The sequence below is a fragment of the Nyctereutes procyonoides genome, unplaced genomic scaffold, assembly GCF_905146905.1.
Source record: "Nyctereutes procyonoides isolate TBG_1078 unplaced genomic scaffold, NYPRO_anot_genome, whole genome shotgun sequence".
NCBI classification, from domain to species: domain Eukaryota; kingdom Metazoa; phylum Chordata; class Mammalia; order Carnivora; family Canidae; genus Nyctereutes; species Nyctereutes procyonoides.
In genome coordinates, this window is record NW_026575135.1 from 3,881,511 (window position 1) to 4,125,303 (window position 243,793).

At 44.2% G+C, this 243,793-nt stretch overlaps 2 protein-coding genes and 1 long non-coding RNA gene across 7 annotated transcripts; 1 reads left to right on the forward strand and 2 right to left on the reverse strand.

The window, feature by feature from the left end:
• The first annotated feature begins 6,493 nt into the window (after positions 1-6,493).
• Positions 6,494-234,188, forward strand: ASTN2 (astrotactin 2). Of its 2 annotated transcripts, none has more exons than XM_055301660.1 (8): positions 6,494-6,516; positions 49,782-50,047; positions 81,973-82,106; positions 83,647-83,795; positions 181,407-181,548; positions 218,678-218,778; positions 220,488-220,671; positions 233,365-234,188. In XM_055301660.1, exons 2-8 carry the CDS (start codon positions 49,820-49,822, stop codon positions 233,600-233,602), a joined length of 1,176 nt encoding a protein of 391 aa, XP_055157635.1. In that variant the 5' UTR covers positions 6,494-6,516; positions 49,782-49,819; the 3' UTR covers positions 233,603-234,188. The 2 variants fall into 2 exon arrangements, with proteins under 2 accessions (XP_055157635.1, XP_055157636.1); XM_055301661.1 differs by lacking the exon at positions 6,494-6,516 and adding an exon at positions 27,905-28,037.
• Positions 17,360-29,835, reverse strand: TRIM32 (tripartite motif containing 32). 4 transcript variants are annotated; one of them, XM_055301657.1, is made up of 2 exons: positions 29,425-29,835; positions 17,360-20,454 (listed from the first exon to the last, which is right to left on the reverse strand). In XM_055301657.1, the coding sequence occupies exon 2, from the start codon at positions 20,376-20,378 to the stop codon at positions 18,411-18,413; it is 1,968 nt and encodes a 655-aa protein (XP_055157632.1). In that variant the 5' UTR covers positions 20,379-20,454; positions 29,425-29,835; the 3' UTR covers positions 17,360-18,410. The 4 variants fall into 4 exon arrangements, with proteins under 4 accessions (XP_055157632.1, XP_055157630.1, XP_055157633.1 ...); XM_055301655.1 differs by having other exon boundaries at positions 17,360-20,457; XM_055301658.1 differs by lacking the exon at positions 29,425-29,835 and adding an exon at positions 29,199-29,371.
• On the reverse strand, positions 213,838-233,468 carry LOC129494718 (uncharacterized). The gene is made up of 4 exons (XR_008661394.1): positions 233,334-233,468; positions 225,442-225,676; positions 215,661-215,718; positions 213,838-214,833 (listed from the first exon to the last, which is right to left on the reverse strand). It is a non-coding gene; the product is annotated as an uncharacterized LOC129494718 (long non-coding RNA).
• Positions 234,189-243,793: the final 9,605 nt, after the last annotated feature.

Here is a 243,793-nt window from a genome sequence, read left to right on the forward strand (position 1 = left end):
GATGGGCTGCGGTTAGTGGAACCCGTGTGTGTTTCGAGTGAGAGCAGAGGGGTTGGAATCCTAGCGGCTCCACCCGGAGGACCGAGGAAGTCGTTCCCAGTGTGACCTTTGACTTGCTCGTGTGCACCGTGGAAGCTGCCGTGTGGGGGCTTCGGCTCACCTGGAACGAGGGGGAGAGACCACCGTGTGCGTGGTGCTCCTCAGTTGCACGGGACAGACTTTGGCTCTGACTTCCTCACGCTGACTTTCAGGTCCCGTGATCTCGGTGGCCAGGCGTGAGGCCTTCCTCCGTGGTCGGTTCCCTCTCGGTGGTAGTGTCTCTCGGGAGAGAGCAGCCTCTGCAGGGCGGCCAGGGGCGGCTGCTGTGCGCACTCAGATGGCGGCAGCCACCGGGTGACCCATGGTGACACCAGATCCACACTGACCCCGTGGTGATGCCACCAGGTGACCCTGTGGTGATGCCATTAGGTGACCCCGTGGTGATGCCACCGGGTGACCCTGTGCTGACGCCATCAGGTGACCCCGTGGTGACACAGCCAGGTGCCCCACAGTGACGCCAGCCCCCGGCCTCCCCGGGCTGATCGCCTCCACGTGCTCCTCCCCTGTCCAGGCTTCACCAACGTCCTCAAGATCCTGACGAGGGAGAGCAGCCGGGACGAGCTGCTGTCCTTCATCCAGCACTACGGCTCGCACTACGTCGCCGAGGCCCTGTACGGCTCCGAGCTCACCTGCCTCATCCACTTCCCCAGCAAGAAGGTCCAGCAGCAGCTGTGGCTCCAGTATCAGAAAGGTAAGCGCGGGCTCGGCGGGGCGGCCGGTGGGCTGCGGAGGTGGGGCTGCTCCGCGCTGACCCCCGGCTCTGGCTCCTGCCAGCAGCGTGGCCTCCGGCGTCCCTGCCCCTCTCCGGCTTCGGTGTCCCGGGACCGAGGGCGACAGCTCCGACCCTTTCCGTGCGGGCACTTCCTGAGCCCGAAGCTGGCAGCTGGGCGCCGGGGCCCCTGCCCCGTTACCGCGGGCCCCGCCTTGCCCACGGTCTCCCCCGAAGCCGTGAAAGAGTTGAGGGACGGGCGTCGTGTCCCCGGATGCCTCCTTCTTCCCGGGCGTCTCGGAAGACCCAGACCTCTGTGCTGTGCTCACCTTGCGTCTGAGGGGACGGTCTCGAGCCTCTCTGGGGGGTGGGGTGGGGGGACCAGGTCTTGCTTCCCTCTGCTGCTCGGCTGCTCCCAGGACTGGATTTCCTCAGCCGACGTGGGAGACCAGTCTCCGCCGCCCCCACGGGAGCTGCGTTCCCTTCCTGCCTGAGCGCGGCCCTCCCGGGGCCCCAAGCGCCCAGGTGGCTCCCTTGTCCGTCTTCCAGGGCGAGGGGAGCAGTTCCTGTAGCGGCGTTTGGAGAAACACAGACACGTGACCTGCTCGCGTTGGGGGTTCCAGCAGGTCCGTGTCCGGGGACCAGTGAGTCTCGGGTGTGCCAGGTGCCCGTAGGTTCGCGGGGAGCAGGTGGCAGGTGTCAGGGCTGCTTCCTGTCACCACCGCTATGATTATCACCAATTAACTGGGGGAGGAGAGCTCTCTCCGGTGGGCGGGTGGGCTGGGCAGCGACGTGTGCCCGGCCTCTCCGCGTGGCTCAGCCGCCGCAGCTCAGAAAGCAAATCGGCTCCGAACTACAGGACGTGGCGGCCGGAGGGGAGACCTTAGGAGTCTCACTGGGCTTAGTGCCCCAAGCTTGCCAGTGGGGAAACTGAGGCCCAGAGGGAGGAGAGCTCCCTGGGCGGGCGGGTCCAAGACCACGTGCTCCGTGCTCCTCCTCGAGGGCTTTTTGTGCTGTCCCTCCTCCCCGGCTGGACGAAGCCCCGATGCACCTCCTTTGCCCTGTCCGGAACCTTTCCTCTTGCCCCCGGGGGCTCGCACCCGCCACCGTGGCCTCAGCCCCTCCCTGCCTCCTGTGTGCCACGATGTGGGGCGGGGGGGCGGTTTATAGACGCAGGGGCCGTAATTGAGTTGTCTGGGAATGGCTCTGTTTTTATGGCTGTGACAATGACGGTCTTTAAGGAAGTGCATTAAATCAATAGAAGTCTCGTTGTCCTGCCCTATAAATAACGTGACACATCATTAAGCAGGGCAATAAGCTTCAGGACTTTGAAGTAATACAATTAGGTTATGTTTGTAGAAACCTTCGCTCACCGTGGCCACTGAGCTAACTCGCCGGGGCCGGTGCTCGGGGCCCGGGACCCCACCGTCATGCGGCGCCATCTCCATCGTCAGCTGCTCCCAGGCCTGCGGGCTTCCAGCCCAGGAGACCCCGCGCTCTCTGGGTTGCTTGGGCGGAGGCGCGCTTCCTCTGCTTGTTCCCGGGAAGGGCGCAGGGTTGTGCTGAGGCCACCGTGCCGCCTCTGTGTGTGTGCGTCCCCCTCCTGTCTCCCCAGGGGCTCAGACCTCGATGGCACCTGAAATGCTACGGTCTCATTTCTTCAGTGTGGGACTAGTGACGTTTGCAAGTGGGAGGCTGAGAAGCTGGGGGTTTTCCCCTGAAGAGGTTGGAAGCACTCTGCACTTGGAGACAGCAGGTGACCCCCTGCAGCCATCAACTCTGTGTGCTGGGCGTGTGCTAGGCCAGGGCCCCCCGCACCCCCACCTCCGGGGGGAAGCGGGTCAGGATGGATCTGGGGTTGGGAGCGGATGGCCGAGGGGGCAGAGCTGTGGGAACAGGAGAGAGCTAGCGTGGTGCGGAGCGGGACAGACAGGCTTCAGGTCCCCGTGGTCTTCCCACATCCCTGCCGGGGTCACCTCGGGCAAGTAACTTCTAAGCTCCTGTTTCCTTGTGCGTTACACTGGGGGCGGGGAGGGCAGTGATTCTTGCACGTGGCTCGTGGGAGAGCGAGGTGAGATAATACAGGTACGATGTCTGGCACGTAGCAAGCACGTGAAGGATGGCCCTAAAGTCGAGCCGAGCTTGTGGGCATCTCGGCCGAGGATCCTAGTCCTGGCCACGGCTCCTGCTCACCCGTGACGCGCCTTATTCTCCCTGTGATTCACCCGTGTCTGTGTCACCAGAAGAGGACACTCCCTGCGGATGTCCTTACAACCTGGAGAGCGGAGGGCGGAGGGCTTCCGGGATCCCTTGAAACCTCCCATTTCGCCCTTTGACTTACTGTCCACGCACTCCGCCTTGCTGTGACCGTGACGCACACCTTTTTATCACCATTAAGACTCTCTGTAGGGAGTTACCCATCCTCGGGCGACCTGGGATGAAGACTTCCTCATTTGGAGATAAAACAAGAGGTTTTGCAGTCAGACGGGCTCGGGTTCAAATCCCAGCCGTACCTCTTATGGGCTGTGCGATCTTGGGCAAGGGGACCCACTCTCTAGATGGCTTTCCTCATATGCAAAATACAGACGCCAGGGAAAGCCTAGGCCATCAGTGGGCCCGTCCTGCACGGAGCTGGGCTCAACCCGTTCCCTCCTGCCACAGCTGCCCAGCTGCTCAGGTAACTCTGCTCCCAGGTGTGTGTAGGTACACGTGTGTTTTTATGGTGGGGTCGCTAGTTTCCTCCCGTCCCTTGCCGACTGACTCAGGACCAAGGGCAGGGGTGGGTTGGGCTGAGTGGAGCCAGTGGGAGGGGAGGTGGGGGTGGGGGGGTCTGCTCCCTGCATTTTGGTCGTTCCCTGTCGTTCTCTGGGAGGATGGTGATGGATGCAGAAACCTCGGTCGGATTTCAGGGGACCCTGAAATCTCAATTACTCCTTCCCCGTGGAGAAAGTGACTATGGAAGCTGAAGGGTGTGTGCATGTGAAGGGATCGTTCATTGTGTGTGTGTGTGTCAGAGAGAGAGAGTGTGACCAACCGAGGGCGGTAGGAGGAGTCAGAAAAACACAGAGAGATAGACAAGTGCAAACCAGAGTGCATGCGTGTGCGCTCACACACACACACACACACACACACACACACACACGTGCGCGCGACAGAGAGAGAAAGTGTAGAAGAGGAAACGTATGCAATTAATACAACTCTCCCAAGTGTGTAGACTCGGTGACCCTGGGAAAGGACGTTTTCTAACGAAGGTTACGCTGCTCTTAAGACTGGGGTGGTCCGTGGTTATTGAGGTGTCCTCAGAGATAAATGCCTGTTGCCACCTTTAGAAGACGCTTTATCTCTATTATAATTTCCCGAGACGGTCCAAGGGAATGAATTTCTGCATTTCCATTTGAATTACAATGCAGTTTTGAATGTCAGCTGCAGCATTCCCAGACTCCTGTTTAAAGGAGTCCTGGCTGAGAAGGTTGAGGTGGGAGGGGGGCAGGGGAGGGACAAGGGAAAGATGGTCAAATGTCATCGCCTTTGGCGAGGACACTTGTGGCCGAGGGGCGGAGGGGCGGACTGGGCTGGAGGACTCTCCTGGGCTTTCTGTTCCCCGAGGGAGCTGGCTTCAAAGGCAGCATCGGCACATGAAAGGAGCCCTCTCAGGCGGAGACCTGCCGGGTACCAGTTCACTTCTCTGTAGACTTAATTATCCGGGGACAGTTGCCGGTTGCCGCGTGCTTGACCTTGAGTTAGCATTCGACGGAGCTGGCCGTGTCCTGCTTGATGTGCTCTCTGTGTTTGTGTCCAGGGTCCCAGACCTTCCTTGTGCATCGCCCCCCCTTCCTCCTGACGTCTTCCACGTCTGCTTTGCAGGCTCACCCTCCTCTGCCAACCTGGACCATGGGGCTTCACGGGACCCTGGCCTGGGTCCCTCCTCCTGGACTGTTCTTCTCTCTCTGGGGACCCTGTTACTGTCCTTCCACTGATGACTCCCGCTTTATGCCTCTGCCTGCAGGCTCTCGGCTCGCAGTTGTTCGCATGCCAGCCCCCTTGCCGCCCCCGCCGCCCATTCTGTCCCATACAACCTAGTACTTTTCTAGTGTCTCAGTGAAACATGCTGTGACCTGTTTGTAGGCAGGGCCAGAAACCTAATCCTTCTTAACTGCCCCCCCCCCGCCATTTCCCAGATCTTACCCATTTTAATTGCCAACTAGGTCTTGAATTTGCCCATTTCTTTCCATGTCACTGCTGTGCCCTGTGTCAGACCACCATCATGGCTTGCCTGGACTCTAGGGTTGGCATGCTACCTGGACCTCTTGCTTCCGCTCTTGTCTCCCATCAGTCCAGACCACACAGCAGCCCTGAGGACATGGGTCGGTCGGTCAGTTTTCTCCAGAGAGAACCAACAGGGTGGATGGATGGATGGATGGATGGATGGATGGATAGACAGATAACGGTCTCTATTATATATAATATTCATAATATAAGACATATGATATAAATATATACATATACAGAGAGAATAAAAGAGAGAGGGAGAGAGATTTATTATGAGAAATCGGCTCATGTGATTATTATGCAGGCTGGGAAGCTCCAAGCCAAGATCTGCTCAGCAAACTGGGAATTCAGGAGAATTCCAAAAGCTGGTGGGCTTGAGACCTAAGAAGAACCAGTCCTTCAGTTGGGGTCCAAAGGCAAGAAGAGAATGATGTCCCAGCTCAGAGGTTTAAGCAGGAGGGGTTCTTGCTTACTCCTGGGAGGGTCGGCCTTTTTGTTCTAGTCAGGTCTTCAACTGATTGGACGAGGCCCACCCACATTCGGGAGGGCAGTCTGCTTTACTCAGTCTACTGATTGTTTCATCCAAAACATTGTCGCCGACACCCTCACACACACACACACACACACACACACACATCCACGATACTGTTTGACCAACTATCTGAACACCCCATGGCCCAGTCAAGCTTACATATAAAATTAACCATTAACAGACTTGCCCTCCTGCTGCTTCTTGGATGGAAATCCTGGGTGCTTTGTCATTGCCCCGAGGCTGATTTCCAACCTGTTCCCCACGACCTCAGGGCCCTCTCAGATCTGATGTGTCCCCGGCCCCCCCCCCCGCTCCAGGCTGTCCGCCTCTCGGGCACACCCAGCCCAGCCTCACAATCCTAAACCACAGCGGAAGTCGGAGATCGGCTAGGCAGGGTCCCAGGGAGGGCGAGGCGGGAGCTGAGTACCCTGCCCCCTGCCCCTGCCCCGTGGCCTCCGTGCAGTTACTGGTAGGGTACGTCTAGCAGGGAGGTAGGGGGGTCAGAGCGGGTCAAGCCTGAGCTGGACGCTCACTGGTCTGCAGCCCGCCAGAGGAGAGAACGAACTTCTTTCTCCCCAGAACCTTGCAGGAAGACGATACAGGATGTGGTTCATTAAACACAAATAGGCCCATGAGACTGCCATTTCCACCAGATGAAATTACCAAAAAAAAAGCATTTGTTCCCCGGTTTAGATTGAGTCCATCTGGAACGGAACACCCTAGTCATTTTCCTATTGGTGCACACCAAGAATAATAACCCCTCGCCGTGCTCTGTGCGCAGCCGCTCGCCAACCGCTTTCACGTATGTGCATTTTTTTTTTCATCCAATTTACTCCTCGCACAACAAGCCTGGGAGGGAGGCTCTGGTATCTGCATTTCATGCTTGAGGAGACTGAGGCGCGCGAGGGTAAGATGGCCCGCGGGGGTTCACACCGGGGAGCTTGGCACAGTGGGTGGGGATTTGAACCCGGGCTGCTTTCATCACGGGGACCATGTGTGTCCGTACGGCGGCGGCTTCAGAGAACTCTCTAGATGCTGGCGTGGCGTCCGACCCAAGGGGACCGTCTGCACTCCTGTTCCGTTGCCCCATCCACTGCTGGAAGACCTGTGGGAGGCAGAGGCTCTGCGTGCAGGCCCGCGGGGGCGGGGTGGGCAGGGGAGGAGGTACTCCATGCACACCCCCCCACCCCCGTTTAGCGGCAGCATTGCAAGGCAAGGCCCAGCCCGGGCTCGTCCCAGCTGGAAGTCACCGTGGCCATCCCAGAGCCGGGGGAGCTTCTCTCTGAGGGCCGGCCGTGGTTGCAAGGCGGCGGGGAGCTGCTGCCTGGAGTGCCACGGGTCCGGACCGGGCGTGGTGGCAGGAAGGCAGTGATGGCTCAGCACCACCAGCCGAGGGCAGGGGAAGAGGCGGTGGCGACTCTTGAGTAAGGGTGTTTCCTATTCTCGGCCCACCTGGCTTCCCGTTCAACAGATGGGCAAGTTGAGGTCAACTCCCGCAGTCAGAACCTGCCGTTGCGGAGGGGGACACTTAATAACCAGGTAGCAATGGGGCTTGGTTGTTTGGTTGGTTTTTGGTCTTCGCCCTCCTGGAAACTCAGAGCAAAATCAACTCTGATTTTGCTCCCCAGTGGCCAAGGCCCCCCACATCCTCCAAGGGGGCCGAGTTCCTGGAGGATAGACCGCACGTTTTCTTCGTTCAGGGTCCGTGCACACACGAGCTCCTCGTTACCTGAGGCGTTGGAGACTGCCCCTCTTGTCCTTCCGCTTAGGGAAGCAAGGAGAGGTTGCTACTGTTGTACACCAGGTCCCCGGATTCTGTTCGGACAGGGGCCTGCTGGGCCGCTCGACCCCTCTCACAGTCGGATGCCAGGCAAGCGCCACAGGGGCCGAGGGCGCAGGGCTGTCAGGTGGGACCTTCTGACTCAGCAGGCTCGCACGGAGGATGTGGAACGTGCCTGGAGATGAACGTGGGGCTTTTGTCCTCTCTTTGCCTTCGACGCCTTAGTGAGGACAGGGGGGCCTGCAGGGAACACAGGTGCACCGAGGGATGCTTGTGCCTTCCCCAGGTGGTCATCGGCAGGTGGCGCGGCCTCCCTCCAGATTCCACATCACCAGGGTGCGTCCCTTGCCGCTGTGTCTCCTGTCCTTCCTTCGTCCCTTTTTGCCCCTCTCCCCACGGCTGTGTCCAGCCCCTGCTATGCGTCAGGCTCTGTGTCAGGTGCTGAGGCTGGCACGGTGAGCAAGACCCCTTCCTGCTCTCGGGAGGCTCACAATCGAATGGCACAGGTTAACCGGTGAGCAGACAACTAACAAAGTTTTTGATGGATGATGCTGTGGTGGGGAAGCTTGCGCGTGTGCATGTGCGCGCGTGTAGGGTCGGGAGTGGAGAAACCGAGGCCAGGAGACTGGTCCTAACTGCATAGGGCAGCCGGGAACTTCCCTGGAGCAGAGGACAGCTCAGCAGAGCCCTGGGGGGTCTGGGCATTATCACCCCGGTGGTAGGGGTGGGTTGCAGGGGTTGCAGGGGGCGGGACACGAATCTGGGGATGTGGAGAAGCCTGCAGAGTGCTGAGCCCACTTAGACCAGCCGGGAGCAGTGAGCCTGGATGTCTTCAGGTGCTTTTGAGGGATGCCACTGGCCTTGTTTTTTTTTTTTTTTTTTTTTTTTTTTTAGATCTTTGAATGTGTCTGTGCCCCAGTCTTCTAAGTAGTCTGAGAAACTGCCATTGCCTCTGCCCCCAGCCGCGTACTCTCAGGAGAGGCTGAGTCTTCTGGGGCCTGCAGTGAAGTCAGACCCCGGGGCCCATTTCAGAAGTACCTGGGGAATAGTTGGAAAAGTACCTGAACCGTTCGGGTGGTCGTGAAGATGGGATGAGATCACGGGGTTAGTTGGCTCCTGGTAGGAGCTCAACGCCAATCAGTGGTCGTTGCCCACTCCTCCCCAGAGGAGCACCTTTCAACAAACACCAACGTCCGTGTCAGGTGTGTGTGGTCCTCTGACCCAGGTGCCACGTGTGTGACGTAGGACAAGGCACCTTGATTTCTCAGAGTCTCAGCTGAGCCTTAAGGTGGCTGCAGTGCCGCTTGCTCCGCAGTATTGTTAGAATGAACTGGAACAATGCCTGTGAAGTGATTATCACGGCACCTGGCATGTAAGAAGTGGTCAGGAAATCGGGCTCTTATTATGATTATCATTTATTCTTGAGGGACACAATCGCGTGGGTGAGGATTATGGTGACCATCGGCTTTCTGCCGCGGGAGGCGTAATGGTGCAGCTCTTTCCAGTCCTGGGTGCGGGAGCCCGAGGGAACCCTGAAGCCACGGCTGCTTTCTCTCTTGCGTGATCTGCCAACCTGCGTTTGAGTCCTGGGGGTGGGAGTAGAAAGCAGAATTACGGGAAAGCGCAGCCTGGAGCCCTGGAGGGCGAGAAGAATGTGTAGTAGGGCTGTGTGTGCTGGCGAAGGGGGGAGCCGGCTGGGCCCCAAGGGCTGACTTGTGTGGGCCCTTGCTACGGGCCCTGAATCACGTGGTCTCGCCTTATTCTTTTTTATTTTTATTTTATTTTTTTCTCGCCTTATTCTTAATAAGAATCCCCCCTAACCCCTTGCCCCCATGAGGTCCGGGGTATTATGTCCATCTTCCAAATGAGAAAACTCACCTGGTAATAAACAGGCGGAGGCAGGGCTCCAACCCGGGACGGCGCGACTCCAAAGCCCCTGTGCCCTAACCCATCGTGTAAGGACAGACGCCACGTACTGAGAACCTCTTTGCCGGCAGGCACGCTGGGCACTTGGCATCTCATTTGATCCTCACGATGACCCTCTAAAAGGGGGGGGGCTTTCCACCTAGGAAGCTGAGAATCAGGAGGTGCCAAGGTGGGAGGGGGGATGTATATAACTGGGAGGCACAAGGTCGGTGGAAGTACTTGCTCTTCCCTTTCTTTTCTTGCTTGGGGCCCTCTCGCCGTTTATGCTTTGCTATTACTTAACCACAGAGGGTGCTCCAAGAAAAAAAAAAAAAAAAGACTGTTCTGTGTGAGAGGCATCTGAACCGGGCAGAAGGACTTGAAGTGTGAAAACAGGCAGGCAGGGCAGCGTGATGCCCGCCTCTGTGGTGTCATCAGGCAGCGGGTGCCAGGTCCTCTTTGCCTAACGCTGTGGTTCCGGGTGAGGGTGCGGGCTTTGAGCCGGGCCTTAGAGATCGACTTGACCATGGATCCATTGGGTAGGAGCTGGTCTTGGTTGTTTTTACCTGACACTTAAGCCCTAGACCCCAAGGGTTCCTCCTTGGGTGCCCAAGGAGATGGAAGGCTCCTTTTAAAGATCTTGGTCCAAGAAGCCCCTGAGGTCAGGAGCATCGGAATCGCTGAAATTTATGGCTGCAAAGATCCTTAATTCAATAAATCTATTACGATGGATGATGGAATGGGTGATGAGAAACTTGCTCAGAGGGAACTATAAATTAGTGACAGGGTTGGGACTCCAACCAGCTCCCTTTTCATTCTCTCTCTCCGTCCTCCTTCCAAGGTGTGCTGAGAGGCAACTCAAGAGGCCCTGGGTCTGAAGGGATCCCCTCTTGCTTGTGATGGCCTCATTGAGACGTATCTTTTGTGAGCCTTCTCTTCCAGGGGTGGTTTTGCACAAAGAGAGCATTTAGGGTTTTCCATGGGAAACGCAACTTGTCATGATTTTGTTGTTGAGAAGGTTTCTTTAAGGAAAACGGAAGCTGGGGTAACCACTCCTCCCACGTTTCAACCACATCCCATTTTCTGTCCCAATGGGCTGGGCTTACTGTCGGCGGCGATTCAGGGAGGCAGCTGGTGGGAGGGGCGCAAGGTGGCACCGCAGCTGGTGCTAAATGGGACACCAAGTGTTCATTTATATCAAGAGATGAGCGAGGCTGACCGCCCCCCCCGCCCCGCCCCCAGGCCCTGGTTTTGTCCAGCAATGGTTTTTAGTGCCTACTCGATGGGAATGCAGCGGTAAATTAAATGTGGCTCTGCCTTCACGGACCTCGGTGTAGACGTGGAGGGTAACAAGGAAATCACAACGCAGCGTGTAAACGCCGGGAGGAGGAAGCGCAAAGTGCGGTTTGGACGCCCGACTCCCAACTGCGTGGTGGGTCAGGAAAGGGGCATCCTAGAAAACCTGCAGGAGGCAAGAGAGAGCAACAGAAGTGGTTCAGGAGAAGGAAAGTATCACGGGACAAGAAAAGCAGGTATAAATAAATAAATAAATAAATAAATAAATAAATAGGCCCTGAGATACGAGGGGAGAAAACACCTGTATGGAGCAGATTGCTAGGAAACAGTGTTGAGATAACCGTAGGAAGATAGAAGGGCAGGAGCCGAATCCCACTGGGTGTGTGGACCACGTTCAGAAATGTGTCCTTTTACCGGGAGCAATTTAAGGTCGTTTAAAGATTTTATGCAGTATTATTTGCCTCTTACAGTTTGATTCCGGTTGAATCTGATAGGGTTTGGCTTGGGATTGAAGGAATGTTAGATTGAGTCGGGAAGATCAGTTAGGAAGTGGTAGACGTGTTTCAGGAGAAAAATAATAGCGGCTTGCCGTTTAGTAACCATGCAGCTGGAGATTTAAAAAAAAAAAGTAAATAAGTAAATGGGTGAGAAACGGTGACACTGATGTGTTTCTCAAAGTAGAACAAAAGAACAGCGGGTGTTGGAGTGCTGAGCTCAGGTTGAAATATGTTGCGTCTGGGGTTTCTCAGGGACATCTTCATCGGACACAGCAGCCCACGGCTGACAAGCTAGTTGGCAGGATGAGGTGGGCAGCTGGGCATAGACCAGTCTGGTGATCCAAAAAAAAAAAGAAAAAAAAAAAGGTAAGACCTGAAAATGCAGGTTTGGGACCTCGTTGCAGAGGTGATCATCACAGGAGACGAAGCTTTGGGTGAAAAAATCACAGTTCCCCTTTTGCAACTTGTTTCCTCAGGGAGCAACTCATCCTATTGTTTAGTATTTATTTGGGCCTTTTATTTGGAAAGCCTTTCTTTCATTCAGAGAGGCCGTCGTCACGTCTCATGTCTGGCCAGCTTTAACTTCTGTAAAACCTTACGGGACACCGAGGATCAGTCCTAGTGCAGAGTAGGCTGGAGCTCACATCTCCCGTTTGGTTGAGGAGGGCAACAGGCCTACGCAGCCAACGTCGTGGAGCAGAAGGGAAGGATACGCACTTAAAGGGGTTGGGCTTCATCATGTGCACCTTTCATTTGGCTAAGAGCTTTGTGTGTGTGTGTGTGTGTTAAAGATTTTATTTATTTATTCATGAGAGACACAGAGAGAGGCAGAGACACAGGCAGAGGGAGAAGCAGGCTCCATGCAGGGATCTGGATGCAGGATCGATCCCAGGACCCCAGGGTCACACCCTGAGCCAAAGGCAGATGCTCAACCGTTGAGCCCCCCAGGCGCCCTGGCTAAGAGTGAATCAGCCTCTATGGGAAGTCCAGCGTATAGTGCCCAGGAGTGTACACATCACACGTTTCCTCCCATCCGTGCACCTTCCATTCTCCTATATCCGGCCCCTGCATCATGATCAGGTGAGACTGGCATCCCTGCCCCCTTCCCACCCTTTGAGCCATGATATTTCCAATTTATTTCTAACACTTGTGCAGAATCATTAGATTTTTTGTTGTTGTTGTTGTTGTTGTTAAACAAGTTTCAGATTCTTGGGCCTGAGTTTTTATTCTTAAGTTTAAATACGAAGTGTCATTTCCCGAAAATGGGTCTTATCTGTGTGGTTGCTCATAAATTACATTCAGAAAAATGTGTCATATGGTGAAGTTGTCTTAATGTTGATCTCTACATCTCGGTCGTCACTCGAAAGTAGTGGGATGGACTGCAGCCTGGTATGTGTGGTTCAGAGGGTGGAACTGATGCTGCCGCACACACACCCCGATATAAAAGGACCTAAGACTCACGTGATGAAGCTTTCTCCTCCCAGGCAGATCTGAAGTGGCTCGAGAAAACAGGGAAAGGAGACAGGCTTGGCTTGTATGGGATGGGTAGGGGGTGGAGTAGGGTGGCCGTGGTCCCAACTTCCCTCTGGCACCAAAGGTAGGAGTACCTAGGTTTGCCGAGTGAGGCCTTGAATGCTGTCAGGCTTCAAGCGTCAGATGTGGAAGTCAGAATCTTTATTACAGTTCACTCTGGATGTTTGACGTCGTTGAACGCGCACTTGCGTAAGCAAACCATCATGGCGCTCTATGAGCGCTGCAGTCTGATGGTGGTAGAGGAAATGAAAATTCTACTAAATGCCTTGTATCGAGAACCCAACATTGTCTATTTTGTGTAGTGAAATGAGGGCTTCGGCCACGATCCGTAATGTCTGGAATTCTGCGGGCGATAAGGAGGGTTTTGGTGAGGCCTTTTGTCATGGATTTAGTATGTGTAAAGACAGGTGCGATCCTGATTTAGGTTTTCGGTTATCTGTGACACAAGAAATTCCCAGAGATCTGCAACCTTGGAGAGAGACTTGTTGCTGTTGGCTGGGCCAGATGAGCACATCATTGGCAATGGCCCAAGAGTCTATAAACATGTGGAGATAGAGCTGCAAAGAGAACTGCATCAAGTTTGGCCGGTTGTGCGGACTCTTGGGTCCTGTCCCATGATCAGGAACATCCCAGTTAAGGGCTGAAAAGTAGCAGCCTTCCAGCAAACTCCATCACATATGGTGGTGGTGACACCACTTATAAAGTATATAAGCTGTCTGCTGTTCACTTGGTGTATCCCAGGGGACTCCTCAGATAGCCAAGGGGTCTGGGAAAGGGGGTGACAAGGCACCTGGCAAAGGACCGAGGATGGAGGGGGCACCCTGTCCTGCAGGTGAGGTATGCCGAGGCCTAGGTTTGGCTCTAGGCTATAGCAAGGGCGCCTCAGTAGCTGTGCTAAACTTTCAAGGTGCTGCTTCCATGACTCAAGGTATAACGGGTGGGCTAGGGATGGAGGGCCTCGGGCTCAGGTCTGTGACAAGCAGCCTTTGTTTCTAGGAGAGCCCACGTGGCAGCCAGCGGTTGCATTCTAATGTGTTAATTTTTGTAGTTATTTGAGTTAATGGACATTGACCTGGAGGAAAAATCCTTTTATGCTAGCCATCTATAGGAAGACCTAAACACACAAATTTCTGTTTTAAAACAAATACACATACACATACATAAAATTTGTGCGTGCGCATGTGTGTATGAGTATATATATATATATAATATATAAGATTTTATATATATATATGAAATCTCGACTCCATTTAACCTCTCAGAGTGTCGGGATGACATCCTGACTACTTTAATCAAAAAACAACCCTTTAGGCTTTATGTGCAGCTTTCCTTGGCGGAGACATACTGTGAGTTTTGCCTCTGCCCCTCCGGCCATCCCAGTCTCCCTCCAATAGGTTTTTAATTAAGAAGCCGAGCAGTGCCACTGCTTCACCGACACAGGTCTGCAATCTCCCCCGGTGTTAGCCTGAAAATGTTACATCAGTACACCGTGGGGGGGTGGGGTGGGGTCTTTGCCTCCTACCAGGGAAGCCAGGTTTTCTGAGCACCTCACACGTTCAGAATTAGGTGCCTCTACATACGCTACCCCATTTATAGCTTTCGAGTCTCACAACAGTGCTTTAAAACCTAAGCTGTCCTTGCCTTCCAGCAGATGAGGAAACGACAGTTGGACAGAATGACGCCAGCTAGTAAGTGACCCACGGGTACAAGAATCGGGGTGCGGTAAAGCAACTGGGCCAAACTGGAGCTGATTATTTACAAAGTGCAGGTTCTTTCTACCACTTGAAACACAATTTTAGGAGGCATTAGGCAAAAACACGGAGGCAAAACTCAACTCAGTGTCTAGCTGGTTAAAAATTAACTGAAACCATAGCGCCAAAAGGGGCTTTACTGGTCATCTAGTCCAACCTCTCCCCAGGCAGGGAAACTGAGGCAGAGGTATGTGATCACCTGAAGCCACATAGGGAGGTCAGAGGCAGAGCCGTGATGCAGACCTAGACCAGATCCGGCGACTTTCCCACTAGAATCCGCTGCCCGCCCCAGAGCTGCCTCACCAACTTCAGACTCAGCCAGGGTAGCATGAATATTAATGGTATTGACAGGATACAGCCATAGGTCTGCAGTGTAAGTGTGTATTTTGCTAAAGAGCCTCCTACCTCACCATTGCCCTGCTTGTAAAATTCATCCAGGCAGCTGCTGTAATTTGTTTTGAGATCCCTTGAGGGGCTGTACGTCCTGAGTACAAATCAACAGCCTAGTCAGGTGCAAGACAGAGCCCTGAGTTTCATACAAGTCTCTGCCTTCCGCTTCCCTCCTACGGAGCTGGGTAACACTTCACTTTTAAGAGGCCATTAATTAGTACTAGATTAAAAGTACAGCTACTTAAGCATTACTTGCCTTACCCACAGGGGCACTGCAGGACTCCAGCCAAGTTTATCCTACTGACTTGAATAATGGAGTATCCCTCTGCGGACTGTCTCCGGCTGCAGTGTACGTTGGGATTGGCCCTTACCATCACTCAGGCAGCGCCTATCCCTGGCCTTTGAGGAAGTCTAGGGCTATGGAACACTAGATTTCAAGTATCTTAGGAAAGACGGCAATGATTTCTGAAGAAGTAGGCTCGTTAACATCGTTTATCACATTACTTTTCCTTCCCTTCTGAACACTTGGCATAGTGCCTGGCCCACAGTAGGTACTCAGCAAGTACTGAATGGAGGATTGCTCTGAAACCCTAAATTCTATATACTCAGACTGATAAAGGGAAGCCGGGACTTAACCAACCTATAAGCCGTTTGCTTGCCTTTAGGTTCTCATGTACCTTATTAAAGGGCTTCCTACGAATACCTTTTTATCCAATGTAAGGGGTTGTGTTAAGAAAACTAAGGTTACTGGAGGCCCATCGTCATTAGCAAGTCAAGTAAATAACAGCCAATTAGATGCCTGAGGATATATATACACACACACACACTATGTTAGGCACCACGCGACGTGCTCACAGTATTTTATACAATTAAAGAGACATGAAATTGGGAGAGTGATAATAAAAAGGAACAGGTGATGCAGGGAGAGGACGCGCCGGAGAAAAGTTTTGGCTGACGAATAGGAACCTGTAAAATAGGAAAGAGGTGAAGTATCGTTTGGAGGGGTTGGACTACCTCACACCACTCGTTTTAACCACGCGAGGAAAGAAGGTTGTAATACTTACCACTTACTGAGTATGCCAAGGATTTTTCACATCATTTATCTCACATCTTAACACCCTTCCTTCGGAAAATCATTTTCATCATTTCCCCAAAAGGGGAAAGGTGAAGTGCCTGGCCCAGGCCTGCGTGAAGACCAGCAGGGCTGTAGTTCAATGGTTTCCAGAAAGTGCCCCGTAGATTCACAGGAGTTTTGCAGGGTGGGGGGTGGGGGTGGGAGGGGTGCGCAGGTTAGGTGAGGGGATAAAGCCTGTTCTGCAGGGCCCACAAACCTGCTTCAACCAGAGCAGCTGCTCTTTGATCTACTTTACATAACAGACTCCCACGTTAAGACTGTTCCTAGAATCAGGGAACCACTGCTTAAAAACAAGAAACCACAAACAAAAACTGCTATCATTGAGGAAACTAGCTTCCTAGGGTTGTGCTATGTACGTAACGTAGTCGACAGGGTAGATCACTGAAAATTGCACTAAGCACAGCCTCTAAAATATTCACATCGAGGAAACAAAAACAGATTACACTTATGTCCACTCTGGGCCAGCAGACAGCTGCTTGGTGAGGACCAAGGCAGGAGTGTTGGTCGGCGATGGGTGGCCCTAAAGGCCAAATACCAATAGTGAGCAGTTGCCCTGCCTTCCAAAAGCACTGGCAGCTGGGGGTTTCTGGCCCACGGACGTCAAGCCAGTCCACAGTATACACGTCTGTGCTGCCAACCGTGTGCCAAAGGCCTCGACCAATGTTACTACCTTAGCAAGCCCCCCTCACTGAGAGCAAAGACAGATCTCCTCCTGCCAGGTGCTATCCGATAAAGTGGCTCTAATAACTAGTGGAGTTATTTGTGATGCACTTTTAATTGGATCAATTTCCTCTCAATTATACAATCTTTGGAAATTGGGAGGCAATTTCATAATCAGAACATGGGGCTTTCTCCAGGTGTAACGTGCAAGACAAACTAGCTTGACATCGCACCAATTATTTCCTTTCCTATTCTTTGGCAGCTATTACAACAGAAGCCGAAAAAAACAATTGCTACCACCAAAAAAACAAAACAATTTTGAGTAGCCCAGCTTAGCAAATCTGGTTTCTTTAAAAAGCACGGTGATGGCTCTTTGGCTTGCCATCAGCCCTGCATCTACAGAGCAAAACTCTATTGCTCAGTAAAAACCGAGCCTGAGGATCCTTGTCACAAATTCCCTCACCCGCTTCTGGTCTTTTTTTTTTTTTTTTTAAAAAGGACAAGGCTTCTTCCTTTTTTGAACTCTAATTACAAAGATATAAAATGGCAGAGGCTCTATTCCTAACAGGATGTTGGTGACTCTGTAGACCTTGCGGGGGTGATTCTGTACACGTGTGTGTCGGAGTAAACTTTGGAATTCTTTATCTAATGGTGCCTTAGGCTGAATTTTGATTGGGGGTAGGTCCTTAATGGTCTCAAAGAATGCAGTGTCAGATACGGAGGCGAAACAGCCTGGTACAACTTATCCCTCTCATCTCCCAAATCCCATATTTAATTAGAAGACGTGAACACCAGCGAAGAAGAAACAGTTATCAATTATTTAATTCTTGATGGAGGAATGGAAATAAATCTCAAAACCAAGTATTAGGCAGTCACTTGAGGAAAATACAGAATAAAGACCGAACAGTTCTAATGAAAATGAGATGTGTCCACCTCCCCACTTGGTGGACCCTGGCCTGTGTTGTGCAGTTCTGCAGACAACTCTTGGCAGAGGCCAGTGGAGAGAGGTAATATGAAAAACGATGAGCTCTAGAAACTATCCAAGAGTATTAACTGACTAGGTTATAGCATTTGTTTTCATTTATTCGCATCGTTCTGTGCTTTGAAATAATTCCAATCTATACGCTGCTGGAAAAGGCAAGCACTTTCCAGGCTAAAGTCTTCAACACCAACCAACTAGGGTCAATCCATTCTTTGTCACATCTGCAATTAGAGACCGATCCAAGATGGCACAAAACCCCCAGAACCAAGAGGGACTGCTTCCCAAAAGGACTGCAGGTCTCCCTTGATGGCACTGAATGAATGAGCTTCCACTCTGATAAAGGTGACGAGAGACCGGAGACATCATGCCACAGGGATATGATGTCTAAAATGAAAGGCGGAGCAGATCCCACTGGAGCTTGCGCACTAAATGCGGCAGAATCGAAGAGAAAGTGTCACGTACGAAGTGCATTATAGTAAGAGGGAAATACGGGACCAGGGTTAGCCAAGCCAAAAGAGGGAAATCAACAAGGATTCAGTACAAGGGCAAATTCCAAACACGGGGGCAAAAGGCTCTCTACTGAAGCCTCAGAAGTGCCTAAGTTCTAATCAAACTTCAGCTAACCCCATATCAGATGTCCTGTTTGGGGCAATACATCTGTTCAAACTCTAAATTTAGGAGGAAAGTAATGCAAAACAACAGCAACAAAAAAAAAAAAAAACCCACCCACTAAAAGACAGCTTCTAAAATTCTAGGACTAGCCAGCGGGAATAAAGACACAGGCCCAGTGCACTCTACAATATCACTAATAACTGAGGGATAAGGGGAAGGAGGCTGGCTGGGAAGCAGAAGAAATTGTTCTCTCTTATCCCCTAAGGGGTAGAGTATCTTCTCAGATGGTAGCTGTAAATCTTGATGCAGTGATCCCAACAGTCCAAGACCAGGAGCTGCCCTTTAGGAGTGAGGGCGATGCCCACCGGACACGTGAGCCCCTCTCGAATGAGGACGCTATAGCCCCCACCCTTGGGGAAGTGGAGAATTTCCTTTCGACTACTGTCAGCCACGATGAGGTCACCACGAGCATCCACACACATGCCGGCGATGCAGCGGAAATCCTCATTCTCTGAGAAGAAGTGGCTGATCTGGCGACCCAGCTGGCCATCGGGGCCCACGGAGCCGATGGAGAAGCCGCCCTCCAGGTGGTGCTCATTCTGCCGATTCTCCAGATTGAGGCCCAAGCCCTGGGTGAAGTAGACGGTGCCCTCCGCGTCACAGGTGACAAACTTGGGCCGCACGGCGCTACAGAGGCAGCTGTATTTGACCACCCCTGCTCCTCGGTCAACGGTGAAGCACCAGAGCTTTCCGCCCTCCACGTCAGTTACCACAAACTGGCCGGACGGAAGGGCCGTGATGCCCCAGGGTTTGCTCAGCTGGCTCCTGTGACAGGCCACGCAGTGGCCATCCAGGGTATACACCTTGAGGGAGTTGTCATAGCTGTCGGTTACGCCGATCAGTCCTTGGCAGTTCATGGCCACTGAGAGAGGAGTGAGATTGGGCAGATCGGCGCCAAGGAAGCTCAGCACGAAGCTGTCGATGCCACTAGGGCTGCGGCGGATCTCCTTCAAAAAGCCTTTCCGAGTAAAGACTTGTATACGGTAGTTGCCCCGGTCAGCAACCAGCACCTCGCCTTGACTGGTCACGTAGAGACTGACCGGAAGGTTGAACATGCCTGGAGTGCTGCCCTTGGCCCCCATCTTCTTGAGGAAGAGGCACTGCTGCATATTGGCTGCTGTCTCGGCACCCCGCTGCTTAGCAGGTGAGGCCCGGGGGCTGGCAGCCACTTCCTCGGGGCTCATGTCCATCTCTCTGAACGTAACGGAGGTAGAAGCAGCAGAGGCTGCAGCCTCCATGGCCCAGGAATCTTCCATGTTGACTGTCCGGGGCTTTTTAACAGCCTGCCCGATTTGGAGGGGGCCGACATGGCCCACCTTAAGCAGCTCCACATCCTGTAGGGTGAGCTCCCGGGGCAGGCTGGCCGTGAGCTCTGGCTCCTCCTCATCCGCTGTCTCCTCCAGTAGTGCTACATCGGCCTGCTTGATCTTGGCCAGGAAGTAGTCACAGCGAGACACCGCCTGCACCTCTGCAATGTTAAGCAGGTAACTCTGCTCCTCTACCACTTGGCTGTTGGACTTCTCAACCTCAGCCAAAGAGCCTGTGAAGAACTTGCGAGAGCGAGCCAGCTCTTCCTGGACCCTGCGCTCCTCGTGCCCATACTCCTGGAGAACCGCTTTATACCTTGCCTGAAGGTCCTTGGAGACCCCTTCCAAGGCCACCTTCCGCCGCTGCAGCTCCCCCATCAGCTCCCGCAGACGGGCCAGCTTCTCTCCGAAGTCCTGACGCCGCTCCTCAGCTGCCTCTTTGACAGGGAGTGTACAGTGGCTGGGGGGCTGGTGGTCCGCCTCCCGACAGGGCTCACACAGCACCACACCGCAGCTCCTGCAGAACTGCCTGGGCAGCCGCCGCCCACAGGACCGGCACATGAGCAGCCCCACAGCCTCACTCAGCCCAGCGGTGTCAATGATCTTCAGCACCGTCAGGTTGTCTGTCAGCTGGGTGAGGCTGGTGATGCGGGTAATCTTGCTGCAAAAGGGACAGCGGACACCATTGATGCTACTGGCCAGGAGCTTCTCCAGGCACTGGCGGCAGATGGTATGGCCACAGTGCAGGAGCTTGGGCCGCAACTGCTCCTCTGTGAAGGACTCCATGCAGATGGGGCATTCCAGCACTTCCCGGAGGGCGTCCAGGTTCAGGTGAGACGCTGCTGCTGCCGCGGTGGCCATTGCACTTCCCTTGAGGGGCCTGCTAACACAGCCCAGAACTGAATAGCTTGGTATTCATGCTCCAGAGGGTCAAATCCTGCTAACGAGAATAACAAGACATTATTCTACTGCCTGTATGAGCTAATTCACTCAAGAAACATTTAGAGAACAGTTATCACTCATTCAGCCACTGACTTACTTAACAAAAATTTATGGAAGTCTGCCCTGCTAGGTGATGGTGATACACAAGGAAGTAAAACAGACAAAGCATTACAGAGTGGGTAAGAAATCAGGGTCTGGATTCTCTGATGCTTAGCTGTGTGACCTTAAGGAAGTAACCGAACCCGCACAAAGCTCAGTTTCCCATCACACATCTATGAAGTTGAAGTAGCGATTGTTATCTACTTTAGATAGTTTTCAAAAGGGTTAAAGAGCATGATGAACGTGATGCACTTCATATAGCCCATGGTAAGCAGTATGGTTGAAAAATGCCAGTTTTTAGTGAGGTCTACAACTCAATTTATATTAGGAGAAAAGCGTAAGAAAATTACATACAGGAAAGGATGATACACAAAATTCCACAGGAGCATAGAGGATAGTGTAACAGTTCCTGGAGGGACTGGAGAGGGCTCCCCAGAAGCAGTGACACTTCTGATATATGTCTGGAAAGAAACAAGGCCTTGAGGGGTAAAGGTATTTTAAGCAAAGAGAACTATGTGAACAAAAGCACAGAGTCTCTTTTATTATGTTCTAGAGAGTTTACCGTGTCACCTTTGGGGTCCTCGGAAGCATACAGTAGGGAAACAGAAAATTATGGTTAGCTTTAGGTATTCGGTAACACATTAGATCAGGAAATGCATGTATTTTTTCATTTTCTATCCTCCCATCTACTCACTGGTCCACCCAACTAAGGCTGGGCGCCATGTACTGTACCACACTAAGTTATCAAGACACAAATCCTGCCTGACAGATGCTCAAACTTCAGTAAAGGAGACAAGACATGTAGGTAAATAATAGCCAAGGCATAAAACAGTATCATAAATAAGATACAAACTCAATTTGATGGAGGCTAAGAAACACTCTAATTTGAAGGGCAACAGCATTTTCTGGGGGTGCAGGATGGCACTGGATATGGTCCTGGATATGTGGAGACCGGGGGGGGGAAAGGAAGTAGCAGACAAGGACAGTCTTAACAAAGGTTAAGAAACCAAGGGAAAGAGCAAGAGCTTCAGGGTATTAGGAAGATAACAGAGAACATGGAGCCTCTATAGGTTCCCATCTGCAAAATGAAATAATAATACTGCCTCCACAAGGTCAGTGCAGAGATTTAAATGGGATAATATAGGTAGTGTGTAAACTTCTAAGTTTTGGCTCAGTACCGAAAGTCTTAGGTAAATTTTAGTTCTCTTTTCCCTCATTCTTAAGTTAACATTGTGGGAGAATTTAGGGAGATCAGAGTAACTGGTTTGATCACGAGATGATTATAAGAAATCCTCGGAGCCAAAATGCAACCTTTAGATTTCATTTTGATGGGCACAGGGAAGCAACACGTTTTGAAGCATAGAACTAATAGGATCAAGGCTTGAACGGAGTAGGTGAAAAGGCAGAGAAACTAGTTTGGAAAACAGCTGCAAAACTGCCTGGGGGAGGTGATGGGGAGCCTGAACCAGGGAGCAGGTGGTGGAAATGGAAAGATGCATTTGAGCCATATTACAGAATTATAATCACCAAGATGAGTAGATTAAAGTGGGGAAGTGGTGTAGCAAGACGTCTTAGCCAAAGACTCAAACCCAATGATTTAAAAACCAGTACTGCCTTATCAAGACAATTTATTTTTGGCCTGGAACACCCCCTACTTCACAAAGCACGAGCCATGAATGCTCCCACCCACCTTGATCCACATATGCTCATGAAACAGAACAGAGATCTCAGCGCTCTGCAGACTTCTGTCATTGTCATTTTATACCCCAAATTAGAATGAATAGGCCTCGCAAGGTGAGGCACAGGGATACATTGCAGCCCTTCTTCAGTGCAAATTCTACAGCTGTGTCCCTGCAGTCTCCTGATAATGCAGATGGTCAGCCATCAAGGAGAAAAGGAGGGCAAGTTAGCTTGGTTTAAGGATAATGCAGCAAGGTGAGAAAAGCTTTGCAAATGTCATCAACTCTTTTCTTCACGCTTACAGAAGAAGGGGAGTCTATGCAGAGATACAGATAATGGAACTTCCCCATATTTAGCTTTGCACGGCAATCTGACAAATATTCAATAGCAGACACACATAATTTATCCAAAGTCAATCCCACTTCTCTTCTACTGGAAGGGATACAGCGTACATCTAGTACCTTCCATGTGCCAGACACCACACTAGATGCTTCATGTACTTAATCTCATTTAATCCTCATAATGACCCTATAAAGTAGGTACTATTTTTATCATCTTATTTCAAGACGAGGAAACTAAGGCTCAGAAAAACTGGCTCAAGGTCACAAAGTTCAAACGTGGTGTAATCCTGCAGTACAAATACCTTTAACTTTAACTCAGAATTACTTCCAGGTTGGGTTTTGCCCGGGTGTCATGTAACGTTTGTTCACAACTGTTCTCTATAAATGAGAACTTTGAAAAATGCTGCCTTGTAACAATTTTCTCCACAAATAAGAAAGAACAATACTATTGTAAAGAGATTTAGCTCCAATGGAGTTGGTTGGCAACACTGACTTATTAGCTGGGCGACCCATTCTCCTGCACCGGCCTTGCAACCCGTTCTGACTCAAACCCATGTCTCAACAAAATAAAACACTATCATATATCAGGAACCTCTCTTAGAGGTTCTCATGTGAATATGTGAAACTCACTACTGAATTCTTAAATGCCATCGGTCTGGGCACAGTAGTATAGAAATACTGATAGAAACCTCAACTCAGAATCCATGCAAACTTTAGTTCTAAACCAATAGCTTCAGCTCCTTCTTCCATCATCTGGCACAACAGACTGAGGGCAACATTTGGTGTTTAGATCCAGAGCATGTTACCTTACAATGCAAGGGACATCTGTTCTTCCCAAAGCTGGCACTGCAGATCAGCCAATGAAACAAGTCTGCCAACTTGTAAAAATACTAGCAAATTCTTTCCCCAGCTTTCTGGAATATCATACCACCTCCTTCAGTTAAAAAGCTTCTTGCCTCCCTTTCTAAGCCATCCACTTTAAAAAATGAATTTACTATGCCCACATCCATATCCCAAATTATCTCAGCTATCTGCAGCTTCACTGGGCTCTCCGAGGCAGAAGAGAATGTCAAGGATTCCTACTCTAAAGCGGGCTTGCCTTGCCAGGAAAACATGAGTTCCCATCACGGAAGCATCAGGTATGAAGCCTCAGACTTGGAAAAGCCTGAGCTACGTCTCCCATGTCTATGACCTGCGAACGCTGCCTTCAGCAGGATCCTAGCCTGATACAGAGCTGTGTGACAGGCAGGTACATTCCCTCTCCTGGAGAAACATTCGTCTAGCCGACACTGTTAATACTGAGAATGATTCAGATGGGAAGCCAGTTCGAACTCAGTTCCCCTGAGAGGACTAGAGGAGTGACAGGAATTGTCTGATCCCAAGGCTCTTTGTTAGCTGCCCATTCTCTGTCATATAAAACCCAAAACCAATCAGAATGAACCAACATGTTACTTGTATCTTGTCTACCTTCATGATACCTTGAACGCGTTTCCTGTTGCACACTTTGTACTCTCAACTTCTGACCTCTCACCTCACTGCTCAGATCCTGCACATCCCCTACTACTATATTCCAGCTCTTCAGATAAGAATGTACCCCTTGAGCTGTGTTTGCTTCAGCTGGGCTAAGACTCAGGAAAATTCTATAGTCATACCCTAACCTGATCTAGCCCCAGACTTTCCCCAGTCCATGATTTAAATAACCAGGATAGCAGAGAAAACAAAAACAAAAAAAAAACAAAACCCATGAACCTTGAAATCACAACTGGGATCAAATCAGCACAGCCGTTTACAAATTGTGAGATAACAGGCAAGTTATTTAACCTCGCGTCTTACTTTACAAAAAGTAAGAAACTAGGGATAATGCATATCAAGTGCCTAGTCTGGTAAACGGCAGGTGTGGAACGAAAAACTGTTATTTATCATAATTTTAGTAACAATCAGCAACAGTATTAACAATAATAACAACTACTACTGGTTTTAACAAAACACTAGTTTTTAGCAAAACTAGTTTAACCAGTTTACAAACTACATTTTCCAAGGGATGAAAACCCCCTCCTGGCAGATAAAAGCACATAAAGATCAATAAAAGGACAGGCCAGCTTTGGAAGAACGTGATTGAGGACACTAGGTATCCGTGCTAGAAACTGATGGGCAAATGAATTCACAACCTCTCTTGTCCAGAAAATAAGCTCCTCCTAGCAGGGACTAAATATCGAATGCTAGAATTAGCAGAGAGCTCAAAGAATAAAATAGATGAGTAAACGGAGAGATCAAGAACTCATTAATCGTATGTCAGAACTAGGACTAAAAGACAGGCCCTGGGGGTGACCAGTATCCTATGGATGAAGAAAGCAGGCTCAGGGATCAGGCTTTTTGGATGTGTATCCTGGCTCTACTGCTTACTGTGGACACCTGGACAAGTTAACTAACCTCTCTAGTTCTCAGTTTATCTAAGAAAGAGGGCTTTAACAGAATCTTCCTCACCAGGTTACTGTAAAGGTTAAATGGGCTTATGTGTATAACACACTTAGTACAGCACCAAGGGAGGCATACAGTTAACTGTGCAGGATGTGACACTGCAGTGGAAGCCACCACCCAGCCCATGAGAAGAAAAGAGGCATTTTTCAAAAGGCATCCTGTACTCAAGATATCAGATCTGTAAATTCCAAAAATAAAATTTCTGAGCCTTCACTAGAGAGCTTTACCTGGTCTCAGAATCAAAAGATTAGCGATGACCAAAGGCCATACCTCCGTCAGCCTCTTGAGGGCTTAGGCCATCAGCATCACTGAAGAGCCCTCAGGATTAACTACATGAATCTTTACTGAGCACGCACTATGAATCGAGCCCCATACAAACCCTAGGGATATAATCTTGAACGAAACCAAACATGAATAGAGCTCTTTACCTAAAAAGTAGAAACCATGTAAAATAGTACTAGTACATTTTCTTTCACAAGGCATGAAGGCCCATCCTACCACTGACACACTCCTTGGGTTTGACAGGGGGTTTTGCAACCCTTTACCTTTCTGAACTGTGTTTGGTCCTCTTGGCATTTGAATGGAATGGTAATCCAGTGCCTGACAGAGTCTGTGAGGGCCCCACGTGACACTCACCTACTCTGTGTGGAAGAGGGTTTGGACTTGACTCAGGGCATTTAAGGTTACCTGTAAACAGCTCAGAAAAAGTCAACAAGTAGAAGCTTATAGGGAAACACAGACATGACCCCTGGAGCCGTATGGTCTGAGACATACAACCCAGAAGGAAATGTTTGTGGAAAAGGAAACCTTAGCTAAAATATGTCAAGGACAGGTTAAATCAATAATAGAGTTTGCTGGAAAGACACTTGTCTGTTCTCTGTCTTCTAAAACTGCAGGAGCTGGAAAGGTTCACTTGCATCTTCCACAAACATTTGCGTATTATCGGTGCTGCCAAAGCGACTCAGAGAATCTAGGGCAAGGGGAAAAGCCAACAGTCCTTTTTCAGAGGACCTTCAACTCATCTCCACCCACCCACCTCTCTTCCAGTTCTTTTATCTACATATAACACATGTTGACTTAATCATGAGCTTCTGATGAAAGGGGCAGGAAGCAGATCCCGGGAAAGGTACAAGAGGAGACGGGAATTTGGGAGAGACTGGTGGGGGCAGCTTAGGGGCACTGAAATTTGGCAAAGCAACCCTTAGTTCCTTTCTAGCAATGCCTTCCTCTTATAATTGCTACCTCTCATAAAACTATCACTTTTTGAATGTCAGGCAGCTTTTATTACAGTATCTCCTATTCTCATAATAACTATGTGAAATACGTGTTAATCCCTCTTTATGAATAAGGAAACCAAAGTTCAGAGAAAAGTAATCTAAGGTCTCAAAGCTAGTAGGTGGTAGACCTGAGATTCAAATCCAGGTGTGTCAACTCCCAGCCATAAAACCACACGGGCTCAAAAAGTGTGTTACTGTTCCCATAACTGAAGAGGCTACTATTAGCTCTAGGCAGTCTGGCTGAGGATGGTGGTAAAGGCTCCTAGGAATGATTTTTTAAATCGAATTGCTTGTTATGCCAAAAAGAAAAAAAAAAAAAAACAACAACAGAGGGAGGGTCAGAGGCAGCACGTCAGTGTGCAGGGACAGTGATCTACTTAAAGGGCTTCGTAAACCTAACTACCAAATTCTCCAGACATAGGTGTGTGGGCTGTAAGTGTTGGAAAAGCCTTTCTAATGAAACTCCTATAACAGTACCTTGGAGTCAAACTGGGCTCACAGCCCCACTTTGCCCCTTGCTGTGTAGCCTCAAGTAAAGCATTTAGCCTATTCGTTTTCTCATCTGCAAAATACGGAATAACATCTACACTGTTGGCAGGATCACTGGCAGGATTAACAGAGTCAATGAGCATAATAAGCAATAAATGATTGTTATTCTTATTTTTAATAGACTGAGGCTGATCAGAAGTATCTGTCCAAGGTCACCTGGTAAATTAGCTGCAGTTGGAGGGATTTTGGACTTCAAGCCTCTAATTCCCAGGGTGAATCCATCACCGTGACATAGTTTCCCTAAAGTGGTGTGTATGGATAGCCCAGCTAGGTCTCTTGCCTTCCGATGCGGTCCTACTATGTTTTGAACCGCCTTCAGCAATGCTGTGGCTAGTCCTGGAGCAGACAGGGCAAATGCTGTTCTGTCGCAGGGGAGAGAGGCCCAAGCGGTCCTTTGGAAGCAGGGGTTATCTTCCAGAGTAGGACTGCCTTCAGTTTTAGTCCCTGCTGAAAGCCAGGGCCTCTACACCTCACCCTTCAGTCTCCTGCACTTCATCCTAACCTCAGGCTCCTCCCCGTATCTGCTCACTGGTCCTGGTCTAAGAGCAAATCAAGAACAAAGTCCAGGGTTACTCCCTGCGTAATGAGAGAGTTCTGTCCCCTTTAGAGTTCAGCTTGATACTCAGCGATACTCGCTGGGCAATCCTTTCGTCAGAAGGGAATCGGCTGGGACAGTAAGACGGAGCAGACCCCAGCAAGAAGAAACGCAAAGAAACAGGGAATATCCAGGATTACGGAGAATCTGAATATGAGCCTAGCTCTGCATCCCTAAGCAAGGCAACCCTAACCACGTCACTTCCTAAGCCTCAGCTTCCTTACGTGTAAAACTAGACACAGTAGGGCCTGCTTAGGAGTGCTGTGATGGAAACGCGAGTCACGAAGGAGATATAAACATCAAAACTACTAAAACCTGAGTGCTCGCCGGGCGCCAGACACCAACCGCTCTGATTTACTTCGCCTGGGTCTTCACGATCATCTACGGCGCAGTCCCGCTCTTAACTCCATTTGACAGGTGAAGAGCCAGGGAACAGGGAGGCTAAGTAACTCATTCAAGATCGCACAGCCGCGAAGGGATAGAGGCAGGATCTGAATCCAGGATATCTGACTCCTCGGGAGGGTTCTGCAGCTCTGGCACTGTTGACAGCCTGGACCAGGTAATTCTTTGTTGTGGGGAGGGAGAGGGAAAGGGGGGGGTGTCCAATGCACCTTAGAATGTTTAGCAGTATTCTTGGTTTCCGCCTACGAGAGGCTGGTAGTCCCCTGTACTCCAACTGTGACAACGGGAAGAGGTCTCCTGACATTGCCAAGTGTCCCCTGGGGGGGACTCCTCCTAGAACTTGGAGCCAGGCTAAGTACTCAGCGTTCCCCTTCTCTGTGTCCTCCCCAGACCCCTCACTCACAGGGCCACAGCCTCCGGAATGTCAGGCTGTGATGGGCCCTACCTCGGATCGATTCAGTCACCTTACATAAGTGATCAAGAAAACAAGGCCTGCGATCTAGTTCCACCCATCCCTTGGAGGTCGCCTGTGGTCTGCTCTCACGGCTTGGAGGCACAGGCCAAGGGGTGCTGGGGCACATGACCTTGGGTGGTTTGCTGCTCCACGGCCTCCTCCACCTCCCGGACCTGACCGGACCCGCCGCCTGCTCCTCCCGGGCCTGCAGCATGCCCGGAGCTCTGCTAAACTTCATGCACTCCAACCCGGCGCATGCACCACCCCTAGGTCCTTGGGACGCCAGTGTTGCCTGTGCTTCCCGCGCAGACTCCTGGGGAAACTCGCTCTGCAGCCAGAGGTGCCCAGAGCCTCTCAGTCTGCAGCCCAGGGAGCGCCCTCCACCCTGGCCCTCGACCCTCCCGTAGAGGATCCGGCCTTCGGGGCTGGGTGCTGAGCCCTGTCCGACTCCGGGCTCCGGTGCCCCGAATCCCCCGGCGCAGACCCCGTAGGACGTGCCCGCCGCTCCGCAGCCTCCAGCCCCGCCTCTGCCCTCCCGCGACCGCAGCCAGGTCCCTCCAGGCTAACAGGGCGCTGCCTCCCCGGGCGCCCCGAGAACCCAGCCCTGATGTCCCCCGATCCCACCTGGAGACGCCCCCCCCCCGCCCCCCGCCCCCGGGGCAATCACAGAGCCCCAGGCCCCGCCCTCTGCGACCTCAGGTCGGGCCCCGGATTCCCTCGGGCCTCCTGGGGTGCAGCACCCCGGATCGCAGACCCCTCCTGTTTCCGAGGCTCTGCACCCCGATGTCCCCGGGGCCCTCCCAGCTCCCGTCCCGGCTCCCAGCTCCAGCCGCTGCACCGCCCTGTGCTCGGGGCCCACGTTACCTGGGGCCGCCCAGATGCTGCACCGCGGGGTCCGGGGCCGCATCCCCTCCGAGCTCCTCTGCCCCCGCGGCCCCACCCCCACCCCCCCACCCCCAGCCGGTCCTGCCCCTCCGATCCGGCCCCCAGACCCGGCGGGTCGGGCGTGTCCCGCCGCCGCACGCCAGCCCCCCCCCCCCGCCCCACCTCCGGCCGCGACCTCCCTCCCGCCCTCCCGCCCGCCCCTTACCTGATCGCCCGCGGCCCCGACGCGTCCACCGCCGCCAGCCCACCCGCCCGCCCGCCGCTCACTGCGCACGCGCCGCCGGGCGCCCCTTGGCGGCCGCTAATTCGCAGAGCCGCCTGTCCGTCAGCGCGCCCCCGCCCCGGGGCATGCTGGGACTTGTAGTCGCACGGGTCCGAGCCTCCGCGGCCCAGCGGCTGCCGCCCGGGTGGGGGGAACCTTGGGCCGCGGCTCGCAGCTCTGTGCCCCCATTGTGCGGACTGCGAAACTGAGGCGAGAGCAGCCTGCCCGGGCCCCCTCAGCGTGTGTGAAGCGCTGCGCTGGCCGCGGAGGTCCCAGTCCAGGAGGCGGCCTCCGCAGGGCCTCGGCCGCGGGCAGCACCCGGGGAGCGCAGGGGGGCCCGTGTGACCAGTGGCGGCAGGTGCGGGGGGGGGGGGCGGACAGAGCCCCCGGGGGGCGGCCGCAGAGCCTGGACTCGCCTCGAAAGGCCGTCTTCGGTTCCTGGGATGCACCGCAGCCTCCGTGCAAGGTGGTGGGATGGCCGCAGCGCTGGGTCAGCGCCGGGAGGCTACAGCGGAGGGGAAGACACGACGCGCTTTGCACCTGCTGCCCCTGCACACCGAAGCTCCCCAGACCCAAACCCAATCTGCTCCCGGCTTGGGGGGCGGGGGGGGGGCGGTGCACAGTGTGACCCGGTGGGAGGCCTGAGGCCTAGGGCCGCTGAGCACCTGTGCGCCCTTCCGTAGTGCCAGGCTGAGCACCTGCTCCTGCAGGTGACCGCGCGGTGCGGTAGCCTGGCCCGGAGCTGGAACTCCCACTTAGATCCGGGACACTGCACAAGGATAACACAACAAGCAGAAATAAGAGCCAAACTATCAGCACTCAGTGTGCAGCCGAGGCTAAGCACTTCCCATGCACAGTCCCTTAATTCCCATAACCTCCCTGTTTAGATACGCAGCACACGCTCAGGTGGTTCCGCAGCAAGGCCTGGAGGCTAAAGAGCAGCCTGGGACCCTAAGATTAGATGAGAATCCACCCTGATTATCTTGTTTCACCTCTCGGTGGCCCATTTCCTTATTTCTAAATGGAGATGATAAGGTTTGCTATGATGATTAGCTAAGATTATGAATACATAGTGGTTTGCACTTAACAGTATTTTTTTTTTAATTGTGATTCTTAACACTTTTCAGATTGCTGATTCCAGAAGCCCCCCAGCACCCAGCATTTCAGATATTAAGGACAATGAGGGTCTGGATTGATATACTTATGACATACTTTGAACAGGCCTGGGGGCTCCAGATGCTTGAAAGAACTCTGGGGGCTATTTACTTATTTTTTTAATATTTAAAAAGATTTTTTTTACTCATTCATGAGAGACACACAGAAAGAGGCAGAGACGCAGGCAGAGGGAGAAGCAGGCGCCCTGCAGGGAGCTCGATGTGGGCCTGGATCCCAGGATCCTGGGGTAACACTCTGAGCCAAAGGCAGGTGCTCCACCACGGAGCCACCCTGGCGTCCCTCTGGGGGCTATTTAGACCTCAAGGATATATTTGCAGTCCATGACCAGCCAGGATTTGACTAGATCAACCAGGAATAAGTTGAGTCAGGAGTGGGCTAAACAGGGAGCCCAGCTGGGCTGGGGACTGAAGGGCCCTGGGGCAGATTTTGCTCAAAATTGGCAGCCAGCCAGTGGGTGCAAACAGAACCCTGTAGGGCCAAGGGAGGAGGAATGCTTGCCTCTGTTAGCACAGTGCCCAGCACAGAAGAGTTGCTGAGTAAGTGAGTCAGACTCAGAAATGTGACTTGAAGGAAATTGCATTTCCTGTCTGATTTCCGCTTATTCTAGCTACAAGATAACTCAAAGGGGTCAATTAAGTAACAGGGGACCATTTTTTTGAACACCAGCAATATACCATGCACTTCATAGTGTCACATGTCAAAAATTAATCCCCTCAGCAATGATTCAAATAGATATTGGTAGCCTCATCTTACAAAGAGGAATCAGACTCAGCAGGACAAGAGAGCTCGGCTACCTCCTTAGCCTCCCAGGAAGTGGGAGGGCCGAGGTACCTGGACCACGTAGGCCCACGGACGTGCTCCGAACCACCATCTGAAGACTACTCACATTTTATGACACCAGTTATCTATTTTATTGAGTAGGGTTTGTTTATAAGGACCCAAAGAGGAGGAGAGATGACGATGTTTAGCAACTGAAGGAATATGGGGCAAATCCCGGCCGCTAGGACCATGGAGCATGAGCCTGTCAAGGTAGTGACACGCAATGAGCTCTTCTGAGCAGCACTGCCAGAGAACAGCAGGAATCGCCTTCTGCCCTGAATTTCTTTCATGTTGGAGACCCAGAGTGGCCGGTTTCACCAGACTGGCAAGAAACCTTTCTGGACAGGGACCCTGGGTACTTCTAGCAAGTCCCTGTCTTGCAGGTTGGGAAGATGGGAGGGTTATTGTCAAATAGCTTCTTCCCGAGCTTAAGATCCTACTTACACCCTCTCCTCAGACCGGATGGGGAGATACCACTCTGTGTGCTGAAAACCACAGTTCCCACCCCCCAGAACCCAGCATCTCAATTCAGTACTCATCGTATTTTTATACCCGTGTTTCCCTACTCCCAGAGAGGAGCCTGGTGATGTGCCTCTCACGGTCTGAGGATGTCGAACAAGCATGCCTTTAAAGAACAATGAATAATAGTGAAGGGGAATATAAGGGAAGGGAGAAGAAATGTGTGGGAGATATCAGAAAGGGACACAGAACATAAAGACTTCTAACTCTGGGAAATGAACTAGGGGTGGTGGAAGGGGAGGAGGGCGGGGGGTGGGGGTGAATGGGTGACGGGCACAGAGGGGGACACTTGACGGGATGAGCACTGGGTGTTATTCTGTATGTTGGTAAATTGAACACCAATAAAAATTAATTTATAAAAAAAAATAAAATAAAATTCTAGTGGCCTGACACATTAAAAAAAAAAATAAAGAACAATGACGAAAGACCCTTTCTTCTCTTTAAAAAAAAAAAAAGTTTGTTTGACTGTCTTTTTTTTTTTTTTAGTGTTTAAATTACTTACCAGTTAAATTAATTACTACTCTTCCCACAAAAATCACAGAGTAAAATAAATACCCCGGGAAAAGGCACTCATTTTAATTCCGTGGCTTTGCCTACTCTGGCACAATATTAGCATTCCTCATACATAGACATTTTTAAAAATACTCTTTGTGGAGTACTTTAAATACTCTTTATTCAGCATTTTAACATAACCTCCCCCCCCCCACTTAACGTTAAGCTCTACCTGGATCGGTTTCCTAGGACTGTCATAACAAAGTATCACGAAGTGGGTGGCTTAACACAGGAGAAATTTATTTCTTTCGCAGTTCTGGAGGCGAGATGTCTGAGATCAAGGTATCAGTGTGACCAGGTTTTCTCTGAAGTGTCTAAGGGAGGAGGATCCTTCCTTTCCTTTTCCAGCTCCTGCTGGCTACAGGCATCCCTTGGCTTGTGGTAGCAACTCCAGTGTCTGCCTCTATCTCCTCGTGGTCAGTTTCTGTCTCTGTGTCTCCACCGTCACACGCCATTCTCCTCAATGGATGTGTCAGTGTTTTCTTTTAAGGGCAACAGTCACAGTAGATTAAGTGTGACCGTTATCTTAGCCAATTACATCTACAAGGACCCTATTTCCAAATAAAGTCACATTCTGATGTACAGGATGTCAACCTTTTGGGGGGACACAGTTCAACCAATAGCATCACCCTATGAGATACACACTATTTTCTCCATTTCCTAAGATTTCTAGTTTAACCTCTCTCTCCCTTTTTTCTTAAAGATGAGAATAATAGGAGCTAACTCACAGGATTAGGGGCAGGGGCAAAATGAAAGATATTAGATGTTAAGCCTTCACATTTTAGGATGTTATCTGACATGTAGTAATGTTCATGTTACAGCACTTATTATTAATAATAAGAAGTTAGTTTGCTTGTTGAGTCCACAATTGTGTAGCAGGAAGGGAAAGGGCTTGTGGAAACCCAAGACCTGGAAAGTTATTGTGAGGAAAAGATGAAAAGATGATTTGAAGCAAAGCTTGGTAACTTGTTGCAACTGACAAGCTGTAGAACCTTGGAGAATTCACTTAGCCTTTGCTGTACATTACTTTCTACCTCTGCCAAATGAGAGGAAAAAGAATATTGTGAATTTTGGATGACTTAACAGAGCTCAAGTTTTCAGAGCACTGCCTGGTAGGGAGTGTTCTGCGAATGTTAGCTCTTGTCATTATTATCATTACCGTGATTTATACTATTCTTGACAAAATCTTTTCCTTTTTTCCTCTTGCTAGCAATGAATTCTGAGGCAGATGAGGAATTTTTGCTTATAGAGTATAAGGGAGAAAAATGGAAGGAATTAAAACCAATACTTCCTAACCAAGTTTGTTTGAGTCTAGAGGTTTAAAATTGCTAAAATTTCCATGAAATGAAATAATAAAATTATATCCATCTATCGTTATTACTTATGTTTAAACTGAATAATAAATTACCCCAAAGTGTTGTGGTTTAAAACAACACACATTTCTTTTCATTTTTTTAAAATTTAAACTTAATTTAGTTAAGGTATATTATCAGTTTCAGGAGCAGAATTTAGTGATTCATCAGTTGCATACAACACCCAGTGCTCTCCTTGGGACTCCTGGGTGGCTCAGTGGTGGAGCACCTACCTGCCTTGGGCTCAGGTCGTGATCCTGGGGTCCTGGAATCGAGTCCCACATCTGGCTCCCCACAGGAAGCCTGCTTCTCCCTCTGCCTGTGTCTCTGCCTCTCTCTCTGTGTCTCTCATGAATAAATAAGTAAAATCTTTTTTTTTAAAGTGCCCTCCTTAATGCCCATCACCCAGTTACCCCATCCACCCAGCCTCCTCCCCTCCAGCAACCTTCAGTTTGTTTCATAGAGCTAAGAGTCTCTCTTATGGTTTGCCTCCTTTTGTGTTTTCATCCTACTTCTTCCTTCCCTTCCCCTATGTTCGTGAAACAAAACCAACAAAGCAACATACATTCTTATTTCACAGACTCTGAGAGTCAGGAATCTGAGCACAGCTTAGGTGGATCCTCTACTTCATGGTTTCTCGTAGGACTCCAATTAGCTGTCAGCCAGAGCTGGAAATTTGACGGGGAAAGGATCCATTTCCAAGATCATTTATATAGTTGATGGCAGGATTCAGCTCTTTAAGGGTTTTTGGACCGATGGCCTCCGTTTCTTGCTGCCTTTTGGCTAGAGACTTCCAGTAGTTCCCTGACATGTGATCCACTCCCTGAGAGCCTGTTTCATCAAAGCAAGAGAGAGTCTGAGCAAAGCAGAAGTCACAGTGTTTTGTAACCTAATCACAGCAGTGATATCCCTTATTGCCATATTCTATTGGTTGAAAGCAAGTTACTCAAAATGAGATACTGGAAGTTAAGCATTTACATTTTAGGATGTTGCCCGACATGTAGTGATGTTTACTTTAGTGCACTCATTATTAAGTTACTCAAGTGGAAGAGATTCTAACAGGCCATGCAGATCACTCCAGACCATTTTAGAGGCTCCATCGCTCCCACCTGCCTTTTGTCTTCCACTCTTTCCTTTTCTCCTTCTTCAATCTCTTATCCTGTTTATGTATCCCTCTATCCACCATCTCTCTATCTGTCATTAGCCTACTTTCTGCCGAAACTGACTCTGATCTACATATGCCATACTCAATATTCGTGCATTTCTTAGTCTGACCTTCACTCAGGACATGGTAATGCTCAATACGTATTTGAATTCAATTTAAATATACGGCATAAAAAAGCATAGAAAAGGAGTCAACTTTCTCCATCACTTTAATATAACCATTATGTTGGTTATATTCATCTAAGTGTAAACATTTACATGGTTCTCCTTTAATATATTCATGCATACTTATGACCAAGTTGGGCATCCAACAAATGTTTTTCTAATAAATACAAGTTTTTCTATTTACTTAATATAGGAAAATGTTTGATATCAGTTTTTCCCCCAGTCTTCGTAGTCAAACTGGCTACATGAAACATTGTCAGATTGACAGGCCTTTGTTGAACATTTAACCATCACAAATAAGGCTGCATACATGTTATTGTGCGGGGAGGAATTTTTTCTTAATTTTCTTGAACTGATATGGAGACAGCTGGTTCAGAGTTTTGAAACCTTATTTTAATATCATACACATTTCTGTGCATTGGCCAGATCCACTTTCTAATATTTTCAACTAGTGTGTATAGTCAAAGGTCGGCAGTAATCAAACACTGACTGAGTTGGAGCTTGATAAATGTCCGTAGCATTTGAAGGCTTGCCCAGAGAACATTCCCTGTGTAGCGCCATCAACCTCAACTCAACCCAATGTTAAGAGAGGGTTGCTGAAAAATTTCCCATAGGCCTTATTTCTACAAAGTCCCCATCTCCATCTCAACCCTGTTGCATATTTCCTGTTATCAGAGCTCCGGGATTTCTTTCACCTTTCTCTTTATGGTGTCTACCATGGTCCACTTCATACATCCATATCGGCAAGACTGGGTGGCAGTAGACAAAGAGACAGTCTCCTTTCCCCAAAATCCTCCCCCATCTCACGTCACTGCTAACCATTATTCTAATTTATTCTTACAAAAGTAGGAACCTCTAAGTGCTATTTAAAAGAAAAATTTAAACATAATACAAGTGAAAATGCACTTAGAAGAGAGCATCTAAACATTACATACTGTAGATGTGAAAAATTACTCCTCATTCTACTCCCCAGCAATAATTGCCTTTACTGATTTTGTGTAATCCTCTGGCAGCCCTCTTTTTCTCTGTGTTTTATTGAGAAAAGTACATATGCAAGGAGAGAAAATGGTAGAGTAGATCCCTGTGCGCCCATCACCCTGCAATAATTGTTGTCAATAGTTTGCTGATTTTGTTTCAGCTCTCCCTCACCCCCAATTTGTTTTTTGTTGCTGAAGTCTTTTAAAGTAAATCCCAGGTATCCTATCATTCCTCCTTTAAATACCTCAGTATGCATCTCTAACAGACAATTATTTTTCAGCATAATCTCTCAGCATCATTATCACATCTAGCAGTTCATATTCGAGCATCCTCAACTGCTTCAAAATATATCTATTTTTTAGTAGGTATCTTTAAATAAGGATCAAAATGTCTACATGTCATATTAGGTGTTCTTTGGTCTGTTAATAGTCACACCTATTACACCCATGCCATTGTTTGTTGAAAACATTGACTCATATGTTCTTTAGAATTGTCTACTTCACAGATTTAGGTAATGGCTCCCTCTTTGTGTTAATTTGTTCTTTTTCCTAGGGATTCATCACTTTTTTTTTTTTTTGGTCCCATGGACCTATCTTGTATTATGATGAAGACTGTAGACCCACTTATATCAGAATAATGTTTTAAAATTCATAAAGTTAAATTCTGAAGAAAGAAATTGCATCAAGATATAGTTATCAAAATATTGAAGAAACATATCTGTAGTGTAAGATATGTACTACTTTATTAATGACCAGATGTAGTGGAGAGTCTATTAACTGTTATAATTGCTAAGTAGTATTGAATGTAAGTATTTAGAAATATTTGTAACAACTGTAATGTGATAAAAATACATGTGAATTTGTGTCAAAGTCATAGGAAATCATACACTACTATAGTTTGTTGCCTGCATTCATAATTTAGGGAAATGCGAAATTGCTTTTACAGGATACTTAAAATAAAGGTGTATTTTTTCCCCTATACAAGTCACAGACCTTTGAATCTTATCCACAGGTCCAATGAACATCAGCACACAGGCCACTGTGTGCTTCCTCTGGCACCTTATCAAAGGTACTTCATTGTCTGATTTACTACTTTCAGTGATACCAGGTTTGATCAGCAGGTCAGGTGGTATAAGTCTGATCACTGATTAGACATTTTCCCATCAGCCTTTCTCCGAATGGTCTTAGGCTTCATTGATGATAGCTGTCTAGATCTCTTGTTTTATTAGAGCTTGCAAGATGGCATTTTTTTTAATTCTTTCATTCTTTCTCCCTGCAACATCGCCCTAAAAAAAGGTAGTTACCCTGAAAGCCAGGTCATAGGATTAAAGCTTGATTAATACTTGATTCTTTTATCAATTTTCAGATAATGATCTAGTTTCCTAGCTGTCCCCAGTGGTGATCAGTGGGCTTTGTTTGCTTTTTGGTTGTAGTTTTGGCTTTGGTATTGGTTTGAAGTACATTGTGAATTACAGGAAACTTATTTATTTGATCTATTTCAATCAATCGCAGCCATTATTCTCTTTGATGTTCAGTTTATTCAATGTTAGGCCAGTGTGAGCCCCTCTAGATTGGCTTCTATGTCCTTTTGAAATGACCACATTAGTCGTTGGCAGATCTCTCTTTTTGGCACAGCAAGATGTCCCAGGCTCAGCTTGCACCATACCTATTTCAGAGTTGGAATAAGGAATTTTTCCAAGAATCTTTTGTTTCTTTTAGCGGGATATGGTATTTCAAAACAAGAGTCTAGGCATTAAGAAAATTATGGCTATTAGGTTACCATTATTTCTAGGTCTTTTCAGTGGAGAACACTATGAAATATCTATTTTTTAAAAGATAAAAATGAACTATAAGTTTATTTCTGGTTGGCATTTCAGTGTACAGAATTTTTCTCACCTTTTTTGATTTTATACCTGAAGTGATTACCTCTTACACTTATAATGTTAGTTCCTAATGATGGTAAGGGAATGGCTTATTTGCTATAGCCCACAATCTATACCTAATAGTTTCAAAATAACCATATCAATATTACAGCTAGCAATAAATCCTTTATATTTAATTTAAGATTTATTTGCACTTTTTTTTCCTTTGGAATATTTCTCACTACACAAATACAATCAAAATATTGCATTTGCATTTTAAAGCCACTTAAAATAATTATTTTCTCTCTGTGGTTATGCCAATATATTGATATATAGCTAGGTTTTTTTCAATTTACATATAACTTACAGATTGTTTTTGTATTTTTTGATTAAAAAATACATAATAGTTTTATGTGATTCCAAACTAAAACTTACAAAGAAGACACACTCAAACAACTTTGGCTTCTGTCCTTGTCTCCTTGACCCTATTTCCTTGCTCCCTCTGTGGTCAACTTTTTTTTTTTTTTTTTTTTTTACTTTTGGTTAATTGTTTTAGTGTTGCTTAGTGAAAAATTCTATCTACCTGATATATAGATCATATGTACATTATATAGAAATCTTTATATAATGTGTGTGTGTGTGTGTATATATATGTGTATATATATATTTGTTTCTTGTACAAACGAAAGCACTATAACATTGCTCTGCACACAGCTTTTTCCATTTAATAAAATACATTTGTGATTACTGTATTACATATAAAGATTGTCCTAATTTCTTTTTAAATAGAGACTCCACTGTGTAGATGCACCATAATTTTTCAACCAATTACCTATTGATTGTCCATAGATTCTTATTTTAAGGTTTTTATTGCTAATCACTATGATGTAATGGGCAGAAGTAACAGAAATTGCACTTTAAATGCTCAGAAATTATAACTGTCTAGCTCTGAATTGCCAGTAGTCTAGCAGATTGGAGCTTAAGATCCTGGAAGTGCTTAGAAGTAGAAAAGGTCCAAATGGCATGAGGTCCAGTTCACCCCAACCCCTGATTTCACTTCTGTGAGCTTCCATTTCTTCATCCTTAAAATGTGGTAAGGGAGGGTGCGTGGGTTAAGAATCAGACTCTTGACCTCAGCTCTTGAGTTCAGATCTCTGGGTTGTGAGTTCAAGCCCTGTATTAGAACAATTAAAATAAATGCATGAATGAATAAATGAATAAATAAGCAATGATAAGGAAACCTGCTTCTCACTATTGCCAGGGTTTGTTCAGACCACAGGAGACAGTGTATGCAAAGCAAATAGCAGAACACCTGACCTGTAATATGCCCCCGTAAAATCATAGCTATCATTAATATTAATTTTACTGATTTCCTCAGCAATAAGGCAGGGAGTCCCTCATGGGTCTTAGTCCTTTATTTTTATTTTATTTTATTTTTTTGATGGGTGGACGCATTAGTCCCTCTCTCTACCCCTAGCAGCACAGCTAAAGGGAGGAGGGATGCTAATTGGAGAAGTAAGTCACTTTGAATCTGTTCTCCCAAAGTATTGCCTGTTGGCATGTTTAAAGATGATCTTTTAACCTAAGTATTAAGATTTCAGTGGAAATAAAGAGTTAGAAGGGTGACAACAAGACTGGAGCCTCCTAGGAAGTGGCCAGAGAGTAGAAGTTTGTTTCCTGATAGCTCTTCACACCAAAGCCTCCAACTGACTCCACCTAGGGTCCCACCCTCCTTGATGATCAAATCTGGCAACCTCCCACTGGCCCCAGGGTGGCCTGTTGTGCCTTGTTGGCTTGCTGTACTGTGTCAGGATCATGCCCAAGCAGGATGATCTGGGAGTCTCCATTTGAAGCAGTTTATTAGCATCCCCGAGACCTCCAATTCCCTAAGCCCTGTTCTGGAATGATTCCCTCTGAGCATTTCATCCTTGACCCCTAGGCTAAGAAGCTACTGGAAGAAGAAGAAAGGAATTGAGGAAAAACTAACTTTGGAATACTTCCTTGAGGAGATCAATTCTAAGCAGACTTTTGAAGAAAGAGGGAGAATGGGATCCCAGTAGAGGAAGGCAGGCCTCCTATTAACGATACTTCTGTGATCCATAGGACAGAAAACGGGCTTTGTATTTATCCTGAAAACCTACCGGACTTTGGCTTCAGTCTTTCACCCTCCAGAACCTCTGTTTCCTCACATGTAAGATATAATTATAAAAATTGTAATACTCCTAGTTCAAAGCACTGTTTATGAGGAGACAGTGAGATTCATAATGTCTTGTACTTGACGAAGAAGACTAGGAGCTCAGGAAATACAAATTCCCTTTCCAGCTTTTCCCTTTTTTCAAGGACTTATCCCATCACATCTTAAAAATAAAACTAGATTGAGGCACCTGGTAGCTCAATCGGTTAAGTGTCCCATTCTTGATTTCAGCTCAGGTCATGATCTCAGGGTTGTGAGATGGAGCCCCATGTCAGGCTTCACTCTGGGCTTGGACTCTGCTTGGGATTCTCTGTCTCTCCTTCTGCCCCTCTCCCTGCTACCTTTCTTTCTCTACTAAATAAATAAATAAAAAAATAAAAAAAATAAAAAACCTTGGTTGTTATAATTACAGAAAGAACTGAAATTTCTTGGCTGGCATGGGCATTACATTATCTCAAATTCTAAGAACTTTGTGTTGTCGGGGATACTAGCCTTACTTTACACATAATAGAGCTTATCAGAGCCTCAGCTTGTGCATGGTTATATGCAGTGCCTCCGCTAGCCCATAAGTTAGCTTTTGTGTAAATTAGGAAATAGGACTCTTCCATTTGGAGTCAATCCTGTGGGCATGAGCATGACCAGTGGGGCTGAGGCTGCCCACTTGCCCCCTTGCCCCCTTGCCTTGTCACCATCATGCAATACACAACTTGTAGAGATGTACTCAGACGCCCTGGTCTCATGATCAAATTCTGCCTTAGATTGGTCTTACATTCAGACCACATCCTTCCCAGTGTTATCTGGGAGTTCATTTCTACCTGATTCCTGGAGGATCCCACCCCACTGATTATCTTTTCTCTCTGCCTTATCTCCAGTCTCTCCCCTCTCCTTCTCTTCTGGTGTTTCCTTCCTCGCTGATACGCTCAATCACATCTCTACACTTGGGTATCACTAGGATTGGAACAAATCATTGCTCATAATTTCATCCCCCTGGCCCCCCACCAGTGCCTAGCTCCAAACCTGGCACTGAATAGGCCTTCTAAGCAAAGTCTTGCTGGTAACCCTCATAGTCATTACACTAGGCTTCCTTTTATCATAGCCAAGCCTTTACTGTCATACCTACTGTCCTCAGAACCTAGCAAGTTGCTTTGCGCACAGTAATCATTCTTTGGCATAAAGCAAAATTTTTCCCAAGAGCAATCATCTTAAGCAGGCACTAGAGGGCAGCAGGAGATCACACATGGCTTTTTTTTTTTTTTTTTTTTTTTTCCAGCTTCTCCTGTCTGGCCACAGCCCACCTTAGCTCACTAGAGTCAGGAATACATGATGAGCTTCTAGGCTGACTGTTAACCTTAACAATAAGAGGGATACAAGTCTGGAAGGGGGCGAGGGAGCCTGGGTACACCTTTGTCTGCGGGAAGGCCCACTTTTGGGTCCTCTCAACTATACTGGGATTCTTCACTGTGCCCATTACTTTCTTTAGGACAAATAGCACAGCAGAGCCGTGCAGGTATTTTAGCACTTAAAAAATAAATGTGAAGAATCCTAATTTGCAAACAAACCAACAAATGATATTAGCCACTGCTGTGGGATACTGGGCGGCATCCAGGGGTCCCACTCCCTGCTGTGCAGAGAGTATGGCTTTCCTTATATTTAACTGCTTACTCAGAGATTTAACCGCTTTCACTCAGAATAGGTAAGGTTATACTATCACTTATAAGGTTATAGTACATTATGCTGAGCCTCAGTCTCCTCATCTGTAAAAGGGGGCAATGATTCCTACTTTGTAGTGTGATAAAGAGAACCTTATGAGATGATAGGTGTAAATCAGCTCAAGCTGCATCTCCTATCTGACGCTCAGAACAATTAATGAGGAATTAGTCTCCCCATTTTACAAATGAGGAAACCAAGGTTGGAGAGGTAGTGACTTGCCCGGAAGGATCCTGAATCAGGTGTTCTTAACTCAGTGACTTTGGACTTAAGTTTTCAATTCTACCTTCGTCTACTGAATCATCTACCTTTGTCTACTGTGTTCCCCTAGGTAGGAAGTGGGTAGTTTAAACAGAAATTCCTGACACAGTGGTTAAATCGCTAGCAGATAACAAGGGAAGATTTTTGCAGATCCAGACTCGCACGAGAACTGAGTAATGCTGAGGTAAAGACCAAGGGCTGGAACAAACGACTCTGATGATGCTCTGGACACCCTAGAATTTGTAAATTCCTCATTGGGTTCTGTTTCTCATTGATCCACCAAATACTCCAAGATGTAGGTACCAACATTATCAACATTTTTACACATGAGAAAATGGAGCCTCTGAGAGGTTAAGTGACCTGTCCGAGGTCACCCACCTGGAAATGGAAGAGGTGGATTCAAACCCAGGCAGGTCACTGTGCTGTGGCTGCCCCTCTGCAATTGGGCTTATTACTTGTGTATTTTGGGAAGAAGCTGTGAATTAGGTTAGATCGGGAGATCAGTCATCCCAGGATTTGGCAGTTTTGTAGACCTGTCTTCTTTTTAGAGTCTTCACTGAGGCCTTTTCTTCCGTTTTGTAGATATGTCCTCATGGGTGCAGGCGCACACCCATGCATGCTTATCTTTTACTGAGACACATAAACCTCATCAGAAGCCACCTGAGAATGCCCCCACAATTCCTGGGGTCAGGAGCTCCCCTAGTTAGTTGGTTAATCTTAGCATGACCTGGCAGGTAGTGGGCAGGCTTGAGTACCGCAGCGAGGGTGTCCAAATAACATCAAGTCTGTAACTACAGGGCTGCATCTGATGCTTAGGACGACAAATGCTATATCGGGATGGGAAGCCGCCTAGATTTAACAGAGCTGTCCCATAATGGAACTGGAGGCCTAAAGACGTAATGAGTTTTATATCATTAAAAGTTTCCTAAAAGAAGTTAGAGGATGGTTTGGTGGTGAATGAAACATTACACGGGATTCCTGACTTGACCTTTAAAATGCCTATTGCCCGTGAGATGCCTTAGCCCATGGAAAAGGAGTGAGGGAGCCTGCAAGTGTTGTCTGGGAGTGACAGGAACAGAGAAGGCCCGAGTCCCTGCAAAGGAGACAACTCACTGTGCAAGGGTGAGACTTGGTGCTACAAGCTATCATTTGTATGTCAATAAAGTAAGGTTAAGACCATCTGCCTTTGGGGCTATGGTGATAAACTGAGATGTTGAGTTTGAAGTCTCATGAGTGTTATAGGAATGGAATGGATTAAAGGGAAAGAGGCTCATGTTCATCTGTTCCTTTATTCAGATACGTACCTGCAAACCATCGACACTACGTTAGATAGTGAACTCTGTGCTGGGGTGCAGATGATCACTAAAACAGGCCATGGTCCTCCCTTTAATGGAACTCACAGTCTAGTTGGGGGGGCAGATATTCATTGAACTAGCACATTAAGTAAAATTAAAAACATGATAAGCACTATGATGGTGATGTAAATGTTTCAGTTGATGATACAAATTGAAAGTAATCACCGTGAATTTATGTGTTCAAGAATACACATGTGAGTTGGTTGGTGAATCTATGTACATGTGAGAGTATATATATGTGAGTTGATTCCCATGATCCTTCTTAATGTATTCAGGGGGATAATCTTCCTCTGCTCCTAGATGATGAGGTTAGCAGGGCACATCTAATCTATTTTCACTTTTATGGACTAGACCGTGATAGACATTGTCACTTGCTAACATCGTTTCCAGCCAGGAATTATGTCCAGTCCAAGAATTTTAATCACATCTCTAAATCTGACTAATCAAGTCTCCTCGCCCTCCCCAGTGGTGGGGCATGAAGAGGGTGGGACAAGATTGCCCTTCATTCTGTTTTTCTACCTCGCATTTCTTTTTTCCTCTCCCTCCATTATAAAACAGAGGGAGGGAGAAGTGGTAAGGATTAGGAAGGTCATCCTTGCTGTGGTCCCCTTATATCTGTCTTTGTTTTCCACTCCTGCCAGTTTTTAAAGCTAGCCAAAAGTGGGGGGCTTTTCAAAGGCTCTTCCCAAGGCTTAGGATGTTGCAGTTTCTCCTTGCCTGGTTGCCAGCGATCGATCCCCTTCCACCTATGTTTCTCTGGGGGCCTACCACATAGGGATTTTCAGTGGGGGGCACCCCTCAATCTTTGTTAGAATTCCTTTTGGGTAGGACTGGAAGTGTTCTAGCTGCCTCTTTTTCCTGTGTGACTCACACCTGGTCCAAGGGAAACACTGGAGCGTTTTTCACACCATACAGCTTCCCCTGTTCTGCTGCCACAGGCCACTAGAGCTTTTGCAGGTGGAATAGGACCCTAGTCCACTATCTCCTCAGCGGTGGGGAACACACAGAAAGTTCTCCAAGAGGCACTCTTTTTTAAAAATTTTTTTATTGGAGTTCAATTTGCCAACATTTAGCATAACACCCAGTGCTCATCCCACCAAGTGCCCCCCTCAGTGCCCATCACCAGGTCACCCCAACCCCCCGCCCACCTCCCTTTCCACTACCCCTTGTTCATTTCTCTGAGTTAGGTGTCTCCAAGAGGCACTCTTGAGGCTTCTTCTTACAGAACAGGATTAGAAGATAGCATGCTTTACATGTCTCACCTGGGGCGCTGGAAACTCTAAACATTAGGTAACAGCCTGTCTCAAACAAATCTCTCCTAAATCCCTCCTGCCTACTTTCTGACCTTGTTTTATTTCCTTGTACTGGCTGAGGTTCCTGAAGTTATGAAACGAGTTAGGATTCATCTCCTTTGTACGTTCTGCATATTGGGGCTTGGTTTGGGGATTTCATCTCTATTCTATCTTGGTGCCTCAATGGAAATTTCAGTTGTAACATCCTGTTACAACAGCAGCACTGAGAATTATAACAACCACAGCATTAGCAGCAACAACAACTAGAAAGGATTGAGTGCTTAACCTTTGCTAGGCACCGTGTTTGATCCTCACAAGAACTCAGTCAGGTTGGTACCATGACTTATGAAGGGCACCCCAACGATGCAGGACCTTGACTGGGAGGCTGGGAAGTTTGGATTGCACAGTGCAGAAGCACAGGCCTTTTGGCTGGCTACTTTCCCTCTGTTAAGGATAAATTTGTGTGGGTCCTTGAGGCAGACCTCAGAGCAATTGCTTTCCTCCAACAGGAGACAGTAACTCCGCCTAAGAAATGATCCCATTTCAGCAATTCCTGGGAGGCCATTGCTGTAATAAAGGCCATTCTTTATGATATAAAAGTCTCACCCTCTTTCCCCCACCCTTAACGTTTCTAATTTGAGCCCCTCTGGTCCCCGTGGAGCCTTTAAATGCTTCAAGTGCAAGCCTATTGCCAAAGCAAGCCTGTCTGACTTGGGAGGCAGCGCCCTGCGCTGTTGCCGAATATTGAACAAACATTCGCACAGCTTTGGCTCTCCCAGGAGCCCTTAGTCTGCTGCCTTTGTTTTGTTTTCTGGATGAGGGCAAGCAGTGCCATCACCTCCTGCCGAAAAGCCCTGGCTGCCCTCCCAACAAGGAGTTGTCACTTCAACTGAGGCTGCCTTTTTTTTTTTTTTTTTTGGTGGCAACAAAATAATACCCAGCAGGAATTTGGGAAGAGAAAAAAGAGAGTTCAGTTGGCAGGTTCTCAAATGAATGGGTTGTAGTGTCATTGGAACTGAATTGGGCTTAAAACCAGACATGATCCTATTTTGGAAGCATTGTTCAGAGGGATGGGAAATGTGAACAGAGGATACGTCTCTTCAAAAATGCTCTTTATCCTTGCCTGTTAAAGACAGCCTGTTTTAACTGAGCTCTCCCATCCTCTCAATGGAAGGGTCTATGTGAAAACCCAGAGGAGGTCAGAACAACTGGCAAATTGATCAGCTATTCATCTGTAAACCTTCCAATTGAGGAAGCTAATTTTTTACTTTGGGAAGAGTTGGCACTTGATTACAAGCCACCAGTTAATTGTCGGTCTTGAAATTCATGAATCTTGACTCTTAGACTGATCAATGCTCTGATAAGCTAGCACAGCACTTTGGGTCAATATATATATACCCAACAAATTTGTATCAAAACTATTACTGTAATCCTAACATGTTCCAGGTTATATGTAAACTGGATATGGGCATAGGGAAAATTGATATTGTCTTTGTCCTCATGGAGTTTACAGTCTGGGAAGAGAGGATGGATGGAACAGGATGCTATGAGAATCTTTCATACGAAGCCCTGTATAGATTGGTGGCATGGGGATGGAAGTCAAGGAAGGCTTTTCTGAAGAACTGGCATTTGAACTAAAGATGACTTTAGCCACAGAGTAAGGTTGGATCAGAAATAATTAGCTTTCACAATAATCATAATGTCTACAGAGGAATAATTAATGGAATGGTTAATGGTCTTCCCTGTTGTAACTCTCATCCAGATCGTAATTTAAGCACGATAAAATCTTTACAAAAAAAAAGATAATTGTTAATAAATGTGCACACAATACAGATGTAAATCTTGTTCTCTGTTAAAGTCTCTGGTTCTTCATTTGTTGAGCAATGGGATGGGACCATGGGATGCTCAAGTGCCCTCTTTTTTAAAACCAGCCCTTAAGTTCAGCTATGAATTCTATATTGCTACTGCAATGCAGTTGTCAGCCTAGACTCTGGGCTTCTAACTCACCGGTTGGATTGATAGATTTGGAAAAAAAAAAGATTTATTGGAAAAAAAACAGACCAGCAGAGATCTATAACTTGTTTTGTGGTTAAATGGTTAGTTACATCTTTAGTCCAGTGTCTATGTGTGTTCATTTGATCAAGGGCATTTTTACTTCCAGCACCACATTTCGTTTCCAATTAAATTATGTGCATATGGTAAAATGCTGTGAGGTGTAGGCCATCTATGTTTTAAAATATGAAATTAAAATAGTCATTTAAATGACAAATTGGTTAATAGAAGAGACTGGGATCATGTGATGAAAGGAACACTAACTCACCATCTGACCTTGGAAAGTCTTTCTTTGGGACACAGTTCCCCCTTGTGTAAAATGGGAGGGTTGTACCAGATTAACATTTTTCAAAAGTGTGCTTTTTCAATAGCTTTTGAAAGATGTTTTATGGAGAAAGGATGCCCCCCTCTATGTTTTCCTCATTGGAGATTCACAGTTTACATGTATGATGGCCTAATTGATTCCAGTGTTTTTACTTTAATTCATTACACTACCACACTGACCAAAGATAGAGTCTCCTTCTGAGACTCAGTTTCCCCACGATTACCTAGGACTAGAGCCAAGGTACCCAAACTTATTCTGTAAAGGAGCAGATAGTAAATATTTTAGTCTCTGTGGGTCATAGCATCTTTGTTGAAACTACTCGATTGTGCCCTTGTGTGTGCCCAGCCATACATAACACATCAATGAATGAAGGTGCCTTTGTTCCAATAAAACTTTATTTACAAAGAGAGAGAGAGAGAGAGAGAGAGAGAGGAGAGAGAGAGAGAAGGCTAGCTTTGCCCCATGGACCACTTAGTTTACTGACCTCTGGGGTCAGAGTGTGAGATAACCCCCCTAATGTCTTGTAGCTCTGGCTGTCCTCTAGCCCTCTCTCTTCAATGGTTATTCTCTCCCAAGTTTGAAGTCACCCTTCTCCAAAACTAAGCCTCTGGCTTGCACTTCCAAAAGTCATCATCATCATCTTCTTTCAACTTGTCTGTGTATAAGAGTGTCTCTGTCTGCCCAGATGCTGAGATGCCTTCTTCACAGCTTTGTTTTGTTTATCTTGTAACTACCCTTCTTTAATCCCTCTGAAGGATTGGTTAGCTGGAATTTGCCTTGTCTTCCTCCCTCAGAGCCTTTGATCTGATGCTCATAAGCATTTGTTGACAGCCAGACAGAAAAGGTGGAGCCCAGATCCCAGGCCCGAGGGCCCAGAGAGTAATGAATGAAGGGTGCATTTATTTGTATTTCTAATTGGCAAGCCCATTTCCAGATCAGCTGCATGTCACTGCAAGCTGAGAGCTAGAGCAGGAGATAACCCTACTTTTTCTTAGTCCTTGGTGCCCAGGGCTCTTGTCTCCACTGAGGCAGGAGCACACCTTAAGTTTACCAGGATTGGAAGAAGCTGATGTCTCGACCAAATTCTGTCCCTTATTGCAGGCCACCCTGTTTGCCACTCAGATTATGCATTACACAAGTCTGAGAACACCATTCATATGGTCTGTGATGTAAATGGAACTCTCCAGGTTGTACAAATCACTTTGCTTTTTGATATAGCCATAGCCATTCTCTTTTTATGAAGTCTTATATAGAAGGCCAGTCTATAAAAAGAGATACAAGTGGAACTGCTCTATTTGAAGCTGAGATGTGGGTCTTGGGTTTCATCTACCCAGTTTCCTTCCTGCCCTCTGCAACCATCTGTTGAGGTGCTTCTTGGGATCCATAGAATTCCTCGGAAGGATTTCAGAGGCTCTGAACTAGATCACGAATGTCAGTCTAGCCATTCAGAGTTCTACAGTCTCCCTCTTTGATGAAGTCTCAAGTACATCCCTAGCACTGTGCTAGACACTGAAGCAGATGGGGGGGAGCAGGAGACAGGAGTGGGTGACATGGTACCAACTCCAGGAGTTGAAAATACAGTTGGAGAGGTTGGCAGAAAATGGGATGAAAAAATGATCTTAACAAGATCAGGGTTTATCAACAGAAATACTCAGAGAAGAAGAGCTAGAGCAAGGAGAAAAGACTTCTGAAGAGGGTGATGTTGGAATGGAGCACTGATGGGTGGCAAACATTTGAAGAGGCAGAGGGGAAGAATAGGGCAGGTGAACAAAGACACAGAGGTGGGAAATGCTAGTTGAATGGATCAAGAGAGACAGCACTGAACGGAGCGTGGGTAATTAGATCTCAGTGTGCACAAGAAGAAGGCAGGGAAGGACTTTTGAACAAGGGAACAGATGAGCACAGAAAGAAAGAGGAAATCATTTCTTTTCCAGATAGGTCCACCTCCTTCTGTCTCATTTACCACTCATAACTGTTTTAGTTAGTATTATAACTCGATTTTACAGAATTAATCCTCACAGGCTTTTGGGTATTAGGAGATCTTCCCAAGGCCCATTGCTATTATCAAGCAGAATTGAGATTTAAATGGAAATTGACTTGACTTCAGCTTGCGTTTCCCCCATAACATGAAACTTCGTGGAAAATATAGGACTGGAGCAAGTTTTCAAAAGAAAGTTAGAATTTGTATAAATTTGACACTAGACAGAAATTCCTTATTGGGAAAATATCTTTGAATATTTATATTTTACAGGGCCCTTGGAGAATCCTCTTGTCTTACCAATCAACTTTAAATATGGAAAAAGTGAGGTCCAGAGAAAATAAGTAAGGAGTTATTTGATATAAATAGTAAAACAAGACACCACCTGACATCTGAGTCATCAGACTAGTGCTCTTACTAAGGCATCAGGAGCAAACCACTCTATCATCTTTTTTCCTTTCCATGGAATACCACCTCCTTAGCACGTTGGATTCTACGGGTTCAAGAGTCTGAACTTTTGAACAATATTGAATTTCTCTCCCCTCTCCAGAGACCACAGAGCTGGGCAGCAAGAAGGAACTCAAGTCCATGCCCTTCATCACCTACCTCTCAGGTCTGCTGACGGCCCAAATGCTGTCGGACGACCAGCTCATCTCAGGTGTGGAGATCCGTTGTGAGGAGAAAGGCCGTTGTCCATCTACCTGCCACCTTTGCCGCCGACCAGGCAAGGAGCAGCTGAGCCCCACACCAGTGCTGCTGGAAATCAACCGTGTGGTACCACTTTACACCCTTATCCAAGATAATGGTACCAAGGAGGTGAGTTTCCCTGACACAGCCACTAAGTCACATCTAAGTACCAATCTTCCTGCCACCTGCCCTTGTGGGCCAGTTGTCTATTGGGATTGTCTTGTCATCATTATCATCATGGTTATTGGCATTTATTGATTCCTTTACCATGTTTTAAGTACATATATAGCTGCTATAACCAATAAATCCTCAAATCTCAAAGGCTTAATATAATAGAAGTTATTTTATGTTTATGTGGAGTCCCAAATAAATGTTTTCGATGATGAGTGGCTTCACTCTGAGAAGTGGTTCAGTGACACACCTTGTTCTATCTTGTGCCTTCATCAAACTGATGCTTCATTACTTGCTGTGGAAGAAGAAAGAACATGGAGGATCACACATGAGAGGTTTAAACAGGCCAAGCCCGAAAGTGACAAATATCATTTCAGCTCCATTCCATTGGCAAGAGCTCAGCCATTGGGCACACCTATCTGTGAACAAAAACAGGGAAATATACTCTATCTAGTGACCTTGGGGAAGAAGATATATGGAATTGTTGAAACCTAACAGTCTTTGTCTCAGTATTATACTTGGATTATCTCATTTAATCTGCCCTCCCCCCACCCAGATCAGGTTTATGTATAAGTATTGGTTTGACTCCTATGAAATTGCCAGCATTTGATCTTTTTTTTTTTTTTTTTGATTTATAGAAATAGTAATTCCAGGGAGCACCTGGGTGGTGCAGTCAGTTAAGCATTCAATTCTTGGTTTCTGTTCAGGTCATGATCTCAGGGTCATGAGATTGAGCCCCACTTTGGTCTCTGAGCTCATCATGGAGTCTGCTAAAGTTTCTCTCTGCCTCTTCCATGCACATGCTTGTGCGCTCTCTCTTTCAAATAAATATATTTTTTTAAAAAAATGGTAATTCCATATGGTTCATCCTAATGTCATTCCCACTTTAGAAGTGAGGAACCCTCAAAGATGTTTAGTGATTTGCCAAAGTTGGTGTGCTTCAGAGCCTATGTGCTTAATTGTGAAATTATATCTCCTATTTTTCTTTTTTCTGCATTTCTCATTTTCCATTATAGCATGCCTGGGCTTGAAGAGACTATATAAATGATTCATTCACTGGTTTGCAAAACTGTATTCATGGAACACCTTTTCTAAATGCAGTCTTTCATTTAGAAAATGAAATCCATAAAACCAAGAATAGCAATACCACTCCTTCAGTTGGGGAGAGGAAGGTAGACAAAGCATCTCTACTTTGTCCCCACTCTTCCCTCTGCAGCAATTCCCAGATAGCAACTGGGCCCCAAAGAAGATAGTCTGGTAGATCCCTGACCAATACCAATAGGGTACTATGGATTATGCACTCCTCCTGTAGCATTCTATCGGACTAAATTCTAGAGAGTGATATGTGGTCGGTCAGGTAGGGCTTCATAGAGAACAGAGAGAGGATGAGAGTAAGGAGGTGGGGACAGTGTCAGGTAGATGACCAGAAGCAGAAAAGTACATGATCTGTACAAAGACTGGAAGACATCCCATGGCTAAGATCAAGAGATAGAAGGAAAGCAGAGATGAGGCCAGAGAGATCAGAAGGAGCCTGATCATATAAGTTGTTGTAAACTAGCTCACCGGAACTTGGACCCTGTCTAAAGGACAGTGAGATGCTTAGGATATGCAGGAAGGATCCAATAGGATTAGATTCATGCAGCTGAAGGAGCCCTCTGGAAACAATCCAGATGACCATCAGTAGGAGAACAGTTAAATAAGCATAAAATGGAAAATACATACAGTGGAAAACTCTACAACAGACAAAACAAATGAACTATAGTGTCACTTAATATGAGATGAATGAACATAATATTAAATGAAGAATTAACTCCTAAAGGTATATTTTGTATAACATGATACCCTTTCCCCTATTTTAAGTTAAAACAGATACATGCCAGATACACTACATTTTTGGAATGAATACAGGTGCTATAAATTATTTAAAAAGGGAACCAAGGAAATGTTCAATGTAGAATTCAGGATGATGGTAGTCTTGAGTCGGGGAGGCAGGGCACTGTCATGAGGGAGTCCTCATTACATGGAGGTATCACGTACCTAGCTGGCATTTTGGGTGGTGGATTTGTGGGAGTTTTCTTTTAAAGTATTAAACTAGGGGTAATGAGTGAACACTAAGCAGTTGGATATATTAGGCCTAACCATACATGGTGCAATAATTAGCTTAAGTCATGAGCATCATAGATAACCTAATTCTGTGCATCCGAGGTCCCCACATTCACTACAACAAAAAAATCAAACATATCTATCTATCTATCTATCTATCTATCTATCTATCTATCTATCTATATCTCTACCCCTCTGGCTTTAAGGTGAGAGTTGGGTGTGAAAATGCGAATGTGGAAATAGGGAGCCCTGTGAGGAGGCTGTTGAAGCTTCCAGTAAATACCAACGATGATCTGACCAGTGTTGTATCAGTGCGGATGAGCGAAGCAGCATGATTAGCTGCACAGGGCCGGGGTCTCCAGGACTTGGTGGGTGAGGCTGGGAAAATCCTCACTTACTCCTCCATAAACTTGGCCCAGTGCTGCCTCCCTGGACCACACTCTCCTCATCTGTAATGTGGCACCGTCCTAGCTAAGTCACAGGACTTTTGTGATGTGTTCTTGGCACATGTGGTAGCAAGAGGAGTGGTGGTTCTTTCCCTCCTTGCGTAGGAGTCAGATTCCCCATGTCTGGATTCTATGCCAGCTTCCCTCGGCATGATCAAAATATCCGTTTCTTTGGAAATCCAGCAAGATGTTTTCCAGGCCAGTTGGTGGGTGTTATCAGAGAAGCCCAAGTGTGAACTCAGTCGCTAGATGTCACTATTCTCCTTGTAGGAGATGTGGAACACTCGGAGCTCTAGTCATTCATTCATTCAGTAGATTTGAGTATATGCCAGGACTGTGTCATGCCCTGAGAAGTGAAGAGTGCAACGAGTAGACTTGGTCTTTATCTCCATGGAGTTTACAGATTTGTATTAATGATTTAATGGAACAATCACCAGTAGAGACAGACTGCAAGGTACCAAGATTTGTCCTGGCCAGTGGGTTGAAAATGTGTGATAGGAGATCTTGTGGAATTAGGGAAGGCTTTCCTGAGGAAGTGACATTTAAACTGAGTTTTTGGGGGTCGGCATAAAGTGAATGTGGAGGGCTGGGTCTGGGGGAGTGGGAGGAGCCTGAGCATAAGCAAGTTTGAAGACCCAACTCCTGCAAAGGCCTGAAGAATGAGCAGGTGTGGCCCATTTCCTTGAGAAACTGAGTGAGAACCCATGTGGCAAGGGCCAAGACTAAGGGCTGCTCCATGGGCAGTGCTGAGGACCAAGCAGCAGGGCCAGTCCAGGCAGAGGTGCAGAGGCAGCAGTGATGAGTAGTCTGGCACCAGGTGGTGGGGAGCCAGAGAAGAGTTTAGGCAGGTAGCCAGGCAGGGGTGCCATCTTCTCTTGGGCTCGCCTTCCCTTAGTCATCCCTGCTCGAAAACGTTAGAGCTCGGTGATAATCTGGCTTCATTGACTTTCCGGCTTCTTCTCCCTGGCCCCAAACCCCAATGGTAGGCCCTTTTAAACTTGTGTTACAGCCTAAGGGCTGTGATACATTAGGTTTTTCCAGTAGAGCCAGGCTAAGGTAGGAGTAGGTGGGACAGGCCGAATGTAGGTGTGGAAATGATGTGGAGGGAATATGGTCACTGAGTGAGGCTGGTGTGATGAGAGGGCAGCCATTCTCCTTGTGATCACTATTTGTTTTCTGACTCCTCTGCAAACCTCATCACTCCTTCTCCCATGGCTTATCCATGTCTTTGCTTTGCTCTGCAGCCAGAGGTAGAGGAAACATGGATAAAACACGAAAGAACCTTGGCCTGGGCTCTGACACTGAGATACAGTAAGGCCGGGGCAAGTCCTTTTTTTCCCTTTCTGGGTTTTTCTTTTCCTACCTGAAAAGGAAGAGAGGCTGAAAAAGTTTCTTCGAGTTTTCTGCAAGAGACTTTGTCTCAGTGGAATCAGGTAGTAGAGGCTCTGTGCTCTCTTTAGAATCCTGCCTCAAGCTCCTGTTCACTGTGTGATGCTGAATCATTTCAAACCTCAGTTCCCACATCTGTAAAATGTGATCTTTATGGAGATCAAATGAGATAACAGATGCCTAGTGCCTGGCACATAGCATGTGATAGACAAACATTTTTCTGTGAATATGATAAAAATGATGTTCATCTAAACTTGACCCTTCTAGTTTTTTAATGATTCCTTTGGTACTTCCTCTTCTAAGTAGTACTGGCTAACTTTACAGAAGCCCAAAATGCAAGGAACATGACATTTTAGAGTAAGACCTGTGTTTTTGCATGGGAGAGGTCACTGGTTAACCCACAAGGGCATATCATGATTGGAGGGATTATAGGAACATTTTCTCACTTTATAAACATTGCTGGAGTTCATATTCTGTTGCTAAGGGATACGGTAGGTGGAGTTACCCATGAGTAAAAGGATTTCCTTCTATAGATCTCCTGAAACAGAATGGAACCATTCTTCTATGTAAGAACTCCTGACTCCCTTGAGTTATTTGAGGTGCTCAGTCAACTTCTGAGTGCCATTGTATGGCATGGTCAGGAAGTGTCAGAGAGGAAGTGTGACTTGCGTGAGATCTGTGGGGCAGTTGTGGCTTCTGATTTGGGACCAGAATTAGGATATGCTCTGGATAGCCCTGGGGAACATTAGACACTGCTCCTTTGATGGTTGGGATCTCCTCGTATCCATCATCATAAATTGTAGCCATCACCATGGTAAAGGATGATGACTTGTGCCTCAGTTGGAAAGGAGCCCTTTATTACATGCCATGCTGTGATTTAGAACAAGGAAAACATTTTTTTTATCATGGCCAGTTTGATTAATACATAGATGTCCTCCTCCACCTGTTAAATGACCCCACATAGCCCGAAGCCATAGTACAGCTAGTTGTATAATATACAAGACTTTGTGGGGTTGTTAATTTAGCCTTTGGGTGAGGAAGAAGAAGCTCCAAGTGGGGGAAACAGAACAGTGTCATTGTGAAGAGCCAGACAGAGTGGGATTGAAAACCCATCTCTGCCATTGACTACTGGGCAACCTTACTTTTACTTATTTGTAAAGGAAACATGTGGTGTCTGCCTCTATCCATGTTGGGGTTGGGAATTCTCTTTGGAGGAGCTAGAGAATTGAGACACCTGGAATCTTAATTAGTCTCTGTCCTTGATTCTTATATGACATTGGACACAAATGCTTCTACCATTTTGATCTTGGTTTCTTTATCTGTACTATGAAAATTCTGGGATAACTTTATCTCTCTCTCCTGCCCCCCACCATCCCCTACTTCCTGGTGCTGTGACAGCATCAGATCTAACTTTTACCCTGAAAAAAGGGCAATATTTTGAGGTTAGAAGAGTCATCCTGTGACCTGCAATTTATTTCTCATCCGGAGACATTAACAATTTTATTCCTTAAATTAATAGGGATGAGAAAGATGTACATATCTTGTACTTTATTGCAATGACATAGCACTTTTGAGTAGAGAGGGGTATTAAAGTCATATCCTGTACATTTTACAGATCAAACTTTTTATTTTACAAATAGTGAAAATAAAAGTAAGACTTAAAGATGAAGAATGATTTCCCTTGAGTCACATAACCAGTTCTGAATTTGAAGTAGTTAGGCATGACTTCTGGCCTCAGCAATACCTTTCATCTCTCCGAGAGTCAGTCTCCTCATCTGTAAAATGGGTAGTCATAACTTTCCCTACAGGGCTCTCATGCAGAAAAATAAGACACTCTTTGCTAGCAATTTGAGGACTGTAAACTACTCTATAGAGGGATGATTCTTTCCTAGTGCTCAGGTCTCCTGACTTCCAATCATGTGAGTTTTGTTTTGTTTTGTTTTTTCTTTTTCTTTTCATGCTGCTCTAGGAAGAGCGATGTATAATTTTGGTCTTGTTGTGGTTGTCTGACCTTCCAGCAGATCCTCTCTCTCTGCCAGAAAGACTTGTTTGCTCTATTTACACTTCTTGGCTCTCACTGAGAAGAGAATTCCAAATGACTGCTCTTTGAAAAGAAATTAACAGCCAAGATCACCACCCCCCAATGATCACCACCACCACCATCACCACCACCATGATCACAACTGCTGTCACCATTACTGTAGCACCATTGCCGCCATCTCCTTGCCTTGGCTGCTTAGCATGTGCCAGATACTGTGCCAGGAAAAAAGATACAGAGGGGGGATACGACACAGATTGTGCCTTCAAGGAGCTCACAGTCTAATAGATGAAGCAGAAGAGCCACATAAGTAACTATAATTACTTGCATATGTTACATTCATGCATGACTTATTTTCAAATAATACAATTGACATTCCAGCAGTGTTAGAAAAGTGGGAGAAAGAAACTCAGAGAGAGTCTGGAAAAGATTCTTAGGGCAGGAAAGGTGGATATGGGCAGATCATGGAACAGCTTGAGGCAAGTCTGCGGATGAGGATAATACCATCTATGAGATGCCTATCATACGCCAAAAACTGTACTGAGGGCTTAATGTGCTTTATCTCATTTAATCACCCAATAACTTATTAGGGCAGTACTATTACTGTCCCTGTTTAATAGATGAGGACACTGAGGCTTGCAGAAGCTTGAACTTGGTTCTACAAAGTTCCAAAGCTAGTCCAGGTCAAAGTTGGAAAACTGTGGCCCATGGGTGCAATCCAGCATGCCACCTGTTTTTAGAAATATATTTATGAAACATAGTCATACATTTGTTTACATATCATCTTTTTTTATAAATTTATTTTTATTGGTGTTCAATTTGCCAACATATAGAATAACACCCAGTGCTCATACCATCAAGTGCCCCCTCAGTGCCCATCACCCAGTCACCCCAACCCCCTGCCCACCTCCCTTTCTACCACACCTAGTTCATTTCCCAGAGTTAGGAGTCTCTCATGTTCTGTCTCCCTTTCTGATATTTCCCACTCATTTTTTCTCCTTTCCCCTTTATTCCCTTTCACTATTTTTTATATTCCCCAAATGAATGAGACCATATAATGTTTGTCCTTCTCCTATTGACTTATTTCACTCAGCATAATCCCCTCCAGTTCCATCCACGTTGAAGCAAATGGTGGGTATTTGTCGTCTCTAATGGCTGAGGAATATTCCACTGTATACATAAACCACATCTTCTTTATCCATCATCTTTCGATGGACACCGAGGCTCCTTCCACAGTTTGGCTATTGTGGACATGGCTGCTAGAAACATCGGGGTGCAGGTGTTCCGGCGTTTCATTGCATCTGTATCTTTGGGGTAAATCCCCAGCAGTGCAATTGCTGGGTCGTAGGGCAGGTCTATTTTTAACTCTTTGACGAACCTCCACACAGTTTTCCAAAGTGGCTGCACCAGTTCACATTCCCACCAACAGTGCAGGAGGGTTCCCCTCTCTCCACATCCTCTCCAAAATTTGTTGTTTCCTGCCTTGTTAATTTTCACCATTCTCACTGGTGTGAGGTGGGATCTCATTGTGGTTTTGATTTGTATTTCCCTGATGGCCAGTCTGCGGATGCATTTCCTCATGTGCTTGTTGGCCATGTCTACGTCTTCCTCTGTGAGATTTCTGTTCATGTCTTTTGCCCATTTCATGATTGGATTGTTTGTTTCTTTGCAGTTTACATATCATCTATGGCTGCTTTCCAGCAACAATAGCAGGGTAGAGCAGTAGCCACAGAATAGAGTATGGCGCACAAAGCCAAAAACATTAACTTCTATTTCTTTCCAAAAAAATGTTTGACAAAATTTGGTCTAGACTAAGGAATATTAGAAAGGAAGGGGAAAGAAAGTTAAGTTATGTCAAATCCTGTATGCCAAACATATTAGAATAGAAGGATAAAACCCAACAATTATTGAGTGCCAACTATATGCCTGACATTTTTAAGTGTTTTGTGTATATTAATATGCACTCATTATATCAGTGATGTCTCCCTCTACCCCCCAACACATTTGAATATGCACTTTATGCCCATTTCACAAATTAAAAGGCAAAACTGAGGACTACTTAAAGCAATTAAGCAAGTTATCTAAGATCACATACCTAGTGTCTTATGGGGTCAGAATTCAAGCCGGGGATGACTGTGTCTAAAACGTATGTGTGTGTTTTGTTTTTAAGAGAGAAAGAGAGGGTGTGTGTGTGAGCAGGGGTTGGGGGGCAGAAGGAGAAAGGGAATCTCAAGTGGGGTCTACTCCCAGCACTGAGCCTAACACAGGGCTCAGTCTCATGACCCTGAGATCATGACCTGAGCCGAAATTGAGAGTGGATGCTTAACCAACTGAGCCATGCATGCACCCCTAAAGCATTTATGTTTTATCAGTCACTCTGCAACAGGTCTGAGAGATTTAGGAGAGATCAAACTGGAAAGATGATGTGCAGAAGGCTGAGCTGTGGGCAACTTAGAATGCTGCCTCAAGGCAGTTGGAAACAATGGGGAGTCCTCCTTCAGGATTTGAGTCAAGGGAAAAACATGATGAAATGTGACTTTTTAGGGTCACCTAGCTGACTCAGTCCATAGAGTATACAACTCGTGATCTCAGGGTTGTAAGTTCAAGTTGCAAATAGGTTATAGAGATTACGTAAACATAAAATCTTAAAAAATAAAAATAAATGTGACTTTTAGATGACTAACTGCATCAACGTTGCAAGGTGAATATCAGGGACCAGGGCTGTGTAAATAACCAAGGATTAGTAATTTGAGGTATGCAGATCTCTGATATTTTTGCTATATATATATATATTTAATTTTTTTTATTTATTTATGATAGTCAGAGAGAGAGAGAGAGGCAGACATAGGCAGAGGGAGAAGCAGGTTCCATGCACCGGGAGCCCGACGTGGGATTTGATCCTGGGTCTCCAGGATTGCGCCCTGGGCCGAAGGCAGGCGCCAATCCGCTGTGCCACCCAGGGATCCCTGGTATATTTTTTTTTATTGGAGTTCAATTTGCTGACGTTAGTATAACACCTAGTGCTCATCCCGTCAAGTGCCCCCCTCAGGGCCCGTCACCCAGTCACCCCATCCCCCTGCCCACCTCCTCTTCCATTGCCCCTTGTTCATTTCCCAGAGTTAGGAGTCTCTCATGTTTTGTCTCCCTTTCTGATTTTTCCCACTCAGATCTCTGATTTTGAATGGTATTTTGATCTCCATCCTCAGAAAATTATGCCAAATTATACATTACCAGATTATTTTTCTTGGCAAAAAAGATACATGGCATCTGCACATTTTATAGATGTTCTTGACCCAAATGTTCTAGGAGACTTAAATAAGATGACCAGTTAGTAAGCTTTCCACCACAGAAGTTCATATATGAGATGACTGGGAGTGTGGGGACTCAATTTAAATAATTTTAGCAAAGTATTTACAAGGGTTTTCTCTAGGTCAGGTACTATTCTGGGTATTTGAGATACATTAGAGAGCAAAACAGGCACTTATTTTGGCCATCTGGAGACTTAGTTTATACTGGAGCATGTGTGGGAGACAAAAAGCAAACAATCAGAACAGTAAATAATATTGTATATTAGAAGGTAAAGAGAAAAAAAAAAAGCAAAGCAAGCAAGTGAGGTCAGGAGTACCTAGTGGAAGATGGAGACTTGGATTTCAGAGGGTCTCAAAGTCACTCCGAATCAGTTGGGATGGGGATGGAGGAAGTATTTGTTAACAATGCAGGTTCCTGCCTTCGTCCTACTGATTATTTTTCTCTGGTAGGGTGAGGCTGAGAATCTTCATTTTCACAGGCTTCCAAAGGTGATTCTGATACACACTGAGCTTGAGAACCACTATCCAAAACCATGGTTCATATGTCTTCTTTCATTCTGAAGTTCCTTCAGGGAATTCCTTGTGTAGGGATTAGGAAAGTCAAGTCCTTATAATCTGGCGTAAATCTCTGCTATTGTGGGCCACTTCCTCTCCTTCTCCGTGCATTCTGAAGAGGTGCACTGGCCAGAAACCAGACTGTCAGGCAGTCCTTGGCGAGAGGGAAGATCAAAGAAAAGAGGGAGAAATAATCCACATATTACTCAACACGCTCATGGTCAATTACAAAAGAGGAACTTAATGCTTGGCTTGCCAACTTGCAAAACTGGAAAATGTAGTTATTTCATGGGACCAGAAGACTCCTAGATTCAATATGATACAGGAGACACCCAGACTTAACAAATGCAAACATTTTTGCATGTCAGAGCACAGGATGACCTCCCCATACCTCTGCTCCGTGGGACATTGAATTTGGTTAGCAAATGTGATAAAAAAGAGAATGGCATCATGTCTTTCCCTCGTACTTTTAATAACAGCTATTCGCTGAGCACTTCAGTTGCGCTGGGAGCTCAGCTCCAGCCCTTCATGTACTTAGCCTACTGAACCCTTTTATGAACCCCGCATGGTGGATATTATTATTATCTTTTTTCCCCATTGTGTAAATTGAGGCATGGAGAAGTGAGACCACTTGCCCCTAGTCCCTAGAAATAGGAACTAGTAGAACCATGGTTTGACTTGGGTACCTGAGCTTTTTTTCTCATTTTGCTGTACTCTCTATTAGCTACTTCCCTTCAACTTTTTAAATAATCGTACATGGAAGTCAATGTATACTGAAGACACTATCACTGCATATTACCTTCACCAGCTACTGGATCTTCATTTCTTTACTTAATGGCCATTTTTTTTTTAAAACTACTACTGTCTATACTGATATACTCGCATTCATTCCAGGGTTAGTTCTCTTCACCCAATGGGGGAAAAAAGTGTCTTCTCATTTACAAGTCTTGCAGACCCTGTTTGCCATAAAAGACTTTCTCTTTCAATGGTGTTTTCTAGGTCAGTTTTTGAATTCTGAAACCAATGAGATATTTTTCTTCCTTCCTGCACTTACTCCCCCTAAAACTACAATCCTTTATCAAGTCCTATAGACTTTTATTCTTAAGAACTTCTCCATAACTTCACTTTTACCCAGTCTAGTCCAAGTTTTCCCTGTACTATTGCAGTTGCCTCCTCATTGGCTAATAATGAGCCTTGCCTCCTTGTGTTAACTTTCTTCCTTGTAGCTAGAGTGGAATTTTCAAAACTCAAAACTTTCTCTCATCACTTCCCTCATTCAGATCCTTAACTGCTTTCCAATTCCTTAGGATCAAGACAGAGGTGCTTACTGTGGCCTACATAAGGCTGCTTGGAAGGGCCCTTCTAATTTCTAAAAAAAAATCACCTTAACTTTACCCTTTTTGCTTTCCATTTTCTAGTCACTGGCAATCTTGCAGTTTCTGGAAAGGCCATACTTTGTCATGCCAAAGAGCTTTTGCGCATGCTGTTCCCTCTAAGTGGCACGCATTTCACCCCTTCCACTCATTTTTTTTTTCCGAATTAACTGTTACTTATGCACCAGAATGCCTCCAAAGCTTCTGGATTTGATAAGCTCCCCATTCATTTATGTACTTTCGTGAGTCTTTTTATCTTTCTCCCATGGCAGTTATCAAAGTTTCTAATTATCATTATTTTATTTTGAGAGAGAGAGTGCACTTGTGAATGGGGGGAGTGGTGGAGAGAGAGGGAGAGAGAGAATCTTAAGCAGATTCCATGCATGCATGTGAGATGGGGCTCCATCTCACAACCTTGAGACAATGACCTGAGTCAAAATCAAGAGTCAGGCACTTAACTGACTGAGCCACCCACACACACCTCAAATTTCTAATTAAACTTCTATGTTTTGTAATAGATTAATTCCTATGTCTCCTCCTCCTTCACATTTTATTATTTTATTTTATGGTGATAGCAGTGCCAGTAAAGAAGGAAGAGAGGTAAACTCAGGAATGAAAGTATTATACAAGCATTTGGTCCATCCTTAGTCTACTTCTTGATTCCTTTCTTGATACCTTGCAAATGTAGTCGAGTCTGTGTTTGAACATTCCCAGTAACAGCTTGCTCAGTGATCGCAAGCACCCTGTTTCCCTCACTTCTAGGATATCCTACCTGATATTGAGTCAAACAATTGTCCTGTAAACTCCCTAAGGCCAGGGTCTGGGCAAACTTTCACTCAGCATTGCACCAGCAGCTTCTGGTATCATGCCTGACTCAGTAGAAGTTCGATAAATTCCCAATGTGTATAGATGAATGTGTGAGTGAAAAGTGAATGAGTTATCAACTTACACTGGTATGCTTATATGGTGCTTTCAGGTACACTGGCCCCCTTAACCCCCTCGATAGGCCTATGAAGGTAGCAATGTTTATCTTCATTTTACAGATAAGGAAACTGAAGATCAGAGAGGATAGGTGCCACCCCTTGAATTCCCAAAGGCTAACACATAGCAGAACCCTTTTCTAGCTCACCCACAACCACTTATTCATCACACGACCATGCAAAGACCGCCCCCAAGCCAGGGCAGTGTTGGGCTTCCAGAAACAGAGCAAGCTGTAGGCCCCATCCCTCCTGGAGTTTAGCCCTGTTCACCAGGAGCTCTTCTTGGGTCATTAGAGAACTTCAGTCAGCAGTGATGCAAAGGGCCCAGAAGAATTCACAAACAGCTCTACTCAATTCTCTGTTTCTCTCTAAGAACCAAAAAGTCGTTCCAGATGTGTCTCACAATTCACCAGGCAGATGCGGCTGAAAGCAGCATGAGTTTGTACCACTATGGTCAGTCTGTGCAGTGGCTTTTCTGGTCAAGAGAATCATGTCACCCCTGGTATTTCTGAGTGGAAGGGTTCCAAGCTATAAACTCAGGTCCTGAGAGGAGGAGAAACCCTTGAAGAATGGGGCCTCTCCTGGGACCACATGTTTCCTTTCTCTTTCAGCTTCATCTCCACACTTACCCATTTTGGAGGACACTGTTAAACCCCTGGGTCTTCTGCTATCCAACCCAAAACAATTTAGTTTAGAAAACTCTAATGTATACAAGAGCAGAGAGCCTAGTGTAATGAACCTCCACGTAGCTCTCACCTTCTAGTTACAACAGTGACCAACTCATACCAAGCCTATGTCACCTGATGTCTCACCTCAAACATTATGGAATTTTATGTGTAAATGTTAAAGTCCAAGAGATAAGGGCTAAAAATATAGCTTCAATACCATTGTCATTACTATGTTCTCCAAATTAACAGTTCTTCAGTACCATCAAATATCTAGTCATTGCTCACATTTAACAAATTGTCTTATATTTTTGGTACAAATTTGTTCAAAATGGGATCTAAATAAAATCCAAACATCGTGATTGGCTGATAAGTTTCTTTTAATCTATAGGCTCCTTCCTTCCTTTCTCTCTCTTTTTATTCCTTGTGTTATTTTACCAAGAAAACCAGATAATTTGTCTAGTAGCATTCCCCACAGCCTGGATTTTGCTCATTGCATCCCCATGGTATCATTTAATATGGTCCCCTGCCCCTCTATTTCTTATAACTTGGTAGTTAGGTACCTAGTAGTTTGACCAGGCTTGATTTGTTGGCAGTCTCCCGCAACCAGTATTGACACACCCCTAGACCAAGGTGATGTAATAGAATAACTTGAGCTTTCTAATCTAGTAGTGAAGTGTTTGTTTTCGATGATGGTCAAATCTGTCATTAAGTCCTGGCTGTTCCTTTTCCTCTATGTGACTTTTGGCAAGGAATTCTGAGAGTTAGTCCCCTCAGATGTGTGGTTGGGGTTAATAATAATAATAATAATAATAATACCTAATTTCTCAGGTTATTTTATTAAATGAGGTGGGCTTCTAACATGCTTAGCTTTCTGCCTGGTACATAGTAAGTGGAGTATAGACAGGCTCTTACTTGTCTTCTCCCTCCCGTTCATCCTTTTGCTTTCCAACGTCTCCTTTTCCAGATTTCATTATTTTATGATCACAATGCCATGAGAAAGAAAGAGCAGGAAAACTCAGAAGTGGAAGGGATTATCCTGGCATCTAGTCCTACCCTAGTCTATTGCTTAAATCTTTCCCACTGTACCCTACAAGAGTCTACATTTGAATGTTCTGTGTAAAGCTTGCCTAGTAATCCCTAAGCAGCTTGTTCACTTACTACTAGAATGTTTTGTTTATTGAGTCGAAACATTTTTCTATATATTTCCTCCTCTTGTTTCTAGTTCCATTCATCAAAACAATACTGAAATAGACTTACTCATTGACTTACTGGACAGAGCATATACTTTGGGATCAGAGAGATGAAGGTTCAAATATCAGCTTTGCTGCAAAATCCCTTTGCGTTTTGGGGCATATAAATTTTTAGGATTCTGTTTTCTTACCAGTGAAATGGGATTAACCGTGTCTAGTTTATAGAATTGTTTCCAACTAAAGTGACTAAAATAACAGATTATTAACTAAAATAATCCAGGTAAGGTGCTTAGCAGCAATGCGTGGCACATCTGTCCTCTCAGTTTTAAGCGACAGTCTTTCAGTTATTTAGATCTTAGTTCTGGCAAACATCCTCTGCTCCTTCAATAACTTCCCATCAAATAAGTCTATTCTTAATTCTGACTTAGTTTTTTTATACCAGCCATCTTGATTATGAGCCTCTGAAAAAAACCTCCAGAATGTCTTTTGTCCTTCTTAATGATGATTTATGAAGAGTTAGAACACACAGAGACTGCATCACTTGCCTATAGAAATAAGGGTGGAATTCAAGTCTCTTGCTTCTTTCTAGATTTGTCCTTCTGTCTTTAGTGTCATGTGTAGAGTAAGCACTCGAAACTTAACTTTTGTGTGGTGGGCTTACTGAAGCTCAGAAGGAGAAATCTCTTATCAATGTCACACGGCAATAGTTACGGAACTAGGATTTAAACATGTTTGTCTGGTTCTACAGCCTGTAGTCTCAGCATATAAGCTGCAGAGACTGCCTCATCATTGGCTCCTTCCTCTACACATTGACATAGACAAGCCTATTTTATCATCAAATGACCTTTTTTTGGATTCTACAGTCTTTCCTGTCACTCTCTTTTTCTTCACTTTTCCTTGGTGGTGAAACATGTGCTCTGTTTTCAACTCTCAGTCACCTCTCAGCTTGGAAGCTATTCCGCCATCTAATTGAAGTTCTTGTCTCAAAGCTCAACAAAGACCTCCTCTTCATGCTCCTAGATGTAATTGATGCATAATGGTATATTGTTTCAGGTGCACAACATAATGATTCAGTATTTGTGCACATAGCAAAATGATCACCATGATAAGTCTAGCTAATAATTAACATCCATCATCACATCGTTATAATTCTTTTCTTGTGATGGAAACTTTTAAGGTCTAATTCTCTTAGCATCTTTTAGGTATACAATTCAGTATTACTAACTATAGTTGCAAACCTGTACATGACATCCCCATAACATACTTATTTTATAACGGCAGTTTCTACCTTTTGACCTCTTTCACCCATTTTCTCCACTCCTATCACCTGCCTCTGAGAAAACTCTATCTATGAGCTTTTTTCCCCCTCAAGATTCCACATACAGTATTTGTCTTTAAGCATAAGTGTCTTTTGAACACTTAGCATAACGTGTTCAAAATTTATCCATGTTTGTCTGGCAAGATTTTATTTTTTTATGGCTAAATGATATTTGTGTGTGTGTGTGTGTTTCTATACACACACACACACACTATATTTTCTTAATCCATTTATCCATCAGTGGACACTTAGATTGTTTTCATATCTTGCTGCTATAGATAATATTGCAGCGAACATTGGGGTGAATTATCTATTTTAATTTTCTTTGGTTGGATAAGTAACCCAGAATTGAAGTTGCTGGCTCATGTAGTAGTTCTATTTTTAATTTTTCAAGGAACCTCTATACTGTTTTCCATAGTCACGGCACCAATTAACATTCCCATTAACAGTGCCCAGGTATTCCCTTTTCTCCCCAGCCTCCCCAACACTTGTTACTTCTTTTCTTTTTTATAATGGCCATTCTAACACGTATGAAGTGATTGATGACCTGTTAACTCAATCCAAAATCCTGTTCTCAATTCTTTCTGAGAAGCATCAATCCATTCTTAAAAGAGCTTGACTTGACTCCCTGACTTTAGTTTGCTCATCCTGAATCTTTACCAGAAGTTATTACTTCCTTTCAAAAAAAAAAAAATGAAGGGAATACCAGGAAATGGAAGTATGGTAACTGCTTTGGGATTGAGGTACACATTTAGTGGGGCTCTGCCCATGCCTCTGTGTTGCTTCTTTCATAGTTTTTTTCTCAAATTTTCAGATATTTATTTTGAAGGAATCTGGAGAAAGTATAGATATATACACATTCTTATAAGTAGGTATATATTGGTGTAGTGTGTGTGTATATGTTATATTATATTATATTATTATATTATATTATATTAGTGTATATAAATATATATGTTTATACACATTTCATATTCAGGAGGGTATTATTTATATTCAAGGCAAAACAGGCTCATCATGAGATTTTGAGGCATTCCAGTGAAATGTCATTGAGATCCAATTTTTGGAGTCAATGAGATCTAGATTTGAATTTTGGATTTTATTCTTACTGGTTGGATAGTACTGCACAAGTGACTTGTCCTGCCTGAGCTCCCTTGTCTTATCTGTAAGAAGATTTACTTCCTAGGATGGCTCTGGATATAACATAATATGATATATGCAAAGAAAAGAAGGTTCAAGAATCAAAATGACGTAGGCTTATATTCTTGTTTTGTCACATACAATGAAGATACAACTTAATTATTCAGAATCTCAATGAAGATAGCATGAAGATCATGTAAGTCATAGAATTATTGCTAGCTTAGGTACGATTATGTATATAAGTCACTTAGCAGTGCCTAGTATGATTAAAAATTTGATCAATATTAGTTGCAGCTTCTTTCCTCTTTCTTCATCTTCAACTTTTCCCTTTCTCTTTCTTTTCTTCCTTGTCTTTTCTGCTTCTGTTCTTGATGCTGATGAAACATCCAGCAAGAGTAGGTGTATAGTTAAGAGTTATTGCCTTACCCTCAGAAATCCGTTGATTAAAAAAAAACAGAAGGGTAGTCAGTTCGCAGAAATTCAGAAAGGCATACCTCTCTAAAGGCAAAGATAAGCTTAACGTCTTTTTGGCAGCTGGTTCTAATGATTTATTTTTTCCCCATTGAAAAAATAATTAACAAGAATAAGAATTATTCTGAGCATAGATGTGCCTAGAATAACTTTTGTCTATAAATAATCATAAGTAATAACTTCATTATGTTCATAATAAATAATAATTCAAAATAATTATGTTGCTTCCATGTAGAAAATATCCAAATTTAGAGCTTTGTCAACATTCATCTAATTGTCAAATATATATTACATGTGTAGACACATGCATGGATCTGGCATTATTTTAGATACTTTATAAATGATCCTTAAACATTCCTTTCTGTAGGCAATATATCCCCATTTTACACATGTGGAAAAGAAACATGGAGAGTTGAAGTCCCTTTATTAGTTTGCTTAGTGATAACCCTAAAATTTGAATCCAGGGATTTGGTTCCAAAGACCATACTCTTAACCTCCATGTCCTGTCCCTCCAGGATGTATAACATCATTTTATGGGTTCAGGGATCTAGACTGCAGAGTCTCAATATACCATGATGGAAATATGACTACAATGAATGGGATAGGACTCTCCCTTTTTATAACCTCTCCTGCTAAATTTCTAAGTCTCCCTTTCAAAGGCAAAGATAAACTTAGTTTTTGTCTAGACTGAGCATCCCCTTCTGTCCTCTGACCTTTTTCTCCCTGCCCCCGCCCACAGGCCCAACCATGGAATCCTTCTCAGCTGGAACGACTGCATCCTTTAGATGCCTCCTAAGGGAAAATGGGCGTGCTGGAAAAGTGAGGTCACCAGTGGCCACGGAAGAGAAATTTTGTAGTCCTTTACTCAGAAACTCACCATTAACTTAAGCTAGCATTTAGCGACACAAACTCCACAATCTTGGACAAATCTTCCACTTGAAACCTTCCCACCCGCCTCCCATCTCCAGATGTTCTCACCACAAGGGAGAGGAGTTACTATCTGTCAAAGGACAGTGGGCCTTAGAAGGCAGGTCTTGCCTATTGGGTGGGGCTGGGAGCCTTGGCTAAAAGCTTCCCTTAGGAAAAGTGTGAGTTCCATCCAGGTTTTCCCTTCTAGGACTGAGTGGGCCAGGAGCAACGCCTTATAGGAGACAGGCTGAGAGAAGGAGCTGTTCTCTGAAGAACTTGGATTTGTACAAGACTAAGAAGCCCTTGGCAGTTCAAGGTCACAAGGCAAGATGCCTTGGGAAGATGACTCATGATTAGATGGATGAGGCTACTGATATGGCTGTGTCTTCTCCCTGGAGTTATAACTGATGTTTCCTGTTGCTCATAATTGGTCTGCTATTCATCACTTTCACAACTGCTATCAGCTCAGTGACAGGCAGGACAAATGGTTTGGAGATAGTTTGGAAAAATGTAAGCACAATCTATTGCCCTGGTGATTGAGAAGGTCTACTAGGATAACATAGATTAGACATCCCAAGCGCTCTCAGTCTTCTATTCCTCAGTTGGCCACTCATCTGCATGACATTTAGTCATGCAAAAGACATTTATGAAGTACCTATCCTGGGCCAGGAGCTTCTGGTAAAATAAGGCAAGGAAAATTTCAGTGGAGAGGATAGGCATATAAATAAATAATTCAGTGAAATATTATATCTTACTTCAGATATGTTGTTCAAGATTCAATGGAAGCCTTCAGTTCTGCTGGGAAATCAGAAAGGGGTTTCCAGAGAAGACGGCAGTAGTAGTGGGTCTTAACGGTAGAATGGAGGAAAGGCCTTCTAGGATGACAAAAGTTTCTTACTTGTCTGGTCTATGACAAGTGGTTTGGTGTCACTGGTATGTAGGACTGGGGCAGACTGCAGTGGTGGGACATGAGGCTTGTTGTTGGACACATTTGTGGGAGAAGGGCCTTTTGGGCCAGGCCAAGAACAGAGCATTTATACTCCTCTTGGTCAAAGCTCTTTCATTGGTAGGAAGTAGAGACCCACTGAAACATTTTAAGGAAAAAGTGGAGAAAATATTATAATTGATGTCTCATGTAACCCAAGCGCAGAGAACACAGCAGAGCCCCCAGCATCTAGGAAGCTACTCTCAGTAGTACCTCTGGAGCCTGCCATCTCTGCGTCTCTCTCTTTCTCTAACTCCCTTCCTGACATTTTCTGGTCTCTGTGAATGCAGCTCAACATGCCAAGACCCTGCAGCCAAGTCTAGCTTTATATCTCATGCCAGTTCAAGCACTCACAGACCAATGACCATTTGAATCTAATTCCCGGAGCTGGGGCTGGGGACAGGAAACCCTAATTGGTCCAGGTTAGGCCAAGTGATGAATTTTGGTCCCACCACCCTTGGATAAAGCAACAGGATTATTTAGTTCAAATATGACTGCCAAACTGTTCATTGTATCTGATACCTGAATGATATCTATTAAAAAAAAATCCTGTAGGTTTTTATTCTCAAGCTGAAGTACCTTAACCTAGAGGGATACACTACGGTATGCCAAAATATACCCAAAGCCACATGATAAAGAGACAGGGAACTCTTGAACTAATAGTCTATAAGAATCACCTGGGAGTACATTAAATCCAATTCTGGATCATCTCTCCCAGGATTCTGGCTCATTGTGACTGAGTTTTGCCGGGAATCTGAGTTTCTAGTAAGTGCTTCAGGTCATTAATAAAAGAAGAGGCTCAAAGATCACACTATGAGAAACATTTTTTTTTGGGGGGGGAAATCATTGTTTTAATAGTAAATCCAACTCAAATGTATTGTAGAGTAGAATATGCAATTTGTATACATATTTAAGAAAGAGACTTCCAAGTAATTCTGCACTAGTCCTTTCTGGATATTTGGTATGTTTTGTGAGAAAAGGTGAAAATACCCTTCCACATTTTACTGGAAGATGTGGAAGGTTTTTAAATGTTGAGAGCTTTGGCTCTTAGATCTCGTAGGCTAGCTAGTCTTAGAAGTAAAGTTGGCATGTGATAGGAGCATGGAAAAGGTTAAGAACACAGAATTACCCTAAGGCCCTCGGCAGAGGAGAGATCTTCTAAGTTAAGGCCAAAAGGATAAGAGATACAACAAGATCATAACTTGATGTTCTTAACATTCATTAATTTATCATAGACTAATTGATTAATTAATTACGGAGCCCCTACTCTATGTCAGGTGCTATGGATTAAATAATAAACAAAGCAGACAGGAGGGCTCCAACCTCAATTTGTAGAGTCTATAAGGAGAGACAGATACGCAATGAAACAGACAATAAAATATCACACAGTAAAATAAGTTTTATGATAGGGGAAGGTGGGAGAAGATGTGTTACAAAGGAAGAGGTGTATTCCAGCTTGAGAGGGTCGAGGAATGTTCCCTGCGAGAGGTGGTTTCCAAGCTGAGACTTGATAGATTAATCAATGGGGGAGATTATGAGATGGAGGAAGAGTTCCAGGAGAGGAAATAGCATATAAATGGCTAAAGGTGAGAAAACATGGCTAGAGAATGGAGTCTAAAAAGAGGAGTGGCAAGAGGTGATGCTGGAAGGAGAAGCAGAGATTTGAGGGGCCTGACATCAGCACAAAGGCATCCAAATGACTCATAGCCACCAAGTGGGATGTCCCACAATCTGTGGCCAGGAGGCCAACCATGGAGGGCTCAGGTCATCAGTTCGGTCCAGGGCCTAGTCTGCAAGTACCTGAGCGGGATGCCTAGGGAAGATTCAACAGGAGTTGGAGCAGCATCAGTGGGAGTTACAAATACTTCTAGCACTCATGGTGTTGCCAGAAGGTTAGAGCCTCTGCAATAAAAATATTCAACACCCTTATTTTATAGACAAGATAACTGAGTCCCAGAGAGGGAGACCGACTTGGCCAAAGTTACACAGTTACTTACAGACAGGGCTGGGATGAGCTCTCTATCCTGAGTCACTCTTGGCAGAGAGCTTTGTGTCCAGCCTGGAATCTAGATTAGCACAATATGGAGGAGACTCTGCCAAGTATCAGATTCCTGGGTGCCATGTGAGGGGGGGGGGAAAGGTTCCATGGACAAAGATGTTTGGAAAATGCTTCCTTCTATGCATTACCTTAGGGTTTCCCATTGACCATTAATATATGAATGGCCCTGAAAAGTTCTATGTAGAGAAATCTGTCTTTTTAATATAGTCTTTTCCAAGTTTATTATGACCACAGAGACAACCTCTCCAACCACCTTCCCCCGCCTTTTTTTTTTTTGAACTTTAAAATCAGTTAGCATCCCATTGAACTCATATTCCTGGAAACACACTTTGGAGTGTTGTTCTGGCCAGTAAGGACTTAGGACTGAAGAGAACAAGGCTACCTGGTCACCCTGGCCTGTCCTGAGACTACACCATGCACCTCAACCCCCACCTATCTTCATTATTTAAGAAAAATGGGGCAGGAAAGAGATATCCTGTGTTGGGAATCAGTTTGGCGTTTGAATCGTAACTCCGAAGTATCCTAGGTTTGTGACATTGCTCAAGTCACTTGATCATACATGACCCAAAGTTTACGTTTCAACCGTTTTCAAAGATTTCATGGAGATAGTACAACCTAATTAATTTATAGGCTTATCTGAAGATTAAATTAGCTCGTGGTGATGACACATTTAGGAATGTGAGGAGCTGAGTTTGAATGTTGCTCTGCCAAATACTGGCTATGTAATATCGGAAAAGAACCCAAACTCTCTGGGGCCTCAGTCTTGCCCTCTCTATAAGGACAGTGATAGGAGGGCCCAAATCATGGCCTGGTGGTCCAAATAAGATGCTTCTCTTCCTGGCAGGCACTGAGCACTGTGCCTGACATATAGGTATACTCAAAAATGCTTACTGTTATTTTTAATGCATTGAAACCTAGCACTTTATTCTTTAGATGAGATGGATGGGAACTGAAATACGGGTGAACTGACAAGAAAAATAGCTCCTTGCCCGAGGATCATATAACCTCATCATCTTGTCTCTGTACATCTTGAAAAACAGACAGCTGACAGTGCCCCACGCAGGAGCATCTCAGTGGGTTGTATATTTATTTCTCTAATATTTTTTCATTAGCAGAAGTAAGTGTGGCAAGAGGGGGGTTTGGCTGGCTTTAAATGTCTTCCCCCTGTCACCCAGATTAACAAGCTGTTCTGTTGGGCTCTCATCATTCAGGGGAGAATGGCTTGAAAAGAGAAGTTGATCCTGACAGGGGAAATTAGGTGTCATTTCTGTGATTTATAGAGCCATAGATTAAGCTGCACAATTTCTCATATAGGAAACGGGTTCTTGCCAGAGTTCCTTCGCTGTGTCGCCTTGTGAATAGGGGGATCTGATACAGAAGCTGAAAAGGACGCATGGGACCAGAGAAGTCAGGGGCCAAAGCTTGGGATTTGAAGTTAGAGACTCAGCTCTATTGTGTTCTATTTGGGGGGCACTGGGCTGCTGTCTTCTCTGACTCTATACTTGCTCATCTCTAGGGATTACTGCAGAGCGTAAGATCTGCACATCCGAAAGTTGTTGGGAGGCATAGGAAGTTTCGAGCATCAGGGTAGAATAAGGATATGGCTAATATCTCTCACTTCCCTTCATGCTCATACCTCTCTTTCTTCAAAAACCATCCATAGGATGCTCACAGTCTGGTGAGACCTTTTCTACGAAAAACATGCTAGCTGGCAGGAGGTTTTAAATACAGACTTTATTTTCTCTTGATTAGTTTTAGGTTTTCAGCAAAATAGGACATGAAGTACAAAGCATTCCTGTACTCGTGCCCCCCACACCGCCCCGTCCAGCAGAGTCTCCCCCCCAATCATAATCTCAAATTGCACTGGAACATTTGTTACGATTGACAAACCTATACTGACACATCATTATCAGCCAAAGTCCATAGTTTATACGAGGGTTTGCTCTTGGTGTGCATTCTGAGTTTTGACAAATGTATAATGATGTATATCCACCAAGTAGCATACAAAATGGTTCAACTACCCTAAAATCCTGTGCTTTCCTTTCACCCGGCTCCTGCCAATCACTGACCCTTTTACTGTCTCCCTAGATTTGTCTGCTGGTAAGAACTTTTAAAGGATCCCAGACAGTATGTCTAGGATGGGGAAATTGTGGGCAGTTTAGAGAAAAAGTAAAATCCAGGACATGAATCAGAAAATTATCAGAACCAGCAATGCTTGGGAGTGTATATACAAGTCGAAGACATTATGGGACATTAAGGCCAAGAGAGGGGAAATGACTTACTGAGGTCACATAGCAAGTTAGTCAGGAAAGGGTAGAGCCCCTGGGGTTCTGCTGTCTTAGGCACTTGACTTTTTTCATGCTCTATATCCTCTTCCTGTGGAATTTTATTCACGCCTGTGGCTGCTATTACATTGAGCCATGGGACATTGCTGACATTTGACTTACAAAAATGGAAATTACACACGGTATTTTCATAGGTCTATTCCCATGGATACAGTGAGAGATCACAATATATACTAAGGGTGGAAGGATTCAGGGGTGTAAATAACATTAAAAAAGAAAACATGGATTGTCTCCATCAAAGTTTGTATTTGGAGGCTTCATGTTTCAGAACACAGGCTCTAGAGCTAGAGTTCCTGGGTTCAAATCCTGACTGTGTCCCCATGACAAGCCCTATGACCTTGGGCACAAATGTAAAAGGGAACGTAATAATTCTACCTACCTGACAGGTTGTTGGGAAAATTCAATGAGCTGGTATATCTTTTTTTTATTGGCGTTCAATTTGCCAACATATAGAATAACACCCAGTGCTCATCCCATCGAGTGCCCCCCTCAGTGCCCGTCACCCAGTCACCCCCACCTCCCTTTCTTCTACCCCTTGTTCATTTCCCAGAGTTAGGAGTCTCTCATGTTCTGTCTTCCTTTCTCATATTTCCCACTCACTTTTTCTCCTTTCCCCTTTATTCCCTTTCACTATTTTTTATATTCCCCAAATGAATGAGGCCATATAATGTTTGTCCTTCTCCGATTGACTTATTTCACTCAGCATAATACCCTCCAGTTCCATCCACGTCGAAGCAAATGGTGGGTATTTGTCGTTTCTAATGGCTGAGTGATATTCCATTGTATACATAGACCACATCTTCTTTATCCATCATCTTTCGATGGACTCCGAGGCTCCTTCCACAGTGTGGCTATTGTGGACATTGCTGCTAGAAACATCGGGGTGCAGGTGTCTTGGTGTTTCACTGCATGAGCTGATATATCTAATGTATTTAGAGCTATTGCGAGGAGTAATACATGGAAAGGGTAAGGGTGCTCAGCTTGTGGTAAGCACTCAATAAATGTCCTCTCGTCAGTGAGAATGTTACTTGCCCATAATGGTTGTGGCTGAGAGAATGGGCTTCAGGATCAAATGTAACTGGAGTTCAAGTTGTCATTCTACCACTTTATAGCTGCTGACTCTGACTAGGCCACTTCACCCTTTGAACCTCAGTTTCTTCATCTGTACAATGGGGATGGTAACAGCAGAATCTGCTTCATAAGGTAGCCATAAGATTAAATAAGATAATGTGTATTAAAGAACTCAGTACATTCTCAGTAAGTATTGTCAGTATGGTTGTTTCCTGTCTAGCAGCATAATAGATGAGTAGCTTGAAGCCAGATCCAAATGTAGGCAGCCTCATGTAGTGAAGGTTATTGATATGAAAATCTTGGTTTATTCTCTCAGATTCTTGTGGCGTAAACTCGGACAAATCTCCTCCCCTCTTTGGCCCTCTTAGCTTGCAAAACTGCAAAGGTAATTTATCACCTTTAGGGCTCTTCTAGATTGGACATACCAGGGATCTGTGGCATTGCGTATGCGTGTATGCACATTAGAGCCCTCTAGCTCCTGAGATATGTATGTAGTCTACGGTTTCTAATTCCCTTTGCTGGACTCTTTCCTAGTTGCTACCTCCTCTAAACAATCTTTCAGGATTGTTCAGAGGTGAATTACCTGCTGTCCCAGTTACGTATTGCCATGGAATCCCAGAAATTGTTGACTTAAAACAACGGTGATCATTTTATTAGTCTCTCTAATGGATCTGGGTTTGAGCTTCATAGTTCTTACTTGGCTCTCTCATGTGGTTGCAATCAGCTGGTGGATATAGCTGGAGTTATCTCAAAGGCTTCCATGCTCACATATCTGACACATGACCCTGGCTGTTGGCTGGGGCCTCAGTTAGTTCTGTTGGCTGGAATACCTCCACATGGCCTCTCCATGTGGTCTGGGCTTCCTCACAGCATGGTGGTTGGGCTCCAAGAGTGAGTATCCCCAGAGACATTATGTGGAAGCTGCCAGTTTCTTAAGGCCTGGGGCCAGAAATTGAAGCAGTAGTACTTCTTTTGGTTGCATTTATAGAGCCTGGACCCAAGGGGAGAGAACCTAGATCCCACTACATGACAAAGGAAATGTCAGAGATATCGAGGGTCATGATTTAAAGTCACTATCCCTGCCTTCCTGCTCTGTTCGTGAATAAGAAGACTTAAGTCAACTAACATTATTTACATCTCTCCCAAATGTGTTTACACACAGGCTGCTTAATTTTGCAGTCATTGATTTGTAACAAGATGACCAACTAATCTCCTCAAGGTCAGGACATGCCAACATCTTTGGTTCTCTTCCCAAAGAATGGGGGCTCCGCTCCCTGGCCTCCAACTCCTGTAACTACCAGAGAAATGAGTGGTTGGCATCGCCTGCAGCTGCTACTAGGGAGTATGCTGATGACTGGATGGCAAATGGCCCAGAGAGGGTCTGTCCCAGAGGTCCAGGTTGAGCTGGATACTATTAATTCTGCTTCCACACAAACACTACCATGATCTCCTCTTCAATCCTTCCTATGTTCATAAATCCTAGTCCCTCTTGACCAGTCACATGTATGGCATGGGCTCAGTAATTAGTCTCCCTACAAAGGTAGGATGTCAACCACCCCCATCTCTCTTCCTCCCATCTTTCTCTAGAGACGTAGGAGATTCTTTAGACCAAATTGCTCCCCTGGCAAAAAGCTATCAACCTACTTACCTCCAATTGCTAATTCTAAATGTCTCCAGATGAGATTCTACTTCCATACCCCACCCAAATGTACCTTCAGTGGCTTTGTGGAGATTTAGTCTTTTTATGGTGACCAGTTGCATTTATCATCTTTTTTTTTTTTGCTAGAAAAGAAAAACAATGGCAAGTTTATAAGTTTAATACTGGCAGAGCATCCTATTACATATCTGTGGAATCTAACACATAGTTTTGAGACCCTAATATGTGTTGCCTTTTTACTTAGAGCTGGGGGCACAGAGATTAATCAAATACATTACCTTAGCCTGGAGGAGTTCACAGTATCATAAGCAAGAAGGACACATAAATAAGCAAATTGCAAGGAAATGTGAAATGAGAAAATTGAGAGGAGGTCGAGACAGAATTTCTCAAGTGTGGCAGGGTCCTGGGGGACATAAAGTTTCCTGGAATTCAGCAAGGAGAACAAAATGGGGAAAGGGTATTTTAGAACAAAGGCACAGCATGAGAGAAGGCTTGGCTTGTGCGGGATCATAGAGTGGGTACAGCGGGGAGAGCCTGGGAGAGGAGCCACAGGCGGAACAACAAAGGATTTTGTTTTGTTTTTATAAATTTATTTTTTATTGGTGTTCAATTTGCCAACATATAGAATAACACCCAGTGCTCATCCCATCAAGTGCCCCCCTCAGTGCCCATCACCCAGTCACCCCCACCCCCACTCTCCTCCCCTTCCACCACCCCTAGTTCGTTTCCCAGAATTAGGAGTCTCTCATGTTCTGTCTCCCTTTCTGATATTTCCCACTCATTTTTGCTAAGTGAAATAAGTCAATGGGAGAAGGACAAACATTATTATATGGTCTCATTCATTTGGGGAATATAAAAAATAGTGACAGGGAGTAAAGGGGAAAGGAGAAAAAATGAGTGGGAAATATTAACAAAGGATTTTGAATGTCAGGTTAAAAAGCAGAGGCTTTAACCAGAAGGAGGTGGGACTTTGAAGGAGTCCAAGCAAGAGGGTGGAATCAGCCATGATGTTACAGAAAACTGGGAGAGGAGGTGCTGGAAAAGGTGACACTGGAGCTTGAAGGCCAGTCCAGAGGCTACGACAATCGCCTAGAAAGGAGATTCAAACAGCCACAGGACCAATCTTAATAGCACCGTAGAGATAACAAAATCCATTAAGCTTTGAGTGAGGACTTCAGGGCATGCTTTTTGGTCAGACAGACCAGAATCATCTCAGTATCAAAAATAACAGACCTGGAGTCAGCCTCCGAGTATGATTTGCACTGTAAAAATAAAGTCATTCTAAATACAGAGCATGGAATTTAATTCACGGGTTTAGTGACATTCTATATAGATGGTCCCAAGTATCTTAGTCAAATACAGAGTATTAAAGTTAAGATTGCTAAGACATTGTCGGTATTTTATAGCTGGAAGAGCCCCCTTCTTTGGTATTCCCAAAGGCCTCCTGTGTGTATTACTTCATAGCATTTGAATAAATAGTATTTATTATGATTATGTCTTCACCATTAAACTGTGAGTCCTTTGAAGTTAGCTACTGGGTCTTGTTCAACTCATTTTTTAGCATCTAGACAGCAGATGGTATGGAGTAGGAAGATCAGTGAATGTTTACTGAACTGAACTAAACTTTCAAAAATATATCTTCCGTGTCCTCATTTTACAGATGGAGAAATTAAGGCTTAAAGAGAGGGATAACTCAATAATTTAAATGAGGCAAGTTCAAATGGGGAGGTAACCATCGAGTCAGAAATAAATCCTAGTTTATTTTGATTGCTTAACATTTTTGTGGCTGTTTTCTCCTCCTGCCCTGTTTGGTTTGCTAGCTAATTAGCCAGAAGTTGGAAGCATTTCTTTGTTATGAAAACCAATGGTCATGCAAATGCAGTCCTTACCCGTGTTTAAGTACAGGATTTGTTTCTTAAATCCCTTCGCTGACTCCAAAGCCAGGAGTCAACAATGCCTCCAGTGTAAGGTTTCATTTTCCTCTGAGAACATGCACACACACACACACACACACACACACACACACACGCACACACACTTGCACAAGGACTCGCAGACAGGCACACAAACAGCACATAAGCACGTGATCTAAAACAGAGCAGCTGAAAAGGATGTTTTGGATGAAATCTTGGCATTTATGGTTCCTGTGTGACCTGGGAAGGTCCAGGGTGCCAGGATTCAGATGGACTTCAGTTCAAGTCTTCCGTGCTCACTTGTGAATGAGGATAGGACGTCCATCTCAAAGAGTAATTTTAGGATTAAATGGAGGAATAGAATCATTTCATCACAGAGCTGCTCCCTCACCTTGGACCAACCCACTTGCCTTTCCCAGCCACTGTATCTGATCTGTCAAATGGATTAGATTAGATGATTTACAGAGTCCCTTGAAGCTGGAACATTCTATGATTCTCCTCCCCTGGGATGGAATTGGATTCGGGATGGGATGTTGCAAGGGCTGGAGACATAAGGAAAGAGTGATCCTGTCCTGACACAATGCTGGCTTCTGCTGCCTAGCCAGGGCTCCCTCTTTGATGTAGGCCTTTTATCAGGGTGTGTTTGTGCTCTCTCCAGGGTTTGCCTGGCCACTGCACCAGTCCCCATTCTGTTCCTCATGGTTTGGGGAAGAGCCAGTAGATGTGGAGACTCCCAGGCAGGGTTTCTTCCCAAGAGCAGCTTGGATGGTGAAACTCGCAAAGTCCGGAGAGATTTCCTGTTTTGTTTTGCACAAGCTCAAGCGACTATTGATTACAAAACACACACTCACACAAAAACAAAAACACATACACAAACAAAACAGGATGTTCTCTCTCTCCTCTCATTGCTAGAGTCAAAGCCATCTCTTACCATCTGGGTCACTTTCACCCGTGGCCCTGGATTTCACCATTGTAGTATTAAGCCCTTAGTGCTGGCTGGAGATGTTACGGAATCTGAAGCCATTCTGCACGTTAATTTTAGTAAAAGGGAACCTGCAGATGGAGGGAAAAGAAGGTCCTTCAGTCAGCATGACCTCACGTGATCCCATTTGGTTTCTGTCCTCATGAGACCTCACCTCCTCCCCACCCCCCACCTCGTACTGAATAACAGACATTTATTTCCAACATAGGTTCTGACTTGTAGTAGGAATAGTGCGATTACTGTGTGCCACACTCTGACCTATGTACTTTATATGCAAACGCTGAGAGAGATGGGCTTAAAAAAATTCTTATTCACTTGAAATTTTATTTTTAACTAGGCATCCTGTATTTTTATTTACTGAATCTGGCAACCTTAGTTGGGGTTTACCCCTACTGCCCCACTTGGTTAAATAGAAAAGGGCTGTGCTTGTGAGTCACAGCGATCTGGGTTGGGATTTTGCTTCCACTATTTAATTGCTGTGTGATCTTGGGAAAACCGCTTCACTGCTCTAATGCCCAGTTCTTTCACCTGTGAGTGAAGGTCATACTATCTGTATCTCAGTACCATTGTGAGGATTATATTTTTTTCAATGCCCTTAAAACACTTACACTGTGTAATAGGTGCTTCATGAACATTAGCTTTTATAATTCTTTTTAAAATTTCTTTAGTCGCTACTCTTAATTCAGAAGAAGTTAGATCATTTGTTCATTTCCTAGCAGAGAATATGGGTGAGAACATTCAGCAGTAATATTGGAGTCTCCTCATCAGATGCACTGAGGGAAATATGGTGGAGGCTCACACAATAGCATTCTTTTTGTTTGTTTGTTTGTTTGCCTTTTCCTCTGAAAAGCTTTATTGTGTCCATTTAGCCCAGGACTTGGGAAATGGGTCTGGGGTGGTTAAAAAGCTGCCTACTGGATGCAGGGAGAGACTTAGTTAGAAGCCCCTATATCAGGAGGGATGCCAGGGAGGGTCCTTCTAAGCTACTGAGTTTCAGAGGCTTGGAATTGTGCTTAATGGTGAGCCTTTCAAAGAGATACTAGCCCAGCCCTGCCACGGGGTCAGCCAGCATGACAAGAGGAGTCAGGTGGTTGCCATCTTTTTTTTTTTTTTTTTAAAGATTTCATTTATTTATTTATGACAGAGAGAGAGAGAGAGAGAGAGAGGCAGAGACACAGGCAGAGGGAGAAGCAGGCTCCAAGCAGGGAGCCTGACGCGGGACTCGATCCTGGGACTCCAGGATCACGCCCTGGGCTGAAGGCAGAGCTAAACTGCTGAGCCACCCCACACCTGAGTCTTTGACAATGCAGGCTGCAAAACGACACCTGGGTAACCAGGTGTCCATAGTTCTAGGCAGCGTGAAACTTTCATTTTAAAAAGTATAAAGAAAGTAACATAAAAGAAAAAGAAAGGACATAGGGTGTGTTTCCTGGTAAAAGGGTAAGAGACTAGTATTCTCTAAAGTCCGTAAGTTTAAAAAAGAGCTGTCAAACATTCTGAATCCCCAGGGCCTTGAAACATCGGTGTAAATGGAATGACTAGAGCACGAAGCACACCCAAACCTGAGCCTGAGCCTAATGATGTTTTTCAGTGTCCATTTATTTATTCAGTAAATATTGACTGGATATCTGGGCCAGGTCCTGTGAGAATGCTTGTGTGAATAAGGCATGGCCTGTACCCTTGGTGCGGTCAGAATCTGTTGCGGAAGGCAGGCAACGGAATGTGACAGTAGGTGTGGTCTAGTGTGTTTAGTGTGTTATGGTGTCCAAGAGAGGAGCATGATTCAAGGCTTAAGAAACTCAAGACGTAGGGTTCCCCGAGCAAAGGAATGTTTCATTGAAGACCAAAAGAGTGAATTGGAGTACAGGGAAGGGGGCAGGGAATGTTCCAGCAGGGAGAAAAAAGTTTTTTTTTTTTTTAATTAAAAAACAATGAGGCACATTGCAATTCTCTAGGATGTTAATCATAATTTAGAGCAAGGGTCAGCAAACTGTCTAGACCAAACTTAGCCTGCTTCCAGTCTTTGCAAATAAAGCTTTATCAGAACACAATCATGCCCCTTCATTTAAAGTATTATCTACATCGATTTCATGCTACAAAGGTAGAGCTAACTCACTATGGCAGAGACTACCTGGCCACAAAGCCAAAATTATTTGCTATCTGTCCCTTTACAGAAGCAATTTGTTGTCTCCTAATTTAGAGCATGTTTTCCATAAGCAGGAATTTTCTGTTGGTGGGTATGTTAATGGTTGCATGAGGGTGGACCGTAGCATGCAAGGAAAAATCAGAGGAGTGGTGAACAACGATACCGTGGAAGTGGTCAGGAGCTGGAGTAAGGAGCTTAGAATTTATCCTGAGAGCCATGGGGAGCCTTTGAAGGTCTTTACGCAGGGAAGTGAGATGGTCAGTCGTGTGCAAGAAGCAGCACAGCAACAGGTGGTGACTACACTTGCTGTGGTAGGCTCTGAGTAGTGTAAGGAATGGTTGAGTCCTTCCATTGTACACTTGATGCTACTGAAACACTGCTAGTTATACTTCAGTTAAAAAAAAAAAAAGAGTTGGGGCAGGGTCTGGAGCCACACTGCTTTCATCAGATGCCCTCTCTCTTACTGGTTGTGAACCGCAGGCAAGTTATTTCTGTGTGTCTCAGTTTTCCAATTGGTAGAAGGGAAAATGATAATGTTAATAATAATTATATCCATTGCATGAGGTTAAATTAGTTAATCTGGGCCCCAGAGGAGGTTCTTAGTGGTTGTTGTTAATATTGTCCCGCCTCAATGATCATTCTGGCTGCTGGGGAGAGAACGACGGCTCAAAACAGGAGAACCTGGTGGTAGAGTGTGAGGTGTTTGGACGAGAGATGGTGTCCCGTGCCGAGGTGGATTGCTGTGAAGCTTGGGTCAGCTGTTGTGGTCACTGGAACCTTCACTCTCAATCTCTCCACCATGGTCATCATCATCTCTTCTGCCCTCCTTTATTCCAGGCTTTCAAGAGTGCACTGATGAGCTCCTACTGGTGCTCAGGGAAAGGGGACGTGATCGATGACTGGTGCAGATGTGACCTCAGCGCCTTTGATGCCAGTGGGCTCCCCAACTGCAGCCCCCTCCCGCAGCCAGTGTACGTATGTATGGTCCTCTTCCTTTGGCCACCCCTTGTCATGGAATCACCAGTTCTGTCCTGCCAGCCCAGGCCAGGGCTTGCTTCTGTACCCAGAGCATGTCACCAGATGAAGTTGCTGGGCCCTGCCTCCTTCTTTGAGAAAGCGGGGAGTTTTGGCAGCATAGAAACTGGCTTTTTAAAATGCTAACCTGGATTTATCATTACTTCCTCACTCAACTGCTCAGAGAGGTTTACAGGGCCCTGACTATTGCTTTATCAGTGCCTGTAGTGGACATTGGGGCCACTGAGATGAAGAGAGCGTAGAACCTTTTCAAAGGAACATCACTTCGTTCATTCAACAAATAATTTCTGAACACCTGCTATGTGTCAGACATTGGGGAATTCATCAGTGGAGAAGACAGTCTGTGCCCTTAGGGAGCTGGCCATTTAGTGAGGGGACATATATCAAAGCAAAAAACAGGAAAATATGATACAGTTTAGAAAGTGAATAAAAACATGAAAGAAAAACAAACAGGTGCTGGAAGAGAAAATAATGTGGGTTGGTGTGTTGGAGGGGAGGGACTTAGGGAAACCTCTCTGAAAAGACCTGAGTTAGAGTAGTTTTCCAGATAATAAATGGTAACAGTCATAGTTCAGACAATAGGAAGAGCACATGTGAAAATCCTGATGTGGGAAATTGACCCTTCAAGGAATTAAGAGAAGGTCATCTTGACTGAGGGAGTGGGATTAAGACCGTGCTGTGAGGAGCATAGGAGAGTGGGACAGGAGCCAGTATGGGGGAACCAAAGTTTCCTAACATGTCTGTGTGTGTGTTGGGTAGATTATGCTGTAAGATGGTTCTTGAAGAGGTGTGGTTTAGTGTAGTGGAAAGAGAGAAGGAACTGGGCTGAGGACACCAAAGTTACTACCATCACGGTTCTGTCCCCAGCTTGCAAATACTTTTCTTGCAAATAATTTTCCTCGTCTGGACCTTACTCCCCCATCTGTGAAATGAGGTGATTGTACTTCTCAACCTCTAAGGACCTCTCCAGTTCTAACCTTCAATCATTCTGCTATGCCTTACCTTATAAAAGGATTTGCTGGGACTCCTGCCCTCTCCGAGGGAGTATCGATTCAAGCATATTAACAAGTTAGCTGATCTGTTGGGGGACTGGAGAGAATGGCAGGAAGGCTGAGGCTACTGTGTTCGAAGGCGTTGTCAACTGATGATGAAGCATCACTGAGAATACAGTTTAGACAGATGGAAAGCTGATCAATTTTCTGTGAGCATGTATTGTGCGCTTGGATTAATTTACTGGATCCCACATTGATGCTGAAAGGTAGCCGTTCGTTATCCCTATTTTATGGACAAGGAAATGCAGGCTGAGAGAGGTATACCAAGTTGCCAAAGTCCATAAAAAAAGCTTGTTGGTGGGTTGAAACCAGATTTGAGCGCAGGCTGGACCCTGTGCTTTTAATCCTGAGACACTGCAGACTCTTTGGGGGCCCAGACCGTACTGGCTGGCAAACAACCAACCTTCCCTGTCCCCCTCTCTAGGCTTCGTCTGTCCCCAACAGTAGAGCCCTCCAGCACAGTGGTCTCCTTGGAGTGGGTGGATGTTCAGCCAGCTATTGGGACCAAGGTCTCGGACTATATTCTGCAGCATAAGAAAGTGGATGAATATACGGATACGGACCTCTACACAGGTAAGTAGGAAGCCTGTGACTTTGCATTTTGTTGGGATAGTGTGACGGAGGTGAGGAATGGATTTTCCAAATGCCTTTGGAGACTTCTTGTCATCTGATGTGGGAAGGCATTTGAGGTTTCATTAGCGGTTGTCACTGGTGCCTATGCCCATGTTTTTTGTTTGTTTGTTTGTTTTTTTCCATATGATTTTCAGTAGGGTAAGATAGTAAACTGTAGCCAAAGGGATTTCTGATTCTCTGAGTTCAAGTCCTCTATCAAGGGGTCAGTTAATTCAGAAGAGGACTTATCCTTTTCTGCTTGGAAAGGCCTATAGGTCACATGCTTGAATCCTGAGTCTGAAATATATTCTCTCTGGGACTGAAATTTAAAAATTCAAGGAATTAAAAAAAAAAAAAAGGATCCTTGGGTGGTGCAGCGGTTTAGCGCCTGCCTTTGGCCTGGGGCGCGATCCTGGAGACCTGGGATCGAATCCCACGTCAGGCTCCTGGTGCATGGAGCCTGTTTCTCCCTCTGCCTATGTCTCTGCCTCTCTCTCTCTCTCTCTCTCTCTCTCTCTCTCTCATAAATAAAAAAAAATTAAAAAAAAATTCAAGGAATTGCCTTTTCTGGTGAGACATATCTCCAGTGAGATAGTTCTGAGGAAGAGGGATTTGGAAATGATTCAGGCATAAAGAAGATGAGGAAAGGGACTTTTTAAGAGTGGTAGGATGGTTATAGATCTTGAGTGTTCTCCTTGAGTTCTGAATGTCTCACGTACCTGAGAAGCTGTGCCATCCTGGAGGTGGGCCCTGTGGGGGCTGGTTTTGCTCCAAGGCAGGTTGGGAGTCTGGGTCTGTGGTAGTTAGCCTAACGCTGGGACCAACTGGAGCCTGGGCCACAGGGACTGCCCCTGGGCCTGTTGGAACTGGCAGGCACCAGGATAGTTTGGGAGTCTGAGTTCATGGGAGCCCGGCATCATGGAAGTTTTTGGGGCCTTGATAGTTGGTGGCTCAAGCCAGGGTCCTGGGGTCCTAAGAGCCTGCTAGGAGCCACCTACATTCAAGGAAGTTGGCCTGGTGCCTGGAGCAGGGTAGTTACGGGGTTTGTAGTGACGTCAGGCACACACACTTCTCTCTCCTTCTTCCATGGGATGGGTTTCTCTCTCTGTATTAGACGTCCAGTCTTGGGGGATGGTTGCAACAGTGGATCTGTCTTTCCTAACCTGCTTAATATAGCTTTTCCCATTTTTTGCTTCACCCAGGTGCTATAATCCCTTATCTAGAAACCTTAGTTCCGTGGAGGTATTTTTCTGCATGGGTAGTTGTTGAAATTGATTTTGGGGGGCGAGGGGGGCAAAGGAACAACTGACATTATTTTTTTTTAACTTCATTCTACAAACGATTACCAGCCTTGGTTTTACAGTCCAAGTGAGTCCCAAAGAGATGTGACTTCCCCAAAGTCCTACAACCAGTACCTGGTAGAGCCAGGCTTTGCAATCAGGTCTTACTCCTAGCACAGTGTCCGTTCTTTATGTAACATCATACTTAGTGATGAAAGACTAAACGCTTATTTGCTGAGAGATTTTTGTTTTGTTTTCATTAGAAATGGAATTTTAATGTTCTGAGTCTATGACCATGATCATATAATTTATGTTTCTTAGTTTGTTAATATGATAAATTACATTAAAAATATGATAAATTACATTGATGGATTTTCAAATGATGAAACAACCTTACATTTCCAGAGTAAATAAATCCCACATGGTCATGATGCATTCTCTCTGGGGATTCTCTCTCTCTCTCTCTCTATATATATATATATATATATATAGAGAGAGAGAGAGAGAGAGAGAGAGAGAGAGAGAGAGAGAGAGAGAGAGAGAGAGAGAGAGAGAGAGTTGGGTTTGATATGTTAAAACTTTGTTTAGAATTTTTGCATCTATGTTTGTGAGAGATTCTGATCTCTTGTTTTCTTGTAATACTTTTGTCTATTTTTGTTATCAGGGTTAATTCTGCCCTCACAAAATAAATTGCAAAATATTTCCCCCCTTTATCCATTTTCTAAAAGAGTTTGGGTAGAATTAATAATATTTCTCCCTTAAGTATTTAGTAGAATTCACCAGTGAAATGATCTGGGCTTCAAGCTTTCCCTGTATAAAGGTTTTAACTACCAATTTGATTGTCTGGTTGGATACAGAGTGTTTCAAGGAATTTGTCCATTTTGTGTAAGTTATAAAACTTACTGGCAAGAAGTTGTTCATAACATTCTATAATTATTCTTTTAATATCTGTGGAAATTATAGTAATATCCTGTCTCATTCTTGTATTTTGGTAATTTGCCTTTTCTTTTTCCTCTGATCGATCTAGCTACAGGTTATGCAATTTATTTACCTTCTCAATACAATCAACTTTGATTTCATTGGTTTTTACTATTGTTTTCTGTTTCACTGAGTTCTGTTGGGGTCTTTGTTCTTTCTTTGGCCGAATTTGGATTTAGTTTATTCCTCTTTTTTCCACATTTTTAAGGTAATAGCTGAGGTTATTGATTTGAGATTTTCCTTGTAATATACATATTCCCTCTAACTACTGCTTTAGTGGCTAACCACTGTTTGATAAGTTATATTTTCATTTTCATTCAATTCAAAGTATGTTCCAATTTCCCATTTGTTTTCTTCTTTTATTTATGGATTCTTTACTATTATATATTTGTTACTTATTTTCCAAACATTTGGGGATTTTACAGACATCTTTTTGTTATTGAATTTTAGTTTGATTTCACTATATCAAAGAACGTAACTTTAAATCTATTGAGACTGGTTTTATGGTTCTGAATCTGGTTTTCTCTATTTTTAAAAATTATTTAAGAGGCAGAGAAAGTAAAAGAAAGAGCACACACACACAAGCAGAGGGGAGGGACAGAGGGAGAGGGGAAGCTGGATGAGGGGCACCATCCCAAGACCCTGAGATCATGACCTGAGCCAAAGGCAGAGACTTAACCAACTGAGCCACAAGTGCTCCAGGTCTGTCCATTTTAAGAGAGTATATATTCTGCTTTTTGTGGATGGGATATTATTTTAAATGTCAACTAGATCAAATCAGTTAATTATGTCATTCAACTCTTCTAAATCCTTTCTGATTTTCTGTCTTGTTGTATCAATATTTGAGACCTTCGTATTGAAACCTCTGACAATAATTGTGGATTTATCTATTTCTTCCTATAGTTCTATTAGTTTTTACTCCAGTTCTATCCAGTTTTTTTGAAGCTCTGTTATTAAGAACACAAGGATTTAGAATCACTAGATCCCCTGATGAATTGGTCTCTTTATCACTGTGAAACTGTTGTCTGTATCCTTGTTACATTTTTTGCTCTGAAATCTACTGTTATTGATACAACTACTTCAGCTTTCTTAGGATTAGTGTTAGATTGCTCTTACATTTTCCACTCTTTTACTTTTATATTATTTGTGCCTGTATATGTAAAATGTATTTCTTATAGGCAACATATATGTAGGTCATTTTTTAATTATTTTTTTTAAAATCCAGTCTGATTTGTTACCTTTAAACTGAGGTATTTAAACTATTCATATTTTATGTGATATTTTTTGTGGGCAGCTTTAAGTTTATCATCTTGTTACTTGTTTTCTATTGTTTCCAGCTTTCTTTGTTTCCTTTTTATTCTTTTTCTTTTTTTGGATTGGGTGCTTTTATGATTCCATTTCATTTCCTTTGTTGATTTATTAACTATAAATCTTTTAAATTTTAATTTAGTGGTTACTATAGTGTTTATGTATGCATATTCAACATAACATAGTATACTGTTAAAGCTATTATACCACTCTCTATATATAGTATGGGAATCTTATAATAGTATACCTTTATTTCTCCCCACTTAGCCTTTATAGTGTTGTCATATATTTTGCACATATATGTATATGTATATGTTATGTTTCATAATTCATTATTGTTATTTTCCTTAAATAGTAAATTATATTTTAAAGATATTTAATAAAAATAATTTTATTCTTTACAAAAAATAATTTTATATATTTACCTATAGTTACCAATTTTGCTGCTAATCATTCCTTCACATATATAATTTCACCTGATTTTATTGTCCTGCCTGATGGGTGTTTTTTCTATTTTATTTTAGATCTGTTAGTGATCAGTTCTTTCTGCTTTTGCTTTTAGAAGTTATTGCTGGATACAGAATTCTAGATTGACAGATTTTTCTTTTAGTAATTTAAAAGTATTGTTCCTCTGTCTCGCTTGCATTATTTGCATTGAGAAATCTGCTTTTATTCCTGTCTTTGTTCCCCTGTACATATGTACTAGTTTTGTCCTTTGACTCTAAGATCTTTTCTTTAATACAAGTTTTGAGTAATTGTATTATTTTCTTGTGCTTGAGGTTCATTGAGCTTCTTGGATGTGTGAGTTTGTAGTTCTATCATATTTGGAAATCGTTCCAACCATCTTTCTTCTCCATCAGTAACTCCAATTACATGTATTTTTGGCCACATGAAGTGATTCTTTTTATTTTTAAAAATTCTTTCTTCTTTCTTTGTTTCATTGTTTCTAGAGCTATGTCTTCAATGCTTTCTGTAAAGTCTAACCTGTCGTTCACCCCATCTGGTGAATATTTCATCTCAGACATTATAATTTTCACCTTTAGAAGTTCAATTTGGGTCTTGTTAATATATCACATACCTTAACATTTTTGACATATGGAATAGAGTTAAAATTGTTTTAATGTCTTTATATGCTAATTCTAATGTCTGGGTCAGTTTAAATGGATTGGTTTCTTTCCTCATTATGGGTTGCATTTTCCTGCTTTTTTTGCATGCCAGGTAATTTTTGACTGAATGCCAGACATTTTGATTTTTTTTTTCCTTGTTGGGTGCTGGATATTTTTGTATTCCTATAAATATTTTTGAACCCTGTTCTAAGGCACAGTTAACTTACTTGGAAATAGTTTTATTCTTTTGGATCTTACTTTTAAGATTTGTTAGGTGGAGCCAGAGCAGTGTTTAGTCTAGGCCTAATTATTTCCTACTACTGAGGCAAGACCCTTCTGTGTGCTCCACACAACAGCCCATGAATTATGAGATTTTCCAGTATGCCTGGTAGGAACAGGCTCTATTTTTGGCCCCTATATGTGCACTTAGCACTGTTCCATCTAATCCTCTTGAGGTAGTAGTTTCCTCACATACATTCATCAGTTTATACTGTGCTGAATAGTGAAACAAGACCTTCCTCAAATCTCTTCAATTTCTTACTGTGTAGCTTTCTCCTCTTCATTCCTCTATCCCTATAGTCATTGTGGTCTCTCCTGACTGAGAACTCTGACTTCTCAGTGTAGGGAATCTTCCAGCCATCTGTCTCTGCACAGTGCCCTGGAAACTCTCTAGTGGCAGTGATCTGGGGAAATTTTAGTGCTCACATAATTTATTTTCCATCTTTCAGGATCTCTGTTCTTTGTTGCCTGAGTTCCAGTTTGAACATTTTTTAATGCTCTTTTTAATTTTTTTAAGATTTATTTATTTATCCATGAGAGACACACACAGAGAGGCAGAGACATAGGCAGAGGGAGAAGCAGGCTCACTGCAGGGAGCCCAATGTGGGACTCAATCCCAGGATTCCGGGATCACACCCCAAGCACAAGGCAGATGCTCAACCACTGAGCCACCCAGGTGTCCCTTAATGCTCTTTTCTTTTTTTAATTTGCTTCAGGCAGTAAGAAATTAATCTAGTCCCCATTTCTCCATCTAGTTCAGAAATGGAAATCCAAGATTTTTACTCTTGAATGTCCAGGAACCAGCACTCCGATCCAAGAGTTCCTTTTCTTTCTTTCTTTTTCTTTTTCTTTTTTTCCTTTTTTTTTTGATAGAGATGAAACTTACTTATTTTTAGGTAATGGACTGGCATCACCCCATACAGATATCACTCCTTCTTCTTCCACTTCCATCAGGAGTTTGAAGGTGATGACATAGTTACCTCCATCTTTACAGGTTCTTCTAGTCCCTTCTTGTGTGACTTGACTTTCATTCTTCCCATGGTCAATTCTTGAATTTTTTAGTGGGCAGTTATCTATAAAGAAAGGAGGCAGTGACTCTTGTGTCTTTATGATTTGCAGGCCTCCTACAGTGCTTGACATACATAGATTTTCAATGTTCAGTGAATTAATATCTATGGGTAAAACTTGATATCTATAATTGTGTATATATATAGACATAGTTATCTTAATTTTTCAACTCTGACATTAGCTCCTTGAGTGCTTTATGATCTTACAGGGGCTTATATAGCCCTAGAGATTAGCTGGAATACATAATAAGCCTTCTAAAATGTATCATGATATAACTGATGCTATTGATGATTGGGGGTGGCCATCTGAAGCAAGAACTTTTTTTTTTTTTTTTTTTTTTGCCTCTCTGCCATCTTCACCATGTCTCAACCATCTGGAAAGTTCACTTGGCCCAAATTTAAATATTTCAGCCCAAGGATACCTGGGTGGCTCAATTTTTTAGGCTTTGGACTCTTGATTTTGACTCAGGTAGTGATCTCAGAGTCATGGGATCAAGCCCTGTATCAGGTTCTGTATTTAGAAGGAGCCTGCTTGAGATTCTCTTTCTCTATGCCCCTCTTCTTGCTCATGCTCTCTTTCACTAAAATAAGTATTTAAAATCTAAGTAAATAAATAAATCAGCTCATTTGATTGAGTTTTACCTTAGAGGATATAAGCCTAATGAGGGAGTAATGGACTTTCTAAAACCTGACTTCTCCTTTCCAATTCTACCACTCTGCGCTGAGAAATCGAAGGCCAGTCATAATCTTCTCTAGATCTCAGTTTCCTTATCTATTGAATGGGAAAAATAACACTTAATAAGCTATCTTGAGGATCAGATGCAGCACAGTTCTTGGGAAAGAGTGGGTACTAATAGATTTTAGTTGCTTCTCATTTCCATGAATTAAAAAAAAATGAAAGGAAAATTAAATGTTAGGAAGAAAACAACAAAGTAAGGTTTAAGGCTTGTTTTGGATAGAGAGTGAGGATTACTCACACATTTGGCCAGGTGAGGCCAGAATGGGGAAATGTGGGTTTTCTCCTTTGATCTCTGGATTTTTGCCAACAGCCAAGTCCAGTGCTGGAATTGTTTATTTATTTGCAAGCTCACAAGTGTGTGTGCACAGAGAGACCTGCATACATACTCTTTCTCTTTCTCACTTTCTCTCTCTCTCACACACACAAACACACACACTTTATTGCAGCCATCTGTTAGACATCCTTTTGAACTAGCTGTTGAAATGCTCACTCTCCCTCTCTGTCTCCTTCCTCTACCCCCCACCCCTGGGTTTGGCGCTCTCTTTGTTTCTTTCAGATAAGCCATTGCTCTGTCGGTTCTGGGACTCTATTGGGAAAGCCAAACATAAGTAGCCTCCTGTTCCAGTTGTTTTGAGCAGAAGTGGGGCTTGTTTTGGGGGGTGACTAAATTCCCCACATGCTAATCTGTCATCGATATTAAAAACAGACGTCTGGTTCTCCCACGTGGCCTCATCAGAGCAATTGGCATGAGTTTCAGCCTTTTGGGCAGGGGTAGAGGTAGGGGGTGGGAATATGAAGTGGGGGCTGAGGCACAAGCAGATTTAATAAAGCCAAATCCCCTGATTGACTTATGGAGAAACTGGCAGGGAATGGGTGGGGACTTGTCTAGAGGTCACATATACAATGAGTTAGTAGCAGAGTTGGAGATAGAATGGGGATTCTGGTTTCTTTACCTGCTTTCCCCACCAAATCCAGCCATCTTTTCCCCAGTCCATATTATCTCTAGTACAATACGCTCTTGTTGAGAGAAAAACTAACCAAGAGGCAGAAAGAAATTTGGGTGTACGGGGCATCTGTATGCCTGGGCATAATGAAGTAACTAGCCATTTGGCAGCAGCTGGAGGGCTCTGACCTTCTAAGGAATGTAGCCCCTCAAACTCCTCACTTCTTGGCAACTTTCATACATATATCAGCTTCTGTAAATCCCAAAAGTTCAGAGTAGAAGGAGCTCAACCATTGAGTCCACCTCCCTCATAGTAAGGAACAGAAGAGTGAAGTGAGGCAGTGTAAGGATTTTCCTCACAGTCATAATCTCCCATCACACTCCCCTGCATTTTCTTTGACAATTTGCTGAAATTTTTAAAAATATTTTAAAAATCAGAGACTTCTCTCTTGTAGCATGGGCTTTCCAGCTTCAACTTGTTTTGTTTGGTTCAAGGCTGGAAGGCCAGTTGTCTCTGTTGGCCCCCACAGAGGCAGTAGGCCCTCTCCACCATCCCCTCAACCTCCTCATGGAAGGCAGCAACATCTGGAGCTGGCCAGTGCCCCTTTCTGTCTTGGCATGTGGGAGCCTGCTGGGCTGCTCCCCAAGCTGATCAGTACCAGGCTCCCCTTCTGCTAGCTCTCAGCTTTTGTATGTGTTTCCCCTTTTCTCTGCCCTTTCCTGACTCTCCTTTTCTTTGCTCAATGTGGGTCTCCTCTTGATATCTGTCTCTTCCTTTGTCTCTCTTTTTTAAATCTCCTGTCATCTTCTGTCTATGTCTCACTCCATCTTTTCTATGTATATCTCTCTGAACTGGCTTACGTAGGAGCTGCTCATATCTAGATTTATCTAGTTCTGGGTGATGAATGATGTCCAGAATGGCAAGAAGACACCTCTGTCCACCCCAACCCTATTCTGTATCCTCTTCCTCCCTGTTTCCATTGAGTCTAATCTACAAATGAAAGACACCCCCTACCTGCACACACCTCATGCCATCTTAGACCTCAGACTAAAGGCCTTCTCAGGTGAAGGCAAGAAGTTATGGAGGTGGTTTTGTGTTGGGGTGTAACTGAGGGCAATGGACAACATGGCCCCAGTTTCCCCAGGAGCTGAGAGGATGGAGGCAACAGCAGCTGTGATAAAAGTATTGATAAAATACTGTGGAAATGAATCGTAGCTCCTCAAGCAGCTTGAGCCATGTCTCAGCCATAATCTTTGTCTGAGAAGCTAGAGGGGCCCTCACCCGCCTGCCTTGGCCTGCCCTGGACCAGCTTGAGGGAGGTGATGTCATTGGAGACTGGGCCTCACTCCCTCAGCTAGAGTGGAGGGGGGGAGTGGATGAAGGAAATATGTTTTACAGGGTGAAGTACAAACCGACATGACTGCAAACATCTGGAACTGATATTAGGTCCTCAGAAAATGTTTCTGTCACTCCAGCTGCTCTTCGGATGAGAGGTTTCTAAAGTCAAGTGCCTCCAAAGGGAAAACGTACTTGGAGGATCTTAATTCTCTCCATTCCTGTATGCCACCCAGTCTGCTTTCTGTATCAGAGTTTTATTTTTTTTTTACAGTTCATAAAGCACATTCATTCATCCCATTAGTTTATATGGAGCTCTTACTATGATCCAGGCACTGCAGAACATGCTGGGCATGGAAGAATAATAAGACAGGCATGATTCCTGTCCTTATGGAGTTTTCCTCAATTAGGGGAGAGATAGAATATAGAAAGAAATTGTTCTGTAGTGTGAGAGGTGGTGAAATAATTCAGATGCTATAAGAGCACAAGATAGGGGCTTCAAACTCAGTCCAGTGGTATCAGTAAAGGCTACCTAGAGGGAGTGAGGCAATTGTTTGAGATTCTGGTCCCAGTAATTAATCATATTGATCAACCCCTCTTATTCAAGACAATGTGGCCAAAAAGACTGCTCTTCAGTCTTACTTCTTCCCTGCTGCTTATACATACAATCAAGCAGAGAAAAACACACAGTTGAGAATATTTGGCACCAGTGTATCATCTGTCACCAATATCAACTGGACTCTTCATGCTACCAGGCAATCCTACTAGACTTCTCCTGTCAGTTTAGTTCCTTCTTTATCATCTTTCAACTCATGAACACCCTATCTTCACCACATCCCCCATCTTAACCCAGGACTCTGTTCCTTCATTCACAGAGAAAATAGTATAGGGAGTTCAACTTCCCTCTCTAAATTTCAAATCTGTATGCTCCTCTCTGCATACTTGTCCGCTTCACTCATGATACGGTGTAGGAGGTGTTCTTTATCCTCTCTAGAATTAGTCCTTTTATTCACATTGCATCTCATAGTCTTCTAAATTCTTAAGAAACTTTACATATTATTTATCTCCCTATGTTTTATGTTTCCATCTCTATTCCTTTGTAGGTTATTTTTAACCATAATTTAAATATGCTCATAGGGTTTTCTTCTTAAGGAAACAAAACACTCCATCTTCCACCCCATTGATAGGTCTCTTTCTCTTTTAAATAATGAACACACTTTTCTAAAGTAGTTGACCCCGTTTCTTCACTTTCCACTCCCTGCTTGCCTCAGTTCACTTCTCTGTGTCTCCTATCACCAAGTTACTGACATCTTTTTCCCTGCAAATGGCTCTGTCTTCCATGTTATTGAATCCGAGGACTTTATTTATTTATTTATTTATTTATTTATTTATTTATTTATAACCTTACTTGATATCTTTAGTCATTCTGTGAGATTGGCCATCCTCTCCTGAAACAATTGCTTTTCTTGCTTTCTTTGATCACACTTTCCTGGTTTTCTGCTAGCCTCTCTGACTCCAACTCAGCCTTACTTGCTGGGTCCTCCAGTTTGCTCTTTAAATGTTAGTCCTTGGATCTTGGTTTTCTCTCTCTTCTTAATTTAAACTGTCTCTGGGCTACCACATCTACTCCCATAGTTAAAATCAGTACACCCACTGCTCTTATATTTGCATTTTTACCTCCTGCTTCTGAGCTCTCTACCCATATCTGGCTGACTAAAGGCATTTGCAGTTTGACATCTCACAAACAACCCAAACTCAACACATCCAAACCTGAGCTTGTTACCATCTCTCCGCAGATGTGCTCTTGTCCAAGTGCTCATTTACTCTCTGTGACTGGTACCACTATAAACTGAGTTCCTTGACGCAAACTGCACAGTTAAACTCTTTTCTCTTGTTCATCCTTGTATTCAATTATCAAGTTATTTTGCTTTGATCGACATAATCTCTTTTCCTTCCAGCTTTATTAAGGTATAATTGACATATAACATTATCTCTTATTATACTCCTTTCTTTCGTATTACCTATTCTAAGCCACCATCATCTCTCCCTTCATCCATCTACCTTCTAATTAGTTTTCATATTAGCTTCTTTTTATCCCTCTCAGTTCTCAGTTCTAAAGCCAGAGCTACCCTTCAAACTACAACTGTTGGGATCCCTGGGTGGCACAGCGGTTTAGCGCCTGCCTTTGGCCTAGGGCGCGATCCTGGAGACCCGGGATCGAATCCCACGTCGGGCTCCCGGTGCATGGACCCTGCTTCTCCCTCTGCCTGTGTCTCTGCCTTGCCTCTCTCTATCTCTGTGACTATCATAAATAAATAAAAAGTAAAAAAAAAAATTTAAAAAAATTGAACAAACTACAACTGTTGATCATAGTCAATACCTAACACAGTGCCTGGTTCACCATGGATACTCAATTAATACTTGATGAATAGATATCTGATTTATAATATTACTCTCCTGACTTAATCCTTTTAAGAGCTTTCCATAACTCTTCTAACTGAATGAAAAAAATTGACATGGCCTACAAGGTTATGAATAATTGTTCTTGCCTGCTTCTCCAGTCTCTCATCTATTCTTGATATCACCAATTTTCTTTCCCACTGGGGTCTATACACTCAGGTCTCAGCTTAAATGTCACTTATCTAAATCTTTAGATTCTATTTGACCCTTTCATTGATTATGTGAACTTTTATCATTTAATACTCCCTTGATAGCACTTATTATAATTATAATGAATGCATTTTGATTTTGGAGGGGATGGGCTTAGCATTTGCCTTTCTCACTAGAATATCAGCTCTTCCAAAGTAGGATTATGTTCCTCTTTTTCATCACTCCATCCCCAGTGCCTAGTAAAACGTCAGGCATCTAGTAGGTACCTAATAATAAAGGATCTGAAGTGTGAGCAGGAAATAGTGAGAGTAAGTGAAGGTTGAAGGAAGGATGAGTAAGGAGAATATTCTAGATAGAGGGAAAGCATGTGCAGTTGCCTTAAGGAATAAAAGGGTAGCAAGTCTGGAGTTTAAATCTCAAGTGATAGAATTAGAAGAGACTATAGAAGGGGTGAGATTATGGTGAGTTGTTTAAGGCATACTAAGAAATGCACATTTTATTTACCCTGGCTGCTCTATGGGAAATGAGTTGAAGCATCTTTGAATATAGTGTCTCATTTCATCCACAAATCCATCCTTTCAAGTAGAAGGGAATGATTATCTCCATTTATAGGTGAAGGAATTAAAGATCAGGATTGTGAAGTTGATAGTTGGAGGTCCAACTATTAAGAAGAGGGGGTCATGAAATGAATTTTGATCTCCTGATTGTTTAATCTACATTTATCTCCATTTATCACTGCCAGTGTAATACCAGCCAGAGGCAAGGAGCCTCTGGCTCTGGGGATCAAGAACAGTGGCTAAATGGTTTTTCTACAGAACCTCATTGCCCTAAGAAAGGATTCTGTGTGACATCAAGGAGTAGACTAGGTGACCCAGTCTGTAGGACTGAGATTCAGCTTCTGTTCCCTACCTGGAGGGACAGCTGCCATGGGACTGAGTAGAGGTATCAGAGGTAGCCTAAAGATGAAAAGAAAATAAGAGGAAAAGGATGTAGCTGTAAGTCCCTACATACCCCCATCAGACTCAGCAACGTGGGGGAAGTAGAATTTCCCTCTAAGAAGCTATTTATTGACTTCAAAAAAATGTTAGTTAATTACTTGTCCATTATACTTTGAATCTTTCTTCCTGAGGCCACTCTAGATACTTACAATATAACTTCCTCACCAGGCTTTACTACCTCTTGTCTTGCCCCTATATGCAGTCTTCCTCATGCTGTCAGAGTCTTATCTATCTATACCAGGTTCCCCAAAGCACATTCCCTATATGTAAATATATTAAGGGAAAAAAAATCAGAAGTAAACATCAGCATTGTTCAGTATTGTTTTGAGCAACAAATTAAATTATATATGATGTATGTAACATGCCTGGTGCATAGAAGATATGTGTCCTTACCTCCTTACCACTTTCTTTTGTCCTTGCCATCCTCTTTGAAAATCTACACAATACTCTTCCTTCCTGGAATAATTGGCCTTAACTAGAAGTAGCAAACAGGTGGCTACATAGTGGTTTTTTTTTTTTAATATTTGAGTAAGTTGTCATCATTTGAAATCTGGAATACTTTTACTCAAAAACCTGGATTCTTAGCTTCTGTTGAAAAAGAGTAGGTTCTGGCAAGCATGGGCATATTCCCATATGGCAGCAGTGGACAGGATTGCTGAGTAGCAGCTGCCCACTTTAGAGAATGCATGTAAACTCTACTTTGCCACAGTCTCCCTCTTCCAAGTTGTCTGACATCCATCCCACTACATTAATTTGTATTATCTGCTTTGCTCCTGAAGATGTTTGAATGTGCTATCTATAACGCAGGTCAGGGACAGAAAACATCTTCCCTTCTGCCTACCTTGTTGCCCATTATGTGAGCAGGGGATTTGAACTGATTGTTCATAATAATAGAAATATCTTATTAAAATGGCTTCAATTTCTGAATGTTTCCTATGTGCCCCACAAGACTTCTAGTTCTGTGAGGATCTTCTCTAGTTCATTGCTGTATTCATTTGATCTTTCTCTCCCGACATAGAGTATGGTTCACCGTAGAAGCCTAACGAGTAACCATTAAAGAGGAGTACATTGAATGAACAAAGTAGAGATGCTATGGTAAACTCAGTGCTCACAGTAATTCTTTGATAAAGTTACTATTATTACTTTCACTTTGACAGAAGCATAAACTGTGACTCAGAAGTAGCCCCACTGGGTCAAATGCTTCTAGAATCCTAATATCCTATCATGCCTCCCCAGGGAGAGATTTGGGGTACATCCCTGGAGTCATGTAAGATGAGATTGAGGGGTTGGGTTCACCTGACCTTAAACTCCCCAGGGCGAACTTAGTTACTCTACCCTGATCCAGCCACTCCTACCCTGGTGGGGAAAGTTAAGGGTGGAGTACCTTGGAAAAAGGGAGTTTGGTTATTAACCAACAATGAAGATGGGCTTAGAATAATTATGGGCCCTGTTGTAATTTCCCTTTAATCCATAATTGCTAGGTTTCTCTCCAGCTCATCTTTGTAGACAGTTGACCCATTTAAAAGCCTCAGGCACAGCTGACATAGTGATGCATGATAGCTTTCCAACACCTAAAAGTTCCCTGGGAGTATTCACTCCATGATTCTAGAGTACCTTTTAGAAACACAGGAAATCTGGAAGGAACCATAGAGATCACAGACAAACTTCTATCCAATTTCCCACACCCACCCCTCCCCTCTCCCTCTCAATCATATAGATAAGGGGTAAGATTCAGAAGAGAAGTGACCCCACTGAGGTCATTTTGTAGTTCATGAATATAGTTCCATAGGCCTTAGAAGTCCTATCAAGAGTCCTAGAGTATTTGATTTATTTATTCATGAGAGACACATTTCATGGTTTGCATTTCATGGTAAACTGAGCTGAGAGCCCCCTCCCACCCTCTCTGATTTAAACCAGTTTCCCTGCTCCAATGTTTGGGCATCCTGTAGGTTCAAGCACCCCTATTCTTTCTGTGACTCTGGGAATCTTGAGACATCACCGTCCCATCTGGGATCCTGCCCCACTTCACTATTGAGCACCTTTCAGGCAGGGAAGTCTTTCACTACAGCAGATTATAAAGGTCCCAATTTTGAGCTCCAGGGCCGTAACACTGTCCAGTAGCCGGCTTATGCAGGATCCGCACCATCACCATTTATCTTGTGATATATCCTGTTTCTCTTCTCTGTACTCCTACCATGCAAAAAAGTGGTCACTTTTCTATTTGTATAATTCCAGCCATTCTTTTCTTACATCTCAGGTTGCATTCATAGGTATTCAGGATGATTTGATAGTTATCTAGCTAAATTAAGGTACCAGATGAAATGAGAACCCCTATTCTTCTTCCATCTTGCCTCTTCCCGATATGCTCTGATCCTTATTATTTCCTTCTTCTACTCACAATGGACTTAGTTTGTTCTTTAGGAAAAAATACTTTGAAAATAAATTCAGTACCTGATAGTGATTTAGAGCAGGTATATCAAACATTGCTTAATTTAATTTCATTGGTCCTATATCCATATAGACTGTGCTCTCTTTCTTGTTAGGAGGTATATCTACCATCCCTGTTTGATGTGAATAAGCTATAGCAGTGCTGTAGATCCTACCCACAGCCATGCTCCACTACACTTTTTCCTTTCAGCTATATAACTAAAATATAATTACATTTAATATTTTTATTTAACAAACTGCACCTATTCAAAGTGTATATTTTGACACCTGTGGTGAGCACAGCATAACATAAAGAGTTGTTGGTTAAATCACTATATTGTACGGGAAACTAATATAACACTGTGTGTCAACTATACTTCAACAAAAATAAGTAAATAAAGTTGCATTTTGCTGAATTAAAAGAGTTGTACAAAAAAAAAAGAGTCCTAGAGTAATTGCTGCCATCAGCACTTGCCATTCAAGTGCTGAGGACCTGGGTTACAATACCTGTATATTTGGGTTCACTCACTTATTATTTCAGACCCCTGAACAGCAGCCATCCTTTGGGGAAGTATGAGTTCTGGGGAGCATAGGCTTCAGGAAAGGAGCATATCATTTCCAAAGGCCAGAGAAGATGGAAGCCATCCATTCTAGTAGGCAAGAAAGCAAATTCCTTTCTATAACCATCTTTGAGAGGTATTTGGAAAAGAGAACAATACAACCCAGACTCTTTCACTTCTTGAACTGGCTCTCAGGAAACTGATGATTGACTTAACACGGAAGGGCAGGAACCATACTCGTCTTCTTTCTCATCCTTGGACACATCAAGCAGTTTGCTTCACAACGCCTTCCCTCTCCCTAGAATTTTCTCCTCCCAGTTGTGTGGACTGTTGGTTATTTATTGTCATTTGGTGTCTTTGTCCCTCTGTCTTCGCTTAGAGGCCCCCCTGACCACCCAAGTATGAGGTTCCTTCTCTGTCACTCCTTGTCACATCCTCTAATGTTATTAGCCTCATGTCACTTACCATTGTCTGAAATAATTTCATCTACTTCTGTTTTTGCCTACTTATTTTTTGTTCTCCTACTCCTGAATGTATGTTAGCTCTATAAGACTGAGGACAGGGGATCCCTGAGTGGCTCAGTGGTTTAGCACCTGCTTTTGGCCCAGGGCGTGATCCTGGAGACCCGGGATGGAGTCCCACATCAGGCTCCCTGCATGGAGCCTGCTTCTCCCTCTGCCTGTGTCTCTGCCTCTCTCTCTCTCTCTCTCTCTCTCTCTCTCTCTCTCTCTCTCTCTGTGGCTGTGTCTCTCATGGATAAATAAAATCTTTTTTTTTTGTAGGAAAAGATGATTTATTTATTTTTTTTTATAAATTAATTTTTATTGGTGTTCAATTTACCAACATACAGAATAACACCCAGTGCTCATCCTGTCAAGTGTCCCCCTCCGTGCCCGTCACCCATTCACCCCCACCCCCCGCCCTCCTCCCCTTCCACCACCCCTAGTTCATTTCCCAGAGTTAGAAGTCTTTATGTTCTGTGTCCCTTTCTGATATCTCCCACACATTTCTTCTCCCTTCCCTTATATTCCCCTTCACTATAAATAAAATCTTAAAAAAAGACTGAGGACATTATCTAGACTGTTTCATTCTATGCCATATTTCTAGTACCAAAAATGTAAATTATGCAGTTATCAGAAGTCATGGAGCAAGGCAGTCAAGGCAAAAGTGACGAAGCAGAAAGGTAGCCAATACAAAGAGAGCAAGAATGAAGCAAGAGGAGTAGCATTTGTTAAGCACCTTTTCTATACCAGGAACTTTGTGAGCATTGGAGGAAGTGCAAAGCTAATTAAAAGGGAAGGGAGAGAACCAAGGACGCGTATACCAAGGACTCACATATGATATTTAATTATCAGAATTGTTCTGCAAAGTAGTTGTTATTATCTTTATAGTGCAGATGGGAAAATCAAGATTCAGGGAACAGAATCCCTTTCCTAGGGACAGAGAGTTATTAAGTGAGAGTTAGGATTTGAATCTAATTCTTTCTCAGTCAGAAGTCCATGTTCTTTATCTCTACTCCTGATCGCTTCCAAGGAATCCCTGAAGGGGGAAGGCTTATTATTATTATTACTATTATTAAAATTATTACTATTATTGTTACTATTTTAATTAATATTAACTTTTAAATTGATAATTATTACTGTTATTTTAATTAATAATATTGTTTTAATTATTTAGTTTTTAATTACTATTTTAATTTAATTTTAATTATACTAATTTTAACTTATTACTAATTATTTTAACTAACTGTCATTATTACTATTATTAACTAATTAATATGAATTAACTTACCATAAACTTACCATGGAAGAAATATTAGTTTGCATTGGGGAACTGGTGATTAAGGAGGCCCTTGTGAAAATAGTGGCCATTGACCCACAGCCTGGAAGGATGAGAAGAGTTTCAACAGTACAAATGAGTAAAGAAATCCAGATGAGGAAAGAGCAGGAACCAAGAAAAACATGAAAGAAGGAAAGGAATAATTAAAATAATAGGAATTTTAAATAATTCTAAATAATTTTAATGAAAGAAAGGAAAGGAGTATATAATAGAAAATATTATTTTCTATATAATAGAAAATAAAAATTTTTGATTATGGATGTGGAGGAGGTGAGCTTCATTTTCAAGGCAGAAATTGTGGCATAAATTAAGCTCTGAGCTACTTGGATTATATCCTGGGTCAGGACCTATAGGTCACCGTATTTTACGCATTGGGTACAGTTGAGCTGCTGTCATCTGATGTGTGTGAGGAGTCACAGCTTGGGAAGATCAGATCTGACTCTTCTGCAGAACCTCTCAGGGGAGTTTTGGGCATTTGGGCATGTATCATAAGGAGACAAGAGGTATTGAAACTGAGATCCAGTGAATATACTCTTGGCTGAACCTAAAGTGACAACAAAGTCAAATGTCGGTGAGATTGGAGTCTCCTAGTGTTTCTCACCTAGAATTAGCCATGTAGCCAACTACCTTGATGATTATGTTCATAAGTGGGGCATTTCTCTACATTCTAATTTGACACTAGTGGCTCATATTTTAAAAATTTATTTCTAGCTAACAAATAGTTATGGATTATCTATTGTATGCCATAGTTGGTTCCAGGCACTGAGGAAATGCTAGAGACAGTTTGTTGTATTATCTAACTATAATTGAGAGCAGAGGACATGTATTCATCCTGTTTTGTGTTTTATTTTATTTTTCATCTTGATTAACCTAGAAACAGAGCCTGAGCAAGGATTGGGAGCAGGTAATTTACTTGGTAGGTACTCACAGAAAGCACTTATGATGGAGCTTGGACAGGGCCACCAGAAGGCGAGAAAGCCAATACGGGGTGTGTTCACAAGGTTATTATTAAGGTAGTGTGGGCTCTAGTCCACTGGCACCTCCTGAGGAGGAAACAAATGCCTCCCAGAATTGCTGCCAGACTTAAGAATGCAAAGCAGGAGAATGTCTGCTCTGGCTCCCTACCTGTGTTGTTTGAAGATTTCCATTTATTACACTTCTGGGCTGTGCTTGCCATATGAGCTGATGCCTGTGGCATCAGGTAAGGCCTCAGGGCAGGAAGCAGAAAGGCACACCTGATTTGTACTCAAGGTGGGGCAACCCAGGGTGAGTCTGAGCTCACACTGGAACTTTCTATTGCAGTTGAGGCTGAAATTAGAGACTTAGGGGTGTGTGATGACCCCAAAAAGATTTGCTTCCATACTCCTTCAGAAAATATGGTTGTTTACAACTACATATGCCAGTCATATTGCTGTGTAAGTAAGTACTATCTCTTCATTCTTGGAGTTCTCAATCTGGGAAGAGAGATGAAAAATGGACAACTACATAACAATATGGTAAAAATGAAATATTACTAAATAGAAACAAAAACTTACCACGAAAGAAAGATTAGTTTGGATTGGGGAACTGGTGATCAAGGAGGCCCTTGTGAAAATAGTGGCCATTGACCCACAGCCTGGAAGGATGAGAAGAGTTTCAACAAGTAGAAATGAATGAGAGGAAATCCAGATGAGGAAAGAGCAGAAACCAAGAAAGACATGAAGATAAAAAAGAAAAGTGCCTTGAGAAACATGGGAACATGACAAGCTGAAGTAGTTTGTGGTCAAGTGGATGAGTGCCTTAAAGGCCAGACTAATATTTGGTGTCCCTTCTCTGGGCAATGGAGAGTGATGGAGGGTATTTATGGGTCTAAATAGTGATTGGATTATACCTTCTCATTGGCAGTTAAGAATGGCTAGGTGCAGGTGAGGTATCATGGGTGGTTGCATTTTAGAGTGGGCCCCGCCAGTCTTGGCTTACATAAGGTGTTGGCAGCAGAACTGAGGCTCTAACTTGGACAAGTGCGATGAGGGTAAAGATATAAAGCAGGTTAGTTCCCTCCAGACGTTCTCTGCCTTTGGCGTCCACATGGAGAATGGCATTAGCATTCTATTCCACCAACCAGGACAGTTTGATAATTTTTATTAATGTGTGGCCCAGTGAGTTTCCTCAGCCTCCATCCATCAAACACTGCATCATGCCTTCAACAGCAGCCCACACCCAGTGCCTCGGAAGCCCATATATCATACCTCGAGTCGGGGAAGCAGACTCCCTTTAATCTTTCTTGCAAAAGCACAGATGTTTGGAATGCCAGTAAATGTACCCAGCCTTCTCTTGGGTGCAACCAGCTTCTCCCTAGATGACCTCTTTGGAATTCTCATTCCCAGTGGATTCTGGGTAGACAAGCTTTTCTTTTGTTCCTTTAGAGCTGCCTCTTCCTTACTCTTCCAACCCATGTGTCACAGGCAACACATTTATGTGGTCACATCTGCCTTGTCCCAGCTGCCTGAGGCTGTTTGCAAGGCAGATATTAGCATCTAAAAAACATTATACCTTGGTGTCCTGCTGCATGGATTATTTTTAGACTTCACTCATATCTCCCCTTGATCAGCTGAAGAAAGAAAGGAATATTATGAAGGGCTGGATTGTAGGAGAAATGATCTGACACTAAGTCCCTATGTGATCTTGGGCCTCTCCTATGGGGACCTCATTTTCCCTGTCTCTGAAATGAGGTGGTTGAAACTGATCACCTCGGAGGCTTTTCTGTCTTTAAGATTTTATGATTTCATGTCTCCAGGGTATTAAATATATATATATATATTTAATATATATATTAAATATATATATATATACACACACACACACTATCCTTTTTTTATTCATTTTTGGCAGGGTTCCTTTGTTTTTTGAAATTTCTATAGAAGTATACCATCCATACACAAAAGTGTACTAATAGTAAGTGTATATCTTGATGAATTTTCACAAAGTGAACACAGTCCTGTAACCAGTACCCAGATCAAGAAACAGGACATTGTGAGCTTCTCAGAAGCCACCCTGTGCTTCCATTCAGGCATTTGCCCCTGCCTCAAGGGTACATCTCTATTCTGACTTTTATTTATTTTTATTTTTTATCTTTTATTTTATTAGTCTGCAGACTAATTTGCCTTTTTTCAAGCTATCAATAAAATATGCAATATACATTCTGTTGTGTCTGGGTTCATTTGCTCATATCGTAAGATTCATTCGTAATGTTAGGGAGAGTTGTAGTTTATTATTTTCTCATTCACAAGGAGAGCGGCCATTCAAAAACCTGGCAGCAGTTTTTGTATAGACTGTAAGTTATGTTGGAGCTGAGCTTTTCCGTCTGAGAAAGTTCTTGTAAATGGTGTCTCTTAAATATATGAGTATAAGTCCGTTTGTGATTACTCTGGGGGAAGGATTTAATTGGGGGCATTTTGTGGCCTGAAAAAGGTTATCCTCTCAGTGACATTTCATATGTAGCACTCAAGAGGATCAACTCTGAAAAATCTGATTTAAAATTGAGTTGCTACTGGAAACAAATGAGTGGAGGATCCTGACCACCTTCCTTTGTGAGATATAGAATCTACAGGGTGAGGTAGGATGGTCTCGGCATCTAGGGGAGCTCTGTGTGAGGGAAGACGCATCTGGTATGTCAGGCTCTAAGTCACAGTATGCACAGCCACACTGGCACAGTAGGCATGACCTGAGAATGAGGAATGAAACATCGAAAGAGTTGTAGACTTGGGAGCCTAAGTCCAGACCTCTCGTGGCTGAGGAGTGTGATGGTCCTCCTGGGAAAATCACTGTGGTCCATGTCAGACAACTTTTCTAACGCCCTCCTCCTCACAATGACTCCTCTACACCAGTAGAGCCTCACTGAACTCCTGTTTTCCAAAGTGGCATCACATGGCAGTGGCAGGAATTGCAGGCAAAAAGAGGCCCACTGGGGACCTGATGTCATCCTCCCTTCTCTTTCCACAATTCTTTTACAGTCCAGAGGCAGAGAACTTGCCCTTGAGGAGACACTGGATTTCTCAGCAATGTGTGCATAGAAGTCTAAGAAAACAATTATTCCAAACATTAAAGGAAGTGTTTGCATTCCAAGTTGATGAAGTGGTCTTTAGGTCATTAATTGATTGATTGATTGATTGATTGATTGATTCATTCATTCATTCAGCTCTTGTTTATTGAATTTCTCTTAACCATTTATTCAGTATGCCTGGTACTTGCATAATTAATACACCTTCTACTACAATCTATCCCTCCCTTCAGTATTCTTTTATTCCTCATCTCTTTCTTAATGTAACTGGTAGGATGACCTATGGTTAGATGTTTCCTTTTGGCTACATCACTTTCAATATGGCTAATGATGAAGCATTTAGTGGGGGAAAGCTATCTTCCTGAGACATATTAAACACCAAATAGGTATTTGCTAATTATCAGGATCATTTTTATCACTGTAGAAGTATATGACCTTCTACCACATTCACCTACCCAAATCAGTTCTCTATGCCTCAATTTCCTTATGGAAAGAAAAAGAAAAAAATCATTATACAACTTCATGTATACATTCCCTCATAGTTATGTGTTTCCTAGATCCCAGAGGAATAATCTCTTTTCCTTTATCTGGCCTAAGGGTCTACGACTTGGGTTAACCACTCACGTAAAATGGAGAATCTAGCCTTTTTTTTTTTCAAAAACATTGAAGTATGAACTATGTACTTAAGATCTATGAATTTTATTGTATGTAAATCATATCCCTCAATTAAAAAAAATCAGTGTGAGAAGTCAGAGAGGGCTTTATAGTATCGTTTGGCATCATGATATTCATTGGTAATAATGAAATAGGAAGTATGTCCTCCATTTTATTGATGAAGATACTCATGTTCTGAGATGCTAAGTAACATATCCAAGGTCAAATGGTGTTCAGTTTTGACCATTGTTGTTCCAAAACCTATGGCAATTATAACTAGCTGTACCTTTTCCATGAACTCTTTCCTCATTCTCTCCCCAGAACCCATTACTGCTCTGGGTTCTGAGATATCTTTGCCCCAGAAACCCTTGGCATAGGCACCATCTTGTCTGTTGCTACCACGCCTACTGTCTGCACTCAGTGAATAAACAGACTTTTGGTTCCCAAGGCTGTCAATTGGCCCCACTTTATAAGTCCTAAATTTGCTGCTAAAGTGTTTTACAAGATACTACCAAACAAAAGCAAGCCTTTGAACAGAAGGTCACAGTTTTGGAAGGGCCTTTTTGGGTTTTAACACTAATGCTGGGCATTAAATTCATCTTAAGCAGAGATGAATTTTCCCTCTGGATTAGAGGGATGGGTTTTCAATGACCAGTGTCATTTGGGATCCTGGAAAGCAGAGGGTGGATATTTTTGGCATGGTTTATGCCCAGTGCCTCATTCTTCAGTTGACTCAGATTTCTGGGTGGAGTTTTAGTTTTGTAGTAAGATTCTGGACTTAGGACAACAGTCTGGCCAGTTTCCCCTCAGGTCACTCTAAATGACAAGAAAAAAAAAAAAAGCTGGTAGCATTTCATAGGGCAGAGATAGAAATGGGACCTTCAAATTCTCATGTACATGGAAGTACAATCACTTTCAGATTAGAAGAATAAAAGGGAGATGCTGCAATGCTGCTGTAAAAGGGCCTGCACATAGCCATGAGCTTCTCCTGCCTTTGGGCAATGCCTTCCTTCTATTTTATAAAAACTTTTTCATACTTTGTCCATCGATTGCTTATAACAGTTCTATGATGTAGAGTATCCTTGGACTCATTTTCCAGGTATGAAAATAGAGACTCAGAGAGGGAAAGTGATTTGACCAAGGATACATAACTAGTAAGAGGTGCAGGAGTACTGAGGACTCCTGCTCTTGTTGCCAACCATCCACCCTGCAAGAACTTGGGGTTACCACAGTCAGTCATTTCAGCAATTCCTAGATGCTTATATCATCATCCCTACCATGTAAGTGGGAAAACTGAAACCCCATATGGTAATGTGGGTGGTCCAAAATTAATTACATGGCTCAGTCTTTGGCAGAAGTTATCCTACCTTGGGTCCATACCAAGGTGCCTCTTACCCTCCATATGGAAAGGATGGTTTCCTCCAAAGCCGCCCTGAGACCTGGATGCTCTGTATTGCTTTTTATTTTATTTTTTTTTATTATAAATTAATTTTTATTGGTGTTCAATTTACCAACATACAGAATAACACCCAGTGCTCATCCCGTCAAGTGTCCCCCTCCGTGCCCGTCACCCATTCACCCCCACCCCCCGCCCTCCTCCCCTTCCACCACCCCTAGTTCATTTCCCAGAGTTAGAAGTCTTTATGTTCTGTGTCCCTTTCTGATAGTTGATTTGAGGAAAGCCGGTTTCATCGGCTGTGGATGGATGGCCTCTATTGACAAGCAGTTGATGATGAATTAGAAAGATCTTTAACTTGAGAACATGGTTCCTTCTAAACTCAAAGTCTCTTGTAAGATTTTATCTATAGAGGTCTCATTCTTGAAATCAGTCATTCATTAGACAAAGTCCAAAGACTTGCTTGGAGTGATCACTACCATTCACTGCATATGTCTATATGCCAGATGCTGTGCTAAAGACATGGAATATATTTTCTCAAATCCTTACAGCAATTCTGTGAACTGCAAGTTTTACTCTCTTTTTAAAGGAGAGAAAACTGGTGCTCAGTGAAGTGAAATCATGTGTCCAGTACAGAATTAGGAATTGGACAAGGCCAGAGTCCCTGCCCTTTTTGATATGCCAAACTGTCTCTCAGTTATTGAACCACTGGCCATAGATGTTGGACAGGACTTTAGATATTATCTAAGTCAACTTCTTATCAACTTCCAGGATGTTGCAGGTTAAGGCTCAGAGAAGGAAAAGGATTATTGGTTAAGAAGAATTGTCTCCTATTCTGATTAGTCTAATAAAGTAGGTTTTGGAGGCTGGAGCTCTCCTCCAGGATTCCCTGGGCCTGAGAATAAAGATCTTCACTGATATCAGGCCAATCATCCAGGGGAGGAATCAGAATGTACCTAGAGATGACTCAGAGATTTAGGGCAAGAGTAGGAGAGCCTTCTTCACCCTCATGGCTCTCCTAAAGTCAACCTTGACTCAAGTATTGTTTTAGGGACCAAACTATTGAAATGTGGAGGGCCACACTACTCAACTTGTCCTGGAAAATTCTCTGTAATGAATGACCCACCCATTTTTCTCCATGTCCCTCCCCTTCTTCCTGAGTGAGACATAACTCTAGCAACTGGGTTATGTCACATTTCACTTTGTTTGGAGAGGATAAGATTTTCCCTACTCTTAATTGAGTGATGGAGCCTTTGTGAGCTCACAGATCTAATCTTGAGATGCGGGTGGGTTAAATGTGGTTGCTGAGACATAATAGGAAATAGGGTTTTGGAGAGTTTGGGTTAGAGGGAGCGATTGAATCTTTATCTCAGTCAGAGGTTGTCTTTGGGGCAGACTAGAGTTTCTCCCATGCAGATGGGCTCCTCTTGCTCTGGAACAAACCCACACAGTGACTGAGATAAATACATATACAGCAAAAGTCGAAGGACTGTGTCTGTCCAGTTATGTACTCTTTCCCCCTAAGGCTGTATCTTCCTGGTCATTTGAGGCCCATGGTTCATGCATGGGTGTGGTGTCACAGGAGTTCTGGACATCAGATTCTCTCTGGTTCTGACCTCACTTAAGCTACCAACTCTCTGTAGTCTTTGGAAACTTGTTTCTCCTTTCAGGCTCTATTTCCCTATCTGAAAAAAAAAAAATGGGTAAGGCTGTCTCTGTCACGGTCTCCTTTTGAATTAAGGTTTTAAGAATTGTTAAGGGTGATTTAATGTAACCAATGTATGTTACGAATATCAACAGTGTGAACAGTGTGCAAGCACTGGGCTAAGTGCTGGGAATTCAGCAATGAAGAAGAATAGGCAAGAACTCTGCCTCCTTGAAATTTAGAGTTGAGTAAGGGAGATGGATAATAAGCAACTGACTTGAAGCTCCTTATAAGGCTTATTGGGCAGGAAACACCTGATGGGATGGGAAGCCTTGCATCTAATGGGGCTGGACCACGGGAAGCTCAATGGAATGCCGAAGTCTGCATTAATGTGATAATTTGGTTAATATCTGTAAGCACCAGGAGAGGAGGGCCTGCATCTTTGCCACTCAGCATTGCCTTCCAAACACTCTAGTACAGTGTCTGGCACATGGCTAATATTTAACAAGTGCTGAATGAATGCAGTTGAAAGGAGATGAGACAGGAGCCAGATCACAGCGGGATTAGACAACGGGCTAAGCTGTTTGGACTTCATCCTGTAGGCAAAGGGGAGCCCTGGAAGCCTTTCGAGAAGGATCATACACATGACCAGAGTGGCACTTTGGAAGAAAAAAATTTTTCTAAATGTCCTGATCATAGTTTCTTGTTTCTTTAGCCAATTTGTCAACTTCTTGTTGGATCCTTTTTCATCCTTCCTTGTGTTTAGCACAGTTCCACGCACAGAGAACCTACTCAGGGAATGTTTGTAACACAAATGAATGGATGAGTGAGCAAAGGCACAGCAACAAAAATGGATGGGGAGTATAGTGTCCAACACAGCCTCGAAATAAGTCAGTGTGTGGTTTGAAATCTCAGCTGTATCATGTATTAGCCACTGAGTACAACACTCAACTTTTTAAGTTTTTGGCTTTTTAAGTTTTAATTTTAATTCCAGTCAGTTAACATACAGTGTTATATTAGTCTCAGGTGTACAATATAGTGATTCAACAATTCTATGTATCACCCAGTGCTCACCATGACAAGTGTCCTCATTACTCCCTGTCACCTAGTTACTGCTCTGCTTGGGCTGCGTCCATAGTACGGCTATTATAAATAATGCTGCTACAAACTTAGGGGTGCACATATTCCTCCAAATTTGTGTTCTTGTGTCCTCCAAGTGAATATCCAGTGATGTAATTGCTGGATCATGGGGTAGTTGTATTTTTAACTTTCTGAGGAACCTCCATACTGCTTCCACAGTGACTGTACCAGTTTGCATTCCCACCAACAGTGTACGATTTCAATTTTTTTTCTCTTAATTTTAGACATTAGTGTGTGGTATATAATTGGTGCTCAGTAAATTTCATCTGTTGTTATTTATATCATTCCGTTCTTGGGGAAAATGCATGATTTTCTAGAGAATCTGCAAAAGAGAACCCCTGGACCCCTCTCTCATTCTCTGCACAGTTTATAACAGTCCTATAGACCTTTAAGCTGCCAGAGCCCATGTAAATCACTCAGTACAATCCCTTTATTTATAGAGGAGATGATGAAGCCCTGGAAAGTAGGGGATAATCCAGGTCCTGTGGTGAGTTAGAGACAGAGGCAGAACTTGGACTCAAGTCCTCTGGTTTATGATTCTTCAATAATATATGGACAATGCAATCATCAATGAAACTGGCCTTACAATTTCAAATATTTTAGTGAAAGAGTGGAGATATAGGCCTTTAGACATTCTCAAGGTAAGATGAAATTATTCTTTTAGCTTGTGCAATACATCATGTTGTCCATTCCCTTCCTTTTACCCAAAAGGAGTTGTGATAATTTTTGTGTTTTTGTTTTGTTTTTCACCTGAGGGAGATGAGCAATCACAAGGAGTGGGATTAGTGAAAACAAAGATAAGATTTACACCAGAGGCTGCTCTTGCTGGGCCCTATGATGTCTCATTAAACTTAAACTCTTCCAAGGGTTCTTGGGCCCATGCTGTGGATGGATCCAGAGACTGTAATAGACCACAGGTGAGCTGAGGAAGAGACAATCACCACCAAGTTGTTGCACAACGTCAGAGCAAGGACATGTTCAGAGAGCAGCTCACTCAGCTTTCCCATTTTGCAGAGAGATAGGGCATGATTGGCTCAGATCATACAATGTCAGGCCAGAGATAAAATCACCTGGATGTGCCATTGCACCAGACAGAAGGTGGAGGATTATGTTAGCCAAGGATAATATGTGGATGAATGGGGGAATGGGGATGTTCTTTCTGGAGAGTGGACCTGATTAAGGTGAAATATCCTGAGTTCAGTTTTGGATATGTTGTATCTGAGTTACTTGAAAACATTCAAGTAAAGATGAATGTAGCAACACAGTTGGATATGAGGACCCAACAAGGGAGAAGATGTGGCCAGGCAATAGGACTCGGAGGGTTAATGGGACGAAGGGTGAAACAATGCATGTAGATACATTATTTTGATAAAGTCAGGTGACCAGTGGAAATGTGTTTGGGACTGAGCCTCCAGTAACTCCAGCAACTAACTTCTAGGTGGATGAGCTTGATCCTACAAAAGATGTTAAGCAGGAGCAACCTGATGGGACAGTAATAAGAGTGTGGGGGTGAATCAGGCAACCAGCAGGAAATGAGAGCTTCAAGGAGTAAGGGAGTGGTCAACAGATTGCAGACTGGAGTTGTCCAGAGTCACTCTGGTGGTAAACCGCCAAAACCCGAGCGTAGGTCTGTGATTCCAAAAGCCATTCCCCTTCCCAAATGCTATATGTTGTAACCCAGCTAGGAGACAGACTGGATGGTAAAATGTCCATGACTGCAAGCAGAATTGTCCTCCCCGCCCTGCCTCTCTGGCTCCCTAGACCCCAAATGCCCTTAGAAAAGACTGAGCCTTAACGGAAGGGAGGTCAACCAGAACTTGAAACTTACTCAGAGAACACTAAGGCTCCTTTCTGCCAAACTTTCTCCCATCCCCCATCCCTGGGGAAAGGAGTCCAACAGAACTTCAATTCACTTGTAATTGTTCCACTCCCAGAATTAGAAAGATTTTTTTGTTGTTTTTTGGTTTGGGTGTTTTGTATTTTTTTTTTTTTTTTGTTATTGGTCTCCTTCTAATACCCTCAACTGATGCTTTTACAAAACTGTTATTTTAGGGCTGTTTGGACTTGTTTTCTACATAGCTCTTGTTTTCTATTATTTCCCTCTTTTTCCAGGGTTCAGACTAATTAAAGGAAGTGTAAATCACACCTCGTTTGCACAAAATACCTTTCATGAGGTCTGGAAGCAATTTAGCTTCTGTTTGCCAAAGATCTTTAGGAAAGAAAAAAATCCCCTTGGTTTAAAAAAGATTAATTTCTTGGTGCCAAAAAACCCCATTAAGTGCACCTCCCATTTCTGGGATCTTTTATGGTTTTCATGTGAAAATGGCAACCAGGAAAAAAAGCGAGGGAAGACCAGGCCGGCTTTGCAATTACATCTGGCCCTTGTATGCCACCAACCCGGCTGTCCTGCAGCAAAGAGCCGATTGAGAACATAGCCTGGTTTTGCACAGAATCTGGAGTGAATGAAAGATCTATCATTGGCCGTCTTTTGCTCCTTTTCCTCCATTGCAGATCCCAGTCACCCCCACAAACATGTTCTTCCTAGGGCCAGGGGTCCTTGATTTGAGATGAAGCTTATCAGCAAGGCTCTAGAGGAGAGTGGACTGCCTTTTGGCCCCACTATTGGAGACCTCCTCCCTATTCCCATCCTTCTTGCTCCTTCTCTCTGCATCATCTCTGCCTCTTCTGTCCTTTGTATGGTCATCTTTGCCCAGAGAACTGACCCACGGCATTTCCTCTGAGATGTTAACATCCTAGAATATGGAACCATAAAGGGCCCCTCATTACTTTCTAACATCCTATCTGTAAAGTTAGAACTTTACAGATGGTGGCCAGTAAGGGAGACCAGTTAGGGTGTTAGGGTCTAAGTAGGGCCAGTTAGAGAGACCATTTCTCTGTGGGCCCATACCTATAGCCTAGCAGACTTAAGGTAAGACTTCAGGGCCGGACTCTTAGCCCAGTGGTCTTTCCTTTCTTTCATTAGGAGAACTCTAATAGCAGGATGGTGGGAGAAAAAGGTGTAGGTTTGGAGGGGTGGTGTGTGCTCTGTTCTTCACATTAAACACCGATGATGCTTGCATCTGCTACCTTCTCCTGAAATCAGTCATGGGCAAAATAAACATGAGCTAGACTATTGAGGTAGATGCGGTAAATTACAGGCAGAAGAGAAAAACATTGGTGACAGATCCTGTATTCAAGTCCTAGGTCCTTCCATTTCTACGTAGGTGACAGTGGGCAAGTGACTTCATCTTTCTAGGTATCAGTGACTCCCTCTGTAAAATATGGATCATAGTACCGCTCCCCTGGGATAGCCAGGCCAATTAAATGGAGCTGGTTGGGTATAATGGACCCATAGTAGGGGATCGATAATTGCCGGCTGCGGTTTTTCCAGGTGCTTTCCTTCTTGAGAGTGAATCCAACCCTGTGTATGTGGCCACTTCTTGGCCTCTCTCCTTCCTCCCTGTGTGGAATTCACTTCCTAAGAAAATAAGTAAATAATAATTCAAAAATATTTGGAACTTGTTAAAGCATGAAATTTCCAGGCTGCTTTTCTGCTGATTTGAAACTTCTGTAATTTTTCTGAGGGGGAGAAATCACTATGGACAAAAATAACTTTATCCAGGAAGGTTCTACACACTCTATTTCCTCAGTTGGTATTTTTTTCCATTTGAAAAAAATCCCAACATAAAAAAAAATGTTGATGGGGGAGGCAGAGGTATGGTGTGGGGAAGAAGGACCCGTGGTATTGTACAGGGGATTGTATGACAGAGTGGGGGAAACATGTAGGCTTTGCATTCAAATCCTGGCACCGCTAAGTCCCATTTACATAATTTTAGACACAATTGTTTCTTTGCTTTTCTGAGCTCATGATTTCATGTTTTTAAAATGAGAAGCATAAAATTTATATCCAGATAGTTAAAAAATATACTCACACTGTTTGAGAGAGAGAATTCTTGAAAAAGGGATGCATGCAATTCTAGAATGGGCCCTCAAAGTCCGAAGAACAGAGTTTGTATCCCAGTTCCAATAGTGGCCAGGACTTACCTTTCCGAGCCTCAGTTTCCCATTAATAAAATTATTTTATTGGTGTCATTTCAGAGCACACTGGCCCTTAGCCTTGGCCCTGGCCCTGTCCTCATCATTGTTATTCTGGGTTATTGTAATATTTTCCCAATTCATCTCCCTGTCTCCATCCATCCTTCCCCTGTTCCCCCTCTGATTTTCACTTTGTAGTCAGTGGGAGTATTCTAAAACCCATCACCATGCTCCTTTGTCTTCAGAATAAGGTTCTCATTTCTTAGTGTGGTTATAAGGATCTCCAACATTTTACTCCTTCTTGTCTCTCCAACCCCATCTCTCCTCACTTCTGGTCCAGCCACATCACCCTTACCTCAGTCACTGCACATTGTAATCCCACTGCTGAAATACCCTGCCATATTTCCGCCCACCCCCCCCTTTTTTTTAATTTAAATTTTGCTTAGTTAACATACAGTTCAGTGTTGGTTTCTGGAGTAGAAGTCAGTGATTCATCACTGCCATACAGCACCCAGTACTCATCACGACAAGTGCCCTTCTTAATACCTGTCACCCATCCACCCCATCCCCCCACCTCCTCCCATCAACCCTCAGTTGGTTCTCTGTCCTTAAGAGTCTCCTATGGTTTGTTTCCCTCTCTCCTCCCCACCTCTGCCTTCCCATAGATTAATCTCTTTCCTTCTTAAATTCCACCTCTGAGTGAGATCATATGGTATTTTCTTTCTCTGGCTTATTTTATTTAGCGTAATACCCTCTAGCTCCATCCATGTCATTGCAAATGGCAAGATTTCATTCTTTTGATGGCTGAGTAATATTCCAATGTGTGGAATATTACATTACGTACATACACATATACATATATATCACATACATACACACCACATCTTCTTTATCCATTCATCAGTCAATAGACATTTGGACTCTCCCCATAGTTGGGCTACTGCTGATAACACTGCTATAAACATTGGGGGTGTCTGTACCTGTTCAAATCTGTATTTTTGTATCCTTTGAGTAAATACCTAGTAGTGCAATTGCTGGGTCGTAGGATAGCTCTGTTTTTAGCTTTTTGAGGAACCTCCATACTGTTTTCTACACTGGCTGCACCAATTTGCATTCCCACCAGCAGCACACGAGGGTTCCCCTTTCTCTGCATCCTCACCAACAGGTGTTGCTTCTTGTCTTGTTAATTTTAGCCATTCTGACAGGTGTGTGTACCTCACCATGGTTTTGATTTGCTTTTCCCTGATGAGTGACATTGAGCACCTTTTCATGTGTCTGTTAGCCATCTAGATATCTTCTTTGGACCAATGTCTGTTCATGTGTACTGCCCATTGCTTAACTGGATTATTTGGTTTTTTTTGGGGGGGGTGTTGAGTTTGATAAGCTCTTTTTTTAATTTTTTAATTTTTATTTATTTATGATAGTCACAGAGAGAGAGGGAGGGAGGGAGGCAGAGACACAGGCAGAGGGAGAAGCAGGCTCCATGCACCGGTAGCCCGATGTGGGATTCGATCCCGGGTCTCCAGGATCGTGCCCTGGGCCAAAGGCAGGCGCCAAACCACTGCGCCACCCAGGGATCCCTGATAAGCTCTTTATAGATATTGTTTTTTAACCCTTTATCTGATACATCATTTGCAAATATTTCCTTCCATTCTTCAGGTTCCCTTTTAGTGTTGTTGATTGTTTCCTTGGCTTTGCAGAAGCTTTTTATCTTGATGAAGTCCCAGTCGTTCATTTTTGCTTTTGTTTCCCTTGTGTCTGGCAATGTGTCTAGTAAGAAGTTGCTAAAACTGAGGTCAGAGAGGTTGCTGTCTGTGTTGTCTTTGAGGATTTTGATGGTTTCCTGTCTCATATTCAGGTCTTTCATCCATTTTGAACTTATTTTTGTGTATGTTGTCAGAAAATGGTCCAGTTTCATTCTGCACATTACTGTCCAGTTTTCCCAACACTGTTGAGATACTCTTTGCTACTTTGTCAGAGATTAGTTGCTCATATGGGTGTGGGTCCATTTCTGGGTTCTCTGTTCTTTTCTTTTTTTGGGGGGGGTTCTCTATTCTGTTCATTGTTCTCTTGTCAATTTTTTGTGCCATTACCACGCTGTCTGGACTATAGCATTGTAACCTAGGTTGAGGTCTGAAATCGTGAGACCGCCAACTTTACTTTTCCTTTTCAAGATTGCTTTGCCAATTGTGGGTCTTTTGTGGTTCCATACAAATTTTAGGATCGCTTATTCTAGCTCTGTGAAAAATGCTGTTGGCACACCCACCCTTTTTTAAGAGCCCACCATCAACCTGAAACTGCTTTAGGAGCTTCACCTACAAGCCCCCTCATAATTGGACTGACATCTTAGATCACGTGACTCAACTTCTATGAGCCCCATATTGCCTGCCTGCAAAATGGGCATGTCAATTGCCTCTCCCTAGGGTTGAAGGAAGAATTAAATGAGACAATCAACATAACGAACATTGTTTGGCATGGCATATATTAAGTACTTTTCAAAAGGTGAGTCTTCTCTCATTTTCTTCTCATGACTTGTCTCCTGGTCATCACCTCAGACTCAGATTCTGTGTGCTCAGAAGCTTCGTGCTCAACACAGAGCACTTTCCGGTGTCTTCCTCTTTCCCTGGACTGTGAGCTAGTTCCTTGAGAGTCTTTGGATTTCTGTGTGTGGGTTCAGATTTCAGATCCTAACTCCACCACTTAGTGTATGTTACTTTGGATGAGTTAGTCTGAGCCTCAGTCTAGTTTGTAAAGTGGTTAACAATGACAGCGTCTACCTCTTAAGGTTGTTGGTAAGAATTAGGTAAGAAAATGCGCATAAAGCACTTAGTAGAGCTCCTGGCACATAGAAGGAACTAGAGAGATGGTTTCTGTGACTGTTGTTATTTTTTTCTGTATCACTAGTGCCAGGCCCAGAGACAAGGCACCGCTCATTGAAAGGATGAAAGGGCTTTATAAGCAAGGGGGGAGTGTGGGATGAGTTTTCTGACGGTTTTCAAAGGAGAGTTGGTAACAGATCCAGGGTGGGGCATACTTTATGTGATTATGGGATCAGGCCAGGGTACTCTTGTTTCCCTGAGCCCTACTGTCTTCTTCTTTTGTTTGAAGCTTGGGAAGGGGATGAGAAGAAGAGAGTGCCCAAATGTTCACCATGGGGCACGCACAGGCACACAGAACCAAAAACATGTGAGCCTTTGGGGCCGTTCTTGCCAACGTGCCATAATCCTGTCCTGAAGCATTTCCTGTATTCCTGCCTCAGCCTGGTATCCTCTCACGCTACCCCTATAGCCATGCCAGCTGACAGGGTTATCATCCCCTCTATCCTGGTCCTTCTGGGGGCTACCAAAATCACCTGACCTTTTCTGAGTCTGAGCCAAAGCTGCTTTTTGGCTAAAATGCTATGGGCCTTGATGGTAAACCATCCTGAGTTTGAATTCCAGCTTCCCTACTTACCAGGTTTATAATTAGATCCAATGACTCAAGATTTCTGAGCCCCGCTTTCCTCGCCTGTAAAACAGGGACATTAATCCCCATTCACAAGGTTGTCATGAGGGTTATACGAAACAACGTAGGTAGTACGCCCAGTCAGCACCTGACGTATGGTAAGTGCTTCTTAGGGGATTAGGCCCCCTTCTTCTTTGTATTGTCTACACTCGCATCCAGGACACTGCTCTGCACCAGCTTCCTGGTTATAGATGAATTTAGTTTTCTGTAACTGGAAAGGTTCAAGGTGGGGCCAAATGGCACTGAATTGTCCGCCAAGGGGTCGGCCTCAGTGACCTTTTGTGTTCTTCCAAATTTAGGATCCTGCTACTCTGTAAAGCACTTTCCAGGTTGCAAAGGTCAGTGTGCAGACATGGGGGCTACTCATGCTCATTCTTCCCCACTGTTGTTTGCCTTGCTTCTTCTTCCTCCCCCCGTGCCCTGAGCTGCTCCCCTTCTAGCATGCCACCTGATAATTGCCCTTTTAATGGCTAATTCTCCATTTTGTATCTTTCTGCTTTCCCCCCACAGCTCACAGTGGAGCTTATCCAGTCTTACTCTCTCGCCTAGCTTCAGCACACATGCTGGTATAGATGGCGAGGCAGTGGATGTTTTAAGTGGGAAATGATTAAGGGATTAGTTTATGGGACCGTTTGCAGGAGCCAGTCCTCCTGAGTTTTTTTATGCAGACTGTCTCAATGCCTTTCCTGTATGAACAACGTCAGGAAATCTAGGTGGAGATGTTTTCTCAGCTTAAGACCACCAACTCCAATCTTAAATTAATTTAAAAAATATTATTGATCGCCTACCATGTGTCAAACTAGGTCCTTAGTGGGGATATACCATATATTTTCTTGTTTTTTTTTTCCCCTCAGCAATCTCTAAATCAAGACTCAATGGAATTTAGAATTTAGGAGACCAACAATGGCAAAAAAAAAAAAAAAAAAAAGAATTTAGGTGCTCTGGCCCATCATCGTCCCAGTTTTCTCTCCTGTCATTCCTCTGTAGGGACCCCACTCAGCTACACAAAGCAGTTGCATTCCCTGAAAGACAGTGTCATATTACCCCTTTTCATCTTTTTGGACTTTATCACCCTTCTGAGTTTCGTTCTTTTTTTTTTTTTTCATTATAGTTTCTAGAATGCTTGGACATTTTAAACGGTAGGCTTGCGTTTTTTATAATCATTAACAAGTTAGTTTCATTTTGGAAAAAAAAAAACACAAGCCAAGGAAAGTGACACTGCTCATACTAAACTCAAATATCTGAGTTGTGGCAATTTAGAGGGAAGAATGGGGTATCTCCACCAAGAAGGAGGAGTTAAGAGTATAGCCCTGTAAGTCAGGATAGGACTTGGGTAAAAGGAAGGAAGAAGGAGGGCACTTCAGGTACAAGTGCCAAGTCCTGAAGGATGGAGCTTATAAATCACGCACAAAGGCCCAGAGACAAATGTAGTTTAGCTGGAGTGGCTACTGAAGATAATAAGGCTTGAGTCTTAGATTAAGGTTACATGTACAGAGCCTTGAGGCCAGACCAGAGCACTTGATTTTGATCCTGAATGAAGTAGAGAGCTCCTGAAGTTTAATGTGCAAGGGTAATACCCTTTAGGCCTGTGCTTAGGGATAAGGAATGGAGAGGTAGTTCTGTTACACTACACTTGGTAAATACCAGAACCTCTGCAAATCATCTTAGCTCTCTGCAAAGGGGCAGTTGGTCCACACCTAGTATTTAGAAACAGGGAAACACTTTAGCATCAGCCTTGACTTTTTGGAAGGAGGAAAGTCCAGTCCCTTGTTCAGGAAAGAACTAGTTGTATTGGCTTTCTCTGCCTTCCCAACAGACTGAATCCAGGCACACATTTCACAAGCACCTTCCGCTGGGATGGGTGAACTGTTTGTTCAGCTTATCTCAAATGCAGACAGCTTTCTCTTTGCATAGCTGCAGTAAGCTCACCCTCAGGGCTTAGACCACAACTGAATTGAATTGAATTGGGGCTGCAGTGGAGTGGGGGACAGAAAGGGAACAGTTATGAGCAGGCCTGGCGCTGGCCTTTGAGTGTACTGCTGACTGCGTTTGTAGAAGTGATTCTCTTAGCCCAGAAAGGTCTCATTCTCCCTTTCCTTTCACCTAACTCAAAAATTGGTAAACTAAGGCCCATGGACTGGTTGCCTGTTTTTCAAATAAAGTTTTATTGGGACACAACCATGTCTGTTCATTTATGTATCATCTATGGCTGTTTTCATGCTCCAAAAGCTATGTCAAGTACTTACAACAGAGACCGCATGGCTCATGTGCAAAAATATTTACTATCTGGCCCTTTACCTTGAGTAAAAAGCTGCTGACCCCGATCTAATCAAGTCTTCTCCATCCTTCAGAGCCCAGTTTAAAGTCCCCTCCTCCAGGAAGCTTTCCTATGACCTTCCCAGTTCTTTTTCTTTCCCTTACCTGCCATATGTGATGCCAATTATCATCCACTAAATTTTAGCATTATGTTTTTTAAAAGGTCTCTCTTTTCTTCTTTTTTAAGAAAGGGAAAGGGGAGGTGCAGAGGAAGATAGGGATAGAGAATCTTAAGTAGATTCCACACCCAGCGCATGGAACCCATGGGGCTCAATCTCACAACCCTGACTAACCCTGGGTCTCAATCTCACAACCCTGACGACATGACCTGAGCTGAAATCAAGGGTTAGACACTTAACTGACTGAGCTACCCCGGGGCCCCTCTTGTACTAAAAGGTCTCTGTAAGTACAATGTACAGCTTTTGTCGACAGGGACCATGTTTTAAACTTTTTGTCAAATTAAACTCAGCAGTAGTTAGTAAAGAAGAAGTATATGTGTTTTTGGAGAGAGACTTGTCTGTTTTCAAGTCTTATTTCATCGCTGACCAATATCATGACTTGGGACAAGTCACCTTACCTCCCTCAGCCTGTCTTCTCATCTGTAATTTAGCATGATAACATAGTACTTCCCTACCCAAGTCATTTTAAGATGCAAAGAGATAAATTAAAGCAAACCTACAATAACAAAGTACATGATTATTGCAGTAAGTGGGAATTTAATAGTAATTGACTTACACCTCTTGGGATCTTGCTTTGCCAATGTGTACATTTACATTTTTTCTCCCATAAATTTCGAGGAGAGAAGAAAATTCTATTTATGTGCTTTGAGAAACACTACATGCAACTTCTCCTTTTTCAGAAATTCATAAGCTGCATTATCATATTAAAGGCTCTGAGAAAATGTGTGGGAAAGAAATCTGTTAAGCTTTATTTAACCCTCTGTTTTTCATCTATTTATTTAGGGAGTGCAAGCAGGGTGGGGGTAGAGGGAGAGAGAAGCTCAAGCAGACTTCATACAGAGCACAGAACCCAATGTGGGGCTTGATCTTAGAACCCTGAGATCATGACCCAAGCCAAAATTAAGAATTGGACGCTTGACCGACTGAACCACCCAAGTATCCCTAACCCTCAAATTTATTTTGCTATACCTTGAAATAATTATTGTCTCATGAGAAGTAGTGTTCTGAAAAACACACTTTAGGCCGATTGGGTCATGCAGTCCTTGGGACCCCCTGCAACTCTCTCATACTGAATTTACAGAAACAACCATAGCGTATCAGCATCCTTTTAATCACCCGCAGAAGGAATGCAGTGAAAAATCCATGTTTTTGTGTAAAGTAATGCCCTTTAGGTGTGTTTCTTCAATAAGTGAAGAAGTAGTAAATATGCATGCCCCCAGGCCCCAGAGATATTTGCCACCAAGGCTGCTGCACTTGGTATGGGTAGGTGTGTTTGTGCAGGCCTGGCCACACGTGAGCACATGGCTCCTTGCTCCTGCTGTTGAGGTTCTTATGATCACACACCTGGGGCGCTGCAAGTCGTGGGTACATCCATCACGCTTCCCTTCTCTGCCACTAAGCGTAACCCTCTCCACAGGGGGTGTCTTTACTTATGTTCAACTTCCTTACGCTCAAACCACTGGAAACTCTGTGGTGTTTATCTTGTCCTGTTGGTGCCTCCCTCTGTCTGCAGTAGAACCCCTGGGTTTCAACCTTGGGTCCTGGTTTTTTGTTTTAAGATTTTGTTTATGTATTCATGAGAGAGACAAAGAGAGAAGCAGAGACACAGGCAGAGGGAGAAGCAGGCTCCCCGCAGGGAGCCCGGACGCTTGCTTGGATCTGCTTGCTTGGAAGTCGAAGCCTTGGGAAATTATTCCTGGGGAAGTCGGGGGAAGCATGAAGTTATCAGGTGAGATTCTCAGCTGCGTGAACGTAAATTGGAAGTAGCTGTTACTTTCACCAGTGAGGACCAGGGCACACTTTTCACCCTTGTTTCCGTGGGACTGTGACCGGAGTAGGTGGTCAGGGGGAGCCTTTACCATCCACTTCGGATGCTTCTGGTGTGCACCCAGCGCCTCAGCACACTTAATAACACCTTCTTCCAATCTCAAGTGTCTTTCTTTGAATGTCGGGCCCTTTATTAATGAGGCTGGAAGTCTCTTGGGGGTGGTCTGGAAAGGGGAGAGGAAGGCCTCGCTGGAGGGCCCTTCGTGGCCCACATGACCAACAGAGGGCGCTCCCACACCACACAACACTGGAGTCTCAGAATCTGGGCAGGCCAGGCGAGAAGGTGGCCAGCTGACCTTTCTCCAGGCTGTTCTCGGGTTGCCAGAGCAGCGGAGGTGTCAGCTGAGACCGGTCACAGCCTAGGGAGGAGACGGGAGGGAGGGAGGCTGGGGCACCCGAAGGGGAGGAAGAGCTGGCAGGGGAAACACAGACACATTTCACAGAGACAGGGACGCAGAGAAACATGCAGCATATGCACATTGTAACTCCAAACAGCAAATACAATAAATACACCCTCCGTGTACGTAGCATACAACCAAGAGCTTTTCCAGCAACAGCCGGGATGCAGAACCACAACATGGATGCAGTTCATCGCACACAAATACACGTAACACAGGTCACCTCGCCTATCTGAGCAACAACGAAGACAACACATAGACACACTCGCGTGTATGTAAACACGTTATCCCCCAGGGACTTGCAAGCCATGTACGGTATACAAAAAGCAGGTAACAAAGACACACGTAGTAAGCATGTAGTCACACATAGTGTGCCACCCACAGTGGACCCACAGTGCATACAGAGCCACACAGCTTGGGGATTGCACTCCACACGCAATAGACACTCCCAGGGGCACATCCTAGACAAGCAACAGAAGCATGCAAGATGCATAAACATAGCCAGCTCCCCACGGGCGGACTGCAAAGACATATATTACGTACCATGGGCCGTGTCACTCCCCCCAACACAAACAGGCACACGTAACACATTACGTGGCATCCACTCGCACAGCACACACCATGCAACACACACGCTCCGTGTGTGGGCACAGGTCCCGCACGCATCAGAAGCACTTGGAGTTAGTAAATGTTTCAAACAAGAGCAAACAGAGGGAGGCCAGAAAAGGGTGAAAGAAGAAAAAAGAGGGCTGAGGAAGATGGAAATGAGTGAAACAAGGCAGAGCGAGGAGCAGACCCTGGGGAGGAGAGCTGGACACCAGAACTGGTCCTTGGCTTGGCCTCTTCTCCCTTCTCCACTCTCGTCGCTGGAGCAAAGAGAAAGCTGGTTTGGGATGGCACCCCTGGGGAGGCCATACACATGTGGTGTCTGCAGCTCGGGCCGGTGGTGCCCCTAGGAAGGTGAGCCACCAGCCTGGGGCCAGGGCTTGGGCCTCAGCCCCAGCAGGGACAGAGGTACCAAACTGCCTCATTTAATCCTGATCTAGGCATTGCCTGCAGTCCACGGTCTGACTTTCCCCAGGCCGCAGCATTGCAAAGAAACTATTTCTCAAAACTCTCAGGATATAGTCTATTCTCTTTTTTTAAAGTGTGCTTTTTAAAAATTAAAAGGGAAAACTTGTGTGAAACCTCAGAGGGGTTGTGCCTCTGGAGAAGATGGGGAAGGTCAGGAAGGTAAAGGACTCGGCAAAGTGTGCTTATTATGTAACTAAGCAAATAAAACTCTCTTCTTGGAATCACAGGATTTTCAGTGAAACGGATTCTGATCAGCAAACCTTCTTGAGCAACTATCCTGGTCCAGACTAATGCAGGGTGCTGGGGTATAGAAATAAGAGACTCGAAACCCACCTTCCAAAATAGAGTCTAATGGGGGATAGAGGTCTAGAATGTAAAACTTTTAAAACAAAGAACAAAGGATTATATTAATATATAGCATGTGATTTCTTTTTATACTGATAAGGAAAGGGAGTCGGGGGGTGACCCCCTAATTGAAAGCCTACTACATGCACTGTGCTGGGCTCTGTATACCCATTGTCTCAGTTAATGCTCACAAAACAAACTGTGGAAAATCGGGATTAACAGCTCATGCTACAGATGAAGAAACCAAGACTGAAAATGTGAAGCCACCTGCCCAAGGCAGCACAGTTTGGAAATCTAGATTCAAACCAAACAGTATGACTTCAAAGACCCCTGTCTTTTCCACTCATGGTAATAATTATTTCCTCTGGCTTTTCAGATCTTGATCAAGAGCCAATAGAAAGGGGAGAAGGACAAACATTATATGGTCTCATTCATTTGGGGAATATAAATAATAGTGAAAGGGAACAGAGGGGAAGGGAGAAGAAATGGGTAGGAAATATCAGAAAGGGAGACAGAACATAAAGACTCCTAACTCTGGGAAACGAACTAGGGGTGGTGGAAAGGGGGGAGGGCGGGGGGTGGGGGTGAATGGGTGACGGGCACTGAGGGGGGCACTTGACGGGATGAGCACTGGGTGTTATTCTGTAAGTTGGCAAATTGAACACCAATAAAAAATAAATTTCTTATTAAAAAAAAGGGGGGAGAGAGACAGTCACAGCGAAAAGACTCTGAGTTAGTGGGATGATGAGAGTACACTTTGGACTCTCCCACAAATAAGAGGAATCTGGGGTTGTGATGTTGGTCCTTCCTCAAGGGCCTCTGCCCTCCAGTGTGTGGGCCTGCCATTAGGTGTCACCTTGGGTGCTACCATGCTGGTACCCACCGCTGCCCATTAGGGCCTCGGCTCCATCATCACACTGCCTACTCTGTGTGAGTTGGGTGTCAGGGCTGGATCTCTGGCTTTTTGGGTTTTCCTAGGTGTCTGTAGGTCAAGAAAAGAAGAAGTGGTGGGAAAACTCATGGGTCCAAATGTGGATTGAGGCTGAACAGAATAGAATTCTGTTCTCCAGTTTGTGTGGTCTAGGGCACCTATTTCTTTTTTTTGTATTGCTAACTATCTGTTGTGGGTTATCAGAAACAGCAGGGGTGGAAGGAATATTTGGGATCATCTGGTCATTTTACAGGTAGAAATGCTGAATTCCGGTAACATGCTTTTGTTATTAGTGCTATGTTTTGGTTAATAATCATATTAGAAGCTATTTATTAAGTACTTAATGTCCTGCCAGGAGCTACACTAAACACTTTGCACGTGTTGTTTTATAAAATGCTCACAGTGGTGCAGTGAGTCTTGGTCATTTTCACACACAAGCAAAACCAGGTTCAGAGACATGTGGTTGGCCTACCAGGGGTTGCACCGTTAGCCAACGATGGCACTCAGATGCCCACCAGGCCTGTGAGACTCTTAGCCCTCACTCCTCACTGGTCTGTGGCCTTTCTGACCAGTATGGAAATGTGGTCAGGGGCAGTTACCTCTGATTTAGAGAGGACTCAGGCCAGAGAAGATGACTATCTTGTTCAAGGTCACAGAGCTGATTTTCAAGACCCAGAACCCCTAATCTCACTCCTCCCTTCCTGCCTCCCTGGACCAAGCTTGGTGCTATCATTTTTCTTTCTGGATTGGTAAAGCAGTCAATGTCAGAATCAAAAAATGGCCTCACCTTGCCTGGAAAAGGATCTTTTTGGAATAGTAGAAAATGGACACCCCCACCCCCACCATCACCTCATTGTTCTCTTTAGCACATCATCTAGTTGTTGTCTTCTGTTTGGTCCCTTTCAGAAGGGGGTCCCTCTACCCCTTGAATCTCATCTGGCTCAGTTTGGTTAAGATTCTGCTCCATCTTATATGGCATTTCCTCTTCTCATTCCAGGCCTATCCTTGTCCATTGCATGTAATATGTGGTCATGGGCCCTATGCTCAGAGGGCGACCAGACTCACTCTGGTGAAATAAATGGTCCAGAGTCTCCCCTCAAAGGCTACATATGTTGAGAATGGCTGGCTGGCTGATAAAGCCAGGAGGCCATAGCGCTAGTTCAATTATTGTTGTTTATTCTGGTGGGATCTCTTACTCAGCAAGGGGATTTACACTGGAATTATCCAGCTGTGTCTGCTGAGATTTGGCTACAGACTCCAATTCCCAGGATGGAGAGGTCAGTGGCTGCTTTTGTTCTCAAATATATTTAATTTTCTTTCTAGCTATTCTTGGTCTTTAGTCTACTTAGCTTAAACATCTCCAAAACTTCCTCTATGTGATGAGTTCACTGAGGGCTGGTCCACTGATACAGTCCTATACTGGAATTCCAAGCATCCTTGCCACAACAGGGAAAGCACCCTAGGTTTTCCATCTGCAAAGATGGGTCTCAGAATCTTTCCTTTTTGCATTGTGCATTTCCTAAACACGGTCCTTATTCAGGAAGGAGAAATGAAAAAGACTATTTTATGACTTTGGGGACTTAATATGTGTTATTAATGGCATCTACAGTAGGATACTTAGACCTTGGTCAAGAGATAAAGTGCCAGGATTATAGTTTCAGCTCCTACATTTATTAGTAGTTGAAGCCCATCTTTAAAGTGAGATGATGATGATAATAGCCCATAGGGTTGCTGGGGAGACTCAAAGAATGTTAGTTGCCATTTTTGCTATCTCTTTCATTGTTGTTATTCAAGACATAGCCTCTTTGAGGCTCGGTTTCTATGTTTGTAACACAGGAGATGATACTTTTCACCTTGGCATGGGGGGTGGTGAAATAAGAAAGTGCTTAGTATGAGCTTCTCTCCTTCAATCAGCTTGCACATCACAGCCAGAGAGGTCATCCAAGGCCATTTTTGTGTCACTAGTCTTCTCTAAGAATATAGCAAATGACTGCTCCCACCTAGCAGAGCCTACATTTCTTTTTCTTTTTTTAAAGATTTAAGTTATTCATTTGAGAGACAAAGAGAGTGTGTCACTAGAGGGGGGGCGGTACAGAGGGAGAGAGAACATCTCAAGCAGACTCCATGCTGAGCTCAGAACCTGACATGGGGCTTGATCCCAGTACCCTAAGATCATGACTTAAGCTGAAATCAGGAGTTGGACACTTAATTGGCTAAGCCTCCCAGGTGCCCCTAGCAGAGCCTACATTTCTAGGATCAGTAGAGCCCCCCATCCATCTCCTAGACCCTTGGAGAAGCTACAGCTCTACAAGGTTTTGGGCCCAATGACCTGGCAGAAACTTCCAGAACAGTCTGGCTGGAGGGCACTCAGGAGTGGACAGAACTGCAGGGGGCTATCCAAAGATGCCCAGCGGAGAGACAGAAACTTTGACTTGTAAGCCTCACAAAGGTGCTCTGGAGCAGGTTTGCACTGGATCCTCAAGACAACTGTGCACATCTCTCTCCAAGTCCATGTTCAGAGATGTCACAATGGCAGTGTGAAACTGGTTGTGGTGGAGGTATTTACACTCTTGAGGTCAACCAGTGCTATAAATCAGCACCTCCCCCCCACCCCAAGAGCCTATTGTTAAGCATTTACCAGCACACCACCAAACCTCGGTTACATCGGTTGTTCATAAGTCACGTCACCTATAGATACTGAAGATAGTGTGTTAGTTCAGGTCCTTCAAGAAGCACGTACTGAGATGGGATGGAACAACCAAGAATTTTACTACGGGAAACACCTGTATAAAAGAAGATGAGCAGTTGCTGCCAAGGCTGGGAGAGGCATCAGACTGCGGTGGAAAGTTGACTCTGAATGGAGGAAAGAGAGAAGGGAGGTTTAAGTAATGGTTGGCAAGGCCATCAGGGAATCCTGAAGACAATCTACTATCTGAGGGGGTTTCTTGTTTCTCCTAGGAGTGGGCCAGTCACTGGCTGGCAGCAGCCTCAGTGCAAATGTGCCAATGGAATTTGGAGCACTCAGACCTGGGCTCTTGGCTAGTTAAGACCCCTGTAGTTGGATTTCTTTGGTGCCTTCTCAGGGTTGCCATAGATATTAACACATCAAATCTCATCTTACCCAGAGCACATCGTACACCTTTAAAAATATTTTCTAAGCACCTAATCTGTGCCAAAAACTGTGCTGAGTCCAGGGGATGAAGAGAAGTCAGAAACTTGGGCCTTGACCCAAACAGGGGAGAATGACAAATAAACAGACATTCAGGATAGTATAAAAAAAAAAGGGTGGGGATGGTTGAGGAGGCCCCTTGATAGAGGTGGCATAGGAAACTCTGTGATTTGGTGGTCCTTGAACGAGGCCAGTATTGCGTAGAATGGGAATTCTAGACAGAAAAATCTTCAAAAGGAAGGCTCAGAGACATAAAAGAGCAACTCAACATGGATTCAGCATAAGATACAAGAGTGGAATTAGGGAGAAGTGGCCCTGCAGAAAGAATAAAAGACAGGGAAGCCTAAGGAATTAGATATATTTATTTATTTTGTAGAGTACAAGTAAGTGCGGAGCATTATAGGCTTTTCATCAAATGCATATTTTATAATGATCACTGGCTGCAATTTGGAGGATGGAGTGGAGGGGTAAGCCTGGAGGCAGGAAGTCAGGCCCATTTGGGGGGAGATGGCAGGGATAGTGAATGCAGGGAAGCAAAGTCAGTCAAGAGGCATTTAAGAGATGACACCTATACAAGTAGATAGATGGCTGTTGGATTTGGAAGATTGAGAGCAGAGTCTACAATGGTATCCAAATAGCTATTTTACATTAAATGTTCTTGAACTATTTCTCTAGACCTTCTAGACTATAGTATTTAAACTTCCGGTAATCACCCATTAGTGGGTCATGAAATCAACTTACTGGATTTTGGCCAACATTTTTTTTTAAGTCAATATATTCATTATATTGTGTGTAGCAAGGCTCAGTATAATTTCATACAGCTTTGTTTCAGTCATATATACATGGATGTGTAGAGCTCAGTTGGGATGTAAAATACATAAATCACAGTCAAAAAAAAAGTTTGAAAGATGTTTTTCTAGGCTATGAACTCTTGTAGAGCTGGGTTTATCTTAGACTCCTGGAATTAGAGAATTGGAGGAGGCCTTTGGTCATAACTGTGTTAGAAGTCTGTGCCATTGAGACCCCCTGCTTTACCTCTGTCAGTGAGAAAACGATGCTTGGAGAGGTGAAATCCAATCTACAAGATCAAATGATTCTCATAATATCTTTTAAAATATCCAATTTGATTACGAGAATGAGTGGATAAATGTATGCCTTTATGAGTGAGTGTGAGTGAATACTGATTATAAATTATGTAGGAGTAATATATGAGGAAATGAGTGAAAGAATAGATGAATTCATGAATGAATGTAGGAGTAATATATGAGGAAATGAGTGAAAGAATAGATGAATTCATGAATGAATGACTAGATGAATGTGTAACTGCATGAAAAACTAGATGGTTGAATTAACAAAGGTAGGAGGAAAAGGTGGGAGGAAATGAGGGAGGGAGGGAGAGAGAAAGGAAATTCTCAAATCCCCTAACAAACACTATGAGTCTGTAGACTCTCAGCCAAGGAGTGAAAGATTTATGAATGACCCCAGGCAGGAGACCACAGCCAGTTGGAATTAATCATGTGGCTAGCACAGAGATCAGCCAAATTTGACCGAGTGATGACGGCCTTGCAGTAGACTTTGTTACGCACCCGTTTATAGGGTGAGCTATTAACTGGCTCAGCATGGGGGTAGTCAGGCGCCTGACATCACAGAATGAATGAGGTGTTTGGGGTGGGGAGAGATGGGCTCTAGGGTTCTGGTCTGCTGAGTCATCCTCAGCCCTGAAGGCTGCCATGCCATTATTCATTGGTCCCATGACTAGGAGCCAACCAGATCCATGTACTCTGGGCCACCTCAGAAAGCTGCATATTTATTTCAGAGGAGAAATGCATTAAGGTGCAGACCAAGAACCCAAAGAACCACCTGAGATCACTAAAAGTTGACCAAGCCTAAGTCATTTGAATGATTTGAATCAGATCTGGGTTTGAGTCTGGGCTTTTCTCTTACTTGCTCTGTGGCGCTGGGCAAATCACTTTACCTTTCTGAGAGCTTCAGTTTACTCATCTATAAAATGTACGCAATATCAATCTTATATTTCTTTTTTAAAAAGATTTTATTTCTTTATTTTAGAGAGTGTGTGTGTAAGCGGGAGAGGGGGCGGAGGTGGAAGGAGAGTGCAATGTGGGGCATGATCTCACAACCCCTAGATCATGACCAGAGCTGAAATCAAGATCAGACACATGACCAACTAAGCCACCCAGGCACCTTGACTTTGTAATATTGCTGTGATCCATGTACAAAGAGTTAATGCTAAACATTTACTCTCTCCGTTCCATTTTTATCCTTCAGATTTCCCCACATTTTATTCATTGATCCATTAACTCAACAAATATTTAGTGAATGCTTGCTCTACCAGATGCTATGGGCTGGTAATAAACCAAAGAAACAAAACCTCTTCCTTTAAAGAGTCAGCATTCTGGAGGATGGGAGGGTCACAATGTCACAGAACTCTTAGATCACCCTCACCTATCATTCTAGAAGAAGAGGGAGACTGAGGGTAAAAATCAGCAAATAAATATAAGTATATACAATTTATCAGATTATGCTAAATGATACCAAAGGGAGAAGTATAAGTGGTGTTAGAATTGGAAGGGGGCTACATCATTTTAAATGAGGTGGTCAAAAAAGAGAAACATTTGAGCAAAGACCCAAAGGAGATGAGGAATCTGGAAGAAGAGGGTCTCTGGCAGAGGGAAGAGCAAGTGCAAAGGCCCTGAGGTAGGAGTGTGCCTCCTGTATTCAAGGGATGGCAAAGGAACAACCCTTGTTCATGTTGTTCTACTTCAGATTCCTTTCTCTGCCACTCCGCTGAGAGAATTCGTAACTAACCTTCAGGTCCTAGCTCCCTTTCCCTGGCCATTGGTAGAGGAATTGGTCTGTAACCATCTGCTTACATCTTTCCTTTCCACTGCAGAATGCGGGTTCCAAGACATCACAGTTCGTGCTTCTCTTGATCGTCTCTGTGTCTTCATCTTAAGGAATGCTCTCTAGGTCAGAGTGGGCCCCAAATGAATGTTTACTGAGTGTGTTATGAGATTAACAAAACGGCCTTCAGAACCTTCCCTGTCATCTCTGCCTAATCCAGGCCCACTGCCTCTTCATACGTTATCTTTAAGGTCCTGCATAGACCTTGCATCCTCTATGAAGCATTCTTTCGCTGTCAAGGTCATGCTTACTTCTCCTGGACCTCAACTCCACAGAGTCCGCACGGGATGGGATTCTAATTAGCGAGCCACATGGAACATAAAAAGAGTTCTGGGGAATCCCTAGGTGGCTCAGCGGTTTGGCACCTGCCTTTGGCCCAGGGCATGATCCTGGGGTCCCGGGATCGAGTCCCGCATCGGGCTCCCTGCATGGAGCCTGCTTCTCCCTCTGCCTGTGTCTCTGCCTTTCTCTCTGTCTCTCTCATGAATAAATAAATAAAATCTTTTTTTAAAAAAAAGAGTTCTGGGATCAGTTAGTTTGGAAGGTTGTTGGTTAATCAAACCTAAGTGGGTTTCTATACTCAGCAACTTCTCGGAAATTTGGTAAGGACGTTGTGAATCTCGAAGAGAGGGATTGACAAAGAATGTTTCCTAAATATATTTGACTATGATGCACCCTTTTCCCAAAAGAGCCATCTTCAGAAACCCTCTCTGGGAAATACTGGATTGAAGCTTAGCTGGGCTCTCCCAGCTTTTGGAATATTTTTTGGTTTAACCTCATCTGACCTCTGTCATTCTAGCTTCATGGCCCAAGGCAGCCACCTTGGTTTTGGTTTCTACCTCCTACTTGCCTGCTGAGAAAAAGGCTGTTCAGGAAGGAGAAATGACCTCAGACTTTAAAATTTTCCTGGCCATAGGGAACCCTTAATGAAGTATAAAGAGTCACAATTATGAGAATTGGGAGAAAGCCAAGGGAATGAAAAGGGGATGACCCAGGTCTGTGGAAGAAGAGGGCATGGCTTTTTCCTTCTTACCTTCCATAGCTGCCTTCTCAGGCCATCTCGACAATAACAATTTGGCAGGTCAGTCCAGGCTGTAAAAATTAAATTAGTGGTGGTATGTAGTGGATGCAGTTTGATACCCACAGGGATGGGATTTTTATCTTCGCTCCCTGGGGCTGACGGGAGATGCCAGCAGGCCCTTCCAGATTTTGACAAGGAGACTCCTGTGGTTTCTCAGATTCATTTTGTCTGTGTCTTTCTCAAATTCGTTCTTGGGTTCTGTTCCTCTCTTTGGTGGTCTCCCTCATCTCTTAAAGTTGGAATGATTTTTTCGGTTCTGGAACCTGATGAGCTAAAGTTTAGGAAGTGGAGGATGACAGCTGGTACAGTACAGAGATGAGAAAATGCAACTGACTTTTCCCCTCGACTTATTTCATTTCACTTCAGTTCATTTTAAGTCAACAGACGTTTCCACCAGCACCCCTATCATAGGCATCAGGGAGACTAAGGTGAATAAGTGAGAGCCATTTTCACAAAAACTTTACAATATAATAGGGGAAGACAGAAAAGTGACCGAATGCATCAGGATATACACTGGACTGGAGGGGGAGACAGGAGTGTTTGGGGGGATTTGTGCTCAAGGGATGAATTTGAAGCAGAGACACTCTGTCTCTCTCTCTTTTTAGAACATTGGTTTTCAACATGTATGAGGTCTTCAGACTTATTTTTCCTAAACTCTCTCAGCTCCATTTTTATAAACAACCTAGGGTTCATCTAGACCCTCCTATGTTCAGCCCTCCCAGCAGATTAACTTTGCTCTCGTGGTAACTTTCCCAGCTTCTTTGCCTGTCGGACCCCAGTTACAACTGCCAGTTGAGATAACTTCATTTTCTCTAAGAAGCTTTTTTTTCTTCCCCCCACTAACTTCTTTCTCTGCCTTGTGACTAGGTCTAAATGTTGGTACTTAAGTTCTGTGCCTCTAAAACAACTTAAGTTTCTATCCGTGGATGTATGGATAAAGAAAATACGTGTGTGTGTGTGTGTGTGTGTGTTGTGTATGTATATATTATATATGTATATATATATATTTATGATACATATACATATGTCCCTTTATACATATTTATAAAGGAGTATTATTCAGCCTTAAAAGAGAAGGAAATCTCACCTTTGGCAGCAACATGGATGGACTCTGAGGGCATAATACTAAGCAAAATAAGTCAGAGAAGACAAATATGTATGTTCTCCCTTACATGTAAAATCTAAAAAACCTGAATTCAGAGAAATAGAGAGTAGAATGGTGAGAGCCAATAGGTGTTGGTCAAAGGTTACTAATGTCCATCTATAACATGAATAATTTCTGGGGATCTGATGTACAGCATGGTAACTACAGTTAACAGTACTGTATTATGTACTGGAAAGTTGTTAAGAGAGTAGGTCTTAAAGAGTGTTTACCACACACAAAAAGATAATTTTGAGGAGGGTTGTTAACTAACCTTACTGTAGTACTCATTTCACAATATATGAATGTTATCAAATCATCACATTATACACCTTGAACTTATGTACATTGTATGTCAATAAAAGTTTGGGAGGAAAAAAAAATGATCAGTAATTAGCCCCAGGAAACTAAAAGAAGTTCTACAAGAAAATAAATGTCGTAATTGTATTCCACCTGGCTCAGCATTAAAAAGAGTTCTGTACCTCTAACATAGTATTTATCACCTTCACTTATTCCAAAAGTATTTATTAAATGCCCCTGGAGCCCCAGATATATATTGCTAGAAGCTGAGATAAGAAAAGGCATAGCCCTTCCCACATGGTATTTAAGAGTCTAGTGGGAGACACACACATTAATTGAATTATAAAACTAGTGAGTGGGTAAGGAAAAACACTTCCAAAAGAAGTACTCTCACATGCCCCAGGATTTGAGGCTGGGGGAAGCTGGAGTGATGGACAGACTCATTGCGAGTAAAGGAGACAGTGAGGGGAAAACAAGAAGAGAGGAGGAAGGATGGGGAGGTTCCTGGTTTTAATATTAAGGCTTTGGGATTTTGTTGTAAATAGAATGGAAATAAGGCGAAGAGTTTGATGTTTCATAAAGGGCTAGACTTCTTATTTGTCACTCTCTTCTTAGTGACCAGAAAAATGCCAAGCATGAGGTCTCAACAAATGTTTATTGAGTGACTGAGTTAGTGATTTAGGGATATGATCAGATTTTCTTTTACAACTATTACTGTGCTGTTATGTGGAGAATGACTTGCAAAGAAAGCAAGAGAGTAGATGTATATAAGCCAAAGGAACCTGCAGGTCATATGTAATTGCAGCCCATCATGGACCTCAATGGGTTGAGGCACTGTGTGCGTGTGTGTGCGCACGCGTATACATACATATGGCAGTACACACACACACAGTGATGAAGAGTAAGGGCACTGGGGCCAGATGGCCCTAAGTTCAAATCCCAATCCTGCTACCTATTAAGCAGCATACCTTATATATGTTGGTTTTAGCAATTGCTCCTTTATCAACAAAATACCGACAATAGTAGTAATTACCTGTTTGATTGTTGTGTAGATTAAACGGGGGAAAAAAGAACATAAAATGCCTGGCACACATAAATAGTTTAGGGAGTAAGGAGGGTGAATAATATAGAGATCAAGAATATGCATTCTGAAATCAGGCTTCCAGGGTCAAATCCTGATTCTGTTACAGCTGTGTAACCTTGGACAAATTCTTTAGGTTCCTTGGAGCTTATCTTTTTATATCTGTAAGTAAGAAAATAATGTGACAAGCCCATCATCCCTTATCCAGAATTCTTGGTACTAGATGTGTTTCTGGATTCAGGATTTTTTTCTTTTTTTATTTTTTGAAAGCTAATGCAGTGCCTACATCATATATTTGTAACATTCTCATTGGGTTCTCTGACAGCACCTGCATAATCAAACTTTTTTTTTCCACAGCTGTACATACATTTACACATTAACACATCAAATCGAATTAAAGGAAAAAGACCATTAACAGCTCACAATTAATTCAGATCAGAATTTTCCTCTAAATAAATGGTGGAGAAAATGGGGTGTGTGCTCCGTCTTCTTTCTCAGCACCAGTAGCATAGGACCTGGCGGAGAGATGTGTTCAGCATGTGTCTGTTGAATTTCCTCTCCCTAAATTATTTTCTTGTCCATCTGGTCTGATGAGATTTCCAAGGTCTCAGCCTTCTGTAGTAGTCTGTGAATTGGAATAAGGTTAGGGCAAAGGACTAATGCTGGAACAAAGGCCCGGTGTGGAGTTTCCCAGGGTCCTTCTAAGAGCAGCATTTTACACTTGAGGGAAGAGGGAGATCTCCTCCAGCCTTACAGGGCTTGGGCCTTTCGCAGGAGGCATGCTCCTCTGTCACCGGCTGACAAGAAAGAAGGTGAAGAGGTTGGAATGAGAACTGCTTCTTCTGCCCCCTAAGTGTAACCTCCACAAAGGCAACAATCTATTGTTTGCCTTGTTGTCTGTTCCATTGACTGGTCTGTTTTGAGCACCTGCAAGAATGACAGACTCAAGGTAGAGACTCAATAAATTAAATGAAAAAACATTATATGGTCTCATTCATTTGGGGAATATAAAAAATAGTGAAAGGGAATAAAGGGGAAAGGAGAAAAGATAAGTGGGAAATATCAGAAAGGGAGACAGAACATGAGAGACTCCTAGGTCTGGGAAACGAACTAGGGGTGGTGGAAGGGAAGGAGGGCGGGGGGGTGGTGGTGGCAGTGACTGGGTGGCGGGCACTGAGGGGGGCACTTGACAGGATGAGCACTGGGTGTTATTCTATATGTTGGCAAATTGAACACCAATAAAAAATAAATTTATTAAAAAGAGAAATTAAATGAAAAAAGTAAATGAATATTATTAAATACCTACCACGAGGCAGGCAGCCTTACAGAATCCACTAGATCCTCACATCAGTCTTATGGAGCCCATAGTATTTTCGTCTCTGTTTTACAGCTGAGGAAACTGAGGCCCCAACAAGCTCACATCATCAGGACCCACATCTTGGCCATAGTAGCCCTGGCTTACTCTTCTGTGTCACACGGTGTGAGGTGCCTTGAGAAAGGGAGGATAATTCGGTAACTGGCAGGTGCCTCCTGTCAGCCAGAGCAGAGCAGGGTGGGGTAATTGGGCTCCGGCTGAGCTGGGTGGTCTGAGAGAGTCCAGCCCAATCAGAACCCTCGGCTCAGCAGAGTTGAGCAGATGTGACTTCCTCAGATCTGATACTCCTGGGCTGCTTAGGTCTGCCTCCCTGAGGCAAGTGTCCTGGGCCAGAGGAATACCAGGTCATTGGCCTGTGACTGTGAACACTGACTGTGCTGGGGAATGGCTGGTGCCCTTCCACAAACTTTGATCCACGGAAGCGACAGAGAGAACCTTCCATAACTCCTCTCAGCCACTTGCTGACTGTGTGACCCTAGGCAAGTAGTTTTCTTTTCTCTTCCATCCAGTTTAAAAAGGGGTGACTGTATTTACCTTGTAGAGGAAGGAGAGAATCTGAGGTGGTGAATACAGGGTGTTTGGCACTGTTTCTGTTACAGTGATAATCTCTCGTAAATGCTGTTGGTTGAGAGAGAGAGCAAGCATGCATATGCATGCAAGCGAGAGGAGGGAATCGAGAGGGGCAGAGGGAGAGAATCTTAAGCAGACTCCCTGCCCAGTGCACAGCTCAATTCATGGCTCGATCTCATGACCCCAAGATCATGACCTGAGTTCAATCAAGAGTTGGATGCTCAACCAACTGAGCCTCACTGGCGCCCCTGCTACTGCTGTTGTATTGATATTTTCTCTGAGGGTCTCCGGATGGTTCACCATGACACTGAATTTGGGACCCAGGGTTGTTGGGGTGGTGGCTATGAGCAGACATCAGTCTCAGAGCTCTGGGAGCATGGGGGTGGTGCCCTTCATCTCAGGCCCTATCACATAGGATGTGATGGATCATGGTGAGAGTCCAGGACTCACTTGCCAAAAGACTGATCCACAATGGGGTGGGCACAGTCATTCTATTTCTGTGTTTGTAGTTCCCTAATGGGGCTTGTGCAAAAACAGAAATCCAACAACGTATGTTCAATCGTAGTCTCTTGGAACGTGGACAGAGCTTGAAGTGAATGCCAGTTCAGGGCTGTTGAGGAACCAGAGAACAAAATGAGAGGGGTGTATGTGTTTGTTTTAGTGTTTTGTTTGTCTGTATTATCACTATGCCTCTTTCATCCCAGGGGTTTATAACTGCTCAGAGACGTAGAAAATATTATGTTTGTTTATATATACTTAGAAAAAAAAGTCTGGGAAATGCACACCAAGATGGCAACAGTGGTTATTTTGAAATGGAGTGATTGCAGGTAATTTTAATTTTTTTTATATCTTTGCTTATATATGCTTCCCACTATTCCAGTGGAGGACCATGCATTACTATGATGAGTTATATAGGAATGAGAAGAGATTCAATCTAAGATCCTCCAAATTACAGTCCTTTCACTTCTGTACCAACCTGGGATTTCTTGAGGGACAATTTCCAACTGGCAGTGGCTCTGTCGGAATTGAGAGTAAGAAGGGCACAGAGCAGAAATTCTGGCCATCCATGCCTGGGCATTGAGGAAGAGGCATAAAAGCAAAAGAACATCATCATTTACAGGTTTCTCTTGCTCACTACCCACCACGGTGGCTGCTATAATTACACTGTTATTTAATCCATTCAAGAATCCTGCAAAGTTACACAGTACTCTTCCCGTTTCACAGAAAAAGGGACTGAGACTTGGAACCCTTAAGTCAGTTCCTCAAATCCACATATCCAGGAAGTGGTCATTTAGACTCAAAAAGCTGTCCCTTCTAACCATTACATTGCTAAATTGAACGATACTTAGTCACACTCAGAGGTGCATATATGTTATGCGTATGCTGTAACTCATCCCCGTGTGTGTGTGTGTGTGTGTGTGTGTGTGTGTGTCCCTGTATACACTAATGACCTCAGCCTTCTGGGTGCTTACAATATATATATATATATATATATATATATATATATATATATAGAGAGAGAGAGAGAGAGAGAGAGAGAGAGGGATGTCTGGGTGGCTCAGTGGTTGAGCATCTGCCTTTGGCTCAGGCCGTGATGCTGACTCGGTCCTGGGATCGAGTCCTGCATTGGGTTTCCCGTGGAAGCCTGCTTCTCCCTCTGCCTATGTCCTGCTTCTCTATGTGTGTCTCTCATGGATAAAATAAAATCTTTAAAAACAAAACAAAAAAATGAATAAAGTGGGTAGAAAACTCTTTCAGTATGTGAAAATGGTCATAGTTCTAGATTTTCATACAACCCAGAAGCACCAGGTTAAAGTCCAGGACGTTTGTGTCACCGCTGCCATAGAAACCCCAAACCAGAGGGAATCTTGGTGACCATCTTAAGTTACCAACCTCCTTCTTGCTTTCTTTTATGATTTCTGATTTCTTTTCTTTCTTTTTTTCTCAACAAGATACTAGCCAATAAGGTACAACAATACATTAAGGAGATTATTCACCATGACCAAGTGGGATTTATCCCCGGGATGCAAGGCTGGTTCAACACTCGTAAAACAATCAATGTGATTCATCATATCAGCAAGAGAAAAAACAAGAACCATATGATCCTCTTTTTTCCTTTTTTGATATTTCTCTCTCCCTCCTTCCCTTCCCTCTTTTTCTCCTCCTCCCCTTCCTCCTCCTTTTAATATCAGAACTCTTCCCGTAAAACACAACTTATAAAGGCCCAATATACAAAACCAAGTATAAGCAGGGGCTGAGGGAACTTAAAGGCATGAATCTAGACCCCCATGCTTGCCACCAATGCGCAAACTCCAGACCAGGGATGCTGAGACACTTCTCCAGGTCTCTCTGAAACTTCTCAGCACAAGTCAGATGACACTCAAGCACTTGCTCGCTTCAGAGCTCTCTTCAGACGTCATTGCAACTAGTTATTCAAATTTTCTGTTTTTCCTGCTGGAAAGTAAAGTACTTGGAGGGCAGAGACAGCATCTGGACTGTTTGCCACTGTCCTCTCGGTGCGTAGCTCTGAGCATTGCAGCTGGTAGGGGTTGACTTCACTGTTGTTGAGCAAGTGATCTTACAGATGAGCATAGAAGATCCTTTTTGCCCAGCGCTGCCAGGCTGTGAGTTTGTACCATGTCCCCTGATGGGTCCCAGAACTAGCAGCCCTCAACTCGAGATGCTAATTATCCTGAATAAAAATCCATCCCTCTGTAAGCTCCTATACCCTGAGGCCTCTCTTCATTCCATAGCCAGCAGCTTCTGTCATTCAGCTGTCAGGTCCAGGGTTGGAATGGGTTTTGTTTGTTTGTTTAGGTGGCCATGTTTATTATTTAGTAAATATTAAATCTTTGGAGAAATCCATCCCCTTTCTTTTCTCCTCCCCCTCCAGGACTGGGGACCTCCTCCTCCTCCGCAGTGTCTTCAGAGCCCTATCCAATAGCTTTCCCTGAGGTCAGCTTCAGCCAGAGGTCTTGGTGAACTCTGATGGCCTCGGGGTGGGGTGGGGTGCGGTGGGGTGGGGTGGGAGGTGGAATATACTGAGTGCGGAGGAGAGAACCCACCCCCATCCCACTGAAACCTGTTTTCTGCAATTTGGGCTTGTCCTGGTTTTACCCTCTTGCTCTGCTATGTTTCAAACTTAGGTGGGGTGTGCGTGCAGGAGAAGGGGACTGTATCTGGGCCCCTGACTTGCCTTGGCTCAGAGATCCAGCTGTGCGTGAGTGGGCTGGCCTGTGCAGCTGGCCTTGCCTCTCTTCTTGGCCAGGGAGTGGAGAGGCCCAGGCCGGGGAGCTCAGAGAAATCAGAGGGCCTCAGCTGCTTGCTGGGGTGGCAGCTGGGGACTGTTTTCTGTGGTCTCTAAAGTCATGGAGGCCTATATTCTTTCCAGGGCCTGTGTAGCCTCATTTCTCTCCCATATGGGCAGTTGCTTGAGGAGAATAAATGCTCCTCAACATCCTGTTATCACTTTATATGAATTATTTTTCCAAGAAACCAAAACCTGGTTTCCCTGAAAAACAGAGTTCATTAGATCCCCTTCAGAATGTTCTGGCTGGCAGTTTCAGAGTTTGAAGAGCTCAGATAATCCCAGAGTTTCCCTCCTCGAAGGACCCCAGAAAATCATCCAGCACACTTTCTCCTAGCCCTCACTTGAGCATCGCCTTCACAGTTTTGTCATACCTGAGATATTAGTAACTTGATGTGCTCTTCTTGACACTGACTCCTTTCTTTTTTTGTTATTACTTTTATTTTTGGTTAAATCGATGATTTCAAAATGGGAAATTTATGTCACTACCAGTAAATGGAAAACCAGGATTATTTGCCATAAATAGAAGATAACTCTAAAAATCAATACAGTAAAAACAAAACAATTTTATATAATTCTGGACAGATGGTATTGCCTCTAGAAGGTTCTGAGCCAGAGGCTTATTCTTTTAAAGAAAGGAGGTTGGCACATGTTACAGAATTGTCAAAAAGAATATCAGCACTTATCCAAGCCATTCTCTGAAACTAAATTTAAAGAACTGAAAGAAAATTAGAAGGTGGTTGTTTTATTTTTTTTCATTAAGCGATTTAATTTTGATGTGTCCCACACTTTGGTAAACACCATGTGACCCAGTAGAATGGTTTTTACCAGGGAAGGGACTGGCTGCCAGTCACACAGTAAATCTGTGACAATGGTGGGACTAGACCCAGGACTCTGAACTCCAGAGTAGGTTTTCCCCTGCCCCCTAAACACACACCAATGGCCTCTATGAAGGGAATAACTCATTTTTTTCAGGAGCAAGGTCTCACTGGGTAAGGATTTTGTCAAGAAAAAGATTGTCATTTTTTTTCCCACCTCACCACTCTGTGTCTGAGGTATTAAGATGGGTACTAGGTTTTCAGCATTCTAGTTATTGCTGTATATTTTTCTACCCTAGTTAAGAAGTACAGTGGAATCAAACAATTATTTTAGTGAGAAGGTAATTTGTGCTAAATTATGAAAACGAGAGTAAATCAGTTACAAGCAGGTTGAACTCTGACAATGAATAGTTTAATAATTCACTCATCATTCAATGCTCTTCAGCAACTTACACCTTTAGCTATGCCCACTTATTACTAGTAGAACACCCTTTGCTTATCAACTTTCTTGATTTTTTTCTTTCTTGATTTCTTAATTTCTTTTTTCTTTTGTTTTTGATACATCTTTCTTTCCCTTCATTCCCGCCTTTTCTTCCCCACCCTTCCTTCTTATTTTATTTTATTTTTTTAGAGCATGAGAAGGGTAGGAGGGAAAGGGAGAGAGAGAATCTTAAGCAGTGCAGAGCCAAATGCTAGGCTGGGATCTCATGACCCTGAGACCATGACCTGAGCCAAAATCAAGAGTCAGACACTTAACCGACTGAGCCACCCAGGTGCCCCATCTTCCTCCGTTTAATATCATCAGACCTTTCCTTAAAATACAATTTAGAAAGGCCCAATGTACAAAACTAAATGTAAGGAGGGGCTTAGGTGTTCTGTTCTTCCAATGGAAACCTACCAAACTTCAACATTTGCTCAAGGTCAAAGAACTGAGAGACAAGTTCACCCCAACTTTGACTTCCCCAGATTTTCTAGGAGACTGAGGGAAGACAGTAACTTTCATTGAGTACCAACTATGTGCTCAGGGCTGTGCTAGGTGGGTGCTACTATTGCAACTTCATGCATGGAGCAGTGGAGATTCAGCGGCAGCACTCTGCCCAAGTCACAGGAGCCTAGGCAGGGAGAAATTTGACTTGTGCCCATATCTTTTCTATTCCAAAGCCAGCACTCTTTCTGCTGTATTCCAGAGATGTGTGCTTATAAGTGATTTGAGAGCATTTTTTTCCACATGTGCTTTTCATTTCTCAAGGCCTAACACTGTGCCTTATGCACAGTGTCTGCTCAGTAAATATCTGTGAAGGATAATGATAATAAAACAGATGGGAGAAGTTGAGGCCCAAAAGAGAAAAGTGAAGGAAAGTGAGTACCGATCCTTGGCCCCATGCTGTCTAGACTTCACTACCTCACCTAGGGTTCCTTGTAGGTAAATGCTGTAAACATCTAAAGTTGCATCCTTTTAATTTATTCTTAATTTGGGAACCTAAATGAACTGAGGTAAGACTGATTATTGATCAGTCTTATTTTAGAGTCAAAGGTAGACTCTCTGGCCTCTTTCCTGGCATGTCTGTAGATTTGCAGACCATTAAAAAAAAAGAAATTTATGAAACAAAAAAGCAAAGAGAGAGAGGAAAAACTTGGTCTTTGAGAGGGGGTATGCCAAAGCTGGGCTCAGACATCTCGTAGACTCTGAGTCTCACCTATCCTCATCCTTTGATCCTGCCTCTGTCTTCTCTGTACTGGACCTCTTGTTTTCAGCCTTAGTGACCCCCACCCCCACCACTGAACCTTTCTCATTCTTGTCACGATACAAATAATTTCATGTATTTCCAAAGAAAGCTATAGAATCCCACCCAAAACCCTTGACTTCCCTACAGAGGCTGGGTTTGTTCATTTGCTGTGACCATGGTGGCTTAGACCGGTGTGGCTGGACCCCAGCTTAGTCCCAGGCAATGCCCAATTTCGAGGTACCAGGACTTTGATCTTCTCCATCTTTCCTTTGACCCCTGAATTGGGTTTTTTAGCCCAGGATGCACAGCAGAACCACTGAGCTAGAGGAACACTGGTGTGGGAGTTGGTCATCAGGGATTCACATTCTAGTTCTTACTATGGCTACTATCTCCCTCTTTCTCTCACTCTCAAGATAAGGAGTTTGTATTAGATCCACAGTTTTCAAAACTATGTTATTAGAACTTGAGGGATGCGTTAAGGCACCTCAAGAACTCCTGAGGGAAGCAAACTAGAATGGACAGGAAATTGTACTCATTTACCTTCTGCTGCTAGCAGAGAGCCTAACCTTTACCTGGTAGGTTTCCTCAAAGAGCTTATTAGAAATAAGTGGTTCTCTGTTTAAATAAGAGTTTAAAAAAAACACTCTTTTTTTCTAAACTCACTTCCAGCTAAGATAAGCAGTCACCTCCCCATATACAATAATACCCCCAAAGAAAAGAAATGAAAATGAACAAAATACATGATTTCCTAATAATAAGCCTATTTTAGATTGATTAAGTGAGGCATGGGGTGGAAGTTGGTTAAGAAAATGCTATGATCGCTCACCCACACCTTCACACATCCCACAGATGAATAGATCTGAGTTGTTACAAGAGTCCAGTGGGCCACCTCTGGTCTTTGGCAGCTCCTGAAGAAAGGGAGCAATGTCTTTGTGGGTTCTTCTGTTTCCCTAAAATTTGTTACAGTACACTATATAATTGTATAATTATATATATTCACATAAATATATATAAATATGTGTGTTATATGCACATGTTTATGTGTGTATGTATGTGCACAAGTATATGTACACACATACATTTGCGTATATATTATATGTGTGTACTTGTGTTTACACAATGTATGGGTACAATATGGAAAGCTATTTTAGAATTTGTTGGCCGTATCTTTATGGATAGGCCATAAAGTTTATTATATGGATAAACTTGGCTGGGCATCATCTTCCCTTCTCTGAGTTTCCCTAATTCTCCACAGCTCCTCCTATTTCCTGAGAATATGAGATGAGAGGATCCTGCTCCCTTGCTCCCAGCTTGATATCTTACTCCTCATACTCCTCTCCAATCTCACTGAACTGTGGTGCTCCTGGGGAAAATAAGGACTAGAGTTATGACAATGAGGATGGTGTGGGGAGGGATGCTGAGAGGTGGAATCCACAGGACAGTGAAGGTGATGGTGGTGGTGGTGGTGGTGGTGGTGGTGTGTGTGTGTGTGTGTTGGTGGAGGGTTGCTAGAGCAAAAGACTGAACAGGAAGAGTGGACGTAGACTTTGAAGGTTGAGCTGAGATCATTGACTATGTGGAGCTTGGGGCCAGTCCCCCAAAAGGAAAGGTGTATAGAAGAAGCAGCAATTCTGGAGGAAGGGAACTATAGTAACTGATAGAAATAAGTCCTGAAAGAGTCAAGATGTGTAGCTTCAATGATCTGAAGCCCATGGGTAGGGTCTGACCTTGCATAGGTAATGGGGTGCTGCTGCGCCATCATATTCTTGTCTCCTAGTCCAGACTAAGAGGAAACAGGATGGGAAGAAATAATAGGTGACGGCAGAGGAAAGGGAAGGGAGTATACACGTCAATTTAAACAGTATTCTCTCATGGAAGACTCCTAACTCTGGGAAACGAACTAGGGGTGGTGGAAGGGGAGGAGGGCGGGGGGTGGGGGTGACTGGTTGGCGGGCACTGAGGGGGGCACTTGATGGGATGAGCACTGGGTGTTATTCTGTATCTTGGCAAATTGAACACCAATAAAAAATAAATCTATTATTTAAAAAAATAAAAATAAACAGTGTTCTCAGTAAAAGACAATTCTGAGCAAGTGGGCAGGCTATGCTGGGAGAAGAGAGAGATGGTTTAGGCTGGAGCATGGGCTAAAGTGTTTTGCAATGTGTGGTCCATTTATATCAGAATCACCAGGGAGAACAGTTAATAATGCAAATTATAGGGTTGACTCCAAAGCTACTGAATCAGAATTTCTGGGAATCTTTTATTTTTTTACATGCCCCCCCCCACGTGATTCCATGTCTATTAATGTTTGAGAGTCACCATGATTGAGAATCAACTTGGAATGATGAAACCAAATAAATGTTTTCCCAAAGTGTTCTGCGGGCCTTGGAATGCCTCTTTTCTTCTCCCCACTCCACGTCCTGGCTTCCTGGGAAGGGCAGAAGGCAGGTTTTCCCTGAGTGTGTTTTGCTTCCTTTAGGCTCTTGGGTCCCATTGTGCCCAAACGCTGACATCTGCTGACAGTGGGGCCAGCCTGCTTGTCTTCCGGACAGGCAACAGAGCCATAGAGCAAGACTAGGCCTCTAGAAGTCAGGAGGGTCCGAGTTCTAATCTGGCCTTGGCCCAAGCTTTCTGACATTAGGTAGAGTCTGTCTCCATTTTTACGGACTGGAACTCCTACCTTTCTCTCAGTGCTAATAGGAGGACGGGAGGCAGTCTTGAGTATAATGTTTTTCTCAGATCTTCCAGGCTATTTCCTCATTAGTAAAAGAGCCTACCAGCATTCTTACTTTTAGGCTTTACTCTTACTTTCTCTTTTTTTCTCCTTTCCTGATCTCTTCCTCACCCACACTGCTGAGGGTGATGGTCACAATTACCCTAGGAGGTAAGAAGTGACGTCCCGTCTCTCGAATGAGGGTGCTGTCACTCAAAGCACACATAAAACACGTGTCTGTCCAGTGCCACTGTCCGTAGACATCATATGGACATAATCTGGTCACCTAGGAACTTTTATTCTTTGGTTTGATCCAAAGGTGGGGTGGTGGGTGTTGCAGGAGAGGGACAGGACACTTGATGGAATGTGGAAATGTAGAGGAGGAAGGGAGTGATTTTGACTGTAGAGATCTTGAGAAGGCTATTTGGAAGAAGCGAAATTAAAACAGGAGTACCTCTTGCGAGGTTTTTGTAAGTTTGGAGCATGAAGGATGCCTGTGGAATCCATGGGATGGAAGAGTGAGCGCGTGAGAAGCCAAGGTATGGAGATAGGACACTTCTCTTCATGTCTGGGGAAGTAACTGGCCTTACAGGTAGAGTAAAAAGCCTGGAGGAGGATGTGAGTAAAGCTATTACAGGACCAGATGTGGGAGGCCTTGGATTCCATGTTAGGTAGGATGTCTGTAGGGACAGGCACTCCAGTGGGCATCAGATACAGGCCTGGGGGCAGAAGAGGGTAGACCTCTTTGGGATTCATACAGGGTCTCCCTTTCGCATCTGTTCCCTACCCGGAGCCAGAATCCTTTCCTAAAGTTTCAAGGCCCTCTCTGCTGGGATCACCTTGCAAAAGAGCATCCGTCCCGCCTGCTGCCTGGATTGAGCAAGAGGCTGGAAGCCGGGTGAGGAAGCAGCTGTGAGTCAGACCGCCCCCACGCAGGCTCCAGCCTGGGCCTGGGGCCCCAGCTGGGATCGGAGTTCTTGCCCTGGTTGCATTTGCCGAATACGCGCTGTACCGCCAAGTGTGGCTCAGAGCTGCCCTGACTCACTGGGAACACTCGGAGTGGCTCGTGCCCCTGCCGTGGCTTTTCTTTCTTTCTTCCTCCTCGACACATCCACCTTCTCCTCCCTTGCCTCCTCTTCTTTTACATCCTTCTCTCCCTTTTAAAATTTGCCCTCCTCTGCCTTTCCTTTCAGCTGCTTCTCATCCTTCCTTTGAATCCTTTTATTATCTTTATTGTGGTATTTGTGATATGACTCAGGAGACCCAGGTTTAGACTGGGCTACCAGTGACTCACTAGATGGCTTTAGACTCATCCATTCTCTTTGGGCCTGTTTGCCCATCTGTCCAATGAGGCCTTTGATTAGATGGAGGTTTAAAGACAAAAAAACATCAGGATTTCTCCTAGAATTCTCTGCCTCTACCCTTTCACCTCTTTCATAGAATGGCTGAATGAGAGAGTTCACATGGCTCTCAGAATTCCCCTAGCCCCATGGATCTAGATGTTGGGTGCCTACTGGATTCGCCTGTTGAGTTTCTGAAGCCTAATACTGCCCAGACCCTATACCAGACCAATTTGATGAGAATCTATGGGGGAGAGGTTCAGGCATTTATTTTTTCAAAACTATCCTTGTGATTCCCTCAAACAACCAGGGTGGAGAATTAGTTAGAAAAAGCAACTTTTGGTAAAAGTGGGGATACCGAGGTTGAAAGCAGAGAACGAGGCAGGCCTAGCATCACATGGTAAGTCATCGCAGTCAGACCCAGAACCAAGCCTCCCTCCATCTCCGCCCCCTTGGCCTGGACTTTGAATCACCTTAAGCAAATGCCACTGCGTGCAGTGGGGCCAAGGCAGGAGAGCAGCCTTCTACCTCTGCCAGAGCCTGGCTTAGAGGCAAGGCCCAGACACAGCCCCATTAAGCCAGGCGTGCCTTACGGGAATCGCTCCTGGCTCCAGCTTAGAAAACAAACAGAGTGCTTTGGTTTTCCTTGGCTCTATCTCCTGGTGGGGGAGCTAGGAGGAGAGCACCTGAGGACGCAGGTTTGCTGCTCTACTCCCAGGCAAAGTGGGGCTGCCAGCTGGGAGGACTGGAGACAGGTGGGCAGGGCCATTTTGGGGATGAGCTGGGGAGTACGTGCCTGAGAAGCACCCCACACAGGAGCTGATGCCTGAGGGGGAAGAAATGGGGGCTGGGAACCTCAGCTTGGGTGGTAGCTGCACCTTGACCTGCCTCCAGACAGACCACTTCTGGTGCAAGCCCCACTCCTTCCTTCCAGGCAGTGGTTAGAGTGGGAGGAGGTCTTGGTTGGGATCTTCATTCAAGCTGCTGTGACTGAGAGCTCCCTATCTGCCAGGCACTATGGTAAGTTATTCATACTGTAGGTGCAATGCCCATGTGGATTCCTCACAGCTTACTGATGTAGGAGTGACTAGTGTGTCCACCTCATGGATCAAGAAACAAGATCAGAGAGATGAGGTCGACCATGGCAGGCCTCCAGCTCTGAAGAAACATAGTAGGTGCAGAACTCTTGGTAGGTCCACCTGATTCCAAAGCTCAGCCTCTTAACCAGCATACAGCAGCACTTTTGTGCAGACCTGGGTTTTTGTCTACACTTCTCTCATGACAGGCTGTGTGTCTTCAGGCAAATTAATTGACCTCTCCTGGCCTCAGTTTCCTCTTCTGTAAGTTGCTCACTCTGCTTATTTTACATGACTGATGTGGGGATCAAGTAAAGTTGGACATGAAAGAGGCTAGTAAACAACAGAGATATACAAAGTAAGAGATTACTGCTGTTATCGCCAAACACAGCTGTGTCCCCACTTGGGGAGCCATCATCACACATACACCTGTCCATACTTGTGACCTTGGCCATCCCTGACAACCTCTTGGTTCCCAAGGACTCAGGTGGAGCAGTAGAAGGGGAGAGAGGCAATAAAGGAACCTGTTTATTAAACACTTCACATCGCTCAGATGAAAGCTCCTAGATAAATATCACAGCACCACATCAATAAAACATAAATGAAATAATATTATTCCTACCCGCTCCCACCAGCATGCCTGCAGATGCTTCCATTGAAGCTAAGGGCAGCTAGGTGAAGTCCAAAGAGCTGAACTCCAGAGTGAGTGGAGGTCAAATCCTTCTCCTCTGTGTACTGGCTGCATGACCTGGGGACTGGTTACTTAGGCTCTCTGAGTCTCCATGTTCTCCTTGAGTTGGGAATAAAATACACCTATCACCTGGTTACTGCAATTAAACCAGCCCCTATACATATATCTGGTCTAGGATTCATCATACTAGGTACTATTTACCCCTTGACATGCCTGCCTTCCCCATTCTGCTATAGGAGTCCAGGCAGTAACTGCTTTATCCTGATATGATGGTTATACTTAGTACAAGTCCATCCCTTTCTTCTTTAATTTTCTCAAAGTCACTCCCATTTTCCTACTCCCAGGCCAAAGTTTAGACTCAAGCTTGTTTCTAACTTAGTACATTACTACTTGAACAGAAGATGTGGGGACGCCCGACTTGTTGAGATGTCCAGGCTCTGCTTTCAGTTGTCTGACCTTGGGAAGTCTTCTTATATCTCTGGGGCTTGGTTTATCATCTCTAAGATGGAGATAGGTTCCCTCCTATGCACCTAAATCCTTGCTAGGAGGATCAAATGTGATACTACCAATGAAAATGCTTTGCAAATTGTAAGGCATTTGGAGAGTAAGGAGGAATGTTATCTGTTGGGAACTCGTTGTCTACTACACTGATATATTTGGGTTGACAGTGTCCTTCATGTTAGGCTCTGGCACCCTCCCCGTGGAGGCCTTTCACACCACCATCTAAGACAGAACGTCTTCAGCCCTTCATCTTTGTGTCAGGAGACCCAGGCACCACCACTATCCCTGCAGTTTCCCAGTCCTTTTCATCAGTATTTCCTCACTGACCTTTCCCATACTCTGCAGTCAGGGAGTCTGAAATGCTGCTCATTTGGAAGCCAGGAGACCAGAGGTTGAGGCTAGGCCTTCAGCCTGATAGCTCGCTCTGGAACCCAGCTTCTTCTAGTGGAAACTGAAGAGACTCCAGATGACAATAATCATCAGCTCTCACATGGTTAGCACATTTACTTTGCAAGGACGTGAAGCAAGAGAGATGCAAGTAGCTTTCCTAATGCCACTCAGCAACAATTCAATATTAGATGATCTCTTATTAATCTCTTTATCTCCACTGCCTAGCGCAGTGCCTGGCCTACACCCTATACCCCAAAGATGTTTGTTGAGTGCCTTCCGACACTTGACTACATGTGAATTTACTTAATTTGCTCACCCCCGCTAAAAATTGGTGATTTTGAAATTGGATTTTAGAAAGATTTAAGTTGTTTATAAAAATCCTTAAACCATGGTTTTCAAATATGTTTCTCAGAGCTTAAGGGATCTGTGGCTAGACCTCAGGGGACCACAGGCTGTGCAGTGGAAGAGCTGATGGGATGGAGGAGGTATTGCCTATAATCGATGGCCCCACTGTCATCGGGTCTCCTACAGGATGTGCGGGTAAGATTTTTAGGAAAGGTGGAGTCTGTTGCTTTGAAGTATTTGAAAAAATGAATGCTTTCAGACAATGAGAAGGAATTGGGATATCCCAAATTAGGCACTGAGCATAGAATGATGGGGTGCCTATGAGGATTTAGTCTGCAGTTCACTCTCCAATTTGGGGAGCAAGGCTTTCTATATAAATCTTTAGGGTATTTCCACAAGACCATGTTTAATAGGTACAGAAACCCACTGGCATCAAACCACAGCTTAGGGCTGAAACCTTAGGCCTTCTCAAACCCTGTTTTCTTGAGGATAGCCCATGGCCCCAGGCAGGCGGCCCCCCATGCCAGGTCTGGCATCCCCAGCTGTGAGTTGGCACATCCGAGAATTTGGCCTAGCTCTGCGCCAGGAGCTACTAGTGCAGTCCAAGAACATCGCTGGGAAGCTGGAAGGAGCTGTCCCAGAGGCTGCAGAGGGGCAGGGCCCATCCACGTTTGCTCAGGCATCCAGAGAGCAGGTAACTGGGCTAGAAGCAGGCCATTGGCATTCTCACTAAGGGTCTTCTGGCTCTGATCCCAAAAGAGCTATGGAGAGTGTTTATGGAGCTGGGAAGAAAGGTGGGGGAAATCCCCCTGAGACTGTTTTCTGCTTTGTGTCTTTTTACGTCCTTAAGACAGCCCCCAAAATAGCTCTCGGCTTCATCTTCTTTACCATGTTTCCCACTGATTTGGCTCCTGTTGTGTTTGCTCCTGTGGTCTAGAGGCCTGGCCCCTAGCACCTAATCCAAAGTGTGACCTTTGGTGTCAATAATATCCCAGTACGGGTCTTTGTGCCCGTACTGTGTTCCAGTGTAAACTTCTGATAGCCCTAGAAATGAATCAACCAGACATCCAGGGACGGCCAGGTATGTGATGGAACGGTCCAAGGCACTTCAAATCTGTGTAAATAGAGGAGCCCAGATAGTCACCCTTTCCTTGTGTTCTGGCACGTGTAAGTGTAGCAAATTGTCCATAAAAATGCGGTGGAGACGACCATATCAGAGAAGGACTACCACCATCCTGTCTAAGATGCCTGTGGGTTTTTTTTTTTTGTCAGTGGCAATGCTTGATGATAAACATACTTTTGGAGGGATGGAGCGAGGGAGGGATGCTGTCACAGGTGAGTCACTTGATTAGCCAGGGAGGGCAATTGGTTTGACTCCTGTCTCCTCCCCCTAACTGTTTTGGGGGCACCCCATTTTTCATGCAGATATCTCACTTCTCCCCAGACACTATATGTTCCTTAGTATGACCACCTCAGTGCAAGTTTCAGGGTTGATTCACCATTGACTACTAGAACATCAGTCATCAAACGCTGTTGGAGAATTTCGAGTGCAACCCCCTTAGTTTACAAAAGAGGTCTTGTTTGGCAGTTTCTTCCCATGTGCTTCCAAAGGGAATTTGAAGTGGTTAACCCATTCCCTGGTCTCTCTGTTAAAAACTAGGCTCTGTCATGTTTTAATGGGGAAAAGATAGTGAAGGATTTGGTGGGCCACTCCAGGTCACATTGGCTTTGTGGGGTAGTGAGTGTGAACTCTTGAGTCCTCATCGCTGCTTGTCCAGCTGGGCCCCATGGCTCAGCAGAAGGTACCAACAGGAACCTCAGAAGCATCATCCTGACGTCACAGATAGTTCTGGGGCCAGCGGGTTTGTCAGCAGGTCCCAGCAAGGAGCTGAGAAGCTTCTATCAGCTCCAAATTCACATGAGAGGAAAACAAAATTCCATCATAATGTTGACCATCTGTGGATGAGGATGATTTTTCAAGAGAGGCCACTGGCGAAGGGGACGAGGAAAATAGAGACTATTGTCTTAAGGGAACATGATTTAAAAGGAAGCACTGGTTCAACTAAGCAAATAGGATATGGCATAGTGCTGCGTTACTCTCCCTTACCCGACCTCTGACTTTTAAGCAATTTTAAGCTTTTTAAAAAGTATTTTATTGTGGTAAGAACACATAACATGAGTCCTATCCTCTTAGGAAAAATTTAAATGTACAATATAGTATTACTGACTATAGGTACAGTGTACATCAGATCTCTGGAAATTACTCCTTGCAGAATTGAAACATTATCCCCACTACCCCCTCCTGGAGCCCCTCAAAACCACTATTCTACTCTCTGATTCTATGTTTGACTATTTTTAATATCTCATATATATGGAATCATGTAGTATTTTCCTTCTGTGTACTCCTCCAGCATAATGTCCTCATGGTTCATTCATGTTGCCACATATGTCACAATCTCTTTCTTTTTAAAGACCACTACTCCATTATTGGTCTATTCCACAGTTCCCTTATCTTTTCATCTAGTGACAGACATTTGGTTATTTCTACATCTTGGCTATTGTGAATCAAAACCACAGTGAGTCATCACCTCCCACCTGTTAGGATGGCTTTTATCAAAAGAACAAAAGAAAGAAGTGTTGGTGGGAATGTGGAGAAATAGGAAGCCTTGTGCACCACTGATGGGAATGTAAAATGGTGCATCCACTTTGGGACAGTATGGAGGTTCCTCAAAAAATTAAGAATTCAACCACCATATTTTCCAGCCATCCCATGTCTGAATATATATCCAAAAGAATTGAAGTCAGGGTCTTGAAGAGATCTTAACACTCCTGTATTCACTTAATCTTCTTTTTCTTAAGGACAGTCTGTTTCGAAACTATGTCATAATCAACAAAGGAGAGTATTAATCTCCCTTTATGCTATAATCCTGAAACCCATGAGTATGAAGAACTCCCTCATTTTTTTTTCAAAGCTTTCCTTTCTATCAAAAAACTTGCCAAATGGTCCTTAGGATGCATATTTAGTAGAGCTAATATTCAGCTTAAAATAGTTCCAAAAAAGCTATATTGCTGTCCAACACAGCTACTATATGACTTTGGAGGGAGGACTAGATGATTCAAAAGATGAAACATCAAGGTTATTCCAAAAATAATATTCTTAAAACAACACTTTGATGAATAGGACTGATGATGCTCTTTAAAAACTCCAAAATGTTATCTCTTTTCCCAAGAATCTATAACTTGGCTTTGTTTGGATTTTTTCTTGTTATTTTTAAATTTCACATTGAACTTGACATTTTTTTCCAAACACCCTTCCAGTGATCTTTGACCATAAATAGTAAATGTATCAACTTGAATTGTTCTGAATTTCAGACAGTTTATTCAACTGAAGTGACAGGATTTATTAGGTCCTCTTATGAACAATAGCTCTTAGAGGATCTTAAAAACCACTAAATTTTGTCACATTTTTACTTCAATAAAAATTGTGTAAAGTTTATTAGACCTTATTTTAGTTTGGTGATTATAATGTAAATTAGTAAAACTTTCTTTTTTTTAAAAGATTTTACTTATTTATTTGTGAGTGACACACAGAGAGAGGCAGAGACACAGGCAGAGGGAGAAGCAGGCTCCCTGCAGGGAGCCCAATGTGGAACTCCATCCCAGGACCCCGGGATCACGCTCTGAGCTGAAGGAACATGCTCAACCACTGAACCACCCAGGAGCCCCAATAAAACTTTCTTAAAGGCGGATTATCAATCTGTATCAGAAGACAACTTATTCTAGGAAAAATTGTTCATAAAATATTTACATGAGAGGATGTTCAGGATAGTGTTAACTACAAAGGAATCATCTCAATGTTACTACCAAAGAAAGCCAGTTACAAAATATTATATAGTAGTTCTTAAAGCACTTTTGGCTACAGGGATGTGAATGTCTTTATTGAAAATTAAAGGGGGAATATCATCATTCAAAAAGATCTAGGTTGGGCATCTGGGTGGCTCAGTGGTGCCTTTGGCTTAGGCCACTATCTCATGAGATCCTGGGATCAAGTACCACATCAGGCTCCCTGTAGGGAGCCTGCTTCTCCCTCTACCTGTGTCTCTGACTCTCTCTGTGTGTCTTTCATGAATAAATAAACAAAATCTTAAAAAAAAAAGACCTAGGTTACTGGGAATCACAGTGCTGTTCTCTCAGTCTTCCAAAATCCTGCCATCTGTTGCCTCTGCTTATGAGGTAGAGTCACTGCCCCATCCAGTGTCTCAGCCAGCTGAGTATCCTTTCCATACCTTACTGTTACCAACTTTAAGCCCCTGGAGAATATTCATGGTTTGGCCACATTTATACTCTTGATTCATTTGGCTATGATTAAAGAGATGGGGTTACCTGGGAAAACCATGGCTGAAACACTCAGCACTATATGTTTTGGGGACAGTTATCAGAAAGCTATAGTTATAGGCTGAGTAAACTTCACAGCGGTTCATACTATCGCATGTGCGTGTGTGTGCATGTGTGTGCATTGTGTCTTGATTAATGCAACAGTGACTCTAAGACTATATATACTAAAATGTCACCATACATTGTTTTCTTTGTGTTAGGTCTGGCAAATTTATTTTCATTTCCTTAATTTATCTATAATGGATTTTGTTTTCTTAAGCATTCAATTTTTTTTTAAAGATTGATTTATTTGAAAGGGGCAAGTAGGACCAGAGAGCGGGAGAGAAAAACTTAAGCAGACTCTACACTGAGCATAGAGCCTGACATGACAGGAGGTCAATCCCACAACCTGAGCAGAAACCAAGAGTTGGTCACCTAACCAGATGTGCCACCCAGGTGCCTCTCTTTTTAATTTTTTTTTTAAAAGATTTTATTGATTTATTTAGAGAAAGTGAGAGAGCGCTCCTGCACATATGCAAGGGGGAGGGGCAGAGGGAAAGGATATTAAGGAGACTCCCAGCTGAGTACGTAGGACTTGACCCCACAACCCTGAGATCATCACCTGCACTAAAGCCAAGAGTTGGACACTCAACCAGCTGCACCACTCAGGCAGGCACCCCAAGCAACTCTTGGTCTCAGCTCAGGTCTTGATCTCAAGATCATGAGTTCAAGCCCTGCACAGGGCTCCATGCTGTGCATGGAGGCTACTTAAAAACAAACAAAACAAAAAAATATGGTGTTGCACATTTATTACAGAATGGGGATTCAGGTAACAAAGCTCTCAGAACCAAATAGGTCTGAGATGGTCAGAATTTTGGTGTGTTCCCTTCCCAGTAAGTGCATATTTTTTAAATAGTGGAAAACAAAATGCATTCTACTTTTTTTTTTCTACTTCTTTTTTCTTGCTGGAGGAATCCAAACCTTTCTTCAAAAATTAAAAAAAAAAGTTTTGCAAACTTTTTAGTGTCTGTATACAGTTTGATAATATGGATAGCCCAGATCTTATTTAACATTTCACTAGTGTTTGACATTTAGGCCTTTCCAGTGTCTCACTTATTTTGAAGATTGCTGAATAAACAGGGGCCTTTGCATTTTAGACAAAAATAATCTTGAGTGTGCAGTCTGGTAACCAAAGGAATTCTTGAACCTACTAAAAAGGATTTTCTCTGATGGCTCTCATAGCCTTTCTCCTCTCCCATTGTGTTTCTCTTCTTTTTGGAAATCCTGTCTCCATGTGCGCTCCCGCTGGGGTTAGTCCCGTAGGTGTCCTGGTTGCTGCCCTGCACACAGATCATCAGGAAGCCACCTACAGGCTGGACAGTTACACGCCAAAAACTCATCCAAAACTCATCCAAAGCTGCCGCCCAAGCAGTTGGCTGCCACAGTGAGCACAGTTTGACCACAGGCCCAGAGTTTCCCCTCTTAATGTGTTATTCCATTCACTGTCAGATCTCTGGGGATCTGGGATTCAGAGAGGATTAAGAAATGAAACTCTGCAGATAATCAAGGGAAAAGTACAAGAAGTCATTTACCTTTCTCTTCCAACATATTCCTTTCAGTAGAAGGAAATGAAGTTTAGGTGGATGAGGGGCGCCTGGGTGGCTCAGTGGTTGAGCGTCAGCTTTTGGCGCAGGGCGTGATCCCAAGGTCCTGGATGGAGCCCACGTCGGGCTCCCTGCAGGGAGCCTGCTTCTCCCTCTGCCTGTGTCTCTGCCCCCCGCCCCCGCTCTGTCTCTCATGAATAAATAAATAAAATCTTTTTTAAAAAAAAGAAATTTAGGTGGATGTGATGGTTTCCTCTGTTCCTTACATTCCAAGGCCTCGATCTGGTGTAGGATCTAACAATTGGTGAATTTTTCAACAGACCTGAATAGAAATTTAGATCAGAGCTAGAACATCTGAGAGCCAGGAGGAGCCTTAGAAATAAATCCACAGAGAGAGGTGAGAGCTCCAGAATGGAGGAGGGTCTTTCCAGTATTGCATAGCTCGTCCCTGACTGGAGACACCAGCCTCCAGTAGCTGAAACTCAAATGCTGTACTTCATCGCATTGACATGTCTCCTTGATCTTAAGAGCCACTTTGTTTTAGGTGCCATTAAGAAAGAAAACGCTGCCAACTAAGCTACAATCCAATGCTTTCCTACCAATTAAATTTCTAGACTTATTAAAAGAGCCCATTTATTTTGATTGTATTTTTATAATATATCACTTTTGTGACATAAAAGTAAAATAAATGTTCACATATTCATAAAATTTCTTTACATTCAGCTTTTGACTTTCCTGAATCACTTTCTGATGCAAGGTTATTGAATTCTGGGTTTTTCCATATGCTGTTGTTCTTTTTGCTGGTCAGAGGACTACTTATACTACATTTTTTCTTCCTCTGCCCATAGTTGTTTTTTTTTAAACAGTATTATTGAGATATAAGTAGCATACCGTACAATTTGCCTATTTAAAGTGTACAGTTTGGTGATCCCTGGGTGGCTCAGTGGTTTAGTGCCTGCCTTCAGCCTAGGGCATAATCCTGGAGACCAGGGATCGAGTCCCACATCGGGCTCCCTGTGTGGAGCCTGCTTCTCCCTCTGCCTGTGTCTCTACCTCTCTCTCTGTATCTCTTATGAATAAATAAATAAAATCTTAAAAATAATAAAATGATAAAATGTACAATTTAGTAGTTTTTTTGTACATCCACAGAGTTGTGCCTATCAACATAATTTTAGGATATTGTCAGCACCCCCCAAATAAACCCCATCTCCATTTGCATCCACTCCCTCCTTTTCCGAGTCCCACATAACCACTAATCTACTTTCTATCTCCATGGATTTGCCCATTCTGGACATGTCAGAGAAACGGAATCTTAACAGTACGTGGTCTTTAGTGATTGGGCTTCTTTCTTGGTTCATCCGTGTTGCAGTGCATATAGTACGGCAAACATTTTTTTTTAATGCATTTCTTTGAAGAAGCCTCTATTATGATCTCTGGGATTTTCCTTCCAGTTTTTTTTAATAATAAATTTATTTTTTATTGATGTTCAATTTGCCAACATACAGAATAACACCCAGTGCTCATCCCATCAAGTGCCCCCCTCAGTACCCGCCACCCAGTCACCCCCACCCCCCGCCCACCACCCCTAGTTCGTTTCCCAGAGTTAGGAGTCTTCCATGTTCTGTCTCCCTTTCTGATATTTCCCCACTCATTTTTTTCTCCTTTCCCCTTTATTCCCTTTCACTATTATTTATATTCCCCAAATGAATGAGACCATATAATGTTTGTCCTTCTCCGATTGACTTATTTCACTCAGCATAATACCCTCCAGTTTTAATGCTGGTGCTTTCCTGATCTTACTGGCCGCTGTCAATGAAACCTGTCAGATGAGAGTCAGGACTCATGTCTCTTTCACAATTAGTTCTTAGCTAGTTTGTGGCCTGAACCATCAGGGGCCGTCTGTACCCAGTTGTACCACCAGGAATGCCAGCCAGGCGCACACAAGGCACACACGGTGACATCTGCTGCCTGGCTGATGGAAACTGTTGGTATGGCAGCATCATTCGTAAGACGCATCTCAATTTCAGATATATGGAAAGACAAAAAAAGATATGTATTTTATAATTAATGAAGCATGCATCTTTAGTACCTTTCCTTGGATTGATATGAAGAGCTCTCCCTCTGGGCACCAGCAAGCAGGGAGACTTGGGACTTAAAGCCCAGACACTGGAAAGGATGTTAGAAGTCACACGTCCAACACCACAGCCAGAGCAGGAGTCCCCTCCAGATCCGTGGTTGTCGGCCCTTGGGTACTGAGCCACCCGGAGAGTGTGTCACATATGAAGTCCCAGGTCACGACCCTGAATATCCTTTCTCAGTAGGGCTGGCGCTGAACCAGGATACCTTTCTCTTGCTTTCTATTGCTCCTTCACTCTTTCTGTCTTTGTCTCTTCTTCTCCCCTTCCTTTTCCTTCCTTCTCTTCCCCTTCCTCCTTCCTTCCCTCCTTTCTTGCCCTTTTTTCTTTTGCCATAGAAGCTAATCCAGGATCGGGAACACAGCTCTGGCTCATTCTGGACAGATCAGCTAGAGGCAGCCTAAGCATCAAAGCAGGAGGCATTGTCACAGAGCAGGGTTAGTTGTGCATTTGGAGCTGACAGATCTGGTTTCCAATCCTGACATGGTCTCTTAGGATCAGTGTGACCTTGGGCAGGCTGCTAAGCCTCCTGACCCTCCATCACTTTCCCTGTAGGACAGCGGCAGCCTAGAAGGGTTGCTGCGGTAACTATGGCAAGTCACACAGGAGAGTGCCTCATGTGTACAGGTGATACTTCCCTCGTTCCCAGCTGTCTTGGCTCATGTCTTCTCTGGCTTGAGTTACTACCATTACCCCTCAGTACCTATGATTTGAAAAGCTTTTTAAAGGTTTTATTTATTTATTCATGAGAGACACACAGAGAGAAGCAGAGACACAGGCAGAGAGAGAAGCAGCCTCCTTGCAGGAAACCCGATGTGGGACTCGATCCCGGGACCCTAGGATCATGACCTGAGCCAACGAGACACTCAACTGAGCTACCCAGATGCCCCTGAAATTTGATTTTTTGCCCCTACACTAGTATCCTGTTTCCTCACGTGGAAGCTGGCAGCTTCCCCAGCTCTTCTGATTCCATGATGTTCAGTGAAGTTCTCTGATTTCTCCTGTTTGCAGGGGACACGTTTTCCAAATCCTGACCCATCTATAAAACTCTTTTCCAAGAGACTCTGCTGGGTTTTCTGGCTTTGAAAACCTGGGGGAGACAGATTCCATCAAAGTTCATTATTTGCCCTCCTCCATTATTTGCCCTCCTCCATTATTTGCCCTCCTCCATTATTTGCCCTCCTCCATTATTTGCCCTCCTCCATTATCCACGTTATGTGTGCCACTCCATCTCATACGATGTCCATAGGTCCAAGACAGAAAGGAAAGGTGCGCTTGTCAACAATATGATAGAGCTATCAAATGAACATGAGGTTACCAATGTAAATTGTAAAACCAAAGTTTCGGTCTTGTTTGCTACACCATCATATAAATATGGAGAAATTTTGGTGAACAGAGAAGCCAAGTAAAAGGGAAAGTGTATGAGCATCAGCAAGCAGAGGGTCCTTGAACTGCATGTCAGAACTTCACAGTGTGGTTGTGCCCTGTGACTGTGCTTCAGCCCCCACTGTTTGCAGTGAGAACATAGGCTGATGATAGACCATTCTGTCTGGGAGATCACAGTACAGGAGGCAGGCACGCGAGGACAAGTGCAATAGAGTGTGTTTCCATGGGGGAAGTGCAAGAGGCAATGGGAGCAAAGACTGGGCCTCTAACCCAGACTAGGGGATGAGATGGGGGCAAGAAGGAAGACATCTCTGCTTACGTTAATGGTTATTGAGTGAATGCCTTCACCTTTCATATGGGCATGGTTTTCTGTTTTTATAAGTACAAATATCAGTGTCTTCTTTCATTTGGCAGATACATATTTAGTGCTGTGCTAGGTGTTGATTGGACAAAAGAGAAATGGTCCCCATCATTGGGGGACTTGTCAGATGCAACTGAGACAGATTAGACCAACAGACTACAGAGACCGTTCATGTTGTGATAGGTTATGTGAAGAGGATGATTAAGTGTCATGAAAAGGAATGTCAGAGGACCCTAATTTAATTGGATGGGGAAGGGGTCATCCTTATGTTGAAAGGAGTCTTCTCTCCTGTTTCCTGACTCTTACTTGATTTGGGATTGTGTGTGTATGTGTATGTGTGTGTGCGGTTTTTGGTTTTGTTTTTATTTTTTATTCATCAGATATTTCTAATTTGTGCTGGGTCAGAATTGGATCTGAGCATCTAGGATATAGAGATTAGGCCGGCCTCACTGAAGACAAAAACAAAAGACAGCTTGGGGTGGCATACTAAAAATCACAATGACAAATCTATCATGTTTCCAAAATTAAAATTTACTTCCATTTCTTTTGTTGCTTATACCACCTCCATGAAGTAGGTAATATGTTATCTCCCTATAAGAAATATAAGGAAAAAGAAGCTTTTAGAGGTTTCCATGATGTGGCAGGCATGCACATAGGAACATTGTGCACAAACTGAATCCCTCTGATATCTTGTAGTTTGTGTAAATGAAATTAGTGCCAAATAGTAGAGATCTCGGTGGATGAGAGGATGAGGAATGGAGGGGACTGTGGAGGGGGTTTTGGATCAGGAGGGGTTTTCTGTAGAAGATGGCATTGAGCTGGGCCTTGGAAATGAGTCAGATTTCAGTAAGACTCTGCTGTCAGCCGGCAAGGAGATGGGGCTAAGTGGTCTACCAAGTTGGGGGAATAGCCAGCACAAAAGCTGGGAGGTATGGAATTGTGACCCATTTGGGGATGAATCCCAAAGGGACGGTTTTTGGAAAGAGAGGACTTGGGATGGTGGTAGGGACTCTTTTAGGGTAACTTTGAAGGGTTTTGACCTTTTTCTGCGGCCCATGAATAATCAAAGACCTTTCAGCAGGGGAACATTGTAGTAAGAATTGTGCTTAGGGCTGGCACCTGCAGGATAAAGGGTCAGGAAGGCTCCCTTGCCACGTTGGGAATTCTCCATACGTCCTTCTGTCACTGCTGTTGGGTGCGGCGACGGGTGGTTTTGATAAATCTCATGTGCTTCCTGCTCTGTGGAACAGTAAGGATCACTCAATCTAAGAACCAATAGTAGAGATGTGATGAGTACCTTTTGGATACAGGTTTTAATCTGATGCTTAATTTATTGATAGGATACAGCAGCCATAGAGGGCAGAAGCTGTCAGTGACACTAGGTTCTCAGGCTGGATGAAGGTAGAGAATGTGGAGAAATCCCACCCCCTGAGCTGGGAAATCACCAGCCCCTGTGCCGCACCTTCCACCCTCCACCCTGAGCTCTGTCAGCAGGGCCCCAGGCAGGAGCATGATCTACACCACATATTGTCCACATGTGTTACGATAATTGCTCCTTCTCAGTTTTCTTTATCTTGGAGCTTATGAATTTTAGGAGTTGAAGCTTTTAGATAGAGAGACCTGGGCAGCATAGAAACAGAAGCAGGCACGTCTCCATAGAGAGGACTGGGGCCTTGGCCACGAAGCCCTGAGAAGTGAATGCCTGCTTTCATGTAGAAGTTGTGTCGGTGTGTAGGGGGGCTTACATCCTAACAGACTCGAGAGTTACTAACAACTCTTCAAAATTGTACAGGGGCTTTACAGTTTTCAAAGTGATCCTGCAAACATTATTTTCCTTTAAGCTCAAAAGACCCCAGAGAAGTAGGAGATTTCATGCCTGCTTGACAGATAAAGAAACTGAGACTGAGAGTCCAAGGGTCATTCAACTAATAGAGTAGGAAAACTGGGACCGGAACTCATGTCATCTTGTTCTAAATATAGAGCTCTTTCCATTACACACCACGTAGCCCCACAGAAATCAGTGAAAGGCTGCAAGGGAAAGGTGTTCCTGGCACCTCAGCTCGGAAGGGAACTCTGACCACATTTTCCCATGGAAACATGTTTACCCACGGTGGTTAAGATCTATGGCTCAAATAGTAAAGCACTGTGTTTCAGCAATTCACTTGCCTTCCAGTCAACTCGGTTACGTTTCACGTAGCTCCTACTGGGTAAAACGAGAACAGAATTTTTGTTAAAAAGACCTTTTTTCTACTCTGGTGGAGAATGTAGACTTTTGCAGAAGCCACTCAAAAATAGGTGCCTCAATCTTTCTCTTGCCAAAAATTGCCTTTCTTTTACCTTCACCAAGGTGTCCAACCTGTGTTGGAATTACTCTGTCAGTGAAACAGAGGCAGCATCCATAATGTTTAGAGTTTTAGAGTGAGACAGAGTTCAGTCCAAATCTAAGCATCTAAGCTATGTGATTTTTTTTTTTCTAAAGCATTTTGGCCCTTCTCTCCTTGCTAAAAATCTAACTTCCAGCACTGGCCAAAAATATATATTTAATGCATCTATGGCCCCTGAGACAATGCTTTCCCCGTGGTACTCAGCTCTGACTCTCTGATTTGTTGAGGGCTGGTTCTAGTTATGGGAGGCCTTTGAAACAGCAAAGTAATAATTTGTGAAGTAAGGCCCGTGAACTGGTTGGTTTAGCAAATTACAGCTGTAGAAGCTAATATTTGAACTTGGCATCCAAGGCCTGGTTAAATAAGAAATGCCCACGTCTACCCAAGCTGAACCTGCTATTCATGGATCTGAACCTCTTCTTTGCCCCCTGTCTCACACATGTTCATTCTTAGGACCTCACTAAAATAATTATCATTATCAAAATCAAAAGAGCTTTCTATTATTTAGGGCCTATTTTGGGTCAAAGACTGTTAGGATCTTTCTATATAATACCGCCAGTAGTCACAATTCTGCAAGGAAGGTGTTATGATGTTGAATTTTAAAGCCAAAGAAATCGATGCTCAGACAGGTTTAGTAACTCACCCATGTCTACATCATGCCATCCCAATAGGCTGAGTCTGCTTTGCTCGTGTTTCTGAAGCAAGAGGTTAACCTTCCTTTGGAAGTTGAAATAGCCCTTGAATTCCTGAACTTTCTGATTCTTATTCATAGTTAACTCCTGTGCCAACTTACTGAAAATATCATTGCTTACTAAAGAGAATGCAGAACTTAATGGTGGAGAAACCTGGGTTTGACTCTTGGCTCAGGAATTTACTGGTTTGACAGGGACAAATCATTCAACCTCAATTTCCACATCTGTACAACGGGAGTTATCTTCTTCACTCTCCTTCTAGTCCACCCCTTTTCTTTCTCTTCCCATTTAATCGTAATGATTGATTGTTCTCACAGCGTTGTTATGGAGGTTAGATGAGATGATGGATGTGAAAGAAATTTATAGTCTAATGACGATGACAACGTTGGTAATGGCTTAGTACCTTTTTGATTTCATAGATATGTTAGCTAGGGGACGAAGATAAGAACCTCATCCTGTGTTGACACTCTATCACTGTACCTATGTCCTAGACTACCTGGATCTGAAACAATAAGCATCTGGAACCTTAGATCTCAATCTTCATTTCCATACAACACCCACGAAGGATGTAGTCAATGCAAGACACATTCCTCTAGATTTTCCCAGGCATTCAAGGACTAATTATAGTTTCCTTTTCTTTTTCTCCTCTCCAAGAAGTCATATTTATGTGCAAATAAGTGTGAGAGACATTAAATTATTTGAATCACTTGCTCGCAAAATGTGGTGTTGAGACCAGCAGCAATGGCAATATCTAGGAATTTGAAAGAAATGTCAATTCTCAAGCTCCACCATAGACTTACTGAATTAGTAACTCTGGGGTGGGGTCCAGTAATCCATGATATAACAAGAACCTCCCATTAGGTGATTCTGATGATGATAAAGTTTGAGAATAGTTGGTCTAGATGATATAAAAAGTCAGGCTTTCTTAAATATTTTAATGTTCAAAAGAGAAAGTGGACCCTCTTCCCATGTTTCCAACTTAAGAGAGAAAGGAAACCTTTCTTAGAAGCCCTCCAGCACATGTTCCCTACCTCCGGCCCATGTGATCCCCACTAAAGCAACCCTTTCCAAACACCCATCGGTTTATGATGTAGACTTTGCCATTTTCTGAGGGGGTGACCTCTAATCAGAATCAGGATTCTATCCCTAGATAAAAGGGGAAAAATCAAGATTCATATTCATATCTAAATGGGAACTGTTTAAAAATTCAGCTTATTAGGGGATGTGTTTAAAAATTCAGAGGTAGAGGAGGGATATGGGGTGGAAATGGTGCTCTAGAGGCTGAGTGCCAAATCTCACTACCCCCGAGGTCTTCTGAAACCGTCTCATACAGGTGTCCCAAGCTGCCCTTCCTGTGCCATCACCCTGACTTTTGTTGATCTTCCCGTCACTTTCTTCCATGGAAGCTCTCTCCTGTGAGCTCTAATCATACTTTATCCTGTGCATGGAGATGCTGAAGAAGGGTCACCTGACAGGGGGTTAGCAGAGCTGGGTCCAGGTCCTAAACCCCTTACAAGAATCCCTCATCTCACATTTATCACTGTGGCAGGTCAGCTCCCCTTTCTGGTCCTCAGCTTTCCTCATCTGTAAGGCAAAAGTAGCATCACCTACTCAGAAGTGTTGCTGTAAGGATCACAAGAAAAGAGCCCTGTAAACTATAAAGTGCCCTGCATGAGGACAAGGGTGTCCATGATGCCTTCATGAATCAGGGCTTCCCAGTGCGGGGTGTTTAGCGCACATGTACACACTCACCCCTACTTCACAGGCAGCTGACTGGGCTGTTGTTGGATACGTTGAAAGGAAATTGAAGTTCTAGGAGGGTGAGTGGAACTTGTTGAAACTCTACCAGGTGGTGGGACAAGGTGAGGTGATGAAGACTGTGACCATGTAGCAAGCATGTCACTCGCGCCTCATTGACCTCTCCCGATGTCACAGATCCTCACAGCAGCTCTCGGGGGACTCTGCTCCCATCCCTATTGTGTAGATGAGGAAACCGAGGCTCAGAAAAGCCAGTGGTCTTGCCCAGATTTATATGCTGATAAAGTCCCTGTGAATTAAGGTGGGCTGTAGAAAGAGAAGGCATTAGGGATGGGCATGAGCCTTAGCCTGGGTCCTCAAGACGCTGTTTGGGAAGATGGAAGGAGTGATTAATCTGTGAATTCATTCCTTCAAAAATATCTCGAATATCCACCAGGCACCAACAGCGTGCTGGGCTGTGGGAATATTGTGGTCTGGAGGGCAAGGCTTGGAAGGGCCCTTGTCCTAGGAAACCCTGCCCTTTGACATGCAGGCTGCCCACCTTTTTCCTGCCTGGCCAATAATGATAGAATGTACACTACCATTGAACATCCATTCACTTTTTAGTTCAGTAGGAAAGTCTGGCTTGGTTCTAATTAGACTCTGCCTGTATCCTGCTGTGTGATCTCAGGCAAGCCACTTTCCTTTTGTGCCTGTTTATCTGTCCAGGAGACAGGAGATTTGGTTTCTAAGGGTCCTGACTCTGAGGATGTCAGGTGACAATACCCCAACTCTGCATTTAAGGAGGACAAATTGTTAAGAGCCCAGATAGCTCTTGGTTCTGATCCCAACACCGTTTTCACTATCGGTGTGGTTTTGGACTTGGTGGTTGATCTTATACCCCTATTTCTCCAACTACAAAAAGAGCATGATAATGCCGACATCGTGTATTTCTGTAAGGATTAAGGAGGTCATGTATATGGAGCACTGTGACACACAGCACGAGCCTATAGCATGCCCACATTTTTCTAAATACCCTCTCCCCAAACCAATCCCCAGAGTTCCTCTAGGCCCAATATTTCTTTTAATAGGTGAGTGAGTTGATGTCCAGGGAGGGCAGGTGAGTCACAGAGGAAGTCAGATCCCAACCCAAGGCCCAGCCCAGGCCTTTGCTCCCCAGAGAACCCAAGAGCTAGTGAATCTCTCTTTCCCCTGCAGGACTTGGCTGTCCCTAGGAGGCAAATGGAAACCTCAGGGCAATGAAGTAAGTCATCACCTCTTCATAGAGCGGAAACTGCTCTAAAAGGGAAATTGAACTACTGCCTTCTGGCTCTCTGGAGCCTTGAAGAGGACTATACAATCCCTTCCACCCTCTTCCTCCATTCTCCCAATTTGATACCAAGCCCCTCCTTCTTTTGGCTGCTGGTAGCTGTTCTGGAACATGGGTGATGTCTGCTTCCCACTGAGGACCAGTGCTCTGGTTTCTCCACAGCATGGCACTGGCAAGGCTTGTGTCTGGGTGGAGAACAAATGGAGAATTCACTCCTAACACCTCCATCTCCTGTGACTTCTCATTTAAGCAGTGGAATCTCAAATAGCAGCCACTCCCCAGTACATACTTGGAGATGAAGGGGAGTGATAATAGGAAATGCAGTTTGGTGGGATAGAGAAAAATCTGGACTACAGTCTGATGGCTCGGTGTGCCTGTCCCACCTTTATCCCTTAGCAGCTGAAGTTTGGAGACATTTCCTCATCTCCCTGAGCCTCAGTGTTTATTCATGTGTAAGATCGGAGTCAGAATCCCAGTCTGGTTAGCCTCTTAGTGTTTTGTGAGGAACTATGGGTTAAGTTATTTAATACACACTTAATGAACATCTACTATGCAGCAAAACCTATTTTAGAAGCTGAGATACAGCATCAAAGAAGACAAAATGCAGGGGAAGGGAGACGGTGAAGGTAAAATAATTGACATACAATATAATATAATATAATATCAAAGAGTAACATGGTTTTGAAGTAGAATAAAGACGGGTATAGGGATGGAGGCTTGAGGATGCCACTCTGCTTAAGGTGATCAGGGAATACCTCTGATGATGTGACTTCCAGTTCTTAAAGTACTGCCAGCCGAAGGGCTCTAGCTGCAGTGTTAGTGAGCTCCTGGACCACTTAGGGCTTATAGACCATGGCAAGGATGGATATGAACTACCATGGACATTGTAAAGTTCTAGTCCAGAGTGAGTGACCCTGGCCAATAACCACTTCTTATTTTCCAGTCTGTAGAACAAAGCTCTGAATGCATCATGGACCAGAAACTTTGCATCACATTAAACCCTTAAAACACTTCATCAAAGTAGGAGTACTTAATTCCCATTCATACAAGAGCATGCTGACGACAGAAAGGCCACTTCCACTCATATCCAAAGATGTTGCTTCGCTTGTTGTGGCAGACTCCTGGCTTTAATTTCATTTTGCCCTGCCTTTTTTTTTTTTAACTTCTAATGACTATCCACATCTGTTTGCATCCAAACTGGAAAGCTAGTGAGGGAAATGTGGAAACACAGAGGCAAGCTAGGCCGGAGCCACCATCATGGCTTCAGCATAGGTGCCGTGAACACATTGTCCATATGGCTCTATTCAACAGCCTTGGTGAGAGGCAGGGGATGGGTAGACTGTGGGATGCTGTAAAGCACAGAGAATGTGGAATCAGAGAGATGCTTTAATTCTGGGCTGGTGCTTCCTGCGAGGTGGCTTTCGGGACATTGGTCCCCTTTGCTGAATGTAGATCCCCATATACAAAGTAGGGTGTGGTTTGCTAGAAGAGTCCAATTGAGTGGATAGAGGCTGTTAGTCCTCTTCAGAGAATGTAGAGGAACCTGACCTTTGCCTTCCCCTCACAAAACTCAGATCTCAGCCCCATAGTTTGCTGCGAGAAGTTGGACAAGTCGCTGCATTTCTGTTAGTCTAGTTCCCTTCTTCTCTAAATGTGGGGAGATTGCACTTAGAGTTCTTGCAAGGCTGAAATGAGGTGAAGTAAATGAAATACCAGGAATATAACCTAATAGGTTGTGGATGCTCAAATGAAGAAGAAAAGGAGGAGGAAAGAAGGCAGGGAAGCAATAGAGATGTGTCCCACCCAAGGGTTACTGTAACTTTCAGACGTAATTAAGTGCTTGATAAACACTAGTGATAATTTTTCTCCTGTTAAAGTGAAAGGAGTCATCTTCTCAGACCTCAACAATCTCGGTTGTTTCTCTCTCATCTGACCTTCCCTAACCTCTCTCTTGTCCTCCTCCCTGGCCTGACCTTGGTTGAACACCCTCCCAGGAATGCCACGTACAGTTGCACCAGCTTTGCCTTGCAGGGCCCTAGCACTCCTAATCCTCTGCATCATTCCAGTTGTAGACATCATAGCCACATATTAATCATCAGTCAGTTTTCTTATTCTAATAAATTAGGATATTAGGACAATTTTCATATACATAGAGGGAAAGTATTTAAGGAAGGGATGCTTTTCTTTTTTTTTTTTTTTTCCGGATTTGCACAGAGGCACCAGTGAGCCACTGAGCTTTAGTCTTCCAGTGTGTAAAATGGAGCCTGAAACAGATGATACCTTAGGCTCTCCTTAGCTTTTAGGTTCTTGAAGATCCAGAAGTAGGCATTGCCTGACCTGTTATGATATATAATCAGCCTGTGAGACTGCAGAGGGGAACTGTCACTAGGCTGTGGCCCCTTGGAGACGTGTGGGTCCCTGGAGCCTCTGCCTTGACTCCAGTTATCTATAAAAGGGGGGTGACATCTCACCCTGCCTACTCCCTAGGGTTATTATGAGGATCGAATGCGAGAGATTGTTTTCTAAACTCCTAATGAGATGTCGAATTTGAAAGATTACTTACACACACAGACTCACATATGTGAGTATATATGTGTGTGTGTAGATGCACACATACATACACATGTATTTTATATATGTATACCATATATGTGACCACTACACATGTATACTATACTATAATTTATATATATACTTCATTAATACACACACTTAGCATATATATATGCATATATATATATATATATATATATATATATATACTGTAAACTTGCAGGGCTAGTTATGAATTAGAAGCTTATAAACCATGTTTACTCATTCAGTGTAACCTAAGGCATGTATTAAACAGTAGGAAAAAATGACCAGCCAAATTTTCCAAGCTTAAAAACCCTTTTATAGCCTTCATTGTGGGTTGAAGAGAGAACTTGTTTCCCCTTCTCTATTTAAAGGAAAAATTTAATATAAATTGGGAAGCAAGGAAGTCATTTTAAGAGAGTGAAAAAAATCTTGTATGTATGTGGGAGAGATAGAGGAGGGGATTTGGGTGAAAATGGCTGTTACCTGTACGCTCTCCCTTCTTTACCTCCCAGGTCAACCCCCCCCCCCCGGGAGAGGTGGGACCACTAAAGTTGACCTGATAAAATGCTCAAGGGTCACCATCTCTTGTGGAGGCCCTTCTGGCCTCTGGGGACCTCTAGAAAGTCACCTTCCCTGTGAGATTTCAAGGGAACCCCAAGGACCTCTTCTAGCCAGGTTGTGGAACCATAGAACCTTTGACTGGCTTGGCTTTTGGTTCAAAGCTGAGAGGGAAGGGAGCAGCATTCACCCTCTGGGCCTCAGGTCCGACCAGGTAAGACCATGGAGAATGGATTGAGAAGAAGGGGCATTAGCCAGCCCTTGGGAGAGCCAAGGTGGTGCAGTGACAATGGCCAGGCCTTGTCCTCTGTCCCTCATCATGCAGGGGCAGTTTTCAGTGTCCCCCTCTCTTGCTCTCTATGTCCTTTTCTGCCTCTTTTCTCTCCTGTTTCTTTTTTTGTCTTTGTATTATCTGTCTTTTGGGATCGTACTACCCCCTCCATCCCTTCTGGTTCTTCTCAGTCTTGGTCACCCTCTGTCTCCATTTTTCTCTGCTTTGATCTCTGTCTCTTTGTCTCTCTTTCAGTCTCTCCATCTGTGTATGACTCTCCCCCGCCCCCCATTCTGTTCCTATCTATTGCTCTCTATTTCTACTCCAGCCTCTCTGTCTCTGAGTATTTCCTGGCTGTGGTTCCTTCTCATTTCCTTCTCTTTCTCTGTCTCTCTTTCATTTGGAAATCTACCTCTCTCTGCCACCTCTCAGGTCCCACCTCTTCTCAGTGATTCACCTCAGCCTGAAGGAATGGTGTTGCTCGCACGACTATAAAAACTGACTCATCTTTGCTGGCCTTCTCTCTACTTTCCTGGAGTCTCCTTGCTGTAAGGCCTGGGCACAGGGATGTGATGAAGAGGGGGATGTGCTGTGTGTGTGTGAGTGTATGTGAAAGAGAGAGAGAGAGAGAGAGAGAGAGAGAGAGTGTGTGTGTGTGTGTGTGTGTGTGTGTGTGTGTATTGGGGGAAGTGGGCTGAGGGACTGGAACAGCCTTAGGACCGCATTCATTCTTGGTGCCTTATTGGGGTCCCCAGATGCTACCTGTGGAGAGTCTTGGTCAGATTTGGCTTTGAAGCTTGGTCCCACCCCAGGAGAGACAAAGACAAACAAGGCTCCCTTATCTATAGAAGATATCCCAGCTATCTGCTAACCGTAGCCTTTGATGTTTATATTTAGAAGAGGGAGGGAAGCTTTGGGGATTCAGCAAGTTTTAATCTCAGGACACATAGTTTATGGAGTTCTGGTTTGGGCAGAGGGAGAGGTGCTAAATTCAGGAGGATAATTCACTTTGCTGGACTGTTGAATCTTTCCTCTCTTCTTCCTTCAAATGAAATGTTTTTTGGCTTGATATTGTCCATAAAGTAAGAATGACAATAAAGCTGCCATTTATTGAGTGTTTACCGTGTGCCAAGGCACTGTGCTAAGTGCTTTGCATACGTCGTCTAAATTAACTCTCAGTCTGATTCCATCGATTCTGTTGAGGTGGGCATTTTCACATGTGTTTTTCAGTTGAAGAAAATGAGGGTAAGAGAGATTAACTAACTTGCTTAGAGGAGGCATTTAGCAAAGCCAGGGTTTAAAACCTAGGAGTACAGTGTTGCGCTTCCTGCTACTTTTCCCTCCCCAACAGAGATCTGATACTGATGTCTTAGTAAACGTAATTGTCTAAATCAATAAGTGTGTGGAGGCCTCAGCAAAGGTTAGTGCCTCATTAGGTACCACAGGGTGTGGCTGTAAACCGTGTTAGTCACCGTTGGGCTCACAGTCTGGATGAGGAGATGAGAACACATGGTTCAGCTCCTAAAACACTGGATCACGAGTCAGGAAATGTGGGATCCAGCTCCAGGGCCTCTTTGGTAGACACGTTGCTTTCCCGAGCTTCAGTGTTCTTTCTGCCCCATCTTGCCCACATCACTGAACACTTGCAAAGCCTGAGTATAATGGCAAAAGGGATCAGGGTATGCATTATAAACTTGAAAGGGCTTTACAAAGGGAGAGGGTTGTAAGAAGAGAGGGGCAGTCTTCATCAGAAAGAGAGACAAGAGTCAAAGGATTCATAGGCAGCCAATGTGGATGCTGAGGTGATGCAGCAGCACGCTTGGCCGGGCAGAGACACCAGAGTTGGGCAGAGACCAAGAAGCAATACTACAAATGAGGAAAATTTCTGGGGGTGTGAGGGTCTGGCATCTAGACAAAGCCCAGACAGGCTCAGACTGAGAAATACTGCAAAGTGATAGGTAAATATAGAAGAAAATAAAGAGGGTCTCATTGTTGGACTTAGTTGCAAGATCAGATCGAGTCCTGCATCAGGTTCCCTGCATGGAGCCTGCTTCTCCCTCTGCCTGTGTCTCTGCCTCTCTCTCTGTGTCTCTCATGAATAAATAAAAAAAATCTTAAGAAAAATCAGGTAAAGGCTTGGCAAGTGTTTGATGCACTCTCTTTCTCTTAGGGCCATTTGCTGTGGCAGAGATATGAACAGATTTGCATAGTCTTACAGGAAGACGGAGGTGCCGCTCATCCCCCTTTACCCCAGAAGAGGTGTTCCTTCACACAAGACCCACTGGCCTCTTGGGATTGCCTTCCCGACACCACTCAAAAGTCAGTGTGCAGGGAAACCCTAGTCCACCCCTTCCCTAGTGGGCCTTCTTCTAGCCGGGAAGGAAGCCGTGCTGGTTTATCTACTTGGTCATCTGCACACCCAGGCACTGGGCTCAGATGATGAATAAGACAGACCAGTCCCTTTCCATAAGTCCTCCTGGTTGATGAGGGTGGGAGACACTAAACAGATGTTGCAGGACAGTGGGTTAAGGACCACGATGGTGGGAAGCCATCCTGTTACCTGACCCTTGCTGGATGGAAGGGTGGCCAAGGCAAGCTTTTGGAAAGGTATCTGGATATGAATGAAAGCCTAAGTTGCGTCCACATGTTGCAAAGTCATGGCTGAGCCACTCATTGCTTATCTCTCTGTCCTCACCCCTCCTTGAGCCATTCAGTGAATCTTTAATGAATGTGTCCCCCTCACCCCACTCTTTGCTAGACACTGGGAAACCATGAACAAGATGGAACCAGATGGATCATGCTTATGAACTCATGGAACTAACATTTTAGTAATCACGTGAAAATAAAGAGGTACATAAATAAATGTAGTAGGTGTTTAGAAGAAAATCGAGAGTTCTACGATGAGGAGTGACTGACAGTTGGCAGCACAGATCTACTTTAGAGAGGGTGGCACAGAGGGCTCTAAAGGGGTGTAGGACTGCAGCTGAACAGAAGGAAGAGAAGCCAGCTTTCAGAGCTAGGAGTTCTAGAAGCTCCACTCCCAACATGCTAGCCCTAAATTCCCCTGCATTGTACTGTCCTCATCCCCCAATACCTTTCTTCCTGTGACACTGGAATCCCTCTGTGCCGCTGATGGGTGTGTTTGTGTCCTTGGGGCTGAACACTGACAGACGTCAGCTCCTTCCAAAGGATGGCCTCCCATCCCTCCTTCTAACTACAGGAGGACCCATCTGACGTTTTCACCCTCTTGCCTGGCACGCGTCACCAACAATCCCTTACATGCACACCACACTTTGCAGATCGTAAAGCATTTTTATATTTTTTTACAGACTTAATTTAATTCACGCCTCATGAACCTCTTGCAGAGTAGATACCGACATCCTTGTGTAAGAGACGAGGAGACTGAGGCCGGTAGAGACAGAACGGTTAGGAAGTGCGCGTTATGGTGAAAAGAACCCACAAGCTCTGGAACTGGATCAACGTAGGTTCAAGTCCTCCCTTCACTGTGCAGTAGCTGTGTGGTTGGGCAACTTGCCCTGACTCTCTGAGCCTGTTTTCTGGACGAAATGAGAATGGTAACCCTAGCTCCACCAGACTATGAGCCGTTTCATCACACCTGCGGTCAGAGAGGCCCTTCGGGCCCACCGGCAGCACACAAGCTTTCTGCCTCTTTACCCAGGGAGGGAGACGTTGAATGAAGCGCTCGACCCAGACGAAGTTGGAAGTGTTAGAGGAACCGAGACTCTGATGAGAAGCACATTTTGTACATTCGGTTCTTTCCACTTCAACATAGTGTAACATGTAGGAATGTAAGTGAAAAAAGGAAAGGCTGAAAAGAAAGGCCTCTGTAGATGCACGCTGTGAGGGCAGCGAACACACACACCATGGTCCTCGGAGAGTGATGGGGAGGGGGCTTTGGCTGTCCTTCCACCTTGTTCCTCCCACACAGCCTGGCCCCCAGACCAGCTCTCCTCACACATGTTAGCAATACCCGCTCCAGCCAAATGCATGAGCATCATTTGTCCTCGGGATGGCGGGGATGACGAGGGCTTGTATGGCCCTGATTAATCCAACCATAGAAAAGGTCAGGCTCTATTAGCCAAGTGCATATTAATACTGAGGTTAATATTATTAAACTCTGTATTAATAATCAGTTGCAGGACTCTTTGGTGGGTCCCTCACGAAAGCAAGCAATGCAGTTGTGCCTGGCTAGGTTGTGAGCACACAGGGAAAGAAAGTGTGGGTGTGGCTTGGTTCTCCGTCCACAGTGGGTAGTCCTTTCCTTGAAACCTAGTGGGTGTTTAACAACTGTCTGTGGATGGTTTCAACAGTGTGGGGGGGCAGGGGTTTACAGGTCTGCCCTAGACCTCAGTGAGGAAGGCACATCAGCTGCTCTTTCTATGAATTTCTCGAAGGCAGAGACTGGGTCTTTGTAGCAGACACCTCTGGGGTCTTGGCACATGGCTCTTTGAGCTGCAGCTGTGGTAGGAAGTACTGTCTCCACCAAGGCTCACCTTGTACTGTCAGTGACCTTAAAACAAGTTTCCACTTTCTGCCCCATGGGGCTGTATGAGACTAAGGGAGCTGCCCATGCCCATGTACCACTGAAAAAGAGAGGTGTGGAGAAATTTTCACTCTCAGGGAGGCTCTTAACCAGTGGTCATCACAAATCAGGGAATACACTCTCTAGCTTGTAGCTTTCTGCCAAACAATTCTGAGAGACACCCTGCTCACTTCTTAGAAGGTCCCTGTAGAATAGAGTTCCCATTTCTCATCACTCACGGTGGCAAACTTAATGACGCACTTTTATATTGACGTTTCCTTTACCTTATTTGATTCTTTCCTCTCCCCCATGCCCACTTCTTGGAATCACCTCCCAAATAAACCCTCTGTACCTCGACTCTTCTCCTAGTCTCTGCTTTTCAGGGGACACAAACTAAGACATTCTTCTCCATGTTGGGTTCCCAACCATCACCTCAGGTTACAGCACCCAGTAAATACATTCACTCCCTAGACAAATATTGATGGAGAATCAGCTGTGCACAGTTGCTGTGGTAAGTCAACAAAGTCATGTCCTCATGGGGCTCATAGTGGGGGATACAGACAAAGTAATAATTCATTAGTATATGTGAGGGATTGATAAGTTTTATGAAAAGAAATAAAATAGAAAAAGGGAATAGGGAATGAGTAGATGAAACTGAGTAGCTGGAGAAGGCCTTTCTGAGGAAGTGATATTTAAGCAGCCATCTGGGCAAGGTGTGGGGAAGAGCTTTCCAGACATGGAAGGCACAGGTACAAAGGCCCTGTGGCTAGAGCATGCACAACCCATTAGAGGAGGAGGAAGAATGCCAGCATCACTGGAATGAGTGAGTGAGGAAGACAATGTAAGCAATGAGGCCAGAAGTCAGGGATAGAGAAAGCAGGAATTGGAAATTCTCAGTGATTTTTGTTGAATAATAGAATCTTTGTATCCCTTGCCCTAGGGATATGGGAAGGCTCAGGTTTTGGAGTCTGAAAGCTATGGATTTGAAGTTCAGACTTGTTATTTAGAATGGAGTGTGACCTTAGACAATCTGCTTGAGAACTGTGAGCATTTTTTTTCTTTTTTCATTTACAAAATGGCAATCATAAAATCTACTTCACAGGATTTATATCTGTTAGGACTCCTAGTTGCAAGTACAGAAAACAAATGAAAAGTACTTTGGCAGAAAAGGGAAAATACTGACTCACGTATTTGAAATATCCAAGGGTATATCTAGCTTCAGACCCAACTGATCCAAGGCTTCAAGTGATGTCATCATCAGGACTTGGGCTCTGTCCCAGGAGTTAGTATGATTGATCAGGCCTGAGTCACTTGTTCCTCTCTCATCGGCCTTTGAGGTGGAATATCAGGTCGCTGACCACATGCCCATCTCTGGAGGACAGGCTAGGCCTTACCTCCAGCAAAATCACATAGATTAAAATTGGCAGAGAGCTGGTTCCCCAGTAGAAACCTGGGGTGCTCTTCATAGAAGGAGGCATGGATTTAGTGCAGGTCCAACCAACAGGTGTCCACTAGAGAACAGGCATGGGGATGAGCTGGAAATCCCCGTGCACAACTTTTGTCACATAAGCGTTCTTAGTAGATGTTCACCTGACCACCATTGCTTTTTTGAGAGTCATTTTTTGGGGGGACAGTCCCTTTTCTCTTATACTGTTGGAGTCCAATGCACTCCTTAAAGGGGTCACTCAGGAGGCAGCCTGAGGGTTTTAATATACGGTATTGGGGAGATGGGGGCGGATTCAGGCTTCAGCCACTGAAGTTGTTTTGTGGACTGCCACATATTATCTGCATGGCCAGCCTGACGCTGGGTCCTGACGACACAGAGGTGTCCAGAACACAACCTGCTAGGAGAGCATCTCACAGTCTGTTGGCACATGTGCAGTAGGGAAAGTATAGGATGCCATAAGGTTAGTCGCTTGGCCTACCTTCAGCCTGTTTCCTCACTTGTAAAAGCACAAGTTAACCTAAATCTTTAAATTTTATTGAACATTAGTCAAGATGGGGTGGTTTTGATTGCTTAATCCAGACAATGTAAGTAAAACTGTGATGCTATATGATGAGAGCAAAGTTAACACTTCCTTTTTCACTCTCCTCTCTTTGTCTGCCCTCCATCCTTCTTCCCTCCCTTATTTTTAAACATTACTTTCTTTTGGAAAAAAAAAAAGTAAGTTTAGAGAGTTAGGTATTATATAATGTATCTAAAAGCAACTGAGTTTCACCACTAAAAATTTTGTCATGAGACAAACCGAGGAGACCCGATGGAAGTATGGTAACAGGGAGAAGAGAGCACTCACATTGGTAAACCATCCATGTAGCAGGCATCCTGCATGTATTATTGATTCCTTACCCGATTCTCTGGTGCTACAGAAGCAGTGTCTAAAAGTTGAAGTAAGTTCCTGATGATGGGGCCTGGCTTCAAAACCAGGTCTCATCTGCCCCCCCAAACCCACTGCCTTTCCTGTATCTCATATGGGCCATTATGATAAAGGTAAAAGTCAGACCCTGGCTCTTCAGATTTAAAATACCATGTCTGGCAGAAACAAACCAACTGCAGCTGATAAGTGTGAGCCTCTCAAAAAAAAAAAAAAAAAAAAAAAAAAAAGCATCTTGTCCGTGACCGTGAATTTCTACAATTGCCCAAGCAAAGGCCAGGTGGGAGAGCCAGAGTCCTGCTTCTCCTGGGCACCACAGCAGGGAGCATCCACAGGTTAGAGCAAGGCCGGGCCCAGAGTGGCCTCCAGATCCCCTTGGCGTTTCCTGAAAAGAGCACGGAGGCCTGAGCCGGGGACCTTTCTCCCCACCTGGGCTAAATAACTCACGACTCCCGCCCCTTACGTTTGGGAATTCTTTGCTGGTTTTCTCCCAGCCTGTTTTCAATTTGCTCTTGTGGCCAGCTTTGACTGTGACCTCAACTCAATCAGAAGCGAGAGGGTGAGGGGGGAGAGAAAGAGAGAGAGAGAGAGAGATGGAGAAATCAAGGAGGCAGAGGATTTGAGGGAGTGAGAAAAGGAGAAGGGATTGAGGCTGGGGGTGGGGCCTTTACAAAAATTACTCTGTGCTTTGTTGGGTTGGTTCTGAGGCTTCAGCAGAATCGTGATTGACCTTTTCTGTGGATTGTAATGAGAGCGGGGCTTGAGTCTGAGTGGATAAAGAAATGTGTGGGGGTCTGGCCCAAGCCCACTCGGGTTACAGCCCCAGAAGAGCCGTAATGGGGAACAGGCACATTCCTGTACAGCGACTCCCAACTCCCTATCTGTTTTCAAGGAAAGAAAAACAGAGAAAGAATGTTAGAATCTTGGACAGGCATGGGTGAGGCGGTGGCGGCAGCAGCCTGGGCCTGGGAGGGCCCTGCCACACGGCCACACCATGCCAGGGAGGAGAGGACAGGGGTCGTGCAGGCAGAGTCCTACAGGAAGGCACGTGGAGCTCAGAAGCCAAAGGGATAGGTTTGATCCTGGACGCTGCCCCAGAGTGGCTGCGACGCCTTGAGTGGGGGTGCAACATTCCTGAACCTCGTATTTCTATCGGGGAATGTGGCAGGGTTTTAGGATTCAAACATTTTTAGCACTAAAACTTACAAGCCAACATTTTTTTTTAAAACAGTGTTTTCCCCGATTTAAATAAGACTTAGACCATCAGTGTATACAATAGATCAAACTGGTGTTGATCTGGTTTGAAGTTAGCGTGGGGATGGAGGAGAAAGACTTGAGCCCCGACCACGTCTGCCATTCCTTGTCATCCCTGGAGTTCTGCACATTCTAATTGGCAAACCCCTGCTAGAGTAGATTTCACAGTGGAAACCTGTTGAATCGTGTTTTATCTTTCCTGGGCTTTTTATCTTTCTCAGGGAGTCCAAGTTTAGGAAGATGGCAGGGTGGAACTGTGTGCCTAGCACAGCACCTGGCCCATAATAAATAGAGCTCACATTCATGTTGAATATAGTTGGTCAGAAGTTGGAGAACAAGTCTTCAGTTCTCAGCGATTTTATCTCCTAGGCTGGCTGATAGGAATTATCACATAGGTTGTAAGAGTCAAGAGATGAAACTTTTGTTCCAAGTTGACTTCCTACTTTGTGTGTGGCCATGGACATGCCACTTTCCTTCACCAGGCTTCAGTTCCCAACTGGAAAAGGATAGGATACAAGATTAGGTAAAAATAAATAAAAATAAAAATAATAATTTATTTTTAAAAATAATTCCTAAGAGTCCTTATCTCTCTTCTCTGTTATGATGACAATAATAACAAAAACAATAATGAGAGTTAACATATTTTTGAGCCCTTACTGTATCATGTGCCAGACATTGTGCTAATTGATTTGTAAGCAATATATGCAATTCTATATGATATTCACAATGCTATAAGTTAGATACTATTATGATATCCATTTTACAGATGAGGAAATAGATGTAGAGAGTCAAGAAACCTGTCAAAGGCAGCTGTAAGTGCGAGTAAACCAGGATTTAATCCGAGGCAGCGTAGTAAATTCAGACCCCAGCACCTTAACCACTGTCCTATAGTATTGTTCATTCAGTTGTCCCACTGCCAGACTTCGGGTACAGTGGAACCCCAATGCATGTATTGGATGGCTCTGATTTTCATTTGTGCATAAAAAAGCCTTTCTTAGTACCCCCTCCACTGAGTGAGCAAGGACAGTGAAGGATTGCCTCATTCACCTGTCTCCACCTAGGTTACCTTTAAACCTTCTGGAATAGAGTGCCAAGAAAAGCAATCTCACAGTTTACTTTATGGGCCTGTTCTTGTATTCGGGAACTCTTCCTGTTGTCAGATTACAAGCCATGGAAGGTCAGGGACCATTTCTTTTGTTGTTTCATTCCGCAAGCCCGTAGATCTAAGAGTGGCATGAACTCAGTTGCAAACCGAACGGTGGCAAATTCTCACTGAATTGAGAAAGCTTACTTTCTAACACTGTCGTTTTCCACCTTTCTCTAGGAGGCAGCATACTATAAAAGAAAAGGTCTGGCTTTGGAGTTAGGAGGGTATGGGTTCCAACCTCAGCTCTGTCCCTCTCTAAATTTATCAGCTTGACCCCAGCTTTACAACGGAGATACTAACATTTAACTCATTGAATTAATGATTGAATATTGTGACAAACAAACAAACAAAAAAGAAAATTTGGTACTAAATGTCAATTTCCTTCCTTTTAACTCTTCTCATTTGAAGGTCATTATGTGTATATAGTTCCAAACAGAATGGCCCCTATGAATCTCTATAATGTCCTCGATATGACTAGTTATATATGACACGCTATCCAGTTTCTTCACTTGAACGAAGCCTATAAACCTTTAGAACTGTGTGCCTATCTTACTGACCTATCAGACATGTTATGAGGCTTTGATCCAGGGTCCAAATTATTCTGAAATGGATTGAAATCTCTGGAAAGCTATGCCCATTTGTAAGTGAATGTCAACCATATTTTGGCTTGAAGATAGTTCATACAGGCCACAGGAATACTGAGTTCCCTCATGAGGGGCCAACTCTTTCAATGGCTATCTAGAAACAAATTAAAAAGCAGACAGACATGGGTCCACGCTCAAAGAAAACAGCTGTAAGCTGCCAGACTTGAAATCCTAAGAAACCAAGAGAAACAAAGCCCTTACTCCCTCCTGTGAGTAATTTCATGCCCTCCCACCCCCTTCTTCCTTTTTTCACCCTGTACATTGTTCTGCTTTGGTACCTGTTGGCAGAGAGGCATTGTTAGTTTATTTTTTTACTATGGAAGAAGCTCACATAAGAGGCCTGTGGAAGAAATAGGGGAGGCCCAAATCTTCGGTGAATAAAGCTTTCATTTACCTTTTCATTTTCCAGCAAAACTGCTGGTTCTAGACAAAGAATTTCTTCTTAGCCTTGGCCTTTCTTTCTAGACTCCAAACTCAGTAAGAGTTATTGACCCCATATTACAGAAAGGAGAACCGAGACTTTGAAAGGTGAGGAGACTTGCAGTAAATGGTGGAAACAGAATTCAGTCCCAAGTCTGTCTGACAATAGCAGGTGAACTTGCATGTTGCTGACGTCAGCCTGATTCAGACACTTGCTCTGGCACCTATGTATCAAGTCTATGAACTGTAGTTGTCTTTGTAAAAGGTGGAAAACAAAGAACACTACACATCAGATCTGCTATATTGGGCCATAGGGACAAATACTTTATAGAACTGTTGTTTACCTGAAATCCCAGGGCCATCCAGACAGTTCAGGTGAAGAGGTGCTACATCATTTATTTAGGAGTGAAGAATGAAACTTTTCTTTGAAAGACCAACAGGGGGTGATCTGTATGTCCTGTCCTCCCAGTTCCCTGCCTCCCTTGGGTCACAGACGTCTCAGACATTTGGCCAATATTACTCTTGCATGATAGTTCCATTATATTGGATTATTTAGTTGAATGGACGTCTTCCTCTTGCTTGTTACTAAGAATAAGTGAGTAGAGAGTATGAGCCATTCCATGTCACACAAGAAAGAGAAAGAATGAACAGAAGGGAGGCCTCATATTATTCCATACTCTGTGGTATAAAATAACTCACATGCTTGCTTTGCTCCTAAATCACCCAATTTTAGAATTGGAAGGGAACTTAGAGGCCATTTAGTCTGGCTCATTTATTTTATCTATTTTTAAGTAATTTTTTATTCATTTTTTTCCTTGTTACGAAAGTAATACATGTTCATTGTAGATAATTTTTTTTTTAAAAAAAGCAGGTAATGGATATTTTTTATCTCTTATTTTTGCTTATCTCACTTTACAGACAAAGCCACTATTATGTATTTGCTATAATTTCTTCCTTCTCTTTCTAAATAGATATACATGTACAATTTCCACTAAAAATTAGATTATTCTATAACAGTGTGGCCTGGTTTTTAACTTAGTATCTTTTCATATTATTTCATATTCTTCCACAATATTGTTTTTAATAGCTGTAAAATATTCTATTGTATCATTGAACTGTAATTGATATTGCTGTTTCTATATCATTGAACGTTTAGTTGTTTCTAAATTCTTTTTGGTTTATTTTTATTTTTTTAAGACTTTATTTATTTATTCATGAGAGACACACAGAGAGAGGCAGAGACACAGGCAGACGGAGAAGCAGGCTCCTCATGGGGAGCCTGATGTGGGACTCGATCCCGGGACCCCGGGGTCATGACCTGAGCTGAAGGCAGATGTTCAACCACTGAACCACCCAGGCGAACCTAAATCCTTCTTGGTTTAGATAGTACTGTAATGTTTGTCCACATAGCTTAATCTTTGTGCACATCTATGTTTCCATTTTATTTTTTTAAAAGCTCTAATAGTGATTTTACCACTTTGACTCTACAGAGGAGAAAACTAAGGCACAGAAATGGGAATTCAGTTGTCCAAAGCTATCCAACAAATTCTTATCAGACATAAGAGTAGATCCCAAGATCTTAAATGTTCAGTTATTCTTTTTAGTCAGGCCTACTTCTGGTAAACTTCAACTGCTTCCTGAAATCCAGTGGCTTCGACTGACTTTAGAAATCATGGCGTTCAAGGCACTTGTTCTTCCACTGTCCCTTCGGGTCTCATGGCTTCATCATTCATCAGTCATAGAACTCTTTCCCCCTTAGTTGGACCAGGTTTCTGTCCGTCTCAACATAACACTTCATGAATCTAGTAGCACCACATGAAGAGTGACCATGTGATTGGAAACTTGTCTTACATCCCTGGTCCGATTTCTTTGTTATACCGGGAAGGAGATTGCAATCCCAAGAAGGAAGGGCCTTGCTCAGGTAATTAAGAGGGAAGTTATTAGCAGTAACAAGACCAGAAAAGTTACTCTGGACAGAAAGCACTATCCCCCTGTTGCTTTTCATGCATTTCTGGTACACAGTAATTTATGTCATTTGAGTCTTGCTGTAGTTTCATATAGGTAGGTATTAGTATGCCCACTTTTGAGAAAATTCCAGCATAAATTTAAACAGAGTCATTAGGGCTAGACGCTAATCTGTGTCATTCCCATGTGCTGTGCTTGTTTTGTCCACTAATCCTCCTGATGATGATATCCAGACATTTCATGGGTCTGGACAGCAGTAAGACTGTCTGCTCACCAAGGCCTGAGCTGGGGAGCTCATCTTTCTTTGTCTCCCCCCAGGAGAGTTCCTGAGTTTTGCGGATGACTTACTCTCGGGCCTGGGCACATCATGTGTAGCAGCTGGTCGAAGCCATGGAGAGGTCCCTGAAGTCAGTATCTACTCCGTCATCTTCAAGTGTCTGGAGCCTGACGGTCTCTACAAGTAAGATTTTTTATTTTAAGATTATTTATTTATTTATTCATGAAAGACACACAGAGGCAGAGACACAGGCAGAGGGAGAAGCAGGCTCCCTGTGAGGAGCCTGATGAGGAACTCGATCCTGAAACTCCGGGACCATGCACCGAGCGAAGGCAGATTATCAACTGCTGAGCCACCCAGGCATCCCTCTATGAGTAAGATATGCTGGGTGCATGGGGAGTGTGAAACAGGGCGATTTTAAGTCTGGGAGGCAAGGCACAAGTAATCTGTCTAGGCCAACCAAATGTCTTGTAGGCCAGTCTATATGTGCACCTTGAGATTCTGAGATTTAGAAGTGTCCATTGGAGAAGTGCGGCCACAGTAAGCCATAGAATCATACAGGGTTAGTGCTAAAGGGCCCAGGGAGACTAGGGAGCTCAAAGCTATTTCTTCTACTAATGAAGAATCTGTGACCCAGAGAGGAAATGTGGCAAGTTACCAAGAAGGGCTGGGACAGGAGTACCTGCCTGGTGTTCCTTTCTCAATTCCATGAGATATTCTCTGAAAAAGATTATATTAGCATATCTGAATTACATATATATTTGTATACGTATATATTTGTTAGTTTGTTTTACTAGACTCAGCTCCTCCCCTTAGAAATACTGCCATTATCACCCCTTCACAGAGTGCATGGAGTCATTGCATTCAAATTTCTAAAGATGCAAAAGGAAGTAGTTCTGAGGTGCATCTGTTAATCTCAGAGGGAAAAGGGGCTCATCTTTCTTTTGTTCCCCTCTCAGTGAGTATTGTCACATTGGGATGCATCCATCATAAGCTATAACATAGGATTCTAGAGACAAGCTGTCTTCGTGTACCCTAATTATAAAAACTATAAGCCCCTTCCCTTAGCAACCAATTTCACCAATTATTGAAATCATTTATGTTTTTTATCTACTCAGTGATCCACCCATGTACCCATTTTCCCAAAATCATTAATCCCTCCCTCCTCCTATCCCTTTCTCTCCCCTTTCCTTTTCTCTACCATCCATCCATCCATCCATCCATCCATCTACTCATCTGTTCATCCACTCTTACTCCATAATTCATTCACTTACTTATTCATCATTTTTTTCATTCATTTATATTTTTACTTACTCATTTGTAACTCATTTCCTTACTCAGCAGACGGTGCCTACAACTTGGTACAAAGCTAAGAATTGCGGGTATGAATCTGATGAGACAAAGGTTCTCTTCTCAAATGACTTATAACTTAATGGTGATACAAAAGACCACAGACTGTGGATTCAGATCTGGCTTTGACATTTTTAGTTATGTCGCCTTAGATAAATTGCTTTTCCTCAATAAGCCTCAGTAAAAAAGTAATAATAAAACCTAGGCTGTAGGGTCGCATGAGAATTAAAGAAGAAACACCTCCACAGTCTAAATCTCCTTCACCTCCAAACCACATCCCATCTCTACCTCCCCTAGAAGATATAACTTTTCTAAAGACCATGGCACTCCTTTGATTACACAACATATTCGGGCTCATTGATAACACCCAAGAGATTCATGCACCAAACTCAGGAATATCACTGTATTCTAGAAATTGGGCCTCTGACCCTGGCTCTGCCACTGACTGTCTCATAGATGTTGGAACCCGAGTTTTATTTTGTCAGAATAGCAAAATCAATTGGGAACAATGAGAGCTCTGGGAATGGAATCTCTAAAATATAGTAGGCTATCAGATCTCTTCTGGTGGGACATCTCGGCAAACTCTCCAGAGGCAGTATTGTTTGCCTCAGGCCTTAAGTGTTGACTTGGGATCGGATATTGAGAGCATGACTCCATAGCTACTTAATCAATAAGTGCTGATAGTAACCTCTTAAGCTCTAGGATTGCTCCAAAATACAAGTATGTGCCTGGATTAAGAGGTATAAGGCCTTTTCCAAATCTAAAAACTGTGATTATATGAAGAAAGTTAACATTTTTGAAAGATTTCATGATGGCTGACTTTTGGTTCCTCTGTCCCTCATTATGGGCATATACTGAAGGAAGACAGGTCTGGGTTCAAATCTCTATAACCTGCACTTATGAGTTACATGACACTGAGTGAGCTTTTCAACCTTCCGAGCTTCCTTCCCTCCTCTTTGAAGATGTGGGTAATAACGGTGTCTGACTCACTGGGACCTGAAGAGGATTTGATGAGATGGTCCATGAACAAAAGCTCTCCAGTTGGTGATGAGCTCCCAGGAAGAATCTAAGAAGAGTTAGCTATGACCTCTGTTACCTCTGTTGTCCTTGTTATTCTAATAATTAATTTTAACTCTCTTCTCCTCCTTTTGCCAACTTACTGGGATAGTATCTAGCAGAGAGGGACAGAACCCTGGCAGGTGGTTCCTATTCTTTGAGATACAAGTAGTAACCCTGTCTCTGGGTGACATTGTGGAATCCTACAGCCCCATTATGTAGAGAGCAATGCAATGTTTTAGGGAACCCCCAACGCAGTTAACACCCAGAGCTGACAAAACAGTTGACATTCTTGAAAAGTGATGGTAGTTTTCCAATCACCTCTTCTTTTCCTTTTGCTCAATACCCCCTACCCCTTTCCCACCTCTTGAAGTGGGACCATCCTTTCCTCTTCTATCCTGGAAATGTGTTTGTCATGAGCTTGTCATCCCTATCTCTGAACACTCCTGTATTTTTTTTAAAAACTGATTGTATTAATGGCTCTGGAATCTGGGCTGCTCTGACAAGGAGCCCAGGATGTGATTTGGGGACCCTTCTCTCATACTGCTGGTGGTTCCCCTCCTGTGAAGTCTGACCAACTGAGTCTTGAGTTTTAAAATAGTTGCATTGTCAGTTCTTGGGGTTTCTCATTTTCTGCTTGCTCGTTCCTTACCAAGATTAGTTTTCTTACTCTTGGGTCAAAAAGGCTGTGTGTGGCAGTAGGAGGAACACAGGCTTTGGGGACAGGCTGAGCTGAGTGCAAATCCTGATTCTGCCCTTTTGTTACTCATAACCTGCCCTGGGGAAAGCCATTTCTCACTGCTCTATGCAACAGTGTCTTCCTCAGAAAACAGGGAGCTGGTAATTGTCTTGATCCTATGGAGTTAAAGAGAAGAGCATTAAGTGAGAAACTCCACAGACAGGGTTTACAGAATGCCTTGCATATAGTCACTGCTTTGTTCTCCTTGAGTCTGTCGCTGATTATCTGTATCTTTAATAAGGACAATCCTGGAGGAGCCATTCCCCATGGGGCAGGTTGGGGTGCTGCTAGCCCTGGAAAAAAATGACCATCCAGCATCCTTTGGGAATGAAATAGGATGGAAAGAGAGCCTGGGTCCAAAGAGGATGGGTTTTAATTAAGCCCAGGGCACCAAGTCCCCCACTGACACTGCCAGAGGTACGATAGGATTCAGGTGGCACAGGCGTAGAGGACGCAGCTCTCAGGCAGGTGGTCTGAGTTCACATCTCGCCGCTACTGCTTCTATGTCTGGGACCTTGGGCTAAATCTTCATGTCACCTCCTTGTTTTGCAGTTTCAGAACCTTCAACGTGAAAGTGTGTTCGATCCACCCCAGCTTGGGAGTTCAGGAAATGCACACTTTGGCCACAGGATTCTTCTCGTTCTCTCTCTCCTTCTCCTCCTGGGCTCCTGCCCTTCCTACTTTCCTACCTCTCTCACTTTTGTTTTATCCCACTGTGCATCCTTGCATCTCTGTCCATCTCTCCTCCCTTCCACTCCCTCTCTCTGTGCTAGTGTATTCTGCATAGCTCACTGTCTTAGTCCCTCTGCCACTCGCCCCATCATTCCTTCTCTGCCTTTCTCTTTGTTATTCTCTTAACTTCTGTTTGTCTCTGTATCTCAGTTTCTCTGTCCTATTTCTTACTTGAGTCTCGGTTCCTCTCTGTCTGCCTCTCTCTCTGAATCTCCACCCCACCTAGGAAAGCAAATTGCTTTTGCGGCCCCTTCATCCGTGTAATTTTACACAGCACCGCAGGGTTGAGACCAATTGGAGGAGTGAAAGTCAAGGCTGATTTTCTGTCCTAAGCTCACCCCGGTGTAGCAAAACAGAAACATCAGCATTTGGGCCCTGTTTAAATTGAATTTCCTTGTTTGTTCCATTTGTTTTGCTTTTGAATGAAAACAAACAAAGAGCAGCAGAGCAGAGGGTCCCCGGAAGGTCTGACAGTGTGGCCAGCTCCTGCACCCTTGGGTTGTTGGAGCTGGTGAGTGACCCCTGGGCAGGAATCTCCACTCAGGGTTGATGGGTCAGGCCGGGCTAGGCATCCGCGGGCCCTGCCCTTGCCTGGCTAAAGGCCTAGACACCCTTCTTGTCGCCGTTCCCCAATTTCCTATTACCCAAGGTAATTAGCCTCTGTCTTGTCTTGGCGGCCTTGCCTTTCTCTAATCATGGATGACTGCCAAAGGGTCCTGAGCAAACATGCAGCAGCAGCCAGGCCCAATTCCTGGGGCGGGGGGAAGCTCATTCCCACACATTCGGAGGCTTGCCCCAGGCCCGTCCTTCACCTCCCTGGCCTCAGCTCTGTGAAAAGAATGCCAAGGGAGCCTGGGTACTGCAACCATGTGCCAACATCCATGGTGGGACCAGAGGCTCAGGGAAGGGGAGGAGTTCCTTCTCAGCAGGGATGGGTGGAGTTGGAGCAAAGGAGTAAAAGGAAAACCAGGGCCCTAGAGCAGAGAAAGCGTTGTGAAAAAAGAGCCCGAGGTCAGGAGTCAGACAGCAATTCCCACACTTGCTCCCTGTGAGACCTGGGGCCAGCTCGTCTCCCCTCCCCTGACCCTGATATTCTCATCTGTGAGATGGAAAGGTTAAACTCTGTGCTCTATGACCTGCACACGGAGGTAGGGATAGACACTACCCCAAAGTCCTGATTCTCGGTGCTCTCAGTACTTCCTGGATAATAACAGTAATCGGGGTGGTGGTAGTAGACTGAGCATCTACCATGCGCCAGGAACCACTCCAGGGATGTTACGTGGCCTGTCTCATTTCATCCTCACTATATCCCTGTGGGTCTGATATCATCAGCGCCACCATCATTGTCACCTCCTGTTCCATCAGTGGGAAAACCGGGGCTTAAAGGGGTAAACACTTTTGCCCAAAATGATATAACAAGAAGAAATAGAGCTGAGATTCACACCCAGGCTGACTCTATTACCCACCCCCCACCACTACCACATGCGGTCCCCTCCTTGTCCTTCACATGTGTGGAGTTGTCAGAGCATGAGTGCAATAGGGTCTCCAAACTCCAAGCAGCCCTGTTGGCAATGGAAGGAACACTGGGGCCCAGCAGACCCAGACCGCAGCCCCCAGGTCCCCGGGTAGGGCATTTCACGCTCATCTTCCTCCTCTGTGAAATGGAGCTGATTAATCTGATCCATAAAATGATATGATTAGTTATACCTCCTCATGTCGTCAGAAGGATTGACATGAGTAGTAGAGGAAGTACTTTGATTTTTTTTTTTTTTAATATATAAGGTCATGGGCTCTTGAAGGGTTTTCTTTTTTTTTCTTAATAAATTAATTTTTATTGGTGTTCAATTTACCAACATACAGAATAACACCCAGTGCTCATCCCGTCAAGTGCCCCCCTCAGTCCCCGTCACCCATTCACCCCCACCCCCCGCCCTCCTCCCCTTCCACCACCCCTAGTTCGTTTCCCAGAGTTAGGAGTCTTTATGTTCTGTGTCCCTTTCTGATATTTCCCACACATTTCTTGAAGGGTTTTCTTGATCACTTCGTTTGTCAAAGATCAACAATGGGGAGGGCAGTAGACATTTTGAATCCATATGCCGCTTCCCAACCCCCCATGTACGTATTTAATATTTTAATATCAATATTAATATTCAATTATATAATATTCAATTATAATTATTTTTCAATTATAATTATTAATTATTATTAATATAATATTAACATATTATTAATTATTATAATTAATTATTTAATTGTGATTAATATTTTAATTCTGCTTTCGAACTCAGAGGGAGGCCTTTACATTGGCTCCAGCACCTACTGACAGTGTGGCCTTGTGCAGATTTCTTAAGCTTTCTGAGTTTCAGCTTTTCATCTGTAAAATGGAATGGCAAGAGGACCTTTCTCATAGGGTTGTGAGGATTCTGTGAACTGAAACATACAAAGGGCACAGGATGACGTCTAGCTCACTGTCGGTACTTAATAAGCGGCAGGAGGAGGAGTACCACCGTCCTTACCATCTGTGGCCGCAATCCTCACCGAAGCAGTCGGGCCTGGGGTTGCCACGTTGGCACCAGTGTTCACAGCTTTCCAGTTGAAGAGCACATTTAACCTTTATCTCCGACATCGGCCCTTTACTCATCGTCCCCAGACACATGTGCTAGAATGTAGCAGTTTCTTCCTTCCTCAAGGTCTCTGCGTCTACCTCTTCCCTTTCCCCAGGGTGGACTTGTCCTGGCTCTTCCCAGGAGTAATGCCGTGAGGGTTCCCTTTCTCCTTCATGTTTGTAATTGCATGTCATCACGTTGTCTCCTTAGAAAGGCCTTCCTTGACCCCATTATCTGCAGTGGATCCCGCCTGCCATACATATGATGCAGAAAGCCATGGTGCTTCCTAAAGCTGTAATGATTTAGTATCTGCTTGTTTGTTTTTTTGTCTCTTTTCTCACCCGACTGTCAGCTGCCTAGAGTAGGGTCTGTGTCTGCTGGTCTGTCCTATATCCCTGGTGTCTAGAACAGTGACTGATGCCAGTAAAGAATCTCATACCTAGCTGTTGAATGATTTGAATCAATTTCCAAATCAGTGCAGAAATCTGGAGACATTGACTTTTCTCCTTCCCTCATTCACAACCGCCAACCCCCTTTCTTACCGATATTCAGGGGACATGCACTATGTGCCCGGCTGTGGTCCAGTACCCATCTCTGTGTCTCTATATCTATCATGAGATTTGTCTGCCTGCCTACCTACCTACATACCTATCATAAACTTTATCTAATTCAATCCTCTAAACAACTAAGGCCATTACTATTATTCTTGTCAAACAGATTCAGCTACTAAGGCACAGAGAGTTCAGATAACTTGACCAAAGCCTCAAAGCTAATAAGAGGAGAAGCCAAGCTTTGAATTCAGCTTATTTATTTCCACAGCCTGAACTTCGTATTTCCACGTGGCCAGACCATGATACTAGCCATGTAGAAATGGTGGGGGTCAAGGATTAGAATCTGTTCAGAGGGATCTTTTGGTGTATGCCCAGATGAGTTGGAAACAATATGGAAAACAGATTTTTCAGTCCTGATACCAAAAGCTGCATGGCTGCTACCACCGAAGCCCAAACTTCCTCCTTCCTCCTGCCTCTGCAGTCCTGGCCCTGCTACATCCACACGTGAGCTCTGAACGTGTACAAGGACCTTTGCTTCCCTTAGTGATATAGTCCCAGTGCCATTTTTGAGATACTCAGGATCCTCAGCTCCCATCTTGCTGGGTTGTTTCCCAGTGTCTCCAGACTGCCATGTGTTTCTGCAAACAAATCCAGGCTCCTGGCCCAAAGATGCTGTTCCAAAAGCCCAGGGGGATTGGAGCCTTGGATGGAGGGCGCGTTGCTGGGCACCCATCACCCCGGGACACCACTCCTGCTTGGGCACAGCCCAGGCAGCACATTGCAGAAGCAGCCAAGGCCACCGCCATGGATACTATAATTATATATTAGATGAAATCCCAAAGTTTCCCTTTATTTACATTCTTACCCTACCCTCCTCATTTCCTCTCTTTGTGCCAAGAATCAGCACAGACTTTACTGGAAACAGCATGAAAGTCATCAGGAGCCCTCTAAGGCTGGCTTCCAAAGTGCTTGCCCAGTTGATGGGAGACGAGAGACCCGAGGGTCATCTTGCTTCTGGCTCTAAGCAACTGTGAGGCCATGGGCAAGGATTTTCCCCGTTGGAGGACTCTGGGTCTCCATGCACAGAAGAGAGATTGAATGAGGCCAACAGGAAGGACCACTTCATGAATTTGGAGGCGAGGAGATGGACTCAAGCCCCTGGTGACTAGAGAGTTTGAGTATGGGTGGAAGAGCTTCATTCAGCTTTAAGCCACCCCCCTCCATACTTCTGTCTTTCAGTCTCCATAACCCCATCTGATTAGGGGACCTCCTGAGCCAAGTCCCTGATGTGACTAGGCCCCATTTCTGAGGAGACTTTCAGCATATAGAAGAAAGGAGGTGGGCACAGAAGAAGCCTTCTAGGCTGACCAGGGCTCTGGGCCACAGCCTCTGGACCAGTATGAGCTGAGACTGAGGCCCAAGGTTGATCCAGACACACCGGGGCAAGAAGCCAGGACAGGCCTGACAATTCTTGTCCTGCTCTTTACTAGCTGTTTCTTCCCAGTGTCAAACTTTTGCAGTTCTTTTTTTCTTCTCTTCAGCCCTCCCTCCCTCCCTCCCTCCCTCCCTCCTGCCACTTCCTCTATCCCTCTTTCTCCACCTTTTTCCATCCTCCCCTCCATCTGTTCATCCCCTTCCCTTATTCTCTCCCTACATCATCTCCTGTTTTTCAATATCATTTCTCTCCTTTCCCCTCTGTGCACCTCTTTATTGTTTGATTCTTGTCTTTCCCCCTGCCCTCTTCCCCTCTCACTTTCTTGTTCTTACTCTTTCATGGTCACGGATGCTGCCTCTCTCTTGATGTCAGTCTGACTTCCCATCCGTCTATCTTTTTTTTTTTTTTAAATCTTTATGTCCTCTTATACTTGACCTCTCTGCATGCCATCTCTGCTTGTCTCTTTCTCATTTACTTACTACTTCTCAATCTCTGTCTCAGTCTCAAGATCTCTATTCTTTTATCCTTCCATGCATTCCCCACCCACGCCACTCCCTTCCTACCCCAGCCTAAATATAAGGGTCTGAGCTGGGACTATAATAGGATTCTGGAGCAAACAGCCAAAATGTGGCCAAGTGTCCCAGAGCTAAGCAGGGGCCAGGGGCTTCTGATGCCTCCGAAACAGAACGGAACGTGAATGCTCCCTGGCTATGGTGCTCTGTCCTTTTGATGGGGAAGTGGGGTTGGGGGGTAGTGACAGAGGCAGCCTAGCGATGTAGGACTCAATTCCCTCTAGCGTCAGGTCATGCTGACCTCTCCAAAGTGCACAGTTGGGGCCCCAGAGAGGAGAAGAGCTGTCCTCAAGCCAGAAGCATATACAGCCATGCATCTCAAGCCAAGAGAGACTCGTAGAGGAAAAATAAAGCTGTTTTTCAGCTGACAGACAGTGAGGCTCCTAAAACCTGCTGGGGACTCTGAGGCAGGCTGTTTCTTTCCTCAAACTGCGTCAAGATTTCATCCAGGAATGGGACACTGGCCAGAGTTCAGGAGGGACAGGGCACAGACTGCTCATATGAACTCATGGAGGGTGGATGGGTGGGAACTGAGGCCATGCTGGAAAGCTAGGCCTTGAATGCTGCACAGAGAAGCTGGACTTAATCCTGCAGGCAAATGGGGAATAAAGAAAATCTTGAGGAGGGGCAGGTTATAGTTAAACCTATGTTTTGTGATGACTAATCTGACCCTCTGCCTGTGGTATGTAGAATAGGCTGGGTTGACTTGAGGGTCAGAGAACCATTTGGTGTAGATAGAGGGGAAGGGTGGGGTCCTCACACATTTGGGGAACCAATGAGTGGTTCCCTGAGTAGGGCATGTGTTGGGCCAAAGTAGAGCAGTATGGGCTCAGCTCAGTTCTGGAAACCTCTAAGAACAGCTTTTCCTATTCTTAGTAACTGATTGCAGTGCAGAGTGCTTAGGTAAAGGACATATTTGTTGGGCATCTACAGTGTGTTTCACACTAAGCTGGGTACTTGGGATGCAGAACTAACCCACACAGAGGTCACAGTTATGGTGGGGAAGCAGAAGAGATGAGACTGTTCCATGATGCTTCACTTCATACTCCGATGGGAAAGCCTAGGGACTTGAGGACACTGAGGAAGAGCTGCTAATCCATCCAGGTCTACTGCAGGTCTACTGGAAAGTCTTCCTGAGGAACTAAGAAGAGGGGTTGCACTGGGTTGAATAGTACACCACCTCAACTCCCACCCCTACTCTCACCCGCCCCCTCCCCCAAAAAATAACCATGTCTACCCAAAACCTCAGAATATGCCCTTTTAAGAAATAAAGTCTTTGTAAATGTAGTGAGTTAAGGATCAAGATGAACTCCTTCTGGATTAGCTTAGTTCCTAAATCCAATGCGGTTACTGGTAGCTACCACGTGAATACAGAGGCAGAGATTAGAGTTTTGCTAGGTCACTGTCAGAAAACATTCCAATGCTGGCCCAATGGTAATCCCAGGGGGATGGTGAGAACCCTATGCTCAGGGCATCAGGAGGCTAAAGGAGGTGGGGTAAACTCTCAGCTGGGCTTTGTAAGGAGGAACTTTTTTTTTTTTTTTTTTTTTGGTAAGGAGGAACTTTTAAGTGACGTCAATAGGTCAACATGGCCAGTTGGTTATTTGTGATAGGGAGTGGTGGGGACTCTCTAGACTAGAAATGGAGCAGAGAATACTTGGCTCCAGATGATTATTACTATGTGAGAGGGAAGACCCACTGCTGAAAAATACTCTAAGCTATAAATCTAGAAGTTTAAGTAAAATCTCTGAATTAGTTCTTGCTGGCAGCCAATTTAAAGTTGGTCACATAGATAAATTTTGTAAGTCACAATTAGTCTGCAGATTGATTCTGCGTGTCTTATATAGGTCAACTCTCTCAGTATATAGATGTGGAAGCTGAGGCCCTGAGAGACTCATGGACTTCACGGTCAAAGCAGAGTCCGGAGTAACATATAGTGGTCCTGACAGCTGATCTAGGCTTCTTTCCAAGAAGCCTTGACCCCCACCTTCTACCTCAGCATCACCTTGTTAGAGGGGAAGCACAGAGACAGCTCAGCATGGTGAGAGGTTCCTGGGATGGGGTCACAAGTCACTCTAGGTTCTGCATTCAGCTTTGCTACCCATTCACGAGGGACTTAGCCAAAGAGCTTCCTTTTCTTGAACTGCAGTTTCTTCCTTGTTACAATGAGGGGATTGGAGGAGAAATCTCTTCCCTCTCTCATTTCTAGGACCATAGGATCTCTTGAAGATAGAAGCCAGACCTCCTGACATTTCCATGTTCCCATGGTCTTGGCTGTGGGTCCATCACTGCATGCCACAGGGCTGCCTACCCTGCTGACTCTCACCTCTACCTGTAAAGGAGGCTGTTGCTGGGAGCAGTCTTGAGGGTCATCCATGGAAAGATGATAGCAGACTGCAGGGGATCACTGTGAATGATGTGTGGAAACTCAGACGCAAGACAAAATCCAGATTTCTGGCATTTTTCTTTCTGCTCTGTCCTCCTCTCCCCCAAGGACAGTCTCTCGCATTTACCTACAACCCTGTTGTGCTTTCACATTTGAAATACAGCATAATAGAGCTTGAGGCTTTGGAAATCATTGACCTGAACCTTCTCTCTTTATGGGAGAAACTGAAGCTCGAGGAGGGTATGGGCCTGCCCTCCATCACTCAGAGAATCAGTGTCAGAGCTGAGCTAGACAAGGGCTCTTAACTCCCATACAGATCACGTGCTGCTCTCTTGTCCTGGATCCAAGCATACATGGGGCCCTGATCATTCTGGGTGTCTAAGAGGCTAAGAGCCTAGGGTTTGGAGTCAGATTGCTCTAGGATCAGTTCAAATGTCAGATAGTTTCTGGCTATACAAGATACTTATTTTCCCTGGGTCTCAATTTCCCTGGGTCTTATTTTCCCTGTAAGATGAGGGTACTGCTATTTCCTACATTAGTTTCCCTGTGAGGCAAGTATGCAGTGGTTAACACACGCGCAGTTCCCAGGTAAAGATGTTCAGCACACAGTAGGCACTCAATATTAAGTACATACTGAGTGCATACAAGATGTTTCTTCAGTAGATCTTCCTCAAGGGTGAACATAAAGGGACTCATGATTAGCTATTTGTCCTGCCCACTATGACGCTGCTCACATTTCTGTTCTCTCTGAGGATCTTCCAGGGACCCTTTGGACATAAGATGTGACAAATGGGAGATTGTTTTCACCAAATACCTGATGTAACAGGAGATGCCTTCCCTTTTTCTTTTATTCCTCTATTGTTCCTTGAACCCATCCCAAATATAGTTCTCATGGTGATAGGGAGCTAGGATTGTCTGTCAATGATCCAAGAGTAGAACACATTTTAGAACCCACGCTTTAGGAGTCTGTGAGCCCCTAACATAAGGCCTGGCATTTAGTAGATGACCAATTCAGCAAACACCAGAGGTCAGTAATAGGTATTGCAGGTTGAATGGATGGAGTCAGTACTTCACATAAGCATCTATGGCTCTTAGCCAAGATCGTAGCAGTGACATGGCCCCGGCCTTCTGGTCATTGTTGTCATTGACCATTTATCAAGTTCTGACTACTTGTCACACTAACTCTTTGAGCCTTCACAATATGATACCCTCTAGGGTAGGTACTGTATTATCCTTGATATATATATATATATATATATATATATATATATATATATGGCTAAGTGCCTTGTTCAAGGTCATCTAATTCATAAATTGCAGAACTGTGAGCCTAATACAAGATGCCTAACTCTAGAGTCCACACTTGTATATTCTCATGTATTCTTCTTATAGGCAGTCATGTGGCTGAAACTTGAAATCTTATGGCTCAGATTGAGAGAGCTCTGTCCAGTGTTGGGGACAAACTTGTAAGCAGCTAATTATTCTAGAGTGGAGGGTGGTTTGCCCATAATAAAGGCATGGAAATTCTGAGGAGGTTGTGATCTCTAACAGCCAGTGTACCTTGGGGGAAGTGAATTTGAACTAGAGCTGGAAGAGTGGATAGCATTGACCACTTAGAATTAGGAAAGTTAATACATCCAAGGCAGAGGGAACAGTTGAAATAAAGACAAGAAGGTGGGAAATTAAAGGGACACATAAGGGAACAACAAAAAGTTCAGGACAATTGAGATATGTACTGTATGAGGCTGGAGAGACAGCACTTGGAAGGGCTCGGAATGCAGAGTAAGGAAGCAATGATTCATTCTCTGCAGCAGTGAGAAGGCTACATTTGGACTTTAGAATGATGTCTGTGGAGTGTGGGTTGGATTAGGGACACTTAGGGAGCTGTTGTAATAGTCTTGGTGTAAGAGATAAGGAATCTGGAGTTAGAAGAGTGGCAGAAAGGGATGAGAAGAGGGAGTGGATGAAGAGGTTCATTGGATGTGGGCTCGTGGTGCTTACAGATTGTTTTTGGAAATCCATAAGCCAGCCTCCTTGAGAAGATGCAGCACAGAATTCAAAATTTTAAAATCTGGGTTTAAATTTCATAGTTGGGTAAGCTTCGAAAAAAATATGTCTAACTTTTGAGACCAAGCCTTGTTCTGGATCTAGAAAGTGGGAGTAAAAAAATTCTATCTTGAAATGTGTATGTCAGATTAAAAAAAAAAACAACTATTCTATATGCCAATTCCTGGCACCTGATAGACCTTTTGTTTATATTGATTTCCTCCCATCATTTCCATTTGTTTCCATCTTATTGCAGTAAGCATTCACATTCACCCTCCCTCTCCCTCCACCCCCTAACTGCCCAGCTTCCCTCTCTGGGTCCCTCATTCCCCAGGATGCCAGAAATGAAATAACATTCTTTGCATGTTTGTTCTAAAGCTCCTGGCAGCCTTCCCGCAGACCCCTGGCTGGGTCAGGACTCATTTGCATTAGCATGTGTGAGGCCAGCGTGAAGGGGAGGGAGAGGCCCTGTTTTCAAGGAGTTTCATCAGGCAACCCTGCCAGAAAAAGGAGAAGTTACTATTTCTTTCTGGGAAACATTCACAGATTGAAACAAGCAAGGAAGGCCAGGGGGCTGTCTGACTTGTGGGGAGGGTGGCGGTTGGGTAAGCTGCCTGCCTGACTCCCACGACTGTATCCAGCCCTCTCCTCCTTATCACAGGCCTGCCCCTAGAACTCTCCCCTTCAAGTGTGTAGTAACTTAAGACCTAAATAGATATTTCTTAACTGTATCTCTGGCCTGTGACAGGGAGAGGAGAGAGAGTGCACAGGCAAGGAAGATACTCAGAAGCTAAAGAAGAAAGAAACAGCAATGTTGCTGGCTTCTAGATAGATATTAAATCAACAAAAGCATCTTTAAAAAAAAAAGCAGAGGTAATCCCTGGAGTTTTTTATTTGTTTGTTTTTGCTTTAATCCTGTGAATTTTTAAATAATACACTGTCTTAGGGTTATACTTTCTTCCCAGAATCTCAGTAACCTTGTCCAAATCCAGCTCACCAGTGTTGAGCCAAAGGGAGTCCCCTGGAGGCATCTCAGGAGTGCCATTGGCACCATAAAATGTGCTGACCCTAGAGGCAAGGATTATACCATTTACAAAGAGGCAAACCAAGTTCCTGGTATTTTATTGGACAAACTCCCATAATTTCCCATTATTCTCTTTTTCATTTCCTAGCGCGGATATGTCTTCTTCAGAAAAGACCTTTGCCTCTTGCTTTATAATAGTATCCATGTAAATACTTCAGAGAGGAAAAGAAAAGAATTAATGATATGAATGGCTGTTATTTAAAGAGCGCTATCGATATGCCAGACACTGTTCTAAATGCTTTACATAAATTACCTCGTCTAGTCCTCTCAGTAACTCAATGAGGACAGAGCTCTATTATTCCCATTTTACACATGAGATGACCAAAGCCCAGAGAATTAGGAAATTTGCCTCGAGTCATGCACTAGTCAGTAGCAGAGCCAGGATTTAAATTCAGGCTGGCTGGTTCCAGAGCCCAAGCTCCTCATCACTAATGAGTCCCACCTCCCCTGATGTCACATCAGCATTTAATGAGCCTGCTACAAGCCAGACTGTGCACTCTCCATCACAGGGCCTTGGCACATGCTACATCTCTTATTCATTCTCCTGTTATCATCCTAAATGTTGCTTCCTCAGAATGGCATCCCCCAACCAGTAATCAAAATTATGCCTCCTTACTCCTTTCCTTCATTGCAATTACTTAAACTTGCAAATGACATATTTACGTGAGTGTTAATGTCTGTCCCCTTAATAGGGGACTTTAACAGTCAGTGAGAGTAAACATGCTGTTGGTTTTATTTCTATCTACTCAACTGTACACATGCAGAAGCCATTCAATGAATATTCATTGGATAAATGAATGCACGTAATATTGCATTTCATCATCGCTATAATCCTATGAGGCAAACACTTTACTCCCCTCATTTTAGAAATAAATGAAAGCTTACAGAGGTTCACTAAAATGGGCAAAGTCACGAGGGAATAAATGGTGGAACTAGTGTTTGAAAACAGGTCTTTTCTGATCTCTGAACTTGTGCACAGTATTCCTTCCTGTGAAGCTCTCTAAGGGACACATGGAGCAATGAGGCACAATGCCCTGAACAGCTCCCTCTTCTGCTGGGCGGAGCCAGGCGTGTATGCAAACTGCTATACCACAAGGCAATTAAAATCGGCCAACTGGCTCTACAATATCATTACTGATTATGAGCTATAGAAAAAGGCAGAGATAAAGAGGAATCTTCGGACAGTCAAGAAGGATGTCCTCTAGCTTTTCCTTACTTATCCAGTGCACACTTAATCTCTAAGGGTGTGCTCACATGCAGCATCCTCTTTATAAGCACTGGTATTCATTAATTCCACTCATTTTAGAGTCTTTACATCTCTGTAGGGCCCTGACATACATTCTGGGAACCCCGAGATGAACAACACATTATCCCTGCCTGCCATGGAGCTCATGATAAAATGTGGCTCATGATATGAATGCCCAGAGTAGAGACTGGCTCTCAGTCCAGTGAAAGCTGGCCAGGAAGAGTGACATTTTAGTGGAACTTTAAAGGACAGACAGGATCAGTAAGACAGGGAGAGAAGGGAGAATGGTTTTCCATGGAGAGGGAGTCCTACGTGCGAAGTTGCTGAAGAGCAAAGCAACATAGCAATTTACAGAGCCGACTCAAGTTATCCTGAGGCAATGGAACGAGTTTGGTTGATGAGGCTGATGAGACTGAGAGGGGTCAAATCATAAAGGGACTTTATTTCGAGGCTAAGAAGTGTGGACTTTCTCTTAAGGGAGTCATTAAGGGTTTTAGGCCAGCTGCTCAGTAGACATGGTCAGATTTGCACTTTAGAAAGATCAGACTGGCTGATATACTGGCAGTAGGTTGGAAGTGGAAGAAAACTGTAGGAAGCAAATAAGGAAGCTATTCCCAAGGCCTGAACAAGAGGCACTGAGGTCTAGTGTTAGCCAGAATTGGAGAGTGTGGAACTAAAATGAGTGGAATTAATGAATACCAGCGCTAAAGGACTCCGGTTGTTTTGCTGGGAGAGTGGTTGAAATCTATAGCATCAGATGAACGGGATGAGACAGGGTGAGGGATGAGCCAGAAACAGCTCATCAGCATGCACAGATTTGTCCTGCCTGATGCTTATTTGTAAGAACTCTACTTCACTTCTTTGCCTCTTAGGCTGGTCCAGGGTAGAGCAGTACTGTTGGCTACTGGAAAGCATCTTCTAAGCACCTACTGTGGACCCTGACCTTTGGAAGATTAAAAAAAAAAAAGCGAGCTTCTGTGGATTGGCCAAAGTCCCCATTATTCCCTTTCTAATCTTCAGGAGTACTCAGTGCTCATCTGTTTATGAAACAGCAAGAAATTCTTTAGGAGTTACCCCTACCATGTGAGGGACTGATGGGGTTGAAAGAAGGATGAGATGTGGTTTCCTTCTCCCAGAGAGCCCCACACACCCGTAGGGATGCCAGCGAGTGAAGGAGAGATGAGAACAGTGTCATTCACAGCTTCATGTCCTAGGTACTAAGACACTCAGAGAAAGAAGCAATTAGCCCCAACAAAGCAGGTATGAGTCTTCCCCAGAGCCTGGAAATTTGGTTCTGGGCCTGGCGGAGAGAGATCTGCCCAGGGTCACATGACCAGGCAGGGGCAGAGGTGTTATTTGCTGGTTACTAAGCCAGACTGGGGAGCCGAGCAGAAGGCCAGTCCTCCTTCTGGGACAAGAGTCCTCTACAGTCCTGTTGATGATAACAGTTACCTCCCACCATCACCACCACCACCTCCTCCTCCTCCACGGCTTGGGCATTTGGAAATGCACCAGATACTATATTGAGTGCATGATTAAACATTATCTTGTATAATCAATAGCTTTCTAAAGGGTGTTTCAGAAGGACATATGAAAACCTAGACTCACGGATTCAAGTAACAGAAACACAAATCAAAAAAACAAAACAAAACAAACAAACAAACAAAATAAAACAAAACAAAAAAGAAACGCAAATCAAAACTGCTTGTGGGCCCCCTCAGTGCCCGTCACCCATGAGGGGGACACTTGACGGGATGAGCACTGGGTGTTATTCTGTATGTTGGTAAATTGAACACCAATAAAATTAATTTATTAAAAAAAAACTGCTTGTGGGGGAAATGGAATTTATTCAGTTACGTATCTGGGAAATTCAACAGGTGTGCTGACTTCAGACCTAGCAGAATCTAGGAGTGTGGATGGTATAGTACGGACTCTACTTCTGTCTCAACTTGGTACATGTTGGCTGCATTTTGAGTCGTGTTTTTCCTCACGTGGGGATGGAGATGGACTCTGGCAGCTATAGGTTTAATGGTCCTTCATGCCTACGATCATAGAGTGAGCCATACCCCTTTCCTACATCTCTGTCAATCCCCAGGAAAGGACTCTGGTTGTTTGCTTGGATGGCATCACCATTTCCGTGGTAGGGGTCAGGGACATGAAATGGATAGTCCCATCCAAATCGTAGTAAGAGGTGGGAAAATTGTTCTTAAGTGAACCCAGGCACCATGCTTCCAGAAAAAGGAGTAGGAAAGGCTAGGTAAAGTAAGCAAAGCTGAAAAACAACAACAACAACAACAACAACAACCTGTTGTCCTTAGAGTTTTATTAATCCTATTATATAGCGAAGGAAATAGAGGCTCATAGGGGTGAAGCACAGAACAGGATCCATGCATAGGTCTCTCTGATGCCAATACCCCGGATCCTTAACCACTGTGCCGCATTGCACTGCCTTACCTCATAGTCCGTGTTCCATCTGAGGGAGGTGGGAAGGTGGAAAACCCTACGCAGGTGCAGCATCCCAGCTCACAAAGAGACGACAGGCAAGAGAGTTCCCAGAGAGAATGGGCTGGTGTGATTATGAAGCAGGGTGCTGTAGAGAACTACCTGGGAGTCCCAGCCTTATATCTGGGCTCTAGGAAACATTTACTGGACCAGTGACATCGAGGTTCATTGTTGGGGAGCAGAGTGACGTGAAGGTGGGCTAACTGGCAGAGAAGCTGCAGCTCAGAAGTGTCTTGGTACCATCTTTGTCCTTGGACCAACCCAAACCTTGTAGAGATTTTTCTGTAAGAAGGAGCAGTTGTGTCTTCAATGTCAAGGTGAACGTAGCACAAGGAGCCCTCAACCCGGGGTTGAATTGAGCGCCAGCTCTATCACTCTACCACTGTGAGTCTGTCCTTGATTAGAAAGTCCCCTCCCCACCCTCCCTGCAAACATCAAATTCTCTGAATGTAAAACGTGGCCAGTAAACCCTGCTTTGTCTTGCTTTCAAGGTTATTTGCGTAATAAGCTTTGCAAAGTGTAAATTGATAGATGTCAGGGATGTGTTCATTTGTTGGCTTGAATCGTGAAAATGAAAATAAAATGCAGAGAGACAATACAGTGAGCCACCATGTGCCCGCCATACAGAATTAATGCCTGCCAGGGCCCTGTCATAGTTGCTTCAGAGCTCGTCCCTCTGTCCTAAAAGAAATTAAAATTAAAGATGCACTTGAAGATTATCCTTTCCCCGTCATCAGCCTGATTTCTGCTCCCCCTTCTCTCTCTCAAGATACAACCACTGTCCTAAATCTGTATCAGTCTAGTCCAAAGAGCAAAGTGAGTTTGTGTTTGTTTGCTTGCTTTTTGGCTTTTTAATTTCCACTGGCATCCCTAGTTTCACCTGTTAGCAAACTGAAAGTACAGCTGCTTCCGGCTGACACGGTTTTTGTTATTATTTATTAATAATATTAACTTAATTTCTGTAACAATCATATATTCAAAACCAAGGCACAGAAAGTCTCACTGGGTCTTATCTCTCCCAGGAAACTTTTCCCCCCCATTTTATGTCAATACCTATAAGAAAACAAATAAATATTTTAATAATGTATTCTTCTAATCTCATGCTTACGCAAAGCCTTACGTCTCTGAGAGCTTGTCCAGCCGTGGCGAGGTCTTATCAGGCCCCGATGCCCCAACTGTGCCCAGCCGGCCCGTTGTCCTTATTTTGGTGGTTCAAGGTTCCTAAGGCCGATGTGTCCAGTCGACCAAAGAGGCTTATCTTCATGGGGCAAAGGGAGCCGGATGGCGGCTGGGATTCTGAGATATTAGACAAAGGCTATGTGAGGTTGCCCGAGTTCACAGCAGCGATCAGCCCTGCTGGCTGGAACAAAGAGGGACAGCCTGGTGGCGAGTATGCAGCCCCGGCGGTGGAGGCAGCCAGCTCTGGGTTTGAATGCACAAGTGTCCTGTGCTGTGTCTTGAGCACACGTCCTTCCAGGAGGACCACACCATGCTGAGCCTGTTACTGCAGTATGCACGGAGGGGAGGCTGAAGTGCATTCTTTGCAAAATCCCTTCCTTGAGAAGACAGAGATCAGTCCTGTGGTACCTACAGGGCTTGACGCTTGCTTACCAGACATAATGGCTGCTGGGAGGAAGTGTCTAAGTTGGGCCATATGGGCGAGCAGAGGACAGGGCAGTGTGGCCCAGAGGGCAAGCGTCAGTGGAGAGGAGGAAAAATAAAGTCAAAACAGAGCTGAAACTGTCCAGTGTAAAATCTGTGTGGGGACCCTCCGGGCTGGTCATGCTAAGTAGAATGGAGACAGAATGACACCTTTGGGGACGAGCACCCTGCTCTCCGCCCTGTTCTTAGTTTTCACTGTGAATCTGCTCACTGTGCTAAGCGTCTACACAGCATCCTGCCTCGGAGGCAGGGTCTCTCCATTCAAATACTGGATTTCCTTTCAACTTACTGCGTGACCTAGGACAAGTTGATTGCCCTCTCTGAGCCTTAGTTAAATAAGCTACTTGACAAGACCGTATCCTGGTGCCAATAACCACGTCTCAGCTTGTGAGAATCCTTTGAGTTCTCAGTGGAACTCAGGCCTGACCTAGACAAGGCCTCCTTCAGGACTTCCTGGGCAGCCACTTCCAGCTCTTCTGCTTGCCACCCCTGTTGGCAGCTCTACAGAGATGGTACACGTCCAAGTCCAGCGTGCTTTTGTCACCTTTGGCCTGTTTATTGGCAGCCTGGGTCGGAGCACTGATCTTTAAGCCCTGCTGTTCGCACCACTTAGCTTTACCCCCTTTTGCTTGGCCTCCCCAAACTGCTGAAGGTACCAGCTCTCCCCCAAGGAAGGGCTTTCCCAACTTCCTTACGCCTTCTCTGATGAGCTCTACGGGTGCCTAACTTTCTGTCCTATCTTGTTCATCATTGGCTCATGGGGGCATGTTTTGTCTGTTCAAGTAAGATCATAAGTGCCTTTTGGACGAAGACTAAAGTGTTGTTAAATTCATGGTGGGCATACTGTGTAATACAAAGAATGCAGACTTGGGGTCAGGTCAGCTCCGGGACTGGACTCAGCTCTGGAATGTATTCCCAGTGCAACTCAAGCATCTCATTTTATCCCTGAGACTTTGTTTTTTCATCTGCAAACATAGATAATACAATCTACTTGAGATTGTTTTAGGGGTCAACTAGATAGCACATAGGCAGCGATTGACAAAGATGATATGTATATGTGAGATGTGTGGGGGGTGTATGTAGTCAAGTAAACTGGGAGCCCCTTGCTGGGCAGGGACTATGATTTATATTTCTTTTTAATCTCCTTTTACATAATGTCCACTGGTGCATAGGGCTGCTGGCCTGCACCTGCTTTTATAATAGCTACAGCCAAGGCACTCGGGTGCACACAGGTCTCTAGAAATACTGTAAAGTGAGCAAACGGTTGGTTAAATAGCCGCAAAGGGACTAGCCGTCCTGAGTCTTCGAGTTTCTGAAAACTGTAATGTAATACCTTCTCCTCCTCTTTCTCCACCTCCTCCTTCCCCTAGCTTTCCAATGATGAGTGTGGGAGAAAGGACTCACCCTTGCCCTGAGCAATGCACATGCAATGCCTCACGTTCTACTGGTACTCCACACACACGGACATGTGTACGTATCCATAGGTGCATGTCCAGGTGTTCAGTCAACCTCTGTCGAAGGCCTGCCATGTGATCTAGCTCAGTTTTTGGCACTGGGGGATAGGTCAATGAATAAAACAGACTAAATCTTTGCTTTTGTGAATTTTATATTCAAGCAGAGTGATGAAATCAATAAGTATAACAAACAAGGAAATGATATAATGTATTAGAAGATTGTAAATATTATGAAAAAATAGAGCTGGGCAAATGGTATTCTCATATACTTCTAGGTATAGCAGTTTGGATGTAGCTGAAATTTAAAAAAGAATCTCACTGGATAAATAAATACAAGGGAACCTCACTGAGAAGGAGGCATTGGTGCAAAGATTTGAAGGAGATGAGAGAAGGAACCGGAAAGAGAAAGTCCCAGGCAGAGAGGGGAGCCAGTGCAGGTTGTTGGGAGTATGCCACAGGTTCAAGGTGAAGCTGCACTGCATTGGAAATAGTTATTTTTGTTTATCAAAGACGTAGGACATGCAGAGGATGATCATTAAAAATAGTAATTCCGGGAAGCCTGGGTGGCTCAGTGGTTTAGCGCTGCCTTCAGCCCAGGGCGTGATCCTGGCGTCCTGGGATCGAGTCCCACGTCGGGCTCACTGCATGGAGCCTGCTTCTCCCTCTGCCTGTGTCTCTGCCTCTCTCTCTCTCTCTCTGTGTCTCTCATGAATAAAGAAATAAAATCTTTAAAAAAAATAGTAATTCCCACTATGGATTGAATTGTTATTATCTATCAAGAATTGAGCTACAGGGAGCCTTATCTACCCTGAAGACTACTCCTGATAACCCCGTGAGGTTGATGGAACCGTGTTTATTTTATTGACAAGGAAACTGAGGCTGGAGGAAGTAAAGGACCTAAGTGTCACACAACCTGTAAGCGGCGGCACGATGTACCCCACTTCTGAGTCCACGTCTCTAAGTTCCACATCATACTGAGGTTTTGAGTGGTTCTGCTGGCGTCTGCAGACTCCTCTACGAATAAACCAGAGCCATAGCTGTCCACTTAAGGTTTCATTGAAGGTCTCCTGTGTCCCCTTTCTGCTTATATGAGCTAATATAGGACAGGAGTTGAGGCAGGCGGTGTTTGCTCAAACTAAGAAATCAGAAAGCTACAGATATTAGAGATCCAGGCCCCAAATTCTTGCCATGGCCACCTTTATGAATGTAGGATTCTTCTAGACTGACACCATTGGTTTTATTTGTTTATAGAGCTTTATTTTTTTTTGAGATCTAATTCACATGCCATAGAATCCATCCTTTTAAAAATATATAATTCAGTGAATTTTAGGATACTCAGAAAGTTGTACAATCATCACAATGAATTCCAGAACATTTTAATTGTCTGAAAAAGAAACTCCGTATCCATTAGCAATCACTCCCATTTCCCCCTCCTCCCAGTCCTGGCCACCACTAATCTACTTGCTGTCTCTAGGAATTTGCCTATTGAAGACATTTCATAGAAATGGAATCATACAATATATGGCCTTTCTGTCTGAATTCTTTCACTTTGCATCATGTTTTCAAGGTTCAGTGATATTGTACTGTTAGGACTTCATTTCTTTTTATGGTTGAACAGTCGTATGGATATTTTGTTTATTCATTTGTTGATGGACATTTGAGTTGTTTTCCACTTTTTGGCTGTTAAGAATAATGCAGCTATGAAAATTTGTTTTTTTTTTTTATGGACATATGTTTTCAGTTCTCTTGGGCCTATACCTAGGATTAGAATTACTAAGTCCTATGTTAAAACTCTGTGTTTAACTTTAAGAGGAACTGCCAAAGGGTTTTCTAGTGTGGCTGCACTATTTTGTATTCCCATCAGCAGTGTATGAGGATTCCAATTTCTCCCGTCTTTGCCAACACTTGTTATTTTTTGTCTTTTCTGTTAGGCAACTTCATGGATAAGAGGTGGTGTCCCATTATGGTTTTGGTTTGCATTTCCCTAATGATTAGTGATGTGAGCATATTTTCATGTGTTTATTGCCCATTTGTGTATCTTATCTGAGAAATATGTACTCAGATCTTTTATTTTTAAATTGTGCTATTTGTCTTTTCATTGTTGAGTTGCAATGCTTCTTTATATATTCCGAGTATTAGTCTTGTATCAGGTATATGATTTACACATATTTTCTCCTGTTTTATGGTGTATTTTTTCATTTTCTTAATATCATCCTTTAGAACACAAAATGTTTTAATTTGATAAAAAATCCTATTTATCTTTTTTTCCCCCTTTGATTGTACTTTTCGGGTCATAGCTAAGAAATCATCCTCTTACCTAAGGTCATGAATATTTGCTTTTTAATTTTTTTTCTAAGAGTTTTTAGTTTTTGCTTTTACATGTAGGTCTTTGATCCATTTTGAGTTTTTTTTTTTAATATATATGGTGTGAGATAGGGGTCCAATTCCATTCTCTTCTTTTGTATGTGGTTATCCAGTTATCCCAGCATCATTTGCTAAAGAAGCAATTGTTAAAAATGACTATTTTTTTTCACTGTTGTTAAAAATCAATTGGCCATAAATGCATGAATTTATTTCTGGGCTCTCAATTTTATTCCATCGATCTCTATCTATTTTTATATTAGTACCAGACAGTCTTGATTACTGTCATCTTGTAGTAAATTTTGAAATGGTGATGTGGGAATCTTCCAGCTTTGTTTTCTTTTTCAGGATTATTTTGGCTATTCTGGGTACCTTATATTTCTATATAAATTTTAAGAGCAGCTAGTCATTTTCTGAAAAAAAAAAAAGCTGGGATTTTGATGGAGATTGTGTTGAATCTATAGATAAATTTGGGAGTATTTCCATATTAATGATGTTAAATTTTCTAATCCATGAACACAACATACCATTCCATTTATTTAGGTCTTCTTTAATTTCTTTCTATATCTTTTGTGGTTTTCAGTGTATAAGTCTTGTAAGCCTTTTGTTAATAAATTTATTCGTATTTTATTTTGTGTTGTTTTTACTAATAATGGGATTATTTCTTAATTTCATTTCCTTATAATTCATTGCTAGTATATAAGAATATAGTTGATTTTTGTATATTAATCTTTTCGCTTGTAACCTTGCTGAACTTCCTTTTTTTTCTTTTAGATTGTGTGTGTATTCCTTTCTTTTTCTATATAAAAGATCATGTCATCTGCATATGGAGATAGTTTTATACTTTACTACATGGGTGACTTTTTTTTTTCCTTGCCTAAATGCCCGGTCTAGGACCTTCAGTACAGTGCTGAATAGAAGTAGTGACAATTGACCTAGGGGGAAAGTTTTCAGCCTTTACCATTAAGTAGGATATAAGCTGTGAGTTTTCCACAGATATCCTTTGTCAGGTTGGGATAGTTTTCTTCTATTCACAGTTTAAGTGTTTTTATTTTTATTTTTTAAAGATTTTACTTATTTACTCATGGGAGACACATGAGAGAGAGGTAGAGACATAGGCAAAAGAAAAGCAGGCTCCCTGCAGGAAGCCCAATGTGGGACTCCATCCTGCCACCCCGGGATCATGACCTGAGCTGAAGAGAGTTGCTAAACCACTGAGCCACCCAGGTGTCCCTTAAGTGTTTTTATTATGAAAGGTCGTTGAAGTTTATGAAAGCTTTTTCTGTGTCTTTTGAGATGATCAGTAATTTTTGTCCTTTATTCTGTTAATATTATATTAGTTGATTTTCATATGCTGAATCAGTCTTGCATTTCTGGGCTACATCTCGCTTGGTCATAGTGTATAATCCTTTTTATACGTTACTGAATTTGATTATTGTTTTGTTGTGCCTATATTCATAAGGGATATTGAACTATCGTTTTCCTTCCTGTAGTGACTTTGTCTGGTTTGGGTGTCAGGATAATACTGGCCTCATACAATTAATGGGCAATGTTCCTTCCTCTTTTGTAATTTTGGAAGAGTTTACGTAGGATTGGTGTTAATTGGTGTTATTTGGTAGAATTCACCAGTGAAGACATCTAGTAACACACTGTTTTGTAGGAAAAGAAAGCAAGTCCATGAGGAAGGACTTCACCCAAGGTCACAGTATTGGTGGGGGCAAAGCCAGGGCAGGCCAGGGTTCAGACTTTGCTGAACCTTACTGGATACTAACCCAGTTAGTAGCTTACTGTGTGCATTGTCTCTAATTCTCATACAATTAAAAGCAGATATTGTTAAAGAAGATGTGATATGTATACACAATGAACTATTACTCAGCAGTAAAAAAAGAATGAAATCTTGCCATTTGCAACAACATGGCTGGATGGATCTAGAGAGTACAATGCTAAAGCAAAATAAGTCAGAGGAAGACAAATATCATATGATTTAACTCGTGTGTGAAATTTAAGAAATAAAACAAATGAACAAAGGGGAAAAAAAGTGGCAAACCAAAAAAACAGACTCTTAACTAAAGAGGACAGATGGTTACCAGAGGGAAGAAAGATGGGTGGGAGAAAGGGTGAAGAAGGTGAAGGAGATTAAGAGCACATTTATCTTGATAAGAACTGAGTAATGTATAAAATTGTTGAATTACTGTGTTGTACACCAGGAACTAATATATGATAAATATACTGCATTTAAAATTTAAAAGTAAGTAAATTGCAATTGATTAACAAGAGCAATCAATTCCATGAAGAAGGAGAAAAAAGGCAGGTATTGCATATTTTTCTTATCATTTTTAAAGATTTTATTATTGAAGGACATTATTAGTTAGGTATACAACATAGTGATTCAATGATTCTGTACATCACTCAGTGCTCACCATGGTAAATGTAGCTACTACCTGTCACCATACAACATTGTTACAATATTATTGAATGTATTTCCTATGCTGTACTTTTCATCTCCATCAGGTAAATTTATTTTATAACTAGAACTTTGTTTCTCTTAATCCCCCCTTTTATTGTCCATCCCCCCACATGCTTATCATCAGGCAACTACCATTTGTTCTCTGTACTTAGGAATCTGTTTCTGTTTATTGGTTGGTTGGTTGGTTTTGCTTTTGTCTTTCTTTGCCAGACATATTTTGCTTGGCATAATATCCTCTAGGTTCATCCATGTTGTTACAAATGGCAAGATTTAATTCTTTTTTATGGCCGAGTAATATTCCATTTGGTATATATACCACATTTTTATCCATCCCTTATCAGGAGACACTGAGGTTGCTTCCATGTCTTGGTTATTGTAAACAATGCTATAATAAACATTGGGGGCATATATCTTTTCAGTTTAGTGTTTTCATTTTCCTTGGGTGGATAGTCAGAAATGCAAGTATTGGATTGTAGGGTAGTTCTATTTTTAATTTTTTGAGGAACTCCTTACTGTTTTCCACAGTGGCTGCACCAGTTGGCATTCTCACCAACAGTGCACAAGGGTTCTCTTTTCTCCACATCCTCATCAGCACCTGTTATTCCATGTCCTTTAGATACTAGCCATTCTGATTGGTGAGAGGTGATATTTCATTGTGGTTTTGATTTATGTTTCTTTGATGATGAGTGATGTTAAACATCTTTTCATGTATCTGTTGGCCATCTGTATGTCTTCTTTGGAGAAATATCTATTCCAGTCCTCTGCCCATTTTTTGATCCGATTGTTTTCTTGGTGTTGAGTTGTTTGAGTTCATGATATTTTGAATATTAACCTCCTATCAGATAGGTCATTTGCAAATATCTTTTCCCATTCAGTAAGTTGCCTTTTCATTTTGTTGATAGTTTTTTTTTTCACTATGCAAAACCTTTTCCGTTTGATGTAATCCCAACTGTTTGTTTCCCATGCCTGGGGAGAGAAACCAGCTATCTGATGAGGAAAATGAGGCTCAGAGACATGGTGTGATTTGCCTACACACCCAGTGGCTGAGCTGGAGTTCTAACCAAACCTTATGGAAACCAGTGGTCTGATTGCCATAATACCCTCCAGGAGGATTACCTTTGCCCAGGGGTTTGATTTCAAGAAGCATTATTTCTACTTTTTCAATTTGAATATCATAAATAGGCAAAACAAGCAAGATAATGTTTATTGTACCAAGTGCTGTTCTAGGTATTTTCCTTGTTATTTAATTGTTAGAACAATCTTGGGAGGCAGATATTGTTAACTCCATTTTACAGATATGGAAACCAAATCCCTTAAAGGAAATAGAAACAGGAAATAGACTCCCAAGTACAGAGTTTGGTCCTTCTCCCCATACCCATTCCTCCAACCTGTGGGAAAATACTGCTCATACATCAGGTGGAGACTGAGCTTAGCTTGAAGTAGTTAAGAACCATCCTGCCTAAAGTATTTTATGACTTAATGTCCAAGGGTAAAGCCAAGTTGGGGACCTCTGCTTGGCCGCCTCTTCTCTGACCTTGATTTGCCAATTTGCAATTTTAAAAGGCACCAAGGAAGAAGAGAAAGACTTCATGGTGAGACACAGAAAGAGGAGCAATGTCAGGGTTGAACGGGGATGACGGGCGATGGTGTTGCTGTACGGAGAGCTCTTCCTTGTCAAAAGTTGGAAACATGGAGTTCATCCTCCTCATGAACTCTAAGTTCCTCCAAACTGTGACTCAAGACCCATTTGGGACCAATGAATACCTACCAATTGTATCTATTTGGAAATAGCACTGAACTTTGAGTTGGGAGACCTATGCTGGGGGGCCTGGCTGAACTATCTGTGCAGCCTTGGAAAAGTCAATTCAAATTTTCGTGGCTCATTTGCCTCCTTGTAAAATGGATTTAATAGTACACACTCCTTAGGCAATTCTAAAGAGAACAGAAGACAACTGTGTAAAAGCCCCCAGCATAGTGTCTAATAGAGTGAGTGCCCAGGAAATGTGTGGGGTCTCTAAGGCACTTTCACATCCATAATGAACATTTGGTCCTCACAGTATCCCTGTGGGGTTATCAATAGTATCCAGGCTACAGAGAGGTGAAATCATCTGACCAAAGAACATAGCTAGTTAAAGACAAAGTTAAACTCCACATCATGCCCTCTGTCTCTCACTGCCACATATCTGTAAGTTATACTTCCCTGTAAAAAATTCCTATAACTGAAGTCATTTAAGAATTACTGATTTTATCTGGGTATTAGAGAGGCTGTCCGGGATATAATAAACACATAAGAAAAGGGCCACAGGAATATAGAGATCCCAGGAATATAAATTGAATTGGAATAATAAGACATTCCATGCTTAATTCATTCCTTGATTTGAAACCATAAAATTTGTCTGCTTTGCCCTAAAACAACCTGTTACAAGAGGAACATCCTCCAACTAGGAGCAATGGTCAGTCTAACTGTGTATTGTCATGTAAGCCACTCCCTGAAGAAAGAGAAGGAGAAGTGAGGGGACAGACAAGAAGAAGGGAAGGAAGACAAAACCTGAATTTCCCTTTCAAGAGAGGTCAGATTACACTTGATGGGTGAATGAACAAGCTCAAATGGACCATTTACCTAGTTTTATACATTAAAATCCTTTGGCATGTTCACTCCTCTAAGGCTTTCAGGGTGGGGAGTATGAGGATTGTCACCTTTGTGTGTGTGTGTGTGTGTGTGTGTGTTTATGGCTTTTTTTTTTCTGGTAGAAGAGAATGTGATTTTCATAGGTAGTTGGCATCCCCTATAGGTTGCAGCTGACCATGGATCCAGACGGTCCTCGAATGTGTATCCATAGCTTAGTCCATTGGTTTAAGAAAGGAAGAACGAGCACACTTGAAGGAAACATAAAGACAATAATTAATTTTTATTGAGGTGCTCCTAGCACTGCATCCCATTTCTTGTTCACTTGACCATCTCCATCTCCCTGCTCTTCTGTGAGCTTCTGGAAAGCAAGGCCCACACTCTTCTTGCCCATTAAGTATTTTTGTCCTGCTTGGGAGAGTGCCGGGCACCTAGCAGGTGTTCTGCTGGGGGCAGGCATACAGTGGGTGGCACAGCCATGAGGATCATTCACTCCTCAGTCGGATACTACAGCACACTTTAATTTCAAATCAATTTATATTTATTTAATTTTAAATATCATTACTATAATCATTCATTGCTGAGGTCTGGTATTGTTGGCACTATGAAGATTATAGTAATGTTCACATATGAGTGAATTGGGGGAGGCTTTGACAGGCACAGCAGTAGATGTCTAGTACTTATTCTAGATTGTTGTTGCCTGTGCTTGAGCTTAGCACCCACGTTGGTTCCAGACTGGGGCTTCCCCCAGAACCCCAGAGTTCTCTGCTGGCTGCCCTGGCGCCCCGCCCCACTCCCCTGATTCTTTACCTGTGTGCTCATGCAGTCGGAGGAGTTGAAGGGAGTGCAAGTGGTGGGAGCTGATGTTTGGAGTACAGCCACGGGCCGCCTCACCTTTGGTCCCAGGCACAGCCTCCCAGTCAGGCCTTGGCCTGGGTTGTTTTGAAAGTAGAAACCAGGACTGGAGTCCTTAATACCATGGCGCTCTCTCTGTGCTGGGCACCGGAATTAAATATTTATGTTGGCAGAAAGCACGAGTCGTCAGCCCAAGCTGGGAGATAAAAAGGTTGGTTTTTGGCCCTGGGGAGGAGGTGGGCTGCACGGAGATCAGAGCAGGGCTCCATAGCAGCCCCTCACTGTTCATTCTGAGGTCTGACTCTGACACTCTTGACGGCCAGCACCCCACTGGGGAAGACGTTGGGCATCCGAATTTTGTCAGCCAGTTCATACCAATGCTCTCACTTCACAGGCTGGGAAACAGAGCACATCACAATGCTTATTCAGTGTCAGAGTCCAGACTGGAGTCCAGATCTTCAGCAAGTAGTTGTGACGTTAGACCTGAGGTCAGGAGAGCTGCGCTACCTTGAATGCGTCACCTGAGCCCACTGAGCCTGTCTAAAGCAGGAAGGATGCCTAACCCTGGGATCAAAGGAGATAACGTAAATAAATGATTTATACAAGATGCTGTCAAAACTTTAGCTCAAGCTTTCCTCGAGAGGTCCAGATAGTACGTATTTTAGGCTTTATGGGTCAGGTGGTCTCCGCTGCAGTTACTCAGCTCTGCCACAGTAGTGTGAAAGCATCTACAGAAAATACATTTTAAGAAACTGAGTGTGGCTGTGCTCCATTAAGACCTTATTTACAGAAACATGCGGCAAGCCAGATTTGGCCGTGGGCCGTGGTTTGCCGACCCTGGCTGTAGATGCTTGGAACTTGTGAGACTCGATGACGTAATAAATGACCCCAAATTTGAGTGGTTTAAAACAAACTATCTGATTATGCCGATGGATTTGGTGGGTCAGTCTCCAAGACAGGGCACAGTGGGCTTGGCTGTCATGGGCTACTTCATGAAGTCTGGAGCATCAGTGGCAGGATGAGCGACCTGACTGCTTGGGCTGCAGTTACCTGAAGGTTCCTTTAGTTACCCAGCTGGGGCCTGGGCTGAAATGACCCGGACACCAGGTCCTGCTGCCATGCCTGCCGTAGCCACTTCCTCCATGTAGCCGGGCTTCCTCACTCCAGGGTGGCCTCAGCGTAGCTGGATGTCTTGCATGGGGGCTTGGGGCTGCGAGCAAGCAGGTTCCAGCGAGAGAGGTAGAAGTTGCACAGCTTTTTATGATCCAGACTCAGAGTCATACAGCATCCCTTCTGCTGAGCTCTATTAGTCCAAACGTTCCTGACGCCACCAGCATCCAAAGTGGAGGGACAGAGAACCCCCACCTCTCAGTGAGAGCAAAGCTAAAGAATTGGGGGAGGGAGCTCACTTTTAGAACCATCGTGGAAGAGATTAATAATTTAAACACACACATCTAATAGTGGCAGATGCTTACTTTAGCACTTTCTGTGTGCTACATCCCTTTGAAGGAGGTAATATTATTGTCCACACTTTATTTTTATTATCATCCCCATTTTGAAGACAAGATACACTAAAGAATGGAGATATTAATTAACTTGCCCACGGTAAAAGAAAAAAAAATAGGTTGTACAATCAACATTTGAACTCGAGTAGACTCCAGACTCTGTTCCAACCATGACACACCCTGCTTCATTTAGATCCTGAAAGTGAGAATGCTCTTTCTTCTACTAGAGCAGAGTCACACCAAGAACCCGAGTCTTTGGGCTGCCTGGTGTCTAGCTACCTTCCTACCAGTAGTCACTTGAAGACACTATCACACACCTGCTCTGAGAACAAACTGTTCTGTGCATTCTGGGTCGTCCAAGGGAAGAGGTATGACACTGAGTTTCATTCATCAGAAACCTAAAATGTGGGTGAGGGGATTAAATTCTTTTTTTATAATAAATTTATTTTTTATTGGTGTTCAATTTACCAACATACAGAATAACACCCAGTGCTCATCCCGTCAAGTGCCCCCCTCAGTGCCCGTCACCCACTCACCCCCACCCCCTGCCCTCCTCCCCCTCCACCACCCCTAGTTCGTTTCCCAGAGTTAGGAGTCTTTATGTTCTGTCTCCCTTTCTGATATCTCCCACCCATTTCTTCTCCCTTCCCTTATATTCCCTTTCACTATTATTTATATTCCCCAAATGAATGAGAACATACACTGTTTGTCCTTCTCCAATTGACTTACTTCACTCAGCATAATACCCTCTAGTTCCATCCACGTTGAAGCAAATGGTGGGTATTTGTAAATTCTGATTTAATTCTCACAACCCTGTGAGATGGAACCTTGGTCCCATGTTACAGATAAGGAAACCAAGGCCCGCGGTTAAGTCACTACTTGCCTGATAGCTGATAGAGTCTAGCTAGACTCAAGGCCAGCGCAGTTTGATACGCAATCCCATGCTGTTTGTCATAGACTGCAACGAGGAAAGATCTGGAACAATTAATACTGACTCTTTCAGAGGAAAAAAATTTTTTTTTCAATCCCTAACATTTCAGTTCTAGCCTATCCTTAGAGGTGATACTGGTTGAGTTTCTTCACCACAGAGACGGGAGACTGAGGCCCATCGGAGAAGGGCAGTTAGGTGTCCCTGGCCCGCCATCTGCTCTGATGCGGAGCGGGAGCTGGGACTCTGCTTTTCCCACCACACCGACTGCCACGTTGTGGCGGGAATGGCTGGGAGGGGAGTGATGGTAGGTTGGGTGTGGGGCAGTGGGGTGGGGGTAGGAGTGGGGGGTGGGGTTTAAACTAACTGGGAAGTTGTTTGCCAAAGCTGTGTGGGGGGAAGGAGCATTTTACAAGACCAGGGCCTCTGGCCTGGAAACATCTGTTTCCCTTCAAATCAGCGAGGAGACTTTTGCCTCCCCAGAATGCCTAAATCATGTGGCGGCTGGGGAAGAGCAGGCGTTGGCCTGGAGACTTCAAACGCATTCTCCCGTACTCTCGGGGACCTGGTCCTGATGTGGGCCTCTGGGGCTCCATCCCCGCTCTTACCCCCTGTCAGATCCGTGAGAAGCTCTCACCGCCAATTAACTTCTCGGTTTCATTCTCTCACCCCCGCTGCGAGGGGGTCTAGGGGTCTTGGATGGGACCAACAACAGCTTCCTCTCCACCCACTCTCCTCTGATTTCCACTAGGACGACTTCTTCTGGATGTCTGGGGGAGACGGGGGAGGGGGGTGCTCAGAGCCTCGTGCAGTCTCATGATAACTATTGATGATGACACCGCAACTGTCCCTAGCTGAGCGTCAGCACATGCCAGGCAGCATAGTGAGCACTTCCCCACGTCGCTTTTTACTCTGGCAGCTACGCTATACAGTGGGTTTTAATATCATGATTCCTATTTCACAGGTGAGTACATCGACACAAGGCCTCACACAGGCAATAAATGGGGAGCCAGAATTTAAAACCGAACAGCCTCATTCCAGGCTCATGTGTTCAGCCATTCTGTCATTCTATCTCTTATAATGACCTTTCAACCAAACCCCCTTTTGTTCATTTCACAGACGGGGAAGCTGATTTCCAGACAGGGAAGCTACGACTTCCTAGTCGATTGAGTCATTCATTCAGTATGTCATTCATTCTGGCAAGTACTTGCCGAGGCATCGCGTGATTTAGATGTCTGAGCACCAGATGTCGGTGGGTGGATAGAGATGGGCAGCGCCGTATTCCAGTCCTGAAGATGCGTACTCCTGGGGGCAAGAGAGAAGTGTATGAGCACTGACCTAGTCCTGCGGCATGTGCTGTAACAGGGCACCGTGGGCAGAGGAAGGTTTACTGGAGGAGATGGGGCTCCACTGATGCTCCAAGCACAAGGTAGAAGGGGTCAACTGGGGAAGGGCAAAGATGAGCCACACAGAGGTGTATTCATGTGCAAAGGCCCAGAGGTAGATTCCATATCATGGAACCATTGGCGGTTTGCTACGGTTCTACTATGAAACAAGAATAGGAAGCAAAGATCGGTAAACGAGGCTGGATGTGTAGCCAGAGTTTGAGGTTCAATGATATTAGGACAGTCAAATGAGTGAAGACCAAAGAGCTGCACTGAGCCCCTGGTAAGGGATTTGGATTTAGTCCCGAGGGTGATGAAGAAACATTAAATAATACTTTGCATTTGTGTAGTCAATCCCAAGGCACTTGCCCGCACTTTGAAATCGCAGCACATGGAGGCCATATTGTTTAGTCATCCAAGATCTCGCAGGCCCCAGTCTGTGGAAAACCTGGGACAAGAGCTTAGTTTCCTCTTCTTTTAATTCAGGGATAGCTGGCACACTATATTACATTAGTTTCAGGTGTACAACGTAGTGATTCAACAACTTTCTACATCACGCAGGGGTAGTTACCATCTGTCACCAGGCAACGCTATTAGATGCCATCGACCATATTCCCCATGCTGGACCTTTCATCCCCTGACTTCTTCATAACTGGACGGCCGTGCCTCCTACTTCCCATCACCTGTCTTGCTTATCCCCTTACACCCGAGCCCTCTGACAACCACTGGTTGGTTCTGTGTACTTACGGGTATGAGTGTGTGTTCGTTTTGTTTGGTTCAGGACCCTTGGCCACTGTTCTTTCCCCTAAAACAAAGTCGGAGAAAAGAATAGGGTTTGAGCCTGGAACTTCAGTTCCTAAATCGCCCATCCCGCTCCATCCTTGGAGCTACCTCTTTTGTAATAAAAGTTCCTGTAGGTGCAGTGGGACCTAACTCAGCCAGTGGCACCAGAAGCAGGGTAGTGTATAGAAGGAGCACTGGGGCGGGGGTCAGAAAAGCCAACGTCTACTCTGATTTTATTAAGCATCTTTCCTCTCTGGGCCTCCGTTTCCCCATGTGGAAATAAGGACATGGAGTTTGGTGATGACTCAGGGGTTCTAATTCAGATTATCGGTGGACTTCAGCCTGCTCCGGTGGGCACAGAGAAGATGGAAGAACTGAGGTGAAGGCAGCTGGCACCTTTCCTGAATCCCCTGAGTGACCCTGAGGTCCGCCTGCACCCTCTCTCTCTCTCTCTCCATCCCCACTTTCCACTCTGCTGTGTGGGTGTGTCCCTACCTCTGCTTCTCAGTCTCTAGCTCCCTCTCCTTCTTCACATGAGGGGCCGCCACTTTCTTCCCCTCACAAAGAGCCCCTCCAAGCTCTGCCGGGTCCCCTAACAGCTTTCAGATGTGTCTCTGGAACAGTTCTACAATTACAGCTGAGCCGGGCAGAAAGCGCTTGGCCTTGTGACTTTTGACCCAGGCCTGTGAGGTTGACATCTTCCTCTTTTTCCACCCCTCCGCCCCCGCCAGCAGGGTGGCCTGAGGCCTCCTCCACACCGAGGCCTCCACTGACACATTTGGTTTACTCTAATGACACAAATAGAAGCTACCTTTTGGGGAGCAAAGATTGAGCCAGGCCTGATCTATCGTTGTATCATTGAGTCTTGGCCCCAAACCTGTGAGGGATGGATAACTTCACCCTCTCTACCAAGACTGAAGCCCAGAGAATACTCAGCCAGCAGCTGAGGAAAGCAAGGATTCTTCCCAGGTTTTATTATTATTTTTTTAAATATTTTATTTATTTGTTCATGAAAGAGAAGCAGGCTCCTCACAGGAAGCCCAATGTGGGACTTGATCCCCGGACTCTGGGATCATGCCCTGAGCCAAAGGCAGACGCTCAACCCCTGAGCCCCCCCAGGGGCCCCTCTATGCAGTTTTCGTAACTTGAAAATCTAAGGCGGCTTCTTCCCCGGAATGCTGTTATTCATGCTGCTTGGCAGGGAGGTGACCCTAGACCCTCTTGGTGGAGGGAGTGTGTTGCAGAAGTGCCATGGAAACATCAGCGGCCAGTGGGAAAGTCGTGTTTAAAAAAAGTTTCCAACTCCTCATGTTTTGAGGCTAATTCACATATTCCATTCACTACATCCTTCCATGTTACCCTCACTTGAAATGCATCGCCTCTTCTCCAAGAAAGCATTTTTAAAATGTGTACTCTTGTACAAATCCGTGCTGTTTACATGGTCTTTATAAAAATCTGCAGCTTATGAGCCACTTCTCGTGTATCACTCTATGTGATCTCTGAGACAGTCATGCACTGTCTCTACAATTATCCCCAACTTGTTGATGTAGAAATGACTAGGAAATGAGATGTGATATGCTCGGGTTCATTCATTTACTCAGATATTTACCGAGTCCCTCCCATCCATACCCAGTCCTGGTAAGTGCCAGGACATCGCTGTACTCAAGCTGCGGTATATAGGTATACACTCCCTCTGGGAGCCGCAGACCAGGGTTTGGATCCGGCCTCTGCTGCTTTCTAGATGGGTTGCTGGGAGGGTAGTAAGTGCTTACGCAGTGTTACCCAGGACTGTCCCTACCTCCCTACTCTGCCGCTGGCTCATTCTCACTTCCTGGAGTTTGTCATCTTACTTCTAACGCCTCTGCAAGGCTTTTCAATGATAACTCACCCATGTAGCCTTTAGAGATGCCTGATTCAGAGAGATGAAGTAAGCACAGAGAAGTGACTCAACTGAGGTCACGGAGCAAGGGAAGAGAATAGAATAGAATAGAATATGAGCCCACGTCTGACTGTCTTCAAGACCAGGCTCCTTCCTCTGTCACCTTTGCTTCTCTTGGCTAACACAGTACTAGAGGTAGTAAGCCCTACAACTGAGCTCCACTCACAGTGCTGAGATACAACAGGAGAGACGTAGTGCCCACATCACAGTGCTGTTGTTCTTATACCAAAGGTGGAAGCCAAAAACCCAGAAAGCAGATGAATAGCTTAGCTTTTTAATGAATATGCGGCCAACATACCCCATGTTTAGGCCTCTTAAGACCTATGTTTTAGGGACAGCCCCACCCTTCCTTACCTTTGCCAGCACTCCAAGCCAGCTAATGAAAGATAAAAGGTGGAATTAGATTTGACAGTGTGGTTAGGTATCTAATCTTTGGATCCAGGCAGACCTAAGTTCTGGTCCTCTGTTGCTACTTCCTTAATATGTAATAAATAATAGGGCAATTACATGACCTCTTTGGAACCAGTGTCCTTCTTGATAAAATGCAGTCATAGTACGCAGCTCATGCAGTATAGGAATAAAAGAGCTCCTGGCACACAGTTAATGCTCAGTAACTGTTAAGTGGATGAATGAAAGAACATGCAAATGAGCATGTCCAGCCATGCCAGGTAGCTCTGGGGTTCACTTCCAAAGCCCAGGACTCAGACTGCTCTGTCCCTAAGTAACTGTGAGACCACAGGAAGATGTAAAATCAAATTTCAGTTTCCTCACTGAGGTACAGGTGACACTAATCCCCACCTTCCAGACTTGCCTACTTGGAAAATAAGAGAGTAAGTGCAAAGTGCCCAGCAGGCATTTGGTGCCCAATTAATGCTTCACAGTTGCTTTCTTTTTTTCCCCAAAATCTCTTCTCTTGTAGTCTCAGCATCCCTGACACCTTTTGACTGCTGAACTTACACTATGATTTCGTGTTCCACCTTACAACTTCCAGGGCCTTCTCTGAAGCCACAACCCAGTACTCTGTTTTCTTGCTCTGCTACAGGTTCACTTTGTATGCTGTGGATACACGAGGGAGGCACTCAGAGCTCAGCACAGTGACCCTGAGGACAGCCTGTCCGCTGGTGGATGACAACAAGGCAGAAGGTGGGTTATCCATTTCTTCACTTCCCAGGTAACTCCCATATTTCCTCTCTAAGTTCTATACCCAACAGTCCCTAACCACTACCCCTTTCCTGCCTCATACATGTATTGGCACAGGTTGAAGAAAGTGAAGAGACTAAGAGGACAGAAGGAATAGGGAACTAAATTAATCAAAGCCACGAAGGAAGTTGAGATTTACCAGCAAGATCTTAGCCAGTGGAAAGACTTGCCCTTCTTTCAGAGCATGTGTCTGTGTTCTGACTTAGAGGCAAGGAGTGGTGGAGAGTCAGAGCGCCATGACTATGTCCTGCCCCTTAGCCTAGGCTTTTTAGAGACCACTTTTTTCCACTTCTGTCTATGCTAGGGTTGGCATGTAGGTGACAATAGACCACTCCACCACTAAGCCCATGGCAGGTACCAATAGCTCATCACAGCATGCATCTCCATCTGCTCTAGGGGTGGCCTCAGACCCCTCAGCATTGAGCTATAGGCAGTGACTATCCAAGTTGGCAAGTAGGATTAAACCTTTATGCTGCTCCTGGCCCATAAAGCTGTAAGCATCAGGCACCTCGGGAAAAAAAAAATAGAACCGGTCAGTCAGACTCACCATGTACTTAGTTCTTAGCTGACATGAGGATGAAGTGTCTATAGCAGGACTGGCAAAAACCTGGTGTAGATTGTGAGAACCCAATGGTTCACTTCAAATGGAGCAAATGTTTTCTAAGAGCACTGGTACTAGAGCAATGCAGAAGAGACATGCTCTTCACCTTTTAGCAACTCACATTCTAGTCTTCCAGAGAGAGAGACATTTCTATAAATGGCTCAATAATAAGCTCCATAATACATGCTTTGTGTGCTACCGGACAAGAGGAAATAGTCTTCCTATTGAGGAGCTATCAAATCTCAAAGGTAAGGGGGTTTGGGTTGGTTTCCTGATCATTGATGATGATGATGATTAATAATAATCATCATCATCATCAATTATTTTAAAATAACACATGCATATGTTTAAAAAAAGACAGAAAAATTAAAACCAGAGTGGAAATACTATGAACTAAATGCTCCTTCCATCCTAAACCTGAGTCCCCCAGATTCTTCTAGAGGCAATCACTGTTCACAAAGACTTGGGGATGTGTATGAATTTTGATCAGAGTCTTCACAGATGAAAGAACGGGCCTTCCATTCAAAGGGAGCTACCCATGATGACTTTAAGTTACATCGATTTCTAGGAACAACTGAAGGAACAGAAATTGCCATATATGGTGAGCAGAAGAGTCTGGTTTTTCTTTGAGAGGTGTTTTGAATGGAAACTTCTTAGACCTGATCACAGAACTATGTTGGAAAAACTACAGAGAGAAGATAGAAGTAGACTGCTGAGATGAGCCCAAGACAGTAGATTTAAGCCTCTGCGTTTGTTTGGAATTTTATGTGAAATCATGGATACCAAATATATGTCAATAACAAAGCTTGTGAATTAGGAGCACTAACTCTGTGCCAGGGCCTGTGTTGAGTGCTTTACGTTCACTTTTTAATTTCATCCTCCCAGCACATCCCCAGAATAAACATTGCTATTTCCAGCTGATAGTCTGTCGGCCCTTGAATATCACACACGTGAATTCCAGCACAAATGTGCTTTCCTTGTGGCAAGGTGTGTTTCCATGCTCACTTTTTCCTGCTGTCCAGTGATCTATGCCTGCACTTCTCCCCCTCAGAGATAGCAGACAAGATCTACAATCTGTACAATGGGTATACAAGTGGAAAGGAGCAGCAGACTGCCTACAACACGCTGATGGAGGTCTCGGCCTCAATGCTGTTCCGAGTCCAGCACCACTACAACTCTCACTACGAGAAGTTTGGCGACTTTGTCTGGAGGAGTGAGGATGAGCTTGGGCCCAGGTATGGACGGGTGTGTGAGTGTGAATGGAGTGGTGGATCCTTCTGGCTTCTATCTGATTTTACAAGACCCTTTATTCCATAGGCTAACAGTGGGCTTTGTCAAATAAATAAGAGTGTCATCTACCTTAGTCATGTCAGGGTGAGAAATTGGAAAGGGGCAGAGAGAATGACAGATTCTTGGAATTTTAGCTTCTTAGACTTCTGGAATGTCAGATAAGACATTCAGCACTGTTTCCCTCAGTCACTCCCCTTACCCACCTTCCACCTTTAGTGTTGGAGACGGGAACCATGAACTCCTGGAGGAGATATGTCCTAACCAAGACCGTGAAAGGGTACAGCGGCAGGCTCATGGCCCTTAATCTAGGGCTTTCCTCCCATTTCCATAAGAAATCTGAGGTTTTCTAAGGGCACCTGGATGGCTCAGTTGGTTAAAGGTCCGACTCTTGATTTTGGCTGAGGTCATGACCTCAGGGTCAAGAGATCAAGCCCTGCATCAGGCTCTGCATTGGAGCCTGCCTGAGATTCTCTATCTCCTTCTCCTTCTTCCCCATTCCCCTGACTCTCTCTCTCTCTCTCTCTCTCTCCCTCCCTCCCGTCCTCTCTCCCCCTTAAAAAAAAAAAAAGAACAACTCTGAGGTTTTCTAGAATAAAGTCCATTAGTGACCATGACTAAATACTTTCCTAAATTCAATGTGTATTAAGACATGATCTTTATCACCAGCAGTGACTGTACCAATCGCTGTGCTAGGAACCATGGAGGATTCAAACGTACCTAAGACAATCACTATTTTCTGAAGCTTCATAAAGTAGTATATGAAGTAGTGGTTATGTTTTTATGCCTTGCACCTAACAACATTCATTCATTCATTCATTCATCACTTACTTAGTAGCACCTCTTACCAGTTGGTTGTTGTCCATGCAGCGACAAAAAGGGATAAGCTCACTGTTGGAGGTAATTAAACAAGCAATTGAAAAGAATAGGAATGGTAAGTATAATGAGCACAGAACAGAACAGGGCCCTTTGGGGAGGCACAGCAGAATCATCTAGTCTAGGTAACCCAGCGAAGCCTTCCCAGGGGCTGAGACTGAGACTGACATAGTGAATAGGGGTCAGACAAGAGGAAGGAGAGGGGGTTCGGTGAGTTTAGGGCAGAGTGACCAGCCTGGGAAATATACAAAGGAGATAGTGTCACCTTAGGGCAGGGTTTCCCTCAAATTTTCATCATTTGCCTGCTGCTTTTATTATTTTGGGTGTATCACCATGCCGTAAGCACTTTTTGTTTTGATATTTCATAGATTTACATCTCACTGAAAATCTGTTTGAAAACACTGTATCATTTTATAAAGGGACGGGTAGTACCATCTATGTTTAATAGAAAATTAAATGTAAACATTTGATACAATGGAAGGAAAAAATAATAACAGGAAACAATGCTCTTCAATCCTGGTAGAGCATGGGGGCTCTGCATTTAAAAAGGAGATTAGCAAGTGTTAGGGAGTACTGAAGACACAGTCTTGAACCAAGAGTTTCTTTTTAAAAGTAATCTGGAGCAGAGGAAGAGAATGAAAAAGAGAATCTGACTGCCTTTCCCAGTGTGATTCATTGTTGTTTAATGCTGAGTCTGTGATTATCTGTAGCACCACCTAAAATCCTTTCTCTTGCCCCTGGGGAACCCCTTCTACACTTTGGTAAACACTATGTGTAGAGGAACTGAAAGAATTTCCCTATAGTTGGAGCAAAGTGTGTGACAGCAGGAGTGGTAAAAGATAAGAAGGGAGAGGTCAGTAGGGGCCAGTCCTGAATGCCCTGTAAGTAGGGTTAAAGCATTTGGATTATCTCCCTAGGGTAATGGGAAGCTTTTCAAGTGTTTTTCACAAGGGGGTGATATTAGCAGATCTTCGGAGGGATAAAGATCCCTCTGACCACAGTTGGGAGCTTAGACGTTCAAGAGGGGTCAAGACAGGAGGGAGGTAGTGAGGCCCTCGAGGCTACTCTTACAGTCGTCTGGGGGAGATAGTGTGGTGTTCTGGGGCAGGGTAGTACTGGTAGCATGGGAGAGAATTGTGTGACTTGCTGGAATACTTAGTCAGTGGCACTCTGTGCTTTAAAAAGCTTTAAAATTACCCTGTAAACTGGGCAAAGTAGGATATTCTCATCTTGCAGATGATAAGGAATTGGGGGCCCCATGCGGTTAAATGAGCTGCCTACAGTTGCATAGTTTGATATGGAGGCTGGTTCTTCCCTGAGCTCTCATTCCGAGCCCTTACAACACTGGCAGTATCCTTCCAAGGACTGGAGGCCCTCAAGGGAACGGATGAGAGCCTGGTCAGGGATAAAAGGGATCTCTCCCTGGAATAGACCTTATCTGCCCATTGGGTCCTGGACTATAACTTTTTTCTCTTTCACATGAAAGAAAGCTTCTTTAGATAAAAGCTAAAAGAGGGCAGACAGGCAGAAGCCCAGAGCCCCAGATGAAAGCCACTGTGTGAGTCATCCGGGCTGCCATCTTGCCCATGGACAGGGAAAGGCATCCCACTTTATGGGGCTTTCCCACAGGGCTCAGAGAGTTTGGGTGGAAGCTAAACCAGAGCTCCGCTACTGACTTTGTCTTTACAACCTTCTGGGTTCCTTTATGACCTTCCAGGACATAAATCTTCTGGAAAGGGTGCCTGGCCTCCCACAGAGGCAGGACAACCCACTTGGTAATGGACTGTGATAACCCAGTAACCTCCAGCCAACCCGTCACCAGTCACTGTCCGCCAACCCAGATTGGTGTCACCCAGTTTCCTCCCTTCTCAGTCTGTGTAGTCTCTGGGGGAGGATATGAGATTCCGCTAACATCCCACATGGGCATGTCAGCAGGCATCAGGATAGCTGCATCCTAATCTATCCTCACTGGGCTACCTTGGGTTCTGGTTCTCTCTCTGGCCCTCAGCCTCCTCATCTTTAAAATGATGATGATGAACTAGGGCAGGGGTACCCTTTCTTTTTAGCAGTAATTTTTTTTCTAAATAGATCTTATGTATAACCCCAGGTCTTAACTAGAATGCTACTTTCTCAGAGAGTCCTCTAAAATTTCTACCTGTTCTCCTAATCAACACCCTCATGTTTTAATTTTCTGCATCATACCTACTAGTTTCAGTATCTCGTGTTGCTTATGTGTTTACCATTGTGTTCTCTCTCTTCTGCACTACAATGTCTGCTTATATGTACTTAGTGATTCTTTATGTCCTAGTCTCTATTCTAAGTGGGTGCCAAATAACTACTTGTTAAATAATTGGATAACAGGATGAGTGGATTTGTGGCTCAGAAGATTGAACGGTTGTTCTGGTAGAAGCTAGAGAGGGTGGTCTGGAGCCCCACCTAATGGGTCTCCATTCAATTACTCTTTCTCCCAGTCGCAAGGGACCCTTAGGTCTCTCTGAGCTCTCAAAGATCTGTGGGTCACAGTTGGAAACAATTGAATCCCATGAACTCTAAGGTCTTTCCTACTCAAAAATAGGAATAAAAAAATGTATTGTCCTTGCAAATACTGAGAGAGCTGAGGAGACCACACTTCATTAATTCATTTATTTATTCACTAATTCATTTAACGTGCCCACTATGTGCCCAGTTCTGTGCTATGGGCTGGGGAATATATGAATGAAGAAGATAGATCCTGCCTTTACAGGGAGCAGCATCTAGTAAGAAAAAGTCTGTAAACAGTTGTAGTGAAATGCAATAGGAAGCATGTGCCATAAAAAGGAGGACAGGGAGTTTGTTCTACAGCAGAGGGCTTCTTTAATTGGAATGTGCATGAAAATCCCCTGAGAGCCTTGCTGAGTTTCAAATTGACTTAGTGGCTTAGGATTGGCCTGAGATTCTGCATTTCTACTAAGCTCTGGGGTGATGCCCCTGTTGCTATTCCCAAAAGCACACTTGGGAGTGATAAGGTCCTAGATGGCAATAGCTGGCACAGCTGATCCAGACCTGGACCTCAAAGAATGATCCACAGGGAAGAACATGAGGTCTGTGCCTAGCGTCAAACGATGAACTGGAGTCCTCCAGGCAGAAGGGAGAGGATGTTCTCATCACAAGGAACAGCCAGTGCAAAGATGAGTGTTGGGGTGGGTCGTTAAGAGGATACACTTGAGCCAAGAAGTACAGATCTCACTGGAACAGAGAGTTCAAGGTGAGGAGGTGGGGGAACCAAGGTGGTGAGGTCAGCAGAGGGCAGATCATGATGGCTTTTGTGAGCTCTGTTCAGGAGATTGTTCTTTCTCCCAAAAGCCAGGTAAAGGTCTTAAACAGAGGAGCAGTTTGGGTAAATATGCCATGACTCTGAAGGGTTTGCAAAGTGTAAAGGGAAGAGGGCAAGACACTGCCCTGGAGCCAGGAACTTTTGGTTCCTGTCCTACATCTGCCATCTGCTTGCTGTGTGACCTTGGACAAATTCCATTGCCATTCTGGACCCCACTTGTAACATAAAAGGGCTGGGCTCCAAAGTCCCTTCCAGCTGGGAAGCCAAGGAACCAAAAGCCCTAAAGGTCATAAAGGGCAGAGAGGCACACTCAGACTGTCCTTTCCCCTCCACTCAGCACGCCCTGATTCTCAGGGACCTAGGCTGGTCAGGATGTTAAGAGCTCCTTCCAGGAGGACTTATGCCATGGGACGAACTCTATTAGGATTCTCTTGGCCCGAATCACCAAACCCCAAAATATTCTGTACCTCTCCCTATATCTGTAGTCACATAGCTCCATGTAGTTTAGTGATAAAAGGGCATCTCTTACCTCTGCCTAGGAAGTCTATCAGGCCAGTGGCCTCCAGATCCTGGTTCCCGTGGCAGCCACAGGTGTCGCAAACAGCTGCTCAGAGAAGACCTGCTGACAGCCGCTGTCCCAACCATACAGTTCCTATTAGGAGACGTGAGGAACTGAGCTCATAGGTGGCTAAGGACCAGAATTGCCTTCAGTCAGAACACCCTTGACCACTCTTGGGCTTCTCGATCCTCTCAGCTACATTTGGCTGAAATGATAGAGTAGAAAGAAGAGAGCAAGCACAGAAGAGATGTTGTTTCTGCGAATTCATCTCTCTGGACTAGTAATAGTATATTTACTATCTCAGCCCCTCTTTCTTCCATGGCAGACATTGCTAATAGATCGCAGACATCGTCACAGGCTTGGTTTAGCCTGGGATTTTTCTCAACATAGCAAGACAAGCCTTTCCCATCTGAGGAGAGTTGGCACATTTCTATGAACCATGGTTTCTGTGTCCAGAGTGAAAATAAGCAAATTTGATGTCACTGTACATTCTTGCAGGTCAAGATAATGTTAGCTCTTTCCTTAAGCTATCATGGATTAAGTCTTTTGGAATTTCTAGGATATTGGGAACAAAAGCACACTTAGGCTTCTAGGGCCATATTCCTATGGATCTCAGAGACACTTGTAATTTTTCTGCATATTTTGACATTTCTGAAATCAGGATGGACAGTGTACAATGGATGTGCACGCTAAGTGTTACATTCTTTCTTCTTTCCTTAAAAGGCTGCTATTAAGTCGGTGGCATTTCATGTAACTTAAGTTGCCTTAGAGTGGATAAATACAAACAAAACACAGTAGGACTTTGAACAAGTGTCCCATGGATCATTGTTCCCACTGATGGTATAACAAGGTTGGCTGCTGTCTTGAAGTCTGTATCCATTCCACACTGAAACCACTGGGTTAGTTGAAATTCTGTCAAACTCAACCTCAGTTAAGGAATGGATTTTGGGGCAGGTCTTGTGGTTTCTTGTGAGAGAATAAGAGGACAAAATGTAAATATTTTCACTGTTTACCTTACGAATCACATTTCAAACCTGATGTTGAAGATACATATCCAGGTGGCAGTATTTGTACTGCAGGTTTTCTGTTTTGGGGGAGTAGTCCAAGGCTAGATTTTATGTGTATTTATTCTGAAAATGACCCCAGTGAACAACCGGGAATCCATAAAACCATGGTTTCATTGCACAAGTTCATCACACCAACTATAAAATATATGTTTATATAAACATTATCTTCAAAATGGAAATGCCGTATTGTGTTTTGTTCTAAAAGTAATTCTTACTCTATGACATCTGCATGATGTGGGTGTATACATAAAATGGAAAGTGGGGATCCCTGGGTGGCTCAACAGTTTAGTGCCTACCTTCAGCCCAGGGCATAATCCTGGAGACCCAGGATCGAGTCCCACATCGGGCTCCCTGCATGGAGCCTGCTTCTCCCTCTGCCTGTGTCTGTCTGTCTGTCTCTCTCATAAATAAATAAATAAAATCTTTAAAAAATGGAAAGTGAACAGTTTGCACCTCTGAATCCCATTATCCCAACCCAGAGATAAAATCATTAGCCCTGCACTTTCCAGATGTTGATACAGGTATTCCATGGATGTGCACATGAATAGGGATGCTGGTACAGGCCTATGGATATACCTGCATCTACAGCCACAGCCCTATTTCCACCAACTCTGAAATGTTCAACAAATATGTATACTAGATTCTGGTATCTGCCTGTTTATACTTAACAAGTCTTTTCTCCTGGATGCATATGCACATATGCTATCTGGGAGGGCCCTTTAGCCATGCAATTTTATGAATGTATCATATGTTAACTGAGCCTTTTATTAAAGACCAACAAGGTTTCTTCCAAATGCTTTGCTGTTATAAGCAAATCTATATAAATGTTTTGCCCATTTGCCAGATTACTTCCCTAGGTCCACATCGATGCTCTTGTGCCATTTCATTCTGTTTATCAATTCCTGCTAGAGAATTACTGGATTTTAAAAGCTAGGGACTGAGAATTTCCTCAGTTCAAGCCAGTTTACCCTTGTTAATTCCTTCTTCTTGTGCAACCAGGACCTGGGCAACAGGAGGACTCTACATAGTCCAAGAAGCAGTGGGAGATATTAGTTGAGTTCCTATTATGGGCCCAGTCATTTATATGTCATTTCATCTCCTGAACCATCGATTTTGAAGAGTAAGCCCTGGAGAATCAGTGGAATTGAATTGAATTGTTTAAGGTTACACAGCTAGTAACTATCAGGGGCAAAATTTAAACTAACCTCAAAATGCAAAATTAAAACCAATATCCTGTCCATTATAGCACATTGCATCCCAAGATAAGCACACAACTAAGGCAGAACATAGTATGTATCACAACAGAGAAACAAAAGGATTCAGTAGCAAAAGGAGGGGGAAGATGGCTTATGATAGCTGGGAAAATCTGGAAGACTTCCTGAAGATGAAATTTCGGCATGACTTTGAAGCATGAACCTCAACACATGTGGTCCTCTCCCATGAGGAACTCCATGTCTCGACAGTTGTGTCACACCAGGTTCTGTTGTGAAGTGCTCATCAGATGCTCATCAGATGGCATTTCTTTGTGAACAAAGCCCCTAATTCCTTTAGATTGAAAACAAACAAAACAACAAAAATCTTCTCCAACTTCTACAATTATTTATTAGATTCTGCTATGGTCTGAATATTGTATCCCTGAAAATTCTCAAGTCCCAAATCTAATGTCCAAGGTGATAGTATTTAGGGATGGGGCTTTGGGGAGGCAATTAGGTCATGAGAATGGATCCCTTTTGAATGGGAACCTCTACTCTTACAGAAGAGGCACCAAAGAGATCCTTTACCCCTTCCACCATGTGAAGGCATAGCCAGAATGGACTGTCTATGGACCAGGAAGCTACCTCGCACCAGCCACTGCACTGCATCTTCCAGTGCTATGAGCCTGGACTTCCTGACCTTCAGAACTCGGAGAACTAATCTGTGTTGTTTATAAGCTACCCAGCCTGTGGTATTTTGTTGCATAAGCCCAAACAGACTAAAACTCCTTTCCAAAACATACTTGATTTGATCATCTCCAGGGAAGGAAGCCCACTGAAAATATGGAAAGATCCATTCTATATTCAGAGGGCTCCAGTTTTAATTTTTTTTTAAATTATATTGAGTCAACATTTGCCTTCTGTTAATTTGAAGGTGACGTCATTGATAACACTGGGGTGCCTTGCAACAGAGGTCTAGATGCTGTTTCCACACGGTTAACCCTGGTCAAATTATATGACCAGCCTGAGCTCACTTTTACTACCTAAACATTGGGACTAAAGTATAACTCTAGAACTGTGGCAAGGATTATATTTAGTTTCAGTTTCCACCCCCCACCCCCGCACACACACAACCTTTATTTATTAGGACAACACAACCATTTGCCTAAATATCCCCCTTCTGTGGACACATTCCATTCCTGCTTCCCACACTTTCTCCTAAGACTTGCTTGTAAGACAATTTTCAGCATCATGATCTGACTAGAGTTTGCATAGGTCCCTCTTACCAGAAGTGACTGGGGTTCTCCAGATGTGGCCTGACCAGGGCAATATGAATGAAGTCATTCTTTCTCTTAATCTGCCCTATCTGCTTCTGGAGGTTGTGTCCCATTTTTGTGCAACCACGTCATGCCCTCAACTCTCATTAAGCTTGAGGTCAGCTAACACAGAGACATTTAAGCTCAACTCAAGGAGATAGGGAGGAGGGAGAGAGGCCAATAGGAATGTTTCCTTACTGCCTCTTTTTTTATCCCTCTCCATTCCAAGGCCCCCTTAGAAATTAGGTCTCTATCCACTAACTGTGTCAACAGCTGATTGGGTAATGGTGCTGGGAATAGAATGATCGGTCAAAGGTTCTACAGTTCCCGGAGAAGTGGCATCAGAACTCAGCCCCTGACTCCTCCACAAGCCATTCCTGTCTCAGCCTCGCTTGCTAATACAACCATAAATTAATGTGTGGTGTCACTCCTTTACCTTTGGCTTCCTATTCCAGTGGGCCTGGGTCCTGTCTCTGTGAGGAAGATTTCATTTCCGGTATTTGAGAAAAGTGGTCACTCTGACCTACGATTCCCTCTCCAGGGAAAGCTTGGACCATGCCTGGCCTTTGATTTATGCTTCTCCTTTGCCTACAGATTTATTGCCGAGCAGTCTCGCCTTTGGTCTCTCACTCCTGCCTCCTCCTCTCTGGCCTTTGAGCACCTCCAACCCTTCTCTCCATGGTGTCACCTTCTGACTTCTCCTGTCTTTGTTGGCTAAATGCAAGCCAAGGTCTGAGGCAGTGTGTGCACTGGAAAAAGAACAGGGATAGTTAAGTGAACTGACACAGGTTTAGTGCCTATTATGTACAGACTTCTGTGCTGGATGCCTAGGGCAGGCACTTCATTTCAGGCTAACAACAGCACTAGAAATAAGCATCTCTAATCCCATTTTACAAATGGACAGACAGACTTACAGAGCAGAAGTGACCACTCTAATGGTCAGCCTGTGCCCTGTCTACTACAGTATGCTATTTGGATCTTGGCTAACATTTACTAGGAGTAAGCAAACTACTCAGATTATCTCTGTCTCCCCAAAACACTGCAATCGCCTGCGTTTTATTGATGCCATAACGAAGAGCGGCATCAAAGAACTTTCTGATGATGCACAGAGCTGTTAAGTTATAGAACTAGGATTTGAATCTGTGACTCCAGGTTCATGTATTTCAATTTGGCTCTGTACAGTCAGGAACTTTGGTTCCTGCTCTGCCCCTGTTACTAATTTAAGTTGTTCTCTTAAACGACTTTCTCACTCCATACCTCAGTGTTCCCATCCCATTTAACTTGGTTCAGTTGAGTTCCAGGATTCTCCTTGAGGAGGTGGCTGGGCCTTTGGGGGCAAAGCTTTTGGACATGTTGGAGGAATTTCCCTTTCCAACCTCATTTTATATTTGTAGCTTGTTTCTTGTGACTGTCTGCAGCAGTCACTCTCCATTGCCTCCAAACTATAATACTTCACCATGATTTTGAAGAGCCTCAATGGTCTGATATCTGCCAAACTGACTAGTCTCTCACCCGTTCTTCACTCTATTTCAAAGCACTGGTGGTTCATGTTTTCTCTTATCTAACTTTAGGTAGGCTCTTTCCTCTGCCACCCATCTACCTGAAAAACCTGTCTTGTCATTGAAGTCCTGATGCAGACGTTACAACCCTTGGGAAGATTTCCAAGCCCCCAAATTTATGATTAGGTGGCCTCTTTTTATATTCTCAGAGCACATACTGTGTCTCCGACCCAGAACTCTGACCCCAAATTAGAGGCTGTTACTATTTCTGTCTGTCTCCTGCCATTGACTTGCAAAGGTGCTCTAGGCTTACACGGGTACACAAATAAGGATACTGATGGGAGGTGGTTATATATTTATATATCATTTGTTGTAGGTTTGTTATAGATTCATCATTTTTTAAAAAAAACAAGCTTTGTGGTGATACAGGTATTATTCCCATTTCATCCATATCATGGATAAAGAAACTGGGTCACACTTGATTAAACAATTCCCTCAATATCACAGAGCTAGTAAGTGGCTGAGCCTGGATTTGAACCTGAGCAGTCATGCTCCAGAGCCTGGGTGGTGTACCATTATTCTGTACAACCAACATCCTAAGCTTCAATGGCCTGGCTCTTGCCACTTCTCCAGTTTCCCCACTGTGTGCCCACTTGCACATGGTATTCCAGCCATAAATCCTCAGAACTCCTATGTAATCTCTAATCTTTATGCCTTTACCTCTGCCTTTTATTATGCCTTTGTCATCTTTCACCCCAACTCATTTTTGAGACTCAACACAAGTTGCCTGTCTACTAGGAAGCCTCCTTGGATATTCCCACTCCTACCTAGATACCTTCCTATACTCCCCTCAACCCCTACACCTCCTCTTTATCGCTCTTGCTATTTGTGTTATAATTTTCCATCTGTCTGTCTTTCACACCAAAGTGGGAACCCTACTGTAAAATAAATGCTCAGTAAATGATCAGTCAATGACTTTATCTCCTGTAACTTCACAACAGCCCCATCTTTCAAGTGAAGACATGGGTTTAGAGACATTAAGTAGATTTCCAAGGACACAGAGCTATTAAAGAACAGAGTAAGGGCTCAAACCAGGAGGAGATGGACTTGTCAGGCTCTTCTTTGGGAGGTGCCTGCCAGCGGGAAGAGAGGACTGTGGGCAGAGTGGCAACTCGAGTGTGATTATGAAGCTATGAATTCTTGGCACCTCAGGAAATATTCCACCCAAGTGGTGAACTATACAAAGAGGACTTTTTGAAATGTACCTCATAAATCATGCCCACAAAACACACACACAGAAGCCAGGCCCTTTTCCAGCTGCCATGCAGGTGCCTAACACAGTCTCCCATTTGTGGGGTCTGTTGTTGTAAAACACCCTCCCTCCTGGGGTCTCAGAGGAGCATTGAGAGGACAACATGAGAGAGCTGCTCATTTAGCCCTTGGGTATCTTGAAGGTATTGGAATGTAGAGAAAATTGGATTCTGCATGGTGACAGACACCTTGACAGTGAGGCTAACGTATGGTATGACCCAGGAAAAGGGCATCCCTTTCACTCTCTAAGCCTAAGTTTTCACATCTTTAATAAGGGTAGGTCAGACCAGGTCAGTGGTTCCCAGTTGGGGCAATTTTTACCCCCAAGAGGACAATTCACAATGCCTGGAGACCATTTCATTGCTATGACTGGGCCAAAGGAGTGTTATTGGTATTTAAAGGGCAGCAAGCAGCCCAGGGATGCTGCTAGACTTCCTAAAAAACAGTCCCTACAGCAGAGAACTATCTGGCCCAAATGTCAATAGTGCTGTCATCAAGAAACCCAAGGATCTGGGAGATCCTTGCTAGCTTTGATTTTTCTATGCAGCTGTCAGACCTCCTGAGGGATGCCCTCTCTGGTCCTAGTTAAAGGGTGACAGATACATTACTAATGATGATCACCACAGGACAGGGTGATTCTTGCTTAGACTAGTGTTCAGTATGACCTTGACCCTAAGACACCATCACAACAATACTTTATAATCATAGGTATCATTTATAGGGAGCTTACTCTGTGCCAGGCTTTGGGCATTTCTCATGGTGAATCTTCACCACACTTAGAATGCTAAGACTATCACCACTGTTTTAGAAGTGAGAAAAATGAGAAGCCCAGAGAAATCTGATTTGGGGACCTAGATATTAAGGATTTGATGAACGATTTCCAAATTTCCTGACTGTGAGAAATGAAAGAATATGAGAAAATTAGAGAAACACAAAAGCAGAAGTTAGAGAGGGACTATGTGGGTGTTCAGGCCTAGATCTGAATGCCTAGCCCCAATGGCCGACTTTATGTTTGACCTTGGTCATGCAATGTCATTTCTCTGAGCTTGGCTTCACATGCATTTGATGTGAATGGAAAGAAGAGTATGGTCAGGGCTGTTGTGAAGATTACATAAAATTTTAAAATATTGGTAAAGCACTTACTCTGCATCTAGTGTGGCAGGTGTCAGTAGATTATAGTTGTGATTGCTATTTCTGGGTAGCATTATTATAATAATTTCTACTTGGTCAGAGTCCCAAGACTGGTGACCTTATAATTCCTGGGACTCTCATATCTTAGAAATAAAAAGACTGGTTCAAAAGGTTATATGTCGCTTTCATTTTCTACACATGACGTGATTGAAGAGGACAAATTCGGAGGTGATTTTCGAATAGGTGTTTGAAATACCCACACTCTGGCCAGGAATGGATAGGAGATTGTTGGGACAGGAAGTCCTCATCTCTCAGTTGATCTTTATCCATCACTCAAGGGCTTACCTCTTAATCACTATCTCGTCCTCCCTTTCAGGAAGGCCCACCTGATCCTGCGGCGACTGGAGAGGGTGAGCAGCCACTGCTCCAGCCTCCTGCGAAGCGCTTACATCCAGAGCCGTGTGGACACCGTGCCCTACCTTTTCTGCCGCAGCGAGGAGGTCCGGCCTGCGGGTATGGTGTGGTACAGCATCCTCAAGGACACCAAAATCACGTGCGAGGAGAAGATGGTGTCCATGGCCCGAAACACGTATGGGGAGTCCAAGGGCCGGTGAGGGAGGGTGCTGCCCTCCGTGAGCACAGAGACTCTCCGTGGGAGGGGGAGCAGTACTCTCATGGATCCTGGGGCCTGGGGGGGCTGGGGGACAGCTGAGGATGGGCCTGGCAGATGAGGCTTGCCAGCAAGGCCAAAGCAAACTCTTTCTTTTGTGGATAGCCGGCAGAGAACTTTGTAACCACTGGAATTATCCGTTTTTCTCTTTTATTTTTTCTAAGATATTATTTGACTCTATCAAAGTCTCTCCTTTTTAAACTTTTTCTTATGGATGGCAGTCAATCCCGAGGCAGGAGCTTTCAGGTGGAGACCAAGCGGCCTTTGCTCTTCTTCCTTCCTCCTGCCACACTCAGCTTCCTTCCTGCAATGGACCCCGAAGGAGACCTATGGAGAGACAATATGACCTCTTCAGCATCAGGAAGGAGGCCCTGAGGATTGTTGCAGTGAGGAAGCTTGGGTCTTTATGACTTGTTTTTTTCCAGACGTTATTGAGTTTGCAGGAGCCCTGCCTCTTCCTGCTACCTGTGGGTCTGCCCAGAGTCCCTGCAGGACTTTCCATGCATTAAAAATTCTTATTGTCTCTCTTTCTGCTTGGGGAGTGTTTCTTGTCACTGGGGGACCTCTCTTTATTCACTCAACCGGTACTTATTGATTCCCTACTATATGCCAGGCAGTGGGCCTACAACTAGAGTGAAAAGCTCCCTGCTCTCAGGGAACTTACAGTCCAATGGAAGTTGTAAAGAAGGACTAAAGCGATTTCAGGCTATACTAGGGGGAGAATGGGCAACTTATTGTTGGGCTGTGAGACAACCTAGAGGAGTTCTGAAATGCTTCCTTGAAAAAGTGATGCCTGAAGCCCAAAGGATCGGAAGAAGAAACCAGACGGAAGGGAAGGATGAGATGGGACACCATGAGCAAAAGTCCAGAAATAAGAGAAAACAGAACACATGCAAGGGCTGAAAGCACATTTTTATACAAGATTTTATTTGTTTGATTGTTTGTTTGTTTAAGAGAGATGGGATGAGAATGTGTGAGTATGGAGAGGAGCAGAGGAAGAGGGACTCTCAAGTGGACTCCACGCTGAGCGCAGAGCCCAGAGTGGGAGTCAATCTTGTAACCCAGGAATCATGACCCAATTCAAAATCAAGAGTCTGATGCTTAACAGACAGGGCTACCCAGGTGCCCCATGGACTGAAAGGACTTTTTTTTTAAGGTTTATTTATTTACTTTAGAGAGAAAGCATGTGAGTGGATGATGGGGCAGAGGGAGCGGGAGAGTGAGAATCCTCAAGCAGACTCCATGCTGAGTGCAGAACCTGATGCAGGACTTGATCCCTGGATCCTGAAATCATGACCTGAGCCAAAATCTGAAGTCGATTGCCCAACCAACTGAGCCAGACAGGTGCCCCTGAAAGCTCTTTCAATGATGATATGGACCCAAGAAGCTGAAGGAAAAGCTAGAACTAGGCAGGGTTTTGAAAGCTTGGGACAGAAAGTTTGACAATATCGGAAGTAACTGGGAGCCACCCCAGAATGTTAGCAGAGTAAAATGCCAAGCTTGCTCTTTAAGAAAAAATTGTTTTGGCCACAGGGGTGGAAGTGAGGCTAGAGAAAGCCCCCAAAAGGGTGACTGTTGCTATTTTCCAGGCAAGAAGTGATGGCAGCTTGGATCTTGAGGTCATGGAGAGACATTCCGCCACTGGAGTCTCCTTTTAAAAGGTAGATGAACTGCCTCCAATGTGTTACCTGGGAAGGTAATGAGTATAAAGAGGCATTATAGATTCTTAACATTCTGGTAATAGCTCCCAGGAGCTAGCTTGCTTGAGGAGTAAGGATGTAGGTCAGGTGTTTCATAATGCAAGGATGGCACCTGTTAGAAGAGAGTAGGGCACTGTGGGAATTCAGAGAAGGGGAGAAACTGAATACCAGTAAAAGATAAGCAGTTAAAAATATGCCTACTTCTTAGTTTTGATGCGTGCCTATGAGGTCAACATAGGCTCAACCACCACCCACCCCCTGACTCTAACACACATGGGGAAACAAAGCACAGGGACACTTTTCCAGACAACTCAGGTGCCTAGAGATCTGCTCAACTTCCAGCAATCTAAGCTCAAAGATACTCTTTCAAGAAGTTTTGTTATGATTGGATTTATGTTTCTACAAGTATGTAGGTAGAGGTTAGATGAATGGATTTCTCCTACAGTGTTGCTGACTCTTCTCCTCCTAGGTATAATATAGTCAGAAAGGAACCAACATCAGAAAGAAAGAAAGGGAGGGAGGGAGGAAGGGAGGAAGGAGAAAAAGAAGGAAAGAAAAAGAAAGAAAGAAAGAAAGAAAGAAAGAAAGAAAGAAAGAAAGAAAGAAAGACCTATTCATTGAACACTTACTTGCCTATCTTCGTTGGCTGTCTTGGTTTGGGTTAGAATAAAATACTGGTATAAAAAACCCGGGTTTGTTTCTCACAGTTCTGGTGCTGCCAAGTCTATCAGGGTGCCGGTCGATTGAGTGTCTGGTGAGAGTCTCCTGTTCATAAACAGCTTTCTTCTTCCTGGGTCTCTCCAGTAAAGGCCCTATCCCATTCAAGAGGCTCCCCTTCATGACCTGGTCAGCTCCCAGAGGCACCACCTCCTCCTACCATCACGCTGGGGATTAGGTTTCAACACAGGAATTGCAGGGGGACACCAATATTCAGTGTATAGCATTGCCACATGCCAAGCCCTGTTCTAAATTCCTCTCGTGTATACCCTTTCCTGAACCCTAGGTCCCTGGTCTTCGCTGAGTCACCCCATTGTTGTAGCTTTCCATTGTATTGACCCAACCTGAGGAAAAAAATAGCTCAACAGTTGCAGAAAATTAAACTCCCCAATGTGCTGGGGCTGTGATCTGAGCCTGATTAAACTGACCCTCTCTCTGTCGCCATTCACCAGCTATTACCTTGGGTAAGTAACCTGCCATCAGAACCTTGGTTTTCTCATCCACAAAATGTGGTTAGTAGAAATCTCACCTTCTGGGGTTATTATGAGACTTGAACAAGACAGGAACTATAATGTGTTCAGTACAACATACATTATGGTGTTTTTTTTTCTTTAATTAGATAATATTCATCATGCTCTGAATCTTGGAGAGATGACAAGGAAGTTTTGTCTGGGAGAGGCCTAGAGAATTCTGATTAACAGAAGGAATTAATGATTAGCAGTCCTGTGCCATATGTGGACTGAAAATAGTATCAAAAGTTTAACTCCAGGAGTATCAGGAAGAACTTAAAATATTGGAGCCCCAAGGAAAAGTATGTGGCTTTCTCTGAGGTTCTCATAGACATCTGTGGCCTCTGGATAGCCACCCGGTTGGCCAGAGTTGGCTGGCACCTGAGAATATGTGCCATCGGCCTGTCCCCAACTCACTCAGCTGCCCATGCCCTCTCTGGTTTCTACCCCTTTCTCCTGGCACTGTGGAACATTATTGTTCTTCCTAGCCACTGTCTCTCCAGAGTGGGATTCCAGAAGCTTGGAGAGACAGGTATGTGTGTGTCTGCCCTGCCATGGCAGGGAAGTTGGTCAGATCAATATGTGTTCAGATGTTTCATGGGGAAAAAGAAACAGGAAAATTCTTGAAGTGCAGATGAGGCGGCTGAACTGAAGGCCCTCGCCTCTGCGTGGCCAGACTGATCCACAAACCACCATAGAAAATGCCCAGGGAGCTCCCGCCCCACTGTGCTGACAAAGATGGGACTTTTCATGTAGTCTCCATCCCTGAAGAAAGAAGGTGTGTGTTAGAGGTGCACAGGAAATCACCCCTACATGACTTTCCCCTCCTGTATGGTTGAGGAAATACCCCTTCAGGCAAGCTTCATGATAAAGAGGGGTCTGCGTAGAGAAATGCTCACAACTACTGTTGAGGGAGTCCTCATCACATCAGTGACTCACACTGATCTCCTGTAACCCTGTGCAAAACAGCCATATGCTACTATTGCTATTTTCCAGTTAAAGGAAGTGAGGTTTAAACCAGTTGAATAAAAGGCTCCAAATCCTATAGTTAGTAATGACATTGAAATACTGACACCGAAACTTGGACAGATGGAGTCATTCAAACCAGTGATAACTCTGCTTCCTAGAACAACTGGGTATAGCGCCCCACTTCCCCATCCTAAGTCGAAAACTAAGTCCCTCTACAACTTCCAGCCAATGCCTGAGGACTGATTTCCAGATTTGGAGTACTGAGATGAACAGGACCCAGAGCCTGCCTTTAAGAAACTCTTGGAACTTAGCTAATTTAATATAATGTGATAAAATCAGACACGTTGGAGTCAAGCCAATCTGGGTTTAAATACTGGCTGTTCAATTTACAGGAGGCACAGGGGTTGGATGTTGAGAGAAATTTCTAAGGCAAACTCAACAGGTCTTGCTAATTAAGAGGCTCAAGTTAGCTGACATTACCTTAACCTCTCTAAGCCCCACTTTCTTCATCTTTAAAGAGGATAAATACATTGCCTCGAAGGACTGTTGGAAAGATTACATTAGCTAATGTATATAAAGCCACTGGGTGCTTGAAAACAAAAGCTCTCAACAAATAGTTATTGCAACAGCTTGTGTACACAAGAAAGGATAGACGAGATTAACTCTGCCATTGAAAGGCAAGCATCGGGAAAGCCTTCACAGTCAGAGGCTGTGTGTGAAATAGCAATCTGAAAGAGTGTGACGTATTTGAGAGAAGGGGAGCAACTACTGTGGGCTGATAGATGGAGGGTGTTTGGAGAGGTAGGTAGAGCAGACTAGATGGCTATTGGAAGGCATTGGATTGAAAGCAAGGTGTGACATAGGCAGGTGAGCATTTTGAAAAAAAAAAAAACCTCTGGCTGTAGAGGAGGAAAGTAGAGAGAAGGGAAAGCGCCAAAAGCACAGAGACCAGGTAGGGGAGGGTAGAGCAGGGTTAGATAGGGTGGGAGAGAAGAGAGAAATGCCTTGTTGCAATAGTGAGACTGAATCTGAGCAATATGAAGGAGTTTGACTCAACAGAACTTGCTAAGAAGCCTGGGAATTGGGGTCTTCCTCCCCCCTGGTGTCTGAGTGTTAGAATGGGCAGGACATGGGACATGAAGTGGTGATAAATCCACGTGGGCTCGATGGACAGTAATGGATGAGTAACGATTTATTTGTACCATGCAGTTATAATTCCGCTTTATGTGGAAATAATACATGGACCTATGGATGTGCCATGACTTCCAAATGCAAGTAGGTGAGCTATGCTTAGGGGCTATGTAAAGCTTTTGTGGAAAAGGATGTAGACTTAAGGAAAGAACACTCCTCCTCATCTTCTTCGTCTACCCCTTCCACTTCTCCCTCCTTATCCTTGCCCTCCTCCTCCTCCTCCTCTTCCTCCTCCTCCTCCTCCCCCTCCTCTTCCTCCTCCTCCTCCTCCTCCTCCTCCTCTTTTTTCTCACTTCTAGTCTTGCCTCTTGGCAGAGTGGCTGTGTGGCCTTTAGAAAGCTATTCAACCTCTGTGGGTCTTGGCTTCTTATATGCCACCACCATACTGAGGAGGATGTGCCAGGGACGTGAGGGATTATATTAGGTGGTGATTCATGTACAGATAAGGTTTTTAACTTCTCTCTCCCTTTTATCTTCATTACTTTTCATTGAGGTTGACAGTGGGAGAATGAATGGCTCCTCTAGAGAGAGTTAAGGTCCCAGCAAGTCTGGAGCAGAGTCTGGATCCCGAGCCAACTCTACTGGCCTAAAGACAACTCAAGTCCCTCTCATGGTTATACAAGATGCTAATTGTTAAGAGTCCAACAAGCCCTGGGCAAGTGACCACCTCTGTGTGCCTTGGTGTTCTCCTCTGCCAGTTAGGGGAAATAATAGCAGCTGCCATAGGATCTTAGTGAGGGTGGGTCTACATATGTCAGATACTTAGAATAGTACCTGGTGTGTAACAAGTACTATGCAAGGGTTAGTTATTATTGCTGTTCTTGTCCTCCACAACCTACTTTACAGCCGCACTGAAAAAAATCTCCATGTCTTCTCACACCTTCCTTCTCAGCCTTTGCATGTGCTATTCTCTCTGCTGGGGATGCCCTTCCAGGTTACACAGATGTAGTTAAAACATCTTTTATTGCCTCCCTAAAACATTTTGCCTCTCTCAGAAGGAGTTGGTAACTCTCTCCTCTGGGGTCTTATACTGAGGACTTCCCTGCCTCCATTCCCATTTCAGAATTTTTCTCTCTCAGTGTCACTGTCCCTCATAGGATGATGAACAACACAAAGACATGGTCTGGGTAGGATTCTGTTTGTATCCTGGAGTCTAGCACTGGGCCTAGCTCTTGGCTTGGTGTCATGAACAAGGGGGGACCCTAAGGGAGGGTCCCAGGAAGCATATGAATACCCAGGATCCCCTGAGACCAGGGACCCTTCCAATCTACCATCAATGCAGCACATGGGGGCCTGAAGAGAAGGCTGTAGCCAAACAAAACCCACAGGTTTTGTGTGGGGGTGTGCTTTTTAATTGGCTTCTGACCATAAAATTGCCAGACTCTGAAAGGCACTCACTGTCTGCCTGCCTTTGGAAACTTCACTGCATGTGTTTGTATATGCTATAGCTGAAGCCAAGCTGTTCTGTTTTCCTGTTTTACAGGAGTTGGCAGCAAGGGAGCATGAGGGGCCACAGGTGTGCTCTGCTGGACAAGTGCGTGTGGGGTGGGGCGGGGGGAAGGAGAGAAAAAAGGAAGGAAAAGAAGGAAGGGAAAGAGGCACAGAAAGAAAAGAGAAGAAGGGAGGAAGGAAGGAAAGGAGGGAGGGAAGGAAGAGAAGGAAGAAAAGGAAAAGACAAGGAGACAAGGGAGGAGGTTTAGTCCAGGTGGCAGTGAGTGCCCCAAATGGAAAGTTAAAAATTTAGATTTTGCCCCTGGCTCTACCACTAACAGGCTGTGGGACCTTGGGCCAGTCTCTCAGTCTTACCCTCGGGATCTTTTCACGAACAGATTAGTGGGACTGAGGCATCCTTGAAGAATCCTTCTAGTCTAATGTTCCAGGATTCCCAAGCCCTCAAGGACCACAGCTGGAAACGGAGGGAGTAAACGTTCCTGTATTATTTGTAGAGGATACTGGTGTTCCCCAATCACGCACCCAGAGAACTGTTATTTATCTCAGGAAAGTTGATCTGACCATATCCCCCCAAAATTCTGGATAGGGGCTCCCCCGTTTGGTTCTTACCATACCCATACATCTGTGATGCTTCCACCTAACCCATCGAGTTCTAATTATCCTTTTAAGTTCCTGTTTCCCCTAAGACGTCACCTCCTTGCTAGGGCCGCGTTTTATGTCTCCTGTGCCCAGGTCAGGTGGGAACAGATGTTAGGTGCTCAGAAAATGTGTGCCGATTTGAATCTTCCAGGACAGTGTTCACGAAGCCCGTCCTATGCAGACTTTGTACTTTGTAAAGAAGAGAATGAGGCTGGATTTGTGTTCACAAGGTCTCTACACCAGAGCAGGTCTTTGGGTGTCTCTCTTCTGACCCCCTTTGGGCTCTGCCAAGAGATCCACTCATGGAGTGCTGAGGAGCCCCGGAGGAGATCATTTGTGAAAGAACCGGTGAAGTTTGTTCAAATGTCAGGCCTCCACATTCTCCCCTCGTTCAGAGAGGCTGGTCTCTTGGAGATTCCGATTAGAATGACCAATTCTAACCACAACAAGAGCAGTAATTACCATTTGTTGAGCATTTTCCATGGCCAGGGTTTGGACCAAGCCATGATTGTAGTATCTCATTTAGGTGGCACTCACATCCTGTAACCCGGCTGTTGACATCCCCATTGTACAGAATAAATCCTGAGGCACAGAGAGGGTAGGGGATGTGCTTGGAGTGATACCGTCAGCAAGGAGCTGGGATGGAGTTCCAATTCAAGATGTGGCGTCTCTGCTGCTCTGTTATCATAACCACTCCAGAACATTTCTAAAATTCTCCCATTTTAGAAATAAGAAGACTGAAGGCAAGGAAGGAAAAAGTGCTTGTCCAGGGTCATGCAGCTGACAGAACCAAGAGTGGAATATTCCCTGATTTTTATCTCTAGTGCTTCCCTGACCCCTGGGCAACCCCAGGCCCATCCCCTTTCCTGACGTCTTTGCAGGTAGGGAGGGGCAGGGAAGAGAGCCTTAACCTCTGCTCAAGAAGCGAGGTCAGTGCCAAGTGTGGCCAGCCTTCCCAGGAGGTTTTGTAGTACAAATACCAGCCCGGTTGCAGTTCACTAGGTTTTATGATCAGAGATGACGTAGTTTCTTCACTCACTTGTAAGCTGTTCTACTCCTTAGTCCGTGAACTGCCTTCCCAGAGCAGAGGGAGAGGCAGGGTCTAGAGGGGCTGTCGTCGGGCATCAGCAAGGCTGGCCTTGCCCTATCGGAAAGTAAAAGCGTGACTGATCGGCTGGGGTGGCTTTGGGCTAATTTCTTCCCCTCTTTGGACCTTGGTCTCCCATGCAATGTAATTTGGAGCATCGGACTGAAACATCCAAATGCCTGGGAGCTCGGGGGAAATACAGATTGCCCCCCCCCCCGAGACTCTAGTTGAGTGAGTGAGTCTTGGGAGATACCTGGGAGTCTATATTTTTGCAAGTCTCCTAGGGTGACTTTGGTGTTTGCCTTGTTTAAGAACCAGAGATCTAGATGATTTTCAAGAACTTCTGCAACCAGAGAAGGGAGAGTTTGTGAGTTTATATGGAGAATACACTGAGGTGCAATCTCATCTTCAGATATTGTCATAGTAAACATGCAGCTGAAGGAACGGGATCCCTTTTTGGGGTTCAAGAAGGCAGAGTGGAGACAAGAAGATTTCTCAGAAAGGCCAGTTTTGTCTCCCTACTTAAAGGGCTATTCTTTTTGTATGTGAGGCGGTGAGCTTTACATCACTAGAGAGGTACAGATTGACAGTCAGTCGAGTTGAGTTTCAGGTCCCTGTGGCAAGGAACTAAACTCAGAAAGAACTATTAAAGGACAGAAAAGTTATGAGGAATGAATATTGGCCTTTAGAGTCAGACAAACTTAGATTTAAATTCTAGCTTCCCCAAATGTGGCAACTTTACAGACCTGGAATTTAGTTTTATCACCAGAAAAACAGGAATCATCAGTTTCATATACGTTACTGCAATGTTCATCGTGGGGAAGGCATTATCAATAAATAAGAAAAGGCCTGACATAGACACAGAGTAGGTGCTCAATAGAGTCTTGTGGCGGTTTTTTTTTTGTTTTGTTTTGTTTTTGTTTTGTTTTGTTTTTTTTTAGTTTGCACTTGGTCATGCCTTTGGCATCACTATTAGTTCCAAGAAAACCTAACTTCAGGGAGAAAGCTTCTCACCCAGCCATGTGTTTGGTTACATAAGACACTGGGGTCTGTGCTAAAAACAAAATCGACAAACAAAAACACAGCAAAGGATGATTATTGGGCAGCAGAGGTTTCCGTGGTTGGCTGGGGGCATGGGGCATGGGCCACAGATGAGAATTTTTCACCCTTGTTCCTTTTCAGTCTTCAAGTGAAACTTCCAGATGGGGATGGGCCAAGGTCAGAGCCCGCTCAGCACATCTGTAATTGGGTTAATGGTGTTTGGACGTGTTTAATCTATTTGTCCAGTATCTGTGGGGTATGTGACAGTCACGGAACAGGCTGCAGCCCTTGATGCTGGGCACAAACAACACACTATTTCCAAGCAGCAGTGACACGGACAAGGGTGACACTGGACTCCATAGCCTGCCCCAAGCATAGCACACTGTTTGGTGTTTGCCTTGTTTAAGAACCAGAGATCTAGATGATTTTCAAGAACTTTTGCAACCAGAGAAGGGAGAGTTTCTGCAATTTCAAGTATCACCATATTATGCCCCTGCTCATACCCAGTTATTTTTTAATCTCATGCCTTATACCCAAGTAATGCCAAGCTTTTTGATATCCCCTGCCCATTCCTTATTTTTCTAGGCCTCCATAATTTTGCTCATCCAGCTTCCATGATCGTGCACACTCTTGCCACCTTTCTTTCTGCCCACCTCTGAACCTCAACCGTCATATCTCCCACTGAAGACAGGAGCATGCAACCTGCATGTACAAAGTAGAATCTCACTCCAAGGACTCTGAGTCTTGAGCAGAGTGATACTAGAGAGGGACAGTTGGGGTTTGTAAAGCCTGGGCACAATTTTTGAGCTCTTCTTGCTACCAAGGCCCTG

What these genes read in the sequence shown, in the direction of transcription:
- TRIM32 (XM_055301657.1), bottom strand. Translation starts at nt 20,378, where the DNA reads ATGGCCACCGCGGCAGCAGCAGCGTCTCACCTGAACCTGGACGCCCTC.
- ASTN2 (XM_055301660.1), top strand. Translation starts at nt 49,820, where the DNA reads ATGCCCTTCATCACCTACCTCTCAGGTCTGCTGACGGCCCAAATGCTG. An exon ending in GGATACGGACCTCTACACAG is followed by an intron (nt 83,796 to 181,406) that starts GTAAGTAGGAAG and finishes GTCTCCCCCCAG; the next exon opens with GAGAGTTCCTGAGTTTTGCG. An exon ending in GGATGACAACAAGGCAGAAG is followed by an intron (nt 218,779 to 220,487) that starts GTGGGTTATCCA and finishes TCTCCCCCTCAG; the next exon opens with AGATAGCAGACAAGATCTAC.